The sequence below is a fragment of the Parasteatoda tepidariorum genome, chromosome 1 (assembly GCF_982258835.1).
Source record: "Parasteatoda tepidariorum strain Cologne lab strain chromosome 1, Ptep-v5.0, whole genome shotgun sequence".
Classification (NCBI taxonomy): Eukaryota; Metazoa; Arthropoda; class Arachnida; order Araneae; family Theridiidae; genus Parasteatoda; species Parasteatoda tepidariorum.
In genome coordinates, this window is record NC_141755.1 from 686,205 (window position 1) to 946,762 (window position 260,558).

The window sequence follows — 260,558 nt, forward strand, 5'->3', positions numbered from 1 at the left end:
ATCCTAAAGATCCAAGAACAGCAAAAATATATACATATATATTGGCACAGAAATATCCACTAAGCTACGATCTCAAAGTTTCGAGCTGGAATTAATAACTTCAACGAGCACAGAGTCTCCAAAACAGAACAGATTTAGAAACAAGCTCCGAAGGACAAGCGGCAGAGATAACTCTTAGTCTGACTAAAATTGAAAATAAATGTAACCCCCTTTCATATAATTTTTTTTAAAAGCATCTACAAAATTCTCGAATTGTCTCAAAGACGACCTCGCGAATGCCAGCCAGTCTCGAAAACTATCGCGACTGGCAGGTCAGAAAGGAACCAGTGATCGGGACTCGCCCGTAACAGTATCACGTGAATTTGGTTTCAAAAATACAACCCTATTATAGTAAATGTTTTATCAGTATTCTGAGAAATACCGTGAGAAAAAAAAAGTAGGCATAAGGCAAATAAATATATATAGTCTTAAAAAATAATAACCCGCATAATTTCTACTAAAATTTTTATTTTTGTCTGTATTATTTTGTAAATTCACTTTGTCTGAGCTCAAGGGGGGGGGGGGGTTTAAACCCCTAAACCCCCCCCTTGCGTACGCCCCTGCTCTATACCTCAAAACTTCTAATTATCCATGTAAAATCATATTTCACACATACTATTAATTCACTGGGAAATCTATTCCCAGTGAAGGAACATGTCTGTTCCTTCACTGGTTAGAAGTTGATTTTTGTATTTTTAACATAATTTTGATGTATAATATGATTAAAGGTGCAAGAAAAAGGTGCAAGAAAATTAATTTTTCTTTTATTTTCATTAACTTGAAAAAATCCCAATAAAGAAACACTTGTTTATTCATTGATTTTTCATCGTTTGGTAATCCAGTTAATAAACACCCCCAAATCTCAGTACTTGCTTATGTTATGATACTTAAAATAAATAAAACGTAACTTCAATAACCATATTTTGAATTCTTTTTTTCACAATGAGAAAAAAAAAGCATTATTATATGCAATTAACTGTACTTTAAACGGATAACTACAAACCCTGACCTTATAATTTGTCAAAGAAACAAGGCGTTGAACAGATACTAACAAATTCAAAACTTTTTCCAGGGAAGACTCTAAGACCAGGTAACTCAGTGCATTGTTAGATGACTTATATTGTTAGGTAGTAAGCTACTGTTACCAATCAATCGAAACTAAAACGTTTAAAATCTTATTTTTAAAAAATATCTATGAAATGTTCCTTCACTGGTTGGTTTACCCTATATCGTCTTAATCTTAAGAGAAATTTTCGGATGTGTTTCGCAGAACTATTTTACCAGCTATTTAATTAAATTTTAACATTTTTAAAAATCTTATTCTTTACCCTTTTACGTTTATTATTTCTTCATTAATATACTAATCAATTTTTTTAGTACTTTAATTTAGGTTTTCTTTAAAGTAAAGTTTCTTTCTAAATTATAGTCAAGTTTTTTTTTAAAGACTTATATTGCTCCAAGGGACCTACTCAATAATTTCGCTATTTCCAGAATGAAATCTGTTTGATCGAAACATATTATTCCTTGAAAATTAAACCGAGGAAAAAATAAACTTTTATTATTTATCTAAGCTTATTCCATTTATTTAATGATAGCGGTATTAAGGGTAAGCATATGCGATGGAAGCCCCGTTTACTATTATACTATAAATGCATTAAATCATGTAGCTTGAATAATTTATTTCAAGCAAATTATTTAATAATTTTAAGCAAATAAAGGTGTAAAAATAAACTCGATCGAAATATTCCGAAAGTATACCCTAAAATATATGTAGAATAAACTTTGAAATCGATATATAAAAAATACCTTTTCAAACAACTTCGAGTAGGACAGAAACGCTAACTTGCTTTAAGTAGTTGTCCTTGTAACTATTTAATTTTGATTCCTGGTGCTGGGGGACATTCCATTTTCACATTCGACTTTTGAAATTTCAACTGTAAACGGAATTTTTTTATGTCCTTAAATTAAAATGTTAAGGCTTGCAGCAAAAAAAAATTGTACTGCATTGATTTTTTTACAAAGCAGTGAATTATTAATTTTTTCAATCTAAGAATCTGTGCCTCTAACTTATGTAAAATTTATTTTAATATCGAGTGAAATAATTTAATATGTTGTGTAACTAAGTGGATGAACCCAAGAAACTGAATCGAAAATATAAAAACTTCATTGATTTAAAAAAAAATATATAGATGATAATAAAAATGGACATGTTTTGAGCGTACAATAATAAAAGTCACAAGTTATTCAAGCCTGACAAGTCTTGAGAATGGGCGATTATATTTGAACGCTCGAAACTTGTCGACTTTTACTACCCTCTTCATATGTTTTGAAACCAGTTGACATTTTATCGTCAATTATACTGTTTTACAGTTGGGTCTTGATCATTATTTTGATAAGGATTTTACACTCGTTAAAGTAAACATATGCATTTTAATATTTTAACAGGATTCATGTGGTCTTTAAAAACGTAAGAGCATCAACACTATAAAAGTTATATTTAACTTAAAAATTAAAATTTTGAGACCAGATATTTTGAGTTAATGAAATTAAATATTTTATCTTTTAAGTTTTTGTGCCCCCATTTCAGTATCTTAAGGATCTTACGAGCTCTGTTTAAAATAGAGTATCAGATATATATAAGGAAACAAAAATAATCATAGTAGCAGTATTTGGTGGTAAATGTAGCTTATCGTAATTGAAGAATATGCTGTGCGACACTTTATGGTGAATTTGCGAACATAAGTTTCAGAATGTATCGAAGCGGATGCTATTTGCTAATCATCTTTATCCAAAGAAAACCCTGTAACCTAAATATCCAGCAGAGTGAAGCGATTTTTTAAACAATGAATCATACGATATGCAACATATTACAGTCGAACCCCGCTATAGTGAACCTGGGATATAGTGAACACTCGGATGTAGTGAACTTTTTTAGCGGTCCCGTCCGTATTCCTATTTAAATAATGTTATTTTTAACGCTTATAGTGAACAGCTTAGAACTTGGAAACTCGGTTATAGTGGACTCAAATTTCATTTCTTTAAATATCTTTTTCAGTCTTCCATCTTTAAACTTGTAGGTGTTGGGACTGAAAATGAATGCATTCCTATAAAGTGTGTCATATTACTCTCCTTTATGCTTATCACTTTTAACTATACTGTAATAAATGTCAAACAGATAATTTATCTTATACTCCTCCCTCCATGCCAAGCCTCTCTTTATCTCTTTTCCCCAAGCTTGCTCTACAACTAGTTAACTTGGTCACCTGCTGAATTTTTGGAATTTTCTTATCTGTTCAAACCATATTTTTTACAAATCACCCCGTAAAAATCAAGAAGGGCAACAATTTAACTCATTCTACAGCTGCTCTCTTCATATTCTTACATTATCTATTTCAGACAAGATTTTTGTTTCAAAAGCAGTGAAATTGGCAAATTCTCTAAAGAGAAAAGCGTTTTCGATAGAGGACAAAGTTAAAATTGTAAAGCGTATTGATGATGGAACCAATCAATTGACACTGTGTAAGGAATTTTCCTTGTCAAAATCTACAGTTTCAAACATTTGGAAAAATCGAAGTGCAATTCTTGCGGCATACGACAAAAACATGGTTTCATCGAAAAAACTGCGTGGAGCTGAAAGAGAAAACGTAGAAGATGCTTTGTTAAGATGGTTCGAAATCTTGTTCAAAATGTAAAAATCTTGCATTCTTTGCACATTGTAGATAAGAAAATTGATGAACTCAATTTAAAATCAAATTGTGTTCAATCAAAAATCACAAATTTTTTTCATAAAAAGTGAAAATAAAACTAATATTTAGCTACGTAATTACTTTTTCCATCAATTTTTGCTTTATTATCTGTTAATTAGTTAATAATTTTTTAAATAACTTATGCAAAATTGCAAAGCCAATTTTCAATCATTCAACTGCCTTATGCAAAAAATATTCTTCAAAAAATTTGGATATAGTGAACCATCGGTTATAGTGGACACATTACTGAGTCCGCAGACGGTTCACTATAGCGGGGTTCGACTGTATTTCAATATCTTATTCTTAAACATAACATATTTCAATGTTTTTAAAATGCCACTAAATATTCAGCTATTCCTTGAGTTATATAAAAAAGAAATATCATAAATTATAGAAAACTCTGTGAATGTGCATTAGAATTACTATACAATCTACATTTTATATTTCAAACATTTTTTGTCCCTTCAAACGTTTTTGCCTAGAAGACTCGATTAAAGCTGTGAAAATGATAATCCCTAAAATTTTGTATATAGCTAAGGATTTTACACTCGTTAAAATTTTGTATATGATAAGGATTTTACACTCGTTATCACTAAAACTAATTTAAAATATCATTAACAAATGCTTTTCTTTATATATAAAGTGGCACTAAAATGTAAAATTTTCGATTTAGTTTAATTATAAAGCTACTTTAACATTTTGACTTTTCTATTAATTGATTGATCATGATCCTAAATGTATTCCCTAAAAAACATGAAGACACATTGAAAAGAATTTTTCTTTTATAGTAACAGGAAAAAAGAATATATTTATTACATAATTTTACAGAATAATACAAGTTGTCACTGTCATGTACAATCCATTAAAGAATTTAATTTTCTTTTTTACATATCCTCGTCTGAATAAACAAATATATCATCGGTAGCTTTGGAATGTTATTAAATATATTAATGATTTTCATATATAAATTAAAAGATATGTTAATAACAGGTGATAAAAAGCCCGAATTTGTTCTTTTGTTGCCTTTGCTTGTGAACAGTGCCTTGGAGAAATAAAAATCATATTTAGTCAATCCAACAAAAGATCTATTGCATTACAATTATAATAAAATATCACTCTTTGGTATTTAAATAAATACCATAATTTATTTGATATTATATCTCTATCATGTCCACCACACGCTTTATTAACAAAAGTGCACGGCACCTTTTATATAATTTTTCTTTGATACATAGGTCAAAATAAAGCCTCTAAAATTCACAGTGCCTCAATTTAACCATTCCTGGTTGAATATTCATGATCCACATTTCATTCGGAAGACTTTTCAGGTAAATGTTCGAGAGAGAATGATATCTACTCCTGGGCAAAACCTTCAGTTTCTTCAATTGCATAGGTTAGTTTTTCAACCAATTGTTCATAACTCTTGTAAGGAGGGAGATCTAATCTGTTGAAGCATGTGTGACTTCGAGGAAGCCACGTTTCTTTGCCTACTTTTTCTATACAGAACCTTTGAGGACCATTGCTTCCTATAAATACAAGAATATAGGTAATTTAATTTAAAGCAATAATAATTGCATTACTATTCAAATATTACTTTTTAAATTTAAAAAAAAAAGCTGCAGGCATACATTTTCAAAAGTTTTTCCTTCACTCACAAATTACAAAATACAATGTGAAGAAAATTACAAAATACAATTTCTTATCAGTTTTAATATAAGTGATATTATGTATATAATAAATTGACAATCTGTTTCGTAAAAAACAAAAACATTTTAACAGAAAATAACTAAACGTTTTCAGTGCTCAGTTAAAAAAAAATAATTAAAGATTAAGTATTGTAAATTATTCCCTAAAACAAGCTTCATGCTTAAAAAACTTATTTTCCATACAGGTTATTTTTAGTTATTAATTGTTCATCTGTTTTTCCTTAATTAAAAAAAAAAACATTTTATATTTGTGTCATCTAACAACATTTTTATAAGAAACTTGTATTAAAATAAAGGGGAAAAATTATAATATTACTTCATGCAAAGAGGTGTTGATAAATTGTTAATATTTTCTTAAAATGCCGAACTATTTGCATGTTGCTTAAATGATCAAAGAATGATATATAAGCATTCAGTGAACATGTTAAAAAAATTAATAAAAAATGAAATACTCTGGAATGAAATAAATTGTATGAGGAAATTACCCATCAATTCAGCAAATCCACCAACCGGTACTCGACAAGTACCAGTAACAAATTGTAACAATCTTGCACGTTTTTCATTATCCATCTCTCTAACAAACTGCCAAAACCAAATGATTTGCTTTCCAGTCCTAGTGTAATGCCTATAAATTGTATTTCGTTGCCAATCTTCAATATCAATTTCTTGCATGCCACATAGCATTAACTGCAAAAATAACATATTTATGTATATCAATTTCTTTTTTAAAATGTATAAACAGCAAACAAGCAATATAAAAAATAAATATTGAACAATTAAAATTATAATAGGTTTGAAATTAAGCATTAGTTAAAATACATTGATTGCGTTAATGATACATTGATTGTGCAAAGAAAAGCTAAAATTTTTCAAAAGAAGAAGAAAAATTTTTTTTGAAAAATTCATTATTGTTAAAAAGAAATTATTGCTTACAAATTGTAAATTCAATAGATTCAAAAAATGTTATACCACAAGAAAGGTCTATCATACAATGCAACTTTTATTTTAAGTCTCAATCCAATCTTTCTGGCGCATACATTTGTGCTCAATAACTACTTTTTGTCCGATTAGTAATTTCAAATAAAAAATATGTGCACACTTACTGAAGTCAATGCATTCAGAGAAAGTTAAAGTATTAAAAATTTATTTGAGTTTATGCATCAGCACATAAGTTTATTTGAACATTTTTTTAATATCATTAAAAGAGGTATTTGTGAAAAACAATTTTGTTTACAAAAACCAGATGTTGCTTTATAATCTACCATTGAAGTTCTCTAGTTAAATAGACACTTGTGTATAAGCAAATTAATACATTACAATTTTTAATTTTCTCTTGCCTTTTAGAATTATGCCGTACTATAAGGCATAACCTGAAATAAGTAACAAAGTTTCATCGAAATATTTTTTATAATTTTTTAATAGATCCAACGTTTTTTAACAGACATGCTAAAAATGTAATTTCTGCATGAGGAGTTAAAAAATGACTTTCTTATATACAAAATATGCAAAATTAAATAAATTTGCATCTGGCAGTGAATGAAATATTTGTTAAAGTGGTGAAATTTTTACATAAAAAATGAACAACTATTAAAGTTTCTGGCTTTGTGAGACATCAAATTAACATTTTTTTTAAAAACTAAGATTATTGCAACAGCCGAAGATATCTTAAAAGGAGATGCATTTGGTTTGACATCCTCCTAGAATGCCCAAAGAAAAAAATATCTTTTGTGATTAAATTGTCTCAGAGTGAAAAAAAAGCAAGAGGGAGGCCTGGTTTTACTTTTCATGATTTTGAGTGAGCTTTATTAGAGAAATAAGCTTGATTACCAAGGACTGTGGAGAGATATGTAGAATTACAGAACACTTAGGTGCCAAACAAAAGTACTCAAAGGATAAGTAAGTAAATAAACAGGATATTGTTATTTGCAGCCAATTATCACATTGAATCATTTTACTGAAAACTAGAATATATTAATGTTTATATTAGTTATGAACTAATAGTGAGAGTTAAGTACATTGCTTTGAAAAAAAATATCGAATTTTTTGAGTAAAAAATTTTTTCAGGCACACTACATACAAGACACTGAATAATTTCTTACTTCAAGCTCTCTTTCATCAAAATAGTGCAACCATTCCAAAGGTAATACTTCATTGAAACCATCAAGAAATGACTTAGTTTGCTCTTCTTGACCTCTTGAAAATCGCCAATCAGTCATGAGTCTGAAGTAAATTATTATTAATGTAAATGCTTAATCTAGTTTAATAAACAATCTCAAAAGCTTCTAAAACATACCTCAAATATTCATCTTTGTTTTCTTCATTAACTCTGATTTCTCCACCTCCTGGCTTTAGTTCATGTGATTGAATCTGTCCCAAAATTTCAAAATCTACACTGAAATACAATTCTAAGCCACATTCTTCTATATTGTTTTCCCTAATAAATAAGGAATGTTTTTAATACCAATATTATTAAAATTTTTAAACAATATTAACCTTCATATAAGAAACATAACTCGTTTACTAGCTGAGTTCCAACGGCACATAGCAATTATTTTTATCACTCTTATTGTAATCATTATTTCAATTAATTTTAATTATATGATCAACATAATTAAAATTAAATTACACGATATTAACTAATTATATTATCCAGGAAAATAGTTTGATGCTAGAAGAAATTTACAATTTGTTGAAGATGCCTTTTGGTGTATTTTGACATATATTATTCCAGTCTGATGTAGGCTAGCAATTATTCAACAAAAATCATAAATTGCTTAATAAAGAATCAAATTATAATAAATAAAAATGCTTTATTTCAGAAATTATGTGAAATCATATGGAACTCCAAAGTAAAAAAAATAATTCATACATATAAATTAATAAATTTAGAAAATTGCCCATTAGAATTAATAAATTAATAAATTTAGAAAATTGTCCAATTTAGAAGATTGGCCAAAAGGCAAAAAAGCTGAATTTCCACGCGAGTAAATTTTAGAGTGTGCAATTGTTGATTAATAAATTCCAGACAATTTAAGATAATAAATAACAATGTGTTGACATAAAATCGTGTACTAATTTGGTATATAAATGATTACATCGATACTTAACATTTAGTAAAAAGTAAAATTACCAATTGAAAAAATAAAGCTAGAAAATTATATTTTTCTTCAGTTCACACAAGAGACAATTATTACTTGAGAAACTGCCTGGTTTAGCAAATTAATACTGAGAACATACATTAATATTCCATTTCTTTTAATAAATACTGTTACGTGATTTATAGCAAATATATCAGTAACATGACTTTTAAAATTATTTAGAAAAGAAAATAAACTTTTACAATTGGAATCATTATGTTCATATTATAATCTAGCTAGAGCCTGTGAAACATATCAATAACAGTAAAGTTGAAACATATAGTAGCTAGCCCCTCAACCTACAAAAATTGAAAAATTACATGATAAACAGCAACTGGTTACACAATTATTTTTCATTTGATATGAAATTTGCATTTTATAGCATAAATAACAGTAACATTACTTTTTAAATTTTGGAGCTGAGTTAATTAACTCTTTTTCCAAAAAAAAAAAAAAAAAAAAAAAAAAAAAACTTAATCGCTTTTTGAAGTGATTGCTTTTGTTTGATATATCTTTAAGTTAGCTGCTTTTTTTTTTCTTCTTTTTTTTAAATTTCCAATTGCTGCAAATGCTTCATGTTTCAAAAAATAAACAAAAAATCCTCTAACAAGGTCAAATTGCTTGAAATACAGCTTGTGAATGAGGGGTGCTCCAGTTTGGAAAAGTTTTATATATTCTTGTGATAATAGCAAAACTGACACAAACAGATCAGTGATTAATTTAGTTGTTAGCCCCTCTTCGAACATCCTTTGACAAATCCTATTTTTTCTTTCTTTACCTGCCTGTGTGGTATTCTTCTTTCCAAGCACAGAATGTAAGTTTTGAATGTATTCTCTTCCAGCTCTCTGATGTTGTAATGCCTATATATACTAATAATCGTCGATTGTAAAACAGTTACCTTTATAGTAACTAATTCAGGAAAAAAACGTACTTCTTAATCGCGATAATTGATTTTAAAATCGCGTGAGCACAAATAGCGATCTTGGATTCTAAAATCACGTGAATATGAATCACGATAATGGATTTTGAAATCACGTGAATATCAAACTCGATATTCGATTTTAGAAATGAGAGAATACAAACTTCGATATAGAATTTTTAAATTACGTAAATACAAATCATGATGCATAATTTTTAGATCGCGCAAATACGAATCATGATTCGTAATTTTCAGATAGCAGAAATACGAATCATGATGCATAATTTGCCTAAATATGAATCCCAATGCCTTATTTTTAAATCATGTATAAATACGAAAATCTACATTTGATATTATAACCGTATGAACGAATCATGACATTGGATTTTGAACTTGCGTCAATATGAATTACTAAATAAGTTTTCAAAAACGCATAAATACAAATCGCAATATCGGATTTTTAAATCTCGAAAATAAGAATCGCAATGTAGATGTTTAAATCGTATTAATAAGAATCACGATGTATGATATTTAAATCGCGTAAATAAGAATCGCAATGCGCAACTTTTAAATCAAGTAAATGCGAAAAGCTATGTTTGATATTAAAATTGCGTGAATAAGAATTGAAATATTAGCAGATTCTGGGCTTGGGACAACTAAAAGGTTTGTTTGAAGAAGCGCCGTCTGAATTACGAAAATACGAGCTATCTGGTAGGTGGGTAAAAATGCAAAAAATCTTATCTTCGATGCGTAAAAGCAGAGAAAATAGCTAAAATAAGTAAAAATACGGAAGGGTTGACAGCTATGTAGTTTGAATTTTCTGTTTATCTTTGAAAATTCGAAATATAATTAATCTATTTCAACGACAGAATTTTCTAAAAAAGCAGAAATATATTTTAGAGAATCTGAGTTTTTGATAAAAAGGCTGAAATTCGAGAGAGAAAAGCAAAAAAGCGGAAAAATATCATCCCTGCATAAGGCACCTTTGTCCATCAAGAAATCAAAAATGCGAGTGTCATGTGTACGTTGAAATAGTTTTCACCAAGGAAAGGAAAGAAATCCATGTATTGGCTATTAATTGACTAAATTTAATGCCAAGGCTCTTTTTCTTAGCCTTGCGCATTCAAATGTGTTGGCGGAAAAGAATGAGGAAGAAATAATAATAATGAATTTTAATAAATCTAAAACAATAGCAACCATATAACGGTTTTGTGAATTTCGTGCTAACGTGTTAGGCAGATGTAAAGGGAATCTCTAAAAATAGATTTTATTTCGCACTCAATTCAAGGTTATGGTATAAAAAGATTACTGATTATATTAATGATTTTTATCTATTGAAAGAAAATAATTTACTTTTTAAATGTTAGGAAATGTGTTATTCTTATTTCAGCATGACATATATAAATACTTTTTTATTCTTGATAAAAAAAATACTACAGATTTTCTTTGAATGAAAAAAAAATTGCTTGAATCTGAAAGAAGTACACTTACCAGGAAGTAAAACTTCCAGACTATCAAGAGTAAAACGGGAGGGGGGGGGGGAAATAAAACTGAAACACCAAGATCTTTTTTTCAAGTCACTGCATTATCAATATAAAATTCAGCGAAACTTTGAATATCCTTTTTCTCATGAATGCCTTTTAACCAAGGTTCAATTAGCATTATTTTTTCACAATTTCTTGGCATCACAAGACACTTATCATTTCCCAGTAAAAGCTATAGAGTATTATAAACTGATTCTCAAGAAATTGCACCAAAGATAAAAAGAGATAAAGGCTTTGTGTAACAAAAATATGACACAAAGCTGCTGTTGTACAACTAAAGTTATAATTAAATTCGACATAACTGGGTGATAGATCACAAAATACTAATTTACTGAATACTAATTACAAAATACTAAACTACTCCAAATTTGTGGATTAAAGATGGTGCATCATAAATTAATATAAGGTTTAGGCATTTGTGTATAAATCTCAAAAACCTTAACTTATACCATCTTCAATCCAAAATTTTTTGAAGGGCGGCTGTTGATGTGATGGTATATGATAGAATTCAGTTTTGCATTGACAATGGCTTAAAAATTTTTTTATTTTATGTTTTAAAAAAATATTTTAGTTCTCACGTTATTATTGTTAGTGTAGGGTCCAGCCAATAGCAACATGACCTACAGCTTCCCCTGTTCACCTTGTTGCTGTAAGGAAATTTGACACTTTTTTTGTTCAAAAGTATGCATTATTGTTGTTGGCTGCTAATGAGTTACAACTCTTTTTATTATTTAAACCTCTTCATAATTATATATAATATATATATCCCCTCTAAGTCATTTTTGTCAGCAGCTTTTGCATGTGTTCACTGGATTATACTAGTTTTTTTATAATTTTTAAAAACATTCTAACAAAAATTTCTAAATACAGTGCCTGCCGCTAATAGAATCACTGGATAATAAAATCAGCCGCTTTATAAAATATAATCGGCAAGAACTGAATCGTTACAATATTAATACATGTCAAAAACATCCTTTAATAAAATCAATGCCGCCGCTTTTTAAAATCAAATTTTTGACTACGTAATAAATCAAAAGTGCAATATTTCAGCTTTTTTTTGTTCTTATTTATAAAATTTTATTTTTTCGAAGTTTAAAGATTTTTTTAGAAGAAGCAACAGTTACTCACAAACCTGTGAAACAGGTGTGGTTAGCACTTTCCTGTGATATACATAGTATAAGAGTTAAGAAAAATGTGAGTGGTAAGCAGAGAGTTCATATAAATCAATTTATCAATGTCAATTTCTTGACTTGAACGAAGTTTGGAGAAACCTATCTCACTCAACAGGGGGTCGAATTCTTAACGTACTTTTTATTGAATGAACCATAGAAGGGAGAGATGTTTCTTTTGTTATCTATCTTAACAGAGAACATGAATAGATTTCCAAAAACTGTCTGTGCGCATGCTCCATATTATTTAAGTTGCTTAAGTAAATTATAGTTAGAGCACATATCATTTTTAAGTTTGTTTGGTGTTAAATTTTACCAGCATGCCGAAAAGGAAGGATTTGAATCTTAAAGTTAAAATCGAAGTGTTGCAAAACTATGATAAGCTTCTTAATTGTAGTCAACGTGAAGCTTCAATTAAATTAGGGATTTCCCAAACTGCTCTTTTAAACATTCTGAAACAAAGGATAACTATTTCCGAGGAAATAAAAAAGAATGGAAATCTGTTAAGAAAGCGTAAGCGTGAAGGAAAATCGGAGAAAATTGAAATGGCTCAGTTAGAATGGTTCAAAAATGCACGCGAGCGAAGAATTCCAATTTCCGGAGGAATTTTATTTCACAAAGCACAGGACTTTGCTAACTTATTTGGTGATTCTGATTTCAAAACTACAGATGGGTGGCTAAGCCGATGGAAAGACAGCAACAACATTGTCTATTGTAAATTGCATGGTGAAAAGCAAGATGCTGATTTTAGCTCTGCCACCGATTGGGTAAACAACGTGCGGCCAACACTCATCAAAGACTATAAACCAGCGAAAATTTTCAACACACACTACGGTTTAAAAATGAATCGACTGGTGGATGTAAAAAAAAAAAGGAAAAAATAACCATGCTGCTAACATGCAACATGACAGGAACTGTGGGGAAAAAAACTTTAGTGATAGGAAAGAGTTTAAAAGGAGTAAAACACCTGCCAGTTAAGCCAACCAGTGTGCCAGCAGCTATAACGCATGGATGACATCCAGCGTCTTCACAAAATTTCTTCTTGAATGGGACAAGGAGTTGAAAAATGAAAAGGTTGTCTTACTTTCAGACAATTGTGCTACACACCCTGCTGATGAGGACTTGCGTTTGAAAAACATTAAATTAGTGTTTTTGCCACCCAACACTACAGCTATTATTCAACCCCTTGATCAGGGAATCATAAGATCATTCAAGACATAGACACTCAAGACATCATTAGTGACATAGACTGTGACTGCTCTTCAGAACTCTTAACTGTAAACAAACTATCAAAATCCCTTACTATTTTGGAATCAATGATTCGCAACTCGTGGGACATTGCTTCAACAAAATAATATCAAATTGCTTAAAAAGTGTGGATTAAGCACTGGCGATGAAGCTGATAACTTTTCGAAGAAATGCTTAGCAATGAAGAAAATGAAATGGGCGAGAATTTTTCACTTTATGTAGCTATTGACGATAACTTGCAAACATCAGGAGAAAAATCTGATTCTGAAATTGTTACAGGCACCAGTATTGCTAAGTTATTTCCAATCAAGAAATGGAGGAATCAGACTCAGAAGATGAAATAAACTCATCAGTGCCATCTTCAATGGAAGTCAGAAAAGCACTTAATGTATTGCTGCAAGCTTTAGAACAAAGAGGAGGAAATATTGAAAACTATAAAAACTTCTATAAACTCTCAAACGACGTTGAAAAGTTAATTTTAAATACTGCAACTCAAGCAACCATTGATCAGTTTTTTGCAAAAATTTTGTAAATTTAATCTTATGTAGGGTTTTTTACTTTATTAAAATAATTAAATGAGTTAAAATAAAGCATTAACGTTGTCATTATTTTAGCTTTTAAAGTGTGTGCATTTAGAATATATCGTAAATTTTTTTTTCTTCCCTCAAATGTTGAATCGCCTTTTAATAAAATCAAAAGAGCATAAAACGAAAGTGATTTTAATAAACGGCGGGCACTGTACTAATTCATAATATATATATATACATATGTAATATAGAATTTCTCATGCGAGTCTTTCTATATTAACTGGTAAGCTTAAAACATATGTTTCTTATCAAGTTTAAGATGTAGAAGTCGGTCTCTCACAAAGAGCCATAAAAAGTCAAGATGAACCAGATAAGGCCAGATAAAAGATTACTTTCTGAAGTTAATGGGCAATAATTCGTTGATAAAGTAAGCATTAAGAGAGTCCCAGAAACTTCCCACCGCCAGAGTGGCGATATCCTTTTAGCGAATCAAAATCTCTAAATTTTATTAATTGTATGACGTTTCATTGAGATAAGAAGATCCTTGCAGCCACTCCCCTTCAGAATCTCACTTTAAAAGCTCAGGACAGGCAAAATTGCATGTCTTTTTCATATTTTCAATGGCTAGATAAACCTGGGCCAAATCCAAACAATCCCTGCAAAGGGGGAAACCTGATGTAAATGTTTGCAATACTCCATCTAACGGAATAAAATGCTTTTTTAACAGAAGCCGCCTAAGTCTCTTCAATTATCTAGCCTTGAAAGACATAACATTACATATATATATATATATATATATATATATATATATATATATATATATATATATATATATATATATATATATATATATATATATATATATATATTATATACTGACAAAAATATGCAAAATATAGCTTAAAGTATTTACGAATAAAATCAGTGACAAATTGTAAGAAGTTTTGCTTTCATTCATAGATAGAAGAATAAATGAATAACTACAGAGAGAGAAACTTACTTTATCCAAACAAGAGAGTTGTAGAATTCAGGATCTATGGATTCAATATCTTTCATCGTTAATTTTTTACCTAACATTCGTTTATAAAATGGTAATGTAAATCCACTGTAAATAAACTTTCCGTGAAACAATGCCTAGACAAATAAAAATTAACTTATAATTCATTGTACTTTTTTTTGTTGATTTTTTAGTTAAATACATAAATAATAACAAAAGGATTTTACTGCAGCTATCAAAGCAGACAAACATTACAGTAGAGAATATATATTTAAAATTAGATAATCAAATCGTGTGTTAAGTCAAAAAATATGTGTAAACACTTTAAACACTAAGTATCAGCAAGTTTGAATTAAAAAAAATTTCTATTTATCTGTTTTTCATTGAATAATAAAGGGGGGGGGGATCTGTTCCAAATGTAGTGGTTAAAATAATTTAAAATCAATTTTTTTAGAAAAAAGCAGAATGTTCTAATAGTAATTTTTTCTTTACAAATCTAATATTTTCTTAAATTGAAATTAAACACTTAAATACTTTGAAGAATCACTTTTAGAGAATGAAAGGGGCAGTTATTTGAACAGAAAAATTTCAACTGTTAAAATAGCAAAGTGAAGAATAAAATTATGTAAGCAAACCTAGATGAAAATTAATCAAGGACATAATAAAATATCTCAAAAACTTCTTGGAACAATGATTGAGTGTTATTACAGTATATTACCACACAATAAACAAATGAGATAAAAGATATAATAATGTAAGAGATATAATGAAAATATTTCTAATAAGCTAAAATAATGTCACATTGGTTTAAAATATAAAAGTAATTGTAACTCCTTCTATCTCTTTACTTTTCACAATAATAAATTTTCTTTGAAGTAGGTAGGTATTGAGGAAATATTTTGAATAGAAAAGAATGCTGATAAAAAAGATTTTTATTTATTAATAACTATTAAAATATAAAGATAAAAAATAACTATGAATATGAATGAACTAGTAACTATGTGAAATGAAATTTTTATTTTAATTGCAACATAAATGCATTCTTACAGCGATCTAAAAAAATTAAAAAAACAAGGCATATTTACCATTGCAATGAATCTACCTATAAATCTAAAATACAAAAGATGATCAGGATTAACAGATGAAGCTGGATTAATTTGAAGACTATAGTTGTTTTTTCCTGCATATTCAAATAGACAATACATAGGGTTTAGGACTTCATGTGACAAGAGGAAAAACCATTCTCTGGAAAATGAAACAAAAAATATACTTAAGAAACTTTCTGAATAAGGAATAAAACAGAAATTAAACTGAAACCATATTTGACCCTTACAGCAGATGTATTTGCTTTTTAACTACTGACAAATGAATACTATGATGTACTTTTTTATCCTATTTCCTAGGATTTAATTTGAACTTAAGTAACAAATTAATGAAATGTTTTAATTTTTAAAGGAAGCATTTTGAAAGATAATAATGGTAGAATTGAAAAACGTAGCGAAATGAAAACAATAAACATTTTAAAATTATTCAGGAGTGATTTTGTTGACAAATACCAAATGTCTATGTAAACTTTTGTTATATAATGAAAATTTCATAAATTTGTTAAGTACTTATCTGAAAAAAACACATGGAACTGTACTTTATTAAATGATAAAGATGGTAATAAAAGTCGACATGTTTCAAGTGCTCAAAAATAGGTGCCGATTCAGACTTGCCAGGCATGAATGAGGAAAACAAATGTGATTTGAAACAGAAAAAGTGAAATGGCCAGCAAAAAATGAGGGTGAAAAACAAAACTAGAAAAATAACAGTAACGAAGAGTGGAACAGAAAAATAAAACAAAACCAGAAAAACTGTTAAAGCCAAGAGAGGCAAAATGCATTTCCGCATTATATGGAGCGAAAATGCTTCAAATCACTTTTGTTTTCCTCATTCATGCCTGGATGGGTTTTTTGAGCGTGTGACCTACTTTTGTATATGTAGGGCCTATTTTTGAGCGTGTGAAACATGCCAACTTATGTTACTATCTTCATATTTTTTTAAATGCCAAAGAAATTTTTAATCAAGTACATATTACTAATTCAGTATCTTTGAATTATTTATGAATTAGTTTGATGTAAAAATGTCCCTTATGAAAAAGTATGTTATATTACTATAGTATAGTGACCAAAGCAAATAAATAGAATATGCTAAATGGAATAGTTTATCAGCTCAAGAATGTATGTCATTAAGAAGTAGGAAAAATATATCATAATGAAAGCTACGCTTGCTATGCTCAACGCAACTTTATTTATAGATAAGAGAAAATGCAACACCATAAAAAATTTTTTTATATAGCATTAAACTCTTTGCAAATTTTAAAAGGTCATTATCAAAGCTTTCAGAAATGAGCCTGAATGAGAATTAAATATCGCAATAAAAAGGATTAGCTCTTACCAGCTAACCTTCCCCGGTAAGAGCTCTTACCAGGGAGGAATGTAATAAGACAGTACAAATTATGAAAATATTTTTTTCTAAAAACAATTAAGCATATTTTATTTTTAAGATTATATAAACATATTTGACATGAGATGAAAATATTCAAATTGTTATTTATGTATTTATTTTACAAAAAATAAATATTTTAATATTTTTTCAGAGCAGTTATGTAAAGATAAATATTTCCTCTTAATTGTGCAGTATGTATCAAATAGAGGGAAACAATTTTATGTATAAAAAATAGTCAAACAAAAGAAATTTTAAATAAATCAAGCATTTCTAGAAAAAATTCTTTACAAAAACATGGCATTGAATTTGGTCCCAAAAGCTTCGGGAAGCAATGAATTAGGGTTATTGTTATATTTCCTAAGAGTAGGTAAGAGGAAATGTATATATAAAATAAAGCAATATCTGAAATGAGTAGGATAAAACATATAAATACCTGGCAATTCCACCATAATCTAATCCTTCTTCTCCTCTGAATGTAATGAAGAGACGTCTTCTTAATTCATGAGGAGGAACTCTCATAATCTGTAGAAAAATTATAAGAATAAAAAATATGGAAACATACAGGTTAAACAAAAAAAAAAGGGAACCCATATGAATGATGGTTAACTTAATATTTATCATCATTTTAACTGCATGAATAAATCACTTAGTAGGGTAAAAAAGCTTGTACCATGGTTTTGAGAATATTTTGAAAAAACAACAGCAAAAATAAAAATTGTCTAAAATGATGGCTGAAAAATAGAATAATTATGAAAACAGTTTAAGAAAGCTTATCATAAGAACATAATTTCTAAGTTACGAAAATAAAAACAAATTTTTACTTGAGAAAAGGAATCTTCAAAAATGTTTTGTCTTGAAACTGTGATTTTGATGTGACTTGGTAAGGCATTACACTAGAAAAGTAAAAGAAACTGTTACAAAAATTTTAAAATAAATTGATTCACAATTTTTTTTTCTTCACATTTTGAGGCTTTTTTTTTTGAAAAATTTAACAAAAATTTACTTTTAATTGATATTAAATTTTATATACTTTCAAGGTAAACTTTGAAATATATATTCTAAATATTACACAAGATATTCGTTAATAAACATATGTTTGAATTAAATTTTACAATTATATCATTAAACTTATATTGACAATGTTATACTCGCAAGATGTTGTAAAAAAATCTCAAATTTAAGTCAAATTATTAAAATTATGTAATCAGCTTATTTTCAAATTAAAAACAGCAAATCAACTGATTAGAATTGGTAAAAAATGACAAGAGTTAACTCACGTGGCACAAGTATCGGAACTGTGTGAGTTTCCATTTAAAATTTCTTTCATAGGCTACAGGCACTCCATAAGCTCCCTTTGGACTAAAAACAAAACAATAAGATGATTTATTTTAGGAATTAAATATTAAGTTAAATTGGTTTTCTAAATATATTATTTTAAAATATTTATTTGACAAGAGATTAGTTTAATTTTTAGGTTACAGTAACTTACGCACAATTATATAAAAAATTATTAAAATTTACATAATATATTAAATTTAGTGGAAGCTTTGCATTTAAAGTTGCTGAACAAATAATAAAAATAGGTTATCCATACCCTTTAGCAGCATAAGGCTGTCTTGGATCATTAAAAGTGGTAGTTTTTGTGTTATGATCAACAAAATACTTCAAACCTTCTGCAGTTCTTTTAATTTCCCAACCAGGTGGTAAAGGATCCTCCAATCTGGAAAAATATAATCCATCTCCTTCAATTCTTAAATGAAGTTAATGCAATGATAGTTTAAAGAATAGTATAATGATAAGCCACATTTTCAAACTGTTCAGGAGAACATTTCTAGTAAGAAAACATTAAAATGTTTCTGTGTATTGTACTTTTATATAGTAGAAATTCCAGAAACTTGTTTTTGTCGATTTGGCCCAGTTCGTAAAGAAATAGCAAGTAAAAAAAAGTATGGCATGTCATTATATTGCCCTAAGACCTTTATAAATATATACAAAAGTCAAGCGATCCTGTCACCTAGAAAAAACTTACTTGTGTCCCTTTTGAGCCCTTCCTTTTTTTAAAAAAAACTTGAATATTTTTTGTTCTAAATAAACCAGAACATTTTTGAAATTTTAATTATACAGATGAGTGAAGTGATTTTAGCTTGCATAATCATATACTTTATACATTAATAGTGGTATGCATTGTATGATATACAAAGTATAGCAGTTAATATAGTACATAATATTATGTAGAATTGCTCTTAAATTTAATTAAATTCTGCACAATATTAATTATTTGTGTTGTATTATTGGAGATTGCATGGTAATTGGATTTCTTGAAAGAAACCTTCAAGAAGCGCTAATCAAAACAAAAGAAAACTTTAAAATAGGACGGAAAAACATACAGTAAAAATATTATAGTTAACAAAGATAAGATAGTAGTTATATTTCTTAAAATTTTCATGCAATTTTGAAAAACATACTAATATGATACATATATGCTAAAAACATTTAGTGTGACGTATTCAGACTTACAAAAATACGGAAGTATGTAGGCAATGATATTTACACAAAACTTGACTCAATTAAAAAGAAATTTTCATAACAAGGATGATCTAAAGGGTTTTACACAAATAAACATCAGAAAGCTGAAAGGTATCATAGATTTATACAGCACCCAACACATTACCTTATCAGTGTAATGAATTCAAGTAACTCTTTTTAATCAAGATACAGTAATCTATTTACAAAAACAATTTTCAATATCTAAACTAGCTCATGAATACCTATTTATTTAAACTAACATCCTTTTTTTTTATTAGGAAGACTTGAAATAGATATAAGTAGTAGGATAATTTTCAATTCAAATGAAAACAAACAGTGAATATATTTAAAATTAAAAAAAATAATACCCTTGAGTTCTGGGATCTTCCCACTGAGTAGTTTTATTCTTGTGATTAACAAAGTACACCCTTCCATTGGGATCCACTCTTTTTTCTGTAAAATACAATACAAAATACTTATAAGCACAAAATATTCCCTAAACTTGATAAAAATACCATTTCCCCATGATTTTCAATTCACAGACCGAATCTCAATAACTTCTAGTAAATGTTGCCAAATAATGTTAAATTAAAGTAAAAAGCAAACAATTTTATTTAAAAACTATGTCACAAAAAGGTCACAAAAGAAAGAATAAACAAAGATTATAAAATAATAATAATAATTAATAAATAAACCTTACTTTTGGGATTATTTTGATAAGTTCATTAATGTTATTTTGAAAAGAAAAAAAAAAGTTTAAATTTTTTTTTGTGAATTCTTCACCTTAGAACATTTTTGTTAATGAGGAAAATTAAATTATTAATTAACAAGTTCATTTTAATTCAACAAATACTAAAAAAATAAATAGTAAATGTTCAGACAAAAGATTATTTTTTCATGTATATTTAACCTAAAAAAACAATTAGACAAATAAAAATTATCTCTGTACTATACTTTTAATAGAGGGATAAAAAATTCAGAAAAAGAGTTTTGGAGCTTGAAAAAGAAAAGCTTCTAATAAATTTATCGTGCTCCAACAAGAAGCTGCTTTTTTCAGAGCATAGAAATAAATAACTAAGAACTATCATCAGCAAATGACACTGTTAATTAGAAAATTCTAACAGAAATTACCCCATCCTTCTGGCAAAGGTCCAAGAGGATCATCATCTTCTACTTGTACTGGAGTCTAAAAAATGGCAAAATTTATGGTCAAATAAAGGCACTACTTGTTAAAAGATTATGAGAAAAAAAATTAATTATTAAAATAAAACAATGCATATTTTGATGTTAAATAAGTAAAAAAACAGTGTGTATTTTAAAAAATGTTTATGCAATGTCAAAAATTTTATTTTATTTGTTTTATCATACATCTATAACTAAAATAGCCATGAAGATATAATTAAAATTAATGAACAAAGAAAAAAAATTATTAAAATAAATTTTAAAAAAAAAATATTTTTTAAAAAATATTCATATTAAAAAGCCATAAAACAAAAAAATGAAAAGATGAAGAAATAACGTATATATATATATATATATATATATATAAATTTGAAGGTTTTACAAAAATAATTAAAGGTAAGCTAAAAAACAATTTCTGTGTATAAATTTTCTTCAAAAAAAAGTAAACTAAAAAAAAAAAAAATTTAACTGATAAACAACTTAAAAACTTCTTTTTTATATTTTAAAATGAAAACTATGAGAAAATAAACATTTAAATACATATTTTTTTAAAAAAGGATATTTATTTTTTTAAAAAAATTTCAAATTATCAAATACCTATTAATATACCCCCTCCCCCAAATATAAGATGTGAATATAGTGGGTTGATCAATATGGGAATTATACACTACATAACTAGACAGCATAAAAAAGATCTTACTAAAGTGAAGCAATGAAATTAAAAAGTGAAATATTTATCAATAGCTAAATAAATCAGAAGTAGACTTTTTATTAAATTAGGTTAATTTTTTTTTTTGAAAAATAAAAAAGTAAGTGTTTTTATGGGATGGCTGCTAATTTTTACAAAAAAGGCAGAGAGGATGGGCCATCCCTCTAAGAATGCTTAGGGAGAATACTGTATTTACATATATATATATATATACTGCCACGAAACCACCCATCAGAATGATAATTTCTGCAGCATAAAAAAAAGTTTGTGGTCTGTATTAACAAAAGCTACCAATAAATGGCACGTACAGGCTCATGTTCCTGAATATTACATGGTTGAAATGAAGCATGTTTGCAGACACCCATGAGAGGCAGCCAGTTGTCGAAATAGAAGTGTCGATGAAACGATATTATGCGATTTAATTTCGTGTTTGCCTGCAAAAATCAGCATCGGAGACCTTTGACATGATACGTTAAGCTTTCAACGACGAAGTAATGTCGAGGGCAAGTATTTTTCGCTGGCATAAAGCTTTTAAGAAAGGCAGGCAAAATGTGGAAGATATTGAACGCGAGGGACGACCTTCCACGTCCATCACAATGATTAACACAGCTGTGGCTATCATCAAGGAGGACCACAGGATGACAGTACGTCAAATGTATGCTCTCCTGAATATTCATGCAAGAGGTGATCAGTCAATCATGGCAGAACATTTGCAACTGAAATGTGTTTGTGCGCGATGGATTCCGAAATTGTCGACACACGAGCAAATGCAGCATCGAGTGGATGTGTGCACAGAACGGATGGAAAGACTGGAATAAGAACGTAACAATTTTTAAAACTCATCATCACAGCAGACGAAGCTTGGTTGTACCACTATGATCCAACCATGAAACAACAAAGCAGTAAAAGAAATAATTTTTTTTTTTTACTATGAAGGAATTGTGTACCAACACACTGTTGAACCCGTTAATACTGTAAACGGGTCGTACTACGTGCATGTCCTAAGAACAATGGTACAGCACATTTAAAGGAAATGTCCATTGCTCTGAAATGGCTTCCTATTGCACCATGAGAATGCCCGACCACATATTACTCGTTGCGTACAGGATGTTTAACAGCAGAACAATGTAGAGATTTTACCACACCCTCCATATCTATCCCTGATCTCGCTCCATGTGATTCTGACTGTTTCCTCAACTTAAGAAATCGTTACAAGGCAAACATTTTGCAAGCAACAAAGCATTTGTAAAAGCTGCGTAGGGCGGTTTTTAAAATGCTCTCAAAAACATGTTTTTAAGAAGTGGACAGAAGGTTGGGATAAATGCATTACCAGCCATGGTAGTTATTTTGAAAAAGACCACGTAAATGATAATGATTAAAGATATTCCGTATTTTTTTATAATTTTAGTCTTATTATTTATATACGTATATATAATGGTCTTCATTAGAAAATGAATTAACGATAGTTATTTTAGTATTCTTCAGGTTTTCCATAGCCACTTCAATATTGTAAAAACATCAACATCCCTCTCCTGAAAAGACTTGTTGATTAATATTTTGTTGTTACAAACAAATCTTAAAACTCTCAACTTAGTTTTCTGAAGAAAGAGAAAATAAAAAAGAGGATTAAGGTTGTTGTTTTTTTTATTCGCTTCTGTAGTTTTCTCAATTACATGTAATTTGCAGGCTTTGTAGTCAGCCAAAGAAAAATTCAAGACTTTTTTCAAAAAAAGTGAAGATAAAATCAAGACATCTTTTAGAACAGTGTACATACACCAGACTATTTTTTAAAAAATCAAACCAAAAAACAAAAAAAAACTTCTCTACTTAAATTATAATGAAAGCAAATTTTTATAGTTTTGATTAGAATAATAAATTAAAAAAAGGATTTACAGGAAAGAAATCGCACAAAAAGATTAATTTAATCTTTTTATGTTATATATATACAGGGTGTTTATGAAGTCCTGGACCCATTTTGATGTTAAACAACTCATAAAATAATAAAGATAGATTAAAATTATTAACATAAATGGTTAGATAGACTCAAAAAGTTTCATGACCCTTGTCAATGAACTTCCAAGTGTGCCCCCTTCGTCGCACGGAAAATATCAAGTCGATAGTCAATTTCACGCCAGGTAGTGGCAAGCGTGTCGGCATCCACAGAGGCTATTGCGGTTGTAATTCTGGCTTTTAGGTCATCAATGTTCGACACGATCCTCCTGTAAACATTGCCCTTTATAAATCCCCAAAGAAAAAAGTCCAGCGGTGTTACATCAGGTGATCTGGGTGGTCAAGGAATTGGACCTCCTCGCCCAATCCATCTTCCTGGAAAATGGTCATTCAAAGAACTACGAACAATGATACCCACATATACCTTCGTATTCGATGATACCTTCGTATTTCCACAACTAGAAGAGCTTCAACCCCATGTCTTTTTGAAACAAGATGGTGCACCACCTCATTGGGGTAATCAAATTTGGGAAAATTGAAAAGCAAAATTTAAGACTTTCTTTAAGCAGTATTATAAATAACCTCAATCATAGTATGGTATGGTAGGGGAGAGTGGGGTCATTGTAACAGGGTACAATTGTCACAGAGCAAAAATTTCGAGTGTCGGGCTCTAGATTTGGTTCCTAGGTGGCGCACAAGGTGTATTTAATAAATCTACATGTACACCTCTGCTGGCAACCATTTTTATGTACTTTTGAAAGAGTTACATCACAAAAGATATTTTCACTCTACGTAAGTACTTTTTTTGGTATTAGAATATTGTATTGTAACAAAGTAATTTTGTTTAAACAAATAAAACCTTAATTACCTTAATTAACATTTCAACAAAAAAAAGATTAGTTTTGTTAATTAACTAGTATTGTTTTTAATAAATGAAGCTGAAATGGCGTCTTGGGGACGATTGTAACAATAAGTAAAGGGACGATTGTAACAGCTGAAAATAAATAATCTTTTGTTTACAAACCATTACTTAACTCTTTAAGAACCACCAATAGTTTCCTATATAATTTATATTATGTTGCATGTGCTTTATTTTATTTGTCACCTTTCACAGCATAAATTAAAATTTTCAACCCCTTAAAGTTAGAAGTTTAACCCTTTAGGTCTCTGCTCATTATTATTTTTACTCCTAAAATATCACTACTATTTTGATCAATAAAAAAATATATCGCAACTATGATAATATGTATAATTAACTATGTTTTAGTTGTATTTATGAACTGTTACAATTGACCCCGTAAGTGGGGACAATTGTAACAACTGCACGAGTGTCAAAAATTTTTAATAACTAATATAATAGCATTTAAAATAAGGTTTTTTTTTTCCTAGTAGAGGATAGTCTACTTTACTCGTCTGTCAATTAATACTAATAATATATTGGATTTTTTGTTAGTTAAAAATAGTTAAGTAAAAAATTTTACAATTGACCCCACTCTCCCCTATTTATTATTATTTTATTTATTTCTTGACTATATTTTTTTTTCCTCATTTACGATGCACACATAAAACTTTTTCAGTTCCCCTCACTTGTGTAATAAAATGACCCCAGAAAAACAAATTTTAAACTTCACAAAAATAATTTAAACGATAAAGTTTTCTGGATTCTAATCTTTCATTGATCAAATCAATAAGACTGAAAAGTTCCTTGCTCATAGCCTTAAAATGAGGAGGAAATACAAGAATACAAGCAGTAGCAAAAAAAAAAAAAAAAAAAAAAAAAAAAAAAAAAAAAAAAACAGACAAGAATTCAGATTGAGTAACACTCTAAAAAAAAAAAAAAAAAACCTGCTACACACATGATAAAGGAACCTTTGTTGACACTGTTGCATAGCTTGAGCTTGATGAGATTGCCAATGCTGATAGTTTCTAACACTTTCAGCAGTAGGTCGCTGCCAAGTAGTCGTTCTAGTGTTGTGGTCTACATAGTACACCCTTCCCCTATTGTCTCTACGCATTTCCCAACTGAAAATATATTTTTAGATAAATTTTCATGAAACAAAAACATGTAAAATTAATTGTAATTAAAAATTTTAAAACATCAATTGTAATTTATACCCAAGAGGTAAAGGCTGTGGTCTTTCCCAAGTAGTGCTTTTTGTGTTATGATCAACATAGTATTTTCGGCCATACTGATCAAATCTCACTTCCCACCTGCAAATAAACAAATGCAATACAAAACATTAATGAAAATGGAAACTAAAAAGCGTTTTCAAAATTGGGAAATATAAAAAAATTTTTGAACTGAAAAAAATTTAGATAGATATTTTATCATTTTAGACACACTTAGAGCAATAATATTAGTTTAATAACATTTTAAACAGTAAGCTAAATTAATCCAATTCTTTTTAATTTTTTAAAAAGAATATTGTCTCTATGAAGATAGCGAAAAATACATGCAAAATCTTAAAAGCAGGAACATATATCTAGACTCTTAACACTTAATCACCAATTCTTACAAAGCTGCAATTACCAATCTTTTAAAATTTATCAAAGTCATAGAACTTAATTCTCTGCTTTAAAAAATAACACCTTAGTTTAACCTTGTGACCAAATTTTAACCTAGTGCCTGGCGCAGTATAGCCATTTCCGGCTCTTGCGCCAATAAAATCCAACCAACTACAAAGCTGCAGTACAGCAAGCTAACATTTAATCTAAATGCACAGTGATGCTTTATGAAAGTTTACGAAAACAATATTAAATTATTCAGAAATAAAATAAGAGTCTCTTTATTTAATACTAAAGAAACCAATATTTATATTGTATGGCTGTAAATCATTCATTTCAAAAACTCTAGCAAATATGTAAATAAGCATATACTATTTAAATAATAATCTATTGATGAAATTAATTAATTGAAATAATATTTTAGTTTCTACTTAAAATAATAACCATTTTAATAATAATGTTAACTATATTAAAAACAATAAATGCAGCTTATTTTAGTTTCTAAAAATTTTCTTCCCTTTTGCACATCAGTTCAGTTTAGTTTTAGTCAAAATAAATGTTTGAGGACATAAAAGTGCATAAAACAGAACATTATGAAGTGCTCACCTTAAAAAAAATCACCCTGTTTTTTTAAGAATAGAACTAAAACCATTACCCAGTGGTAATCTTTGATTTTGAAAAGCCCTAGCTAAAGTTCTACTTATTTACTTTAATTTAAATTTGAAATATTTAAAAATGCATTGTAACACTGATTCATAAACATTTTTCTAATTAATTATGTATTTATTGTTATTTACTTTTGCCTAACTTATATAAAAAATAATGTAAATGAATCCTAGGAAACGTTTTTACTGTAAAATAACCTAAATTTAAATTAAATAATAACCAATTCAAAAAGTAAAACATCTTCCTCCTATTGAGCTTAAAAATCCTTTATTACTTTTTATTTTTTTCCATTTCAGAGAAATGAGGCTATTTTTTTTTTAATATTTTTTTTTTAGATTTTTACATCATCAATTTAAGTCATCATAGAACTTTTAAACATATTTTTTTTTATTATCCCATGCTACATCATTTTTTCCCCTTACATATCCAGTTTTAAAATATTTTAGAGTACTTACTCCAGTTAACTCATAATTGTATGATTAAATTTTAAATGTAAAATTTATAATGATTCATACCGTTGTTGATACAACAATAATTTTCAATTCATGAAAGAGTATTGTATTACCCAGTTGGTAGTGGTTCTTCTTCAGCATTTGACCTTTGGTTAGCAGATCTCCCAGATGCTGCTTGTGGTTGTGCAATTGAAGGTGGTTGACTAGTAGCAGTTGCATTAGATGCAGTTGGTAAAGCTCCATTCACAGTAGCAGCTCCAATAGAAGTTGAAGGTCTAGTAGCAGGAATGTTGCTATTGACAGAGATGGAAAGCGCTGACAAACCCTGAGTATCTGGAGAAACTAGGAAAAATAATTAAACTGAATGCCATCTAATAAATATTAAAAATAACAATTAGAGACCAGCTGTATACATTGAAAATTATATAATTCTAAGACAGAACTTTAACTTAAGTTATAACCTCTTGCAGTTACTTACAAAATAAGGTAAGAATATGCAGTACACAGTAATAAATAAATTTGAAGTATATATTAAGTTGTAAAATTGCGCTCTTCCAGATGCAAATCTGCTATAAAATCATAAACTTTTCTTTTAACTTTTTGAAGATGCAATACTGTGCAATTCACCCTGTGGGTTTTTTACAATTCTTGTAGTCAAAATATTCGTTTTTGATAAAAAACAACCATTAAAATCTGTCAGATAGCTAGAATGACAGTTACAGGGCCATAATGCAGGAGAAGTTTTACATGGTACATTTAAAACGTTAATTAAAAATACATACTAATAAATATATATAATATAAAATTTATAAATATATATAATATTTAAATTTAAGTTGATTTACAAATATCAACATTCAAATGGAAGAAAAATTTATAAAAGCATAAATTATAATACAGTTGATAATAAATATAACGATCCCTGTGGTCCAAAGAAAAATGGACATTAATAACTTGAGCTTGCTATGACGTGAGTAATCAAAACTATAGCAATCATTGATGCTGAACTGATTTTAGTGAAACCTCTTACCATCCCAATCAATCTACATCCTACTAAATAACATACACCCAAAGAACTGAAAAGTCTAAGTAAAAACAAAATCAAGAAGAATGTGAAATGTGTTTTAAATGAAAAGAAATTTACATAGGCTGTGAATGCATAAAAGAGACTTCTGGGAAGGATTCAATAAACACTTACAATTCTCAATAATGAAAATATCATTACTTCACTATCTTTTTTACCATAGATAATGCCAAGGACCACCTAGGATAAGAATAGATGGCCCTGACACTCTTGCATGGATTTCAGTCGCTATGTGACATTAAAATGACACAGCATCTATGGAACAGCAAACAGGACTTTAGGTATTGGACAATGTAATAAAAGGGTCATACTAAAGAATGTAGACCATAATACAAAATAACAAAGGATTTTGAACAAATTTACCTTTTATAATTAACTATATTACCTTGTATTTTTAATTTTTTTTTTAATATAAGGAGATGAAGATATGAATAGAATACATAAATGGAATTTTTGTGCCGATACATAATTTTTCTAAGTTTTTGATGCAGCAGTTATTGATGGTTAAAATTGTCAAAACCTAACATGTATCAAAAATTTGCCAACCCTATTGTCATCAAAATAAAATATTAAATTATGTAAATTTTTTATTTGAATAGTTTAACATTCCACAGTAAATTTTAATTAAAAAAGAATCGAAGAAAATAGCTAACTTACCAACTGAAGGAGATATTGTTGAATCGTTAACAATAGCAGGGAGGGATTGGTGCCTATTATCATTCTGCAATCGACGTACTCCACTATTTGGGGACAGCCCATTAGCTGGCGAAACAGTGCCACTTGGTGAGGCTGCATTATGATTACTTCGACGAGATCTCATACGAGCACCACCGCCAACATTATTGGCAGGGAAGGATGAAGACTGGTCATCTGTTGATAGTCTTTGAGTTCTGTTGCTTTGTCGAAAACTAATACTGCAGTGAATATCATCAACATGGTTAGCTATAAAAAAAAAAGCAATTCATAATTTCTGTTATTGTTTCATCACTGACCATAAATAGAGGAAAGAACATGAGAACATATTTAACTTGAAAACCAAACAAGAAAAAATTATTGATAGACAAAGTAGGGATAAAGATACTACATTAAATCAAACTACAGATTGGAATGAAACTTCAGTTAAAATATGTGTTTTTAAAAAAAAGTCAACAAAAATTACAGCTTGACATTGCTGATTATTACAGTGCAAGTAGATAAATATATTTGTAACATTCCTTTTCAGTAAATCTTTTTCTCAATTTATTATTCTAAACAAAATGCTCTTTATTCACATCCTGTCTTTTAATCTATTTTATGATCTCTTCACTAACTCATAAAAAAGACTTTCTCTCGACCTATTTAATAGACCAACTATAATTATTAACATTTCCTTTATCACCAAAAAGGTAACATTTTGTGGATTTATTTTGCAAGATCTTAACTTTTATTGAAAAACACTTTGATTTTGTGTCACTTGGATGAAAGTTCTCTCTCTCTAATAATTATTAAATAAATTGACTTAATTGTTTATAACTTATGAATTGTGAAGGGAAGGATTTAAATGCAAACATAATAAGTAATTTGGTTACCGCTTTAAGCATTTTGGGACACTAGGACTTCTAGGTTGGCAGCCCTGCTAATTTTGTATTCTTTTGTTTCATACTTTAACGCTGCACATATTTAACAAGAACTATGCAAATATATATAAACTATATAAGAATAATAAACATAGTATTTTGAGAGAAATTATAATTAATGCATCACTATTCAATAGTCAATTACTCAAAATTGAGTAATTTGGCCAAAAAAACTATTTGCTACATTCCTATATATTATTTTGAATTGCTTCACTAGAAGCTTGGAAAGAGAAAACTATCCGAAGGAGTACAAATTTCCTCATATATTAAATTATGTAAAACAAAATATAATCTGTAATAGTGTTAAGCAACAAATATTGATAAATAGCAAATAAACAATATTGGTAAATAAGGACAATAAAAGTATATTACCATCACCAACAGAGTTTTCTGAATGACTTCTTAGAGGAAATCTTGTCAAATCAATATGTAAAGCATCAAGTACTGTTACCAAATGACTTTGGGAACGACCCGTTTTACCATTTACATTTAATTCAACAGGGCAAGGTAGCTTCTCCACTAAATTGATAAGAAAATTGTATTGTGTATTAAACAATATTTAGAAAAGAGAGACACAAAAATAGGATACATGGTATAAAAGATATTAATATTTGATTATAAAATATATCATTAAAAAAATGAAATTGTTAAAAAAGAAATAAAAATATTTCATTTTTATTTCAAAACTACATGTTAAAATAAAATACCAAAACAATTATACCAATTACTTTGGAAAGTTATGTCCGGTTTGTCAGAGAAAATTCTTTAAATCAATTTCCAAAAAATAAATAATAAACGCTTTAAATAAAAATTTTAATGTAAAACCTACAACTCCTTTCGAACAACAAAACAGTGGATGAAGAGGCAGGGAGTGAATGCATAGCTGATAAGGAAATTCCAGTCATTTTTTATCTGTATAGATAAGGAGGAGGAATTCTTCGACCACCTTGTTTTTTACCCAAAATTCTTTCTTAACATTGAAGCTTAGGAGGAGGGAACAAAATCTTTCATCTCCCACAACAAGAAAAGGATTAGTAAAAGGCGTTACAGTCTAATCCAATTCCAGTCTAGGAGCATCTGTTTCAAATGGATCATTTCAAATAAGTTTTAAGTCCACATTTTTAGTTTTAATTGCTAAAATTATGTTATCTAAACGATCAATTGCAGGAAAAAATGGCGATAGTTCGTAGAAGAAAAAGCATAATTCACTTTTTAAAAAAAAAATTTTTTTTTAAAGTAGAATAACTGCGGAAGTATGACTCGGGGACTTCAGTGGCTAATCTTTGCACAGAATACGAACTCGATAAATCAACTGTAATGATTTAAGAAAACAGAAGAAAAAAGTACTGCAGTTTTTCACGAAAAGTGATGTAAATTTAGAGATGGTAAAAAATAAAAAACAATTCGCAAAGATAACAACGATGATTTGGTAATATAATAGAATGGGTGCAACAAAGATGAAGTGGGAAAGTGCCTTTGACTGGCGCAAATATGATGGCATAGCCAAGACTCTAACACAAAGACTTGAAAATAGAAATAATATTCTTCAGCATGGTTAGATTTAAAAAACGTCACGGAATAAGGCAATTAAGAATTTGCAGGGAAAAGGCGCCAGCTGACGTTGTAGCTGCTGAACATTTATTAATGAATTTTCCTAATTTGTTGCTGAAAATAATTTATCTTTCGATCAAATATACAATGCAAAATGAAACTGCTCTCTTCTGGCCCATGTTCCAAGAAAAACCCTAGTGATTGCAGATGAAAGTAATCTATCTGGTGTGAAAGATGTAAAGGATGCTTGGGCTAATGTTTCCGGATTTCATCGCCTCAAGCTGATGGTAATCGTCAAAAGTGCTAGACCTCGAGCATCTGTTACGTACAAAGCAAACGTGCGTAGATTACACAAGAATTGATCGAAGATGGGTTTAATGATCATTTCGTTCTGAAAGCTCAAACTCACTGGAATGCTGTTGGGCTTCCGAGCGATGCCAAGATTACCCTCATCTTAGATAATTGCACAGCACATCTTCCAGCTGAAATTTGATCTAAATCAGGAGTTCAGATAATGTACATCCTCCAAATTGTACTTCGCTTATTCAACCGATGGATAATGGAATACTAAGATCCTTAAAATGTGAATATATATACGGAAAAAAAGACTTTTTGGAGAAAATGATACGTTCTATCATTCAGAGAAAGAGAATCACAGAATTTTAAAAGGAGTTTGACATAAAGGATGTCCTTCACAGTGCCGCAAATGCATGGAACAATGTTACGTTGGAAACTTTGCAACATAGTTGGCAAAATTTGCCGTTTTCTACAATTTTCTTTGAAAACAAAAGTGAAAACGATTTTGAAAGTTTTACATCTTTAAAACTTCAAAATTTAAAACTTGAAATTAATCAACTTCTCGACCACGCAAAGTGCGTATTTGAAACCGATGAAGATGACGTTGAGGAGGTAATGTAATGAGTTGCGACAACAAATTACCTGTTGTCAATCACATGACTGACGACGAAATAAAAATGGCCCTTTTAGGTAATGGCAGTGATGCAGAAGAGGAAACTCCAAATAAAGAAAGATCAGCTTCTTTGGATGAAATGTTAAGAAATGTGGACAGTGTTTTTAAACTTTTGGAGCAAAGAGATATTGATGATGAATGCAAGTTAATATTACTTTATAAAGTGAAAGAAAAAATAAGTAATCATAGAATGAAATCTAAGAAACAGCTTATGATATTTGATATGTTTAAGAAATAATTTAGTTAACATTTATTTGTGTTGATTTAAATATATCATTATTTTAAGTAAATTTTTATCTCTGTATCATTTTCAATGTCTCACGTTTAATAGCGAAATGGGCCAGTCAAATTTGAAACTTTGATAATTCTATCAATTTAAGTAAGATATCTAAAGTCTGGAAATTTCGGAAATCCAGACCGTCCGGATTTTTGAGGTTGCACAGTAATTGGTAATAAATTAAAAATTACAAAATACTTTTCCTCCTCATTATGGCATGAACAATTCTTACCATATAAAAGCCTTGATTGAACAGTGTCCAATACTCATTACTAAATTTAGTTAAACTCATTTTCATGTTCATAAGTGTCATTTCTATCTAATTTTAAACCTGGAACAAAATAAGCTCATTCCTTTTGCTTAAACCTAGACAAGATAGAAAAAACCAATACAATAGAATTTAAAACTCTGTATCTGAAAATGAATGATAGTTGAGCGTTAGTGATAGGGAAGGTATTTGTCCCTCTGAATAATTTGAAATCTCTAAAAGCAGGGTTGGCAGGTTTTTGACATGTGACAGTTTTTGACGGTTTTAACCATGGTTTAAACCGTCATGTCAAAAACCTCACTGTCAAAAATGACGAAAATGTCAAAAACCTATATTCATATGAGAAATTTAATTAATACATAAAATTTATATGCAGTAGAGAACCATTTATCCGGTATCCAGATAACCGGGAAACCAGAAAACCGGGAAAATTTTTTATCAGTTTTCTCTCCATTTTAAACTAGAACGATTATTAAAAAAAGTGGAAATTGTACTCATCCTTGAAGTTGAGTAGAGGAAAATGTAAGGAAGGGGAGAATTCCCCCCCCCGTTTACCCAGAGAAACGTCATTTCCTCCCTGACCTTGAAGGCAGGGCAGGGAGGAATGTTTTATTTTCTCCTTTAGGCCGCCAATCAAGCTTAAGGGTGTGGCATGCTGATTTCGTTTTCTGTTTGATTTACGAGGGGGGTGGGGGAAATGCTGCATATCAGTGAACAGAAGATGAAAGAGAAAAATATATTAATCTATTTGACATCGATTAATAAAAATAAAATATGTTTCTTCAGAATAAATTCTCATTCTTTGGAAGTGCGGTATCATTTGCAAGTTTTTATTGATGTGGAATCACATCTGCTGTAATAAAATATCGTGTTTTTATCAACAACAAAAAATAAATAAAAGGAGAATTGTTTATTAATTTAAACACAGGATCATTTTATGAAGCAGATTGCAGTTTTGTTTTTCTGATTCCACTACGTTTGATATTTTTTTCTTTTCACGATAAATTTCGCACTCAATAAATTAATTCTTTTTATTCATAAATTTTATCATTAGGTTTTTTTTTTAAAAAATTCCGTTGATCTTGCCTTGTTCCGGGTTTTAATATTTATGCTAGTGCCTTTTTTAACTATTGTTTCAGTTCGATAATTTTCAAGTGTTTTTATTTAGATTAATAAGTTTTCCTTTTATTTTATCGTTTCCCCCGTATAATTAGGTATGAAATATATTGCGTTATTTAACCATTGGTTTTGTTTATATCAGTTAATTGAGGAATTGTAATTATTTTTAAAAAATAAATACGGGAATTTTGTATTTTTTAAACTTGTTTTTCTTGTCTAAACTTGCAAATTTTTTTATTCTTTTAAATGTTATTTTTCTACCATTTCTTTTTTCTTTTACTTTATGCATTACACTTTTTCCTTGTAATTCGGGTTCGATAAAACATCGATTAACAACACTTTTTGGTCGATCCAGAAAACCGGGAAATTCAGACATCCGGGATAGCGATGGTCCCGAGCATCCCGGATAATTGGTTCTCTACTATATTTTTTATAAAGGATAGTGTTTCTAAACATGTTCTAGAAAAAATAAATTTAAAATTTTGAAGAAACACTTATATTTTGAATAGTAACCAAAATCTTGTACTTTTGAAAGCTCACATCTTTTGTAATATTATGTATTCATTTTCATGTGTTATTGAAAATCTATGATATTATTAAGAAATTTATTTATAACCAAATTTAGTGTATAGTATAGATTATACTAAAAATTAGACATTTTTAAAGATAAACATTAGCAGTTTTGTACATCAGACATCCTTTAAAGAAAAATCTTTTTAATATTCTTTTAAATCTTCTTAATAATCTTTTTAACATAAGACAATACAAATTTAAGTGCTTTCTGTTAAATACACAGAGTAGTTAGTGTCGATTTACAGTATATTCAGCCTATTCATTTACTATGCTGAAAATTTAGTTCATCCAAATACTTGTGAATTTCATTTTGCTGAATACTATTTAGTTTGGTTGAATATCTAAATATTCAGCTGTTGAATAATTACTTCCTGCTTTCAAGATATGCATTATTTGTATTCTTAATACAAGTGGAGAAAAAAAAAATTAAGAGATAAAAATTGTTTTAAAATGATAAGTGTAATAATTATAAACAAATATAATAAACAATATGAATTATATTTATCATTATTCACAAATATAACTACCTTTAAATTCAAATTAACATACTGGATAATAAAGATATTCGGTATAACATTAAAAAAAAATTTTTATACACTTTTATCAAGTTTGTATTTATACAACATAACTTGTAAGTTCCTTATAAATATTAGTTATATGTTCCTTATATGCAAAAAATGCATAGTAATAAACTTTTAATTTTCTTAAGTATCAAAAAAAAAATTTTTTTTTTCAAAATATAAATATTTAAAAAGTTTTTGTACAAAATTTTTCTGCACATGCATTTGAATATAAATTTCTGTGATTTTAAATCTGTTATTTTACTTTAATTTTAATTAAAAAATATTTTAAAACCAGCTGATTACCTATAGTAAAATTAAATTTCAATATAATGCATGGCAACTGTTGGTAGTTTTGAAGTTTATATATTTTCTTGGCAAACTTCAGTTTTTGACGGTTTAAACCAGTATTATACCCTTGTCATGTCAAAAACCACTTTTTGACGTCAAAAACCCAACCCTGTCTAAAAGTCTGCTTCAATATTTCAGATAAATAAATAAAATTTTCGTGAATTATCATTAATATAAATTCCTAAAAGCCAAAAACAAGACAGAGACTTTTTCTGAGTATCTAGCACATTTCAGAATTTTTTTCTCATTTGAAAATTTAGAGAAGTACTGTGAATGTGTAATTTATATTAGTACCTGTCTAAACTAGGGTCCCTGTGATGCCCATGTAGTTGAGCAAAACCACTACTATTTCAAATAAAAATTTTATATGACAAAAGTGCTCTTTTATATAGTTTGAAACAAAAAACTATAATAATTTTATATAGCTTGCACACTCAAATAGTAGAATAATACATACGATGAAATCATATTTACTTCAAGTAGTTAATTTATAAAAAAATTAAATTAAATCATTAGAAGAGAGCAAAATGACTTACATTTCCCATCGTGTTTCACTAGAACTTTATAAAGGTCAATAGAGCCTTCCCCTAGAAGTCCATCTTTCATTAATGAATTATGATTGAGAACACGAAAATGTAGTTTAGAATAAGGAGTCACTAATCTGAAAACAATAAATAAAAATATTAATAATAAGAAATCACTAATATGAAAATAATAGTAATAAAGAGTCACTAATTTCCAAATAATATTAATAATAGTTAAAAATTGAAATGTAACAAAAAATTTTATTAATCGCTAAGAGTAGAAAAACTAATGAAAATATTTACATAGGAAATTGTTCATCCCATTTAGGATTACAAGTGTTCTTATTATACTCTGTTTTGACAGGTACACCACCATCAACACTTAGTTCTACATAAGGGCTTGGTTTAAAGAGAATGCCTGATGAATTCAACTTGGCAGACACAACTAGAAAAAATATATACGCAATTATAGTTCATGATGCAACCCCAACAACTCTAATTAAAGTAGATAAAATACTCACTTGTTACATTCAGTTCAAACAAAGAACTACTTTGGCGTAAAGCTTCCCCCATTTCAGGAATCCAGAATTGCCCCTAAAAATTAAAAATACTAAGTATTTAATTAAAAGAGACAAGAAAAGTTTTTAAAAATGTTAAAATCAACGAAAAAATATTTAATTTTTAACATTAACTTACTTACTACTGAACAAAATTAAAAATCACCCAAAGAAAGTAAATGTGTATAACGATTACACATTAAAAATAAAAAACGATACTCTGTTCTATTAAAACACATACAAAGTCTTTTCATAAAAAAAATCTAAAAAGATTATTAAGGAACTACCAACTAAGTATGATTTTGAAAAAGATTTGATTAAAACATTCGATTATGAAGATTTTATCCCAGCTTCACTTAGCAACATTGGAATACTAAGCATTTCTATAGCTAAAATTCTTTGATCTAGAGTGCAAATGGTAGTAACTATAAAAAAAAACACATATAACACAAGCAATATACAAAACCTTTTAAAGTTGAGTTTGGACTATTTTAGTTCATATAAGGAAATAATTAAACATTCATTCGTCAGAAGACTTTAAGTAGAAACTATATTTACTTTAGTAACAAGAGAAGAAAATGGTTGATAATAGTAGATGTAAATTAGACATTGAAAATTTTGGATGCTTTGGTGCAAAATCTTACATGAAAGTTTCCTTTTAATGCATAGAGTATAAAATTTATATGCATAAAAATTATATTAAAATATTTTATAAAATATTATCCAAATAACTTTTATTCTAGATATAAGGTTAGGGGGCTGTTTTAACTATTTAGTTATGATGAAAATTGGCATTTTTAAACAAAACTTTTTTAAAAAAATTTAACATTTTTATGGCTATAAATGTTGTTTGAATGATAATTCTGAATTTCAAAGAAAAAGGTTATTTCTGATTGCATAACTTGAAAATTATTTTACACACATTTTCAATTTTGTGAGTATAGTATATTAATAAAAGTGCGTTAGCAAAATAAGTACTTAATTCTGTAATATTTATTTGTACACTAATTAATAAGAATTTTAAAAAAACTATTAACATTGTTTTCTTATTGTTTACACTAACAAAACCATGATTTTAAAAACATACCTTTAAATTTTCATGTGTATCAATAAGATTTCTTCTTCATTTCGAATAAAATTGTTGAATAAACGATTTTTTAATTACTAATAATGTAAAAATATAGCATAAATCTCACAGGTAAGACAATTTTGAAAAATAAAATTAGATTTTAATGCTGAAGAAAATATTGTTAAAAACCTATCTTTCATATTGATCTTACAAAGAAAAAATTATATTAACACAAATATATCTTGCTACAGACTTTATTACTTTACTAAATGGTAATGAGCATATTTACGAGCAATGATTGACTATTAAGAGACTATCAATGCACTTTAGAAATAAAAACATTTTATTACAATTTAATCCCAACTAATACTTGACAAAAAATAAATAATGATCATATAACATTGTATTTAAAATTTAATTTCCCCAATTAAATAATTTTTGATAAATCTGAATATTTCTATGGCAAATTTATAGAATTGATAACATACTTATTGAATGTTTGTCAACACATGACTGATACACGAGCATAATAATTAAACAATACGTCAATAAGTGTAACATAGTTTAAAGAGATACGAACCCCACCTGAGATTGGGTAATCGCTTGAAATAAATTTAAGCATTATAATTATAAACAATTATAATAACTATTACAATAAATTAAAAGCTTACAAACAGACTCAAATACGACTGTGACTCAAAACGAGAAGATAAAAGTTTAAAAAGTTAAGATCATGACAGACATATGATTCGACCTATGTGTAAAAGGTGAAAATATTAGTGTATTTGCGTATATGTGGATCATACAGAAACTGCTAAATAATATTAATATATACCTACGATTAGACAATTTCATTAGATTCCCAAAGACGCATAGATGATGTCGATACCATGGAGTAACACACAACAAATTAATTGCATTACGCAAGATGATAAATGAAAACTGAATGTTTACATAATTCTCAGTATCAGACCATAAACTAAAATCATCCACAGAATCTAGGCTTATGGTTTTACATTTAAAAAGACAATTTATTTTCAACTTCCGGTGTCCTCTACATTATATCACGTGATATAAACCTTATAAATGAACACATAATAGTTTACATTATTTTAATTATTTATATTTTCAATTTTCTAAACTGTAATGCATATACCATTCACGTCAACAACCCCTCTCCACTCCCACACTTGTGATTTGTTGGTTTGGTTCGGGTTTTCCTGTAGACCACCCAAGGACTATAAAAATAATATGAAAATTGATAAATAAAAAATTATTCTACTTCTAAAAATAAGCATTGTTTCTTACATCCTTTAAAAATTAATTCAAGTTTGCCTTTATTCACATTTGTATTTATTGCGTAAAAAATGAAAAAAATAAATTTAAAATTTATCACTAGCAAACTCATAACCGTAACTTCTTAGCATGTTTATTTATCTTCAAATTCTCAACCAGGGCCATTATATCTATTTTCTCAACTATCGAGATATTCAACTCCTTAAATACGTTTTATTTTTCTTGAAGAACGTTTTAGATATAAGTGAAAAACTGAAAATGATTTACATCACTCGTTCACTTACCCTCTACACAAACTCTCGCTGTATTTTAGCTTATGCTGAAAATGTTTTGTACAAATCGTATGTTTTATTTAATTTTGTGAATTATTTATTGTGACTAAATCTAGAGCATTAAATGTGACACAAATAAATGGCTTAATTAGTTTGAGCTCTTAATAAGTGTATATAATATCTAATTTAGTTTCATAAATGTACGTGAAAGAGCGTACCTTATATATTAAATGAGATTACTGTATAAAGATACACAGTAATCTTAATGATATACTCTAAAACCCTTTTATAGAAAGTTTATGCAAAATTTTTGGTTAGATTTTGCTTTTACAAACCTTAATGCTTAAATATTACTTTTTGTAATTTAAATAAAGTAAAAAATAAAAAAATTCTAAACTATTAATTAATAACACCATAAGTTGACTAAAATGTTCATTGAATAACTGATAATGCCATTCATTTTGTATGTACGTGTGACGGGGGAGTTATTTCCACATTATTCCAACTGTAACCGCCAATGGTGCCAAATGTATTTTAAACTTGCCAGTTAAAAAAATGAAAAGAAGGTCATGTAGATGTTTACGCAGGATGGTTATAAATTATGCCCTTCTGTGGTGCAGTGTTGCCAGATTGGTCTACAAGTAGCGAATTGGGCTACTTTTAAAAGTCCTCACTATTCAGAATCAAATTGGGCTACTTATTATTTTTCAAACGCTACAAATCTTAAAAGTCCGCTACTTTCTTACCGAATTTTATACTACTTTTTAAGAAAAATTTCATTTCCTAATGTAAAATGATTCTGAAAAGTCTGCAGTTTCTATATCTTTTTTAAAAAAGAATTTTTTCTTTCTTCCTGAAAACGTTTGACCAGATTTAATTTTGGATTCTTGATTTGTTTTTCTATGCAGTCTAGAATCTCTCCATATCTATGCTTTATTTGTGATCACAACATTCAAATACGCCATCTGGGGAAAGACCGGTTTCCTGCCTTTGGCCCTTCCCTCTCCTCCTCTTTTAGTTGTATAGGAATGTACTACGATATTTTTCCTTTTTTTTAATATTTTTCTTTATTTAATGAAATTATTTTTTAAAATTTTCGTGATACTTTTCTTTAGAGCTATGTTTAATGTAGTTTTAGGTTCTATATAGTTTTCCAACTTAAAAGATTTTAATCTATATGAATATCAAGTGAGAAACTAACGTACTTCCTCCCTCAATGACTCACCACACGCTAATGGGGAAAGCATGCGAAGTGTTACCATAGATAGAGAGTTCTGCTCTATGCCACCAGCAGCCCATTTCGATCGCCAATATATATATATATATACAGTGCACTCCCGATTATCCGAGTTAATCACCGGGACAGGTCGCACGGACAATCGAAAAACAAGGATAATCCGAAAACTCCTTTTATTAAAGAAAAATTCAATATCAGTACAAAAAATATATAAATTACTGACATTTGCATGCATAACATCAAACTAGGAATTTTCCTTATTAAAAAATGTGTAATGCGTCTTCGCCATATATCGATACACATATTTTACGAACCGCAGTAATGTCACCGTAATCAAATCCTCCCATATAATCTTCATTCATTTACTACATCTCACAAATTTCATTCATTTACTACACCTTTGACATCAGTTACTATCATCACTATTTGATTTAACAACATAACAATATCTTCATCAGTCAAATACTGGAAGCCAAGCTCACATGCATCACTTTGAAACCAATCTTCTAAATTTTCTTCATAAAGAATTTCGAAACCTTAGATTTCTTTTGCTTGTTCGAGAATACTGTTATCATATTTTTCTTGAACATCTGAAGAGGATTGTTCATCAAGCGGTATCATCTTTCTCCCCGATCGTGATAACGTAGACAATTTTCCATATCATCCATAATGTAGACGATTTGTTCCATATATTGCAATCCAATAACGAATATTGCTTTCCAAAAATTTGGTAGTGTTATAACTTCATGAATCAAATTTTTTTAATCTTGAAAATGTTTCTCTTTATATTTTTTGCGTGACTCTGGAATGAGCACGGATAATCGAGAGTGTACTGTATATACAGTGGTGATCAAAAGTGTAGACATTTTTTTAAAGTTTCATGTTTTTCAACTTTGTGTGTTTGTAGAATATATTAATTTTCATTTAAATACAAACGTTTACATATCAAATTAAAGGTAATTTAATGTAGAATTTAATAATAAATACAATAATCTGTATTACAAAAAAAGTTATGCAAATAATAGTAAGATCTATCTTAGATTTGCATTTTTTTAAAGTGATGCTTACACAATCAATACTTACTAGGATAACCCTTATTTTTTAAGACAGCTACGCAGCGTCTTTTCATCGAGTGAACGAGTGTTTGGAGTTCATCTTTTGTAATTGCACAGTGCCAAGAATCAATTATAGCTTCAATAAGTTGTCTTTTATTGGATGGACATTTTTTTTGTACAAGAATTTTCAAACGTCGCCACAAATTTTCAATTGGATTGAGATCAGGGCTGTTTCCTGGCCATGGTAATATATCTATGCTTTTATTTTGAAACCATGCTTTGCATAGTTCTGCTGTGTGGCATGGAGCTGAATCCTGCTGAAAAATAAATGGTGTGTTGTTAGGGAAGAGATCCCTGATTGAAGGTATCAATTTTGGTTTCTGGACAGTTCCGATGTATTTTTTGGCATTCAGGATGCCATCAATCACTTGAATTCGGCCCACACCATCTGCAGACATACATGCCCAAATCATGATATTTGTTGGGTTTTTTGTACTTTGCTTAAATGCAATCAAGATGAAGTGCTTCACCTACTCTACGTCTCACGTATTTTCTACCATCACTACCAAAGAGCGATATTTTACTGTCATCGCTCCAGTTTACTTCCTTCCATTGATTTTCTGACCATTTAATGTGTTTTGCCCACTTAACTCGTTTATCACGTTGCTTTTGATTTAAATATGGTTTTTTCCTTGGAATTCTAGCTTGTAGTCCAAATCCTGATAACCTTCTTCTTATTGTTCTTGAACTTACTGCAATACCCGCTGCATTCATTTCACATCTAATGACATCTGCTGAAATTTTTCTATCTTGAAGGCATAGCCGATTAGTTTTTCCATCGGCAGTAGCAATTGTGCATTTTTTCGGCCTGATTTGGCTTTATTTTCCACTGATTTCGTTTTTTCATAACGTAAACAGAACTTTCGTAATCTAGAACAAGTCACTGAACCACCAACTTGTCTTGTAATTTCAGCATAAGGGAGGCCATTTTCTCATAATATGACAATTCGGCTTCTTTTTGTAGATGTCCAATTAATTCTTTTTGTTGATGACATTGTTTAAAATTAGTTTCATTAAAAAAAAGAACTTTAAATATTCAAAAACAGCAATACTCTATTTAATTGTACTAGTATGCATCATTCCGCAAAATATTTCCACAACAATAACTCTTTTACCAACCAAATAACCTAAACTATACTTACAGACATTTGATTAGTCCTAAGAACAGTGTCCCCTCTCAGAATTGTGGCGACATTGTCGCAGAACGTTACCAATTTCTTGCAGAAAGAATTTTCTTTTGGGAAGTAAAGAGTTTTTTTTTTCCCTGCAGAAATTTTCAAAAGATTTTATCTTTTCTTCAGAATTATATTCAAAATATGCCTTTCTCGCCTATCTGAGTGGAAAAAAATGCTTTTTCTATTCTCATTTGTGAACGATGAAAAATTAAGATTAATGAAGTAAAAAATTTGGTTTTCTTTGATGCAGAAAAGTTCATTCAAATTTTTTTAATGCAGTTATTACTATTGATTTCCACATAGTTTTAAAATCAGATATTTTTAACATGATATTCTTTATTGCAACAACTGAATCTCGAAGTGAAAGCGCGCATTTAGTAACCCTTTTTTGAAGAGTCCTACGGATTTCACGATTTAATTTTTTTTTAATGAGATGATTTACAAAATGCGAAATAGGAAATATTAGTGTGTTTTCTCCCTACAAAATGCGAAAATATAGCCCATAACATTAGAACAAAAAAAATATTACATATTTATTTAAAAAATTATTTTATTTCATCTGAAAAATTTTTTTTTTTTTGAAGATGATGCTTTTGTTACTTTAATAGTATGTATATTTGTTACTTTTAAAAGTATCTTGCAGATAGATATTAGTATTAGAGAGGTATGTCGTAGAAACCCCAAAAAATTCTGCCATGGGAGAACAGTGTTTAAGTGAAAATTAATATACTCTTCAAGCACTCTGGTTCGGCGATTTTGATTTTTAGCCGGGATGACTATCCTTAAAACTGGACTTTTAGTGACTTTAAAAAAAAAATTTTAAATCTCATGGTGGTCTTAGGTAGGATTTGAACTGTCCTCGTCATTCACACCATTTTAATCCACTTTTACTATTTCAACACTATTTTGATGATTTTACTATTTGTAACTCGATTAATTGTTTCCTTAATAGGCAATTTGCCCTATGATTAGTTTTTAAATTTTGTGCCTTTAATATTCTGACTAATTGTAGATATATAATTTTGTTCAAGAGTATTGTTCGCCCGCAAAGTTTACAGGCTGTTGCCATTTGACTTTTGTATCTTATGTATTTTATGCATTTTTTGTATTTTATGTTCTTTAATGTTTTTTTTTACTTGGTTTTTAATAAACATTTACCCGTATGCCCTCAATTGGGGCAGGTCGGGGTAAATATTTTCAATACTCTTCAAGCACACAAAGTTGATAAACATGAAACTTTCAAAAAATGTCCGCATTTTTGGCCACCACTGTATGTGTATATATACACATATCTATATATATATTTCCAAGCGACAAAAAAAAGCCTCATTGCAACTCCCCGAATGGCAACGCTAGAAAAATCGACCAATGATTGCCGCTAAAAATTTCACATGCCAAATCTAGCTGAGGTGGCTCAACATATAGCGCTTTTAAGAACGGAAACTGGAATAACCTGAGAAAGCATCAGCTGCGGCAATCTCATACTATTGAGCTAAACAGAAGTGAGTAGTCTTTGTCGATAGATCTCTATTTTAGTATTTTGTCGAAAGTGCTTTTTTTTCTCACAAATTTATATTCTACGAATTTATTTTACGATTTTTGATTTATATCACGAATTTATTTGTTTTATTATTGCTATTAGTTATTCATTGAAAAATGAGTCTCAGTCGTGCTGTTACGCTTTAAGATTTTATACTATAGCACATTTCTAATAGGTTTAACGAATTACATGTCATTTATCTGAATTCAAATTTATTTTAATGACTTAGTATTTACTAAAAAGATTTAATTTTTTCTTTTAAAAAAAGTTGTTACATGGATTTGAATTATTGTTTTGAATTCTTAGAATTTTGTGCATTTGCAATATACCTAAGTTAGTAGCGAGCTTTGTTTGTGAAGCAAACCATATAAAATTGCGTTGCAATTTTCGGGGGTTGGCGAGCATCAGCGAGCAGGGGGTGCAGCCCACTGCTATGTATAAATATATACACACACATATATATCCACATAGTCTTTTGGGCTACAAAATGATCGATTCCGCTACTTTTGGAGCTCCCATTCACTACTTTTCAATCATCAGTTCTGGCAACACTGCTGTGGTGTGTTTTTTTATTTTTAGTTTCTCCTGGTCCACTGACGAGAAGTTGACGATTAATCTGTGACGGATCACGGAAATCTCCTCCTTCTAAATGTTGGAGTTTTTTTAGCATAAATACCTATTAGGAATCTTCCCTAATATTTTTTCTCCCATTTTTAAGAAACAGTCATAAAATAAAATAATTTTTAGAATAATATAAACACTCTTAATATTTCCATATTTATTATAAGTAATAATAAATATGGATGAGGGGATATTTATATTTAGTGGTTGGTGCAGATGATTAATATCACTTGATAACTAAAGAATTATTTAATTGTTCTTGCCCTTTTTTCTGTCATATTTATGTGAATGAGTACTGTTATAATATTCAGTTAGCGTTGATATTGAGCAATATTATGATTTTAGGTTGAATGTTCTGAAAATCAATTTTTTCGAAAATGAGTTAACGGATTTCACTCCTGGATTTCTTAAATTTAAGTAATAAAATGTAAATAAGCCCTGTTTTAGTAAGATAAGTTTATTTTTCACCATCAAATTCAAAATTATTGAAACTTTTTACTTTCCTTTAATTTTTAATTTTCTTATGAATTAAAGTCTAGTGATAAAACCTGTAAACTGAAATTAAATTAATTAAAAAACAAAATTTTGTTATTTCTGATAATTTTTTTTACCTTTCCAAGTGCTTATTTAGTTTTTTTTTTTTATTGAATATGTCATTTTCTTTCCTTTTTTTTTATTAAATTATTACAAACATATTTTTGAACAAAAATGTTGTTCAATTTGTATTTTTGCATATTTATCAGAACATTTATTTAATTTTCACTACTTATAAAAGAGAAAAACAAAATTTAAAATGTATTTTAATTTTATATATTAGACCAGTAATATAAATTTCTAAACATAATAGCAAGTGTTAGGATTTTTTTCTTAAAGAAAAGTAAATTGTGATTATATATTCTTTATATAAAGGGAGAAATTTAAAGGTAAAAAAAAAATTTTTTTTTTAAATTATGCTCTTTATAATACTTTACTAATCTGCTGTAATGTAGTGATGTTTAATTGTATACATCTTTGTAGCAAAGCCCTATAATTAGAATGATAAATTATATTATGAATTAAATCCTAAAGATGGTTTACATTAAATTTGATATAAATGCTTCAGCTCTATGTTATTTTTTATATATATATATTGAAATCTATTCATGTTTCTGTATATTTATTTTGATTTCAGATCAGTCAGTGGAGCAATATCTGTCCGAAAAAAACATGGCCTTCATAAAGACTGGAAAAACAAAGATAGATTTGACAATTATTGGGTGCCTAGAAAAAGAGCCTTCACAGATGATAAACTCACTCTTCAAAATAAAGAATTTTTACAAGAAGTAATGCTAGAAAAATTTTTAAAACCAGGAGAAAGTCCTTTGAAAGAGAAGGAGACAATTGAAAGACCAAAATGGACTCCTGAGTATGCTTGATACTTAAAAAATCTTATTGAAACAGAATTTTTATATTTCAAGAGTGATATTAATTAATCTTTTAAATATTGCACTCAGCATGCTACAGCCTAATATTCTGGTCCGCTTATTATATCAACCTTTATACTAAAAAAGTTTTTTGTTTTTTTTAATATATTTAAACTTTACATGTAAAACAAATCGTCTGGTCGTACATTGTTGAATTTCATTAAAAAATTGAAGCAAATCTGAAATGACAGTTATGGAAACAATGTTACTCTTTCTTGTGTTTGTTTTCGCACTATAATTACACTATTTTATTTATTTTTAATCACAGTGAATGGGATTAAACATTTTTAATTGAAAGAAGCATTACTATAAGAATAATAAATAATGTTAATGAGTTTCCCCCCTCTTTCTCTTTGTGTTTCATTTATCCTATATCTTGCTGATCTTTATCGAAATTTAAGGTGATGCCTTTTCCCTGTATTTCTAATTACATATTTATGTGGTGACATGACATGATATTTATATAGTATATGACAATATTTAAATAATTTAATTTAAATATTTTGATTTAAATCACTCGATTTTTTTTAAAAAAAAATTCATTAATTCAAATCAATTGATTTGTTTTTATAAAAAAAATTATAATTTGAGTTGAAAATTGTAAATCTTTTTTATAATAATTTGTAAGTATTCGTGAAGTTGTATTTTTTTAAAGTCTGATTCATTGATATTAAAATTTTTATTTAGCGAAATAATGAGAGGGTAATATATGTTTATCATTAAATAATGATAAGTGTAAATCATAATAAAAAAGTAAGACTCAATATGGATTGAAATTTGTAAAAATTTTAAATTAATATTATCCATTAGCTATATATAAAATAATTGGCTATTAATAAACATATGCCAATTGTACCAATTTAGTTTCATGTTCATTTAAATGCAAATGCTTTTAAAACTTAATGTGTAGTTTCTTTATAAGTAATGAAGAAGAAATAAATTTCTGCCCAGAGTAATATAGAATAATTAATTTTTTTATGCATCCTGTTCTATGTTAATTTATAATTCATTTGATATCTTACTGACAAATTGTATCTTTGTATTTGCAAATTCATAAATATATTGAATAAAAACAACTGTGTTAGCTTGTAATAATTATTTTAACATTTTTAGTCAGATATATTAACAGGAGTCTGTCTAGGTTTTTTTGAGGGGTACCTATTTTGTGAAAATTTAGACATAATTTGTAAAAAATACAAAAAAAATAAAATTTTAAGAAAAAGTATTTTGTGAAAGTACCGTTTTTCCTGAAATTGAATTTGTGAAGGTACAGCTGAACGGTTGTAAATTCGGCCTGGGCAGACCCCTGATTAAGTACATTAGTTATAATAGTTTTTTAAAACGCCATTAAGCAATATTATAGCTTTGGTTTGATGTATGTAAAAAAAAATTCAAAAAATGATTTAAATAAAAAACAATCTTTGATGATTGATTAAATAAAGGGTCAAAAGAAGCAGTTTAGGGTAAAGAATTTTAATAATTTCTTAAAATTTACCCACATAACAATTACAAAGCACACAAAAAAGTTAAGAGTTGGTATCAGTTGAAAATCTTTACCTCTATTTAATGAATATAGAGAGAGTGAGAGTGCTGATCATTTGGGTAAACTACTAATTACAAATGTGATTTTTTTTTAACATAATCTAGATTTTTACCAACGCTGAGCTCGGGTATATAGTACTACAAAAAAATTATGTGTTGCATCTTTTAGAACTTTATTTTGTTAATCTTATAGGAAGGATATTTTGAAGTAAATATAAGTAATTATGCCACATTTTTTTTTGGGGGGGGGAGGTATGCAGCATTTTAAATTCTAATACAAACAGAGATTTTCTATAATATAAATATCGATGCTTCAAAGTTAAATGCAGAGATACTTTTAAAAAGTCAAAATTTAAATTTTTTTTTTTTAAAATTAGTTTTCTATGTCATGAAAGAATTCTATATCTAATTTATTCTTTCTTCACCTATACACCACCCTTCTGTGCTGAAACTATTGATGATAATTCATAGAAATAATTTTTTTCTTTTATCTCTGCAAATCTTAATGAGGACTCTTAACATTTTTCTTGGTAGATTTCTAGAGCTGTTACTGAATTCCTTATGCAAATTATATTTCTTCACCTTAAATATCTTATTAAATGCTGCTTCCTCTTCTTAATCATTATTAAATCAATGTAAATTAAAGTCTTTTTTTTATATATATATCCATTATGTTTCTGCCTAATCAATTATATGGGTATTGGTAAAAGCATTCCTTGTATTTCTAAGATTTATAAATCTAACATTTAGAACTTTGAGTTTTGATTCCCAAGTCATACACATTAGTGTTTCGATTTTTGTATTGAAATTTTAGACGCTTTAAGAAATTCATGATTGAATGGGAGAAGGAGGTTTAGGTTACGCTTTATATCATTTGCTGAAAATATTTCAATTTATTTCTTTGCTTGATATTGCATCTCACAGTTTAAATAATTATATATTATAATGAATTTTATTGTCCATTTTTAGTGTTTAATTTATTTTCTTGCCTACTTTAACCCACTGGCGGTTAAGGAAATGGGCAAAATTGGGAGAATGTTTCTCCCCTACACACAGTTCCCCTATCAGTTAACATGGGAAAACCGGTTTTGCTATGCAGAGAAGACTGCAGGTTAAAATGCGACTTTTTACGTGCAGAACCGTCAGTGAGTTAAATAAATAATTGATTGAATATCTGGTTTTCTCATTGTATTTGAAATTACGAAATTATCCAGCATTTACCTGTAAAAATTTATTCTATCAGTTCAACAAGTTATTATTGTTTTTCTTAATATAATTATTTATTTATTGTTTTTTATTCAGATCTATAAGAACCGGTGTCATAGCACGGAAAATTGGTATTTATCCATTGTGGACTAAATCTGGCCAAAGAATTATGACAACTTTGTTACAGGTATCTTCTTTTTTTTTAGGAATTTATATATAATGTCTTATAACATGAAATTTGTCAAATTACTGGACCATGTCTTAAAGTACAAATCATGCAACAACATTTTTACCTTAAATTTATTTACGTATCGCACAAATTACAACAAATGATCATTTTTATTCTTATCTTGTTACTAATTTAAATTAATATTTTTAAATGATAACTTACCATAATTTTCTGCCTGCAGAATTCATAATGAGTTCTATGTTTCTAATAAATTAGATGCACACTAGCTGGCCTCATTCAGAGCTTGCTAGGCTCTTGAATTAAAATATAGCTCTTCAGATATTTTGTTACCTGTTAAAATATTTAACATGGGTAATTATAACAAGAATATAGTTCAACTTGTTTGTTTACATGAAAAGTAGCCAACATGAGGAAAAAATTTTGATGGTTTTGTGGCGTTTATGTAATATAGATTTTTGGAATTATTTACTACGAATTATTGAAATTTTAACAATTTTAGTTATAAATATGAATACTTATTTAGTAGAAAAATGAAAGTTTTGTATGGTATTCTGAATAATTTTTTAATTGTAGGTCTTAGATAATCATGTCATCAGGTATAATCCTCCTGAAATATTTTCTCAGTCAAAATATTATGATGATTGCAAAGACCCATCTAAGGTTTATGGAAGTTTAGTTGTTGGTGCAGAAAGTGCCGATCCACAATTGGTGAGAAATTTATGATACTTAAGTATATCTATTCAAGGTAAATGGAATAAAAAGTGGCTCTTTACTGTAGCTGTAAACATCAGATTAATGGAAACACTCACTTCAAAGTTAAGATACAGGGTGATCCAATATAGCTGTTACTAACTTGGAGAAAAGCACATCATAGCAGTTACAAACTGCAAAGCATAATAAGCATCCTAATTTCATATTTTCTAGAAGTTGTTAAAAATTTTGCTCTGAAATTGCTTAGACTTTGCCCAAAAAATTATGAACCAAAAACACAATGGTCCCCAGACCGCGGACCAGAATTGGTCCATGAATCAAATGGTACTGGGCCGTCCAAGGGACATTAAATTATTTCCATTTTATTTACTTTGGTGTATTTCTCTTAGGTTTGTGTTGCTTTCTATGAACGAGAGGTTAGCTGGGAGCTGAAATAAAACTTAAAACTAAAATCTGTCATCTAAAGCTGCACCCATATCGCACATGTGACTGTATTTTGTTTCGAAGGCATGCTTAAATGCAACTAAATTAAAACCATCTAAAATATAATTAATTATTGTCTGCCCCCCCCTTCCTTCAATGGACCGTGGTAAAATTATCAAACATTGACCGGTCCATGGCAATAAAAAGGGTTGGGAAGCAAGTAATTAAATGATTTGACCACCAGCCTGACAATCACAAGTTGCTTAAAGTCACTATTTCTGGACCTATTTAAATATAATTTTTGACAATAATTACTAGAAAATATGAAATAAAGATAATTTAGATAAATAAGAGTACTATTTAAACTATGCACAAACAGCCAGTTCATAATAAGAAAGCATTCCTAGCTCCTGATGTGAGCAATTATTATGTTTTGCTCTACTCAAGTTTGTAACTACTGTACTGAATCACCCAGTATAGATGTTAGTTAGATGGGACAGTTTGTTAAATTTGAATAAAAAGAAATCATTTCTCTGGTGTGCATTAAAACACATATTGCTTAATTTTTTTATACTTAAAGCAATTTTTTTTTTCATAATTTTTGGTAACAAAAATTTATTTTTACTTTTAGGATTGTAAGTTTAAGATAATTTAAATAAGCAAAACTGAAAAAAAGTTTGTGGAGAAGAATCACTGGCTATAAACATTATTATTCTCATTAGCAATAATAAAAAATTATGTCATCTGCTTTAGCAAAAATAATGATGGTATTTTGTAAAAACAATTGAAAATTGTGAAAATGATTTTTCTTTTCTAAATCACGTTTTTAAAAAATTGATTCAATTAAAAACTTTTTTCTTCCTTTCCTGTACATTCAAAATATTAATTATAGAATCAAATTCTGATTATAAGTCTGACTGCTCCAAAATGCTTAGATAACAGAAGCTTGAATTATTGTTATGATTAATTTGTCATTTCTTATTTATTGTATTAAATCAACTGGGGATGTTATTTATTGCAATAAAATAACTGTAGGTATTAATTGTGTTAAATTCTTGATGTTGTAATATTACTGGAAGGACTCAAAGTACAGCAGCATAAAACAGAACATGTTGTCTTTATGAAATTTTATTGAGAAAAGGTAAAGGTATAGATTACACACAATGGTTATAGTATACGAGTTTCGGCGCCATCTATTGACGTTAATTTGAATTGAGGAATATTAGAGACGGAACAATTACAAAATATTTTTTTATTCTTGCTTCCAGTTCACTGCTGCTTATAATGGCTTGTTTGCAGAAGCTGGTGTCATGCCAAAAAGAAAATTGACCAGATTCCGTATAACTCCAGACGCTAAGCTTGAACCTGGTAAATATAATATGGCTTTTCAGTTTATTTTAAATCTTATTGGGAAATTTTTTTTTCAGTTTTGTTTTATTTCATTCTATTTTATTTCTTATCGTTTTTCCTTGGAAGAAATTAATTTCAACTGGTATTTTATTTTAATTTTCTTTTAAATCTCAGGATATGTGAATTTGTTTTGTTTTTTTATGTGCTTTACAGGGGTGCCAATTGTACAATTTATTTTTAATTCTTAGGATTTCATAATGAAGATTGCAATCTTTAGGTTGAGTAATTAAATTTACAGTTTTTGAAAATTTCTGTAATAATTTGTTCAAAATGAGTTTTCCCTCCCTTAACTACCAAGAGTTGTGAAATTTTGTTGTGTGCAACTTATCTATGATAATTTTTTTTCTACCTCCTAAGCAATTCTAAAAATAATTATTAAAATACAAAATTGATTTTATCAAAATAAGAAATAAAATAAGGCAAAGAAATCCCTCTTCCAATAAGCTATTTTGAAACTTTATCTTTGCACTTTATAGAAAAGCAAAAAAGAACACGAGCTTAAATCTAAAATGCTGTGAGCAAAAGTTGTTTGTGTTTCAAATGCAGGATGATAGAAAGCTTGGGCTAGTTCTAATTTAATCAGAAACTGGAGCATTGATTCCAAGTGATCAAAAGAGTCACTTTTCTTTTATTTAATAATAAATCCATGCATAATTCCTTTAATATTATATACCTATATGGAGTTAAATAGTATGTCAACATTAAACTTGAGCTAATTCGAATTTTCTAAATGCTTCCTGTATATATTTCTGTGTTATTGTACTTCTGTTTTCGAATTGTTAGTTAGAAAAGTTGATACCTCTGATATAAGATAATTATAGAATATCTCATAATAATGATGAATATGTCTTCAAGAAACGCTTCTACTCTGGTTTTCAAAACTTTCATGGAATTTCAATGTGCAAACTCTGTGGATGGTATTTATTTTCTTCTGCAATAGAGCAAGAAAGGTTTAAATTGCAAAATTTAGCATTTTATTATATTTTTAAAAATCATGATAAATGATTCGGATATTTTGATAATTGTGCAGACTGTAATACACTAAACATGTTTATTTCTTTAATGGAATTTGGAATAAAAACAATTTAAGCTGAGTTCTTGCAATGATGAAAATTTTTTGAACTTCTCCCAAAAGGATTTTTACAAACCTACACAAAGGATAAAATGAATCTAACACATAAAGTCTTTTCTTTTATGTTACTTACAGAAATATTTTCATACAGGTTTTATCTGTTTTCACTTTAGATGTTTAGCATTTTAGTATAATTTCTTATTTAATCTCATTTCCATATGCATGTATTAATATAGTATTTTTCTTTTATTATTATTTAACTTTCATCGTCTTGCAGGTACTCCTTTGTTCGCCAATCACTTTGAGGTTGGTGATTATGTTAATGTCCGAGGCATTACGTAAGTTAAATTTAAAAATTTTTAAATTCAATAAATGTCAATTAAATTGAAATGAAAAAATAATCATATGCCTTGTGCTATTTTGTCCTTATATACTATTTGGAAATGTATGAATTGTCATATACTATTTTTCTTATAGATTTAAAATGTGTATATCACTAACGTAATATTAAATAAGCGTAAAATTTTAAGACTTGTATTGTTTTTATCACTTCCATAATTTCACAGAGTGGTATTACTACTTTAAATATGATATGTTACATTTTTACGATAAGCTAAATAGAAATAATTGAATGCTCAAAACAATTATATTAACTTTGATGCTAACTGGACCAAATTTTTATAAGAGATTCCCTGACTGCAGTTAAGTGTTTCCTTCTTTCAATTTTCTGACTTTTAGAATCACACCTTTTGTAGCATTACATCTAAAATTGTGATGTTTCTCGTTAATAATGCAATAGTGATTTATTTGAAAAAATTTAGAAATGTGAAGCTTTTATCAATTTTTTTCGCAAATAGCTTGCATGTTTGTTTGTGGGAGGCAGATATTACCACTTTCCAACTGGCTAGAGTGCTCAAATTTGAATAAGAGCTTCTGTTTAATGACAATACAGTTTTCCTGGTTGCTACGCATAAAATTTATTATTGATCACTCTTTGCAACAACAACAAAAGGTGACACACTGAAATAAAAAAAAATATATGATTTTCAAGCTTAGCTATTTCTAGTTCTAGTGAACTAAAGTTATTTCTAGTGAACTAACAAATAGAAAATTTTATTTCTATTATTCATAAAATGAAAACTTGAGGGACAGTTGTTTCACTGGAATCAAATTCTACCATCACCTAAAATTTCCTCATGTTTTTGGGAAATAGTGCATCTCTCATTTTTGTTTTTAATATTGCAAAAATAATTTTTTTTTCCCTGTTATATTCCACTTCAAAATTGTGGCTTTGAACTTATTTTTTGAAATTAGAAAAATATTAGTAAAAAATGCTTTTCACTTCTGAAAGAATTTCTAAAACTCCAATACATTACCTATTATTTCTGTATTATTTAAGAAATTTTTTTATTCAGCACTATTTTAACCTCTATTTAATGCTACATTGTTTACAGTAAAAAATTTTAAGATCTTTATCATTGCACAAAAGTTATAGCAATATAATAATTGTTAAAAATTAAGCATGTAAAAATAATAAATATTTAACTATGGTAATATAATAATATAAGGTATATGAAAGCAATAATTTCTATTGATACTATCAAAAGCAGCTTTGAAATCAATAAAAAGATTGTGTTTCAATGTTAAATTCCATTGACTTCTCTAAAATCTTACGGAGACAAAATATTCTATCTTTATTTGATTTCCCAGCATGGAATCTACATTGATATTTTCCTATTTGTGAGTCAACGAATAGTAACAGCCTGAGAAATAAAATTCTAGATCGAATTTTATAAGTTAGGCAAAACAAACTAATGCCACGATAGTTGGTACAGGTCATAGGATCTCCTTTCTTGTGAGTAGGAGACAAAATGGTAATATTCCAATCCATTGGCATAATCTCAGAGTTTCAGATGTCAGTAATAAGTTCAGATAAATTCCTCAATAAAACAGGTTCACAATTTTTTAGTAGTTCTGCTGAAATAAGATCATGTCCCGAAGCCTTCTTAATCTTTAAGTTTGTAAATGCAGCCCTGATCTCCTCAATAGTTGGAGCCTCAACTTCTATGTCATTGCTGGATTTGGGTGCAATTATTTCAACATCCTCACAATATTCATTAAGAAGTTCATTAAAATGTTCGCACCGTCGTTTTAAAGTGTCCTGTTTATCAGTAATAATTTCACCAATTTTGTTTTTGCATAGACTAGAGGTCTGTTTAAAGTTCAGTCGACTGCAGTTAATTTTCCGATAGAATGCTCTGCATTTATTAATGGATTTCAGATGTTCAGCATCCTTAAACAATTCTTTATCAAAGACTTTTCTTTTGCCCTAAAGAGTTTATTCAGATCTTTTCTGCATCAATACACTATTTCTTGTGTGTGCTTGTATCATATGTTTACACGCAACATTCCTTTTATCATTAGCAATGACACAATTAACATCATACCAATCCTTAACCTTTTTCTTAGTTACTTTACCAATCACGGTATTGGCAGCGACAAATACTGTCTTTTATACATATCGATTTATTTTCCGTGCTATCGTCACAATTCATTAAATTCAACTATTCCTTTAGTTTTTCGCAAGTCTTATCCCTTCGCAAGTCTTTTAAGTTTATCACAGTCATGTTGTCTCAACGTTTTTCCCTTGAACTTCTTTGCGTTAGATAATTTTAATCTGACTTTAGTTATTATCAAGAAGTGATCTGAATCCACATTAACCGTATGATAAGCCCTCACATCCTTCAAATCTGAGTAATGTCTTGCATCAATTAGGTTAGCATAAGTGCCACATGGTTGGTAGCTTTGTGAATATTTTTATGTGGAAAGGACGTGCTTCTTATAATCATATTATGTGAAGTGGCAAAAACAATTAATTTTCGTCCATTATCATTAGTTGTATCAGGTAAACCGAATCCTCCAGTTAAAAATCTAAATTCCCTTTCTCTACCTACTTTAGTATTTAGATCCCCCGAAATATTTTTGATATCATATTTTGGACAACTGTTGTTGCTTTTGTTTAAATTTTCATAAAAAGGTATCTTATAATTATAAATGTTTAACTATGGTAATATAACAATTAGGTATATGAAATCAATTAAAAAAATAAAGGACCCTAACATTGTTAATTGTTTATCTTTATCTCCACGCTAAAGACTTATTTACTTTTTGCATTTCTAGTTTCTCCCAGCCCAATAATTGTTATACAGTACAGAACCCGTTATCCGGAAATCAGAAAACCGGAACGAAATTTGATAAATTTTCTCACCATCAGGGTGCGTAGCGTTTGTAAAAAGTACTTAAAGGTGCTTTTTGGGGATTTCGTTTTTAAAAGCTTTTAAAGGTGCTTTTTTCAGCTGGAGTTTTTAAAAAGTGCTTTTTTTTTTTCGAATAATTTTTTTCCCTCTTCAGTGATATCTGGTGGATCCCATGCATTTCACGAAAAATGGTGAGTTTGCTACGTAATTATTCACGCGGACTTCATGTCGTACCCACGTTATGACTTGCACATGCGCGCACACTTGAAACCGAAACCCGAGTGCTCCAATTCGGATAGCGAATATCAGATACTTATGAAATTTTTTTCTTTTTAATTTATTTTAATTTTGTTCTTGTTTATTTTATTTTACTTCTAACACTTTTTTTGACGTAGTGGGTAAGGGTACTTTTGTTCTGAGTTCAGGGTCAAGTTGAATTCACTCGGTGATGTGGGAAAGTACTGATTGTTTCGATTTGCGCCCGTTTCTTTTTGGTTTTTTTTTTTAACGCTTAAACTGTTTATAAAAAGTTTTTGTTTTTCAATAACATCATTGATTTAATAAAAAAATTTTGAGTGCTTGAAAATTTTTGTAAACTGCTTGAAAAGTTTTTAAAAAGTGCTCATTTTTGATTCAAAGATTTGGCTACGCACCCTGACCATTTTTTTAAAAAAAGGTTTTTTTCCTCTTAAGATTTTTCGATTTTGCTTTCTTTTTTTTAAAGATGTTTACCTTACCATCATTTTGGAAATAATCATTAGTGCATTACTTCATCGTTTTTTCTTATTTTTAAAATTATTTCCAATTTTTTTTAGTTGGGTTTAACAATAAAAAAACGGCTTTTGTAGCGATTCAAAAAACCGGAAAAATCAGTTATCCGGAATAGCGATGGTCCCGACCATTCTGGATAATCGGTTCCCTACTGTATAATGAAGATCTTTTATAATATATTAAAGAGCTTGTGTAGCAGAAAGATTAGGATAGTTTGTATATCGAAACCTGTGATTTTTCAGTGTTTATACTGAATTCAGTAATTTCTTGAACTCTTAAAATTTTTTGTTCACCATTAAACTTCCAATAAAATATTAATCAAAAACTTTGTTTTAAATATATTTTAAATTAGGCTATTAAATCCATATTATCTTGGTTGTAGTGTTTTTTTATTATTATTATTCTAATTGTTCATATATCAATGTTATTTTTCCAAAGTGATGTTAACTTAATGGAATATTATCAAGAATGGGCCATATATGGCAGTGGGTATGAAATTAAGTCAGGTAAAAATATAAGAGCACATTTAACGTTTAATTTAACAAATTCTTACCACTTTCATTTGCTATTTTGCATCATGATGACGATGCAATAAACATTAGCATAAATAGCATTTATATGGTAAGTTTTCTATTTGTTTAATCAAGTAGTTATATTTACTCCATTTTATGAAGTAGTTTTATATTGAAAATTTTACATTTAATTGTAAAAAAAACAAACATATTTTATGACTTAATGCTGGGTTTGCAGAAACATACAATTAATTTGTTATTTTAATAATAAGAATAATTGTCATTTTATAAAACTAAGCCACCCTATTGACAAATAAGAGGATATGCTTAAAAACTCTAAAGAAATTATAAATTTTTTTAATTTATTTTAAACAAAGTATTTTGTCTTTTATTTATATTAAGGTTAGAAATATAATCTTACAGGCGATATCATGGTTTTCAAGGTGTGATGAAGAGATGGGGTTTTAAAGGAGGTCCAGCAACTCATGGCTGCACAAAGAGTCATCGCAGGCCTGGCTGTATTGGTGGTGGCGTAAGATACTTTTCATCTCTAAATATTTTTAAATCAGATTCAAAAATTAAATTTCGTACATATATTTATTTGTAGAGAAAGCGTGGTGTCTGGAAAGGTAAAAAATTACCTGGACTCATGGGTGGATATGCTAGATTACAAAGAGGATTGAAGGTGAGAAATATTTATTTAATTTGTTTGAATTATTTTAACAAACTCAGTAAATGAAAAGTATACATGACATTTCAAAATTTCTCAATTTTGTTATTTCTCTTTTATATAGTTAATTTTTTTCAAAAAATATTTATTTGAGCTTATAGTTTAAAACTATAATTTTATTAACCTTAATTTGGAACAGTATAGCCATATTTTTTTGGCTTGGTTTATCTGAAAACTGTTTTAAAATGGTTCAAGGATTTAATGGCTGTTTAGTAGTAGCGCTTTGCTGGTATTTATCACTTAAGTGAAAATTCCGTAATTAATTTTAAAATTGTTTTTTTTTTTTAAATAACGTTGGTTTGAAAAACAAAGTTAGAAATAAAGGTTGAACTAAGACTGAATAAAAATATTTTTTATTGGTTTTAAATAAAATAAATAATATAACACTGTTGTAAAATATTAAAGATATTAGTTTTTTTTAGCATATAAATTAGCAAATTTATACAAAGAGGGAACTTCTCTTTGATTCACACTTATTGCTCACAGAGTACTCCATAATTTAGATTGTCACTTTACAAATTTCAAATCTTGTAACACTCATTCATACTAGTGCATTGGCACTCTCCTTCTTCACATAAATAATGCCATGTGAGAGGTTCTCTAAAATTCTTCATTGACTATTTGTTGCCAAGTGCACTCGTATCCTTCTTCCACTCCCAAAACATTCAGAAACTGTCACTTACACCTCTCATCCATTTTGGTATTAAAAAGCTTTTCAAAATAAACAAATGTTGAACAGTTAAATAAGAACTTTCTCCAAGAAATTTAAATTTTTCGAAAATGTCAATTACTGTTCATCTACCCAGCTTGTTAATTGCTACCTCAGTTAATACATAGTGTCTGCAATGTAATTAAAGTTTGATAACTGATTTTATTTACACTTGTAACTTAACTTACTACAAAACTGACCACAATTTGTTTCAAAATTGTGTGCTTTTTCCTAGAAAATGAGGATTAAACAAGACAACTCCTTCCTACAATCACAGGAGAGACAATCCGTAGTTTTTTATTATCAGATCATAATTATAAAAAAATGTTTACATTATTGTTAAATTTTAACTAGTAAAAATATTTCAAATAAAAAATTGGAAGTTCGTTGTATGAAATATTTTTATACTCTAAATAAAAATGACTTACATTCACATACTGAATAATATACAGTGAAACCTCCAAGAAAGTTCACCTTTATTTGCTATCATTTTTGGGAAGCATAGAATTTTTTTCCGTAGACTTTGTGTTGAAGAAAATCGTTAGGAGAGACCATTAAAACCTCTCCCCACTGTGGCAGAATTTTTTAAGGCTTTTTGCGACAAAACTCTCTACCACTAATGTCTTTCTGCAAAATACAACAAATATATATGTTACTTATTTAAAGTAACAGAAGTTCTGCATTTAAAAAAAGAAAAAAAAACTGTATATAATTTTTAACTGAATGTGTAATTTTTATTTTATTTTAATATGAGCGATATTGTCGCATTTTATTGAGAGAAAAACAAACTAATTATTTTCTTTTTGCATTTTATGAATCGTCATCACATTAAAGGAAAAAATCCTGAAATCTGTAGCAGTAATTACCGAAATAAAGTTACACGACAAGATTACTGAAATGCTTATTTCATTTCGAGATTTGGTTGTTATAATAAATAATATTATATTTAAAATATCAGATTTTAAAAACTATGTGGAAATCAATAGCTATAATTGCTAAAAAAAATCAATATAATCATTGCGTTAAAAAGTAAATACTCAAATGTGCGATTCGAATTTCTCATATTGTCTGAAATATATTGGGATATTTAAAAACCATGTGAAAATCAATAACTGCCGAAAACACAATGAAAACACTATGTTGATTTACAATACTGTCAGCTTAAGTTGAGCTTGTCAAAAAGTAAATATTTAAATAGACGATTCAAATTGTACATGTAGAAATAATATTAACTGATAAATGTAATTTTAAAAACCTTGAGGAAATTGGTAGCACTAGCAGCTAGCAGTTAAAGCCTGAATTAGCTGGTATTCTAGGCTTTACTAGCAATAGCTGCCGAAAATGTTTTAGCAATAATTATCAAACATTTAAAATATTGACTACAATATTGTGAACAATTTAAACACCGCATGAATAAACGATTGATATCGGCATAAACCGAGTGTGTTAAAGAGTGAATTTTAAGATCTACCATTTGAACTTCCCATGCCTTAATATTATTATAAAAAAAGTTTTTAAAATTTTTTTTAGAAAAATACGAAAATATCAATAATAACTATGATGTTAAAAAAAAAAAAACTTATAGCAATATTTATTGAAAAGAATGATCAACACACTACATATATTAATGATGGAATCAACGTAAGTTGTGAGCGCTGATTAAGTGAAGTTTCAAATGTGTGATTTAGAATCTTCATGTGTGCAATATATTAAAAATACTAGATAGATTTAATTTTAACCAAATTTGCTAAATTTTTATTCCTTTGAAGCTCTTTTTTTAGTGTTTATTGTAAAAGAAAAAAAGCTTCTACCTCAAGAAAATTTTATCAGTTCTTTTCTTACAATTAATTACAACTAGTTATCAATTAATAAACTCTTAATTTTGAAATATTTAAATTTTTTCAATACCAATTTATAGTTACATTTTGATGTTGCATAGACCATTTACGCTTTGAGGAAAGAGTTTTTTTAAAAATTGGGGAAGGTTGGATACTTGACATTTTTGATTTTGTTGAAATATTCACATTTGGCATGACCTTAAAGTAGCAAGAATCTGAAAATAATTTTTTTGCTCAACTTTCAAGGTTATTAATAGCCTAAAGCAATACTACACAAGTATGCAAAATAAGTCTTAAGTATAGTAGAAATAAAATCAATGCACAGATCTATGGTTACTGCTTCACCCTTTATATAATATAGCCTTAAACTATGCAGCTTGTACCTGAGAAATTAATTACAGAAATTATGGGAAAACTGTAAATTGTTTTAGGGGGATGTGGCAAAACACATGTACAGCACCGAGGCAAGCAATATATTTCCGATGCAATTCTTTACACTGAATCAAATGAAATCTCACCCTAGTTGACATAACTAATAATTAAGAAGTTATTTAAGTTTTATATAGAAATAGGGGAAATTTGACTAGTTCATATTTATGTGTTCCTGTGTATTTAATAAAGAAAATGACATGAACGCTTGTTTACTAACAGTTAAAAAATACAATAAGATTGATTTATGTATAAAAAATACAATTATATACTTTTTTGCATTTACCTACTTTAAATGCCCTCAAAACCTTAAAAAAATTTTTCACTGAAGTAAAAAATATCAAGTATCTAAATCTGGCTGACTTTTATAATGAATTTGGATAAATTTCGAAATTACAGAAATGTTTAAAATATTTATTTACAGATATGGCGTATTAATACAAAATATAACGTGCTATATGTTCATGGACCTGCTGTGCCTGGAATTATAAACAATTATTGTATAATTTACGACTGTTATATTGAGAAGAAATGTCACACTGAGGATGATCCCCCTCATTTTCCTACATTTTTTCCTGAAGATATGACAGAACCAGTAACTGAAAACTTATATGACGAACAGCTTCATAATTTTTCTGATCCATCCGTAACATTTGAAGATGAAGAAGCTTCAAAATCATAGGAATCATTGTATTTATCAAAAATATGTGTTCAGTTAATTTTTATTTTGAATAGTTTGTAATTATTTGTCATTCATAATTAAATTAGTTTAAGATTTTATTTGACTGGTCTAGCTTGACCCACTCTGTGAGTTCATTTTTTTAAAAAATTTAGCTGGATGAAAAAACTGTCAGAATCAATTTTTTATTATAAAGGATTTTATTTTATGTAAAATGCAGGAGTAAAAATATTTTTATTACACTTTTATTTCTCTTTCTACAACGTTTAAAATAAAAAGTCAAACTAGATCATTTTAGAATGGTGATAAATGATTTAATTTTCTTGACTCCTAAAATCTGTCTGTTATTAAATTAAGTGCATATTTTGTTATTGCATTAAACATTTAACTTAGCAAAAAAGCCAGTTTTTTTTTTGGTATTGTGTGTTGATGAGTCTTGCTGTATTTTATTGATACAAAAAGTTTCTAAACTGCGCATAGAGAATCATTTATTTGAAGGGCGGGAAATGTTTTTTTTGTTAAGCTACTTTAAAATACCGCCTCTCCAAAAAGAAAAAACATAGCAAGTACTTTAATGGAACAAATTATTTACAACAAAACAATTCATGATCATGGATGCCAGTCTATAAGAATTTCATGACTGAACTTATATTTTGACTATTTAACGCAGTCTAGAGTTATTTACCAGACTCTTCAGAAATTTATAACTGACACCAAAATGTACCTTTCCCTGATAATGGCCCATATATTAAATCAATAATTTTTTTTACGAACAAAAAAGCTAACTTTGTATATCTATTTTTCACTAGTCACCGAGTAGAAGCAATTTACTTTTCATTTTACCATTATCTTTTATCCTGGCTAAGTAAATTTTTTTGTTTTAAAAAATATTAATTGCAATTTAACTTTCGCTAGCATTACAAAAGCTCGGGAGAAAGTGATCAGAAATTATATTCAACAATAGTACAAATTTTGTATTCACAAACAAAATATTGAAGTTCAATCAATTCTATTCTTTCATTGCAGAGTGACATTATTACCTGATTCTTTAGCAATAACTATAAAAAATTATTTATTTTTAACAAAAATATTTCTCGCATTTTTAAGGAAATAAAAGAAAATTTAATTTAAAAAACAATCGGGTGAGAGATATTGATGGAATTTAGCAAACTGATTTCAGTCCCCAGGACTGAACAGTGGCACCCATGTTCATTCAGGGTTCCCACGGGTCAGGGAATTTTATTTTAACTCCAAAAATCAGGGAAAGTTGCAATTTTCTTACAAAAACCTGGAAAATTCCTTCATTATACCTGGAAAAAAATTGTTAGTAACAATACTCAGTTATTGAGATTAGAGTTAAATAATTCTAACATGTATTACAGTTATTTGTTGAAAAAAATTTACATTTTAGACCTACTGAAATGCTTCCTTCCTCATATAATGATATTTATTTTACACAAAAAATCTAATACTTGGCACAGCAAATAAAAGAATCCAAATTTTCTAGTGAAAAATTTCGTAGTATAGATAAAATATGGTATGGATTTTCATTGAAATTTACCTGGAAAAGTCAGGGAATGTTTTTCTGAAATTGAGTGGGAACCCTGGTTCATGATCTATCAAGTAGTAAGTTCACCAGTTTTGAAATATATCAAAAATAGACTAGTACTAAATGCTATTTTTTCCCAAACAATGTTTCTTGTAAAATTTTTAGAACACTATTTTACACTTTCTGTAAATGCAATGAGATGGGGCATATAATAATTGTCTGCGTAAACAAAGGAATATTAAAAAATAAGTGACAATGAATTATGAAAATTCATAAATTTTTATTTACAAATGATTTAGAAGGTTGTGATTGTAATTTTGTCTATGATTGCACAATTGTATGTGACATAGTTATAGAAGCTACATTCTAAAAGTCTTGCTAAGGAAGCAAAAAATAATTTTCTCACTCCATTATTCACAGGGTTGCTAGACTTTGTTTTACAGGGCATTTCTATTTAGTAACTTGATGCATAGCATGGGCTAAGTAATCAACATTTCCAGAACAGACACCAGCAACAGATATGCGTCCATCTTTAGTTAAATAAATACTATATTCCTTAGTAAGCTTTTCAACCTGAAACCAAAAACATTATTATTATTTACCCAATTCATAAGAAACCATTTGAAAAAAGAAAGAGTCATACCTGGTCCTGAGTCATTCCAGTATAGCAGAACATTCCTATTTGATCTGTAATATGTTGCCAATTTCTAGTGGACCCTTCCTTCTTTAAACCTTCACGCAATCGTGTTCTCATTCCTATGATACGATCAGCCATTCCTTTTACTTCTCCTAACCTAAAGGAAATTCATGGTCTTTCTAAATTTGTATTTTTCCTTTGCAAACAAATAATTCTGAGAAAGTTGTTAATTTTAAAATGCTTGTTTTTAACATTTTTAAAATATTAAATATAAAAAAAGAACATGTTTTGAGCAGTAGTACTTTGTATCTGCCAAATCCCAAAAATTAAAGTGGAAATGTGCAAGTCAAGAAAACATTTTTATCATTCGTACAAAAACAAATTATTTAAAGCCTAATTTGTTTGTTTTTTCAACTTTTAGCAATGTAAGATAAGTTTCTTGGTATTATTAAACAATTTATTAGCAGATTTCAAGTCCATAATAACATCTATTAGGATCCAAATGCATCAGCCAAGCACTTTCCCGGTTTTTCGAGCCTATCCAGGGGTCTGTCTAGGTTTTTCGGAGAGGTACCTATTTTGTGAATATTTGGACATAATTTGTGAAAAAGTAAAAATTATATTAAAAAAATCAACACAAAAATATGGATTTATCGTTTCTTAAGGGATACAAAAATAAAATTTTAAGAAAAAGTATTTTGTGAAACTACCGTTTTTCCTTAAGTGGAATTTGTGAAGGTACCGCTAAACGGTAGTAAATTTGGCCTGGACAGACCCCCACTATCATTTAACAGCCATGGTAGGAATGACATGTAATTTTGACCCTGGTCAAAAGACATGGTGCCCCTTGCTCCTAACTTCCATACCAAAAACAGCGAGAAAACTTTCAGAGACAAGAGATTTAACATGCACTTTGATGCATACAAATGTCAGCTGTCAGGATTGAACTCCTGACCTCCAGCACACTTTAGATTTTATGTTTAATAATGCTACAGCTGGAAACAAATATTCCTAGGTATTTAAATTTTTTCACAGGTTCAAAAAGATATAATCATTGATCTTTAGAAGCAGACTCTGTTTACACAGTTAAAAGATAATATTTGATTTAATAAATGGAGCATAAATAAAATGCAATTTTAGAGTACGTAGCCAAATTATTCAACAAAAAATAAGCACTCAAAAAATATTTTTAAGCAATTTAAAAAAATATCATAATTAGGCAGGGTTGGAAAGTTTTTGACAATTGGAGGTTTTATCTTTTTTTAACAGTCATGTCAAAAAAAAAACTTTTGGCATTGTTTTTGACAATTGTCAAAAAGTATGAAATTTTGAATCATGTAAAACAAATGGCGTTTTCATACGCTACAGACTGACAATACGCCGAAATAGATTGGGGTCGGATTAATTGTGAAAACGTTGAATAGAACAATGTGAACTGTGTCTTTTTGCATAATTCGTAGCGAAAATTAACACTGTAAAGGAAAAATCTCATTTTAAAAAACGGAAAATTAAGCACTTTTTAAAAACGCTACGCATTTTGAATTTAAAAAATATGTACGTTTTATGATTTAAAATTTTAATAGTACTAAGTATGAATTATATATGCATATGTATTAAATTTGTCTCAGAAAAATTATGCTAATTATACAGTTTTACCTTAATCAAGTTGGGGTTAGGTTTTTTTTTAATTCATTAGTTGCCCTATCTTAAATTTTGCTATGGAAAGTATTAAATGTATCTTTTTGATTTCATTAAACAAATTTATAGGATCTAAAAAAAAAAAGAAATCAAATTCCTTTTTACTACTTCTTATGATAGTGTGATCCATTTCATGTAACTGAAAATTTTAGTTAGCAGAATACATTAAAATTAAGGGGGAAAGAAAGTGAAGTTAAGAATGATTTATGTGACTTACCAATGTTTGTTTAATTCTGGATCAGTTAACACTAAGCCAGCTATTCTTGCACCATGAACGGGTGGATTTGAATAAGTAGGCCTGATAAGAATTTTTAATTGTGACATCACTCTTTGAGCTTCTTCTTTGGAATCGCAAACCATGGTGAATGCACCAACTCTTTCACCTGCAATGCAAATAGTTGTGCAACTATCACTGTAACCCTTGTAATGCTAGCAACAGCAGAGTTTAAAGAAGGCATTTAAAAAGGAAAGAATTCTTTAGAAAGGTCTATAAATGCCTAAATTTGTACATTACTGAATATAACAGCCGCACAAAGTGTAATGCATAACCTTACTGATGAACTGTAATTAAACAGGTAAAAGAGTTTTTAAAACTATTGCTTAAAGTGGATTGTGTTTTTGATGCTACATCAATACAAATTTCTGCGACTTAATTTTATAGTATTGTCATAATTTACAAAACATGTATTGCTATCTCCAACAATCAGTTTATTGTTGACTCAGTTTTCAGGGAAATACGATATAAATTGCAATTTTCGATAAGTTGCACATAACCAAGATAATAATAAATAACCTATGTTCTACTTTAAATAAGGCTTTGTAGTAGGCATTGAACAGTATACATATTTCAGACTACTTTTAAAAAAGGTATGCAGCCAACTAAGAACAATTATAATTTGAACTACGTAAGTGTCATAAAAGAAAATTTTAATGCAATAGAAAGAAAAAAAAATTTCATTTCAGTAATTACTTTGTTTAGAACAGAAAGTTTTAACAGTTTCCAATATAATTTTTTCAATACTGAACAACTCATAATAGTTTCAAATCAATGCATGGAAAATTTTTGTGGTATTGTTGTAATAAAAAAATAACCACAATGTCAATTACAGTAGACGCCGCTTAATGTGATCACATTGGGACAGACGTGATTTGATAACACAATAACCGATTGATTACAATACAGTAAATGAAAAAAAATGTTAGATAAAAAAAATATTTTTTTACATACATATTAAAATAAAAATTAGGAATTGTTGCTGTAAAACTCTATAGTATTTAATAGAAAATAATGTACACTAAAGAAAAAGAATTAGTTAGTATACTTACATATTTAATGATGAACTGCAGAAAACAATACAAAAGGTTAATTATTAACTAAAAAAGAAATCGTCGATTGTTTAGCATTCTTTCGAAGCAAGGTATTTACGAATCGCTCATAATCATAATGTTTATGAAAGTGTTCCGCATTGGCTTTGTTTTGCACACCTAGACGTAAGATTCGAAGTGCCTCCCTTATCTGAGCAGGCGTCGGAATTTTGTCCTCGATAGCACTTTCGGGTTCATCATCGGCATCGGAATCTTGTGAAGAAGCTTGATCTTTGACACATACGGCTTCGCAAATGTCCTCATCAGTTAACGAAGTAGAAGTCTCAACCTTCTCGTCGATCTCCATCCATGCTTCAAAATCCTCAGCATTCATATCGGGCGGGGGATTGAAAACGTCTTCCATTTCTTTCATCGCAGCAGCATTGTTGTCCTCTGGTTGACAAAATCCGCCATGACTAAAAAAATTTCGAATTGTTTTTTCCGAGACATTATTCCATGACATTGTTAACAAATGTATGGCATCCAAAACATTTGTTTTTTTGGCTAGTGTTCGCATTAAGATCTTCAGCATCTTGGTCTTCCATATTTTCTAAGATCCTTGAACGCATTTCCTTTCTGTAATATGCCTTCAAGGTGCCCTGGTCACACGGTTGAATTAAAGAAGTGGTGTTTGGTGGTAAGAACACGATATTTATCTTCTTTAATGAAACAGTTACATCATGCGCAGTGCAGTTGTCTATGAGCAGTATGTTCCGTTTTAGTCGCTTGTCCCATTTCAACAGCCATTTGTTAAACATGGTGGTAGTCATCCAAGCCGTTTTGTTGGCAAAAGAATCGACGGGCAGATTTTTCACACCTTTGAAACAGCGGGGCTTATTACTTTTTTCAATCACTAAAAGTTTTTCTTTAGTGCCGGTCATACTAGCGCAACATAGCACAGTTAAGCGTTCCTTGGAGGTTTTACACCTTTGCGTACGTACCCTTGCGTAGGTGTGTTCAGGCAACGCACGAAAATATAGGCCAGTTTCATCAGCGTTATATACATCCTCAAGTGAATATGTGGCAATAAGTTTAGGCCATTCTTCTTTAATCCACTGATCTGTGGCTACATTATCAGCATCTTTTTGTTCACCGTGTGTCCTTCGGAAGAGTATGTTCTGCCTCTTTTTCCAGCGGTGGAACCATCCTTCTGTGGCTGTGAAGTTTCCTTTACCCAATTTTGCAGCTAAATCTTCAGCTTTTTGGCGCAAAATTGGACCATTAACACGAGCGTCCCTTTCACGAACGTTTGTAAACCAGAGTTTTAATGCAGATTCAACCTCTTTGTGTTTTCCATCTCGATTTCTTTTACAATTCAGATTTTCTTTCAGAGTGCACTTTTTTTCGATGTCTTCACGATTTTTTAAAATTTTTCACAAAAGCGGCTGCGAAACTTTTAATTGAACAGCAGTATTCCTTTGGCTCATTTTCGGCAATTTATCGTAACGATTTAAAATGTCAACCTTTTCTTTCACAGTACTCTCCGTTTTCTTTCCATTATAAAAAACAAATCAGGTTACAAACCGTATGAACTATGGTAAAGTGAAAATTTATGCTGATCTTCTTCTGCATGCGTCTTTTAAACACTTAGATGTGGCAGTTCCACTATCCCCCCTCCCAATTTTATTGTTTGACCAATAGCAACCTGCCAAGATCAAGTGGCATACCCGAAATAATGTTCTCTTTTGAAGGTCACCCCTTAAACCCTTCCCATAGTGACACATCATCTGTCACATTGTTTAGTTCTTCAAAAAAGGGGTATATATGAGGTAGAAAACAAAACCCCAACTAAACTTAAAATTAAGTTTTACTAAAATTAATTATTAATTGAGCCCCTAATTGAAAAGTTCAAATTTCCAACACTTAACCTCAATCTGTAGAACAAGAGTATTTTGCACATCCATTTTTTTCCCCAACTCGCCTGAACAGCATGGCAGATAGTGTTTATATCATGATTTATACAAAGAATTACTTTTAATGCAAAATCTTAAGATGTTTTTTTTGTTATTTACTTTTTACAAACTTACAATATCATTTATTATTTGGTTTTATTAACTTACCATATAGACCCATATTCTTTGCAAATGACTGAGCTAAGGCAATACGGTGTCCATCTTCAATAAACATTCTAACAGCTTGAGCATCACGGTCACAGTTACCAGATGCAAATCCTTGATAAGCCATGTCAAAGAAAACCATAAGATTGCGACTCTAGGAAAAAGGAACATAAAAAAATATTAATATGAGCAATTTAGTCAATGTCAGCAACTTTTTTAGTACTGATAGTATTTAATTATATTTTTATTATTTAGTATTAATTAGTATTTTATTTTTTAAATACCAAAAATATTTCCAAGATAGACACTTAAAAATTTAATGGACATAGAAAAATTCATATTAAAAATTTTATTTAATATCTGCATTATTAGATAGCATATAAAGAACTACAATTCCCATGTTATAGTTTTTGATTCTAAATATTCTCATATAAAATTTAATGGAGTTGTGTGAATGGAAGATTAAAATTATGATTAAAATTATGATGACCATAAAATGTAATCTATATTATGACCAAAAAATGTAATCTATATTAACAATTCGCATTATTGATAATGAATTCATCGCTACTTACACATCTCTTTAAATCTCACAATTATTTTTGTCATTCTCAATATTGCTAAGAGATGGCACACCTAGGCCCCAATTTCTTCACAATTTTTCGCTGTGAGATTTTCCTCCTTGATTTGAAATTAAAATCATTTTGTATTTTCTGCAATTCTGCTTTCCTTAGTGTTATCGTTGCATGTTAAAATAGTTATGATAGTTTTGTGATAAATGTAATTTTTACGCTCAGATGCCCCTACTGATTGTAAAGCTGTTTTAACAATAAGGTTGGAAAATTATTTCCCAAAATATTTTTTATATAATTTCAGATCTTAAAGCAATAGGGTTAATAAATAAATATGTTATCACAGTGTATTCTTTTAAGATAAACTGGTGCATTGCAGGGAGAACTGGAGATCAGTGGATGGGACATCACATATTTCCCCACCAATAGGTCAAATAAAAAACTGCTTGCTGAGAATATTATATTTCATTCTCTTCTAATTTAAGATAGAACATACATTGATTTTCAGCAATAAAAAAATGCTTTTTTTTGGGTCTGAAATTTGAAGCAGGGTAGCCACTGAAAAAAACGAACAAAATATTTGTTTTTAGTAGTCTAAAACATGAAAATAGTTGCCATAAACTATAAAATAGTAGCCAAAATAAGAACAAAAATTCAGCAAAAATAAGACTAAAATTTTATTAAATGACTTAATTGTCATATACTATGATCCATTAAGTCAAGTTGGTGGCAAATATGATAATTTTTAAAAATTGGATTTTTTAAAATCATGCAGAATTTCGTAGCAATAACCGTTGAAAAGGTGATCGAGAAGCGAAATAGACTTACAATAGAATCTGTTCATATTGAACGCATTAAAGAGATGACTTAAATTTGAAATCTAAAATTTTTTATTTCTTAATTATTTTTTTAATTTTTTAAAATTTTATTATTTTTATTTTACATTTTTTAAGAAAAGAAATTCAGTTTGTTCAGAAGATTCCGCGGGTCACAGATTTTCAACCCAATTTATTCTAAAAAACAATGCTAGGAGTACAGAAAAGTCTCCTAATAGTCTCCTTTTCCTGAAAATAGTTGCTTTTTTAACCTTTTCAGGTAAAATAAGTTGCCATAGTCGCCTCATGCTGAAAATAGTTGCATTTTAGTCGCCTGTGGCAACCCTGTTGAAGGGGAAAAAACGGACAGAGAAGCGGTTAAAACAATTTATGAATCAGAGTGAAAAATAACCATAGCAGCAAAATAACTTAAGAACTCGATGGGCCAAAATTCATCAATCTTGGCTCAACAAGGTTTTAAAGGGCCATAACTTTGCCAATATTGGACCGATATAGAAATGATCAATTCAACCAATATTTTATAGCCACTATTCAGCCAAAGTTTACCCAATACAGAATTGTCCAATTGATCCGATATTTTACAGCACTTATTTCACAAATATCGGCCCTATACAGATTTGTTAAGTTCACCCGATATATTATAGCCATCGTTCAGTCTATGTTGGTTCGATGTAGAAGTGTCCGACTCAACCGATGTTTTATAGCCGTTATTTAACAAGTATAAACCCTACTTAAAATGGTGCGATTTACCCTATATTTCATAACCGTTACTCAATATGGGCCATATATAGAATTGTTTGATGCACCCAATATTTTAATTAATTTCATCCAATGCAGACCCTATTTAAAATTGGCCGATTAACCCGATACTTTTTAGCCATTAAACAAAACCTAAAAGGTCAAATAATCAACGTTTTTCTCTATAATCATACTTAGTTGTTTTCAAATCTCATGGGCCATCAATATAACTCTAATGCTACTTTTACAATAAAAACAAAACATGCCGTACTCTTGGTAACTCTATTCTCTACTATCAGAACTTGTCATTTTGACCAAGGTAAATGTTTTATTTAATAACCATCGTTAAACAGTCTTCCCAATTTTGGATTTACGACTACTAATGTTCCAACTCTGTGTCTGTAGCCTTGCAATTTTGAACCAAATCAGAAGACAAGGAAACTCCTGGATCAGTACCCCCAAAGGTATGACTTGTCTGGAGAACTTTGTGACTCAACAGATTTAACGTGCATCAGCCACCATTCACTACACGGGGAGTCTTCGGCCAGCGGGGATCCAACCCACGACTTCTTGGATATGGACCCAGTGCCCTACCTACCAGGCTATCCTGACCCTTGGATACAGTGTTGGAAGCAATTTGCTTTTGTAGAGGACTTTTTTATGGAACTAACCCGCATTTGCCCACATTGTAGCATTTTCAATATTAGTCCTCAATAGAAATGAATCTTGTTCCAATATTGAAAGTCATTCTAGGACCAATATTGAAAAATCTAGACATCCCAATATAGGTCCATTGGTGCATGTTCTTATGGGAGCCATAATTAACCAATTTTGAACCAAACTGAGGCCAATATAAAATTGTTGCAAAGGAAGTAACCAACCTTCTTTCAAAGTTAAATTGGATTACATAAACAACTTAAATGTTTCAGCAGATTTCAATGAAACATAAATATGGACAGTTTCACTTTTAATCTAAGCAGCATGCATTTCATTCTTATAACTTGTTATACGTATTATTTAGCAGTTACATTTTATAATTACTTACATTTAATGATTATATTAAGTATTAACTAATTACGAGAATTAATTTATTTCACTTATAGGTATGTCATTAAATAATAACCATAAAAGAAGTGAAATAAATTACTTGAATATAGCAGAAGGAAAAAAAATATTTTTTCATGAAGGATAACATTTGCAGTATATATTTTCTAAAAACTATTATTCAGATAACAAAATAAAACTTACCTTAATTACTTTAGACATTTCTTTCCATTGCTCTGGCTGAAAGAAGAAGAAAAAATAATTAATAAATTTCCCCAAAGAATCTGTAATGGAGAATGAAAAGCATTAGGATACCTTAGGATCCACACCAGTTGGATTGTGTGCACAGGCATGAAGGAGTATAACTGAATTTTCAGGAATTTTCTGTAAAATAGATTAAATCAAGTTTTTAATTATCTTTAAAATTTTTATAAAGTGTGTTTCAGGATTCATCAAAGAACAATTATAAAGAATGATACCCTCAGTAACACAATATATCAGGCATGAAAACATGAGAATATTAGTTAAGAAAAAAGACCAGAAAAATTTTAAGAGAAATTTAAAGTTACCAGCATCATTTTATGAATACAAAATTATCATTTCTAGATGTTATCTGGTTATATGATATACCAATACATTAATACACCTAAGGATTAAACTTTAGAGTGCTGTTAATTCCAAGAATTTTAATAAATATCATACAAAAGACTATCTTTAATACCTACAAACCTCTAAAAAAATCTTTTTCATTCATAACAAATTTTTCAGATATTATAAATTTTTATTTTGAATGAGTCTTGCGTAATGAGAAATTTTGTTGAAAGTTTTAAAACAGGTTTTGCAAAATTTTGTTACTAGTTTCCATGTAACATATAAGTAAATAATTTAACTGAAATTTTCAAGTTGCAGTTTTCACATATTTATAAAAATAGAAAACTATGTTAAAAAAACAACTTAGTACCAAATAACACAAATTTTGTTTCATCAGGATAATCATGAGTTCTAAAATGTTAATAGAATAAAGTCATATTTACCGCTATGTCTTGAAGAGCTCCATTAAAATCAAAGCCGCATGTTTTAGGATCATAATATCGATATTGTTTAACAGCTAAACCACATCTCCTATAAAGTAAATTTTTGGATTAATTTGGCTCTTGATAGAGATCATTTAGGAGCAATTGTTGACTTCATGTTTTTAAAATTTATTTTTATCGGAAATTATCAATCTTTACGTCAATACCTCATCTTTATGATTTTTATACAGAGCAGACAAATTGTGGTCCGAACGCTTATATTCCCCATTTAGTACACAAATTTTCACCTTACTCACAAAAAAAAAATTTTTTTAATGAGTCTATTACTTAAAAAACTTTTATTTAACTACAATGCCAGGAGTGATTGTGAGCCCAACTCATAAATCCTGAAAATTTATGGAGTAAAATCATTAATGATGCATTTCAAAAAATTAATGTCCTTATAATTTTAAATCATTGATATTTTCACAACACAAAATTCTAAATAAATTATATGCAGCATAACTTAAATTAATAATTATGTATAAGTTGACTTTTATCTCTAATCACATTTATTATTCTACCAGAAAAAATATTTACAAATGAATGATGCCAAGTATAAATTCTAGTTCTAATATTTTTAAATAAAATATAAAAGAATTTTTACACATAAATGTGATTGATGATTTCTTGAAACTTCTGAACCTTAGGTTTCCGGAAATTTCCGGAGCACAATCATCTCTGCAATGCAGAACAATACATTCAAAAGAAGAACTTTAAGTGTGTTTAAACTCTAGGAGAATTTGAAAAATAAATTGAGCCTAAATCTTTCACTAACTTCCTCAATCATAAATAAATAATATTTTAAAAGTCTTCCGTTAGTTCCAGCTTCTTTCTAATAAGAGAAATACCTTTAAGGAGTTTCAAGGTCCAGTCACTGTAAATGATATAAAGGGAAAGAAAACTTAAAAACATCAGAATTTTTCCATTGATAGAGCTACTTATCAGATGAGATATCACTGTTAAGATGCTATATTTATTGGGACTCAAAATTAACAATGGTCTGTTAGTCTGGAACCACTAAAATTTCACTAGAACCACCAATCATCTATTAGACCAGCAACTAATATAAGGGAAAGATATGTTCTTTCAATTTTAGATTCTTTATTTTGGCCTGTGGTTTTATCACAAAACAGCATAATTCACTATAATTATGAACTTTACATATTCTCTCATTTTTCATTTAAACTCACTTTAATAACTTTTTCAAAAAAATAAAATCTAATCAAACCAAGCAAATGGACTAGTGATAATGTGTAGGACTATTGATAAATTAAAAATATCTTTCAGTTTCTAGTCCTTCGGAGTAAATTCCTCTAAGGAATTCCTCTAAGGAAATGCTCGGAGGAAAATGACTAAATTCCTTTAATTTCCATTACTTCTTATACACAAGCATCCTGTACTTTCAATTTTTTTTCCCCTTGTTGAGAATGGAAAGATAATAGAACAATCACTTCAACTTTTAAATATTCCAAGAAAATTATAAAAAGAATTTAATTTTGATACATCTTTATAATAAAAACACACAAAGAGAAACCTTTTGAATTGATACTAAATTTTCAATTCACACAGTAATAACATGAAAAATAATTGAAAGAAAGAACATATAAGAAGTGGGGGGGGGAAATGTATTTCAAACAATTTGGCAAGTAACAAAATGACTTTACCTAAAAAGAGGTATATGGTTCCCCCAAGTAGGAGTTGGCATATAGATTTCTTTGTTACCTTTCAAAAATTCTCCCTGGAAGAAAATATTATACTATCAGTAACCAGCTACAAAGTTGTTATAGACTTCATTAATAATATATAAAACAGAATATAGAGACTATAAAAACCATTAAAATTGGAAAGTAATTTATCAAATAAAATTTTGAATTTCCAAAAGAATATTTGCAATCACCAACAACTAAGATAATTCATATAATGACAAATTGCACAACACAAATAAAATAATTTTAAGAATAAATTAAAAGTTTTAATGAAATCAAAAACAAATAATGCAATAATAAATTGTTGCTGAGTTCTAAGTTGTGAGTTGTGAAAAATTCTGTATTAAAAATATCAAGTTGTAATTTTGAAACAAAGCAATTCCTATTAAATTCAACAAAAAAAAAATTCTAAAAAAAAAGTATTACCCACAATTAAATGAAACTAAAATATTAAATTTAAGAAACAATATCTAAAAAAATACCAAATTTTGAGAGATTTAATAATAAAAAAGTTTTTGTAAATATTTAATGCATATTAAATGATTATGTGACCAAAATTAGATTTCAATAGTTTACATCAGATATTTAGTTTCTCATTGGTTTTAATTTATTACATGATTTTTCAAAAGAATTTTTTATAAGTACTTTTAGTAGAATTGTATATTTTTAAAAATTTGTTCTGGAAAAATTAAACATTTAAGATTTTGTAAAAATTCGTAGAGTAATACTTCATAGCGAAGCTGTGGTGTTTCAAAAAGGAAAATTTTGCAGCAGTTGGAAAAATCTGACCATCATTGGTTAAAAGTTTTTGACATTATGAAAATTGTTTACAATTAGTATGTAAAAAAATATTACTCAAATGAATGTTGCAACGTTCATATTATAACTCAACAACAATTTTAATCTATCACATTTGAACAGTTTTAAGTCTGTCTGATAGAAGTATTAAAAAAATACATAAATTTCAAAACCAAATTTATTTAGCCAATTGGAAATGTTATTAAAAAAAGTTATGCAAATTAATTCTATACATCATTTGCAATAGTTTCCCAGTCTCAGAATATTTTTAAAAGTATCGTTTTCTAATAAAGTTGTTTTTTAATTTATGAGATATTGATATTTTGCTCTTCTCTAATTATCCCTTAGCGCAATTTCAATATTTCAAACACATTTTGCAAAGTCTATTTCTGCAATTTTAATGTTATAAAATGAAATGTCATATGAAATAACCATGCATATAGAAATTGAAATTAATATTTACTTAGTAATACGGAGGCTAATCCAAGATTTTCATCTTAATACCCATTTTTGTGAAAAATTTGAACAATATTTTCCTTCTGTGAAAAATTTCAGCTTATAATTTTCAGTGAATAAATCTTCAAAAGTTTGAAAAATAAATAAAATTAAAAAAACATTAATTTTAAAAGAACTATATTCTTTAACAATAAAAACTATACGATATTTGGTTGAAACTCTTTATGACAAATACTTATTAAACATGACACTTACTATTTGCATTTAAGACATACATCAACAATTAATTCACATTTTTATTCGTAATAACATCCATTTACAACTAAAAAATTTAATAATATACCAATTATTTCTCAGGCCATAATAGAAAATAGATAAAAAATGGATTAAAAAAATTTCTAAATGGTTATCATGCAGAATTGTTAAATGTTGTGATAATTTCATCTACTTTTCAGGACCATTAAATGAAAATTTAATCCTCTATTTTAAACATACCTAATTCATTATGAAAAACAGACTTTTGACAGAATACATATGAGTACCATTATTCAAACTATATACAGATGTGGGCACGCTTAAGGTTAAAATTTTTGTTAAATTTGGGAATTCATCATAGAATAAGCTCTTTTTTTCCATGACACGTGATTTTTAAATTGAATTGCGATGGGATGTGAAATATCGTGAATACAAATCACAATGTGTGACTTTTTAAACTAGGGGTGCTCAACCTGCGGCCCGCGGGCCAAATGCGGCCCGCCAACCCTCGATGTGCGGCCCGCGGCCGCAATCTGAACAAAATGAAAAAAAAAATTAAATATTTGTTTTTGAAAAATAATAAAAAAAATTCGGTAATTTAAACTTACAGTTTTAAGTTTTTGACGCAACCAATCTCAATGTAGTTTTTCGATGGTTAACGCTACGGATTTCAGCATAGTTTTAAAAATCCCAATATATTTAATACATCATTATTACGATTTACGAATTTTAATTACCACTTTTGACGCTTTTCGTATGTGCCGATTCCAATGAATTTTCGGTAGTTATTGCTACCCATTTTCAAGTAGTTTCTGAAATAGCGATTTTTGAAAGTTATGAAGCACTTTATTTGTGCAAACTTCATGGAAAATCTAAATGACTTTAGATCCTTTCTTCAACAGTTATTGCTGCACATTTCCGCCCGGTTTTTAAAACTTCGATATTTCAGCATGATATTATTACGAATCGCGAGTAAAGAATCGCTCATTTAGAAACCATTTTTTGACATGGCTTATTTGTAACGATTTTATCGCGAATCAAATTATTTTACAATCGTTATTTTAGAAATTATTGCTACACATTTCTACAAGGTTTTGAAAGTACCGATATTTTTTATACGCTATTGCGACATTTTAATTTCATATCTCGCATTTAAATTACGTAAAATTTTGATGGACTTTATTTACTAAAATTTCATCTAAAATATTAAAGTATTTTGTTATTGTTTTAGTAGTTATTACGTTTTCCCCGCGATTTAAAAAGATTATGATATTTTTAATACTTTAACAGCAAGCGAGTTTTGAATTGCGCATTAAAATAATTATTTTTTACGTGCTCTGTTTGTGCCGATTTTATCATTTGCGTTGTACCGATTTTAACACGAATTTTTTAAGAGGTTTTTCGAAAGTGTTTTTTCTTCTTTCCCGTTATTGCTGCATTTTTATTTGTGATTTAGAATATACCTGATATTTTCACACAATATTACAACTCGTGAATTTCGATTCAGCTTTAATTTTTTTTCGTAACTTAAAAAGTAATTACGTATCTTAGCCAAATCAACACCTTCCCAGGAAAAAAAAACCGAGATGTGTTTAAACGCGGTCCGTTTTGCAAAAAAAAATAAATAAATAAATAAATAATTCAAAAAACGGCATAATTCTTTAGTCCCATGAACTCGTGCAAGTTTAACAACACACATCGAACCTATTCTTTTTGTTGTCACATGTAATTTAAAAGTCATACATCGTAATTTGTATTTACGCTATCTGAAAATTGCGCATTGCATTTCGTATTAACATTAACGAGATTTAAAAATAATCCATCGCGTTTCGTATTTACGGGATTTAAAATCACGTATCGCGATTCGTGTTCTGGCGTTTAAAATATCATCCGTTGCTACTTTTCTCGCACGCGTTTTAAAAACCATATATCGCGATTCATATTCATGCATTTTTAATATCAAGTGTTGTGAGTAGTTCTTTCGCAATTTAAAAGCCACACGATTCGTATTCACGCGATTTGAAAAACAAGCATCGAGTTTATTATTTACGCAATTTAAAAATCACACATGGCAATTCGTATTCAAGCAATTAAAAAATAACACATAGCAATTCGTATTCAAGCAATTAAAAAATAACACATCGCTATTTGTATGTCCGCGATTTAAAAACCCAGAAAGGAAGAACACCATCTAGGACAAATTCCAAAACTGATTATGTTATTTGCTCTAAGTTTAATACTGCCCACAACAACAGCTTTTGTCGAAAGACTGTTTTCCAGAATGAATTTGGCCTGTTCAAAATTACAGAGTAGTCTTTAAATACAATCATTACATTTTCATTTAATGGCTCAAAAAATATCACATGATCAAGTATATAAAATTATCACAATATTCAAAAATTTTGCAAATTACAGTGTAACCATTAAGAAATTTTTTAAACCATTTTCTATCTTCTTGGAGCATTTTATATCATTTATGATTATATGCTGGGAAATGATTTGTATATCATTAAATTTTAACTGTATAAAAAATTTAATCAAGATAAGTTTCGTAAAGTAATGTAAATTTTATTGATTGTTAATTGATTGTGTATTAATTGTAAATAGTAAGTGTCATGTTAAAAATATATTCGTCATAAAAAGTTGTAAACAAGTATCTTAATAGTTTTTTATTATTAAGGAATATAGTTCCTTAAAATTTAATGTGTTTTCTTCTTTCTTTTTCTTCCCTCTCTTAGCCTCTTATTATTAATTTAAAATAAAAATGTCTGAAAGATAAAAGTACATTCCCTAATAAATGCTAAGTCTTATTTTCCACTTAAGGGGTTTAGTTTTAATAATTTTTAACCCTATAAACTTTCTTTAAATCAAAGTATTTAACTTGAATTTATATTAATGACTAGAATATTTATTTATTTGAAATTTAATTCTATGAAAAAAAAATTAACGTTAAAATTTATGTTTAAATGGACTTTTGTATTTTGTAATGTGATAAAAAAAATTTCAATTTTTCCATAGTTTTTTAATTATTTCAATCTATCTAAATTTTTTCCGATAAATTGATTCTGATTTTCGAATTCTGTTTTCCTTCTTAAGTAATCAGTTTTGCATTTCCTAATTTTAAACGTTTTAAAGTATTGTATTTTCTGCAAAGAGATTACAAGGTTAACCGACAAAAAGAATTTAGTGTTATATAAACAATGATGTTTATATAACAATCACCACCAACAATTGCTTTCAATATGTCGGTCTAAACACTTTGGCATGCGGCCCTTCATTGGTCAATCTGCTGTGCATGTGGCCCTTCACTGAAAAAGGTTGTGCACCCCTATTTTAAACAATGAATATGAATTGTGCTATGGGATTTTAAAATTGTGAGAAGAAAAATAACAATGTATGAATTTTAAATCCTGTGAATATGAATTGCGGTGTGCAAATTTTAAATCCCAATACAAAAGTTAAAAAAATTTACAGAAAAAATAATAAACAGAAAAGACAGACATTCCAGAAAAGAATAAACATACAAAACAATATTCAATTAGAATAAATTATATTTACTTACAATAAAGACTGCCCCCACATATAATGACCCAGTACCTGAAATTCCTTGTACAGTAGCATTCTAAAAATTAAACACAAAGGAGACAATTATAACTAAGGATAAAAAGCAAATTTTACACATTATATAATCTGTTAGATAAAATGATCTCTGAAGCTATATTTTACAACCAGGAAGTGTAGTTTTTGAGAACTGAAACTTTCATGTCATGTGACTCTCATCGCATGTATCTTTTCAAGGTCTGAATATTAATTGAATACTAATGTTATATTTAATGTTTTATTACTCATCGTTTTTCAAATTTCACTTTCTCTTTGTGTATCGTCAATTGAGGGAGAAGCTTTTTCCTTCCTCACTGCTTGTATAAATGTTTTGTCAAAATGCATCATTAAATTTCTATATTGCTTAAAAAGATGATTCTTCAATGATGCTAGCTTAACTCATCCACAAATTAATCAATTTCGAAGAACTTATTTTCAGCCATTCATCGTACTCATCACCTTTACAAGGTAAGATTTACTACCTTTTTCCTATCATAATCAATAGATTAAAAAACACCAAGCAATAATTAAGTAACCTAATGTCTTAAATAATATATTTATTAATAAGAAGGCACATAAAATTCTAATTAGATTCTTGCTAACCCTTAAAGCACAGTAACCTATTCATTAGCTACACATTAATATGTGACTAAAAACCACCAGCCTACACAAACTCACTGTTTTGCAGTGCAACAAACTCATTACCTTGCAATTAAATATTAACTACTTTAAAGTATAGTTTTCAATCCACAGCATTAGTACTTTATGTATGAATCATTCTGAATCTAAGACAGTTTTAACATTCACATCCATCTGCAAAAACTCATTTTTTATGTTGGCCTTTACTGCTTTTGGTAGCATTGTTGCAAGTTTGTCAGGGAAAAAAGACATGAAATTCGAGGAAAATTTTGAAAATTATGCAAATTCTAAACACACAAAAAATTACTATATAAATTACGTAAAAGACAAAAATTGCGCAAATAATAAAACAAAAGTGCACACAATACTCAACAAAAGTATTTCTTTTAATTTCAGGTAACATTAATATTTTTGTTCAAATGAACAGAATTTTGGTACAAAGTATTGTACATTGTCAGATTATTCTGATTTATGCTTCGTTATTCATCACTTAATACATTTTTATACTTCGTAAATGATCTTTCTGTGTCCACGCTGCTTGTAGGCACCGATAAACATCGAATTACCACTCTGGCCAATTTTGGATAGCGCTTGGTCTTTGATTTCCAAAACTGGAACAATTTAACATCAACGTACGATTCCTTGACCGTTGCTTTGTAAGAATTAAATTCACTTATCAATTCTTTGTTTTCCTAAATTATCTGGATATTTTCAAAAACTGAAGAATTGTCCTTTTCATTAAACTTAATATTGATATTGATTGGGATCAAAAACTCAGCATGCTTTAAAAAAGCTTGAGGCTGGCTGGCGAAATCTCTGTTTATCACTGCTGTTTTGAAAAAAATAATTTTGAATTTTTTCTTGACACAGTCTTAGAGCATTTTTGGATTTTAAGAGCTCATAGAGTTTTAGTTTGCTTTCCAATACATTTCAAAAATCAGACATTCGGTTAAAAACAACATGTGAACTAATTCTTTGTTTTTCGAATAAGGTCAATTAATTCAAAATTGATGTTGCATATTTATTTCTTTCAAATCTGTATTCAAATCTAAATCATGACATTCTTCACAAATTGTGCTCATAACTGGGCTGCTACTCTTTTCTTTCTCCATATCAAAAAAGTCAGCATACATATCCATATAATTTACACAGAATAAACTAGCTTCAAACCAGCTATTCCATCCAGTTTGCACAGAAAGCCGTGGCAAAACAGCTTTTTTGCCCAATTTCCATCAAAAATGCTCGAAAGCGACCATGCGTGAAGGACACGCAGTGTATGCGCGCTGAATATGAACTGTAAAGCAATTTGCATTTTTAAATTCAGTTTGCTATATTTCTCCCAAGAGATTTAAAAGACGAGCATTGCAAGTAACATGAACAGAACTTTAAAAAAAAATAGCTTTTAAGCTTTTTCTCCAGGCTTTGTTTATATAAATGCGTTGACAGTTACAAAAGATGTAATAGCATTAAAGCGAAATTTCCAACTTTGGCAACACTGAATAATTGCTTCACTAACAGATTTAAAATTCACACTTTCAAGCGCAATACTTTTAAGAAAAAATGAAGGCAAAGAAAGGTTCGAATCGTTGTTTTGTAATTCTACTGGTGGAACAGCTAATACATCTCTTCAGGGTCTGTTGTTTCATATGTGACAATGCTAACACCAGCGGCAGAAGTTAGAACATCTACAACTAAAATTTTGTGATATTCGTGCATCTTTGGTAGATAGTAGCTTCGCAGGTGACTGGAGCTTGGTATGACACCTATGTGTTTGAGTAAATTTTCAAAATAACTTTTCAATACCATATTAACAAGTTTATGCTACGGAATGTTTGTTGCTGCAAAAACACCAACCAACTTAGAAATCTCCACGGCGCAATGTTGCTAATGAAAAGTTTTTTTTTCAAACAAGGAAGTAATACTTGCTCAGATTACTCTCGGTTCACCTATCTTCCTGTTCTAGAGTCTTCCTCGAGTGAATCCTACTTTTCAAGTGAGTGTTTATCGCAGCTATTTTTCTAGAGAAAGCAACAGGAACATTGCGTGTGCTACAAAATAAAAGGTTTTTTCTAAGTTCAAAAGTTCCTTTATTGAACTGCTGATAGCACCCAAAAGCAGCTGCTTTACTCATATATTTAACTAATCAGCAGGGTTTCAAAAAAAATCTGACTTACTTTAAAAATATAAACTAAACTTATCCTAGAAAGCGTTCTTTCTAACTTTCTTGCTGTCACACAAATGAATGAGAAAAGCAGGAAATATTCGTTTTGTGACAAAGTCACATGTTTCTAAACACACAGGCCTAATTTACAAAATATCAATGTGCTTGGAAAACTCAAACATTCTAAAATCAAACTACTAGTTACAAAAGCCTTCAACTTCTCATCAAAGAAACTGACCCCTATTTAAAAAATCACATGAAAAATTGTCTAGATATGTACTAAGGCAGTAGAAATTCCATTGTCCAGCGCAATAGCCTGTGTAACAATTTTTATGTCAAAGATTTGATTTATAACATTTTCCTTCTTTTATGATTCCAATTTCTTTAGTATTCTAACTGACTTCAGGAAGGTAATCCTAATCAGTCTATTGCCCTCCCCAAATGTAGAAAGACCACCTTATGTGACAAGATTGGGATTATCTCTTATATCTTGTCATTTCTTGTCTATTTTCTTGTCATTTTGCTATTGATTCACTCCCTTAAATGTCTAATTAATTTTACATGTTCAATCTGAGGCTTCAGGAAAGTAAAAAATTCTGTTAAATAAAAATAATAAATTAAAAAATGAAAAAAATTCATAGTTTGCATAAATTAAAACCAATAGAGAAATGTGCGGATTTTAGAAAGGAAAAAAAAAGTGGGCAATTTTGCAAAAATCATTGCGGAAACTTGCGCCGCGACAGACCTGCAGCCCTACTCACAAGTGAACTCTTTAAAGTCCAAATCAGAGGTTTTGATATTGTTCAGAGACTTGAAACTGAGTTACTTCTTAAATAACTAGTAAAAATCTGAGGAATAAAAGTCATGCGAAAATTGGCTGCTGTGTAGCTCTTAAAATGTTTTATGGATAAAGAGGGAATTATCAGGCAGTTTGTTCCCTCAGTAGAAATTCAGCAATGGCATCTCTATATGAAAACTTTGATATTGCTCTAAATTCCATTGCTTTATGTTTTAAGTGCAAATGGGAAAGGTAGAAATTGTGCACAAACTTCTTACTTTAAAGCTGTTTAAAATAATTTACAGACAAAATGCAAAACAGAAAGATTAAAGTTGTGAAAAGAATGGCTTTTTTGAAGTTACGCATTCACATACGCTAATTCAACACGTTGCTTGTGCTTTCTTTGAAAAAATTGCTCAAAATCCGTAGAATTAGTATTTTAAGTCTCAATTGCAAATTGTTACGTGGTTTTGCATTATTTGTGCACGTCTATTTGTGTCTTTCTTAAACTTTTCAGGAGGAAGTACAGAACTATAAAACTTGCTTTAAAAAATATTTATTACAACTAAGAATATACACTTCAGCCATAAAATACTAAACAAATAAATGAAGAAAGCCCACTAAACTATTTACTTATTCAGCTTATTACTTAAAATAATTATTCAGCTTGCAGTGATAGATTCTAATCATGTCCAAGTTTTTTTCTTGGGAGTAACAGGCAGTGTGTGACTAATAGTGTATTAAAAAAGGAGTGAAGCTTTCTTTGCTTTTCTTAAAAAAGACATTTTCATATACAATTTTTATAGTAACAATTTAAAGGAAATCATACGAAAATCTTGAATTATCCAAAATACGGCTTGAATTATTCACAATGTTTTTCACATAGACTTCCAGAGAGCAAACAAAATAATTTGAAATAATTAAAATGTACCAGGTTTAACTCTAAAGCAAATGATTTGTTTAATGAAAACTATGTATTATTATTTTAAACATTCACAAATATAACTAAGCAAAGATACATGGATAATCCATACACTTCTAAAATTAAAAAGGTGAAAGGTCTGTAAAAATTGTATCTAAGAAACCATGATTTAGCAAAAACCATTACTGCAAGTAAGGTAACACCAAAAGCACATAAATAATATAACAAAACATTTCTTTACCAGGTTTTCTTTGATCACAACACTACTTTCACCAAAAGCTAGCTTCGCAGACGCATTACAGAAATCTGCAATACCAGCAATACCTGCATACTCTTTGTCTAAGTTCTGTGACAAAAGCTTTTGCTCTGCCTGAAAATCAAAAATATTGATATTTTAGGAAAAAAACAACCTTTTCATCAAACAACTAGAAACAGCTATAATAGATCATAACTTGCCTACTTATGTAAGTCTAAAAAATTAACTATAATAAGAATTTAACATAATTTTTTTTTAATGTAAATTTCAAAAAAAAAAAAAAAAAACATTAGGCCAGTTTTTATGTCACTAAAAAAAATATTAGGCCAGTTCTCATGTCAATAAAATAAACTCAGTTAAGAAATAATTAGGAGAAAGCTGGAGATTATTTTATTTTAAAAGCTTTAGTTTAGGCCAAAAATGATATCTGGAGTTCCTGAGATGAGCTCGATTTTTAAAGAAATCGTGAGAATCAAGCATCTTGAATTTTCAAAGAAAAAGGAGAAACTTCAACATTATTATCTGTACAAGTGAAGTATTGTTTTCAATGCATTTTTTCAAGATAAATCAAATAAGAAAAGAATCAAGTTGATACAGCCAATAGTTAAGAAATAACAAATTAGGTTTTAGAAGGTATAATGCAGTAAAAGTACATTTTTCCCTTACTCCCATTTACACTTCTAACATTTCTATAAAGACAAATAAGGCATTATTTATATGTGTTTTTATACAAATTCAAATAAAACCAAGGCAATAAAACTAATAGTTTATAAATCATATTCATATGTGTTTTGTGCATGCCTCATATTATTATCTAAGCCATGTCTTGCTTAATACATATTTCTTCATGTTGAATCAAACAAACCAAATTTCAGTTGATAGCACTGATAGTTTTGAAGTTATAAGGGCTTAATGTGTAAATATGTCTATGTCAAAATTTATACTCTTGAAATACAAAACCTTGACAACTTAAAAACTATCACCTATATCTACTTAAATTTGACTCTGTTAAAAAAAAATTAAAAAAATAGTAAAATATAATGCCTTACCTGAAAAGATAGTAATGTAAAACAAGTAAAAAAGGGATACAGGTAAAAAGACAAAAATTTTACTTTTTATCCAATCTTAAAACTTCTAAACTATTAGCCTAATCAACTTGGTTTTGTTTCTACGTAATTTAGTATAAAATACATTGAAAACAATGCCTCACTTTCCTCAAAAGCAGTTTTTTAAAGATTCGCCTCCTTTGTCTCAGTAAATTTAATTAAAAAATTTTCAAGATAACTGTAAAAAAATGACATGAATGTAAATTGACAATTACATTATACCTTGTATCAAGGACACCTAAAAATTAGTACAAATTAGCCTGATTTAAAATTCTTGAGTTGTAATATCTTTTTGAAATACTACTATGATTTTATAAACTGACAAAAAAAAACTTGTCGTATGAATTTTTGATTGCTTCAAACAGTTTTTTTTTTTCTTTTATAACTTTAAGCCCTTAACTTCAACATCTCTGTTGATTTAAATACGATGTACTTCAAATCCAGAATTTAGTGAAATCCAGATGTAACGAACCCCTGAGTAGTCTAAATTTACAAGGTTGTGCTGCTCTTGTAAAAATTATTAATTGATAAGCAAGAAAAAACTTATAAAATGTTTGTACAACAAATAAACAAATTTCAAAACATAAAAATTAATCTATACTTGATGCAGAAAATTATATCTAAATTATGTTAACATTTTTCAAACATTTCTTCATCTCAGTAGAACACAAAATTAGCATCTCTTATCTAAATATTAAATTAAACTAGAATTTTGCCTGATTCTTGAAATATAATTTATACAAATTCAAGTTATACTCACAGCTTTAACACATTTTAAAACATATGGTTTTCCACTATCATCACGATAAGCTCCAACACCTAAATTAACTTTTTTGGGATTAGTATCTTTTTTGTATGCTTCAGTTATACCCAAAATTGCATCAGGTGGTCCCATTTCAACATGTGACCAAAAAGAGCTAAAAAAAAATAAAATTCATAAACAAAATTCTATAAATATAAAACTAAAATTAAATATCAAAAAAGAAAAAAAAATTAACACAAAGACATTTATTAGCAATATCTAATAAATAACTACAGTAGGGAACCGATTATCCGGAACGATCGGGACCATCCCTATTCCGGATAACTGATTTTTCCGGTTTCCTGAATCACTACAAAAAGCCGTTTTCTTATTGTTAAACCCAACTAAAAAAAATAATAAATGTTTGGAAATAATCTTAAAAAAGAAAAAATTATGAAGTAATACACTAATAATTATTTCCAAAATGATGGTAAGGTAAACATCTTTCAAAAAAGAAAGAAAAATCCTAAAATCTGAAGAGGAAAATAAAAATTATTTTAAAAAAATTTGCGGGAAAATTTATCGAATTTCGTTCCGGTTTTTTGGTTTTCCGATTTCCAGATAACGGGTTCTGTACTGTACATATTTTGCACAAATTACTTTCAATTATTTTCAAAAATATTAGGACCTTCAAATTAACTCTCATTAATAAGAAAATCTACTTACAACGTAGTGCAACAGAAATCCTTAGTAGATTTAAATAGAATATAATTCTGGTAAAAATAACCACTTTGAAGAAAAATTTACTGAAAGATAAGAAGTTCTCTATTTTTTTCAAATATACACTAATAGATTTGTAACATGGTAACAGCAAGTACACAGAAACTTATGGGAGCACTTAACTTCATCATCTTTCAGTTCTCTATTATAATAAATTCTTTTAAAGCTTATTTTACATTTAGCATAACACCTTTTACATTACCTCCTTCCCTTACTTGTTTTTCATTGGAACAGGCATCCATTATGTTTTAATGTTTTCCTCACTAAACTTAGCATATTTAGGACAAAAAAAAAATACACCCTCATTATCATAATTTTGTTTAGCTAAAACTTAAATATGTTTTTTTTTAATACATTATTGTTGATTTGACAGTTTTTATTTGAAGCAGCATTGAATACCATTTCCTTTCGTGTTTAATGTGAAATTTTGCACAGCTTTGCATTCTTTCTGTTTCCTGCTTGCTATTTAAGTTTCACAATGCACATTCAAAAATGTACCTACAAATCACAATATTGCTATAGGGTAGAAAATAAGTTTAGAGTTATGGTTAACATAGTTATGGTAACCTATATGAAAAATTTCTTTATTATCTTCAATTCTTTATCACATATTAAAACAAAAATTCCATATTTAATTTAAGCAGTCATTAAAAAATTGCTAGTTGGTGCGAAAACAAAACTCTTAAAAAAACACATGCAAAAGAGTTAGTCATTAAATACAAAGATATTTAGGGTATATTTCCTTATCGTGATCTGTCGCGCAAACTACAATAGCCAAGGTGCCAAATAGATTTTAAACTTGCAAATTTTTTTAAAAAAATTATGTAGATGTTTGCAAGGAGTGGCTACGAGTTATACCTTTCGAGTTAGTCCCTTTCTGTGATGTTTTTTTTCCAATTTTTTGCAGGCCACGGCCCGGAAGTTATGAAGACTTGGCGATTATTCTGCTGCAGATCAAGATACGGATATTTAAACATAATCCATCACTGAGGGACAAATGATTGATATACCTACCTAGCTCAGCTAAAAATACTGTTACAGCTTCAATACTTAAAATTCATTTAAGTTTTTTAATACGCTATTTCAACCGAAACTTCGTATTTACTCTTAACAGCAATTTATAAACAAAATAATAACAACATAATAATTCTATCAAAATCCATTTTTATTTAGTTTAAATTTATTTTCCTATATAATAAACTTATTTCCTTGAAAAAATGCCATGATATCTTTTGCTGTTAATCAAATAGTGATTTTGATTTAAATCTTGCATTCTTTATAATCATTAATTGAATAAAATTAAAAATTTAATTAACTAATTTCATTTTTAAAGACTTTTTTTACATACAGTAAAAAAATTTAAAAAATATAAATTTTAAGCAACTTTTACTGAACAACAAATCAAATATCTCAATTCAAATACCAATTAATAAAGTAAATAAACAAATATATTTTAATATGTAACACATTGTTATAACATTCATGTAATTTTAATAAATTTATGATAACCAAACAGTACCTTTGTCTGCTGAAGAGATTAGCTGCAAGTGGTGCATATTTAATTAAATTCGAGCCCAAAATAGGAGCTTTAACACATATAGCCATGACTTTGTTATTTGTTAATTAACTTTAAACTTTTAAAATCTACACCTCCGGTTGCAAGAAGGTCACCACAGGGCTGAAAGAACGGCAAGTCATTTGCGTAAGCAAGTACTCGCTTATAGCTCTGTATTTTCTACATGGCCAACCGCTCAGATTTTAAATTTCACAGGTGCGCATGCAATGAAATCGTGAAGTCTGTATGTAGCCTTGCAAATATGTATAAATTTGATCACGTCTCTTATATATTTTAAAATCAATCTCTCATAACTGAATAATGATCTTTTCACAACAGCTCTCATTGTCAACATGATCATTTCTAAAATGGTAGGTAGTCACTTTATTTACGTCGCACTAGGCTCATAGGCGACAATCTGGGAAACATCCCTGAGGATGATCTGAAGACTTGCCATAACAATTTTGATCCTCTACAGAGGGGATGGCTCCCCTGCTTTGGTAGTCCGACAACCTGCGCGTGAAGTCGAGCACTTCACGGAAGAACAGTTTAGCGAGGTCCGATACCGCCCCACCCGCGATATGGCGTGTAGGTGGGCAACCACCAGGCAACGTGTGATTATTTTATAATATGACGTGTCGAAGTTAACTATTATTGGTGATCGAAATAGGTGGCATAAAGCGGAACTCTCTACCTATCCCAAGTAGCACCCAATATTAGATAACATCAGAAAATCTGCAAAATCTAACGTTATCTTGCACAACTTCTAATATTAGAAAGATAAAAGAGGTCGCTGTTTGCTCAGCCTTATATAATATTAGATTCTATGCAAACTAAATTTTATCTAGCGTTCGCCATAATGCTATTTTGCATTAGTTTTGATACTATCTAATATTAGATTTTGTATTTTCTCATATTATTTTGCTTTGCTTTTTATTTTTTTGGAGTAAGCAAGAGGAAGATATGGATAGTAGTAGACTAATTCGGCGATATAATTTTACTTAATTTTCTGTATTGTTGTGAAGCAATAAAACATAGAACAATAGTTTTATGTCATTCCATGCATTATTTACTTAGCAATACTGAAATACTAAATAAAATTATATTAGTGAATTCTGCTACCTTCCATTTTTCTCCTCCTTACTCCAAAGTATATCCTATGTACAGCTGATTTTTTTGAATATTTCAAATTTAATTAGAAAATAATATTTTATTGCAACTCTTATTGATATTTTTTTCTTTTATTCATACAATGGGTTTTCTGACAAATTTTATATCATTAATAATCTTCAAGTCTTTAATTTTAAAATGTACTCTTAATTTTTTTAAAAAAAACTGGGCTTATTTTATCAAAATCTCAATTTAATTTGTTAGTTCGTAATATATATTTTAAATGTTTAACTTAAGCCATTTGTAATTTCACAATTATCATTCATTATTCATATTCTGAAATTATATAATAAAAACCACACTATATAAATATAAAGTTATGTATTTGCATTTGAACTGAGCGGAAATTTTAACTTAACATCCTTCCCCCTTATAATTCTAAAATAAAATTGTTCAATTTCAAAGTTGTCATTTTTTGCAATAATTGACACAATAAAGAACATAATTTAAATATATTCAAATTACTTATTTCAATAGATTTACATATTTTTTCTTCCACTGAAATTAAACGGAGAAATACTTACGTAACTTTATTCTTTTAGTATTTGAAATTTTATTTAGCAAAACACCTAAAAACAAAACTCAAACGCAAAGTAGAAATTTTTCCAGGGAATGAAACCAGGAAAGCAACTAATATCATGAAAATTGCTAATATTTTTTTATAATGTTAAAATAACTTTTATGGGCACATCAGAAATTTTCATCAATTCGATAATTATTTAAATGTGTTATGTTCTATTAAACTAACAATCTTTGCAAAAAATTTACATAACATTTTTATTTCAAAACTGTCAGTAAATATTATAATAAATATTATAAATATATTAAATCAGTAATGTAAATAAATGTTCTGCTAAATTTTAAATATTAAGCCAAAGAAATTTTTACTATTATCATTATTTTACAATTGCATTATTTTAAACATCATAAATATATATTACACTTCTTATCTCAAATTTGAGCTGAATAATTCAAAATTGAAGTAATAAATACAATGCTAGTAGTATAAGTAGTAGCTCATAAGTTAGAGTTAATGTTTAACAATGTTGTTAAAATAAAATTGCTTCCGATATCTTCAAGATTTCTTGAATTTTCATGATACTTGAACATAACTATAATGACTATAAAAAATTTATAGCGTATCTTAAGTTTTTTTAATGAACACATACTTGCCAACCCCATTTTCTAAAATTCCGAAGATTTTTTATCAAGTTGTTGTATTAATTACACAATGCAATAGTGAAGAATAAAAAAATTTATAAAATCAAAAAATGACAAACATTATTTCATTACTTAATTATTTTATTTTAAAACAAAACACAATATAAATATAACTTCACTCAACTATAAAAGCAATGCATCCTTACCGTCATTGTTTAATATAAGCTTATCGATATTCTTTAGTTAAAATATAAGTTAAGAACACGTATTTGTAATTAAATAAAATAATTTTTTTTTCAAAAAGCAACAGTAGGACTATGAGTTATAATTTTAATTATTTTTATTCTTAAAAAAGAATCCAAAACTTACAGTCATTTCATACAGTTTAAAGTTTTTCTTCAATTCATTTTTTTGTTTTTGCGCAACTGAACTATATTTCAGAGCAATAAACTGAAAATCTCTGCTTTATTGAAAGATTTTATAAAATGGTCAGCAACATTTGTGCATATCACACAAACACACAGTAGGAATGAATTTCACAAGGTTGCACCTTCTTCAAACTTTCAGCTCCGGCAGATTTAAAGAGAACCTCCAGTCATTTTGTATTCTGTCAGGATTGAACATAGGGCTCCCAGTTTTCTACCCAGAATGTTAATTTCCATTTGCATTGTACAGCACCCAATCTCAAAACTGAATTGCTCCTTCCTGGTAGATAAGCTTGCTTATCCAGCAGACGAAGCTAAAAATATGAGAGAAAAAAGTTAAATTTTACTTTGAAAACGCTAAATTTAAAACTCTACATTGCTTTACAATGAAAACATTAAATTAGCTAAAGTAAATTTAAAGCTATTAAGCATTGAATATTTCTTTAAAACTTAAATCATTACATTTGAAAATGTTTGCAATTTAATGAGTAGATTTCCGTAACAATACCTGCACCAAAAAATCTCAGTATCACCAAGCAAGAATAGAAAATTATTTCACTTATAACCGCTTTCAAATAATAATTTTATTTTTCTTAAATTAAAATTATTATTAAATAATTTTAAATAATAATAATAATTAAAAATTATTATTATTATTTTTTAAAAAAAGAAGAAATTATAGTTCAAAACGCTTAAACCCTTTTCAATTGAAGTAAATATTCAAGTATATGTACAGATACAAAAATACATCAAATTCAATACTTTTTAATTTTTTTTAAAGATTATAAAGTACAATGACACTTAACTATTGAAATATTTTTGTACATTGTATAAGCTCATAGAGCCAATAGGAAATGGTAACATCTTTTTTAAAAACTTCATAAATAAAAAATTTAACACCTTTAAAGCACTGTTCTTCATTTAACATAAACACACTTTGAACACCATATTTGCTTATTTTTCAAATATTTGCTATCATTTATAAACTAATATAATTAATCATATATCAAAAACATCTGTCTATATTCATGAAATGAAAATAAAGATATTTAACTCATCATTTTACAATATATTAAACTGGAAATTCAAATAATGTAACAACAGTGTTCGTCTTGTGAATAAAGTTTCAAACATTCTAAAATGCAATGGTTTTAACTAAAAAGTAGTTGATTAATTAATAATTATTTTAACATGGCAAACTTGTTTAGTAAAAATTTATTTTTATCTTTATCATTGCAATGAAAAAAAAATTCAAATTGCAAAACTCTTTGTGACAAGCTAACAAAAAAAGTGGCGAAAAGTGTTAAATAAACAATTGCTTATTTTCTTCCTTTGCTTATTTTAAAATTCGATTAATGTAAAAGAACATCAATGTAAAAAGATACTATGAGAATTCAAAATCATCAATTCATGGTTGAAAAAATTATGCAAAAAGGAGAATTCTCTAACAATTCACATATTTCAAAGTTGTAAATATATATTAAATATAGTTCGCCCCCTCCCCCAAATATTTTGACATAGCGTTCTTTAAAAGTCAGTATGCATACCCAACATTTGTCAAATATTTTTTTTCTTATAGTCTAACTGAATTTTTGCAGCATTAGATTATTTCTAATAGGAATTTATTATATTAAAATTTTTTGAAGATGAAGAGCTATATCTGAAATTGTAAAAGAAAATTAAATTTGCAATGGAAAAATCAAATTTAAAATAAATTAAACAATGAATATTTATTTTAAACTTATATTACTTAATTTGAAAATGTTTTTATAAAATTTTAATATCTTTCACAATGAAATTCAATTAGTAAATTGCGGTATCAATACTTGCATCAAAAGATCTTGGTAGAGCCACACGAAAAGAAAAAAATTACATAGTGGGAGGGAGATTAACAAAAGAGTTTAGTTCATAAACACTCTCAAGCAAACTATAATATGTTTTTTTTTAAAAAAAAAAAATTCTAACTGCAAAACTCTTTAACCCCTTTTATTAGACCTGAAAATAACTACTCGCTATGTGGCAAATCAGCAAAAAGAGTGCCGAAAAATATTAAATAAACAAATGCTTATTTTAAAAATCGTATAAGTACATCAATATAAAAAGATACTATAAGAATTCAAATTCATCAATTTATGGTTGAAAAAACCATGTAGGAGAATTCTTTAACAATTCACATATTTCAAAGTTTTAATATATACATTAATTATATTTTGCCCCTCCCCCCAAATATATTTACATAACGTTCTTTAAAAGTCAGTATAACATTTATTTTTTTATTGTTCAATTAAATTTTTAGTCTCAGATTATATCTAATAGAAATTTATTTAAAAACTTTACTAAGCAATAATTATTTATTAGACTAATTATTATTATTATAATTATTTAATAAATATTTATTAAACTAACAGAAACATTACAGAATAGGACAAACTCGAAAGGTATAACCTCGGGCAAACATATACATATTTTTTTTTTTTTTTTTTTTAAATTGCAAGTTTAAAATCTATTTGGCGATTGCACTTGGCGGGACAGATCACGATACTGAAATATCCCCAAGAAATTTAAATAAAAATGTTTAATTCTTTGTTTTACAATATTTCAGACATGAAATTTTAATACGGTAACAATATTGTTTGTATTGAACGTTAAACATTCTAGAATGTAATGGTTTAAACTGAGCTAAAAGTAGCAGATCATTAATTTTCTAATTGTTTTAACTTGACTAATTTGTTTACAGGCAATTATTTTTATTTTTTTCATTGCTGCAGAAGAACTTTGTCACAGTCGAATTACTTAGCAAACGTTGTTTTACAAGCATATTTTGAACTAATTATAGAACTTATAATTTATAGCTAGACAATAAGTTAACAGAAAAGTCAACTACTGCGTGCGAACAATAATGATTACAATTCATAATATTAACTGACTTTATTAGATACATGATTCTTAACTAAAGGCCTGGTTTCTTAGGACAGGACGCCGTCAGCTGGAAATCAGCGCTAACCTCTGATTGGTCCATTTGTGAGTTTGATAGCATACGTCATCGTACGCTCATCTTGAACTACAATTATCGTCCAACTCAACTGCAGTTGGATTACAACGTGACGTTAACCACAGAAGCAATGGCGGTCAAAGGCATGGAACCGATCTTCTCCCAAGTTGGCGTATTCGAGCACTGCTATCGCCTGAAAACTTACCTTATAGCCCACTTTCATGCTTTTTATTTTGAATGATGTGCCCTATCGATTAAGCATAATTGTTATAACATTGACTACCTCTATTTTGATCTATTTTTTTACTATCATTTTTTTTTCTTTCATTCTTCTTCAAAGTCGAAGGACGGCATCTTCCGTTTTCAATGCAAACATTTGCCTCAATATTCGTAGCCAGGAAGGAGGTTTTAATCGTTATTTTATGTAACGGATCCTGTTTGTTCTACTTTGTGAGGATAAAAGTCTCAGTCCCTAACACGGATGTGTGTATTCTTTTGATGAATGGAGTGAAGAATGAGACTTTTATTTATGTTTTGGCTATAAAGTCAGATAGCAAATAACTATTCACGGCAAAACTTTAAAAAATCAAGCCATATATGTCATTACGCTGTCTCCAAACTTTCATATTTACAATGATGACGTAGAGAAATTATTTCTGCCTCTTTCAGGATAGCCAAATAGCCACTTTTAGGCTTTTTATTTTGAATGACTTGACGTGCCTTATCGATTAAGTATAAATTTTTGTTATAACATTGACTACTTCTATTTTGATCTACCATTTTTACTTTCATTTTTTTTTCTTTCATTTTCTTATATTTTCTCTTGGTTGATATGGTTTTAACAAGTTCGTGTAAGAATCAAAGACTTAAAACTGTTGTTTCACTTCAATTACTGAAATTAAGAATTCGGAAATAATATGTCGCATATTTAGAAAGAATAGAGAGCAGCACAATTTAAACCAAACTAGATATACTAAAAAAGTTGATAAATTTTCCTTTATATCAAATCCTCTCATTTTTTTTCAAGATGACTTGCAATTTTCATGTACTGTCTTAGTTGAATGATAATTATCACTTTATCCATATGAAAATTGGGGTTACTTTTTAACCTCTCCAGTCATAAACAGCCAAGGAGTGTCAAAACTACTAGTATGCGATAGTAAATAAGAAGAAAAGAAAGAAAAACCATCGATTTAGGGTATGGGGGGCTTAGATTTAACGTATTTGGACTACAAAAAGTGAACCCAACTCATCTCTAGTAACTGCCACGTTTGCTCACAATAGTGCTCCAGACAGGGCAAAAAACATCGTATTTAATTACATGTAAAAATTACAATAAGAACCAAAGAACTATGATATTAAAAATTCATTCTAAATTATTTTGTAAAAAATTTTATAATATGAATTGTTATAATTTACTGTATGGAGGCAAAGTACGACTGTTATCATTTCCCTTTCTTTCTCAAACAAATTCTGTTCCGACAGAAACATTTTTTCTTCTCCCCCCCCCCTGCTAGAGAAGAAAGTAATTCAGTAATGAATGTGATTTTCTGGCACTGGCGACAGTCAGTAAACGAGTGGGTGACCACTTTGATCACCCACCGTAAGACCGACTGTGCGCGATTGCGCAGGTCGTCGAACTACAAAAACGGAGGAGCTATTCCCTCTGCAGAAGATCAAAATTAGGATGGCATGTCTTCGGATTATCCTCAGGGATGTTTACCATACTGTCTCTTATAGCCCCTTGTGCAACCCTAGTGCCTTCCCACCTAATTTTCTGAAGCCATGGAAATAAACTTAAGAACTGTAAAAAGATAGAATTTATGTATTGGCTTTAATAGAATTAATAATGTTCTTTTAAAAATAAGCAAGAATGCTCTTAACCCATTTACATAAGTCTTTATTTTGTAATTAATGTTTGTAGTACATTATGAGGAACATGTAATTCCCTGTTTGATTAAGTCTGCCGCTTTCTCTGCAACCATCATTGTAGGGACATTAGTATTTCCGCTGGGTACTGACGGCATCACTGAAGCATCCACGACTCTCAAATTTTTTATCGTCTTCACTCTGAATAACAAAATATGAATGCATACATGAATAAAATTAAGAAATAAAACAGATCAATACAAATGTAAATTTAAAAAAAAAAAAAAGGCAAGGGTGACTTATTTGAAGGTAAACAATTTTTTAATTATATATTTATTTAAACTATTTAACTAATAACAAACTTTAAAATTTAAGAAAGAAAAAGATTTTTAAAGTTAAAGATTCAAACCAAAATTATATTATCATACGTACGATATAAGAAAAGAAATTTGAATAAAATAAAATTTAAAATATTTTATAACTCCAATACATAAATACAAAGGAATACTCTAAATTCAAAATTATTCTTTCAATTTGTAGATTGTAGTATATCACGCTGATTTATTTTAATTTATCATTTTTGTTGTTGTTTTCTTAATGCTAATTTTTTTCCAAAAAAAAAAAAAAACGAAAAGTTGCTAATAAAATTATTAATTGCTACAGTTTTATAAAATTTGTTATTATGTAAGAATATTTCTTTTATATTTAAATCGTAACAAAATAAACAATTATCTAGATTTAAGAGCTAATCAACTACAATTAAAAAAAACTTTAAAAAATTTTAATACATGAATGAAGAATTTAAAAAAAAAAGAGATAAATATAAAATAATTTTTTAAGAAATTACATTGAACAAATTGGTTAATTAGCATTTAAATTCATAATTTTCTTTCACTTTCAGCGATCTTTAGTGCATCAAATATCAATTCTTATTCCAACATTTCTAACTTAAAAAGATATCTAACTCATACTTTATTGTTGATCAAGTTTCTAGTCTAGCCTAAACGAGGCAATTCGCTTATTAAATCAGGGTTCTTCTTCAGCCCACGGCCCCCGAGTCGGCGAAGATCAGGAAGAATTTAAGCTATAATGCACACAAAAAAAACTAGAATATGTTTATAAACTGTTAATCTTATATCGTTTTTTTTTCTCAATTATATTGATACAATAATTGAGTAATAGTTCACTACACAAATAATTCATACACAAAATACTTTATTACTGAAGTCTATTGATTCCAAAAAACTTTACGAACTCGAGGAAAACTCCATGTCTAAGCATAAAGATGACGTTTGTTTAACTGTTTCTACCTCATCACTCAGTCGGATTCTGCGTTTTACAAACATTAGGAAAGGGACGCGGTGGCTCAGGGGATAGAGCATTTGCCTCTCAATGAGGCAACACAGGTTCAAATCCGAGAGGTGGTTGGTTAATACGAATTCTGCTCCCGGCTGGCACAGAATATAGTGCTGAGATGAAATATCCTCAATAGTATAGTCGGCAAGATCATGGATCTTGCCAACTGGCTGAACATGTGAGGTTTTCCTCTCCATGTAACGCAAATGAGGAGAAGTTTCTTCAAAAAAGTGCTCCGGCTAGTTTGTCCCAATTATTGATCCAGAGGGTCTCTTGTCATCTGGATTGAGCTCAAAGTTACAAGGTCACAGAGTTGAACATTGATAAGCATAAACTCAGAATTGTGTCGGTTGTTAAACTCTGGTTATAAAATAAAATTTAAAAAAAATAATAAGGTGCATGCTTACTTACTCACAAATTAAATGGTTTGATTATCCTATCTTCTGTCAGTTATTGTCAATTACCACCCAAAAGTGAGGTAACTTACATTGTTTCTCTTTATTTCATATTTGCATGCAATTTTGGAACAAATTTAACCAAAGGGAGTGTTTTTAAGCTTTTTGACCGGAATAACATTTCCACGAACAGATACTTTTTTTCTAATAACTTCAATAAACTAACCATTTATCCCGTAAAACGCAGAATTTCATTAAACGAAACTTTTGATATCGATGAAGTATATATTTGATTATAGTAGCAAAAATTTTTGAGAGTTACCGAAGTTGAGGATCTAACACTGTTGAAGGATCTCGTGGATTTCCCATTTTTACTGTTCCTGTTTGGTGACTTAGGGTTATAACCATAGATCTTGCAATGCATCTGAAGTGTTTGTCGTCATCACTCACAAACTTTTCGCATCCCGGAAAAGCAGTTGCGAACATCTTCGAACCTATTTTCTTTAATGCTTGACTTGAACCAAACTGTTTACATTTCTTGAGACCTAAAATTTTATAATTCTTTGCTAACTTTTTTACTAAATGCATTTATAACTTTTCTATTATTCATCAATTTATTATGAATTGGTCAACAAAGGTGAACAAGACATAAAGCCTTGCATAATCTAGACTCCAGACGTTTCCAGGGCTTTAGAACACGAGTTCCCTGACAGAAAGCATTCATTTATCATCGATTACTGAACCATAGTTAATTTCACTATTTTGTTACTAATGAAGACCATATTTTAGTGAATTTAGGAAAATGTGCTTTAGAATGCAAAGTAAAACCTGGAACCTATTCAAGAAACATTTTTCTTTTTTTGTTTGTTTTGAGAACCACTTTCAATAAGAAACTACTTTTTATTGAAAATTATATCTTTCTATAAACTTGTAAAAATCGGTTCAACATTGAACCATAATATCGGTATTTTCGCCATAATATGGTGCGAGTTAAGTACAACCTTAATAAGGTGATGTTAAATTGAACTATGTTTCTACCAAAGTAGAACCATAGTATCATCTAATCAAATTTAAGAAGTATGACTATATTGTTAAACTTTGCACCCTATTAAGTTTTCAGTATATTTGAAGAAGAAAAAATGGTTCACTATGTTTCTAAGCTATTAAGAGTGTATTGAAAACTGACATAGTTGCCAACCCATTATTGTAGCCGATCAAAATATTCAAAGTAACAATTTAGGTTAAGCTTTCATTTTTGTTTTTACCTGCACCTTGAAAATATCCCCCCATTCATATCAAATCTTTCCATTTTTTAAAATGTTTTTTGTATCAGGGTGGTTAAAAACACTTTAAATTAATCAATCAATAAAAATTTTTTAAATCATTAACGTTGCCGGGATGATAATTTACAATCCAACGGTCTTTACGACTCGCTCTCTTTTTTTTGTAGAGTTTCCTCTAAGTCTTTTCATCGCAATTATAATGCAATCTCTTATTTCATTAAAAATTTGTTACTTAAATTTGAAAAAATTAAAAAATCTTGTTTTTTTTATTTATTTAAAAAATGCCAACAAGGAGAGCGCGTTGTTAAGAACAACTGGATTGGAAAAGCACTGCCGAGATTTAAAAAATGTGAGACAAACCTCCCGCCAAATGTTGAAAACTGTATATTATGCTGTTGTCGTCTTGTCTATTCAGTGCTCAATATGAGCTTAATATAAAACGTGGAAATAGATCGTGGATTCATTCAGCCATATCTCTATATATATATTTCTTTTACACGGCGACAAAAAAAGCCTCATTACAACTCCCCGAATGGCAACGCTAGAAAATCAATCAATGATTGCCGCTAAAAATGTCACGTACCAAATCTAGCTGAGATGGCTCAACATATAGCGCTTTTAAAAACGGAAACGGAAATAACCAGAGAGAGCATAAGCTAGGCAGAAGTGAGTAGTCTTTGTCGATAGATCTCTATTTTAGTATTTTGTCGAAAGCGCTTTTTTTCACGAATTTGTATATTACGAATTTATTTGACGATTTTTGATTTATATCACGAATTTATTTGTTTTACTAGAATTTATTTGTTTATGCAGGTTTTTCCATTGGAATTCACTTATTTCAATTTTTAATAGACTTAATTACAGCTAAAATTTTAACCTTTTTAAAGAGACATCAGTTTTAGAAATTTTATCTTAAGATTTTATACTATAGCACATTTCTAATAGGTTTAACGAATTACATGTCATTTATTTGAATTCAAATTTATTTTAATGACTTAGTATTCACTAAAAAGGTGTAATTTTTTTTTTAAATAAGTTGTTATATGGATTTGAATGATTGTTTTGAATTCTTAGAATTTTGTGCATTTGCAATGTACAGTCCGCAAAAAAAAAAGATATCACCCTGAATAACTTTCGTTCTAATGATCGGATTTTCACGAACTAAGTGTCAATCTTAATGGTTCCTGGGGGTGACTTCAAATATGCTAATTAATTAGTGTTAACTATTAATTAAGTTACGAAATCAGACGCAAAAACGTACTTTCTCTGACTAAACATATATTTTTTTTTACATATTTGGAATCTAGACACTTGAATTATGGGGGGGGGGGGGTAGACAAAATTTTAAAAAAATTGGGTCGTAAATTGGGTTGCAATAAAGTTTTATATATTTGGCGATAGTCCTGAAAACTCCCAAAAAAAGTCGCCTGCGCAAATGAATATTTTAAGATAACCCATTGATTAATTCAAAAGAGGAATGCTTAATTTTACTAGGTTGCTAGGCAACCAATCTGTGACTGTAAAAATATTAAAATAATGTATTGTGATTGCTCGGAAGGTTTAATTAATTGTTAATAGAAAACATCTGGAAGTTTCTAGGCAATAGACAATTTTTAAGTTAATTTCTGTCCAAAAAGCAAAAAAAAAAAATATATATTATTTTAATCTCCTTTGAAAAGAAAATTTGAATCGATTTATAAATTATTTATGATTTTCTAAGTTTTTAGAATTTTAATACATGAACTTTTTATCTGATATTAGATTATGTTATTTTTGCTATGTTTATTCGAGGATTTCATACTAAAATCAAATTAACATAACTTATAATAGCTATATATAAAATTTTAGGGATAATCATTTTTACAGCTTTAATCGAGTCTTCTAGGCATGAAAGTCTGAAGAAAAAAAAGTGCTTGAAAAATAAAATGTAGATTGTATAGTAATTCTAATGCACATTCACAAGGTTTTCTATAATTTACGATATTTCTTTTTTCTATAACTCAAAGAATTGCTGAATGTTTAGTGGCATTTTAAAAACATTGAAATATGTTATGTTTAAGAATAATATATTGAAATAATATGTTGCATATTGTATGATTCATTGTTTAAAAAATCGCTTCATTGTGCTAGATATTTACGTTACATGGCTTTCTTTGGATAAAGATGATTAGCAAATAGCATCCTCATGTTTCGATACATTCTGAAACTTACGTTCGCAAATTCACCATAAAATGTCACACATCATATTCTTCAATTGTGATAAGCTACATTTACCACCAAATACTGCTACTATGATTATTTTTGTTTTCTAATATATATCTGATACTCTCTTTTTAAGCAGAGCTCGTAAGATCCTTAAGATACTGAAATGGGGGCACAAAAACTTAAAAGATAAAATATTTAATTTCATTAACTCAAAATATCTGGTCTCAAAATTTTAATTTTTAAGTTAAATATAACTTTTACAATATTGATGCTCTTACGTTTTTAAAAACCACGTGAATCCTGTTAAAATATTAAAATACATATGTTTACTTTAACGAGTGAAAAATCTTTATCAAAATTATGATCAAGACCCAAATGTAAAATAGTATAATTGACGATAAAAACTCAACTGGCTTCAAAACATATGAAGAGGGAAGTAAAGTAGACATGTTTCGAGCGTTCAAATATAATCGCCCATTATCAAGACTTGTCAGGCTTGAATAACTTGTGACTTTTATTATTGGACGCTCAAAACATGTCTATTTTTATCATCATCTATTATTTTTTTAAATCAATGAAGTTTTTATATTTTCGATTCAGTTTCTTGGGATTATCAATTTAGTTACACAACATATGAAATTATTTCACTCGATATTAAAATAAGTTTTACATAAGTTATAGGCACAGGTTCTTAGATTGAAAAAAATAATAATTCACTACTTTGTAAAAAAATCATTGCAGTACAATTTTTTTTTTTGTTGCAAGCCTTAACATTTTAATTTAAGGACATAAAAAAATTCCGTTTACAATTGAAATTTTAAAAGTCGAATGTGAAAATGGAATGTCCCCTAGCACCAGGAATCGAAATTAAATAGTTACAAGGACAACTATTTCAAAGAAGTTAGAGTTTCCATTCTACTGAAAGTTGTTTGAAACGGTATTTTTTATATATCGATTCCAAAGTTTATTCTACATATATTTTAGGGTATACTTTCGGAGTATTTCGAACAAGTTTATTTCTACACCCTTATTTGCTTAAAATTATTTAATAATTTGCTTAAAATAAATTATTCAAGCTACTTGATTTAATGTATTTATAGTATAACAGTAAACGGGGCTTCCATCGCATATATCCTTAACCTTAATACCTCTATCATTAAATAAATGGAATAAGCTTAGATAAATAATAAAAGATAGTTTTTCCTCGCTTTAATTTTCAAGGAATAATATGTTTCGATCAAACAGATTTCATTCTTGAAATAGCGAAAGTATTGAGTAGGTCCCTTGGAGCAGTATCATTCTTATCCTCTTTTGACGAAATATAGAAAAAATTGGTTTACAGAGTTTCTGTAAAAAGTATGTTAGCCTTCTTGCCACGCTTTTTTTTTTCTTCATTGAAATAAGTTCGGAAATTGCGTATTTTTTATAGCATATTTTTAAAATCAGATGACTCTAAAATTGGCATGGCTTCGGAATCTTCTTACAAATTTCAATTTTTATTTCCTGCTTAACAAAATAAGGCATTTTCCTGATAACAAATTATACTGCAATAATATCTTGGGAATCGTGCTAAAGTAAAAAATTAAACAAAATAGTTTAGTATATTATCAGGAAGAAAATCTACTTGGTATCATTAAGAAAGAGTAAGAGATATAATGAAATAATTAGTGAATCACATGTGGTCAGATAATTAAAAATTTAATTTCACAACTAAGATGTTAGGACGACATTTAAAATACTGAGATATTTTAAGACGATTAAAAATTTTGGCTACGTACTCGACAGCTTTTTATGTTCGGTATCTTTATACTCTTTGTAGTGACTAATAAAACATCAACACTATTTTAGATAATCTATGTTGAAGTCACAAGAAACAAAAAAAAAAAAAACAACAACAGAAAAGACAATCAATAATTTATATTCTTTTTTCGAAAAAAATAGTATGCTTAGTAAATAATCAGCTGTTTTGCATTAAATAATTTTAAACAGCGAAATGTTTTTAATTTCTTAACAAGGTTTTATTCTTAGCTAGCAGACAATAATTCTTTTAAAAAAAACTTGACTATAATTTAAAAATGAACTTTACTTAAAAGAAAACCTAAATTAAAGTACTAAAAAAATTGATTAGTATATTAATGAAAAATTAATAAATGTAAAAGAGTAACGAATAAGATTTTTAAAAATTTAAAAATTTAAATAAATAGTTGGAAAAATAGTTCTGCGAAACACTTCCGGAAATTTCTTTTAAGATTAAGACGATATAGGGTAAATCAACCAGTGAAGGAACACACCCACCCCAGTGAAGGAACATTTCATAGATATTTTTTAAAAATAAGATTTTAAAAGTTTTAATTTCGATTGATTGGTAACAGTAGCTTACAACCTAACAATAGGAAGTCATCTAACAATGCATTGAGTTACCTGGTCTTAGAGTCTTCTCTGGAAAAAGCTTTGAATTTGTTAGTATCTGTTTAACGCCTTGTTTCTTTGACAAAATTATAAGGTCAGTGTTTGTAGTTATCTGTTTAAAGTACAATTAATTGCATATAATAATGCTTTTTTTTCTTATTGTGAAAAAGAGAATTCAAAATATGGTTATTGAAGTTAATTTTTATTTATTTTAAGCATCGTAACATAAGCAAGTACTGAGATTAGGGGGTGTTTATTAACTGGATTACCAAACGATGAAAAACCAACGAAAAAAACAAGTGTTCCTTTATTCGGATTTTTTCTAGTAAATGAAAATAAAATAAAATTTTTAATTTTCTTGTACCTTTAGTCATATTATACATCAAAATTATGTTAAAAATACAAAAATCAACTTCTAACCAGTGAAGGAACAGGCATGTTCCTTCACTGAGAATAGATTTCCCAGTGAATGAACAGTATGCGTGAAATATGATTTTACATGGATAATTAGTATTTCTGCGGTATAGAGGACACCTAAAATTCAGTTAAATGTTGTATGAATAGTTCCTATAACAATTTCATTTCAAAATGCAAATTTAATTGCTAAATTTATTTAAAGAATTATAATAATAATTTATTTATTATTTATCTTTATAAATGTAGTGATTAGTTATTACATCATACCTTAGACACCTTAATCAACTATCTTTACTGACTAAATGTAGCAACTAAATACAATAATAAAAGCTTGAATGGAAAATTTCTTTGCTGGCTTTTCTGCCAGTAATTAGCTAAATTATTATCTTATTGCGGTCTCTAACGTCCTGACGGGAACTGGTAGGAAAAATCCATTTTAAAGACAATCATCCAGGTGAAAAATGGGTGAAGTTTTTTTTAAGGCGACATCCACCGATAACTCAGTGCAATGCGAAGATAATTTCAAAAGGCAAAACTTCCCTTAGAGAATAATATTCGAAATACTGGTTTTAAGAACTTTAAAAGAATCTTTAGGAGGGAAGTAGCCCGGGCATCCTTTTAGAAAGTGATTGCATTTACAATGCGAACGAAACAAGAGTTGAATACTGCCCTTAAACGGTAAAAATCTTTGGTCCTAAAAACTATAAGGATTTATATTCTAAAGTACCTAGGAAAGAAAAAGTACCTCCATTGGTAGTTTTTCCTTACTGAAGAATTGTTTGAGATATTACAGAATCAGTCACTGCTATATATTTCATTAGAAAAAGCGATTCATGAAATGAAACGATGAGCGCAGCGACATTTTACAAATATATTGCAAATGTTTCTACCTATGGCTAATTAAAAATGCTATCAAATTCCCTATTTTGCGTCTTCTGGATAGGTATAAATCTCATATCAATTTGAAAGGGAGCAAGTTTTGTTCATCAAAACAAATTTTCTGGTTTAGTTTTCTACCTAATTCATGGAAATCTCCCGTTAGATCTTGAAAACAAAAGAATTGTAAAACAATATGTCGAGAAAATTTTACATCCATTTTTAAATAAGATTTTGAGGCATCAACTGATGAAGTTAAAATGCTTTTATGAAATGCGATGTTTTTCCATTCGATGTAGAAAACGTTAACATTAACAAATGCATGCAAAACAGACACCAAAAGTTAATGAGCGAGTCAGCTTATCAGCAAAACACAAGCTTCGAGAGTAACGATGCACTATTTCTTCAGAAGCTTGAGAAGGAAATCTCACAAGTTATGTTGCAAATTTTTAAAGGAACATTGACAGAAAAGTTTAATCTCCCAAATATCCAATAACCTGTGCTTTCTCAATATGGAAGAATTTATTTCAAAAAGAACATCTGGTTAATCAAATTTTGGCACTGAAGATAAAACAACTAACATTGATAATGAATGCATCTTGAAAACTGATTTTGAGATAAGTCCTCTTGAGGCATTGTTAGTTGCAAAAACATTTGGTTCCATAAGTAAATGGTAAGTACTGCTGAAGACCCACTAGATATAAGTCAGTGAGAGATGGATTTTACTCAAACTTCGAAACTTCTTTTTCTCATTTATTATCCTGTGAGGAATTCCAGAAATGGTACTGGAAAACCAAAAGAAATTTCGAAGATACAATTACATTGGCCAAAAATTTGGAAAAAGGAGGAAGGTTAAATCAAAAGAAAAAGAAATAAATTAATTTTTTGCATTAACTTCAGAAAAAGAACGAAAATTTAAAGAGATTGAAAGAGCTGGAAAAAAAAGTTAAAGCAGAAAGTATGACGAAAAGGAAAAAAATACTTAAAAAGATTTTAAAAAAAGCTTTAAAAATATGGGGAAAGGAAAAAGAAAAAAGTGATCTAATTATAATAATCATAGAAACATCGTCGGATTACACAACGATAAACGCTCATAATTTAGAACGGACTATGTGAGAAAAAAAATGAAAAACATTTTTTTTAAATTATGTATTCAAACAAATTTTACTTTCCATTCCATGACTGAAAAAAAGTAAAATTTTCCACGTTAACTGTGGTTATATGTTGTAATTCCAAGAAAAATCTTGTTTTTAGACCTCTGTGTGGCCTAAGGATTCCTAACGAGCATCAAACATTCTCAAAATTAAGTGTTCATTCACTGGAAAATTTAGTGTTTATTCAATGTAAGAACTGTTCCTTCACTTGGTAATCTTACTACTTATTATTTAAACCACTAAAAGCTTAAAACAATATTATGTAAGTTATCTAATTTTTTTTTTTACATAATTTGCATTTAATAAGAAATATGTCGACACCATCATTTAGCTAAAATTACAAATTTTGAAATTTTTATGATTTTTTTTAAAGGCAAGCTAAGCTTAAATGTTCCTTCACTGGTTAGTTTACCCTATAAGATGTTGAGAAATTTGTGATATTGTGAGAGATGCAAAATGTTGACTACGTATTTTTATTAATATTTATAAAATATATATTCAAGAAATTGATAAATATTTTATTCCAAATTTATTCATACGTATGTATATTATTGAAATTGTATGAGTTATTGAGAGAAAAAAACTAAAAAATAAAAAATAATCACATTAAAGAAGCACAATCTGTTGTATAATCATATTCTATGAGAAGCATGCTTTTATAAAACTCCACATTCGCTGAATAAAATGTTTTTTATTCAATAAAATGTTCTATTCAAATTTCTTTACTAAATTGCAAATAGATTTTTAGACGACTAAAAAAGAACCATCCTATTTCATAGCTTAAAAAAAAATAAAAATAAAAAGATTAGCAAACGATTATTAGCGAAAAAAATATGAATGAAATTTTGCGCTACGCGCGCGAAGTCAAGTTCCTCGCAGGTTTATCACATTTTAATATTAATCGCCCCATTTAATTATTTCTTTATTGTCGCCAAATTATTTTTTTAAAAATAATTCATTTTAATTTTTCTCAGCTTCTAATAAATAAAAACAGTTGAAACTTTAGATTTTTCAATTGAAAAATATGTAGATTAATATGGTATAAAAAAATTCATACCTTATAATTCAAAATTTTTTCATCCTCAATTTAATTAAATAATAAAAAATAATTAACAATTATTAAAAATTATTTTTTTCATGAAATTATCTTTGGGTAAATGAGTTTTATGACTGGGTGAAATTTTCCTTGAATTGCTTTTTTAGTTTTAAAAATATGACTAAAAACGTAAAAAGTGAAATTAACATTAAGGGGTAGGAACTTTGGATCGCTCTCCTGATCAAACTATGGGGACCATATTTCCCAGATTGCGGCTACTCACTATATTTTGAAGGGAAAGAATCTAAGTAAGTAAAAAAAATATATATGTTTATTCGGAGAAAGTACGTTTTTGTGTCTGATTTCGTAACTTAATTAATAGTTAGCACTAATTAATTAGCATATTTGAGGTCACCCCCAGGAACCATTAAGATTAACACTTAGTTCGAGAAAATCCGACCATTAGAACGAAAGTTATTCTGGGTGATATCTTTTTTTTTTTTTTTTTTTTTTTTTTTTTTGCTGACTGTACATAAGTTAGTAGCGAGCGAAGCGAGCTTGGTTTGCGAATCAAACCATACAAGATTGCGTAGCAATTTTCGGGGGTTGGCAAGCGTTAGCGAGCAGGGGGCGCAGCCCACTAGTTTGATTAAAAATACCTCTTATTAATATATTAGATTTCTAAGCTAGCAGCTAGTCTGTTCTCATTTGCATGTACAGCTTAAAATAAAAAACGAGTCATTCTTAATATTTGTTTACGTTAGATTTTCATGCACTGACTCTTACGAACTTAATGGTCAACAAGATAAGCTTTAAATATGTTAACTAATTAGGGACGATGATACTTTAAGTTTAGAAATCAGACATAAGAACGTACTTTCTCTTAATCATTATTTTTCTTCTTCTTTCTTTTGCCTAATTCTACATGCCGATTTCGCCCAGCACAGTTATAAATTTTCGGGAAAAAAATACACGAGAATCTACCGAAAATCATTTATCAGGTATTTCAAATAAAACTACAGGGAATTAAAAAAGTTTATTTAAAAATAATGAAAAACATACAAAGGAGACATTTTACAGAAATAATCTAAGCAAAACGTTGTAATATACTTCAATTAAGCTCTTTTCGGCTTCAAAACTTTAGAATAAAATTCGAACCATTAAAACATAATCGCGAATGTACAATTCGATACAGCTTTGGGGGGGAACCGAACCTCAACTAAAACCGTGGTAGGCGAATACTACTGATGAAATGTGTTGAATAATCCCCTTAAAAAAGTGAACTGGGGAAAACTCTCTCTAACGAGAAACTCGATTACTGAACTTTTGAACAAGAACGTACGTAATTTGGATTAGATTCTTGTTTATTGTGTCTTCAACAACAAGTTTAAGATCATCAAAATATAAAAAATACTATTTGGATCAATTTAATGTAGGCCATAAGGATTGCTTTAAATCAATGGTTCCCAAACTTTTTTGACCCATGAACCCCTTTTTATAGTCAAAACTTGTCCACGGATCCCCAAGTGAAAAACCGCATATATGTACGGTAGAAAAATTAAAAATTAAAAAAAAAAAAACATTTTGTTGAAGAACTATTTATTGAAATTATATCTTTTGTTTAAAATAAAATTTAAAAAAATTAATGACTTGGATGAACGTGCTGAGATTTTAAGAGTGTAGTTATGTCTGGCTCAATGTTTGTGAGCACTAATTTCTAATCATTTATTTATTACTCGCCGCTTAAGGCGACCAGCTGTCCGCCACGCTAAAGGTTTTCACAAATAAAGTTTTTTAAAACATAGCAGGAAATCTGAAGATTAGTGAACAATTAAAGTGTTCCTGTCCTGCAATTTTGTCTTCATATCCAGATGAACAGCGACAAATATATCAAAGCGAAGCGTTCTATTTACGTATCGAATATGTTGCCACATTTTTAATACAAAAGTTAAACTTTTATCCACTTTGATAAATGTAAACTAATGCGAACCTTACAATTAAATTATTAATTCCTTCGTATATTATTGGTTCAAGTTGTCGAAATTTAATATTTCAATTGTAAGGTTCACATTAGCATACATTTATAAGAGATATGCATTTTTTAATAGTTTTTTTAATATGGCTCTTTGAAGACGAAAAAGCATAGATTTTCTTACAAGAGGATTGATAACTAAAAAACTAATCCAAATTTTTGAAAAAGAAAAAAAATACTTCTTCATTATGTCAAAACACAATTATGTGCCGAGTTTATCGTGCCTGGGCGAGGCTTCTGGGGCGATATATTGTGATTACAGACGGACACACACACAGCCGCATTTACTATTATTATGTATAGATTATTATTATTATTATTTTTTTTTTTGTGATGAGGTGGTTCATTACGGCACTGAAACTGAGAGAACAATATCCTCTTCCCAAGTTTTGTTTATACAGAAAAAGTTTTGCAACAAACGCAGTTTTACGATTTTAGTTTTGATTAAATTTAATTGGTCATCTTGTAATTTCAAATTAGTTTCGTTAAGTTCGGTAAATGTACTGAAAATACATTCGCTGCAGCTTGTTTTAAGTTAGCCAGAAGACCTCGGTATCTTCCTACCATTGCCGGAAAACCGTCAGTAGCTACAGAAATGATATTAGCCAAGGGTTAGCTTTTATTTCAGTCAATAGCGTTTCACCTTTCGCATCGCTTTTCAAACATTTAACAAATAACAATTCTTGGTAAAATTTTTATTCTTTTACAAATCTTACATAAGCTAAAAGTGAAAGCTTTGTTTCCTGGATAAGTGGGCTCGTCCAGCTGTATAGAAAATTCAGATATTTTATGTACTCGCATGAAGAATTTTCGACGCACAGAGATATTTTGTCAATCCTTCTTTGTACATTATTATTACTCCGTGGAATTCTTTTTGCAATGTCAAAAGCTGGTTTGTGTAACCCGGTGAGTATTATCTCACTTGCAGCTAGTAAAATAAGTTCGTCAATAGTGTGAGGCTTTCCGAACTTTGGAATCATGTAATATATAGAAACATGCGAAACTATGAGAAACATGCAATCCATCGTCACCTCGCTTAAATGTTGTCCCTTTGAGTTGTTGCAGTGTTTTCAGATATTTTTCCTTGACTGTTTAAAAAATAGTTAAATCCTTATCTTTTTTGACAATATGGATTTTTATAAACTGTTCGTTAAGCTTGGAATGTTTCATTGAATCGCTTGTTATAGTTTTATTACATAGAAGACACATATTTAAAGTACTATTTCCTGAAGAAATAAAGACATACTTCAAATTTTCGACACTGTATTTTCGGAGTTTTTTCTTCGACGGTTATCTCTCAAAAAGGGAACAAAAGATATAAGAAAATTTGTAAATAAACTGTTTAATTTGTAACAAACCACTCTTAATAATTATAAGCACCCACCTTTATTTATAGTTTAATTAGGACGTAATAATTGCTACTATTTTATTTATCTTAATTTCCATAATAATAAAAACCAATCACAATTTTATTATTTTATATTAAACCTCACGCGGACCCCCTGACGTTGTTCAGGGACCCCTAAATCAGTTTTTGTTTTTTACGGATCCCCTGAATGGTACCACGGACCCCTTGGGATCCATATGAACCACTTTGGGAAACACTGCTTTAAATAAACGTACGAACGAATTTTTTTTGTCGAATTTCCCACTGGACGTATTTTTTCCACAGAATGTAACGTTGAAATGATACGTACCTTCAACGACAACTTCAAGATCATCGGGATGTGAAAAATACATAGGATTAATATTAGGTGGATCGTATGGATTGTTGGATCGAAGCGTCACTTTTCCTGTTCCTTTGGGGTGTACAATTTGAGAGAGGCACAAATAGAAAGGTTTGTTTTCATATGGTCCAAAATAAGACTTGAAATACTGTAAAAAGGAATAAAAGAGGTGTAATAACTAGTTTATTGATTTAGTTGCTTTGTCAAAAATGAACAGAAATGAAAGAGATGCACATTAGGTGTTAAAATTTATGTTTAGGTTGAGGAAAAACAGAAACAGCGATCGAAATCTAATGTAAAACAACTAAGAAATGTAGAACTGAAGTTACTCGTAGGAAAAATATTCTCTTGCTATTACAGAAATTGCTACTGATGTAAATGTTAACCGTAACAATAATAATTGTTACAAAATCATATTATTTTATTTAAAGAAAATGACCTGTTCTTAAACGATGACTACTAAGAATCACTACTGAGGCGGTATAGAAGCTACCGGTCATATTTTTTTCAATATTAATATTTTTCATATATAATAATTAATATTTTTTTGTTGGAACGATGCAAACGTTTTGCGTAACCCCGATTAATATCAAGAAATCAGTATATTATCGTTATTTATTACTTTAAGAAAATGATAGTTCTCAAATTATGACTATTGAGGGAGGGGGCGCGGGTGCTGCCACTTGGAAAAATATTTAAATGTTGCAACGGAAATTATTACGGATGCAAATGTTTTGCGTAACTACGATTAATGTTAAGAAATCAAGTTACTACCGCCATTTATTACTTTGAAAAAATGACCTACTCTCAAAATGATGTTGTTGGAAGGGGAGTTGGAATGATACTATCACTATGAAAAATATTTACTTGTTGCTACAAAAATTACTACGGATAGGTGCTGAGTGGTAGGTAACAGAAACAACTATCCACTTGTTACAAATATGCATTCACTCGATTTTTTTCTAACTATTTCACTTGTCTGGAAACCATTTCATAAATCGACCTCTTTTTGCGACTGGGTATTAATGGCTGTCATTTCTTTGAAGTTTACCAAAAGATTTTGATTTATATTTGAAGTGATTGCAAAACTTTTGTTTTACTATTTCAGTTTTAGAATTCTTAAATTTTATTTAGAATTATTTTAATCGAACATATGAATAAATTAAAGCATGATATTCGATGTATTTAACCGATACAACGTAACGAACAAATCTAGTCCGATCTCATAATCTACTGCAGCCCAACCTCTCAATCTCGAACCAGCATCACAAGCGCACTTTCACCAAACTTGATACGACCTGAACAAATTTTTTTAAATGGTAGCAAAAAAAATATTAGGGAACATATATATGTTTTAATTTATTCATATCTACAAAAAAGTTTGAGAAACCACTGAGTAACTTAAGTTACCACTCGTTGATTTTTTTTTCAGGTCAGAACTTGATTTTTTGGTAGAGGGAGAACTCTTTTCTGAAAAAAAGGGTGCGACGCTGAATCAGTTAAGGTCAGGCGAAATATAAAAATATTTCTACCAACAATTGATTTTTCAATTACCACTTCTTCTTCACTACCACTTGAGAAAACCATAGTTGGAGAGCAAAAGTTGGCGTCATTTGGGTTAAAACTTACATCAGGCTTCAATCTCATCTGAGATTGTATAGGTGCCATAGCTCCTTCCCAAAAATACAACTGATGATCAGGGTAGTCGCCTGGTGAATCGTGTCCTTTTCTGTCCAGAAAAGCTATAACTGAAACACCTTGCACCGATGTTAACGGACCTGCAAATATGCACATTCATTTCAGAAATTTTTTACTGTTTACATAAGCGAAATATTGCTTCCAGACATTTACAGGAAAACATCATTATAAAACCAAACTTAAATATAATTTGGAGAGAAAATTTCATATTAATATTTTTCCTTAACTACACGCAAAAACTAAATGGCAAACTGGAAAGAAAAAAAATGAAGCGCACTGATTTTTTCAAAGAATTTCAAAAATTCCCTGTGACAGTAAAGATCTTATTTTTATTTTTAATTTGGAATCTAATTTTCGTCAAAAACCCTTGTGGGAACTTTACTACTGACTGGTAATCACGAGGTGAACTTTAAGTGAGGTGAGAGCCATTCTCGTGATTGTTAGAGAGTAACAGTTTTTTTTTCGTTTTCTCGAAAAACTAGTAGGCCAATGATAATTTTCTGATACTTTCTTATAAGTCTCAAAATGTCTTAATGTCTTTCTTAAAGTCTCAAATGTTTTCCGTTGGACAGCTTACCTGTTTTTGATGTAATGTAGTCATTAATGTTTGCTACACTTTCTAGTTTCTTTTGTAGAGGAGTAAAAGTGCTATTCAACTCAAAACCAATTACTGTACCCCAATGATCTTGTAAATTCTTTCCCACTGGTAGATTAGCGTGGAGTCGAATCTATAAGAAATTACCAATACTTAACAATCATAAATGTTAAAAATAAACTGGTTTTTGCCAAAGAGTGACATTTTCGGTACTTTTATGATCATTAAAACATTCCAAAATATGACAAAATATTCTTACTTCTATTTAATCTGATCTTATAACTCAATCTTGAACATTACAAAATATTTCGCATCATGTCGTCATGTTCAACAATAATGTTTTTCCCCCCTCTTCTCCGAGATACAAACAACCCTAATTTTCTTTTGCTGCGAAGCAACTACTATACGATTTAGAAACTTGAAAATATACAGAGAGCATGATGGAATAAAAAAATTTAACACTCGATTATGAATTATAATTAATTTTCGAGAACAATAGACTACTGAACTTGTAATAAAAATTATCAGAAATATCAATCTGCATCACAGAAAAATGCTAATACATAATCGAAATTCGACGTGCTATTCGTGAATTTTTTTTGAGCATGAACGGTTCATGAACGATTTCTTTTTTTCGAAATTCGATTTTTTTTTTTTAAATTGTTACAGTTTTAAGTTTTTTTTTTGGGGGGGGGGAATTTTCTCACTTTTGTCTTTGAACAATGTATGTTACATCTATCTTGAATTTTCTCGGCATGACTTTTTAAAATTGAAGTGGAAAGGAAACACGTTAAATTATAATTCATATTTTTGTCATCTGCATGTCGTTGCCCTTTGAACTATATATTCACTTACTTTGTGTTTCTTTAATTCTTCCTGAGGGCCGATCCCTGAAAGCATCAGAAGTTGAGCAGAATTAATTGTACCAGCAGAAAGTATCACTTCCTTAAACGCTCTCACATGTCGACTTTTTCCTTGGAAATCAAACTCAACTGCTCGAGCTTTGCTATTCTCAATAATTATCTAGAGATTGAAAAATAAAGATTTATTGCCTTTTTATGGATGCTTAAATGAAATTAGAATTTTGAAAATATATCTACCATAACGGCATCTAGTTTTGCCATAATTTGTGTGGAATTTAATATTTTGAAGGAAAAAGTAACATTTGAAGGAAGAAAAATAAAATTAGTTTAAAGGAGTTTCTTCTTGATTTATCTGAACTCATTTTTCTTCTGTGCTTAAAATTTTAACTTACTGATGCAGTTGAAAGAGAATTTGTCTTACATTTGATATTAAGAAACATTTACATTTAACTCCTTATTTGATAATTAGAAATTAAATTTTAGTTAGTAAATTTTTAACTATCGCAACCCAGGAAGATTGCTGTGCAATCCTATAGGGTTTATTCGCTACTCAGTTAAACCCATTTAAAATGTGTTCTAGCATAAAAATTTAAATCAAGTGTTAAAATCCTTAAAACTAATATTCCTCTTTAAAATTTAAATAATAGAAAGTTTTAAATTGAGTTAAATGACATCCCTCATTAAGTATACTTCCCAAAAGAATTTTCTTCTTTTTCCCAGAAGAGAGTTGCAGAAAAACTATATATTTCGGATGTCAACAATTAAATCATTCATTTTTACATCAACGCTTCTCTTCGAGCATGCTTTCTTTTTATTATGCTTAAAAAGTGCGACTGCATAAGTATAATTAAAATTTTATTTCGAAAACTTTGTTTATTAATATAAACTATTCGCTTTTAACTATTCAATTCTTTCTAAATTTTAGCTCAGATTGTTTCAGCTTTTCGTTGTCCACTCGAAAAAAAAATTGTCTTTCCGAAATTCGCAGTCGCCATTAATATATATACAGGGTGTTTATAAAGTACCGGACCCATTTTGATGTTTAATAACTCATAAAATAATAAAGATAGATTAAAATTAATAACATAAATGGTTAAATAGACTCAAAAAGTTTCATGACCCTTGTCAATGAACTTCCACGTGTGCCCCCTTAGTCGCACGGAGAATATCAAGTCGATAGTCAATTTCACGCCAGGTAGCGGCAAGCATGTCGGCGTTTCTATGAACCACCGCAAAATCTGTGCTTTCTCTTGTGGTGTATACGTTCTCCTTAATATCCGCTTGAATAAAACATCACATAGAAAAGTACTGCATAGAACAAACACATCAAAAGTAAACATAACATTACAATAGTTGCCAAAAACAAAGGGCAAGGCTGACTCAGCCTTTCATCCCTTCAGTGGGTCGATAAATGAGTACCAAGCATGCTTGGGAACTAAACACGGGGGGTTCCGCTTTCGGCTGACCACCTGACCGGAACATCTGCTCCTGCACCCCAGAGCCCAAGGTCAAGAAAACTGAAATGGGCACAGTAGGCCTTGGCCCTCAAAGGCTGTCTCGCCGCTGAGTTTAGTTTTAGTTTATATATATATATATACACTGAAGAGCCAAAAAAAACTGGTATACCTGCCTAATATCGTGTAGGGTACCCGCGAGCACGCAGAAGTGCCGCAACACGACGTGGCATGCATTCGATCAATGTGTGAAGTAGAGCTGGAGATAATTGACATCATGAATCCTGCAGGGCTGTCCATAAGTGGAAGTAAGAGGGGGCGGAGATATCTTCTGAACATCACGTTGCAAGGCATCCCAAATATGTTCAATAAAGTTCATGACTGGGGATTTTGGTGGCCAGCGGAAGTGTCTAAATTCAGAAGAGTGCCGCTGGCCACCAAAATCCCCAGACATGAACTTTATTGAACATATTTGGGATGCCTTCCAACGTGATGTTCAGAAGATATCTCTACACCCTCTTACTCCCACTGGTTTATGGACAGCCCTGCAGGATTCATGGTGTCAATTATCTCCAGCACTACTTCACACATTGATCGAATCCATGCCACGTCGTGCTGCGGCGCTTCTGCGTACCCTACACGATATTAGGCAGGTATACCAGTTTTTTTGGCTCTTCAGTGTATCTTCGTCAGTTTTAAAAGTAAATCAATTTTGATTATATATATACAGTGGTGGCCAAAAGTGTGGACACTTTTTGAAAGTTTCATGTTTTTCAACTTTGCGTGCTTGTAGAATATATTAATTTTCACTTAAATACAAGCATTTATATATCAAATTGAAGGTAATTTAATGTAGAATTTAATAATAAATACAGTATTACAATATCTGTATTACAAAAAAAGTTATGCAATTAATAGTAAGATCTATCTTAGATTAGCATTTTTTTAAAGTGATACTTCCACAATCAATACTTAGTAGGATAACCCTTAATTTTTGAGACAGCTTCACAGCGTCTTTTCATCGAGTGAACGAGTGTTTGGAGTTTATCTTTCGTAATCACATGGTGCCAAGAATCAATTATAGCTTCACTTAGTTGTCTTTTATTGGATGGACGTTTTTTTCGTACAAGAATTTTCAAACGTCGCCACAAATTTTCAATTGGATTGAGCTCAGGGCTGTTTCCTGGCCATGGTAATATATCTATGTCTTTATTTTGAAAGCATGCTTTGCATACTTTTGCTGTGTGGCATGGAGCTGAATCCTGCTGAAAAATAAATGGTTCGTTGTTCGGAAGAGATCCCTGATGGAAGGTATCAATTTTGGTTTCAGGACAGTTTCGATGTATTTTTTGGCATTCAGGATGCCAAATCAGGCCGGAAAAAATGCACAAGTGCTACTACCGATAGAAAAATTAAATGGATGGCCATCAAGATAGAAAAATGTCATCAGATGCCATTAGATGTGAAATGAATACAGCTGATATTGCAGTAAGTTCAAGAACAATAAGAAGAAGCTTATCAGGATTTGGTCTACAAGCTAGAATTCCAAGGAAAAAACCATATTTAAATCAAAAGCAACGCGAAAAACGAGCTAAGTCGGCAAAAGAACACATTAAATGGTCAGAAATACAATGGAAGCAAGTAATCTGGAGTAATGAGAATAAAATATCGCTCTTTGGAAGTGATGGTAGAAAATACGTGAGACGTAGAGTAGGTGAAGCGCTTCATCCTGATTGCATTGAAGCAACTACTAAAAATCCAACAAATGTCACGATTTGGGCATGTATATCTGCAGATGGTGTGGGCCGAATTCAAGTGATTGATGGCATCCTGAATGCCCCAAAATACATCGAAACTGCCCTGAAACCAAAATTGATACCTTCCATCAGGGATCTCTTCTCCAACAACGCACTATTTATCTTTCAGCAGGATTCAGATCCATGCCACACAGCAAAAGTATGCAAAGCATGGTTTCAAAATAAAGGCATAGATATATTACCATGGCCAGGAAACCGCCCTGATCTCAATCCAATTGAAAATTTGTGGCGACGTATGAAACTCCTTGTACGAAAAAAACGTCCATCCAATAAAATACAACTAAGTGAAGCTATAATTGATTCTTGGCACCATGTGATTACGAAAGAAGAACTCCAAACACTCGTTCACTCGATGAAAAGACGCTGTGAAGCTGTCTTAAAAATTAAGGGTTATCCTACGAAGTATTGATTGTGTAAGTATCACTTTAAAAAAATGCAAATCTAAGATAGATCTTACTATTAATTGCATAACTTTTTTTGTAATACAGATATTGTAATACTGTATTTATTATTAAATTCTACATTAAATTACCTTCAATTTGATATATAAGCGTTTGTATTTAAGTGAAAATTAATATATCCTACAAGCACACAAAGTTGAAAAACATGAAACTTTCAAAAAGTGTCCACACTTTTGGCCACCACTGTATATATATATATATATATATATATATATATATTAGATAGAGAGAGAGAGGGGGGGGGCAAAAATTGATGCTTCATTATGAGCAAAAATGTTTATAAGAGTCCAATTTTGAAATGATTTTACGCAATTTAATTTATTTTTAGGAGACTATTTAAAATTATTTTTTTGTTTTCAATTTTTTCAGAGATTATAAAATAATATTAATGACGATGGGGATTAGAAAGCACTCTGTATATTTAAGTTTTAATAAATAATTTTTTTCAATTTTTTAACCACTTACTTTTTTGACAAAAGCCTGTGATACAATATCTAAGTTATTTTTATGACCTTTTGGCACTAAATAGGCTTTCGCTGCACTACAACGTTGACCTTTTCTAACCGTAGCTTGGATGTCATAAAAGCCTAAATTGAAGGGGAAAATTAAGTGGTTACAAATCCATTTATTTAGAATTGAAAATTGCATAAGACCTAATGTTTAAATTATTACTTTCTAAGATGCAATATTAATGACTCGATATTACCAAATGATTATTAATCTTTATTTTGATGAGTTGAACTTCTAAAAAATTATTTTGATTAACATAATAACGTAAAATTACCGGAAATGTGATCCATTAATTATAAATAAGAAAAAATTGAAATTATTTTAGCTTTATGAGATGTGTTGGTAGAAACCGCTTGTTTTCGGCAAGATTTTGATGGATACCGATTTGTTACCCCCTCCCCCTTTTTTAAAAAAAAAATCCGTGCGAAAAAAGAGTATTCAGCTATCTCATGATAAATTTCATTTAAAACTGTGTTCAGTCCAGGTATGCAAGTAAAATAAGGAATACAAATAATTTTTTACTCTATTGCTGAATAATCTCTTTGTAGAAAAATAAGTAACAAATTTTCAGAGTAAAAAATAAATGAAAAATAAAAATTAAAAAACATTTTATGGATGCAGTTGAAATGGTTAAGAAAGCAAAATTATTAGATTTAAATTTTATCCCAATGTAAAGAATATAAAAATAAATATGTAGGACCAAATCTGGGTTGATAAAATTAAAAAAATTTAAGAAATTGTAGTTGAATAAATTTTAATTTTAATTTTACAATTATCGCATTAAATTATTGTTATTTATTCCTTGATTATCGTCGAGTTTCTGAGATCTTGCTTTAATAGACGACACACGGATAATATACTCTAATGCAGAGGTCGCCAAAGTGGTCTATATAGACCCCCAGGGGTCTATTTAACGAAAGCGGGGGTCGATCTGAGGCAGGGGGGCGAATGGGGGTCGATCCGAATCGGAAGGGTCGATTGTGGGTTTAAAAAAAAAACAGTTCTCAATACGCAAATCACACATACCTAATTAAGTATGTAAATTTGTGAATTTTTTTTATAATTGACTCAATATCAGTTTCTTTATAAAACATAAATTAATAAACGTATATTTATTGGGGTGAAACAAGTATTTACGTTCCATCGCGCAGTGGCACGAACTCAGCGCAGTTTATAAGTCATATGCATATGTGCGCTTGTCCAAATGTCACGTGTGACGAGCATTGACGTTACAAATGCAAATATCATACGCAGTTTCAGCTATCTTTGCAAACTGTGTTGAATATTTGCAGTGTCATTATTAAAACTTTTATAGTTTTGGATAATTAGTTATTGTTTCGATAAAACCATTCGTTTGGTTTAGATATCAATTTTAATTATCAATGCACAAAAAAGAAGGAAAGCTTTAATAATATGGATTAGTACAGTCCGCGACAAAACTATAGCACACTTTGTATTTTTTTACGAAAATTTCAAAATTGACCAATTTTTGTAAATTTCAACATTAATATATTTTTCATAAAACTATTGTTACACAATGTACTATTACTTTAATAAATGTTTAAAATCATAAAATAAATTCACAAACACAGTATCTAATAGAGTTTTATTTTAATTAACAGAAAATTACGTTTGTAGGGGTCGATAGAGATTTCGAAAAATTATACAGGGGTCGATGATCAAAAAAGTTTGGCAACCCCTGCTCTAATGAGTCATAATTTACTTATTATTTATTTATTTATTATTCGTTTACATTTATTTATTATTCGTGTATTTTAATCTCGTTTTATTATTATTCTCTTATCTATGTATTTTATTACCTTATTGATCATTTAATAATTACGACTATTATGAATCTATGACTAGATCTTACGCTATGCCCCCTCTCCTCTCCAACTCCACTTCCTCATTATCGATCTCATATTACCGCCTCTATCATTTTCAAACTTCCTTCAATCTCAAATGACAGCTAAATTCAAGCTTTTTTCAGTAGTCTTGAAAAAGCTTCGTTTTTTTCCAAGCCGCGGGAATCCTGTTAAAGTATCGATTGTACGATGTTAAAAAAAAATATTTATTTTGTGAAATAATTATATTTTAAAAATTATGATAGTTCTACTTGACACTTTCACCAAATGTAAGTCCTGAAAGAATATTGGTGACTTACATCTCATGCGTTAAGCTATGAAAGAAATTGATTTAACCTTGACAACAGATATTTATTACTGAGCAAACTTTTTATCTCGCATTTAAGGTTTATTTATTTATTTTTCTCCCATGATGCTATTATAAATTGCAAATTAATCATATTTCATGTTATAAAATTTCTGAGAAAAGATGAAAGCGTACTTTAAATATTTCCTGCATAAATTTGTGCGTCGTTTGGCTGAGAAAAGAAAAACGAAACCCAACGTTATTAAATTTGGTACCCTAGTAACAAAGTATTTGTTTTATTTGAACCTCCAAAACTTCATACGATATATTCACTTAATAATTTTAATTCATTATGCTGATTTGTCATCTTTCGTATTTATCATTGTTTTTCTCTTTATTTTCCTTTGAAAACTTTTGGAGATTTTAAATATATTTTTGGTGTCTTTACGCGTTCGTGTTAATCTTCTAGTGTACATTTCTTTTGTAACTGAAATCAACGGGTAGTTCCGTATTTTTTTTATGTAAACAAGTTTTTTGTTAATACAAATTCCTTAGGTTAAAGAAAAAACCGTATTAAATTCTATCTTTACTCAACATTCAATAGAAAAGTACCATTTGTTAAGTTGAAAATAAAAAATCAGGATTGGATACCTAGATTTTTTATGAAATAAACTTGGAGACGTTGTGTATAATTCGACAGTGGAATTCTAGAAGCTATCGTGAGAGTTGGTGATCGGTGAGATCATGATTTTTTAACACTATATCGAATGATGATTCTAATGATAAAGTAATTCTAATAATTCGTAAGTAATTCTTAAATTAATTCTAATCATTTTTCAGCACTCGGCGGAAGATTTTATTTATTTATTTATTTACTTTTATTTAATGTGAAATCAAAAATTTAAGTATTTATAATTGATTCTTGATTTAACAGATTTGGTTTAAAGTGATCTTATCCACAACTACGTAGAAGTAAATTAAACATATATAAAAAAACTTGATAAATTCGTGACAGTTTTTAAATATCGGCTAAAAAAATTTTTAAATGCTTGAATTGTAGAGAATGTAACATTTGACAGTTCTGCCAATGATACAGCTTCAATAAAAAAAAATTTCTATTTTGAAAGCAGGAATTATCGAAAAAACAAATTAGGAAAAAAGGTTAAATTAACAGGGCTCATACGAATCGGGAAATAAAAGTAAAAAAGTGGTAGTAATATTAAGATGAAATTTTACTACATTTTATTACGTTTTTCACTTCTAGAATCATTTAATAACTCTAACTAACTATATATAGATCGGTAGTCTGAGAACTTCATTTTTAATAATAAGAAACTTTTGGCTTCCTTAGAAAAAAGGGAAATTTTTTTTTAAATTTTACCAAACGTTCACAAACCCTACTTGAATTAAACTTTACAAATATACAATTATTAAATTAAAGGAATTAATTTGAAACTATCATTTTGAAAAATAAAAGTTTATTTATGTCCCCGTTGTAAATTTGTTAACGTCTATCTAGCTAATAAAGGTTCGGTGTGGAACTTCGATAACCTTATCATGTGCAGATATGAAATGCCTCAGCTGCTTCGTTTCAAATTATTATCTTATATTTTCATATCTTTTGCTTTGTAATAATTTAAATAGAAGTAAGGAACATGTCGTTACTGACGAGATGATAAAGATTTAAATGTTACCTAAAAATGATAAGTCATAGTAAAATGCTTGATAATACATACTAAGAACTAAGTGAAAATTATCAGCATCTAAGACGATAAAAGATAAGATTGATTTCAAATAGGTAATACATGTGTTAAGTAAAATTAGTTTTGTTCCTAGATACACAGCACTGTTTTGCAAGGACTGTTTGCAGACACCATTTTTGTTGTTTCAGGGTTTATACGGTCCTTTAAAAAAAGTCAAAAGTCAACTAATCACATTAGTTTTTAACATACTTGCATAATTTTTATTTCACATTAGGCAGTGGTAAATAAAATAGAGCAAAACAATATTAGTCCCGCCTTCTAAGAAATTGGAAATAAAATAGTTAGGATATAACTTTTTTTTTTCGTTCTAAAAATGTCACTTAGCTGGTTCATTCCACTAAGTTTTTCAATTAATACATCTAAATTAATTTCAATTTTATTTTTACTTACTATTATTTGTCGCCCTTTTCTGTGGTTTCACGTTATTGAAGTAGGCAAAACTCGTATTTTGTAGTTCATCCCATTAGAATGAAGATAAAATGTATTTAGCATCACTTGGCATGATGCTATTGCTCACTGCCAACTCATAATAATAAAATTTACCACTATCAAGTAGTTTTATCCGGTCCCTTTGGAGGGGCCGTAAAACACTTATTTCCAAAGTATCGGCATTAAAACTTCTGGGAAAAATATACTTGAGGGTGTCCCTTGGCGAAATTGGCGACTTATGTTTGGCGCCATACTTGTTTGCCCGAACCGCCGTGGTAACCCACAAACAGGACATTTATATCTATTACTAATTAAACCTTCATTCATACACCAGTCAATCACTGTTTTTTTTCTTCATTGTTATTAAAATCGTACAGAAACTTAAGATTTATCTTATTGACAGTATTCATTTTTAGTTCCAGAAGCAAAAATAACCTTACCAGCCGGTATCCAAAGCAGAACTAACGGATCTCTGAAATTACATTTAAAAATTCATTTAAAAACAACACTAAATTCTAAACTAATCAGAATCACGATTAAAATCTAAACCAATCAGAATCACGATTGGTTTTCAACATCGCCCAGCTTGGCGATCAATCGCGATCACAACTTGGCGGGGGCACCCTCAAGTATAGTCTACCCAAACTTCTTAGTATTGGTGCCATTTCAATAATCACCAAATATATCAGTATAATATTTTATGCCTATATTAGTATATTTGGTACTTATTACATAACCCTTCAACATTTGAGTTTTGTGAAAAATACATTTGTCACCCAATTAAAGCCGAATTTTTTTAAAAAAATAATATTCTTATTAGAGCTTGATAAGAATTTTGAAGCATGATCATTTCTCTATCTGACCTTTAATTTACTGTTTAAAATATTTATAAGTAGAGGTAGGAAAAAAGTTCTTTTAATTCTAATTCATTAAAATATTAATATTTTATATCTGCTGCCAGTAAATAAGAATTTTCTGAAACTATGAATGACCCGTTGTAGAAGTCTTATTAAAACTGCACCCATTACCATAATATCAGTAATATGTATCACCGTCTTGTACTATACAACACAATAATTAAGCGTCATCTGTGAATGGCGATTTTCTACGGTATTCCTAAACAAATTTCCCATTAGCCTTTCCTCCCTTAACTTTGCTTTTTAGCACATAGTTTATTTTATTTTATTTCAATTAATACATATTATCAATATTAATAAAGCATTAGCGCCAATAATAATAGGGCGATTTTTTACAGCTCCACAAAATGAATAAGTATTTTTCCTCCATTATTTTTGCTTCTTAGTACATAAGTTTTTTTTATATCAATTAACATATTACCTAAATTAATTTAGCATCATTGGCGTCAATAATAATATGGCGATTTTTTACCTTTCTCCGAAGCGAAAAAGTACCTCATTCCCATTACTTTTGCCTTTGAGTACATAATTTTTTTTTCTATTCAATTACCGTTGATTTCAAATAAATAACTTCTTAGAAACCTGTTTTTAAAAGAAATATTATAGAAATATTTTTAAAAAAATTTCATGCATGTAACTATAAAAGCGTCCATTGGGTAACGCGGACAAAGCGTGCTACCACGTGCATATTGAATTAATCTAACATAACGAATATTAAAATAATTAAATGTAGGCAATAATTATCACTGATGTTATCTTTAAAATAATTGAAAAATTAAATTGTCTATAGTTAAATTTAAAACAATGGCTAACGTCTAACCTATCAAAAAATTCTTTTTTTTTTTTCGCTTATCCCGGTCGAATGGTTTGATGTGGAATGCTCTAATGTCGACAGTTACTTTCCTCGTGGTTCAAACTATCTGTATGCCAAGTTACATCGATTTCGGTTGGATGATTTAGGTAGGAGTCTATAAAGGACACACAGACAGGCAGATATTCATTTTTATATTTAGAAAAAAAAGTAAGAAAATGATGCAAAAAAAAAAAAGAAGTAGAAATCAATACAAATAAATTCCTCCGGAAGTTGAAACAATCTCAGTCCCCTACCGTAGAGAACGCGAAACACGGTCCAGAATAAAGCCAATAAAAAGAAAATTTTCCTTTTTTTTTACGCTAATAACACTACTTTAAAAAAAATTTAGGATTTACGAACCCTATGGTTCTTATGTTAAATGAATACGGATAATCTGGTCTCTTTTTTTCTGGGAGTGTTTCCTCCCCCTCCATGCTTAATTTTTTTCTATAATTTTACTTCCCTGAATTTGTTTTAAGGAAAGAAAAAGGATTATTTTAACCATTGAATAATAAGCAATATAATATTTTTTTAAAAATTTAAAAATTGCCATCGTAGGATGAATTTTCCAAACTTTCTAGCGAAAGCTTCGAAATTTTTCTTTCATAATTTATTGTTTAGTTCAGGGCAAATAAAGGGACTGGAAGTTGAAATATGTAAATAACAAAATTTCGAGAAAACGGAAGGAAAAAAAAACCAAATAATTTTTTAATAATTATTTTTATTCTTAAGGAGGCAATTCCTCTTTAATTCCCCTTTTTGTTACAAAGGCGTACCTATCAAAACTTTTCACCTCTCGGTCCCTTTCAAAGCCCCTTCAAATAAAATTGATGACCATTGAAAGTGATAAACATGAGACAGCAGAGGTTCCAGAAAATGAGGGATTTAGGAGATCATTTTACTTAAGATTTAACAATGGTGTTAGAACGTATTTTTACGCAGAAACGTTTAAAATAAATAAACTCTTTTCATAGACAAAAAACTTATGAAATATTCCCCAAAGGAATAAAACAAACCTTTTTGTTTTGGTCCATTGACATCTCCCACTCGATAACCGGAACTTTTTGCAGTTTCAAAAACAGCTCTTTTTAATTCAGTGTCATATTCTGGTTTAGATACAGTGACGGGACCATTTACCCCATGGTAACCTAAGAGACCATACACTTTAGAGATGAAATATTTCGACATCACATAACACATTGTCAAAAAAAAAAATTTATTAAAAGCCATCGGCATTTGAGTTAAGGAAAAAAGCTTGTTTTTTTTATTTTATTTAGAACAGACAAAGACAGCATGTTTAGAAAAAACAAAGATGCATTCCTAAATAACACAAGTCAAAATTCAAATATCTACTCCAGGTACGCTATTCCTAACCATGTATTTCGCTCCATATTTCGCAGATGTCATTCGAGAGTTTTATTGCCCTGATAAGGAACCAACGACGATCGGGCTTTTAATAAAGTCAGAGACGATAAAAACAGAAAGGTACTCAGCTGAATCCAAAATTTTTGTCACGGCGATATTTTAAACTTGATAAATTAAAGTTCTCTGAAATTTGCTATAAATGTTATTAATTTAAAATAAATGTAATTTGAATATGGCTTTAACTAAAGTACACGGGGTAAGAAAGTAGAAGTAACCAAAAGCAAATAGCGAATTCACGGACAGGCGTATTAATTAATGGGTAAATCAAAGAATGGGTATATCAGCGACTGGACGCATCAATTTATGAATGAATAAATGAGTTCGAAAAACAGTCCTTTCCGACAAAACTAACTTTACAGTAGAAAAAGAAACTAAATAGCTAAGTATCAGCTTGATATATAGAGCTTCTATTATTTTTCTGTCATTAAAATATGACTGATTACAAAACATTCTATTGTGCTATAACATCACTTAATTTTAAGTTTATTAACAACTTTGAGATGACCAGTTTTCAGACAAAACTTTAAAACGAATGTTGTATATAATTTTAACGAGCGAAAATATCAATAATTTGTCAGTGAGAAATTAAAGACTTTATTTAAGTCTTAGACTACATATTCATGGATAATCAAAAATCTTTTTGGATTAAGATTATCTGTGCTAGGCCACTTACAATTATTTTCATAGAAATACGAAAACTCATTTGGTTTATATTATAAAAACTATTTTGATGTCTGCAATTTTCTTGTAGTTTATGGTAACTTTTCCAAAATATGCTTCTTTAACTGGTTCTGGTGCCACTTATAGGATTTTTTTTTTTTTTTTTTTGTACAGAATAAATATTAATTTGCATAAAACACCACCGAAAAGAGATACTTCAACTTCACCAAGTGCAATGCTTTTATAAGTAAAATTGCTATAATGTAACACCTGAGACTGTTGTTTCCTTTTTCTTGCTTTTCCATTCGAGCATTTTGATAACACATTTTTCTTAGAATGCTCAATCAACCAGCTTTTGAAATCAAGCATCATATTATTTACAGTCACCTTCTTTACAGTTACTTTTATCCCTTTTTATTTTCTTGTCTAAGCGCAGCATCTAAAGAACTATCCTCTGAACCACTCATTGTGTGTAAAAAAACATCAACAAAATAATGAGCCTAAACTAAATAATTAATTGTTAGGTTATGCGAACAATTTCAGCTAAACTTTAAAATGCAAGAATCTAGATTTTGAAAAATAATGGAGATGTCTGGTTTACTGATTCCTCGATTCAAATACACCAAAAGTTTATTAATTTCTGATCGACGCTCAGAATGGTTTTATACATAAAATTTTGATAACAAATAAAATTCTAGAGCAATGAAATAACTGGAAAATGACTGAAAACGGCCTTCAAAATAGTAAATGTTTACTCAACGTAACAGAATATCACTTTTCAATGCTTAATAAATGAAATTATTTTTTACCATTTCTCACGTATTCTGCGTCTGTATTGTTTTCAAGTTTCTTGAAATAAGGTAGAACTCCATCATAATTCCATCCCGTGGCACCGTGAGCAGCCCAATCATCATAATTCTTTTTATTTCCTCTCAAGTTAAGCATAGCATTGATGACACTCGATCCACCAATGGTCTTCCCGCTAGGCCATGCAACAGACTGAAATAAATCTTTGTTACTCACATTTTTGCATGAAACTTGATTACACGATAGGGGTCCAACTTAAACATGAAACAAAAAATATTAAGTTATGTTCGAATTTGCTCCGTATTCAACACTGAGCAGATTTTTTTTTTTAAGAATGTACTCTTACAATATCTTCTTAAAATTTATTTCACAATGAATTTGTAGAGTTCGCTAGATCGAAGGGAATACCGAACCTGCAACCTCTCATCGAGCACATCTTGATATTCTTTCTTCTCGGAAATTAGCTGTAACCTACTGCAAGATACAAATGTCATTTTTGTTATCGCGCACTTTTCCCAGCAAATAAATATCTGTGAAATCACCAAGCTACTACTACTACTCAGTGTGTTATACACTTTTTTGTATTTTAATTTATTTTAAGTTAGTCACTCAGTTTTGTGACTGTATCTTTTTCCGGAAAATAAAACTTTTATTTTTATCTTCTGATTGTTATGATGTTGTCTTTGGTTCCCGAAAATGTGAGAACGTTATATCTTGTTCCTACAAATTATTTTATGTCAAGCAAACTCAAAAGACTGCCAACAGGTTTCATAATGAACAATGTTGAATAGGACCTCAGCATGCTATTTTCTGAAAGGAGAGTTCACACTAATGAAAATCTGATGAATGAAAAATATTTTTCAGCCAAGAATTTGTCACTCAGGTTCTCATTCGCGTGCAGTGAGAATGCATGAAAAACAACATGATCTTCGGTGCTACATATAACACACAAATGGCTGCAGCTTATTGTTACGACCCTATAGCCTGTTCTAGGCTGTAGTACCAAAAAAGGACGAATGCGAAGCATGGTTTTAATTTTTCTTTTATCTCTGTTATTGATCATTGAACATTTTGTTACTAAACAAAAAGGATTTTTATCTTGACTTAGATTTAAAACTTAAATAATAGTGAAAATGTTCTACGATTTATTGTATCAATGAAAGCTTAAACTTACTCCGTTTACACTCAAATAGCTGAGAAAATATTATACGATTTAATGTATCAATCATTAGGTTTAAACTTACTCTGTTTAAGAGCCCAGCACCGGTATAAAGTTGGGGAACAGTGGTATAGTTCCAATCAATATCTGTTCCGATGAAACTTCTAGCAACGCCAGGTATGTCAGTAACTTTGGGCGGTGGTTTACCAGCTTCTAATAGAAGAACAGTCACACAATGTTTTTCAGCTAAACGGCTTGCAATAACAGAGCCAGCAGAACCAGCACCAACTAAAAACATTTACAAAATTGAATTATTGTGACACACAGTGTTAACATGTAATCCGTCAAAACATTTTAAATTTACAACTGGATATGGATGGCTTTTATCCTGTCGAACGCTTATGGATCTTAAAGCTTATGGATTTAAACTAGGGGTCTCCAAAGTGTACGATATAGACCCCTGGAGGGTTGATATAGAATAATTAACGATCGATCCGATTTAGGGGATTCAAAGAAAAAATACCAATTTAAAAATCAATCGATGGTTTAAAATTACGCTTTGGAGTGATTGAAATGTGGATAGTCCAGAACGGATTATCGCACTATTTTCTGCTCAAGTTGAAAATATTGACAATTATTTGCAAGATGAAAGATATTTATTTATAATTTAACTGTGAGTAAAGTTTGGGCGAATATAAATATTACGCAAAAAATCAAAAACTTTGTAATGCGTCATTTTTCTTTTTAATTGCATTGCATTCCCAAGCTCCTATGTCTATGTGGTTAAATAAGTTCTTATACGGATTAAGTCATGATGGTTCTTTTCTAAATGCAGGATACACGCATGCATTCAAGAGAACCACGGTGGCGTTCGCCTTCCAATGAGGTGAACCGGGTTCGAATATCTCCGGTTGGTCGATACGAATTTGCACCCAGCTCTCACCGACCACAGGACTGACATAAAATATCCTCAGTGGTAGATAGATCATGGGTAAGAATCCCCTTGCCGACAGGCTAGTCGTGAGAGTTTTTCGAGGTTTTCCTCTCCATGTAAACCAAATGCGGGTTAATTCTATCAAAAAGTCCTCAACGTTGGCAAAATTTATCCCACTCAAGTGATCCAGAAGTATGTTTTTACAAATTTTTTCAATTTAAGGCCGGGATAGCCTGGTTAATAGGGCACTGGGCCCATGTCCAAGAGTTCGTGGGTTCGATCCCCGCCAGCCGAAGACTCCCCGTGTAGTTAAATGGTGACTGATGCACGTTAAATCTGTCGAGTCGCAAAGTCCTCCATGTTCCCCATAACAAATCAATACCTCTGGGGGTACTGATCTAGGAGTTTCCTTGTCTTCTGGATTGATTCAAAACTACAAGGCTACGGAGTTGAACATTAGTAGTCGTAAACCCAAAATATGGTCGGCTGTTCAACGACGGATAAAATAAAATAAAACTTTTCAATTCCATGATTAGAGATCCAAATTAAGATCTGATGCATCAAAGTGGACATATATATATTTGTTCCAACAAGATAAAAGCTTAAAAAAATTAATTGTGCTATCTGTCTTGTGGGGGGGGGGAGAGAGAATTTAACAAAACAGGCGCTAACAAGTGAACGTTTCTTTTCCTTAGTTCAAAAAGTAAGGATTAAAATAATTAAAATTTAATAATAATTCAAACAAATAGTATAGGATTAATTGCATATACAATAACTCAATCCCATTAAGGGTCAAAATACTCCATGTACTTTTCTACACAAATATTTCATAATTAAACTTTTCAATGGCGAAACAAGACAATCGTGTTCTTAATATTTCAGAAATTTATATATACTATTTCTACTTGAAATTACGCCGACCGGCCTGGGTAGGGGGCAGGGAACTGTCCTTGCATCAGATAGGTCCTGGTTTCGAATCGATGGATGTTTCAAGGCATAGATGTTTCTTTCCCTCTCTCTGTGTGTTCTATGTCCTTTCTCCTTAGAGTGTGAATGTGACCCGCCCTATAAACGGGTTGTAGTTGTGTGAATGGCGTGGCAGAAGTCGAATTCCTGCCCATAGATGGCGCCACTGAAAAACAGGAACAATCGCACCCCCACTGCCTAAACAGGCATACGACAAAAAAAAAATCACGTGACTGCGATGTTTAAAACTAAAAAGGTAGCCTACAGAAAAAAATATGAAATTAGTCTAATCCTTTTTTTTTTACATAATTGGCAGAGTAGGTGATAAAGGGACATCCATCAATAGTTTTTATAAAAAATACTTCATTATCGGTTTAATACATTTTGCAAATCACTAGACAGAAGATTAGTTAATGCAAGAGAAAAACAAACTTTATTGAAGTTCTAATGCCCAAAGTGTAATTTAAAAACATTTCCGGTTAGTTTTCAACATTTTATTTCATATACATTTTAAGAAAATCATACAAAATTGTTGCGGACAAAATAAAAAGTTCGTGAAAAGCTATCAAAACATATTATTTTATCAGTATTATTAGAAAATTCTGCGGGATCTTGTTGTTGGATAATCCGTGGAAAAAATCTGTCATAAATTTTCGTGATGGAAAATCTCATCTTAAAATCTAATCGTTTAAAAATGTTTCATATATAAACCATTTTGTAATTATTTTTGTTTTGGTGTGAATTAACTCGAACAAGAAAATAAATTATCAAGTTTGATCAGAAAGTTTATTAAATAAAAGAGCTTTCTTAAGCAATAATTTTAAAAACTCAGTAATGACAATGTTGATCCTCTACTGGGAGTCTAACAAAAGAATTCGGTTTCGGAAGCTTAAACGATCTTTTTGTGGAACCACGACTTCATAAATAAAGTTCATTAACAATTGTGATTATATTAACCAAATGTATTATTAACTTTTTTTAATGAATTATTTCAAAATAATTTTTGATTTATTTTATCTAAAGAAGCGAATTTCATCGTTTTATCAATAATATGTGTATAGAGTCAGACAATTAAATTCGCAGAGCTGTGGCGGCAGCTAATCTAGTTCTTTTTCGTGTATGCATGAGTTTAAAAACGGGAATAGACTTCTAAATATGTGGAAACAGCGAGAATTACATATAAAACGTGATTTTAGAATCTCTGCATATTTTGCAATATCAAAATTAAATATAAAGAAATTATTACCGACAACATAATCATATCCATCTTTAATGTCCGTGGTTGTATTTGGAGTATGTTTTTGTCCTATCATGGATAGCAATATCATGGATAAAAATTGCGAAGAGGCATAGGGAGTAGGATACGAAGATTCAACTGTCAGGTTGTACATCTTTCACTGAAATAAACAAAGTATTGCGAAAACTATTAATTTTCATACAACTATTAATATAGAGATCCGGTAACCCTATTCATTAGAAACAGATGGGTTAAGTAGCAGAAGAAGGGAAGTTTTATTTCATCTCTTTTGATAAACAAAGAATATAAATGTGAAAAGAAGCGCCCCCATCCATATCTGTTCCGCAATCAGCCTCTATCAATCCGTTTTTTCTTCTTTTTTTTTTAATAATACTTCCATCCAGATGTTGACGTATATTGTTGCTAGGAAAACAACCTGCCTTCAGAGGGCCCCCTTCCCCTCCACTCTAAAAAAACATAGAAACAGCTGATGAAAAGTCAAAAGGCGTTTGCTTTCGCGCTTTACCGACTTAATATGTCCTTTGCAAAAGGTTTAATTGCTAAACAAGGAAAATATTTACTTGTAACAAATTCATTAAAAAATAAACTAAAATAACTTACTATTTAAATATATTATTTAAACATATTATTTAAACATATATATCAAATATTCTTGCATTGAATGAATGAACAAAATACGTCATTAAATTAATAAAATGATTGAATTAAATATTTTTTCGCTTATCAGCTGAATTTCCTGTTATTCCTGAACTTCCTGAAGTTATTTCAGATTATTCTTCCTTGCTAATTAAATATTTAAAAAAAAAACTATCTAAAAACAAATAATAATTTTTCAAATTTTAAGTCCAGATAGTAATAGATTTCTTTAAGGTAAATGATGAAATACATCAAGTCTTCGATTAAAAAATTTTGAAGCATTTTAAAATAATGCGATAAAAAATTAAGTCAACCATTTAAGATCACATATTAAGTAGACTTTATATTCCAATGTACGCAATTGTTTTATACTAATTTTGTACTTCAACAGTTGAAACTCATGTCAGTTTAATCCACACAATGTTCCTTATAATTCTTGTAATAAATAATTATTTAAATGAAGGATATAAATCAATTACATAAAATACGGACCAAAACATATAGTGTAAGTACAGTAAATCATCGAATATATACATAAATATACTAAAACCATACACAAAAACTAATACATATAAAATATACGCAAAATTAACAAAAAAGAAAATATACATACATGAACAGATTAAAAATTGGTATAATTTATAGCTACAAGAAAAATTGAAAAAATGTTGCCTCATATTTTCAGATATCCGCAAATTTAATAAAGGCAATTTTTCAAACACTTTCAATGCATAAATATTTTTTTTACTTATTTTTTTAAGTAATAGATATTTTTAATGAAGTTAACAATAGCAAAATATTTAAACAAAGCTTGAAAATATTTTTGAATGTTTAATATTTTTTTCATATCCAGTTAATGATATTTTAAGTATTAAAATAATCAACTTATACTTTGAAACACTTAAGATTTGAGTGATAAAGAATTATTTTAATTTGTAAACGAATAAATAAATAATAACAGCTAAGGTTTCACTAATCAATAGTTAATTATAAAGCTAGGTTTATCTTTTTTATGAATGTTTTTAAGAAATGAAATATTAATCATTAGTGTACAGTTTTAAATATAAAAAATATCTGTAGCTGCAATTTATGCAATTTTTAGTTATGCAATTCATATTTGTCGGAGTTGAAATCCAAAAGACTCTGCCTCTTATCTATTTAAAAATTAGGTTTTATTGATTAAAAGAAGAAACAACTTATGAGAATTGTTTAGAAAAACATTTGAAGTTCAAGAAATGTCTTATCTCCATTTTCTATAAAATCATCATACGATCCATACAATCCATATAATTGGATAGCCATTTTGTGTATTTTGAGGTTTGCTAAGTTTTCACAAATCAACAAGGTTGAAAATCAGTCCTCACCGAGAGTTATTCTGGAACACACAGTGAAAGTGGGCCGTGCTAGGGGAAAAAAACAGTTCCTGCCCACGTGTAAACAAGGAAAAATACCGTGAAGATGACAGCGAGAAGACTAGAGAGGAATTTTAAAGAAGAAAACAATTTTTTTTGTCCAGCCTAATTTTGAAATATTATTTTTTTTAGAAACAAAAGATTTTAGGAAACAAAGAAATTTTTATGGAGCGTAAATAAATGCTTGGGAAATGCATTTGTGAAAATTTTTATATATTCGTGCATATTTTTTTTTTATTATTACTATTATTAAGAAACATAGAGCGTTTACATAGTGTACAGTCCGCAAAAGTATAAATAGACCACCTTGAATAACTTTTGATCTAATGATCAGATTTTAACGTTCTAGGACTCAATCTTAATGGCTCGAATATGCTAATTAGTAAGTGCAGACAATATTTTAAGTGACGAAAACAGCTGAGGAATCAGTTAGCGTACCCACAAAACAATAAGAAGTCTCAGCAGTCGTAGAATACGTCACGCCTGGAGGGTGCGAACGGGTCGTGACGAATTGACAAACTTCATTAAAGATCAGGTTCTGCAAAACTTTCACTAAAATTTCCTTCTCTTCTAACCATCTTGGACAACTTCTTGAATAAGCTTCACGAGCTCCCTTTGCAATTAATGCAAAAAGGTTGCAATTCACAACAAGTGTCTGAGTGGCCAAGCAGTAGAGCAGCGAGGACAAACAGATGTAGTACAGTGCGCAGAAAGAAAAAAAAAACTCTGAATAATTTTCAATCCCTAATGATTGGATCTTCATGCTGTAGGACTCAATTTTAATGGCTCAAGAAGGTGATCTCAAATACGCTAATCAATAAGTGCAGACGATATTTCAAGTTAAGAAATCGGACACAAAAACGTACTTTCTCTGAATAAAAATATCTTTTTTTCAACAGATCCGAATTTCTGATCCCATAAATATGGGGAGTAGCCGCAATCTGGGAAACAGGGTGCCATACGTTGATCAGGAGAGCGATCCAAAGTTTGGACCCCCTAATAAATATTTGCAATATCTAATAATCCTGGGATAATAAATATTTGCAATATCTTATTACCTCGGTAATAAAATATCGCAAATATTTATATCCCAAGAAAACTCTAGCATAGCAGAATTATTGTCATTACGTTTTGTTTCGTCACGTTTTTACACGGCCGGAAGCAAAACAATAATCTGCTGTGATTGGATGTTTGTCAAGTTTTGCTGTTGGATTGGGGGGGGGTCTGCACACGATGGTTGCTGAATTAACATAGAACAAAAAATGGCGTCACTGGAAATATCAATTTGTGTTGCTTTAAAAACTAACTTATTGGTAAGGGTTCATTTCACTTTTTGCGTATTTCGCCATATCTCGAGAATTTTTTAAGTGAACTGAAAATTTTTTGTACATCATCATAAAATTCATTCATCTAAAGATAATTCCATGCAAAAAGCAAATAAGAGGCTATATTTATTATTATTTGATTTAATAATGGTAAAAAAAATTCAAATTGTAAGGTACACAATTGCTTAAGTCATTTTACAGGATGCCATTTTAAAGGGTAGTAGAATTCAAAATTTTAGTCAAATCCTTCAAACGATTCTTGAGAAATCAAATTTCAAAAATACGTCATTTTTAAAATTTGATTTTTCAGGAACTATTCGTTCAATTTTACTCAAATATCGTCATTTACCATTTAAAATTGCTTTCTTTACAATTATGTAAGAAATTATATACTATCCAATTCATAATTGTTTCGACTATTATTGAATAAAAAATAATAAATGTTTACTAAAAGTAATTTATTGCATAGAAATGTCTTTAAATAAACGAATTTTATAATTGTATGCAAAAAATTTTCCATTCTCTTTGAAAGTTCTCAAGATATGGCGAAAAAAGTAAAAGCGACTCCTGACCCAACCATGTTTCCCAGATTGCGGTTATATTTTGGGTTATTCAGAAAAAGTGCGTATTTGTATCTGATTTCTTAACTTAAAACATCGTTAGCAATCATTCATTAGCATATTTGAGATCACCCTCTAAAATTGTTAAGAATGAGTCAGGATGGCCCGTTTTTTATTTTTATTTTTTATTATTTTGCTCACTTTTCATATAGTAGTAGTTCTGGTATTAGAACTGATTAAAAGTTGAGATTCATGATCCAATAACTAAACATTGTGCTGCAAAAAGAAAAGGAACATTTTGAATAACTTTTAATCTAATAATCGATTTTTCATTTCATTTAGAAAACCTGAGTTTGAGAACAGGTCTTTTTTTTTTTCAAAAAGATAAAAACAAGTAACAAGTTTTTTTGAAATATCAAGTATTCGGGTCGGGATAAAAATATTTGTTAATATCACGCAATTTTGATGTTCTTGAAGATTGGTAACTAAAAAATAATAAATTTTTATTTATCTTTACCAGGTATTTCTTTAAATTTTATTTTATTCATAATTACATATTTATTTTCTTTATTATCATATTTTGTACTAAATCTATATATCGGGTTATGATTTATAATTTCTTCGTTGTAAAAAAAAAAAGGTAACATAGTTTTATGACTTTTTAAAAACATTATTTTTAACTTTAAGGTAATTTTTGATAGTTTTTATGTTGTTTTTTTTCCTAGCATTATTTTAGAAGTTTTAGGTCATCAACCTTTTAACTCTGAATATGAGTTTTCGCATGACTTTATAGTAAACTCAAAAAGTTATACAGCTAAATTTTCCAATTTTTAATCAATCTTTGAGAATGTAAGAAAGAAGTTTTTGGTGAGAAATAAATTATTTAGATACGATATTTTTTTAGTATAAATTGACGCAATTGGAGTGGCACTTGCATAACTGTGTACAACATTCATATAAAAATTTTGCAATCGCTTTTTTTTTTAAGTTTATATCTGTTTCAATAAATTATCATTATTTTTATTTGTATTTAAGTTTCTTACAAAGACTAGATAAAAACATAAATATCGTGTTACTTTTTTTTCTTCTGAAGGGTCAAAAAAACAACGAAAAGGTGAGGTCTTAACTGTATAATACTACAATGCATATAACACTAATGGCTAAGCAAATCATTCATTTTTACAGTGCTTATCTAGATTAAAATTTTAAATTCTTACCTGTTAAGGACAAAGCTCGATCCAATGGAACGAAATCTTTGTTAGTTGAAAGCACTCTCTCCAAGCGATAATTATTTGCTTATCGAAGCGCTTATTAGAGAAGGGAGGATAAAAATGCTTCACGATTCGATTAAGTTATCCAAAGATATCTGTTTTCGACTTAATCCCATTTTTTATTTTTCATCCAATGTTTATGTTCTAGAAAATTAATATTTTTTACATTCACCAACCAACAAGTAAATAATTTTTTTAAAACTCTTCTCCCACAATATACGTTTAAAAGTACTTTAAATCTCTATATTAAAAAAAGGGGGGAACAGTCATTGTTGTTTCAGAAAATGTTAACTGAAAAAAATGTCATTCTGCACATTTCTCGAGAAATGCTTAAGAACATTATTCTGTTAATATGCTATGGATACGATCCTTAGTAAAATTATTTTGAGTCAGTTTTTTTTTTTTTTACTACGTCGTGCTATTAAATTTAACGAAAACTATTAGATTAGAAAACGAATTATGATTTTTATTTAGACAGCCACTTACTCATACGTTTGAAAATATTGATTTTTCTCCTTTTGCTTAAATTTCGAATTCGTTTTTGAGCTATTAAACGCTTCATAAATATGGTTTTTCGTTGTAAAGGAAAAACTAATTGCCTTTCATTGGGTTGTTGCAACTCGAGAAGAAGTATAGTGATGATTTAAATCAAATTTAATTGGATACCTGTTCTGTAAGGTAAGCGGCGACTCGCGTGTGGCGAATCTGATAGGCTTCTAAATCGACAAACGCTTACAAATTACCTTCAATGACGTCACTAGCAGGCAGGTACCCAACTTGAATTTTTTTTTCTACTACGTACTATCTATCTCGCCTGAAGGTATAAAAACGTTTAACATTTAGAAAAATTTCGGAGTTAATAAATTTTTTCTCCGTCTTTTGGAGAGAACCAAACTGAAATAATAACCTTTTAAATAAAAAAAATTTAATATTTTTAATTATTTTTCGGATTGAATTTTAAATTAAACATTTTCTTTCGTATTGAGCTTGATAATTAAAACACATTTAATATCACGAAAAAGTAAAAGTGTAACTGTAATGTTAAAATTTTTGAATTAGAGTTCCATTTCGGTTTCTCGAATTGAATTTTCTTTCTAAACGAACGTAGTGTTTTCTTTTCTTTCGGGTTGCATTAAATTATTTAAACATACTTAATGCTGATGGAAATTTGAAAAAAATAACAGGAAAGAGATAAAAATAACGGCGTTTTTTTATTAGAATTTCCATTATTGGCAACTAAACAAGTATATGCAATTGGGTATACTATAGCCTACGTCACAGGTTGTGTTATTCCTACTAAATTTAACCCATGAACGGCATTTTCTGCGAGCCTAACTTCAAGCCACAAATAAACAAACGAAGTGCTTGATCGTTTAAATAGCTGCTCGCCAGATTTTATTGCATTATAAAGAAAAGTAATTGATATTCGATTTTTGATTAATAATTGATTTATGTGGATAGTGGCAAAGAATTTAGCATTGCGTCATGGTAAATGTTATTCCTACTAAGTGGAAGTAGTTGTGTTTTTTTTATATTATACCCAATTTCATTTTGAATTTTTTTTTTTTTAACATATGTATATTATTTCAATTTCAGATAATGTAAAATAAGTGTGCGAAGCTTTCTTAGATGGTGAAAATATTTGTGAAGAACTGTGTAAGCAATTCCGAAGGAAGGTTGGCGAGCAACTATAGATATAGGAGATAAGCCCCAATTATAATTTAAATTGGAGAACATTACTTATTTTAAGTCAAAATTATTATAAATCAAAGTTGAAAATTTTTTCTGATAATTATTTAGTTTATAAATGAAGATTTTTAATAATGTTGTTATTTAATTTATAGAAAACCATTAGCAGAAGAATTCGCGATCGCAACGCTCGAGTACGCCGTCTAGCGGGAGCCTGTAAATATCAGACCTTATTTATCACGTTTTTATTTAGTTCCATAAGAATCATTGGCCATGACGGACGCCATTTTCTTAGCAGCAAATAAAAATCAAAATTTCCCTAAGGAAAAGCTGAAGAACTTGAAAAAAGTAACCAGAACATGCCAAACATTGAAGCAGAACACGCCAAGCATTTGAAGAACAATTTCTCCTTAATTTTTTCCTTTCTATTACCAAGAACATAACTTACAATTTCATGATCACTTGCTGTTACAGATGTGTATATTACGGTAAAATAATTTATTTTGTCTTCAATTCATTACAAATTAAAATGAAGTCAACATTGCTTTCATCATTCCAATAAATAAATGTGAATTCAGAACGTCAAGAACTGCAATAGTTATAGAATACTCTTATTTGTTATAGAACAGTATATATTTCTGTATCTATATAATTCGGAAAACAACAATAAAGAATCAACCAAATTACTTGAAATAGTGTCATTTGTGCTGATGATTAATAAATTTTTTATCGTTTTCTTGGTAAGTATTTTTTAGTTTTGAAAGAATAGATAATTTCATCTAGAATTCAGCTGCTCTGTTTTTAAGCTACATATTCAAATTCATATCGAAATCTTACAATTATAAAATTTTGATGTGTGGTACGTTATCTAAAAGTAATAAAGGGATAATCTATGTACATATTATTTGAAAATAAAACTTTCAAACGAAGAACATTTCATTTAGAACTCTGCGGATTTATAAAGAAGGTAAGTGTTATGATTTTTATAATAAAAAATTAGCTTGTAAAATTTTTTTTTTCTTATTTGATGATAGTTCTCTACAGAATGGTTTTTTACGTCTGATTAAGAACTATAAGAATAATAAGAAAAGAAACAATATGAAAGTTTCTATTTCAATGTAAAGAATTCTTAAAATCGTTTTTTATCCTAAGAATTCTTTATTTTCCGTTTTACAGTTTATAATTTTTCGATAAAAATTGTTGTCAAAATACTTTTTTTGAAAACATAAATGGTATAACATTATGTGTTTATACTTCTTGCATATTCTAATGTTTCAAGTAATATGATTCAGAAAAATATGAATAAAAATTCGGTACTAATGTACTAACGCCACAGCAGCTACAGATTTAAGGGTTTTTAAGTGCGCCTATCTACACCTAAAACTTTTGTGAGAAATCACAAAATGAAACACTTTATTTCAAAGTAGTTTATCGGATTTCGGTAGACAATGGGCAAAATATTTCGCTCCTGAAAAAATAAAATTGCATCTTTTTCTATTTTTGGCAAATCCCAAAGACGCATTTTCGTAGCACTAAAAAATGGTAACAAAAATCGAAAAACAAATCATTTTGGAATTCTTCTGACTTATAAAGCAGGTAAGTGTTAATTTTTATAAAATAAAAAATTTTACTTTTAAGTAGTTTTTTTTCCTATTTGATGATAGTTTTCTAGAGAATGGTTTTCTGCTTCCGATTATGAATCAAAATAGAAAAAACATGAAAGTTGTTTATTTTAATGTAAGGAATTTTTAGAATTGGTTTTTTCTTTTTTGCTTTGTATCGTAAGCATTCTTTATTTTACGTTTTTTAGTTTCTAAATAATGATTTTTATTGAAACTTGAAATTTTTTGATAAAAATTGTTGTCAAAAAACTTTTTTTACTAAATTAAATTTCATAAAATGAGGCTTATGTATATTTTTTGTTCATTTTAATTTTTGAAGTAACATGATTCTTAAAACTACGGAAAGTAAAGTTTAAATAGGCCTTTCATGTTATATCATTAAATTTAGTAAAACTATATCTCGGGAATTAGGTTTTAACTCTTATAAGAAGATACTTATTTTTTTCTGTTTATGTGCAAATATTTTTTCGATGTGTTTTGGATGTTCCTTCTCTAAAAAAAAGAGATACCATTTTGTTTTCGTTTGCATAAGAAAGGATATTAAACATTTTTCTTTTTTAAATTTAATTAGCCAAGATAAAGAAGGAACGTTGCAATGCTACACGCTACATTAAAGACGTCTCTAGAGTAAATGAATGACTGTTCATATAGAATTCGCAGGTATTAGTCTCATACAACAACGCCCCCTATAGTTCGTTGCGATCGCGAATTCTACAGTAACATCTGATGATGTCTTATTTCAATGTTTATTTTGTTTTGAAGTAATAGAATTGAACTATTGCATTTTATAAGGAATGAGATTTTTGATCAGTAAAATTGGGTCGGCTGTCCAACGACGGTTATAAAATAAAATAAAACATAGGGCCGGGATAGCTTGGTGGTTAGGACACTGAACCCATGTTCATGGATTCGATCCCCGCTGGACGAAGACTCCCCGTATAATAAATGGTGACTGATGCACTTTAAATCTGTCAAACCACAAAGTCCTCCATGTTCCCATAAAAAATCATACCTCTAGGGCAGTGTTTCCCAAACTTATGATTTTTGTGTATCCTTTCTAAACTTTTCGCAACGCCGTGTACTACTAATAAAAAAATAAATGTATTTTTTACTATAAAAAAATTGCACAAAACTTAAAAATCACAACTGGCTGTTGATACCACTAATTATTAACTGTTGACTCCGCAAAAAATGGCCAATAGAAAAATAGGTAATCGTAAATTTTCATGGCTAGCATTATTTTAAAATAAAATGTTTTGAAATTTTCTTTTGTTGTAAGATATTTCGCATAAGAACGCGTCTCCCCGCTAAACTGTTCCCGTACCCCTGGTGGTACACTGCCCTAGGGGTATTGAGCCAGGAGTTTCCTTGTCTTCTGGATTGGTTCAAAATGGCAAGACTACGGAGTTAAACATTAGTAGTCGTAAGCCCAAAATTGGGTCGGCTGCTCAACGACGGTTATAAAACATTGGAGAGATAGAGCGTTCGCTTTCCAATGAGGTGAACCAGGTTCGATCCAAATTCCGCAACGGTACTACTTTGATCAAAATCCACTTGGGTAACTTCCCTAAATAGATGAAGTGATTACTGAAATCGAGGACTATATTAAAAAACAATCGTTCTAAGAAAGAGGAGGGACAAATGAATCATTCCTGAAGGAGGAGAATCTATGTTGACGAATGAAGTCATTTCTAAAAAAATAATTAATAATTTTTTTAAAAGTAGGCCGAAATTTATGGAGTGACGCCTCACCAATGAGCTCCATACATAACTGTAACCTATTTACTCTATATTTATAAGTATTTTTAGTGCTAAAAAAACGTATTTTATTCAAAGTGTTCAAATTACTACTACAAAACTGTACAACAAAAACTATACTGGGCAAAATATGAGAGATACATATTTCAAAAAATAAACAATTAAAAAAATGAGAGAACTATCGAATACAATTAAAAAACTCATTTATTTACATTATATACAGTTTCGTTGACACAAAAAAAATCTATGCAGTCATTGAATTTTTGAAGGGTTTATACTTCTTTGACTTTTTTCCTAATGGCTTAAATATTATTTGTACTTCAGGATCATAATCAGGCCAGATTTTATAGCGAACGTACTTCACTTTTGCGCCATTCAGATTATCTAACACTTTCTCACGAGATAAAGCTATGCTGATTGCTTTTTCTTCAGATAAGTTGAGTAATTCCAGGCGGGAAATGGGTATACAATCACAATCATCACCATTCAGCTAATTCAAAATGAAATGAGTCAGATGCAATTTTTGTTTTTATTATAAAATACTAAATTGGGCTTACAAGAAGAAGAAAAATACAAATATTTCAAATGCAATTCCAGTCTTATTTGTTGGATTTCAAAAAATGAATTGTACAACTACTTTTAAATAGATATCTTTTATTTTTCAAGAAAATATTTATGAATAGTAGCATATTATAAATAGTAGCAACTGGCCAACGGTCATAAAAGTATGGATGCATTTTTGGTACACATTTTTAGATAAGTGTGAGCACAGAATCAGGGTTGTCTTTAGGAAATTCTTTTTTTTTTCTTTTTATGACATCTTTTAAAATAAAATAATTTGTATTTTACAACTTACTGGCCAAATATTAACTAAAATATTAAATTTATTTATCCAAAATAAGAGAAGTAAAAGGATGAAAGGGCAAAAGTATAAAAAAATAAAATACCAGTTATGGTAGGAATGCGATGACGTTTTAAGAAATGCAGTTATAGCATATGATCTGTATAGCATCATTCATTTTAAAGTACAGTCGGACCTCTATTTAACGAAGTCGCTAAATCTCGATAATAAGTTCGTTGTATGGAAAATTCGTTAATTGGAAAATCACCTTTTGAAATACTTTAACAATACAAAACAGGTTTTAAATTCATAAACACTAGATGTAATTAAAATAACAATTGATACACCTTTATCTTTATCTATCTTAACCACCAAAGAAATCTGCATGGAAAGCAAGAATAGAGCAAAACATTATCCAGTGTTACATTATCATGCTACATACATTTGCAACTAAAAAAAGCTAAATTTGTGTATAAAATTATAACTGCATTTATTATAAAAGTAATTTTAAATATACTACATTGGCACATGCGTTTATAAGTTTAATTACTACTGATAAGATCCGTTAGTTTTAACTGAGTTTTTCCTTTGAAATGCAAACAAAAAGGGAAAAAGATTTTACCGCTTTCTTTTAAAGTAAAGTGGCTTTGAAAATCAATTCAAGGTCATTTACCCCATAAAATGCTTTCACAAGTTTGAAATGTTCTGAAATATTTAGGGAAATGGGAAAAGTGGATCTCAAAAAAAAGTTCGTTAAATAGAAAATTCACTTCGCTATTTGGAAGTTATTTTACGAAGAAATTCCCAAAATGTTCTTGGTTCCTCGAAGAAAAGAATCGCAAAATAGAGAAATTCGCAAAATAGAAGTCCGACTGTATTTTTAAATTACTATTAAAAATTAAGTTCAGATTTTCTAAATTTTTCTATACTTCTTTATAGTTTATTTTTTAAATGAAAATATTAGAAATTTCAATTTCAGTTATGAATCAAAGACAAATCTCTGTAACTGGTTAAGAATTAATATGGAACGTTAATAATTGCAAGTTGGCAACTTAAATGTAAAAAAATAAATATGAACTTACAGTTAAGTCCTATAATTTTTAAGTTTGCATTTAAAATTAAATTATTATCTGAAACTGAATTTGAATTTTTCTCAACTAAAATAAGACTATATTTTTAACTAAAAATTTAATTAAATAACAAGACTAAAATTTATTAAACAAAGAGGGGTTTATTTTAAGATTAAATAATTGCTTAAGAATAATATATAATAATAACTACAATTTCACTTTATTTAATAATCATTAATTAATTTTTAAAAAAAACCACTCATTAATAATTATGTTAAGATAATTAAATTATAAAGAAAAAACTAGTTTATCTAAGCTTTTCCAGATAGAGAAATTTTTAAAAAATTTTTGAATCATATTGAAAAGCGTAATCTCATATTGAAAACGAAAATAAATAAGTACGATCTTAAAAATTATTGGATAATTCAACGCAAAAACTGCATGAAAAGGGAACATCAAAACAACGTTGATCAAAGATGAAATCTTGGCCAATGGAAAGTGTCAAGAAGTGATTACTGAAATGTGTGACTTGAAATTCCTGTGTGGTAATACTTATGTATTAGAAATAGCGAGATTATAAAATCTATTAGAAATTCATAGCAATAACTGCTGCAAAAAAATAAAAAAGGGCATTGTGAATTTCAACAAAATTATCGAGTGAAAAAATGAATTCCACACCCATCACAGACTGGACATATTGCTGATCTAAAATGTCCTCAGTGGTTTCCCTGAGGTTAATTGCTGGAGGTTTTCGTGTTTTTCCTCTCCATGTAACGCAAATGCGAGTTAGTTCTATCAAAAAGCTGTCCAAGAAGGCAAATTTCTCTCAATACTTGATCCAGGAGTTCTCTTGGCTTCTGGATTGGGTTCAAACTACGGAATTGAACATCAGTAGTCATAAATTCATAGTTGGGTCGGCTGTTCAACTATGGTTATAAAATAAATTACACGCAAAAGAGCCGTGGTGGCTCAAGGGACAGAGCGTTCGTTGGCCAATTTGGTTAACAGGGTTCGAATCCCTGCAAAAGCTGGTTGATACGAATTCTGGCTGTTCAACGATGGTTATAAAATAAAATAAAAAACATGCAACACCACGTTAACATGATACTTATGTGAATTATAGAATACATTTCCCTTTCTGTTCTTTCATTTATGCTTTATTCATGCTCTTATTTATTTTAGTTTACTTAGCACAAAATATACTCTATAATGTTTAGATAAAGTGTAGTTTTGTTAATTTATTTTAGTAGAATGTAAAAACAAACTGTGCAAAATGTTTTTTAAGAAATTAACTTAATATAAAAGTATAAAAGAAAAAAATAAAACATCGCTGTTTTAAGAGGCTATAAATATGTACTAAACTAAATGTCTCTCTTTTAACTCTTTTTATGGTGATTTTTACACAGTTTCCATAACCACAAAGATAAACTTTCTTACTACAGATACACTTAGATTATATTTCAATTTATTTTTTAATAGTTATAAGCTGTAATTAAACTTATTGCTTACTAAACTTATGAAACTTAAGTATTACAAACTTATATAACTTTGTAAACTTATGTGAAGTTAAAATTTGATTTTGTTTAAAAACTAAAATTACCTCATTTTTTATCCCTAAAAAATAGCATTTTGTATTACATAAAATGATACTGAATACATATAAAAGCATTGTTTTTTGTTTTTTTTTCAATTCATTTAATCTTGCAAGATCTCAAAAATTATTCAAATAGTAAAAACTTTAAGAAATAATGATAATACCTTTATGTTAATCTGCATATTGCAATTCACATCCATTTTAGGCCAATTTTGAAGCAAAACAGGAGATTTCTAAATAACAAAAATAGCTAAAATTACGCTAATCTGAACAACTAAGAGACAAAAAGAAAGTATACAACACAAAATAGAATTTAGATACATAATAAACAAATTTGTATAAAACATTATTAAAATATGTAGAATTTTATTTTTTAATATCAAACCTATATAAGTAAGAATCGATGTATGTAACAGATAGAGAATAACTTTACATATTTGATGAAATATAGAAACTACTTGATTACAATAATATAATGATTCAAAATATCAAAGAAAAAGTAAACAAATAAGGAAACACTGAAATAATTCAAACAATGCTAAATTCTTTCAAAGAAATTATAATCATAGTTAAAAACTAGGTTAACAAGGACAGAAATCAAACTTAAGCATGATATTTTTATGATTATGGAGAGAAAATTAAAATAGCCATTGATATAATAACAGGGTTGTCGCAAACACTGAAAGAAAAAATTCCTAATACAAAATGCAATACATAACATTTTTACTTGTTACATGAGTTGAAAAGAAACGATTTTGTTTTTAAAAAAATAATAAATAAAAAATATATATACAGTAGAAGTCCATTAGTCAGGCATCCAACAGTCCGGAATGCCTGATAGTTTGGCATCGCTCCGGAAAATTGTAAAAATTTTGGTTTTCTCCAAAAGTGTGTCTTTAAAGCAAATAAAAACGCTCGAGAGCTAATCTGAAGTTTTCGGGATAGTTCGGGATCATCCGGAAGCACTCGGTATTGTTCGGAAACAACAGGTGCTGTGCAGCTTCGTTAATCAATCACGAAGCGTCTTTGCCATTTTTTTGTGCGTTGTTGTTTTGTGTCCTCTCACATCGCTGTAAACGTAACTTTTTAAACTATTTATTAAAAAAAGTGATTTTCGTTCTAACTGTACAGTGATCATGTTTTCAAAACCCAAGCCTTCCGAGTTCAAAAGGAGAGAAACGAAAACACGTAACACTGACTCTCAATCAGAAACTAGAAATCATCAAAAGGCGAGAATAGAAATGTTTTAATGAATGAGTTTAATATTGGCTCAGCAACTATTTATGACATTAAAAAACAAAAAGATGAACTAATGAAGTTTGCTTCTAAATCGGTAACAACTGAAAAATTGGCTTCTAGACAAACATTAAAAAAACCAAAACTGGAACAGCTAGATAGTGTATTGTTCAAATGGTTTAGTGTAGTACGTTCTGAAGGAAAGCCGATAACAGGGCCAATGATTGCTGAAAAGGCAAAGAAATTCGGCCAAGATTTAGGAGCTGCTGAAAGTGAATATAATTATTCTGATGGTTGGCTCAGAAACTTTAAGTTTCGGCATGGAATTCGAAGACTTGATGTAACTGGAGAAACACTTTCAGCAAACCAAAACTATACAGAAAAATACAAAGACGAGTTTGAGAAAAACGTGGCTGATAATGATTTAACACCTGAACAGATTTACAATGCTGATGAAACAGGGCTATTGTGGCGATGTTTACCAACATCTACACTAGCTGGGGAAGGAGAAAAACCAGCCAAGGGTTTTAAAAAAAACAAAGATAGATTAACCGTTTTGCTGTGTGCTAATGCGTCTGGAAACCACCAAGTGACCCCTTTTGTGATAGGTAAATCTGCAAAACCCAGGGCTTTTAAGAATGTTACACACTTGCCTGTCCAATACGATGCTCAATCAAATGCTTGGATGACTGCCGCCCTCTTTAAAGACTGGTTTTTTCACCACTTTGTGCCTGAGGTCAAGGAATCCTTCAAAAGCCTTGGTCTACCAGAAGATACTAAAGCCATCCTTCTTTTGGACAATTGCAAAGCCCACCCGCCAGTAGATGAGTTAGTTTCTGGAAATATTGTTGATTCTCTGCTCCCACCTAACGTAAGATCTTTGATTCAACCCATGGACCAAGGGGTTATTCAAAATTTTAAATGCTTTTATAGAAGGTCTTTTATTTAAGGCCTGTTAAATACTGACTGTGACGTGACTGATTTTCAAAAACAGTTTACAGTAAAAGATGCCGTCTATGCTATTGCACTGTCTTGGAACCAGGTAAAAAATACAACACTCCAAAAATGCTGGAGAAAACTGTAGCTGTAAACCCTGCATCTGACCTAACTCTACAGACTGATGAGGAAGAAAACCATCAAGACGCTCTGACCAAAGTTTTGGATGTCGTTGAAAGTGCTGACAATCCCTTGAAAAACCTGCCTGAAGATGAGGTAGAGGAGTGGCTTCTAATCGACGAGAATGAGCCTGTTGAACAAGAACTAACCGATGAGGACATTATCAACATTGTAGTAAACCCTCAGCCTACTCAAAATCTTGAAGAAAGTGACTCAGATGCATGGAAGAAAAGGAAAAAATCAGCTGGGCAGAAGCTGCAGAATCACTAAATAAGTTTATCTCATTTGCTGAGGCTAGTACTAGCTACAGTGCTTCAGAAATTATTGATTTCCATATCATTAGAAATAAATTTTATACTAAACGTCAAGAAAACAAAAAGACATTCGTGACTTTTTTAAATCTAAGTGAAATATGTTTCACAGTACGTGTACATACATAATATGAATTGTAAAATAAACCTTGTTTTATGTATTTGCATACTGTATTTGTAGTTTAATTACTAACCTAATTGTTCTTATAATTACCGCCCGATAGACCGGACTTTTCGGTAGACCTGCACCGAGCCGGTCCCGAACGTTCCGGATTATCGGACTTCTACTGTATCATTTTACTAGAGCAATATTCTTGAAAAAATATTGGACTTGTTGCCTCAAAGTCAGAATAATTTATTTTTTCTAACATTTTGGGTATTTTTATTCAATTCCCTAATTTTTCCAGGCTGATGAAATTCTCAGATTTTTCCATGTTCTGTGGCCACTTTTTATAAATAATGGCATCTTCAGCACAATGCAATAATCGGAACAAATTCATTAAAGGATTTAAGAAAGAAGAGTCAACCGAAAAATTCCAGAACTTGCGTATAGAAGGAAATAAAAAAATAAAAACGGGTCACATATAAGAAAAATAAATAAAACAGAAAAAATTAGACAACATTTTAAAAAGAATTTATTATAGTCGGAGAATTCGGCCAATAAAACCATTTTAGTGCTATAGAGAACACTAGTAACAAGTTTCTCTTTGATTTTGAATGATTATGGAACAGATGTATGGAACATGAATTTCCGTACTTTAGCAACCACACTAATATTTCAAGCTAAGAGAGAAAATTTCATATGGATTTCATGACTATTCACTCTCTTATCAAATTTGGGATTCCGTTTTTTAACAAAAGCTTATTTCCCATATCATTTTAATCTCTTTAGTTAGATTACCGAACAGATTCCTTTGAGTTATCTCAGTTTAAATAAAAACACCCAGTATAATAAGAAAAACATATTATAAAACATAGAGACTAAGTTTGCTTACTTACTAAGTCATAAGAATAATTAGAATTTGTAACTGCGCCACAATATGCACTCCATAATTCAGAAGAAAAATGAGGTGCTAATGGTGCTAACATTATAATAAGATCTCCTAAGCATCTTCCAAATTCATGAGACTGCGCTAAGACTTTAGGGATTCGCTGAAAATTTTAAAGACATAAATATTTTAACAATAACATAACACTAGAGCGATGAAAAGAGATAAAATTTATGCCTTAGAAAGTTCAAACTTCAGCAACATATGTAAAAATATATTAAAAAATTCTTTTCCAGACCATAAGATGCAAGACTAAAAACTTATAAAAAATAATTGTTTTTTAGTTTTTCAAAAACAATGTCAATATTTTAAAATTATTTCATGTAAAAAGTTAATGTCTCAAAATTATTTATTTTAAACTGGTTTCTAAAAAAAGTTAAATTCCTCTCATTATAGTAAATCAATTATTTTTCTAACAAAAAAGGACGCAATTAAATTAAAACTGTCTAATATCCTTAATGCCAAATATATATGGTTACTGGTTTTGGTTTTATTTGATACAGTTTTCAAGTAGCAAGGCTGCAGACATTTGATATTTTTTAAACCTCACATAGGACCACGGAGGCTCAGGGGATAAAGTGTTCGCCAACCAATGAGGTGCCCCAGGTTCAAATCCAAGCATTGATTGGTCGATAAGAATTCTGCTCCCGGCTTGCACTAACCACAGTGATAAAAAGATCATGGGTAAGAATCCCCTTGCATGCTGGGTTAACCTTGGCAGTTTCCTCTCCATGTAACTCAAATGCGGGTCAGTTCTATCAAAAAGTCTTCCATTAAAGTCAGTTTCTTCCAATGCTCGACCCAGCCAGGTTGGTAGGGCACTGGGCCTATGTCCAAGTGGTCGTGGGTTCGATCCCTGCCAGATGAAGAATCCCCGTGTAGTAAATGGTGACTGATGCATGTTAAATCTGTCAAGTCACAAAGTCCTCCATTTTCATATAACAAATCAAACCTCCGGGGGTACTGACCCAGGAGTTCCCTTGTCCTCTGGATTGGTTCAAAATTACAAGGCTACAGAGTTGAACATCAGTAGTCGTAAACCTGAAATTGGGTCGGCTGATCAAACACGGTTATAAAAGAATATAAAATGCTTGATCCAGGAGTTCCCTTGTCTTCTGGATTGGGTACAAAATTACAAGGCTACTTTATTGTCGTAAATTTAGAACTGGGTTACCTTTTCAACACCGATTATAGAATAAAGATAAAATCCCTAAGTAGATACTAAAGTAAATATGTGTTATAAATGTGGTCAAGATTGTCATTAAAAGAAATTATTTGTCGTAGACTGATTGTTAATGACTAAGTATATTGATTAGCAGGTAATGATGAATAATTCACATGAGTAGAAAATGTTGTTTCAAATTAAATAACATTTCCTATAATAAGCAAAATTGGCATCTTTTATTTTATTATGCTACGATATCCATAGGTTTTACTCAAAATTATATTATCTGAATTTTTAACTGTGATAGTCTTTATCACATTCAGAATTTTTAGAAGAAAAAAAAAAGAGTTGGAAATTTTAAATGGTTGGCCAGGTGAAGGGGAAGCATACATGACCTGTTAGTTTATAATTTTTCTAAAGAATGCTGTGGAAGAATTCCCATTGGATAGAGGAACACTATTTGGCATTTTATCTAAAATAAGGCCAATCTAATGAAAAAGAATTGCCCTGTTTGAACAAATTTGGTGAAAGATAAAACTAAAAGAATGTTAAAAATTTATATCAAATCTGTTAATGATTTTTATGTCACTGTTAATAATTTTTATACTAATATTATTAACAGTGATAATAGAAAGATAGTCTACTCATAGAATTTGACTTTTGTTTTTCTGTAACTACATTTAATAATAAATCAATTGTTCCTTTTTATTGAGAAAAGGTTTATAGAATAAAATATAAATTAAAGAATTATGAAATTCAATTCTTTAAGAAATAAATTAATAATAAGTAAAATAATAATAATACATTATAAACCTCAATTTGTTGCAATCTAAATGTACTTACTCTTAATTCACCAGTCAAACCTTGTAGTTTAGCAATAGCTACACTAAGTTGTCTGGTATTAATGAAATTGTGGGTAATCTAAAAAAAAATATTTGCTTTTTAGCAGAGTAATAAAAAAAATATTAACTTCAATAAAAAAATTTTTAAAAAACAAGAGGGTGAAATAAATAAAGTTTTGTTAAAGAGCAAAAGTAAAATACTTTAAAAAAAATAAAACAGTTAACAAAATACATATATTTTTTTAACAATTTATTTAAAAAATATATTTTGCATATAAAAATTAAAGTTCTATTTTACATACTATATAAAATAATAAATTTATAATGAATTTATTTTGTGATTTATAAGAAAATATTGAATTTATAAACATACAAAGGATAACACTTGTTTTAATAACCTCTATTCAAAAATAGGTATTGAGATGCAGAATCTTAAATAAGAATCACAAGAAAACTAAATTTTTCTACTTGGCAACCCAATGACTTGAATTTTTAGTAAGCAAACTTTTACAGCACACAAGAGATTTAGTTCACATATAGCATTACCCATAAAAATCTTAAGCTAGATAATTTTATTAATATATTAAATATCATCGAGTAAATACTTTAATACAGTAGAGCAGCGGTTCTTAACCTATGGGTCGCGACCCAAAATTGGGTCGCGAAGCATATTTCTTGGGTCGCGCTGAGTCGAACCAAAAAAGTTAGTAATACACCAAATAATAAGTAATACCAACACCTCCTAGAAGAAGTCATTGTGGCTTACTCAGCCTAATTTTGACATTTTTTAGGGTCGCGACATGAACATATTTCTCAAATTTGGGTCGCGGCTTAAAAAGGTTAAGAACCACTGCAGTAGAGAACCAATTAACCGGGATGCTCGGGACCATCGCTATCCCGGATGTCTGAATTCCCCGGTTTTCTGGATCGGCCAAAAGTGCCGTTAATCGATGTTTTATCAAACCGAAATTACAAGGAAAAAGTTAAACATATTTAAAAATAGGGAAAAAACGAAAAGATCTTCTAAATTAAAAGAAATGGTAGAAAAATAACATTTAAAAGGATAAAAACATTTGCAAATTTAGACAAGAAAAACAAGTTTAAAAAATACGTAATTTGCATATTTATTTTTTGATAATAATTAAAGTCTCCAAATTAACTAATATAAAACAAAATCAATAATTAAAAAACGCAATATATTTCATACCTAATTATATTGGGGGGGGGATGAAAAGAAAACTTATTAATCTAAATAAAAACAACACTTGAAAATTATGGAACGGAAACGATATTTAAAAAAGGCACTAACATAAGTATTAAAACCTGGAGGATACAGGATATTATAAGATAAACGGAATTAAAATAAAAAATAAAAAACTTAATGATAAAATTTATGATCAAAAATAATTAATTTATTGAGTAGGAAATTTACGTTAAAAGGAGAGGAAAAAAAAAAGGCAGTGGAATCAGAAAAACAGAATCAAAATTTAAAAAAAAAAAAAACTACAATCTTTATAAAATAATCGCCTGCTTTTATTAGCAAATGATTATATGCTTAAATTAATAAACAATCTTCTCCTTTTATTTTATTTATTTTTTTATTAAAATACTATTTTTAATGAAAGCAGATGTGATTACACATCAAGAAAAACTTGCTAATGATATCCCATTTCTAAGAAATCAGAATTTATTCAACAAAAAAATATTGTTTTGTTAATTGATGTCAAATAGATGAATATAACTGGTGATTAAATAATGCATTATCTGAAATAATAAAACAATTCACCATAATATATAACAAAACTGAGTAACTGAAGTGGATGATTTAAAATAAATCTCACATTTCAGCCAGATGTTTCAAGTTCCTTAACTCAAACATTCATTGCTATGCCTGTGCAATACATTTTCCCCACCCCCTCGTAAATCAAAGAGAAAACGAAATCAGCTTGCCACTCCTTTAAGTTTGATTGATGGCAGCTTATCAGAAAAAGAAAATAAACACAGGAGAAAATAAAACATTTGTCCCTTCCCTTCCCCCTCTAGATCTAATGATCTTCAAGGTCAGGGGAAGAATTGAAGTTCCTCTGGACAAGTGAGGAGAAGAATTCCCCCCTTTCCCTCTACTCAACTTTAAGGATGAGTCAAATTTCTGCTTTTTTTTATAATCCTTATAGTACTTTAAAATAGCGGGAAAACCAAGCAAAATTCTTCCCAGTTTTCTGGTTTCCCGTTTATCTGGATACCGGATAAATGGTTCTCTACTGTATTATAAAAATTTTTAAATTTTTGTAAGTTATTTATCTAAATTATCTTTCTATACAATATATAAATAAATTCTAAAGTACACAGAGAACGTTTTTCTAAATACCATAAGAAAGGTTTAAATTGAAAATTTAATTATCAAATATGCATATTTAAATTTACTCTGTGTGTTTTATATAATTAAAATATTTCTCAACATTTTTTACAACCAAATTTCTTATTATGTCTATTAAGTTTAATCATTACAAAATGTACACAAAATCATAAAATGTAAAGATTGCTAAAAAACAAATTAAACTTGTAAAATTATTGAATTATTTAATAACACAGTGGGCCCTTGAGATACGAGTGCCCTGACATACGAGTTATTTGATATACGAAGAATGGCCATGCAAGCCCTTCTCATCCTCGACAATGCTCCTGCTCACCCACCAAACCTCGAACATGACATCCTCAAAGAATTCAAGTTTATAAAGGTTCTCTATCTACCACCTAACACCACTGCCATCCTGCAACCCATGGATCAGCAGGTAATTTCTAATTTGAAAAAGCTGTACACTAAGCACCTGCTCCGGCCCTGCTTTGAGGTGACAGAGGACATAAACCTCACTCTTCGAGAGTACTGGAAGGACCACTTTAACATCGTGATATGCCTCAGAATTATTGATCAGGCCTGGTTGAGTGTTACAACAAGAACCTTGACTTCTCCATGGAAGAAGCTGTGGCCTGAGTGAGTCTGTAGCCGAAAATTGTGCTGTCGCCTGAGTCTGTAGCTTCGAAGGATTTGAACCCGAAGTGCCAGTGGAGGAGGAGATTGTGTCTCTGGGAAAATCTATGGACCTGGTAATGGGTGAGAGAGACGTGAACGAGCTCGCCAAGGAGCACTCTCAGGAACTGACGACCGAAGAATTACAAGAGTTACAGTCGCATCAGCATTCGGGGGTTCTGCAAGAAATTGCTTTTGAGGAAGAGCCAGAGGTGGAGGAGGTTATCTCTACAAGTGAGATAAAAGAGTTCTTGGGAATGTGGGAGCGAATCTAGAAAAAGTTGCAACCGGTCGTACATCCGAGCTATTTAATAACACTTGCCTAACTCCTTTCTGCAGCATTCTGAAAAGGAGGAAGAAACAAACCTCCTTGGACAGTTTTTTTTAATCCGGCTATAAAAGCAAAGACCAGAGAAAAGCAGTGACTAAAATTAAGCATACAGTAGCATTTAAGTTGTGTGTAAGTTGCATTTGAATGACCAAAATGTACACTTTATAAAACCAGTTTTTTGCTTTACATTCTCTTTTATTATGTTTTTATATAATATTTGTCATTTATAAATAAATTTTTCTTATTCAAAAACATGTAACAAAAATAATTTGGGGTAAAATCTTTGGAGCTGGAACGGATTAATGGCATTTCAATGGGGAAAATTGCTTTGAGATACGAGCAAAGTTACGGAACAAATTAAACTCGTATCTCGAGGTATCACTGTATTTAAAATTAGATTCTATAAATAAAATGCAATGTAGCTAAATAATATGACTTACACCTTTTACATAAAAATTTCTAGCATCACAAAGCTGATCTTCATATTTTTTAATTTCTTCTTCAGGTAATGACCTTGAAAGGTTAGATTGTTTTTGTTGCTCTAAAAAGTCTGCAACAGTCAACCACAGCCGCCATTGCCAATTTTGGATGCCTGGAAATACTATAAACAGACATATTTTTAAATGATGCAAAAAAATTGTTGCACTCGAAATATTAATAAATATTTAATCCATTCATTATTTGAAAAATAATCAAAGCATTTTAAACAAAATATTCCTGTTTGTTGGGCATGAAGAAATGAAAACAAAAAGATTTTATAGAAATAACTTTAAAAAAACTATAGTAGGAGGGATAATATTTCATATGTTAAAAAATAAATAAGAAAAGTATGAAAAAAGAATTATTATTTAAAAATTTATTACAGTATTCAACTTTTAACAATTTTTAACAATTATAATCTACTTAAAAAAATCATAAAAAAATTATTTAAAAATTATCAAATTATAATCAATTTAATTATAATTTATTTAATTATTAAAATATACTTAATTAAATTATTTAATTATAACTAATAAAATTATTGAATAATAAATTCACAATTAAAAAAAATTTCTGGATACATATTAAATTTGAAAAGAAAATTTTTGAAAGTTATTTAACAACAAAATTAAAAATATAAAAAACATTTTTTTAAAACTTACAGTCTTCATTCCATTTCCTAGGTGACTGTGGTGCAACACTTCCTAATATAAATAACCTTGCTGTATCTATACCATGCTCATCAATAACTTTCTGTTTAAGGAAAGGAAATGTAAACATTAACATAATTATCAGATACCATAATTAAAATGTAAAGGTCTCAAATAATTATTCCGAAAGAAATTTTTTTTAAAAATGAATAGCAGTATAACAATTTCCAAGTCAACAGCTAGTATAATTTAAAATATTACATAAAACACATTTGCTCACCAGACATTATCAACTTTAAATAATGCCATATGTATTAAAATTAACTAACTAAAAACTAAATCCTCAGTTAAGATATTGTTAATGTAGAAAGTTAAACTTGACTACACAAGTTTAATTTAAAATAAAAAGGCAAATTTAATAAAAGCCAACAGAATATAAAATTTGGCAGATTAAATGGTGAGTTGATTAATTAAGAAAAATCAATAAAATATAGAATATATTCAGTAACGAACTATATAAAAACAAAAGATAAAATTAGAAGCTCTAATCTCATGAATGATTATTTTATTAGAAATTTTTTTAGCATAAAAATCTATTTTTGTACAAGTTAACCTTTTTTTGCTTCAAAAAGGTGTATTTGAGGTATAACCTGGTTCTTAATTAGAAAAAGTAAAATTTTTATTACACACTTACAAAGACAAATATGCATAAAATTTTCTTTAGTCAAATAAAAAAAGCTTCTTAGATATTACAAAATTTTTCTTCTTCTAAAATATGGTTAATTTTTCTTTCATTTACTAAGAAAACAAAGAAAAAGAATGTCGGTAAACGAGAACTCAAGGACATGGTGAAAGCTTGCAATGAAAGAGCATTGTTAGTAATATATTCATGTTAATAATTAAGGATAAAAGTGTAAAAGAATTTGTACAATATTCCCCCTCTATAAACAAAAAATACACATTTTATAAGAATTTGTAACAATAGACTATAAAACTCATATTTCATAATTAAATGCATGACTTCAAACCAAGTGAGATACTTTAACACTCATTAGAACTCATCACTCACTTTTAAACTCATTAGAACAATGCTATGTAAAACAAAAATAAATATCTAAGTCTTTCTTTCCTTATTTTTTAATTCTAAAAAACATGCTACATAAATAACTTTAAAAAAAAGTCCCATTTTTATAATGTCAGCAGTTAAAATATGAGCATGCATCGTGCGTCGATCAAAAGTCCAGCAGACTTATTCTCAATTCAACACCAATTTGACATCAAACAAATCATATGACTGTAAAATAAAATTTTGCCATTCGAAAGAAAGAATATAGTTTTAAAAAAAAAATAAGTAGAGATGAAAAAGAAATACTAAGGGCTTAGAAATGACAGGTTAAAAAAGCACTAATAAATGCTTTCTCGGAGGAATCTTCAGCACACAGAAAAAAGACATACATGTGCAAGATATAAAAAAAAAAAATTTAATGAACGAAATTTGTATTGAATGGTGGGGGGAGGGGTGGTTTAGAGTCATCATGATTATGATCTATGGCCATCAGTATTATAGAGTGACCAGATATATCATACAAAACACACATTACACAACATTTTAAAGCCTAATAAATTATCATTATCCAACAGTATAATTTATATCTATACATTTGTCTCATTTAATCCACAATTCCTGTGTCTAATTCAACAGCACTTGAGTCTCATGTACATGCATCATGTCTATAGGTGCCAATAATAAAAACGTAAATATACTACATACTAAAACAAACAGCTAACTTTTAATTAAAAACCTACAACTACAAAAAAAGTTCTTCATTTTTTTTCACCACACAAAATACATTTATGATAGTTTTTTTTTCTCGTCATAAGTTATTTTTGAAGTCCAATAGGTAGGATAAAAAAAAAATAGGGAGGCAACACTAGTTGTGTTAACATAAGCAACTTCACAACAATTTTAGATAGATTTAAATAGATTTGAGAAGTATTCATTAGATAGCAGTTGCCAAGTGTCAATTAGTGTTCAACCGTTGGTAATTACCTTTATTTTGTTGTCAACTTAACATTCAATCAATAATGAAACTGCACTAGGATGTTAACAATTATTTACTTCTTGTCACAACTTTTCGAAAAAAAGAGGCAAATATAAAATAGATTGCTTTATTTATTTAAATCACATTTCTTTTCGCTTGTTCAATATTATAAGCTAAAATTTTAAAAAAAAATTCGTTGATATAAATTATTATATTAATTAAATGTCATACCATGCACAGTCATGAAGCTGCAAGCTTGTGAGGCCCTCCAAACTAGCCCCAAAAGTCAACATGTATATTTACATTAATTTAAGTTACATTTATCCAACTAAGAAGAACTGACAACAAAGGACTAGAAAAAAATTAAGCTATGAATCTAAAAATATTAAATTACTAACTTGTGGATCAACTCCATTATATTTAGATTTGCTCATTTTCTCCCAGTCTTCAATAACAGGAGAGCCAGAGAATTTTTCCAATAGAGTGGGGCCTAACAAATTATGACAAAAATTATAATTGCAAAATATATTCATTCATAGATTGAAGAAGCATAAAAATTGTTTTTAAAGTTCAGTTTTACTAGATTTTTATTAGCCCAACTTTTTGCATATGAGAGTGGAATCTAGCAATTAAATATTTTACCACTTTCCAATTAACAAGAGCATTCATATTTCTACTGAATTTAAGCTCAGTACCTAAGTACCTGATTTTAATAGTTTACTAACTGCTTACACAAGAATTTATTGTTCATAAAAATTTTGACTAGCCTAGTTTTTTAAAATCTCAACTGAACTATGCCTGATATAAATAAAAGTTTTCAGACAGCTATAAGAAAATGTTTTGCTAAATCGAATTTTTTTAAATCAAAATTTAGAATATGTTTCCCCATTTCTTGATCACTATGGGCAGAATTTATGCCTAATTAAATTTGTCATTGATCTTAATTTCAGCTACCTCACAACTAGCTAGAAAGCTTGGATTTTAACTGAAGTCTGAGGAAAATATAAATTACAATCGATTTCCAAATGTTATCGATTGTAATTTATACTTTCATCAGACTTCAGTTAAAATCCAAGCTTTCTAGCTAGCTGTGAGGTGGCCGAAATTAAGATCAATGACAAATTTAATTAGTATTTTATTATTAATTTAGAACAAATTTAATTATTAATTTAGAACATTTCCCGGCATAAATAAAACTAACACACTTAAACAAAAAAGTTTTTTAAAAAATCACTAGAAATTTAACAATTGTGCTTTCTAAGTGAACTAAAAAGAAGGAAAAATTTAGGGAGCATTTTAAATCTTATATATTATAGGGCAATTCCACGAAATTGTCAACTTTTAAGTGAAAAATTTTTTTTATGAATTGCATATTTTAATTTTAAAAATATGTTCAAAAATAGCCAAAGTCTACATATAACTGTTAAATTTTTGATAATTTTAAGTTTTTTGAATCTGGCAGCATTCTAAAGTAATCACATGGCTGACAAGTGAATTCTTCACATTTGTGCTCAAATTGTTTTCTTGAAAAATACTTATAAAATAAAAGAAATGTATCTTTCTTTTGCAATATTTTGATAAAAATATGCATATAGTACAAAATTTAAACATTTAAAACATAGCCTTTAAGTCATTTTAAGTTTAATATATTAAATAAAAGTAACTTTTTTTTGTGTCATTCCGTCACATGTTTTAGTATATTTTTTTAAATAGCAACTGCGTTTTTGAATGAAAATGTGTATATTTTGGAATATAAAGCTGATGTGGCATAAGAATCAATGAGAAATTGTAAAATTCTATGCATTTGATTATTAACTTCCAATAATTAGCGTGACGGAATGACACATCTTCGGCGATGGAATGACAAAACGAGTCCTTGAGAAGCTTAGTCAAAAGCTAGGGAATTTTTTTTTTCAATTAACCTAATGGCTAAAACAGCTGTTGAAAGACAGATAAAATGTTGAAAAAGACCAAGATCCCCATGATATGATGAAGAAAAAAAACAGAGAAAGAAAGGCAGAGAAGAAAGCTTCCAAGACAAAAGTTGGACTTAAAAAACTCAGAAGTGCAAACGCTGTTGTGCAGAGATTGTGTAAACAAAGAAAAAATCAAATTCTACCAATCTCTTCACATACAAATAATTTAAATTCCCTATACAAATTCCTGCAGAGTCTTGGTAAAGCCAATAAAAAAAAATTTACACTCACCATAAAAAAATTGTACACTCACTTCCAAAATCACCAATAGAGGTAAAAAAATTAATTCAGTCTTTATTTGAGAAGTATTTAACATCGAACTCAAAAGAAACTAAGTGAGAAAAGTAATGTTGATGAGCTGTTTAATTTGGTTAAAAAAATTTACTGTCAAGATGATGTTAGTTACAAGCCCCCAAGTATGAAGGATTCAGTCATAATACAAACTCTGACAGAGTAACGAAGAGTGCAGACGCAATATATATACTTATGGCCTTAAAAGAGGCTTTTCATAAAGAAGCATATATTGATGTAAAGTGCGTCTTATCTCATTTTTGTTCTTATTCTTATTTTTGTTAAGTGTATTTCATTAATACCTCACAGCACATGCACCTATAAATACCATGTAATTGTGATGTTGTTCTAAAAGGCCAAACAAGATGTTGGTTGCTCTAAAACGGCACATAATATGTAAAAGAATTTTATGATTTCATAAAGTCGAAGCAACAAATCGTTGAAGTTTTGTTTTTGTCCAGCTATTCTATTTAAGAGAGGGCAAAAGACACTTGCTACATTAGCATTGCCAGGAACAAGAGACCTGCACTAGATGCTCATGTAGTTGAGAAGCGAATCATCAAAATTGGAATGCTTTCTAATTTTAACCAAAACCAAGTGTATGATTTGAAAAGCCACTGTTTTGAAGAGGAAGTGGAAAATATGATTGAGGAGTATGCGGTTGGCTCTTTAATCATTGTCCCATACTGCGAAAAAAAAGAAGGCACATTTATATGCAGTGTAAATTACTTTGATAAACAAAGATGATTTAGATGTTAAAGTATTTAAAGAACATGGGACAAAAATTGATTTATGCATAAATTTCCTGAGAACGAAGATAAGATGTGACATTGGCAAGTTAGATATAAAACCTCTTCTGAGACAGCCTAATTTTCAAATTGTTGAAATTTCAACTGATTCTTACGTAAATATTAATTCTGTTTATCTGTTACATTCTGTTTACATATTAATAAAACATTTTTTAAATGAAGACTTTCTTCCACTAAACTTTTTGTCATTCCGTCACAGCAAATAGATGTTAATAACTGCTAACCAACCTGAGGTTAATTTTCCAAATTCACAATTTACATTGCTTACACATTATACTAAAAGTAAAAAATAGTTCAGGAAAATAATAGTTGCAAAATTCACAGAAACTACCAGTTCTAAGCGGCATGCCGAAAGCTTGGTTGCCAAAATGTCATTCCGTCACACAAGTAAAAAGTTCATAAAATTGAAAATAAAAAAAAATACAAAATTCTTTTTTTTTAGTTTATGAATCACATTATACCAATAATAATGATATGCATGAGAAAAAATCATGTTTATTTTAAATTAGATGCATAGAAACTTCAATTAATTGTCATCATGCAAGTCAAAATGTCATTCCGTCACATATGGAATTGCCCTATACAAATATATTATTACAAAAATTTCTTCCAACTTTCAAAATTAATCCACGCTAAGTTTTAAACGTCATGGAAATTGAATTATTTTCTCCTTTTTTGCTCCTTTAAAAAACACATTTTTTAAATTTTTATTTTATTTTATTATTGAATAATAGCTATTAATAAAATAATGAATTTCTTGTTTTTTTTCATTATAACTTGCTTAAATTTATAATGTTGTATTAGTTATCAGTAGTTACTTAACTTTTCTATTGTATTTAATTTTCCTAAAAATAAACATACTTTCTTTTTACTTACAATGAAAGAAATTATGACTTGAAGCAGACAAAAAAATCATAGAAAATTTCATTCCCTTAAGTGTAATACTATTACTTTCAATACTATTCATCCAAACCAATCAGAAATTAAACCTTTTTAAATAAAAATAAGCTAAGCTTACCAGAAAAGTCTACTTCATCTTTAGTTACGTATTTTCCAGAATCTTTTATGCGATAGCTTTTACCCATAACCATTCCTTGCATCAAAAGTTGAAGAAACGGCTCAGGATGACGTAATAACCCAACAGAATGGAGAAATCGACTCATAAATCTAGCATAAAACATATGCAAACCAGCTATAAAAAATAGTAACAAGTCTATCATATGAAAATTATAAGTACAAAATAATTGAAATATAATTTGCAAATAATTCATGCTATAGTTTAGTGAAACTCTCTGCATTCAAAGATAACGACATCTTTTTAAAATTTTGAAGAAAAAAAATTTTTTTCCCTATAAATTGTGATAAAAAAAATTTTAGCTCAATATTTAGCCTGTTCAAAAAAACAAAGTATTACAATGTTTGGCAATTTATAATTTTATTGGAGCCTTTTCTAAATTCCAAGACTGCCTTTTTATAATCTAAAACTTACTAAACTCTATAAGGAAAAAGTTTCATTTAACCATGCTCTATAGTAAAATTAATTGACACAGCAGTAGACACCACAGATTTACTTTTGCCTTGCAGACAAAAAGTAATAAATAGAAATATCTAATCATGGATTTTGCAGATAAATAGTAGAAGTTTTTTTTTTATGGTGTTAGTGATCAGTACAGAGGCTTTTGGAGTCATACCCAAGATTAAACTTTACTCTAATAGTAAAACTATACAGAATTTAAGTTGTCGAAAACAAATTGAAGTGACTGTTATCTTGATAACTTAGATGAAAGTCAAAAGATTCATTTGGAGATATTTTCTCACATCTACAGATTGCAAATTTATCATCTTTTATGAATTTTTTTCATTGTCTTTCTACATGAGAATTACATTAAATGTGTACTAGAATTAGTGAAATCTTAATATATATTAAGTAAATGAGTACAAATAGAATTTTAATTATTTAATTTTTTGGTGTGATGTGTTTCTGTTGCAAACTATCTAAAGCATAAAAAAAAAATACACTTCTCCAAAGTTCATAAAATCAAATGTAAAAGAAAAAAATAATTATTTTCGTCTCTCCTATGTTTCAAACAATTGAACTAAACTCTGAAACAAAGAGCCACCTTAAAAACAAAATCATTTAAAATACATATAAAATTTTGAGAAAGTTCAAAAATACATGCATTGTAAGATGGAACAAAGTAAGTTATAAACGTGAATAATAAAACAAATGTAAACTTCATATGAACACAATATAAATAATAAAAGTGTAATCAATACATTAATAGGAATTGTGACATAGTTATTTCTATCCGAAATGGTTATTAATTATTAAGTCTAGACTAATAAAAACTTCATAATGATTGTAATTATTTAATATCTTTCAGGAAAAACTCCTTTTTAGGAAGAAAAAAAAAACAGTATTCAATTTTAGCTCCTTGGCTTGAATACCTAAAAGTTAGAAAGTGAACTCTTTTTTGTACTTAGCATCTAAATGACAATAAATGTGTTAAAACATTGGCAAAAGAAGTAATGTCAAACCTTTTAGGCTGAAAAATAAAAAACTAAATATTAACTACATAGAAAATTTAAAAATGTTACACTTGCAAATAAAATAAAAAAGTTTTTGTTTTAAAAAAAAAATACTTGAAAATCAGTACTTTGATACAAGTTAAAATAAATCAAAATTAACTGAACAAAAACAAATTTATTCATAATTCAAACTAAGGCAATTTTCTTACTAGTTTTTTAAAATAATAAAAATACATAACTTAATAGTTTTTTTATTAGCTACATAGTATATTACCATGCTCTTTGCCTCCAATATACAAATCGACAGGCATGTTTTTATTAACTTTATCAACACTGAATGGTAGTGACTGATTCTCTACATCTAAATATCGTAAAAAATACCATGAACTATCAACAAATGTATCCATCGTATCTGTTTCTCTTTTAGCAGGACAACCACACCTAATAAAAAAAACATATTAACAGTTATATGTACAGTTATTAGCAATTTAATCTATTATAAATTTTCTAAAATCTCAACTAAATATAAGAAGAAAAAATTTCTGGAAATTTTGATGCAGAAAAAATTATAAATATTGTTTAAAAATATCTGTTCTTAAAATAGTATTTTGTATAACTGCAAAAACTTTTATTAGAAAAGGGTCTTTCATAAAAATCATAAAAGTTGGTCAATAGTTAACACTATTTATCTAATTAAGAACTCATACATGTTTGCTCATATGTGTGTGTTGATAAGTAAATTCACTTTATTAGTCACTGTTTTCAATAGAAAACTATTGCATAAATAAATACCAGAAATCCCACCAGCCAAGTACTGATCAGAAAATTGTGGTTCCAGATATTTTTTAAACTTTAGCTAAATAAAAAATTTCAAAAATATTTCTCCTTTAGGGCCTTAAACTACATTGTCATAGATCTCACATAAAAGTTTTAAGTAAAAAAGCGTAAAAATCAGCAGCTGTGCAACTTGAAACTTCAACATTTCAAAGAAGGTTTGATTAAAATGAATGCTGAAGTGTCATTAACAATACTTATTGTTATTTATATATTTATTAACAATAATTGATAAGAAAGATTATTATGTTGCCTCACCGAAATTTCACATAAAACTAATTTATATAGAAGTAATATGGTTATCTTTCAAATATGGCTTACAGGATAAAATGCATGTTACTGAATTCAAGCCATTCAAATTCAGAAAATAATCTGACTAACCGCGAACATTTTGTCAAAAAGAAATCTAATTATATCTTATAAAAACATACCTTGGGCACTTAACATTTGCCCAATCCTGGGCCGCTTTCAGAGAACTAGATTTTCCACTAAATTCTACAAGTTCTGGGAGCTGAACGGGTAAGTCTTGTTTATCAACAGGTACAACCTAAAATATAATGGCAATGACATAACAATTTTTAATTTTACAACGGCGATAATTTTAAAGATTATTCTACAGCTACTCTTTACATAAATCAGTAAAATATTAAATTATAAATGCAAATTGCAGAAGAAATTTTCAACAATTTCATAATTAGCAGAACTTTTATGAGCAGCACACTATATAATGATTATAATAATAATTAAATGAAAGAAGATAAAAAGATAAAAATTAATAGATTAATAAATAAATTAAAACAATAAAGGGAGCCAATAAAATAATATCATTAAAACAAAATGGTGAAAAAAATTATTAAATTTTGCTGTAATTCTTTATGTACACAGTCCAGAAAAGACAATCTCTGTGCAGTTACCTCCTCTATTTAAAGACCACTTTCATTAGACTTTATGTTGAAGATTACCTTTAAGAGAGACCATCAAAACCTCTCCCAGTGACTGTGCAGACCTCCGTACAAAATGCGGAAAAGTTAAAACAAGGAAACACGAAAAAATATTAACAAAACAAATAAGTAGATTAAAATGCATTAAAAATATTTGTGAGTGGATCTTATTAAGAGAACTCTTTTTGACTATCTCTGAAAGAAACTGACAACCTCATATTACAGTAGTCAGAGTGCACTAAAGACGATGCTATCAATGATTTAGTTTTAGAGTTAAAAGTTATTTTCGAAAAAAAAAAAGCATCTCAACTGAAAACCCCTAAGGAAGACCAGGGGTTACCTTAATTGACTTTAAAATTACATTATAGGTGCGTGATTTTTTGCAAGTGATTTTAATTTTACTCAGTGTCATTTTCTTGGTGTGAAAATACCACCTATGTTAACATTGTAAAAGCCGGATGGAAGAATGATATTTAGCGTCCATAAAAATGACCCTTACTGATTAAATTATGTGTAAAAATAAATTTACCAATTATGAATGTCAGAACTATTTCAAATAAAGAAAAAGTTATACTTTTTTTGTTTAAATTTACATTTCATTTTATAGCATAAAAATTAGTTAGCTTTAAAAAATGAGAAGTGGTTTGCTTGTTTGAGATGCTTATTAACTATTTTTAAAATAACTTCTTTTTCTAATTTAGCTTTCAACTCGAAAAATAAATCATTGATTCTTTAGTGCACTCTGACTGTTGTTGATCTATTTCTGAGTTTGTAGTGCTGTTAATAGTAACTCTAAACATTCATTCTCGTCATTTTTACTATCAGAATGAGAGCAAAAACATAATTCCTTGTTTATTCGGTCACTATTTACTGATAAAAAAAACTTTAAAAATAAAACAAAATTATCTCACTGGAATTATGAAACTGTGGAACAGACGCCCTTCCCGATCTCCATTTCAATCGTCACAACATTGAGTACTCAGCTGATTTGGAATCATACCCTACATTACAAATAAGAAAAAGTTGTCTTACTTCACCCTCACATGAATAACTTCGAGTGTTGAATTCGTCACAAGAAGCAAAACAATTTTTGAAAGTTAGACATCGACTTCTTTCCAAACACTGCATCAGCAACAGATTTTTTTTTTCAAATTTGCAGTGGTACAGTTCTCCAAAAAAATCAATAATAGATTTTAGAATCAAGTGACTGAACTCTATCTTGATAATGCTTTTATCCAAAAGCTGCCATCTCCCACTAGTGGCAAAAATACTATTTTTACACTCTTCAATTTTATGTTATAAGAGTGACATGTGTTATCATCAATGAGCAACAGTACTTTTCTACCTTGCGATCTTCGCATCTAAGCTTTGTAACCATTTTTCAAAAATCGCACTTGATATCCAAGCTTTCCTATTAGATTTCCATGTGTTGGTTTTTTTCCCCTCTCCTAAAACTGTGGCTTTGCAGCCTTTCTAACAAAGTGTTTCTACTTGTCATATGCAGCAATTACCCGAAATGCAATCGTAACTCTCTCTTTTAGTGACTTACCACCTCTTGCCTCTATGGATTTAAACATTAAACTGTTTGGTGGCAATGCCCAAAATAATAGTCCTGTTTTGTCCATGCTTAAAATATCTTTATCATCCTATCCAGCAAGTTAAAGAGGCAATCTTGTCATTCAGTCTTTTTCATCAATATCTGTTTCACCAAACGATGCATAAAAAACCAAGTTATACCTATTGTGAAATTCTTTAAGCTACCCGTTAATCGCCGAAAAATTTTTGATTTCAAGCATGTCAGCGATTTTCAGCGCTTTTTTCTTTATAACGGGTCCCGTTTCTGGGATTTTTATTTATTTAATTTTTTTTTACTCTCACAGTTTTAAACCTTTCAAACAAGACCACATTTAAGTCTGGAAGTTTCTCTTGATGCATATGTTTCACATCTCAGACATTAAACTTTTTCATTTTTTTTCATAGCTGCCTTTTCCTTCAGATTTTTATTTATTTGTGCCCTGTCACAGTTGAATATCTTTGATAAATTTTTTTCTGAATCCTCTTTTTCATGCAATAATTTCACCTCTATCTTTTGTTCAAGCGAGAGATAAACTTTTTTCTTTGGACATTTTACCGCAGTGAAATTTAAGCAATAAAATAATTAGTGGCACTTGAAAACGTCCAGTTCCTTCAAATGAGCAAAATCATGCCCTAGATACTTAATTGACCAAAATCTATTTTCCTTCCCTTTTTTAATATTTCCCTTTTGTAAGAAACCTATCAGAATTTTAACACCACCTTCACAACTGAGATTCCATATATCAATGCTACCACATAGGCTCTACGCTGTCCCCATTGCTCTGCCAAGTTCTCATCGTACTTATTTTAATCTTGTCATTGAAAATGAAAGTATCCTTTTGGGTTAGTGAAATTCATCTTACCCACAACTGTGTTTTTTCCAGTAGAGGATAATGTTCTTCCCACAGGAGAAAGGCACGATTCTGATAAGAAGCTCGAATGTCAAAGCATAATAAGAGTCCATTTGATAAAATGGGCATGAGACTAACTAATGAAGGTTTGCCTCTCCCTGTAACGGAAATCTAGGTTAGTTCCATCAAAAAGTCCTCCATGAAAGAAAAATTTATCCCAATACTTGATCCTGGAGCTCCCTTGTCTTTTGGATTGGATTCAAAATTACAACTCTATCGTCTTCATACTTTATAGTCTTGTAATTTTTCTTAAAAATAAATTACAAGACTATGGAGTTGAACATTGGTAGTCGTAAACTTAAGATTGGATCGGTTATTCATTGAAGTTATAAAATAAAATATTTTGATCATTTTTTTAATATTTTATATTTTTTGTTTCCTTAGTTGACTTTTTAGCATTTGGTGTGGAAGTTTGCCTGGTTGTTGGGAGAGGTTTTGATGATCTCTCTTAAAAATTCACAGAGTCCAAGAAAAAAATTCCACGTCTCCCAAAAGTTGCCATAAAAGGAGGAGGTCAATACAAAAAGGTGGGCTTTTCTGGAAGGTCACTGTACTATTAATAACTTATTATTTAATAATCCAATTTCAAATATTTTATTTTCTTCATGCAAAGGAGGAACATTAAAAATTTTTATAGTTTACATGGAAAGGTAAATGTTTGAGCCATAGCACTTCATATTTTTTTTAAAACACAAAATCTCACTTTTTCTGAATAAAAATTTTTTTTGAGCAAATCTATATTTTTAGAATCGCAATGAGAAAAAAATAATTTAGTCAGATAAGATTGCTTCTTTAATTAATTAATTATAATTAATACTAAGAGATCAGCAGATAATAAATATAGCATTTAAAAATATGTTCAAATTTTCTTGGAATAATAGAATGTAAAATAATTTTTTTTAATAAATTATGCTACTACTTACAAATAAATCTAGTAAAATAAATATGAAAGAATACAAGAGCAAATCTGACAATAGAAACCTCAATTTAAATAACTTTAAAACTAATTAGTGAATGATCCCCTAGTAGTTACACTGAAAAACCTTAGTTTCCAACTCCCAAACTCCATCATTATTAATCCATTAATAAAAATTTTCATTTGACTAATCTTTAATACTTTGGAAAGTGCATGATACTTTCCAAAGTATTTCTGCTGCTTAGGAAATATTTAAAAAAAATATATGAATTTCAATTTTCTCCCTTATTAGGCTTCTTTGAAATATTTAATAGAAAATTATGCTGTAAGCCCAATGATAAACAAATACATGAAGCTAGCAGGTAATATTTCCAACTTTGTTAACATGCAGCAATATATTGCCTCGATCGAAAAAATAATAATAAACAAATAAACAGAACTAAAACTTACTTACTTTACAGGATGTGCAGTAAATGACTGGTATAGGAGTGCCCCAGTAGCGTTGACGAGATATTAGCCAATCTCTTAGCTTTTTACTTGCTTTATAAACTTTCACATTAAGTCTTTGAGCAACATCAAGAATTTTACTTTTGGCTTCTTCTCTACTCAACCCAGATAACTAAAAGATAAAAGGAAAAAAAACTTTAAACTAAGCATGCTATTCGCATGATATTTTATAAGTTGAAAGAGAATACCTTACTCTTGAGAGCAATTTGTTTTCTTTTTTTTCTAAACATTAAAAGAAAGCGGAAAAAAAGCATACACTATTTTAACTAATAAATTTATTTCAATGTTTCCAAAATTTCATTTATATAAAAAAATATATTAATGTTCTATAATAAGAGCCAAACTTTATTTCAAATGTCATATTTAATTTTTATCTTATATGTTCAGGGCCAAGGTAGGCCAATGGTTAGAGAATTGAACTCTGGTGCAGAAGAGCTGGAGTTCGATTCTCAACTCCATTAAGGCCCGCTGAAAGAATGTAATGTAGAGTGCTTTTGATCTAATGAGCAGATCTTCACATCCTAGGACTCAGTCTTAAATGGTTCCAGGGGATGACCTTAAATATGCTAAATAATTAGTGCAATGCAGACGATGTTTTAAGTTAAGAAATCAGACACAAAAACATACTTTCACTGAATAAACATAATTTTTTTTTCAACCGATTCGGATTTTTTACTTTCAAAATATTATTTTCTTTTTCAAATAACAGCAGGTACTTGAACTCTCGTTTTCCACCTTGGAAGATGCCGGAAGTGTTGCTCGTTTAACGTTACCCAGTGGGCACCTGTGAACCTAAGTCACGGAGGCGAGCAACATTACCCACGCCACACTGCCACAAACCCGTTCATAGGGTAGGTCACATTCACACACAACAGAGGACAACATACAGAGAGAAACATCCATGCCCAGAGAGGGATTCGAACCAGCAGACATTGGCTTCGCAGTCAGGCACGCTAACCGCTCGGCCACTTTCAAAATATAGGAGGTTGTCCCAATTTGGGAAATGTGACCCAGGGCCGTAACTACGCCGGGGCATCGCCCCGGGGCCCCGACGGTCAAGGGGGCCTCATATGAAGAGACCACATCATGTTTGTTTTTTTTCAAAATAAAGCACTCTAATTATATATATGTGGGAAAGAAATTGTGTTAAGATAGTGTTGATGAAAATTTTCTTTTTTGTAATTGCGTACCTACTATAACATAAAGGGAAGGGTAAAAAACGGTAAAACACCTTTTCACAAATTATTTCCCTTTCTTAAAAGAACAAACATGCTTTGCAGAGAAGGGGAAAGGCCACAGCTGCATGTAGTTGATTGCGTCAGACCCAGTGGCAGAGGGCCCCTCTAAAATTTAGATGATGGGGCAAACAATGCGTTTCACCCCTCCTGAAATTTAGACACTCACAAAAATAAAGTCAAGTAAAATCAGTAATTTAAAAAAAAAAAATTTTTTCAATTTTGAAGCTATTTTTGAAATAGAAAACTTTATATTCCTCTAACATTTATGTGTCTTGCCTCTTCTTATATTTAGTTATTCGCCAAGACGAAGTCTAGTAAAATAGGTAATTTTAGAGGGAAAAAAAAGCTATTCTTTTTCAGCTTTGAAGATTATACATCAAGTTATTCTGTTATGGGCGATTAATATGTTTTTTGACTTTTGAAAAAGTAAAGTAAAAGTAGAAAAAGTATTTTATTTCCAACTTTTACTCTATTTTCTACCGAAATAGTAATGAGGGGGCGAACATAGTTTTTCGCCCCTACTGAAATTTCAAAGTGCTCAAAAATAATAAAAATTGGTAACTAAAAAAAAATATGTCATCTTTGAATCCATTTTCCAAATAGAAAGCTTTATTTTCTTCTGAAATAAAAGTAAGGGGGCGAAAAATTTGCTTCTCATTTTTTGAAATTTAGGCATTAATAGAATAAAATCAAGTAAAGTTGAAAATTTTTGAAGAAAAAACTTGTTTTGTTTCATAACTTCGACGATATTTTCCAAATAAAAAACTTCATTTTCCTCTTAAATTATAGTAAGGGGATATAAAACTTTAATTTCTTCTGGTATAAAGTAAGGGGGGCTAAAAAAAATTTTGTATCTTCAGAAATTTAGACATTTGAAATAATAAAGTCCAGTAAAATTGTTTTTTTTTTTTTTAAAAAAAACAACAAAAAAACACTTTGAAGCTATTTTTCAAAAAGAAAATTTTATTTTCTTCTTAAAGTGAGGGGGTGAAGAATATACTTCACCTTCTGAATTTCAGACATTCGCAAGAATAAAGTCGAGTGAAATTTATATTTAACTCTTATTTTCGACTTTAAAGCTATTTTCCAAATCGAAAACTTTAGCCTCCCCTTCTGAAAATTTGACATTCGCTATAATAAAGTAAAACAGAATTGAGAATTTCAGAAAAAGAAATTACTTTTTTTTCCAATTTGATAGCTATTTTTCAAATTGAAATAGAAATCCCCCCCCCCCAAGAAAAATGCTTCGGTTTTGTTTCAATTTTTTTCTACATATTACAACTTTTAATTTATTAAAAAAATTTAAAACAAAAACACGAAAAGAGAAGAGGAGCACATCATAAAAAAACATAACAAGTGTTTAGAAAACTAAAATAAGCACCACTGTTTTGCATCCTGAAAAATGCATTCTACACTGAGACTAATAGATATATTTGAAAGCATCTTTTGACTGTGGGTGGTATGAAGGTGTTTAAACCTTCATACCCCCCACAGAGTTGACCCACAGTTATCTGACTCCTCAAAAAATAGCCATCTCCTTTTACACCATGGGAAAATGACCTTTTCCGTCTTAAAATTGCCTTAATCATTTTTATGACACTGGGCTCTTTCGTGCTTTTATAAAATGTCATATATTTACAGTACCATCTATATGTCCCTTAAGTTGTCTTAAACTAGAAATTATCTAGATGTTCTAGGAAAACGGATGTAAGCTTTTAAGGGATCCAAGGGGATGACTCTTGTTAACATTTACTTAGGTCATTTTGTCAAGAGATTTTTTCTGAGACAAACGTAAAACGTTGCAGTTAAATTCCAGTTTTTAACTCATTTAATTGCGTCATTTAAATTAACCATTTTTATTTGAGATGTAAATTTTCTGTTACCTTTTGTTTTGTTCAATTTTTGAAATTAAAATTTAACTTTAATTAAGAGTTTTTAAAATTATTTGCAACTTTTTTTCAAACATAAATCGTGATATCAATAATTCCCATTCTTAATAAAAAATTTCTTTGGAAAACAAGAAAACCAAATGTAAATTTATTTATAAGGAGGTAAGTAGTAAATGTTTGCATTAACTCATTTAATACATTTAAATTTTATATTTATATACTGTTAGAATTCTTTTATAAGAATGGTAACATAAAAGTTGCTTTTTTTTATGTTCGTATATGAAATTTAATTTGTATAGTACTTTAATTGATAATTTTACTGTTTATTGTGTGCATGGATTTTGTTCTGATTTTATATTTTTTGAATTATTAAGATCTTTAAATTTTTTAAATTGGAACTTCGAATTTTTAGGGTGTTTAATAACTTTGTTTTCATTAAAAAATGAAATGCAATCTTTATTTTACATAAAAAAAATCATATTTAATTTAATAAAAAAGCTATGAACATCAACTTAGAAATCCGTAGCAAGTAAAATTCATTGCCATGACAAACCATTAAAAAGAATTTTTTTTTCAGCAAATATGCTTTGATTTTTTATCATTTTTCTTTCATTAAAAAAAAAAAAAAAAAACTATTACTCTTTGTCATAATTTTGCCACATATCGTTGGTTCAAAACTAAAACGACACTTCTGCACGATCTTCTCATGTTATTTGAATGAGAAGTGAGTGCAGAAATGTCCTTTTAGTTTTGAACCATCGATATGATTACAAGGCGTCATGAATACATAGGCCAAATATTCAAGAACGAATTCTTTTCAAAATATAGCTATATTTTCTAGGGACCTGTCCATATTGGAGTAAAGCAACTTTGTTTTTTGTTAATCGATGAATATAGAGAAACAATTTCTGTTTATTTTTTCAATTAGGATTTTTTAAAATGTGGATATATGTGCCGACAGAAAAAAAAGTCTATAATTTCCTTCAGTTTCCATAACGCGATCAAAAACTTTTAGATTTGAAATTAAATAATTTTAATTATTATAATGATTTTGTCTTGAAAAGACCTTCCTAACGGTATAGTAACCGGATTCATCTGGTTTATAAAATTGGTATTTTATGATTAGCATTATATTTATAGGAAAAGGAGGCTACTGTGGGCAAGGGGGACAAGAGAAGACAACATGAATAGTCTTTTTTCCCCCTAGTCATTTCCTCGGTGAGATGCCGTAAATTGGAAACATTTACGTGCAGTGAACCAAAAACGTACCATCCTGAATAACTTTTAATTTAATGATCGGATCTTCACGTTCTAGGACTCCATCTTAATAGTTCGAGGGTGTGACTTCAAATATGCAAATTAATTAGTGCATGATATTTTATTTTAAGTTACGCAATCAGACACAAAAACATACTTTCCCTGAATAAACATTACTTTTGCTCAACAGATTCGATTTTCTAACCCCCGTAATATAGGTAGCTGTAATCTGGGAAATATGGTCCCAATAGTTGGGTCGGGTGAGCTATCCAAAGTTTGGACCCCCAAATGTTAAGGGAATTGAAAAATTTTTGCTCACTATTAGAAAATTCTTTTATCTAAAGATAATTCCATGCAAAAAATAACTTTTAGTAAATATTTAGTATTTTTTATTTAATAGTCTGATGTTGTTGATCATTTACGTTGCATTAGTGCTACACAATAGGCTATTGGCGACGGTCTGGGAAACATCCCTTGAGGTTTGATCCTCTACAGAGGGGTTTGGCAGCCCCGCTTCGGTAGCCTGGTGACCTGCACGCGAAGTCGAGCATTATTATGGTAGAACAGTTTAACGAGGACCAATACCGCACACCCTCGGTCCCTACGCAGACTGATCCAAGTGGTCACACACCCGCACACTGACCGCAGCCAGTGAGGCTTGACTTCGGTGATCTACTGGGAACCGTGTCTTAACGATCAGTCCACTACGGGACAATAATAGTCTGAAAACTTTTGAATCGCAAAGCATATATATATATATTTTTTAAATCATTTTAAAGTATCTAATTCCACATGGAAAATACAAAATTAGAGCGAAATTGGTTGATTAGTTCTTGAGAAATTGAGTTTTATAAGTACGACTTTTTTAAAATTTAATTTCCCAGGATTAATCGATTTAGCTGAAATTTTGTATTTTGCCATGTGGAAAACTTAAAATGTTTTGTTATCCAATTTATATGCGTACAAATAACTTGTTTTCATAAACATATTCGTTAACATAATACATAAATAGCTAAAATGACGATTAGAGATGGAGTAGTGAAAGTTTTTGAAAGGGCCTCCGCCAAAAATTTTTGCCCCAGGGCCCCGAGAGGTGAAGTTACGGCACTGATGTGACCCCCATAGTTTTATCAGGAGAGATGTCCAAAGGTTGGACCCTTTAATGTTAATTTCACTTTTTGCGTATTTCACCATATTTCAAGAACTTTTAAGAGCAATTGAAAACTTTATGCATACAATCATAAAATTCGTTTATCCAAAGACAAATGCAAAAAATACATTTTGGTAAATACTTCTTATTTTATTTAATAAGAGTTGAAAAAATTTCGAATTGTAATCTTTTACATCATTTTAAAGTATATTATTTTACATGGCAAAAAGGAGATTTTCAGCGAAATCGGTTGAATAGTTGATGAGAAATTGGATTTTAAATAAACGACTTCTTTAAAATTGGATTTTTCAGGCACTATCCATATGATTTCGCTGAAGTTTTGTATTTTGCCATGCAAAATTACATATTTTAAAATGATGTAAAAAATTGCATACCTTACAATTCACAAAACATTTTTTTTACTCTTATTAAAGAAGTAAAAAACATTTACTAAAATGTATTTTTTGCATCTTTAGATAAATTAATTTTATAATTGTGAGTAAAATTTTTTCAATTCACTTAAAAAGTTTTTGAAATATGGCAAAATACACAAAAAGTAAAATTAACGTTAAGGTGTGGAAACTTTGGATCGCTCTCCTGATTAAACTATGGGAACCATATTTCCCAGATTGCAGCTAGCCCTATATTCTGGGGGTCAGAAATCTGAATCCATTGAAAAAAAGGTATGTTTCTTCAAAGAAGGTATGCTTTGTGTCTTATTTCTTACCTTAAAATATTGTCTGCACTAATTATTTAGACTATTTAAGATCACTTCTTCAAACCATAAAAGATTGAATCCTAGAATGTGAAGATACCATCATTAGATAAAAAGTCATTCAGGGGGTCAGATTTATGTCTAAATTGAGAAAGTGGTTTCATGAATGTGTGGTGCTTTTCCCTCTGTGTGGGTTTCTGAGTGAAGATGCACTTTCATCCCTGCAGTGCTCTCTTGTCAAAAAAAAAAGGTGCACCTCCATTACATTCGCAAAAGGCGAGTTTAACTTAACCAAAAAGGCTGGCGAGTTTAATTTAACCGAAAAGCCATTAGAAACACAAAAATTTTATGAACATATTAAAATTTACAAAACATATTTTAAAATAAACAATAACATATTTTTGAAAAAATTCACATGAAGTCACAGAAAATTAGCAAAGGTTTTTATAACTATGCTTAACTCAAGTGAAGTAATTTTGCATTATGATGTATGAATAATACATTATATATAATATATAATAATATATCATACCAAAATAAAATTTTGTAGCAGGAAATTAAATTCCAACATTGTTAATAATCAAAAAAAAAACATCCATTATTTTTACTAGTAAATATATAAAGTGCATATATCAGCATGGATAATTTCAATATTTTTGAATTAAATAGAATTGTGTACATACATAAAAAAGAAAAACAAACATTGCATTACATTTTAAAATATGCATGAAAAATAAATGTTAAAATGTTTTAAATAAAATTTGATTTTTATAACATTAGAGCACTTTTTAATGAAAATTTTTTTCAGTACGGAAATGTCAAATATCACCTCTCCAGAATTTTTTAAGCGGCTTGAGTTGTCAGCAATGTCAACAGTATTAGTTCTGTGTTTTGTTACAAATTTAGTAAATTTTGTATCATCAGAATCAGGAACACCTAAAACAAACGATAATTAGGTATTCTATGTAGAAATTAATTTCATAGTGTAAGCTGATACATACAATTACATTTAGGATCTTTTACAATAAGCCTCAAATAAGAAAGGTGGAAAGACTAAATCATTTATGATCTGTTGAAAATTCAGCAAATAAAATGAATTCAGTATTACAAATGAAAATTGAAAAACTAAATTAATTCAGATTGTATACTAAAATAATCAGTCCTTAATTCTTTTATAGGTGCTATTTTAACAAAATGCTAACAATAGGAGACAAAATGAAATAAATAAAAATAAACAAACTAATAAAAATCTTATTAAAAAAAATTTTTTTGTTACTTTTCAGGGAAAAGTATTTAATAAATAACCCTTTATAAATATTTTTCACATAATAAATACAAAAGCCAATTTGTTAATGTTTGAGTTAAAAAGGTGATAACAATATAATCAATACATATTATAAACCATGATGAATTAACCATAAAAGCTATACCTAAGAATGAATCAGTAGCTGAACTATGATCCAAATTTTCGGAGACTATGACTGGGAGATGTAAGCCGTTAAAAGGATTATGAACAGTGATATTCAATTTCTGATCACACCCAACTTTACCACCTCCAAACTCAGTTGAATTAAAATGATGATTGGGTGAGACACCCACAAATGAAGCACCATATACCAGTTCTGGTGCATTTGTCCAAACTGTGAAATCATCATTTAAATATTCCCCATTGTGAAAGGCTTTGAAATGGAATATGTAACCATCAGGTTCACCAATCCAATGTTTTTGAATTTTGATTGCATCTCTCCATTCCACTAAACTAGGATCACTTAATCCTTCATAAAGATCCTACAAAAATTAGAACTTTTAGAAAACAAATCTAATACTATGGAAGATAAATAGAAAACATATATAATTCTCATCAAACAGATCAAATAAAGAAATGAATTTTTAAATAATTGAATATAATACAGTAGAACCTCGATTTATACAGTACTATTCTTTGTGATTGACAGATACAGGAAAATGGCAAATGTGGAGCAACGTAAAATATCAAATAATAATTTTAAAATGTATGAAAAGTAATAAAGACATAGACTTAATTTTTAATTAAAACCATGGTTTTACTTTTAAAAAATTAGTACTTGATGCAAAAAAAGGTTGAAAAAATAGATTAATTTATTTATTAGGGAAATCGTAAGACGTGGAAACAATCGATCGAGGTTCGACTATATGTGTATATATGATTGATAATCACTTAAAGTTTTTTGAAATTGAAAGAAAAAAGAAGTAAAAAATATTAATTTATGAATCAAGTGAAAAGTAAATTGGATAAATCATTATAATTTATTAGAAAAGATTTTCAGTCATTACAGATTCGCTTATTTGTTTTAAAATGCATATCTGTAACATTTTCCATCACAAAATTCTCCTATTATTAACAGCTATAATAAGTTGTGCCTCCTTGTGAATTTTATAGCTCAAAATAACATTAATAACTGCATCAATGAAGATACGTTTTGCACAATCTATTTTTGTAATAAAAATAATTATTGACTAAAACAATCAAAACATGAATCATAACAGTGCAAGAAAGAATGATTTTTTACATGGTTTGCAGAATAATAAAAAGTAATAAAATAAAAACTAAAAAAAATGGATGTTTCAATTTTAAAAACAGGCTTAATATTAAATTTAATAGATGGTAAATAAGTTACAGTTATTTAACACAAAATTATATAAATAGCACATACACTATACCATCCATATCCTTAAAACTTAAACAAAAATTGCTGAATTTTAAAACCACTTTTTTAAAATTGAAATCTCTTTTTCAATTCATAAACTATTACTTTAAAAAGCATTATAAATTAAGAAAGTCAGTTATGTTCAAAACTCTTAAGAGTATTTTAAAACCATTAAATTAAAAAAAAAAACTTTTTTTATGAAAGAGGTTTAAGAGCACTAAATAATATGTACTTTAGAGAATTCAGAAGTACGCAAAAACCATTGAGAGAGACGTCTCTTCTCAACTTTGCACCCAGATCGCCAAGAACGACCATTTTCATCAACTTGTTCATCGGCTAAAACAGTCTGATCGACAGGATCCCAATTCACAAGAGCCTTAAAATTGAACAAGCAAAAAATTATAAATGATTCAGCCACATAAGAAAACTAAAGAAAATTAGTGAAGAATTACATTACCAAAGTTTAAAACTGATAAAGCAAATAAACATCAAAGAAAAACTTTAAAAAATTTTAAGTAATCCTGACATTTACAATATTTTCTTTATTATGTCTTAAATACAATTAATTCTGCATTACTTCTTTTTTGTAAGCCAATCCTTTTTCAAACATCAAGAGGAATAAGTATTGCGTCCATTTATAATAAGATGCATCACAGGTAGTTAGTTCCTAAAACAAAAATATATAATATTTAAAATACAATTATTAAAAATAAAATGCTCAGAAATAACTGAAGTCAATTGAATGATACAAACACTAGCTGCTATATAAGGCTGTAGACAAAACATTTTGTTTACGAAAATGAATCACTAGGATCAGAATTCTGCTCGATTCATTAATATAATTTTACTAATAATAAAATAACTTATCACTAACTAAAATAGTCAAATGGTAATGACAAAAAAAACCTGAAATTAGAAATCTAAAATATTTTCTGACATAGAGAAACATTAAGCATATTTTTTAAAGCAAATGTAAATATAGATAAATGAACTAATTATGTTTAAAAAAATTAAAATTAAGTAAAATCCCTAAATGTTTCAATAAACCAATCTTATTTCAAACAATAGGTGTACAATAGGTATTTTATTTCAATAAATAAAATAATTTTAATTGTAGTCCATGATGATATAATACTTAAATATATAAGGTAAAAAAATTATAGAAAATAAAAAGTGCTCACTGTGTCCCAATCAAAGCTAATATTGAGTCCTTTCAATTGTTGCTTCATTGTAGCAATGTTCCTGCAGTTAGAGAAATTCAGAGATAACACATTTAAGATTAATAAAAAATGTTTTTTACAGTTAAAAATAAACCACAGCGTCAATAAAAACGAATTTTTAAACAGTTTGCACATTCTAGTTATATAATAATGAAATGTTCAAGTAAGAATTTAGGAAATAACATATTATTCAGAACAATTAAAATTTCAGAAAATAATATAATTTATAAATGTATTCGATCAATTTAAGTAAAGGAAATATATTGCATGTTTTCTATATATCATTTTTACACATTTGTACATTGTCTAAAGGTGAAAATTCTGTCTGAAAATAAAGGTTGATATTTTTATTTCCCAAAAACTATCTTTAGAATCCCTCTCATTGTTTGATTGATTTTCTAAAAAGTTTTGCATATATTGCAGAAACACTTAGTGTAAAATTTTGGATAATTAGATAAATTTTAATAAAACAAAAACCGTCAGTACATGTGAACGAGATTGTTAATATTGTTTACTACCTTTTATTTTATTTTATAACCGTCATTGAACAGCCGACCCAATTTTGGGTTTACGACTATCAATGTTCAACTCTATAGCCTTGCAATTTTGAACCAATTCAGAAGACAAGGAAACTCCTGGATTAGTACCCCCAGAGGTATAATTTGTCATGGGAACATGGAGGACTTTGTGACTCAACAGATTTAACATGCATTAGTCACCATTTACTACACGTGGAGTCTTCAGTCAACGGGGATCGATCCCACCACCTCTTGGACATGGACCCAGTGCTCTATTAACCAGGCTAACCTGGCCCAGCTTACTACCTTTGCAAAAAAAAATTTCTTTTTTTTTTTAGTCGCTCTTGTTTTATAAAAAGCTGTACAACTGTTGATTACTCTTATCAACTCCAACAGGGCTCAAAAATTATATTGCTCACTATGCCTGAGAAAAGTAAAAATTCCAATGAATCATATACATTGTATAAATATTAAATGCCGCCCAGCATGCTACTACTATACTTTTGCTGGTATCATATTTTATACTGCTTACATGCTGGACTGAGCATCTAAAGATTTAAAGAAGTGTACCATAAAATACCGATCAAACATCTGTCAAATTTTTAAGAAAATGACCAATAAAAAAAGATGGGTGAATAAAGAGCACCAAAGGGAATAATAATATAAAATAAACAATATTAAAAAAGAACTAAATTTCACTAAATTTAATTACAGAAGTAAGAATTTATTAAACGAAGTTTACTGTGAATAAATAAAAAATTAATATGAAAGTTTATAAAGTAAAACATTGAAGGGCATGCACTTGCTCAGAACAGAGCTACTAGAAAATGTGAGTGATAATATCACTTGTTTGTTAATACCTGAGATTTAATTCACTGATACTTATTCCCATCTAATACTTATTCATACCCTATAATTCCATGTTAATGATACCTAATATTTTTTGTTAATAACACAAACATTTCTGAGTTATACTTAAAACAAAAAGCATTTTTGAAATTTACAATATTAATATACTTTTATTGGCAAAAGATACATTTATATGTTTTCAATAATATGTAATCGAAAAATTTGTTTCATTCAGGCCCAATAAGTGGCAGGGTTTTTTAAAAATGTTGAGATTTCTATCTAATGAAAAAAATTATATGAAGCGAATTTTAAGAAAGCTTTGGTAAAATAAACATAATTTATAATTTAGGTATGAAAACATATATACACATACACATTACTCTTCACTCTTAATTGGAACATAGGGCTTCTATCATAGCTCTCCATCTCACTCTATTTGTAAACAGATATTTTACCTCTCTCTGTGTCTTTCTTATTGTTTTGCATTCAGCTATAATCGCACTGTGCCAAGTATTTTCAGGTCTTCCTCTTTTTCTATTACCTAGAGGGTTCCAATCAAAAACTTGTTCTGCATTAAATTTTTTAGGTTTACGTAAAACATGACCAATTCATTTCCATATATGTATTTTAAATTCCAGTTTAATCAGATTTTGTTTTGCTTTTCTAAGGATTTCTGTGTTACTAATTTTATGAAACCATTTGATACTTAAACTGTAGTTAATAAATACTTGAAGTGTTTTCATATTATTTTTATTGCAGTGTCATGTTTCGGATCTATAGAATAGGTCAAATTTAACATTAGTGCTGAAAATTCTAATTTTTGTTAAATTAGTTGTGCTTTTATTTTTCAAGAATTTATTGAAAATAGTGTATTTGCTTTGGGCTTTGCTTAATCTATTTAGTATCGTTTCATCAGTTCCTCTTTTGGAGGAAATTGTACTATTTGGAGGGGATTATACTTCCGAGGTACGTAAAACTGTTTACAATCTCCAGTTTGTTATTTTATAAGAATATGTCATTTATTTGCTTAGGATTAATTTTTAAAATTTTAATTTCATTTTGGGTGATAATAAGCCCCATTTTCTTTGTTTCTACACTTAAAATGCTTGAGCTCGTTTGCATGTCTTGAAGTGTGTTGTTCGGTAAGCATAAGTCCTTTGCAAAATCAAGGTCAGAAAGTTATTTACCATTGGTTCCATTTTGTTCTCTGATACTCCCTTCCTAGTCCAGTCAAATGGTTTATAATATTTAATATTTGCTTCATCCGTCATGTCATACAAATAAAATCAAGAAATATTTCAGAAAAATGGAACCAAAAATGATTTTATACTAGAATGACTGCTTCTACAATTCTACTTTTGAAACGGTAATCTTAATTAGTTACATTTGAGTTTTATTTCAGAAATGAAAACTTTAAATAAATAAATTGTTTCACATTTCAACAATTTGTACATCTTTTTAAACATAATGGGGGCAACTTAAACTCAGTGGCGCGACAGCCCATAGAGGGCCAAGGCCTACTGTGTCCATCTCAGTTTTCTTGATCTTGGGCTCTGCAGGAGCAGATGTTCCGGTCAGGTGGTCAGCCGAAAGCGGAACCCCCAGTGTTTAGTTCCCAAGCATGCTTGGTACTCATTTATCGACCCACTGAAGGGATGAAAGGCTGAGTCAATGTTGCTCGGCCCCAGGATCGAACCAGGGACCTTTGGCATGACAGCGCGAAGCGCTACCGCTCAGCTACCGGGCGTCAATGGAGGCAACTTAATAAACTTTAAATATACTTGGACTAACTTATATCAATTTGCTTCATTTTTATTATATTTATTATTCGATTTAGAAAACCAAAAGCAGCAATGTTCTTAGAATACTTTTTAAACTGGTTCACTATGATAGCATTTTTTGTGAAAAGTAAGATAATTTGTTGACAATATAAAAATTTTTGCAAAAATCAAGTTGAATAAAATGATTGATTCCAAGAGCAATTTTTAAACTAGTCATATTTTACACATTTTATTGCAGATGAGCAAAAATTAAAAATAAAAAAATCTTTTTGATAATGCTTCACACAGATACTTCAACACAGGCATAAAATAACATAATCAATACAAAAATAGTTTTATAAAAAAATTGCTTCAAATAGCAAATCCGCAAATAAATTCAGAGGATAAATCCATATTTTTGCCCTTATTATTTTCAAAACTTTATAGCAATTAAAAACCTGATTGTGCGTGCAGACACTTTTCAGGTCACTTAATTTAAAATTTATAAAGCACCCACTTGAGGTGAAGGTAAAAAAATTTTGAGTAGAGGAAATACATTAGAAATAAAACAGTGAAAAATCAAATGATAATGTACTTTTTAGTCCAATCAGAAGGATAAATATTTCTTTCAATAGCCGCATTTTCTGCAGGCAAACCAAAAGCATCCCATCCAATTGGATGAATTACCTGAAATTTAAAGTAAAATAAAGCAGCAAAAATATAATAGAAAATAAAGAGATATAACACATTAAATACAACGATTGATTTCATAAAAAATAAACTTTACATTATACGCATTGTTAATGCCATTACAATTGTGATCATAAATTTTTTTGCAGGTGCGTAGTCAAATTTTTCAACAAAAAATAAGCACCATTTAAATACTTTTCAAGCACTCAAAAAATATTTTTAATCACTTTCCAAAAAAAAAAATTCATGATTAGGATTTGTGAGTTCTTAATTTATAAACATAAAATCAATAAAATTAGTGATAAAATAACTAGTTTGTGATAAATATTGCAGAGAAAATTGTGAAAATAATGCATTTTTTGTAATTTTGAATGACAATTGACATAGCAAAGAAAAAGTTTCTGTTTAAATTATAGAAAATTAAGCACTTTTTACAAACTCTGAATAAAAAAGGACCTTTACAGGCTTTTTAAAAAACGCATATCAAAAATAAGCACATTTAAAGGCATTTAAAAAATGCAAATCAAAAATAAGCACCTTTAAGCACTTTTTAAAAATACTACACACCCTGTATTATTTGTTTTTTTAAAATTTGCTTATTATTTTTTTTTTTTTTTTATTCCAGCAAGAAATTTTTTGTATTATTTTTTATCTTGAGTATTTTTTATCTTTAAAGTATTTATTATCTTGATAAATAATAAATACTTTAAAATAATTCTGAAAATAATCACCATTGTAATATGACAATATTGACAACATTTGACATTGCATTAAGAGTTTTTTTAATGTCAATTTCAATTCTATAGAAATTTTTTAAAAATTAATTAAATAATATTTCAAAAAATAAACTTTAATAATAATTTTTTTAGAAACAATTTATTTAAAATTTTATACCTCAATTCACATAAACTTCTTTGAATTGTCAATCTATGCAAAAATGTACGTATGTAGAGTATTTTGAACATGAAATAACAAGGGCAAAATCTGTTTATACAGTCAAACCCCGCTATAGTGAACTCCCGGATATAGTGAACGAAATGTTCGGTCCCGTGCCTTGCTATACACACATAACGTTATTTTTTGTGGATATAGTGAACCAAAAAAGTGAGGAAGTTGGATATAATGAACTTTCTTCTGTCTTCTGCTGATTTTTTTTTTAAAAATTTTTTTTATAATTTTGAAATTTCTGTTTCAAAATAAATACATATACCGATTTTTAAAACCATCTATAGAGGGGAATGCAGTGATAAGCATTTTATCTTGTTTGCTTTTTTTTATCTCACTTTCCCATCCTTAAAGAAACCAAGCAGATGTTTCCAACCCAAGCAGATGATGTATCTGTAAGGTGTCAGTGAGATCAATATGCATTTTCTGTCAGAGGGAATGAGCAATTATTCATTATAGGTCAAAGGGTTGGACCCCAATATGTGTTCATAAGGCCCTCATTTCAACTCCTTTTTGCTCTCAGTTCAGTTAAAAAAATCCTGCAAACAAGTGTCTCAAATTTAACAATGGCGAGCAGTAAACGTAAAACGTTCTCCATTGATGATAAAATGGACACAATCAGAAAAATAAATGGATTCTATCAAGCTGATATTTGCAAAGAATATAAACTATCCAAATCTGCAGTTTGTAACTTATGGAAAAATTGGCAATTAATAATTTCAGCTCATGAAAAAAATTTAGATGGCAGAAAAAAGTTGAGAAAAGCAGATCACAAGGATGTTGAAGAAGCATTACTGAAGAGGTTCACAAATCGAAGAAGCCGCAATATTCCAGTATCTGGACAATTGTCGATGAATTTGCGAAGTGATTTTATGATACTACTTTTTGTGCTCGAACGGAAGGTTAGACAGGCTTAAAAAGCAAAATAACAGAAATTCGGAAAAAATTATCTGAGAGTGTCGGGATGTGTTTCCATATCTGATGTTGAGTATTGCTCATCAGGTAAAGATGACCAATTTTTTTTTGTACGCAAAACAAAGAGTAATGAAAAATAACACAATTTTTACTACTACATAATATTTATTTGAATAATGTGTAATAAAAGGGAGCAGTTTGGGAACCATTAGTTAAATTGTCTGCTTAACGGATATAGTGAACTCCCGGATATAGTGAACCAAAATTTCGGTCCCTTAAAGGTTCACTATATCGGGGTTTGACTATATTTTAAAATTTTATTTATGATCATTTTATTTATTTTAGCCAAGTTGTTTGCTTTTGTTCCAAAAAAAATTATTAAAAAAAAGTTGAAGAAAATGCCTTGAAAAGTTGTAAGTTTTAGAAAAAAATATTTTAAATACAAAGCAATTATAAATTAATACACAAAGAATTATAGTAATTATAAATTAACTAAAAGTATAAGTTAAATTTCTGTTTTCAATGAAATAAAAAATTTAAAAAAAAAAACAAGCTCCACCTTTTTTCCATTCATTCTGAGGAAACGTGCTATTGCATCACTTATGGTGTATACCCTGACATGTCCCATATGTAGATTACCAGATGGATAAGGAAACATAGATAATAAATAATACTTTTCAGCCTCCTGAAGAAAAGAATATATTCAGTAAGTGATAAATTCTAACATAAATTTACTATTCATAAAATTCAATATATATTTTTGAATAACAACTCACAAGCTGATATGAACTTTTGGAACAAACAGTTGAACATAATTTTAACAGACTGCCTCTAACATAAGAATAGGTACCAGTTAAACATTTAAAAAGGTACAAAATGCTTTGAAAAATTAAAAACACTGAAGATAAAAAGAACTTTTATGACTGGAATACAAAAGTAGTTCCATACAAACCTCATTATATCTAGTTTTTAAAGTTATTAGGTGTACGGGTTTTGATGTCTAAATTTCACTGATATCAGTAATTAAAATTAATGTCACAAATTTCCAGTGATATATATATATATTTATAGAATTTGCACTTTTTGATTTATAATGCATTGATATTTATTCTGCAGAATTGATTAAAACTGTTTACTTTTTATATTTTTGTTTCTTGAATAATTTTTCTGAATTATATATGAAATTTATTTCTAAGGAAAACAAGTCACTCACTCCTTCTCTCTCTCACACACGCACACATATATAATATGTATATAATACATAATTAACTATTTTAAATAAAATAAATATTGCCTAATTTTCAAAGTTTTATAATAAAAGTATTTTGAATGTTATTTTATTTCATTGGCACATTACTTAAGGAATAAAAAACACTTATCACATTACTAAGTAATCAGTAAATTTTACAAAGAAAAAAAAAAAAGAAACTAATTTTATAATTAAAAATGTTTAAGGAATTAGATGTTTATTCAATATCCTGAAAAATTATTTCTTGTAAGATTCATGAATCAAGCAGAGAATTCACAATACAAAAAAATAAATAAAGAAATAAAAAATTAGGTTACAAAATATAATGAAATTTGCCTTTTTATTTGGAAATGGTTTATTTATCTCATCTTTCCAATAGCTTTCAATTTCCTTTTTAACATCATTAGTTAATTCCTTGGACTGAAATAAAAACAAAATATATATAAACAAAGTTAAAAACAAATCTTAAATGTACAGATAAAACAATATGTAACGTTTTTTTTTTTTTTAAATTTATCCCATTTCATTGCCCAGTTGTCATCGAAACATAGCAATTAATTTACGATGGGTACCCATACAAAAATCTTCCAAATAATGTAACTAAAATTTTACATTGTATTATCTGCTTGATAAACTATATAATACAAGTCAACTTATACAAATTATTAGAATATTAATGTTTTAAAACTAGTGTGCATCCAAACTCATTTTAGCAATAATTTAAAGCTGTTATTCATGAACTTAAACTCTGAATTAACACTTACGCTTTTTAAATAATTCTTTGCATTTTAAAACTATTTATTTTGTGTTTCTGAAAAATAAATGACATTCATAGAAATTCTGTCATAATTTTCCTCAGTTATATGTTATTTTAAATGAAACAATTGTCTTAATAACTTAGAATAAAACTATTGCTTTTCGAAAAATTAATAACTTCTGTAAAAGTAAATATTCTGAAAATAAAAATATTCATATATATCAGAACCCTAATTATCCAATGCCTAATCATAAGATGAGGTGAATATCCTGTTATCCAACAATTCTTTCAATGAATGTTAAAAATGCCTCAAAACATGATTCATCACTATTACAAGTGATGTTACTTTATTTCCTTTTTGAAGCCATTCTTCTATTTCATATTCCACATTCAGTTCAATCACTGCTGTTAAAAAAAACTCTGAAATTCTTTGGGAAAAAATGACAGCATTGTACAAACAAAAGATAAAAATTTAGGAATTTTTGATAGTATATTGTTATTTATGATAATCAAAAAATAAGTTACAAGTAAAGGATTTAATTAAACTTCATTAGTCACTGATTGTTTTGAGTAACTTTCTTCATATTTTCATGTTCACATACTTAAGTAAACAGAAAACTATGAGTTGATGTAAGACTATAAGTCGATTTAGAAAAGTTCCCTCTATAATCCGACGATTTTGATTTTCTAACATATCCCTGGACCAGCAGGTGTAGGTTAATCAGATTTTTATCGTAATTTTCAAACCAAGTCTCAAAGAAAGCTATTCATTATGTCAGGAAAATTTCCGCATCGTGATCTGTTGCAGAAGTATCGCCAAGTCTTAGCAACTTCCGAGCATCGGCCCGGGAAAAACATCACAGAAAGTTATCAACTCGAAGGGTACAACTCATAGCCACCCTGATGCAAATCTGTACATGTTTTGCTGTTTTTTTACTTTTTCTGTTTAAAAACAATTTGGCATCTTGACGACTGCAGTTAGAATGGAAGATCACGATAGGGAAACATCCCCATTTTGACTTATGGTGTGTGAATAGTAATAAGCATAAACAGTAAACAACCATGATTTAATAAAATACCAAAACAATTTATAACACTCATGAAATTAATCACGCTTCTGTGAACCAATCTTCGAGTAGATATTTATAGTTAAATCATTTATTTATAATCAGTTAGGACAAAGAATAAGCTCTTTACTTGAATCACATGTAATAAGAACATTTTTCATAAATTAATCATTTTAGTTGTGAATACAAAAAAAGACTGTGATGGGGTAAACATGAAAAACAAGCGAGCACTTTATTAGGGCATATATTATTTCAAAATTAAGAATAGAAAACAATAAAAGCATTTATTACCCATATCCCGTCCTTTATGTATATACATCGAAAACATTGTAAAAATGGTTTACGGTTGCGGGAAATTTGTCTTAATAGAGTAATCATGATATTCAGCTTTAGAGATACTTAAAGAGCCAAAAAAAAGTATAATTTTTGTAAGGCATGAAAATATAGGTCTGAAATATGATATAATAATAGTTAACTTGAAGATATATGAACTTGTAAAATGTTGATCGCCATAGTCATGTTTACAAAGAAATGTAAATATCCACTTTAAATACTTAATCAACGTGGTCGAACCAACACTATAAAATCTTCAATACAACAAGCCTAAAAAATTTTAAAAAACTGGAGCTAAAGAATTTTTTCAGTTCAATATTTAGAACGGTTTTGTTTACTAACAAGTTGCTCGATGTTTCTGAATCAAGGTTTCAGTTAACTAATTTTTTCATAATTAATAAAAAATTTTATAGTTTTTGTTCATTAGGATGCTAAACACAAATTTAATGTTGTTTTCAAGTTTCGAAATATTTTCTTATCAAAATTCACCACGACGAAAAAAAATATTTTCATGAACTTTTACTTAATTAAAAATGGCAACTTCTCATACAATAACAAGTTTTCCCGTTGTTCAGTCGTCGATTCGAGGATAGTTTAATCGTATGGTTAGGGGTAACAATCTTAATTAATATTAATAATCTATTTTCTAAATTTAAATTTAGGTAAGTTTTTAATAACTTTATATCATTACATTCATGCTTTAACCGTTATTTTTACTCATGTTTCACTATACTTTAAAGTAAATATTAAATTGTATGAGGACATGTAATACTAATGATTACTTTATTTTCTAGGTTAAAATGGCACCTAAAAGAAATAATATGATACCTAATGGCCATTTCCATAAAGATTGGCAAAGGTTTGTAAAAACTTGGTTTAATCAACCTATGCGTAAAAAACGCAGGCATGATAATCGTGTCAAAAAGGCAAGACTTGTTGCTCCCAGACCTGCAAAGGGTCCCATTCGTCCCATTGTGCGCTGTCCTTCTTTCAGATACCATACAAAACAAAGACTTGGTAGAGGTTTTTCACTAGAAGAATTGAAGGTATGTTGAATTGCATTATTATTACTTTTGTAAGCTAATTGTTAGGGTGAAACCGGCACCAATGCTCGTACATTTACCAGTTTCAATTTTAAAAAAATATTGGGGATGTTTAAACGTTACAATTTCATCGATTTATTATAATGTACTACACAAAAGTGTTTTGGTATTTACATTCCATGTTTCAATCTAATGAGATATGTTGCTTGCACTGCAGTTTTTGGATAATAGTTTTAGTTTTGCACGGGGCATTTGTTCCCATCTCATGAAACTACATCGCACTAAAATGAATTGAAAGGTGTGTTTGCTGACCCTATAGGCTGTCTCCAGTTCCATGTTGTGCGTTTGCCATGTGATAAAGGAGGCAACCATAAACGATTTCTAGTAAACAAATTTTGTGGCGATTTGTAGTAAACAAGTCAAAGCTGCTTACTCGCAACATTTTCTGATCTGTTTTAATCAACTTATAAAAGTTTTTTTATTTTGGAATATATATAAGAAGGGTTTAATCTTTTGACAGATTGTAGATATGTTTTGTCATTTGGGACATTTTATCGCCTAATAATTGCATTATATACTGCCCTAATTCTGATTCATGACGTGTAAAAAATGTAGCCAAGATTATTGAAGCTTATGTGTGCTTTTTATAAAAGCTTGCTACTCATAATATTAAAATCAAATTTTCCTATATTAGACAGGGTGTATAGAGTTTTTTAAAGGTGCTTTTTTCATTGGGTGTTTTAAAGTGCTTGATTTTCCCTTTTTTCCTTTACTATGTTGATTTTCGCTTTGAATTCACTTCACAAAGTGTTTGAAAAGTGATTAAAATGTAGTTTGTTTTTTTTTCCAAGGAAATTTTATGTGCGTGTTAATTTGATTCTCTTCTCCCAGCAGGTAACCACAGTCTGTTTGTTATAATCAAAATAAATGTGGTGGTGAAAAAAAATGCAACAAAAAAAATCTATAGTTAAGAAATGTTACTTGTTCTTAATTATAAAAAACACCCCCAAAATAATTTTTCCTCTCATCAACAAAAAAATCAGTCAACTATGTTAGTGGGATGATTGCGCTTTGTGGTTCAATGCCATTTTCTTAAATGATCGGTTCAATATTTTTAGTGAGGTGAAGACGCATGATTAGGACTGGGCGATATAAGAAATTTTATATCTTGATGCATCGTCGGTTTTGTATAGCCACGTTATAGTATTTTTGAAATTCATTTACTTGTAAAGTGCAGAAAGTCGGATTTCTATGTTATATTTTCTAAAAATGATCGCGAAAGTAACGAAAGATTTCTATGTTTAAAAATAATAATAAAAAATTGAAATTTATCAATATATTTACCTAACAATATAGAAAGAAAATTTTAAAAATAAGTTCGTTAAAAATTATTTGTATGCTTAAAACAAGGTGCTAAATAAATTAAACAAAAGAAAAAGCACTATTTTTTATCATTATTATTTCACATAAATAATAAAGTTGAATTGATAATTACCGAATTCTGAACGAAAAAACAAAGTGAGGTTTTATATTTTTTTTTTAATAAAAACAAGAATTAGGATATTCGATAATATATTCAACTGACAATATTGAAAGAAAATTTTAAAAAACACGATTATACTCTTTAATAAAACGAGGTGCTAAATGATTTTAAACAAAAAGAATTCGCAAACATTACTAATTTTTTTGAGTAAACAAAGTTGATTGACTTACGTAATTCTGTATGAGCACCTTAAATTAGATTTCTGTTTGTAATAAATTCAATGATGTAAAATAATACTTAAACATATAATATCAAAATTAATTTTCACATTTAAAAATTAAAAAAATTTTGTTTAAAAAAAATTTACTAATTAAGAATTACGTCTTTATATAATCTTTTCAATAACATATTATTAAGTTCAGAACAAGGTAACGGCGGTGATCACAAAGTCCATCCCACTGAAAATAATTTACAAATAACGATATCAAGTCGCGACAAAGAAGAAGGGGGAAAACTAAGAGTTGCGGAAACGAATATGTGAGATCACGATAAATGTTCTCTAAGCTGATTCTACCGCTCATCCATCAAGGCCATTTCAATTTGACGATACGTACATCGTCTTCCCCCAGCGCAAGTTGGCATCGGAACTTAAGAGATCCTTGCTTGTCTTGTATCACTATATCGTTCGTCTTCTTTACTCGACGGCTTACATCAAGTTTCTGATGCATCGCCTGGAACGAGAGTCGCTGTGTCGGCCTGTCGATACAAGCGTTAAATCGGTATGTCGCGATATATCGATTTATAGCCCGGTCCTGCACATGCCCCCTCGCTTTCTCTTCTCTGGTAACTAGGTCCGTTACAGCACTGAATCTTAGAACAAAGGAAACGTGTCCTTGATTTTCGTGAAATATTACTTATCTTTATTTTGTTTGTCCGGAGGAATTTTTTTGCAAATGCTCCTGCAAACAGGAAGGTTTCATTGCCTTGTTAGATAAAACTTTATTACAAATTAAACACAAGCATAGTTTAGAGTTCGACAGCGATTTTAAAAAAATCCCAACTTCAAGCACTTGACACTGTTTTGATGACATTTCTTGTAGGTAATCGACATTTTTGAAGTCAGCCAAATACAAACATCATCATCTATTTCTTAAAATTAATAAATAATTTTCGATGAAGAACTAATTCGCTGACGTACCTGGCTAAGTAAATACTGGAATCAAAACTAAGGAGAAAAGCTAAAAGGAAGCGAACAAAAACCATCATTAGAAACCTGGTTCAAATCAAAAATTCATACTGAAAGCACATGTACTTCAATTTTCGTCAAAATGGCTTAAATGAGCCAGAGGCGCAAAAAAACTGACTCGTGCGTTGCGCTGGTTCGAATTGGAGAATAAATGATGCGCGAGTTCGTTTTATTACTGGTGCAAATAGTGAATCGGATAAATTTATTATATTTAATGTTTTTTAGATTAATTTTTAACATTAATCTTTGATATTACATTGGAATGACAAAACATGCTCATCGCCCCCCACCACCGCCACCTAAAACAAGTTCACCGCCCCTCAACGTACTCCTATCGCCCCCATTGAGAAACAATTTATTACAAGTAATTCTCCAATAATTATCTGATTTCTGCTTCTGAAATATGTTATTGCTTACATGCAAGGGAGCAGAATATGTCCAAATATATTTTGGAGGAATTTTTGGCCTAAAAATTTTCCTTATGGAAAAAATTTGTGTATTTATGGATGGTGTTTTCAATATAGATGTAAACAATAACAATCTCGAGCCCTATACCTGCTGTAGTTCTGGTTAGAAAGTTGTCAGCTGCTTTTCCAGCGAGGCGATATTTTCAAACTGATAATTTTGTTTTCAATAAAAGAAGTAAATTAGATGATTTCAAAGCTCAGTTCATAATTTCATAAGATATTAATGTTAAGTGATTCTGGTGAGTTTGAAATGAAAATTTGCTTTAGTTATTTATAGATATATTTTTATAAAGGTGACATGGTTTCTAGATTTTCAGAGTTGCCACAGACTACTAAAATGCGACTATTTGCTACTATTTTCAGCCTTAGGCGACTATGGTGACTTTTAAGTTTTTTCCCAAAAATGACTGATTCTTTTCAGGATGTTAATAAAAGAAATCAAACTTTTATGCAATCATTTCTGTCCAAAAAGATATTTCAATTAGATATAATAAAGTACTTGTTATTTTTTCTCTCTGAGGGGCAGTTTCATTATTTGTAATTTTTTTCCCTTCTATTAACATTATATTGTAATTCGGCTTTTATAATGTTATCTATTTTCTTATATGTATACCTTTTGTATTTGTACATAACTTTTTTTTTTTTTTTAATTAGAGCCTAGTTAGTACTGGGCGATAAATCAATGTATTGCGAAAAATCGATTTAACGCATAGATCGGTACGTCAATATAGTGACTTTCGTTTTAGTCTATGCATCAGAAATCTGATTTAAGTCGCAGGGATAAGTCTATAATCGCGATTTAATATGCAAAGATTCTTGGCTGTCTTTCCCACGCTGACGAAAACTATTTTGATTTCGTCTAGCTGCAGATATGTGAATGGTGTTTGTTGTAAAGACGATGTTAATTTCGTGATGTAGAATGCCGAAGAGCGAATTGAATCAAAACTCCCAGTTTTGTGCGAAGATCAACATTGTAATGTTGAAAGCAATGCATAGTTTCTTTATGCCCATTTTTTTGTCTTTGGGATTTTGAGTTTTTGAAGATTATTTTCAGTGGGACTTAAGTCATTTTGCGATCATTGTGCATTTTATTTCGTCTGTAATAATTGTCAGGTTTCTTGTAAATTATTTTCATACCATTTTTTTTTTCTGTCTGGATTTAACGATTCTGGTCGATTGTTTTTAGTGGGCCTACTGTTACTTTGCGATTGCTGCACAATCGCTGATATCTTAAATTTTCGTTCTGAACTCAATTGATTCATAAAAAGAAAATATAATTTAAAAAAAGATTCTTCATTGATTTTCTTCAATTGTTTTTCATTTTAAGCTATTCAATTTAATAGGGGTATTTTTGTTATAAACCAATAAGTATTCAGTCATTTGTAATTATAAAAAAATTAAAACAAAGCTTTATTTAATTTCCTTTTATTTTTGAGATACTGGAAACAAAAATTTAAAAATAAATTAGATATTAGTCAAAACAAATAATTTTTTTAAATTACATTGAGATCATAGTAATGTTTTGACGCTTTTTAATAATTTAGCATTAATACTTAGTTTTTTTTTTAAATTTTTATTAAATTTCTTTCAATACTTTTTTTTTATAATTTGTTAAATAGTCAGTATCATTTTTAAACAAATAAATCTTCAGTCGATTTTATTTTCAAAAAAGAAAATGATATATTTTTACGTTTATTAAGTACAGAATTTGACCATTAGTTCATACTACTTTTTATTAATTTAAATAATTAAATAGGGGTCTAATGATGTTTCAAAAGCATGTTGTTGTTTTTTTCTAAAACACTTGTTTGGTTTGTTTTCGACTTTTTTTTTAAATGCATGTATGTAAAATATTTTGTTACGGTATTATTATTTTTAAACCAATAAATCTTAAATCATTTTTAATTTAAGAAGAGTGAAATAAAGCTTGAGTTTGCTTTTAATTTGTCTTTTTTATTATTTTAATTGAAAAAATTAAGCAATGATATTGATGTCATAGTAGAATGTTAGAATTAAGATTTTCTTATGTAATAGTTTCATTCCTTTTTATTTATTATTGAATGATTTAAAGTTTCCCATAGGCAATTTTTGAACTATACTAAATTGCGACAATCGAAATTTCTGACATCATCCTGATCATAGTATTTGACAATTAAGCTATAATTTTAGTTGTGTGGCTACTATTTTTGATAAATTTTTGTTCTTGTTCAGGCAACTATTTTCATGCTTGTGGCTACTAACAGCAGCTATTTTTGATAAATTTTTTACTGTGGCAACCCTGGATTTTGAATAACTCGCTTTTTTGGCAGTCCTGATTTGGCTTCTTTTTATTTGTTTATTACTGTTTGTTCTTGTTGGAAGCTGTGCACCATCTTATGTTAGTGTTAGTACCTTTAACACGAATCTCAAAACACTGTGATCACGTGGTTAGCCAAATAGCTTATAAATACATGGGAAACAGTAACCCGGAAGTGTAGGCAGTATTTTTAAAGGAGTAAGATATTCACTTGCTAAGGAAATGTGAAACACGTCGCTCTAGCCAATATCACTGATAATGAGCATGAAAATTCAGTGATATTTTTGTGTAGATCGCAGCTTATTAGTTTATATCTATTCATCATTACAGCCATTTATTTACAGTATGTGTATAATAGTGTGTAATTTTGCAGGCTGCTGGTATTCATAAACGGGAAGCTAGGACTATTGGAATTTCTGTCGACTACAGGCGAAGGAATAGAGGTGTTGAAAGTTTGCAACAAAATGTGCAACGTTTAAAAGTTTACAAATCTAAATTGATTTTGTTCCCGAAAAAATTATCAAAACCCAAGAAGGGTGATGCAACAGTAAGTATAGTCTTATGTTTATTTATTAAAAGTTAAGGTGAAAAGATAATTTATCTGTTGTTAAGAAGATTTATAGTTTTGATTGGTCTTTTATTTAGTTGTTACAGTTGAATACTTAAATGGATCATTTCTTTTTGGTGCTTTATTTTGTGAATTTTTAAACTTTTTTTCTAGAAATCTTAGTTTAAGAATCTATAAAATGGCTGAATTTATTTCTTCCCTTTTATCAAATGAATGTTTTGTCTTTCTATATTGTCCTAAGATGTTAAGTTTTACTTACGTTATTCATTATTATCAAGTGAATGCGTTATTTAGCGGAAACAAAAATTTATTAAATTGAATGCGTAAAGTTTTCAAATCATAGGTTTTTAACTACTGAACTAAGAAAGTTTTGCCCAGAGATGTATAGGATTTATTTTATTATAGCAAAAAATTTATTGAGTACTTTTTACTTTCTTTTTTAGTCTTAAATGTTTCAATGTTTTTGTTAAGTTTCAATGGGATTTGAATGCTGCTTCAAGATGGATTTTCCTGCATGCTCTGTGGCAGAATTTTTTCTGCAACATGCCTCTCTAATACTAATATCTTTCTTCAAGATATTTAAAAGTAAAAAATACAGCTGGGCCTTGATTTGACGAATGGATTGGGACCGACAAATCCATTTGTTGAATCGAATATAAATTTTTGTAAAGAGTGGTATAAAAACATCGATGCAAAGTTCCCTTAGCGAAGCTGCCAGCTCTAATGGATTTTCCAGTAGAATACTGGATTTATTAAAATTCTCTTGGTTTTTGTACAAATTAGAAACTTCCCTGAAATTGAGTAAGTTTCTTAGTAAAAATCCCGATTGAATTAGAATTTTTGTACAAATTATTTTTTGCTTGATTGAATATTTAAATGTATTACTCATACATAATGAAGCAAATCTCATTTATAGAAATCAGTTCAAAACTTTTGTTTTTAAACATTTATTTTATTTTTATTCAGAGATCTCTTTTTAAATTAAAAACATCGTTTAACTGTAGTTTCTTTACTTTGATAACTATAAAGATCCCTAATATTCACTACGTGCAAAATATTTAGTACATTATGCATAAATATCATGAATTAACTTTAAAAAAAGTGTAAAACGATATTTTCAGTTGCCATATAATTTTCTAAAAAAGAATCTAAGGGTTTATAATTTTGCTTTTATTAACGGTGATTGCATTCCGGATGTACTCCAATATTTTCACCTGTTGTTTTTCCACGTTCCTCAAGATCATTGATTCGTGAATTGAATTTGGCAAAGTTTCTGCTCGTTTGCTTCTTTTGGGTTACTGGATTTCCGCCTTTTTTAATATTTATAACTGCAGCAGGATTCGCCGATGTTGCAATTTTAGTTTCGTTTACGTAATTCGTATTCACGTGTTTGCATCAAATTTCATATTTATACAGTTTAACCCCTGCTCATTGTGATTCATATTCACATTGTTTTAAAATTTGGTGTTGCGATTCTTGGAAGTTCTTAATTTAGTTATTATAACAATGCATTCTTTGGTAGGTGATTTCATTATAAATCTTAGTTCTAAAATCTGGACTGATGAATTGCTTCAAATTAAATAATTTATTACTTTTAAAATTGTGACATACTTTATTCATGCATGTATTGTGTTCTTAATTATTGTACCTTTTACTAAGTACAGTTAACTAATGTGAAAGCTTTTAATATTTTATGAAATTAGTTTAATATCTTTCATGTTCCAAAATTTTTAGGAACTCCATAATATCTAATGATGAAAAAGATTTACTGACTTATGATGTTTAATGTCACTCTAATTTTTTTCTGAAGATTGTTTTTGTTCCGAACCACTGTGTCAATTTTTTAACTTAAGATAGCAAATGGATTATTTTATACAAAGCCTGAATTAAAGATAGGGTGGCAGCAGAACAAGAACTTTCTTCAATCTGAGATATCCAGGAATTTAGGGCTGTTTCACAAAAACCTGCTTATCTCTTGAAATAATGCTTTTTTGCAAGTTATATTCTTTATCTTTAGGAGATGGCATCTCTGCTAGTTCTGTCAAAATGTTCTGGATATAAAAATATTGATCAACGCCACTTAATTTTTAATATTTAAAAAACTACTCCAATGCTATATTTCAGATTTTTAAAAGATTTACAACTGGGCTTATAAATTATGCTTAGATTTTAATCTTCATAAAGATGAAAGATTTAAGTTAACTATTTTTATAAAATGCTTAATAGCTTTTAAAATGTTTTTAAGTTAGTAATACAGATAATACTTTTTATTTAAAGAAAATGCTATATATAAAGTTATTTTTCCCCCTTTTGTTCTTGATGAGAGCCTCAAGTGTTTAATTAAAATAACCAGAAAGTGGAGAGAAATTAATTTGAGTATTATTTCAAAAGATGTCATAATTTCTGTTTTAATTACTTTGACTCTTAATGGCTGACACTTTCTGGGGCATGTCTAAAAGGAGTAATACCACTGGTAATTCGATGAAAGATCTAGAAAAATCAGGGAATTATTCTTCTGAGTATTATTTGTGGCCACATTGTAGTAAAACAAAAGAAAAAAATTAATTCCAATTTTGTAATTTAAGAGCTATTGAATGATAAAGTAACCGATGTTGCATCATAGTGTAGACTAGTAGATAGTAGTGTACCTAGGCTAGTTTATGAAGATATATTTAGTGGCCTACAGTAAAGTAGTAGTTTCCATTGCTCTTTGCCAAAATTTACATGTCAATCAAAAAAAAAAAAAGAAAGAAACTTTTTGAAGGAAAAAAATAATAATTTTTAAGGGGATTATATTTTGGGATCTTAGTTTGCTTATTTTTTGTCTTGGAGTGTATTTTCCAGTGTATGTTATGTTTCCAATGTATTTCATCTTGTTAATTTTAATATTATCCTTGTGATGAAAGATTATTACTGAATTTATCATGTTGTATGGTATACTCTAATTTTTTTCTGATGGAATTCTGTATTTTCTTAGTGTGGTTTTTATATTCATTATTTTAGTATTTCTCTCTAAGCTATTCCTCTTGTTGATTAGTCATTGCCAAACTTTATTTTAAGTGTTTTAAATCTAAACAAATATCTTGATTTCAAATCTAGATCTTCCCTTGCTTTGAAATTCTTAATTTTGAAAAATTCTATCTAAGGAACTAAGAATAAATTAGTATCTGAATGTTATGCATGTACAACCAGGGTTTTAAAAGCCCAACCCGGGTGGGTTTGAATTGAATTTTTTAAGATATTACCTAGCTCAACACTTTTTATGTTTAATTTTTAGTTCAAAAGAAAGGCTTTTATTTGTGCAACTGTCAGGACAGAATTATATTGAAATAAAATTTTTATTAAGTGTATTGAAAAGAAATCAGTTAAAACCACTATACTTTTTTGTAGAAAATCTTATATAGGATATAAATTTTTAAAAAAAATGGCTTTAATTTTAATGTAATACCATCTTTTCGCGATTACATTTCAATCCACCAATTTTATAAAAAGAAGAATATTATTTTGATAAGAAATTAAATTTAAAAGAAATTCTATTTATTAAAGAGACGAAAAAAAGTTATTCCAGTCTGTACTCTGCACCTTTTCAGTTCAAGGCAAATGACATTAAGATAGCTCAAAGTTCCTAAAGTTGAATTTGTGAAGGTACCGCTAAAGGTAGTAAATTTTATGTATTGATATTTATAAGTCAAATAGTAATAAATGTAAGGGCAGATTTTGGTTATGTTTATCAAAAGAAAATCTTTTTTTTTTTTTTTTTACTATGGGTTAGAATCTGGACAAAGTTTTTATCTCTGTAGTCAGAGATCTGTCTGGGTACCTATTTAGTGAAAATTTAGGCTTAAAAGTTCCAACAAAAAAAATCCGAAATTGTCACTGCAAATAAAAATCATTTATGACTGGTACATTTCTATTTATATTTTTTCCATGCATTCAAAAAAAATTTATCCAAATTTAAAGATCATTGTCCATAGTTAAATTTCGACATGAATACAAACATGCCTTTAACAGTACTCGCACTAAGAGTTATCTTCATTATGTGAATATTTTCGACTGGGTCATATAGAAAAAAGTTTCTCAGAGAGAGAAAAAAATTCAGAAAAATAAAATTAAGGTCTATTAAAATAATAGTTTGAATTTTGACTTCCTGTAAACTTAACAAAATCCTTGTCATTTCGTTTTTTATATTAAAAAAAAAATTACGACATAAGCGACGGGTTATATATTTGTAGAAGATTTTTTTTACACTCCATAGATTGCAATGCGAACGAGGTTTGCATGGTATCAGTGTTTTTTTTTTTTTTTTGTCTACTTCAATTTGAGATTTTGGTACTTTTTCTCGCATGACGTTTCGGGATGAAGGCATACTTTCAGCCAGGCATTGGTATAGAAAGCACTTTTCTTACTGACCGGGTGGGAAGCGAATTCTTCTATGTCGTAATAACAATACACTGGAAAGGTTCCATTGCAATTCTAAATGAGTAATTAACCCAGGGTTTGTAGTTTTTACAGGGATGCAGCAACAAAATTTTAAGAAGTCGGTGGGGAAGAATCTTTAAACTTGCTTTTTTAAAGTATTTTGTGTAGGTACCGCTGAACAGTTGTAAATTTGCCCATGACAGGCCCCTGGTAGTGTATATAAAGAAATATCCCACGATGGACGCCTTGCTGATTGAGGTCTGGTGCTGTTCAACTGACTTATATATAAATTATTGTGACGATTAAGTAGATGCTTAAGATCTTGATTAGAATTCATTAAATTTTTGATCAAGCAAAGGAAAAATATCTTAAAATTAGTTTTTAGCAGTTGACTGATCTTCGTGTGGACTGATCTTCGTGCATTTTCAATTCATTTGTCTTTTTTTTTTTTGCTTGTTTTCGGTGAGGTGAGCGATTGAAAAGCTTTTCTCTTCTAGTAATGCCAATTAATTTTCTCTTACGTTTTTTTTTTTTTTTTTTTAATGTTATTATTATAAGCTGGATGTAAAGGTATAATAAGGTTTTAAGTTTCCAACAATGTATTTTCTGTTAAGTTCAGGCAAATCAGCCATATCCTAGATTATCAGTTTGCTTTCCATTGATGTCTCATCATTTTTATTCATGGAGTGTATTATAAACGTAAAAGGGCAATACTCAAAAGTACGGTATTTCAAATAATTTATTAAATTGTTATTTTATATGAAAGTTCTTACTGATGATGAAAAAAACTGACTGAATTGCCATGATTGATTCTTAGGCACTCTAATTTTTTTCTGATATTTTGAGTCTTGTACTAAGATCTTTCAGCTTGTTTCTTTTAATCCCACAGCTAATTTTCTTCAATTTGTTATACAGGCTGAAGAGATTAAGATGGCCACTCAATTGAAGCACGTTGTCATGCCAATCAGGAAGCGATACCAGAGAGAGAAGGCACGTGTCCCCACTGAAGAAGAACGCAAGTTTAATGCCTTTGTTACATTGCGTGTTGCCCGAGCTGATGCTAGAATGTTTGGAAAACGTCAGAAGAAGGCTAAGGAAGCAGCAGAGAGTCTTGATGCTGGTCCTAAGAAAGTTAAATAGTGAAACTGTAGAAAATAAAGTTATTTAAAAAAAAAAAAAATTTATTAGCATTCTTATATGTATTACATTTTCTTTCAATGCACCTCTCACCAAAAGTGTTCTTTGTATTTAGTCCATTATTTTAAGTTGAATTTACTAAAGAAAAACTTGTGTTATCCGTGTAAGCTGTGGTCTCCACTTTAGTGTTTGGTACTGAAACAGAGCCCAGTTTTTTCTACTCTTCCCTGTCATTATAGCTTGGCAATTTTAATTTAAAAGCCACTTTTCTGGAAAGTTTTCATCTTTTTTGTCAGGGAAGCTGTTTTGACAGATTTCTCATTCTAGTAACTCAAATGAGTAGAAATTTGGATGGGTATAATAAGGGGGGGGGACATTCGAATATGATATTGTCATTGAAGCTGGGTTTTTTTTTTGTAGCATTATGTTATTCCATTTGCGAAAGCTCTGGTATGATTTGACAAACACTTTTCATAAGTGTTAGTCTGGGCTTGGGGGACCAAAAAAAATCTTTTATCAGAGAAGATATTTTCATTTGATATAAAAATTTCAATCTGGCCCGTATTCCTATAATTTTATAAGCATGCAGTATTGACGATATGGGCCATTTTTGATAAAATACAAGAGTAAACATATTTTCAACCGAAAGTAGCTTAAATAACTGAGTTTAGTGTATTATTGAAAGATTGGTTTTCCGTTCAATCCAATAGGATACCATGGAACTTTGATGACTGTCTATAAAGATCTGTCGTTGATTCTGAAAGACGGAATTTGAAATCAATATTGATTGCAAAAATTCAGAATTGTTAAAATGTTTTTGATAAGAAAGAAATAACGTCCTGTCATGATACAAAAATCCATTTAAACATTAAGATAAATTTCCATGGAATTAATTTCGCGACTCAGAGCTCGCGGGCAGTCAATTCCCGCTATAGTGAACCCTACAGGTACCAAAATTTCAGTTCACTATATCCGTTTCGCGGGCAATTTAATTTTATTGATATTGCATACATTTGCTGACTTGTGTGCTCAATATAGGCTTATAAGTCATTGTCAAGTAGAAAATACAGATAAAGACATCACAAAGAATACATCCAGGGTTAAGGCGGGATTCGAACTCGCTTAACAGAGCGTTTGGACCGGCGATACCGCTCGGGCAGTGAGGACCCTCAGGCAATTTAACTAATGGTTCCCAGACTCCTCCATTTTATTACGTTATTCAAATAAATGACTGAAAAATATTATGTTGTAGCAAAAGATGTGTTGTTTTTCATTACTCTTTGTCAATCCTCAACATCAGATATGGAAACCGACTCTCAGATTATTTTTCCTGAATTAGTTATTCCGCTTTTTTAACCTGCCATTCGAGCACATAAAAGTAGTAAATACAAACTAAGGTGAACAACGTTTAAGAGCACAAAAAATATATAAAATCAAAATTGTTCTTCAATTTTTGATTTAGATTTTTATGAGTCCTATAATAATTTCAAAAATTCCAAACTGTTGGTCAATGACTTATCCAGCGTTCCTTATCTTTCTCCTGCTTGGAAATCTATGATCAAACCTAACTAACCCCCTATTGGCCTTTGCTCTAACCCCCCACCCTTGTGACGCCACATTTCTATAAATGTCTGTTTTCTCTCATTTCTTTCTGTTGCACTGATAAAGGTTGCCTTTTGAGCATCCGAAACAGCAGTGCTCTTAAACGTTGTTCACCTTAGTTTACATAAAAGTAGTATAAAATCGCTTAGCAAATTCATTGACATTTGACCAGATACTGGAAGATTGCGGCTTCTTCGATTGGTGAACCACCTCGGTAATGCTTCAACATACTTGAGATCTGCTTTTTTCTGCCATCTAAATTTTTTTCATGAGCAGAAATTATTAATTGCCTATTTTTCCATACGTTACAAACTGCAGATTTGGATAGTTTATCAGCTTGATTGCCTCCTTTTTCTGATTATGCCCATTTTATCATCAATGGAGAACGTTTTACGTTTACTGCTCGCCATAGTTAAATTTGAGACACTTGTTTACAGGATTTTTTTTAACTGGACTGGGAGCAAAAAGGAGTTGAAATGAAGGCCTTATCAACACATATTGGCGTCCAACCCTTTGACCAATAATTACTCATTCTCTCTGACAGAAAATGGTCCCGCAGCGGACTGATCATTAAGACACGGTTCCCAGCAGATCACCGAAGTCAAGCATCACTGGCTACGGTTAGTGTGCGGGTGGGTGACCACTTGGATCAGTCTGCGTAGGGACCGAGGGTGTGCGGTATTGGTCCTCGTTAAACTGTGCTACCGTAAAGTGCTCGACTTCGCGCGCAGGTCGTCGGGCTACCGAAGCGGGGGTGCCCTCCCCTCCGCAGAGGATCAAAATTGTGATGGCATGTCTTCGGATCATCCTCCGGGATGTTTCCCAGACCGCCGCCAATAGCCCATTGTGCAGCTCTAGTGCGACGTAAATTAACAACAACAACAGAAAATGCGTCCCGCAGTGGCCTGATCGTTAAGACACGGTTCCCAGCAGATCACCGAAGTCAGGCATCACTGGCTACGGTCAGTGTGCGGGTGGGTGACCACTTGGATCAGTCTGCGCAGGGACCGAGGGTGCCATCCCCTCCGCAGATGATCAAAATTGTGATGGCATGTCTTCGAATCATCCTCCGGGATGTTTCCCAGACCGTCGCCAATAGCCCATTGTGCAGCTCTAGTGCGACGTAAATTAACAGCAACTGACAGGAAATGCATATTTATCCCGCTGACACCGTACAGGTGCATCGTTTGCCTGGGTTGGAAACATCTGCTTGGTTTGTTAAGGGACGGGAAAGTTAGATAAAAGAAGCAATCAAGAAAAAATGCTTATAGCTACATTCCCCTCTAAGATGGTTTTGAAAATCGGTATATGTATTTATTTTGAAGAAGAAATTTCAAAATTATTACAAAAAAAATCAGTTGAGGACAGAAAAAAGTTCATTATATCCAACTTATTCACTTTTTTGTTTCACTATATCCACAAAAATTAACATTCGTATATAGCAAGGCACGGGACCGAACATTTCGTTCACTATAGCGGGGTTTGACTGTATATTGAAAAATGAATGCATGTTTCTTGTTAACATAAATTTAAGTAGGATCTAATCTTAACTAATTATTTTGGAAATTAAGCTTCCAATCTTGTTTTCGATGAACCCCAATTTGCCGTGATTTGGATGAAAAATTTAATTTGTGTTTTTTGACTGATTTGTGTTTTTTAATTTGTGTGTGTTTGACACACAGGTTTACACGTAGTGCAGTGAGCATAAGAATAACCGGACCACCCTGAATAAGTTTTGATCTAATGATCGGATCTTCACGCTCTGAGACTCAAGAGGGTGACCTCAAATATGCTAATTAATAAATGCAGACGATATTTTGAGTTAGGAAATCATACTCAAAAACTTACTTTCTCTGAATAAACATACTTTTTTTTTTGGATTTCTGACTCCCAACATATAGAGTTGCCGCACTCTTGGAATTATGGTTCCTTAATGTTAATTGATTTTTTTGTGTATTTCATTATATCCTTCAAACGGCGCAAAGTCGAAAGGGATCTTTCGTTTGCACTCGTTGAAACAGGTAGAACGACCAATATTTTTAGGAGTTTGAAAATGTTTTGTGTTATATCTTTATTGCACATTCCAAGAGCATCCGCCGCAGTTTTTTGAACACTACCTCCGTCTTCACTAATCCTTTTTAATCTTTTATACCAGAGTTTTAGTTCAGACTTAAGGCTTTCTTTACAGGTATCCAATTCTCCAGCGTAAAATTCCACTAATGCTTCAAATGCCTTTATGTTTGAAGGTTGGCAAATGAAAGGATCGGCAGGTAGAAGACACTGAAATCCTTTCAAAATATCACGATGCGATACAAATCTTAAGTTTAATTGTGTTGTAAAATTTTCTATAAATAGAATAAAAACACTAACTCTGAAATATGTTTCCGGCGTCGATGAGGGAAAATTATCGCGATTTTTCTGTCTTCCTGTTATTCTAGGGATTTGCATGGAAGTGGAAGATCCAATGCTTGTTAACATAAGAGAAGAAGAGCTGAATATTTCAGAGAATGTTTCAGTGGCATTTTCACGCATTAATTTTAGATCTTTAATGACATCTTCTGCAAGACTCACTGCCTCTATCAAATCTATGCTTGTTTTTTGTAGGTATCTACAGAGATGGATTGTTATGGTGAAAACTTTGTAAATGCACAAAAGACATATTTCGAACTGGCAATTAGATACTGTGCACAGTAAAGAATTAGCCTGGGTAGCTGATTCCTTATCCTTCCATTCTGATATTTTTTGTAGTGTTTCGGCGATAGGCTCGAAAAGTTCCACCACAGCGGTTACTGAGTCGTATCTTTCCATCCAACGGGTTGCACATAGCTGTTTAATTTTCTCCTTCTTCGAGCTGGTTTCCGACTCCTCTATTGCTGAAGATAGGACATACTGTCTTTTTGGCGTATTTAAAAAGTCGTATAATGTTTTAATTGTCCCTAAGCAATTTCTAATGCCAGTTATTTCGCATGCATTTGATGCAGCCAAATTGAGGCTATGAGCAGAGCAATGTACATAGAGTGCTGATGGGACAATACTTCTTACGTGGGCTTGTACACCATTAATTTTTCCACTCATTGATGCAGCACCATCGTACCCCTGTCCACGTAACTTTTTATATCAACTTTCATAGACTGTAATTGGTCTAATATTGTTGTTGCTATTGCTTTTCCGGTTAAGTCATGCACCGGAATGAATTGCAAAAACTGTTCGGTGATGTTAAAATTTTCTTTATCGACATATCGAACGCATAACGATAATTGCTCTATACCTGCAATATCAGTTGTTTCATCTGCAAGAATGGAAAAGCAAGTTGCATCATTAATCTTGCTGACTAGTTTTTGAAAGGATTAAAATATTGCAAACCTCAATAACTTCGTTCTGAACTCGAGGGCTGGTATACTGAGCATTTTTTCTGCTTGACTCTAAAATGTTCTTAAGAGTCGAATCGTTCTTACTCCGGAAACGAAGCAATGCCCGAAAATTTCCGTCGTTCTCTTCACCTGGTTGTTCAGCAATTATTGCCGAATCCTTATGTCCTCTTAGAGCGAGACCTTGATTTCCACAAAATAGGATGGTTTCAATGATTGGAGTAATGTTTTTTCTATTTTCTAATTTTCTTCTGCTTGCTGCACTGTCAACTTGTTCATCCACAGGTTTCATCTTTCCAAATAAAATATCGTTTAATGTCCCAGCAGTTTCGATCGATTTTTTGTGATAAAGACATTTCTCGTGTTCAGAAAATCGCTCTACAGCATTTTTCCAGTTGTCAAATTTTACATTCCACAGTTGGCCTAAAGGTTGCTTTCCAGAACCGGCACCACTTGGGGCGAAAAGTACACAAAATTTGCAAAAAGCACCACCCTTAACCTCTGAATATGCAAGCCATTTCCAGCGATAAAGCCATTTGTACTGAAATTTCAATTTCCTTTTTCAGGAAAAACAAATGTTGGATTGGGTTCCCAAACATTTTTAAGTATATCCAGTTTTTTATCCTCGCATGTATTATCTTCTGAAAAAAGTCCAATGTCATATGGGTGGGAAGTAACACTTTGAGGGCCGCTTTCACATTCATCAGATTCTGTTACGCTAAAAACGTTTTCTTCAACGGAAGTATCACATTTCTGTTCAACAGAAAAACTTACATTGGTACTAGATGCTGTCACCTCACTAATTTCAGGTCTTGATTTTTTCTCAAAGTAATTAAAAATTGTTAAATTCTTGCGTTTAGACATCCTAAAGATCCAAGAACAGCAAAAATATATACATATATATTGGCACAGAAATATCCACTAAGCTACGATCTCAAAGTTTCGAGCTGGAATGAATAACTTCAACGAGCACAGAGTCTCCAAAACAAAACAGATTTAGAAACAAGCTCCGAAGGACAAGCAGCAGAGATAACTCTTAGTCTGACTAAAATCAAAAATAAATGTAACCCCCTTTCATATAATTTTTTTTAACCGTATCTACAAAATTCTCGAATTGTCTCAAAGACGACAGAACGTCTAGGATTCCAGACCTCGCGAATGCCAGCCAGTCTCGAAAACTATCGCGACTGGCAGGTCAGAAAGGAACCAGTGATCGGGACTCGCCCGTAACAGTATCACGTGAATTTGGTTTCAAAAATACAACCCTATTATAGTAAATGTTTTATCAGTATTCTGAGAAATACCGTGAGAAAAAAAAAGTAGGCATAAGGCAAATAAATATATATAGTCTTAAAAAATAATAACCCGCATAATTTCTACTAAAATTTTTATTTTTGTCTGTATTATTTTGTAAATTCACTTTGTCTGAGCTCAAGGGGGGGGGGGTTAAACCCCTAAACCCCCCCTTGCGTACGCCCCTGTTTCAGTGAATTGAAAAATTTTTGCACATGATTATAAAATTCATTTATCCAAAAATAATTCAATGCAAAAAGTAAATTTTAATTAATATTTATTTAATAATGGTCAAAAGAATTTTTGCATTGCAAGGTATACAATGTACCATATTGAAGAATAAAATTTTACATGGCGAGAATGGTCGAATAGTTCCTGAGAAATCGAATTTTAAAAATCTGACTTTTTTGATTGTATTGTTAAATGTGTGATAATAACTTGGTTTTGATGACACTCACTAATTGTAGGTTGGATAACTTTATCAACTTTCATTAAATTTACATTGAAAAGTGCGGTTAGCGTGCCTGACTGCGAGTTCGAATCCCGCTCTGGGTATGAATGTTTGTTTCTCTCTCTTTATGATCCGTGTCCTTTCTCCTTTGTGGGTGAATGTGACCCGCCCTATAAACGGGTTTGTGGTTGTGTAACGTGGGCGACGCTGCTCCACCGCCGTGGCTTGCCCACTGGGTAACGAAATATTCTGAAGAAAAAGTTCCCGAAGAATGAGAAAATTCTGAGAATAGTTTTTTTTTCAATGCTGGAATTTATGAAAAAAATAATTCAAATTATTCTTCTTCCCCAACTTCTTTTTTTTTAAAAAAAAAAAAAAAAAAAAAGAGATAAATCACATGTAAATGAAATAATTACCATTTTCAAACAGTTTAGAAATTATATTTAGGTATACCCATCTTATAAGAGTTAACTGTTAGCTTTTATTTCAAGAATTCGAGCAGATTTTATGTAAGTGTTTTTGATTTTAAAAATATATATATATTAAAGTTTATAAAGAATAAAAGTCTTCAATGTAATTTTTATTTTACAAAAACAACAACAACCAAACATTGGAAAAACAATTTAAACTTTACTAATAGAAAGCTAATAAAATTCTTATCAAAAACTTTTTTCTTAAATTTTCAAGTAAGATTTCAGATAATTTGGAGAGATGTTTGAAAAATGAATTTTTATCATTGGTTTAACTTTATGGCATTGCTATACATTAATCTGTAAAGATTCTGTTCTTTTCAAGTATTTTAATGCAGTGATGTTTGCTAGCTTATAATTTATATCTGATCGAAATAGGGTTCCACAGTTTATTACATACTATACTCCACGGACGTATATAAGGGGGGTGTCCATGGGGTCCGGACCCCCAACGTTTGCACCTTACAAAAGCTGAAGAATCCATGGCTTTGCATGTTTCATTGAGCGAAAGAAACAAAAGTTTCATCGAGCTTCTTCCGAAAATCTCCACTACGGGATGGTCAATTAAAGAAAATTGCCGATGAAAACAACTTTGAACATTCCACCCTTATCGGTCTTTGTGAAACACGTTGCGACTTAAAAACATGTGGCTGTTGAAAGGTTTGCAGAAATGCTACCCGTTGCACGTGCAACACTTGAAACACTTCAAAGCACTGGTAGTTCAGACGTGGCCACACAAGCTTTTCAGCGCAGACAGCTGTGGACAATAGATCATTTATAGTATTTTTGGTCATACTCAGAAAAGTGTTTTCGTACACTGTAAATTTGATTAAGGTAATGCAGAAGGTGAATGTTGATTTAATCGCCACTTGCAGTTATGCGAAAACTGTCAGAACAACCATAGAAAGCATTAGAAACGAGACACTATTCTCCATACTTTTCGAGGAAGCAAAGAGAATGAGCTCGAACGAAATAGTTGTCCCAAGAATGGCCGCAAGAGCGTCCCAACGCAGCAATGCACCTGGAGAAACTGCCGAAATTTACTACCGGCGAAATGTGTTTTATCCGTTTATAGACCATGTGGTAACCGAACTAGATGCTCGTTTCAAACCACATGAAGACATTCGACTGCTTCTACCCGAGAAAACTAAAACTGATGACAAAACAAAAGAAAGTCTGAAAAAAGTAGCAATAACCTTTCTAGGCGAAAGTGAAGGAAACACATTTCTTAGTGAATATGACATATGGAGCAAACACTGGGAATCAATATCCAAAAAACCGGTCACTGTTCTCGAAACTCTCGAACAGTGCGATCAACAGTTTTTTCCTCTGACGAGAACGTTGCTGGGTATTTTGGCAACACTTCCGGTTTCCACCGTGACACCAGAAAGAAGTTTCTACACTCTAAAGAGATTAAAAACCTATCTCAGAAATAAGATGGGAGACTGACTGGACTTGCTCTTCTGAGTGTGCATCGTGACTTGGCGGTGCAATTGGATTCCGACGAAATTGTAAATAAGTTATCAACAAGGCGCAAAAGATTAAATTTATTACTTTAAGCAATTAACATTTTTATATACTCTTTGATCATTGTTTTCCTTACAATAAACAAATATTTTACACACCTGTATGATTACTGAAATATTAGTAGCTTATATTATATATATATATATATATATAATGCAAATTCTCGACCCCCCCCCCCACGTAAAAGCTATAGCTACGTCCGTGACATACTCTTTAATAATTATATATCATTGCTCAGTAATATTAGGTAAGCACAGGCAAAATCAATGATGGGTGACATCACCAAATTATTTGTTTAAATATTTTTTTTACCACATCATTATATTTTAATGGTAATATTTTTCAAAAGTTTTCCTACAAAACTAAAAAAAAAATGGTATAAAATAAAAAAATTTAGTTATTTATTTTGTATAAATTAATCAAGAAAATATCTTGATTGCGGTATATATGGTAGATTATCATGCTTTGTCAGCTATCCGTGTTTGCCAACTACTACACTTTTTGCAAAATATTTTATACAGTGGTAGACATTTAAAAATCAAAACATTTTAAAAGTCTCACCACGCATTGCATTTGAACTTTTAAATCATTTATATGTAGTGGTGTGGAAAATAAGTTTAAATGAATACAAAATAATGCATTGAAACATAAACTACTACGAGAATAAATTTTAAAAAAAGCGTAGAAAGTTGGCAACCCTGACTATCACTAATTAATAGCATAATTTTCAATGCTGATTATTACTGCCAATAATTAATTTTTCTTAAAATTCTTTTAATTTTTGCTTACTATAACGTAAAGTAACTAGAGATGGAAACAAATAATAAAATACTGGGTTTAATTTTCTTTTAATAGTAACAACATATGACTCTCAATTTTGGACATGATGACATAGTGTTGATTAAGACAAAGTTTTGACTATTTACATTTTATTTTATCCCAAGTAGGTATTCAAGAAAATAAATCAAAATTTAAAAATAATTCTAAAATTTGAGTTGTTAAGACTCTTTTTTTTTTCTTTTATAAATACATATATAGTAAAACCTCTTTTAAGCGGACATTCTTGGGAGTGAAAAAATCGTCTGTTGATGAGAGTTGTTCGTTTACGGGAAGGGTACCCTAATAACGAAGTTTAAAACCGTAAATTGTTTTCAGAATATTCTCTAAGATATGTAGAAATAATTAAATAATCTACCTTAAACTTTAAGAAAGATAAAAAAGAATATATAAGGAAGTTTGATATAAATACATAATTCTAGATGCAGCTATAGATAAATGAATATAATTTTTCTATAAGCATAGATACTCAAATTAGACATATGATACCAAATAGGAGCTTTCAGTCCTCAGATGGTTTCAACTATAAGGCTTACATTCCCTTACACCTACCTATCATTTGATACGGTTAATACCTTCTTGAACCTCCCACGATTCACAAAAAAAAAAAAGCAATCCATTCCTGTAAGTCATGTGAGAACCTATTCACATTTGATCAGTTATCAAGTGTCTGAATAATTGTTTCATTTATATGAACACCTCAAAGATTATACTTTTGTTCTGTTTTTTACCCCAGCTGTGGTAAATACAGTCTTCAAACTGATAAGAAATTTTCAATGGGGAAGAAGCATTGAGATGTCATTTCTACTTGAGGGGTCTCATAACCTGTGTGGTCCAGATGAAAAGATGCCGTTGTCCAAATTATTTCAGGAGAGCATTATAATTTTCTATCCTTTCTTTACAATGATAAGGCAAGGCGACAGGAGAGAGATTGATTCTTCAGTAGTGAAATAACTTAATAATATTTTTAGTTATGGATAAGGCAAAAATATTTATATGCTTTAAAAATGGTGAAAAGTTGCATTGTTTTTCCTTTCAATTTAAAGCAGAAATAGTTTTCGAATTTAGAAATAGTTGTGTCCGATTTGAAGAGATAGAAAATAACATTTAATGGCAAAAATGACTGTCTGCTTTGCGGAGCCTGTACATATAGGTTTATTTATAGAAGTTTCCCGGGAAATTAAAAATATGTCCTTATTTTTAATTCCCCGGGAAACAAATTAAAAATATGTCCGAGAGGTGTCCATAACAGGATGTTTCACTGTCTGCTCAAAACAGCCTGAAATCCCAATTAACACTTTATTTACAGTTTTGAAAATTTTAAAATATTTTGGTTTCTAAAAACTAAATTTAACCCATGTAGCTTGATGGAATGATAAAATGGAAATACATAGAAACCTTAAGATATTTATACAGAGAAAAATTATAGCACTTTTGATAAAAACAGATGGAAATGTATTTATTATTAACAGACAATATATTTTTATTCATGCCACAAACAATTATATGCATGTAATATCATTTATGAAAAATGAAGACCATTTGAGTTAAACTCATGCATCAGAAGTAAAAAGTCATCTATGTCCATTGTTCTTGGTCGCATTTTGGAAAAATCGTTTGTATTCAAAACAGCTTCAATTTTCTCCTTCATATCAAAGTCTTTAGGAACTTCAATATTTTTTAAAGCACAGAAAACTTTGTAATTTTTTTCCATCATTTCCAAAGTCGACGAATGCTTGAAAGCAGCACTGATAGTCTTGTTCTTGCGAACAAATAAGATTCGTAGCATACCATCCCATTCTTTGAAATTAATTGGAGGTGGAGGGTTACGTGGTTCCAGTCTTACTACGCTCGATTCAACTTTTGGAGGTGGTCTGAAGTTATTTTTCCCAACCTTCATAAGAATATCGACTCTCGCAAGCAATTGAGTATTTACTGATAGACGACAATATACTTTACTACCAGGTTTGGCGACTAATCTATCGGCGAACTCTTTTTGAAACATTAATACAGCACACCTGAAGAAAGGTCGATGTAAAAGTAATTTAAAAACAAACGGGGAAGATATCTGATAAGGCAAATTCGCTACACAAATATCAAAAAATGGTAAATTGGACTTCAAAACATCACCAACCAAAATTTGAAGCTTGTGTTGTACTGGTGTGCACTGAACTCGTTTTTGCAACTCTGCAACCAGCCGTGTGTCAATTTCGCAGGCAATCACTTTCTTTGCTTTGTCTAACATTTTCATAGTCATATTACCAGTACCTGGTCCAACTTCTAGAACCACATCGGTCGATCTCAAGGCTGCTTTTTCAATTATACTGTTTATTACTAAAGGATTTTTAAGAATATGTTGTCCAAGTGTAGTATTGAACTGAATACCTTGCTTTTGAATTGTTTCGTGCTGTCTTGATTTCTTTTCAGATTTTATTTTTGGCATTTTAATTTGGAAAAATAATTTCTAAACTAAAATTGTCATTACACGTGTTTGTTTATTTTTTAAAGGATTACAAGAGCTTATTTCTGCTTAAAACATCTATATGCGTCTATAAAATAATACAGGGTCATTCTCATCACATGCGAAAAATCAGATGCGATTAAGGTCATTCGGACGAGAACCCGATTGGCGAGCATTTCGCAAGTTACCAATGAAGTTCTCTTCGGCAGCTTCAAATTTGCATCTGCCTTTTTATTTGTAGGCAACAAGAATGGGCACTAAATCAGATTTTTTTTTCTTGATTTCTACTGAAATTTGCTTAAATGTGAAGTAGTTTTAATTAAACTAAAAACGGCTCGTCATTCATTAATAATAATAAGTCACAGTTTTTTTGCTTCCAGCTTTTTGCCACAGCTTTTTCTCTCTGCTATTTGGCAATAGTTTAAGCCCTGGAGGTAATAATAAAAAAAAACAAAAAGAGCGAAATTCCCGACAAGCTGTCGCCACTGAGAATTTCAGACGCCACTAATTTGAGAGGTAATTCCATTTAATTTTTATTTTTCTAACTCATGGTTCTTTTGAAAATTTTGTTTGTTTTCCTTGTGCATTTATTGGCTTTCTGACTCAATAAAATTTGAAGCAGCTCTGAAGTAAAGTTTGTTGAAAATAATGTAATGTGTTGCTACGATTGATACAATTAGTAATAAAAAAAAGAGGTGAGGCTGGACAATATTACCCTTGTTCTGAATGTGAGTAATCAGATGAATGACGTAAGCTCGTAGATTACTAAAACTTTAAACAATATATTATTTTAAATTATACTAAGTAATATCATCTGAATGTATCAAATGTGTTTTTGTGTAAGTATTAAATAGTTGTTTTATTTGAGGAAAGCAAATAAAATTATATTTGTCAAACCAGTATCAATTTAAGTTTTGTAGACTAACATAAATTTATACTTTTATGTTACTTAGGTTTGCATAAATTAATAACCACGTGTAATAAAATTACATTTTGTACTAAATAAGTAATGTTCTACTTTCTAATTTTTTGTATAGTTCTGTTTTTACTCTTGTGCTTAATTTTAATTAAAACTATACCTATTCATTTATCGAGGTCAGTTTCGGAATTAACTCTGGAATTAGGTACTATTTTTGAAAAACGAAATTTTGTTAAACTATTACTAGGTTGTCATGTATAAGTTCACTTTTATTAAAAAGAACAGTTATAATTTTCTCTTGTATTGTATTAATGAATTCATAATTTGTTTACAGGTATCAAAAATGTGTCAACAGCAGAATTCAGTTTTTTAATTTATATCACCATTTTATTTATTATTAGGTAAGTACAATTATGGCAAATTTTATAATCCTTGAATGTTTCAATGACTCATCAACACTTGTTATTATAACATATCTATTTAAGGTGCATTTGTTTATTATTAGTGCTTTGAAGGCTGTAGGGCAGGGTTGCCAAATTTTTTTGATCATCGACCCCTACATAATTTTTCGAAATCTCCATCAATCCCCATAAAAGTAATTTTCTGTTAATTAAAATAAAACTCTATTAGATACTGTGTTTGTACATTTATGATTTTGATTACATTTTTATGATTTTGAACATTTATTAAAGTAATAGTAGTGTAACAATAGTTTTATGAAAAATATATTAATGTTGAAATATAAATACCTTAATATTTATGAAATTATAAGTAAGTAGAAATGATAAGTAAAGTAATGGCGGATTTATTGCTTCGTAATCAATGACATGAGCAAAATTGGTCAATTTTAATCTTAAATCCCCTCGAAACTCTACATTTAATTTATTTTTGTTCTTAGTTAAGATTGAATTTACGTGACTGAAACTGTCTTCAACCATATAGGAACTTGGAAATGCTATCATAAATGGCTGAGCTATTTCGTAAAGTCTTACATATTCTTGCATTATATTTGTCTAAAATTTGCTTATTGTTAAATTTTTAAAAAGCGTCTTTGCTTCAAATCCCCATTATAATTCAGCAAGCTCATCTTTCAGGTTGATGTCCACGTTTTCAATTTCAGCAGAAAATGGCACAGTAATCCAATCAGGGATGTCAATGTTTTCCAAATCTTTAAAACGTAGTTTATAATCGTCGCTCAATTTTTGAAGATTACCTGTATATATTTCCAAGTCTTTTTCTTTTATTTCTAATTGTCACATATCTGAAAAATACTGATAATCCTTCGACAAATCGACCCTTCCGGTTCGGATCGACCCCCGCTTATGTTAAATAGACCCCTGGGGATCTATATAGACCACTTTGGCGACCTCTGCTGTAGGGTGACCTGGGGTAATTCATGATCAAAAAATGCAAACATCTAATTTTTGGAAAAAGCTATTCAAGATAAAATTTTAATATTTACTGGAAGTTTGAGGTTATATGAGATGAGTCCTGTGCTACCTTTGTTTGAAAATCTAATTAGAATTTAAATGATTTTAAGTTTTTAGTGATCAGGAATTACCCCTGCTCTTGATCATTTCTGGGGTAATTCCTGATCACCAGTTTTTATAGTGAAGGGGCTGTTTAAAAATAATTATACAATGGTAATTGACAAATAAGACATCAAGATCAACCAAATAAACAAAAAAGATATGTTTAAGCAGCAAATAAAACGATTTGTTTAAAAAGCAAGAATAAAGATTAACACTTTAAATTTTCCAAAAATCATCGCATCGTGCCATACATTTTAGGCAAGCAGCCAACTCATTCTCGTGTTCTGCTGGAATATAAGAAAGAGTTCCCACATGGGTTACTTTTGCTAGATTTTGTAACTTCGTTAGATGAGAGTGTAAAGTTAGGTAAGGTATTTTCTTTTTCAATCCTTAAAAGAAATTCTCTAATTTTGCTTTCTAGAAGCTTAGTATCCTTTTTAGGCTTATAATTTCTCACCATATTTATATTAGGCTACTTTGTAAACTTAAAAATTATTCTAACAATGTACACACATAAAAATTAAGATAGAAGCAAGGTAAGACAAACCAGAAATGGTGCAAATCAGAACACATTTGTCTTGTATACAGTTAAAAACAAATTTTGTGATTACAGTTAAAATATATTTTACAGTTGTTCCACTTAATAAATATGAACTGTTATTTAAGAAGAGACAATTAGCTATTTTTAATGCTATTTATAAAAAGAAATGACAATGATCAGGTATTACCCCAGTGATCAATAATTATCCCATCTGTAGGGGGCCACATTTGATATAGTTTCCTGTAATAAATTAAAATGTTTACGGTAGATGTGAAACAATTAAACAAAAGTTTACACTATTTTCATATCAGAGAAAAAGAAAGTAACTCAAAATGTTTATTATTACGAGAAGGAGGGGGATCTTTGCAGAAATGTGCACATTTTGAAACCCATCTTTGAAATGGAAAATACAGAAAGCAGTTTAAAAGATACTTATTTTGTTAGATTAAACAAAAAACTATTATTAAGTAAATGTAGTTATACTTTAGTAAAGTGTACAAGCATTCTTGTCCATGTCTCAAATTTAAAAAAAAAAGAAATTTTTTTTAAATAAAGCTTAGGTGATCATTATTTACCCCAGTCACCCTATTTCTTCTTATTTCAGAGATATGCATACTTTTATTATTGATGTTATTATGAATGACATTAATTTTTCAATGACTTTTCTTTTGTTGTAGGATCTCTATAGAAATAATTATGACATCATTAAATAGTTTGTTCTCATTCACCAGTCCTGCAGTTAAAAAATTATTAGGCTGGAAGCAAGGAGATGAAGAAGAGAAATGGGCTGAAAAAGCTGTCGATTCATTAGTAAAAAAATTGAAGAAAAAGAAAGGTGCAATAGAAGAGTTGGAGAAAGCGTTGAGCTGTCCTGGCCAACCTAGCAAATGTGTTACCATTCCAAGGTCATTGGATGGTAGATTGCAGGTATAACCAGAATCTTCTCTTTCCTCTTTTTTTTATTCCAGATATTTTGATCTGTTTCATTTTATTCTGTTCAGGGGTCTGTCCAGGCCGAATTTACTACCATTTAACGGTACCTTCACAAATTCAACTTTAGGAGAAACGGTAGTTTCACAAAATACTTTTCCTTAAAATTTTATTTTTGTATCCCTTAAGAAATGATAAATCCATATTTTTGTGTTGATTTTTAAATAATATTTAATTTTTTACAAATTATGTCTGAATTTTCACAAAATAGGTACCTCTCAGAAAAACCTCGACAGACCCCTGCAGTTGTTTATTTTACTTTCTAGGCATTAAATTTCAGTTTTTAAGGTACTACTACTCTGACTAATCACTGTTTTGTTAACAAAAGGGCATTTTAGTGATCAAAACCATAAAAGATTGTTGAAAAGCGAAACAACAATAATATGTATTCAAATTAAGGTTGCCATAAAATTTCAATGGTTCTACTGTCTGCATATCATTAAGATAAGACAAATATAGTGAGAAATGTTTCCAGTATGAGTGAAGCATGTTTCACTTAATATCACTAACAATTCATGTTTGTATGAAGCTGGCTTTCAGCACTAAAATACCATTTTTTAGGATTAAAACATTTGAGGAGTTCCCTTTTACAGAAATTCTGTGTAAATCATTCTAGTGAATTTTATGTCCCATGGACTTGAAGGTTTGTTGAATTTTCTCCAGATTTTGCACATAGATGCTTCCTTTGGAGAAAATATGGAGATATTTTACTAATTTAAACTTACTCGCCAGCCTTGAATATTTTGACGCCCACAGCAAATGGAAATTTTGCACAATGGTCTTAAGATAGCCAGAAATGCCCGAAATTTCCAGAAACGTGTTGTGACTGTGGACAGTGTTGGTTTAAACCAGTGTGGTTAAATTATTAAGTCTTTACTATTTTAAAAACATGTATATATATATATATGCAGTCATTATGACAATTTTACTACTTATTGTTATTCTATTATTTTCCAGTATTTTTTTATTTAAAAAAAAATCTATCTTTACATTTTTATACTTTCCTTAAGGTTTGTATTGTATTGATTAAAAATTATGATAATTTTTAAACTAAATTAATACTATTGTTATGTATTATTTACAGCTAAACTATAAATATTGCTGAATTAGGGCGTTCTCATGTATGCTGACAAAAAAAAAAAAAAACGGGGAATTGTGAGAATATTTGACTAATTTTATACTGGGATGTAACAAACAGTGATTAGGCCGATTATTGAATATTCGGCGGCCGAATAGCAACATTTTATTTTAAAAAGATAAATAATTTTAATAAATATTTTTTACATATAACTAAGTTTAGTCAATATTGAAAAATAATCAAAACTTGGCTGTTTTATTGGTATTGGTGAAGGAAAAGAAAATTTAAGAAAGAAATTTAAATTAATAAAGATAATTAGATATATTTGAGATAAATAAAAAAAATGGACCAACAGCTAATTAAATAAAAAATTAGATTTGTAAAGAAGTTGAAAAAATGAGAAATAGAAAAAAATGTCTTAATTCTAAATCTCAATGCTAAAAATATTTTCCCTCAAATAAATTATTCATTAAACGTAAAAAGAGGTAATCTCTATCAGAAATGCTGCTTCAGAAACACCATTTAAAAAAACTGATTATATGCAAAAGCAAAACAGAATAATAAAAATTGTTCTTAATGTTTGGAAGAAAATTTTAGAGCTAAACATCTCAGTTTTCCGATTACCGTATTTTCGAGAAAGATTGAAGTTTAAAGTCTAATAACAGGGTGGCTACCCACCTGGAATTATCGGGGAATTTTTTTATACTGGAAAAAACTGGAAAAGTCAGGGAAATTTAGATTAAAGCCTAGAAAAATCAGGGAATTTTAAAGAAATGGAAAGCTGGAATTTTTCTCTTAATTTAAATTATTTTACCATCTGTTATATCCACTTTTATTTAGACGTAGAAATATCAACTCAGTAATACTTTTCTTGTGTTAAAGTTCTCTTCATTATTACCCAGGGCTAAAGAGAATAGAAGGGCTGGTTCACTCCTTTGAAGTATCTCTTGCCGCGCCGATCCTCTGACGTCACTCTAGTGACGTCACTTTGGCGCAAAGCTCGCACTTTTACTTCAAGAACGGAGCGTTTGGCCTTACTAGCTCTAACTAATATTGGATCATTTCTTTTTGCGAGATATTCTAAGACATTTGTTATTTTCTATAATGACTTTCCTCAGTTTTTGCAGTGAATTTACAAGAATTTAAAACTATTATCGAAATGCCAGTTTGCGCGATTGCAACTTGCAAAAATTCTGATATAAAAACAAAAGGAAAAAGTATAATTTCTTGCGTGTTCCCTAAAGTAAATGAACAACTATGTAAAGAATGGATTCCGAAATGACACAGTTAATATAAAACCGCAATACGTTTATTCTGTCGTAAAGAACTTTTATAAAAATTCATTATCTAAATAGAAACCGCCTCGCTACTTCATAAAGAAAGGCAGGTGAAAAGAATTAAAAAATAGATAAAGTCAAAGAAAATTAAAATGTAAGTAAAAAGTATAAATAAAATATATAGTATATAGTTGAAATTCTCCTAATTTCATAACATATTTTTTAATGTAGTTATTCTAAATATTTATGATTTTTTTTAAAAATTATATTCTCTTTAATTTAAATATCTATATATTATATCATCGTAAATTTAAATGTCTATAAACAATTGTAAAATTTCTGATGTCATTATGAACCTAAATTATTATTTTGTTTCAGTAATTAGCGTTTAAGGTTGATGTTTCCTAATGATTAAGTATGAACAAATTGCTATTAACGACATATTTTAAAATCAGGGATTCTAAATTTAACTTAACTTATCTTTATAAAAGAATATGTAGATAAAAAAAGTGTCGATATATGCCTTCATTTTTCTTAATAGTTAAAGTTAAAACTGAACTTTTTAAAATAAAGTATTTATCGTGTCATTTTCACCAACTAGCAAAACATTTTTATAAGTTTAAAATGGTATTTTTTTAGTATAATAACCAAAAAAGTTTTTTTTGAACTATGTTTATGAACGGAAATAATGTGTTAATTACGTAAAGTTTGAAGGCTAATAACCAGAAGAAGTCTAACTTATTTTTACAAGAGAAAGATGCAAAGTTATCATATCTTTGCTTGCGATCTCCGAGATCTGTAGACACAGTGACGTCATGAGGAGGGAAATCGTAGCTTCAGCTCTAAGAGCGGAGTGAACTAGCCCTTGTATTCTCTTTAGCCCTGATTATTACCCTGCTAAACTAGAATGCCATTTCAAACTCTTTGATGTTGGGAAATAAATGAAGAAATCTTTGATCTCTTTGGAGATTATGGCACTATGCAGTTTAGGAAGGGCAAAAATACGGTGGATGTAGAAGAAAGGATTAGGATATTTGCTTCTGTTTATAAATGTAGAGTTTTTTTTTTTAATCTTCTTTTTGTCTGTGGGCTAAATTCTTTAATTGTTCGAGTTTGTTCAGATGCTTTAGGGGTATTTTTTTCTTTTAGCAGAATTATTCAAAATGTTTTAGTATTTTTTACTTCATAAAATTCTCCAAAATATAATTTGTTATAATTTAATTAGAGATTTTATCTTGCACTCTTTTTCTGAAATCTTTTGTCCAATGAACTATTTTTTCTCAGCAAAGCCAACCAATTGCTAGTAGCAAAATTGTTGCATTAATGCTGATTTTTTGGATTTCATGATAACTTTTATTTTGATGTTTCCGAAACTGTTGTCCTTTTACCTTAAAAAGCTGACAAAAATCAAGGAATGTATAAAATAAACATGTTAAATGATATATAAACTTAGAATAGAAAGATTTATTTATGTTTGTTTATTAGAAGGAAGGAAAGCAAAACTTAGTTTTTTTTTTGTTCTGCACTGTTCTGCTTTTGACTGGTTTCAAGTTAGGCTAATAATAGAGTTAAAAATTGTCTGTCGTAAATTGTCTGTTGTAAAAATTGTCTGTTGTTAAAAATTGTAAAAATTGTCTCAATGTGCTTTTTTTTTATGAAATTTTTTATTAGATATAAAGTGAATTTTTTCAACATTTTTTCCCATACTTAAAAAAAAAGAAAGTTTTTTATTCCATGATTTTTAAAATAATTAAATTTAAGAAAATTTTGCTTAAATATGAGTTTTATTTATATTGTTGTAAATATATTACATTGATGTTAATATATTACATTGTTTTTAATATACATGGCATAGATAAAATGAGTGATTTTTCGACTAACCTTTATAAGATGGAAAATTTTGTAAAACATATTAATCTGACTATTACAAAAGGAAATAAAAGACAATTTGAATGTAAAGAATCTATTTAATTGAAAATTAATATTTATATTATCAAGATTAAAATTAGAATAATTTTTAGTCATTATAATGGTTATCAGTAACTTAAATTTCTATCCATTTATAAAAATTTACGTCTGACACTGAAGTAAAAAATTTAATATTTAAACATGCTGATCTGGAAATTTTAAGATTTTTACTAGAAAAATCGGGGAAATTTGAAACCTGATTTGAGTGGCCAACTTGAATAAAAACATCTACAAGGAAATCATTTTGAAAAAGAAAAAGCCAGATGGAAACCAAGACAAAAACCATTCTTAATTTTTAAATGAAAGATTGAAAGCTAAAAATCTCAATTTAACTTTTTCACATTGCCCTATACTTACGAAAAAAGGACCATAAAGGAATAATGTTTATTAAATAAGCTCTTTAAAAAATGTTTTTATAATAAAAACACTCATAAAAAGAGTTAAACTAGAAAGCTATAGAAAATAAAATAAAAATTTTGCTTAGTAAAGTAATTCGTAAAGTCTATTAAAAATGTGTCCTTAAAATGCCGCATTATAGTTCTTACAGAAAAGCAAGTAAAAAAAGTTCTCAATTTTAAAACAGTGTTATAAACAAAAAAATTTACCTGCCTGAATATAATTTTTGAAAAAATAAATAAGTATGGTTCAGTTTAAAGTAACCTAGCTTCAAATCTTCAAATTTTGCTTTTGTCTTTTAGATCACAAACTAACAAGATTTGAAGTTTAACAAATATGTGTAAAAACAATTTCTAATAATGTATAATGGAAAATAAGACTTAAAGTTTATTTTTTGTTAAATTTATATAAATTTTCCCCAAAGAAACACTCAAGAAATACTTTCCCAAGTAATACTTTGTTGAATATTTGGCTCATTGAATATAAGAGTTCTTAAGAATTAAAAATTTGAAAAATGTGTGAGTGTGTTTTAAAAATTTTTAATTTTAATAAACCTTTTGGTCAATTTCTATCAAATTTTGTCATTTTTAAATTATGTAGTTTAAAATAAAGTAAAAGTTTGTGTACGGTACAGCTCAAAAATTTTTCAATGTGTAATAATTTTTATATTTAATAATATAGAGTTCCAAGAGATACGAAATACTAAAAAAATTGAATTAATCTAAAGGGTTTCAAACTTATAACCCATCCCTAATTGGATCATATTTTTCACATTGTGGCTACCTCCATATTTTGAGGATTAGAAATCAAAAACTTTTGAAAAAAATGCATGTATATTTAGAAAAAGTAAGTCCTATTTCGTGACTTAAAATATAGTCAACTCTGATTTAATTAGCATATTTAAAGTTACCTCCTTCAAAAAACATTAAACTTGCGTCTCAGTACGTGATAATTCGATCATAAGTTATTGAGATGTTCAAAATACATTTTTTATATCCGTTACCATACATAGACGAAAAATTCTCAATTTAAAAACCACTTTGTTTTTGCACTTATTAAGACTTTTTTTTTTTAACGTTCTCAGCTGTTTTACATTTAATAATATATTCAATAATTTTTTTTAAAAGGTTTCTCATCGTAAGGGTCTGCCCCATGTGATTTATTGTAGAGTATGGAGATGGCCAGATCTTCAGTCACACCACGAGTTGAAACCTTTAGAATTTTGTGAATATCCATTCTCAGCTAAACAGAAAGAAGTCTGTATCAACCCATACCATTACAAAAGGGTAGAAAGTCCTGGTAAGTTTTTTTTTTTTTTTTTTTTTTTAAGGTATCCTACTAGTTTCTACAACTTTTTTTTAATACATTGATGTAAAATTTGAAAAACTAGTTTGTTTTATGTTTTATAAATCTAGCAACAACAACTAAAAAAAAAACTTTGAGGATTTTATTTAGAAGGCAAACATCTTGTGATTTATTTTATTAAAATATTTTTTTAAATCAATTTGCTTTTAAAAATTAATTATAGAGAAGATTTGTTAAATTATTTTTGCATGTGCTTAATTTTTTAAAAAATTGTTTATATTAAAAGAAGTTAGTATTTTTAATGTAAATGCTTAAATTTTCATTTCAATTTTTAACTTATAAGAAATTGAAATTTTTATAGCCTAATTGGAGAAAAAATTCTTTCAGAATTGTCCATTTATTTTAATTAATAAAGATTATTTTGAAATTATTATAATGCAGTTTAAAAAGTTCAATCAGCAGTAAGTGTACGGTTAAAATATTTTTAGTTGTGCAATTTTGTATGCAAAAAAATACTGTTCATTAGTTCACTCTAAAATTAGTTGGTAATTCTTTTTGTTTGTGCTTCTATTTTTACATTTTTAAAAATGTAATAGAATTAACAAATTAACAATCTTTTTTAAAAATTTCAATCCCAGTAAAGTCATTAAAGAATCATGAATATCATGTAAGGTAAAATTATTTATTGTATTGATATATATCTTTTAGAGTAAATGTTCTAAAAAATAATCGAATGGTTAATGTCTCCTTACTTCATTTCTATTACTGCTTGTATTTGAAATATTTAATAATTAATTCATTAAAAATTATTTGCCGAAAGTGCTTTAAGGCCTTTTTATTAGTGTTAAGCATTTTTCATTTTAGTTCTACCTCCCGTGCTGGTTCCCAGACACAGTGAATATCCACCTGGTCATCCCATGTCCAATCCAATGGCTTCATTGTCAATGTCAGTGAATGTTGGACAAAACAGTATGTCTGACCCAACAATGCCTCACAATGTTAGCTTTTCCCCTCAAGGATTTTCATCCTCAAGTTCAAATAACAATGCTCTGTCTTCAGGTATCAGTGTTCCATCTCCACCCACCAGTCTCAGCTCTGCTCCAAACAGCCCATTCGGATTGTCAGGTAAATTATTCATCTCTCTAATTCAACCATGTAGCTGAAATAGCCATTGATACATTATTGAAAACAATCAATTTTACTGGGGTAGTTTTTGTGATTCTCACTTAAATTGGTGAATGTGTTCTGATTGGGGCAGTAGAAAATATGGTGCTTCGCCTGGGAGTGGTTCTGTATTTCAGGCTAGTAATGGTATGATTTTTTTTTTTTAAATCTAGTACTGTTAAAAAGATTCATCTCTTGCCTGTAATCAATGATATTTTTCAAGTACACTAAAAATATGATTAATAAATAATTTATTTCAAATACCAATCTAATTCACTTCACATTTAGTGAACCTACTGCATTATTTTCCCTCTGCTGCAGAGATAGGGTTCTATTGTTGCTGTAACAATAAAAATAGTCTAAAGCTGTTGAAAGAGTATCATTTATATTTCAATCGTCTACACATCTGAAAGTTATCTTTTAATTTCATTGTCTTCGTTAGGTGTGAACTGTTATAGCTCACAAGAACCCAACTACGAGAAATATAAATTATAATTCAGTTTTATTTGAATTGCTCAGCCAGAAGAAAGTACTTGTAAATTTGGATTTTTGTGTGCAGTTTTTTTTACGGAATTTTTTTTTTTTTTTTTGAAATCCAATATCTTATTTTTAAATCTAAGATCCAATTTGCAATATTCTTATCTAGTCTGGTATTTGCAGAGAGTGCCCATGAAGAACAGGCTGTGTGTTGTTTGTGCCTGTATAGATATATATCAAATTTATTGGTGATAATGTATAAAAATGAATTATTATACATACGTTTCTTTCCAATAACTTCGTAATTGTTGAAATAAAAAGAAGAAAAAAATTAAGATCAGCGTGTTAACTTCTAATTTTTTTCTCAACATATCCAAATAAATATTTAGAAAGATAGTATTTGACATTTAAAGTGGTCTTTTTACGATTGTTATAAATTATTTATCCTAGCAGAAACACCTCCACCAGCCTATAGCCCTCAAGATGATTCACAACATGGAACAGAAAGTAATCATCAGTCTATGGATACTACCTCTATACCATCAGGTTTGTCTTTCTTTTATACTTAAGACTTGTTTAATTCTAGATGGGGTGGTTAAAATTGTTTTAATCCTCCCTTTTCTTCATTTTACAAGATTACTTCCAACTTAGATTTTAAATTCAAATTAAATTTATTAGAAAGTTATCAGCTTTTGTATAAAGAAAAAAGCTGTGACTAAAAAATTATGTGTCTCTTTTTCGTCAGATTTGTTTTTACTGTAGTTCTTATTATTTTAAGTGTCATAATCACTTCTATTTTAAATGATATTTGAGCAAGTTTAAGGTTTTTCATTTAGTTGGTCTAGAGCAGGGGTTTCCAACTTACATGAGGCCGGGGGCCGCAATTAAAAACACCAGTCACATGGCAGGCCACAACTTTATCAAAATTTTATATAGGACTCTTTTATGTTAGAAGGAACATTAAATATTGCTGTCAGATTTTTATAAAAGTTTTTTTAATATTAAAAAAAAAGACAAAATAACAAGCATTACAAATAATGCTAAAAAATTCTTGAGCATCTAAAATTAATTTTCTTCTTTTTTCCGCCCATGCGATATTCAATTCAAGGAATTTAGATAAAACATGGTATTCATTCCCTCTTTTATGCACTATAAAATTTACTAATGAAAATAATTTCGTCTAAAATGAGTGGTTTCAAAAAGCTAAATTGGAGAATCTCTGATACGCACATGCTAAATTATATTCACAAAATAGAAATTAAAAAAAAAAAAAAAAGAGCAACATACACGATTATTTTTGTATTTGAATAAATATTTTCTTGGATGCAAAACCTGAGAAATAATTTTTTTTTGCACCCTTGGTATGTTAAATTTCACAGATGACAAAAAAAATGAGTTTTTTTTTTTTAGCAAGAAAAGTATTTTAAGCCCTTATCGATTTTTTACGAAAATTGTCCGCTATGAAAACTAACATATTTTAGTTCGCGGGCCACAAAAAAAGGCTTCGAGGGGCGTATGCGGGCCGCCAGTTGGAAACCCCTGTTCTAGAGCATGAAAATTTAGCTTTTTATTATTTTGACTATTTATTATGTTTCCTACAAATTTTTCAATTTAAAAAAAAACTTTAAATAAGGTTTCTTTTATTTGTACTTTTTGTTTATTTTTATTGTAATGTTTTCTAGATTGATTGGGTATTGTGAGTAGTAAGTTAGCCAAGGTGTCCCCCTATTTAGTTTTCTCTAAATTGTATATGTGTTTTTAACATACAACAAATATTATATAAAAATGATCTTTTGAATTGGCTGTAGAATAAGAGAGGGTTTGCAAAGCTGTAGAAACTATGGAAAGTATTCTAAAGGCGTGTAAGTGGGTGACATTTGTTAAAAGTTAAAAATGTCATAAATATATTGTATTTTTGTAAATTTTTTATGAATTTCTTCTAAATCACTATAGCTGATTTCTAGTTAAGACCATCTCAATCGGTTACTACCAACTTGACCTATTTGCATCTGTTCTCCTTGTGTTGGTTCTTAAAATATTTCTCTTCATTGCCAACTTGTTTTGTTCACAACCTGCGTTTCTTGTTTTTCTCCATATATATGTAACAAGTCATCCTTGCTGGTCTTACTAAATTAAGTTCTTTAAATTATTGTTTTATTTCACTATTATGTCTAATTTTCCAAGTTCTATTTTCTTTTCGTTCTAAGTTCACCAGTTTATTTTCATCTGATTTAATTATCATCCAACATTCACTACCATTTAAAACTATGAGTCAGACTTATGTTTTGTACATCTTTTGTTGCTCAAGTAGGGACTTGAAGCCAAATTTTTCAACTGAAAATAAGCAGCTTTCAAGCACTCAAAAATATTTGTAAGCATTTTAAAAAAAGCATCTTGTAATTAAGGTAATAAAAATCTTTCTTGCTATTGTTGAAATATCTTTATATTTATTAACAAAATTCAAAATAATTTTCAAAGACTAAGCGATCATGATAAAATTGAACTCTTAAAACTCACTAAAGAACTTTTTCTTGATTATATTAGTCACCATAAAAACAATTTATGCAAAATTATAAATATATTCAATATTAAGTAGCTCATTCTATTTTTTTTAATTAATAATTACTTTATTTAATTGTATACAAAAATTAATTCAAAATTATAATTAATTTAACTATTATTTAAAAAGGTTATCGAGTGATACTGATATCGACTGATTTATTTATAAAAGCGTATTCATAGCTGCCAACTCTTCCGGTTTAGCCGGAAGATTTCCGTTTTTTTATCGAAACTTCCGCTTACCAATTTTTTATTTTAATCTTCCGATTTTCCTCGATTTAAAAAGAAATAAATAAAAAAAAATTCCAATTTTTTAAAACAGAACCACGGTCCGACTTTGTACCCGAATGAATTTTTTAGAGCAGAATCAAATTCTTGCATCTTCTCGGCACATGCTCGAACAAGGGAGAAAATCAAAGTTATGACGCAGAAGTTGAAACACTCAGCTGCGTTTCCGAATCTGATTGGCGGTGAGAACGGTCCCTAAATATAGATCTTTTTTTTTTTTTTTTTGCGTCATAATCTACGTTTTTGAATCTTTTTAGTTTACGATTCTTTTTTAATTTATGATGTCGAAAAGATCTTATTATCAGCATTTTAAAGAGAGTTATTTGAAAGAGTTCAATTTCCTTCAGAAATCTTCTAAAGGTCTAACTCATGCTTTTTGTGTTCCTTGCCGATCAGATTTTTCTATATCGCATGGTGGTCGCAACGACATTTGTGCTCACGCTAAAACTAAAAAACACAAAAATAATTGGATCGCAGTTGAAAACAGTCAAAAGATTGATTTATTTGCTAAAAGTAACACATTAGAATGCCGTTACTAAAGCTGAATGTTTATTAACTGCATTCATTGTGGAACATAATTTACCACTCAGCTGTTCTGATCATGCAGGGCCATTATTCTGAAAAATGTTCCCGGATTCAAAAGTTATGGATGCGCTAGAACTAAAATATTTGCAATCATACAAGAAATTCCGTCTAAAAAAGAACTAAATTTGACAAAGTCTTTATGTTCCAGTCCTTAGACCGTTTCTGTGGACAATAGTAATGACAGTGATTCCAAACTGTATCCCATTTTTGTAAATTATTTCAATTTGCATCCAATGGATTCTTCCAAGGCTAAAGTTGACTGTGTGTTACTATCACTGCCAGTTTTAGTAGGGGATTCTACTGGTGTGAATATTGGTAATCTAGTCTTAACTAGCTTGAAATCACTTCACAGCATCCCCTTAAGTTGTGACAATGCTCCTATAATTGTGGGGCAGAAATCTGGTGCTTTTTCTGTATTGCAAAAAGCAAATACAAATATAGTCTTGCCTTGTTCGTGTAATAGAACAATAGCAACCATTGAAGAGTTTTTTTTAAAGAGGATTGCTCAAAGAAGAACAGTTCCTCATCTTTATCTTTGTATAAGATTCCAAAAGAGTGATAATATTAAAAGTAGTGATTCTTCAAGCTGCAACTCTACTGGATCTGGTTCTAAGAAAAGAAAAATTGACGAGGCGTATGCATTTGGAAAAGTTTCATCATCAATTCTAACTCGAGAGGAGAGGCTTTTTAATTTCTTTTCTTATGATTTAAGCAATGTCTTTTATTTATTTCTATAATGTTTTTTGTTTGATAATTTTATACATTTTTGCAATTTGATGCACCTCAGATTCATGTGCTGAGGTCTGCTCTTTTAAATTTAATGAAGGACTTTCTTGTCAGATTTGTAAAACCAAATATTTTACAAGAATGTCAAACTTATTTGGACATTGATTACAACAATCCCCTTAATCAGAAAGGAAAATAAAGATCTGATTGTTGGTAATTATGCTTCAGATATTGTAGAAAATCTTCCAGCTTCTGAAAAAGAGAAGTTTTTCAAAGCTGTTAGGAAATACTTCTGCACTGTATGCGATTATATCAGATTAAAATTTTCTTTCAAAAATGAAATTTTGTGCCATGCAAGTGTTACAGATCTTCAAAAGATTCAGGATGCTTCTTTTGCTGACATCAAATATTTAATCAAAGATTTCCCGTGATGTTAGCAAACACTGGTGAGGAGAAACATGTAATAATGGATAAATTGCAACAAGAACTGTGCCAATTGCAAATTAAAAAGAGTCTCGAAACAGTGAAAGAAGATAGAATGGACAGTCAATGGGTTTTTTTGGAGAACTGAAGAATGAAATGGGCCGATATAAATATAAAAACATTTCTAAATTTATGTTAACTGTGTTATCTTTCTCACATTCAAATGCAAAATGTGAACGTGCATTCAGTCGGGTTAAAAAAAAAACAAGAACATAGTTTAGGTCATCTCTTAGTGATAATGTGCTAGAGAAAATATTACAAGCTGTTTGTAAAAATCAAAAAATTGCCTAAAATTGAGGATCTGTTGCAAAATTCAGCAGAGTTGCATGCAAGAGAGCAAGAATCCTCAGTATAATGCGGACCTGCAAGTATTTAAAATGATGGCGCTTTCCTACACTTCAAATCAATGGTATGCTGAAATAGATTGTGGTTAAATGAATTGTGAAAACGTTGAATGTTTCTTGCATAATTCTTGGCAAAAATTGATACACTCGTGGTAAAGATAAAATATCTCATTTTTTAAAACACCCAACAAAAAAAGCGCTTTTAAGGGCTTTTAAAATCGAAAATAAGCCCTTTTTAAAAACACTACACACCCTGACAAGTATTTTGATTTAAACTGGTTTCACTATCCTTTCAAGCATCTTTTAGCCTTATTCTATTATCCTATTTTTGATTTAAATATTTATATCATTATTTTTAATTGCACTTATGTGTAACTTTGCTACCTTCTCAACAACAAAAAATCATTTACGGTACCAGAACTATTTCCTGTTAGTCATAACCTGGAACTTTCTTAATTTACTGTTTAACTAATATATATTACTACCAACTTAAAAACTTGAGAATCTTCAATTATTTCCGTTCTCATTCTTCGTATAAGGCTAATGTCACTAGCAAATGCTAGCTATCGCATCAATATTTGTGTTTATATATTTTGTTATGTATATGTGTGCATATTTAACTATGCATTTCAGTTAAAGTTAAATGATTTACCTGGCTAATTAAATTAGAAGTGTCAATTTTTAAGTGAGAACTGTTTTATTATGCAGAAAGGAAACTTTATTTATGAAAGTAAATTTTACCTCAAAATATGAACATTTATTCACTGTTCAACATAGTCACTATTAACATTGAAAAATTTTTTAAGTCAGGGCACCCGCTTTTGAATCCCATTATCAAAGAACTTTGCCACCTGACTCTTAGTAAGATCATTTCCCAAGCGCTTTCCACCAATTAAAATCAGATGGAAGTTTGGTGCTTTTTGGAAGTCGGGGTTTTTACGATCCAAAACTTTTCCATTCATGACAATAGGCTGACCATGAATATTTGTTCTTTCTTCGTTATAAAGTCATTTATCCACATTTTCATAATTCATTACACCTTCACCATAAACGCCGGTGAACTTCGACAGGCAGGACAACCTTTTTTTTTTTCATTCACTAAACGCACTTCCCAATCGGCAGAATTACTGATTGACATGGTGACCATGCACCCAAGAACGGCAGAGGCATAAAACATAATTGATCAGTTATTTTGAACTTGAATGGAATTAATCCTTACATTTAATATCTTTTGTAAATCTTCTCCCATTCATAGTACTAATATAATTCTTTGCCTTTCAGATGCTGATGTATCTCCAGTCACCTATCAAGAACCACAATATTGGTGTTCAATTGCATATTATGAATTAAATTCTAGAGTTGGTGAAATTTTCCATGCTCAAAACCACAGTATAGTGGTAGATGGTTTTACAGATCCTTCTAACAATCAAAGTAGATTTTGTTTGGGACTTTTATCAAATGTAAATAGAAATTCCACTATAGAAAACACTCGACGTCATATAGGCAAAGGTATATTCCAGCATCTTCTTCAGCGATGCTTCGTTTTCTGAAACTTTTTTTTTCATGCTCTGGTGTCTTAATTTAGTAAATTCAATATAAAATTATTTTGCTCACCTCTACTTACAAATACTTTAAAAGTAAATTTGAAATATGCCTATTTGTTATTTTTTGGTTAACTTGTTAAAGTTTTAAAAATTAACCAATATTCTACCAATTTAAGTTTTTATTTCTTTACTATTTTATTAAATTTATTTATTTATTTTTTTTTATTTATTTTTTTTTTAAGCAAAGCAGATTTATCTGAGATTAAGATTATGTGAGTTAGTGCTGACTGGCAGATGTCATTTTATTCAAATGTTTTTTTTTTCTTCACACATTAAATTTAAAATCAGCATTTCCTGATTGCTAATTTGATTTCACTTAATTTTTTTTTATCTATGTAGTTTCTCTTAACCAATATATAAATTCCGAAAACAATTTATAAAAGATAGACGTACAATTTAATTTAAAGCCATTCGCATCTGCTTCATCCCCTCTGGATAAGGAATTTTGTGTAATTCAAATTATTTTCTAGTTATAGCTGTTTTTACGAAGAAAATTATCACAGTCAGTGGCATACGCAGAATTTTGTCAAGGGGGGTGTTCGTAATTTTCTGAAACTACTAAAAGAAATTCGAATCTGTAATAAAGCACTATCCCTAATTTAGACAGCTGGACAATTTTGACTTTTTATTTAGACAACATTGTTTAGTTAAATTTTGATTTGATTTTTTAAGTTTAAGAACATAATGTAATATTTTCTGAAAAAAGTTCAATGCCATATGGGTGGAAAGTAACACTTTGAGGGCCACTTTCACATTCATCAGATTTTGTTATGCTAGAAATGTTTTCTTTAACGGAAGTATCACATTTCGGTTCAACAGAAAAACTTACATTGGTACTAGATGCTGTCACTTCACTAATTTCAGGTTGTGATTTTTTCTCAAAATAATTAAAAATTGTTAAATTCTTGCGTTTAGACATCCTAAAGATCCAAGAACAGCAAAAATATATACATATATATTGGCACAGAAATATCCACTATGCTACGATCTCAAAGTTTCGAGCTGGAATGAATAACTTCAGCGAGCACAGTATCTCCAATGGTATTGTTATTGATTTCTTCACTAGTCGAAATAGTGGCGATGACGGGTTCGGCGATTGAATGAACTTTTTGTTAAGACAAAACAGATTTAACAACAAGCGACAGAGATAACTCGTAGTCTGACTAACTAACTCCACTGTACTCCGTTCCCCCTTTTATGTAATTTTTCATCGCATCTCCAAAATTCTCGAATTGTCTGAAAGACGACAGAAAGTCTAGGATTCCAGAATCATCACGTAAAGACCTCGCGAATGACAGCCAGTCTCGAAAACTATACTGGCTGGACAGAAAATAACCAGTCCGTAACAGTATCACGTGAATTTGGTTTCAAAAGTACAACCCTATTATAGTAAATGTTTTTTCAGTACTCTGAGAAGTACCGTGAGAAAAAAAAAGTAGGCATAAGGCTAATAAACATTAGCATTAGCTTACATTTTAATAACAATATTTTGAATAAAAAATAGTTTCTGATTATGTGGAAAATGTTAACAGTAAAATTATGGCATAAAATTTTTGGTTTTATTTTTGTGTATTTTCATCTGTTTTGTAAAAACATTTCTGTAGGATTATTAGTTTCTCAGATTTTTTTCCCTTTAGTAATACATTTTATGAATAATATACTAAAATCTACAAATGTTAAAAACCTTAACATATTATTTTTATGAAAAGAAAAAATAAAGTATGCTTTCAGACGTGCCAACTCTCCCGCATTTTGCTGGAGTCTCCCGAATTTTGAGTTATTCTCCCGCCCTCCGCAATTGATTCGAAAAACGCCAGAATTTTACTGCAATCGACGGCCAAACTTAAAATTACCTATAGTTGGAATTGATATTGTATCTAGCTGTTTTTATAGCGTTTAGTGCATATTTTTCCATGGTTGGCAACATTATTCTTTTAGGCTTCGTATATTAAAAATAATTTTTTTTTTTTTAAAAGATGTCTTAGTCGAAACAGAAGTATGCAACCAACTTCAACAAATCATGTACCAATGACTTTAGAAAGACTTAATTGCGAAGAGCTGAATCTGAAACTCTTTTTTTTTTTTATGCATATAGTAGAGAACCATTTATCCGGTATCAAGATTATCCGAGGGGAAATTTTGCTCGGTTCTCCCGCCATTTAGAACTAAAACGATATGGAAAAAAAAGCAGGAATTGGACTCATCCTTGAAGTCGAGTAGAAGAAAATGTGAAGAAGGGAAGAATTTTTTTCCCTGTTTTCCCAGAGAAACGTCATTTCTTCCGCGACCTTGAAGATTTTAGATCTTTATTTTCTCCTTTAGGCCGTCAATCAAACTCAAAGGAGTGGCATGCTGATTTCGTTTTCTGTTTGATTTACGAGGGGGTGGGGAAAATGCATTGCACATGCATATCAGTGAACAGAAGATGAAAGAGAAAAACGTATTTATCTATTTAACATCGATTAATAAAAATAAAATATTTTTCTTTTGAATCAATTCTGATTCTTTGGAAGTGCGGTATCATTCGCAAGTTTTTCTTGATGTGGAATCACACTTGCTTTAATTGAAAATCATGTTTTCATAAAAAAATAAATAAAAGGATAATTGTCTTTTAATTTAAACATACAATTATTTTATGAAGCAGATTGCAGTTTTGTTTTTCTGATTCCACTACGTTTGATTATTATTTTTTTTTTTTTTCCTTTTCATGATAAATTTTGCACGCAATAAATTATTTTTATTCCTAAATTTTATCATTAGGTTTTTTTTTTCCGTTGATCTTGCCTTGTTCCAGGCTTTAATATTTATGCTAGTGCCTTTTTTTTAACTATCGTTTCGGTTCGATATTTTTTAAGTGTTGTTTATATTTAGATTAATAAGTATTCCTTTTATTTTATCGTCCCCCCCCCTTATAATTAGGTATGAAATATATTGTGTTATTTAATCATTGGTTTTGTTTATTAGTTAATTTAGGAATTGCAATTTATTTTTTAAACTTGTTTTTCTTCTCTAAACTTGCAAATTTTTTTATTCTTTTAAATGATATTTTTCTACAATTTTTTTCATTTTTAGACTTAGGAGTGCTTTTCTTTTTTCTCTTACTTTAAAATGTGTTTACACTTTTTCCTTGTAATTTGGGTTTGATAAAACATCGATTAACGACACTTTTTGGTCGATCCAGAAAACCAGGAGATTAAGACATCCGGGATAGCGATGGTCCCGAGCATTACGGATAATTGGTTCTCTATTGTACAGATTTTAGTATTATTATACATTAGTATTGAATTTGTTTTTTAAAATAAAATAGTTCTTCAATTTATTTATTTTTTAAAAGTTTTTGTGCATTTTTATTATAGTGTCTAGGGTTTTTGCATAATGTTTTATTAAGGAAATGGTATTTATTTTTTTAATTAAAAGTATCTACCTAATGTAGTTTTGTGTTGCTAAATCTGTGTTTCCATTTAATATTTTTCAACTATTTTTGTGCTCTATTAGTGTGTAAAATTTCTTGCATTCTTATATTTAATAAAATTTTTACTTAAAATTCCTTAGAAGTGTCAAATGTTGCATACCGTGCACCTTTTTTTACCCCTTCTGAATTCTTGTTAGGGAAACTCCTGAATGATAATTTTGCTAGGTTGGCACGTCCAGGCTTTTGATTAATATTTTCTGGTTGTAGATAAAATGCCATCCTATTTTAAAGTTAGAAAAATTAAAATTTAATCTATATAGCTATAGTTATTGATATTATGTTGTGTATAGATTTATTATATCATATTTCCTGTGTTTTCAAACACTTTTTCTTTGTTTCTTAGCACAGTTGTAGAGCCTACTTTTTATTGAGTAGTGTTTTAGGTACACTGTGCAAAATAAATTGCTCTGCCATTTTTCATTGAGATAACTAATTTTTTTTTATCTTACATTGTGGCATCAGCATATATTCAAGCATCTTAAATTGTATATAGTCAAGCTTTGGCTTGTGGAGATTGAATGGTTTAAATTAATTTAAATTTGTTGGCTATATTAATTTGAAAATCTTGTACTATGTTCAATGTGTATTAAATAAATGCTAAAAATATTTACATAGTATATAATTTTAAGTAATATTTGCAAGAACTTATTTTTTGTTATACGATCTATTCTAAAATATTGAAATCAATTGGGAATGTTTTGGAATACTTTCTTCACATTTTCCCCAGTGCCAACCATTCTAAAAATTTTAATATTGGAGATTTTAAATCTATAAATATATTATAAATTAAATTTAGAAATTTTTATAATAAATTTAAATCCATACATTTTTATAACAAAAAGCTTTAAAAAAAAAACATCCAATAGATGAAATATAAAAAAATAATTAATTTTCTAGTTTTGATAAGTTGTTTGTTTCAGGCATTCACTTGTACTATGTAGGAGGAGAAGTCTATGCTGAATGTCTAAGTGACAGTGCCATTTTCGTCCAAAGTAGAAATTGCAATCATTCTCATGGATTTCACCCTACCACAGTTTGCAAAATACCTCCAGGGTGCAGCTTGAAAATTTTTAACAATCAAGTGAGTTTTTATTTTACTCATACTTACTCCGTGGCAAGTTCAGATATACTTTTATTTCTAACAGAAGTATTAGTTTACAATTTATTAATCAGTTAAGTCCTTAAATTTTGAATAGCATTCTACCTACAGGATAATTCAGAATTGCTCAAGCAGGTCAAACCAGAGTTGAGCAAAATGTGATTGATTTCAAATAATCAGGATTATAATTGAAACTATGATTATTATCTTAATTTATGATTCTTATTGTCTACCAAAATATCAAATAAACTGTATTTATTGATATGTGGCAAGCTTTATGGATAGAATTTACTGTTCAAAAGCATGTCATTATAAGCTCTGTTAAGGATTGAGATGTCATCGAAAGCATTATTAATTACAATAATTATCAGAAACAATATCGTGATTGCTAATTAAAGTTAATGAAAAGATTAACAAATTTAAAAGTATTTTAAATTAAATTGTAAAGAAATATTGCGTCGTACAAGGACTATTGTTGTTTTTTCGCTGCGTAATATTCATAGACAGTCTCTTGAGAATATATCGTAATTTTAAAATTCCCATACTGCCCGAAGCTGGTGCATCGTAAGATATTTACCTATAACAAATGCACTAAAGAGCTACTGTATTTTGCAACTTATGTAGACTATTTTAAGTTAATGTATTAGCTATCTGGCCACAGAGTTCATATTTTTTTCAATTTCCAATTCTTGTGATTAACTTTTTTCCTCCATCACATGTAATACTATATTTCAATAATTTCCCAAATTGATCTGTCAATGCACGTCAATTGCTTTTTATTTTTATGACGTGCTAGTAGATGTGTTCAGATTGTTTTATTTTTTGCTTCAATCATATAAATTTTTTTAAATCATATGATGTTCCAGGAATTTGCTCAACTTTTGACTGATGCTGTAAACCATGGTTTTGAAGCTGTCTATGAACTGACTAAAATGTGCACCATCCGCACAAGTTTTGTGAAAGGATGGGGTGCGGAGTACCACAGACAGGACGTAACTTCAACACCGTGTTGGATAGAGATTCACTTGCACGGTCCTCTACAATGGTTAGACAAAGTCCTTACTCAAATGGGATCTCCACAAAATCACATATCGTCTGTATCATGACGAAAATTCAACTGTAGTCTTAAAATAGCTCATGGGAAGTGCTATCAATATTTTTATGTTTTAACTCTCTGCCATACATTGCATCTAAGAGTGCTTTAGCAATGTCAAATGCTCATAAAACAAACATCACACATTTTATATATAATCACCCATGATTAAGTTTCCCCCCCTCCTTTTCTTTATAAATTTTGGTTTATTTTGTTGCATTTCATTCTTCCTATCTGGAATCCATACAATTTCTTTTAAAATTGCATTTTAACATAATAATACAAAACTTTTAAATTAGCTGTTATATTTCATTAAAAAAATTTTTTATTTCCTTTCATAAATGGTTTTACATTCATTGCTTTTATTTTATATATGCATTTTAGAATATAAAAAGGTGAGCATTTTTGTATTTGAATTGCAGTTTTTATTTTACATTTATTTTTTTCCTAAAAAAAATCTTTGAATTGTGCATTGCAAGTTCTAAGATTAATTTAAAACTAAGCAAGTTTCCTTAAATGCTTAGAGGAAACTCTAGTATTTTAAATGTGTAATCTGGGCTCAAAACGAGTTACAACAAATGCTGAGAATCAACATTCTGTGATCTCTATAGCAAACTTTTCCACACATAATGATTATTCCTAATAAAAATGGTTTTCTTTTATTGCCAAAATTGAATAGAAAATGTTATAAGTGTTCCATACCAGTGTTTGTAATATTTAAAATTCATTTCAGACTCTTAAAAATTTTGTCTTATTTTGTTCAAAGTTTTTGTATTGCAGTTCAAGTCACTCATTAGATATACTCTTCTGTAACATCTTTATTTTAATATATTAAACTATATTTTAATTGTAATTGGTAATAGTACGGAAATATTACTGTATCATAGTTCATTATATGTGTATATGGATAGTTCATGTTGTATGATACATAGCTTATGTAATTTTGAAATGTTCATAATTTCTATTGTGGTTAGATTTCATGTTCTACGAAGGCAAACATACTGATAAATGAATGCAATTTCTCTTTTCATTATAAAATTTTGTTTTGATATGTACTTTGAAAAATATTAGTAAATTTTTCTGTGACTTTTATCAAAGAGTTTTTGAATGTAAGTCATTTAAATTAGTTTTTAGATATGAAATTTTGTTTTATTAAGAAATGCCAGCTGAAGTTAAATTTTTTAAAATTGGTGGGACCTTGTATTAATCTGGAACTTCTAATAAATCTTACACTAAAATTTGTTTTATGCATTCCTGTGTGTCAAATTAACTTGCCATTTTTTGGTAGTAGCTTTAAGTATTGTGTGAAATCTTTAAAAAGGAAAAATTGTTGTTGCAATAGGTACCATACTCTGTTCATTCACTTCATTGGTACAAACCTTTTCCTCTGCATATGATTTGATCTCTTCTTTTAGCGGATTTATTGTATGGTTTCAGCCTTTTAATTGTGGAATTCATTAAGTTGTTTGTGTTTCTTTTTAAATATAAAATAACAAATGAAAAGTTACTTTAAAACTTATCATGAAGAGTCAGAGCATTTACATAATTGACTCCTTATTTTCTTTCAGGCTGTTATTTTTATTAAATATGAATTTGCATGTTAAATATTTGTTTTGCATTTTATAAATCTTATTTTTAATCAAGTTTTTAATATTTAAATGTCAACCAAATATATATTTTTTTAAATTATCACTCCTCATAAATTATGGTATCTTTTCACTATTAAGTTTTAGATACACAGTAAATAATAGTTAACTGTTGCTGTATGAAAAAGAGTAATGTGTGTAACTGTAGCTGAATAAATTTTCAGACATTGTTTTATATATAATTGATATTAAATACATTAGAAAAGTGATGAAATATAACCATTTCAATTTATTCAATCGGTTTTAATAACCTGTAGTTAAGCATCATTTCTGCTACATTTGTTATTTTTCTTAATATAGAAAACATATTTTGACTCTACACATTATTTTGCACTAAAAACATATACAATTAGTAAGTCTGTGAAAATGTTGCACTGTAGTTGCATAGCTATTTTATGAAATCTTTTAACTAAATGCAAAGTATATATAGCTGCATATATGCTTACGTGTGCCTATCTATTGCCGAGTACAATTGCTCTTTTTATAGCAATCTTAAAAATTATTTTTATTGCTGTTATGCTCTTTTATTTGCATTGAAGTGGACTTAGCATTTATAAATCTTTGTACATATATTTTTTGCTAATGGTTTATAAATATATTTATTATTGATAATAATATCCTGCCAAAGAAGTATATTTCTTAAATTAAAATGATTGAATATATTTTATATGTTCAAAATGTATTTTTAAATAGAATGAAAATGAGTGGGTTTTCATTAATCAATTTTCTTCTGCAAGCCATTTTTTTTCCATAAAATTTCCAAATACTTTTTAATATTAAAATTGCCTTTCTTATGTCTGTGAATTATGAGATTTTCAATGTTCAAAATAATTTTTATCATATACTTTTCGTATTTTAAAACTTCATAGTTTTGTGTTTATTATTCTTTTACTGTGTGCCTTTAACCTTCATCGTGACGAGGTTTCGATCATAAGTATTCGTGCCTTGTTAATTTCATTTGTATGATTTCATTTTAGTTTTATTTCTGTTAATTCAATCTAAATAACTCTTTTAAAACATAATTCTTAAAAATCCTCGACACATTAATTTTCAAAAAAAACTTTATGTAAAAGTTTTGCATTTGTTTTTAAAATTATATAAAATATATTAAATGTTAATAAAACGTGTGTGACCAGTTTTATTTTAAAATGTAACAATCTTGTAAGATACAGATTTAAATTATATAAAATGTGTCTTTTTAGAACTCTCTTGCCCTGATCACTTGTTAACTATTTCTGAAATAAGAACCTGTGCACAATTTGTAGTATGTTGAGCTAGCTAAAGTTGAGATTCAAAACTTAAATTCCTGTACTGTACCAGGGTTGATGCAAACGAATGCTTACCATTAAATCTCTCTATATATATGATAAATTAGAAAATTTTCTTACAACTATTAAGTTACGTGACATGCCTATTTTCCCCCATTATTAAGTTAGGTATTGACCCTTGGGACTTACTTGCAGCGTGTTTAAAAAATTTGGAGACCTCCTGCTGTGAGTTCTGAAAGGATTTTTATTTGCCATTACCTTGACTATTTTTAACGAAAGAATTTAGAGAAAAAATAGCAGTGGAAAAATCTCAAATGAAAATGGATACCACTTACAGATTTGTAACACACCTTAACATTCTTCTATTTTCTAGTTATTTAGTGTATTGGCTCTTGTGAAATTGATTGTGTGATGTGGAAGATCGTAGAAGTAATCCAGAACATAAAGTATGTTCAAAATGAAAAATGATTGCTTTTGTTGAGTGACGTTTGCACAACCTTGCTATAAGAACATTGCTGGATTACTGTCGATGGAATTGTGTGCGTGCAATAAGAATGTTGCAAGTGATATATTTTACTCCTTAGTTTCACTTATATTATGTAGAGCATGCCAAATTTTACTTTGATTGCCACATTCAAATGTTTAATAATTAAAATTGATTATTTATGTGCTTTCAAACTATTGTTCTGAGTCAGTAATGTTCTGATTTTATGTTTGCTAAATTTTATTTTTATTGTTGTGCTTGTCTTTGTTTTAAATGACATTCCTCATCCATCGGACAACGTTATTTCTATCGCAATAAATGTTCACATGATTTGATTTCAATAAATCTGTACTCATAACCTGTCTAATTATTGAAATTTTATATTTTGTCTGTGTAAGTTTATTTACTGAAAGTTCATTAAAATTAACATTGTGTCCATAATTAATAGCACTTGGGCGCAGACAAGACACTGGTCCCTCTTTTAGATTTTTTTTTCCTGATCCTCTTATTCCAAGTAAAAATATATTTTTTAATTATAAAAAATAGTCTAATAATTACTTAAACAATCTATTGATTTTGTAAGTTAAAGAAATTTCAATGAGTAAATACTGTTTCTCGTATAGCTAAGTAAGAGCCAAATTTTAAAATTTATTGTTTGGAAGTGAGCCGTGTCTAGAAAATTTTACCTTTAACGCAAAAAGGGTTACCGTTGTCCCCGTGCTATATTTCATACCAAAAATTATTAAAATTCTAAATGTAATATTGTTTCATTTGTTTTGATTTTCACAGGACTGTTTTTATGTTTACACGGGCACCAGGCGTTTTATTATTTTGGGGCATTTTATAGGTAAAATTAAAGAAAAATTTTTTTATTTTGAATACTTTATAAAAATTATAATTCATACAAAGTAATGAAGAAAAATATATCAAATACAAATTTTGCATGAAAGGGTTAATTGACCTGAAATTTTAAAAGAATGATGTGGCTATAAATAAAGCTGGAGAAAGATGGTTTCTTTAGATTTAATTTTTTCTTTTTAAAAGTTGTAATTAGCAAACAATCATATTAAGATTATTTTAAGTTGATGTTGAATGTCATTTCTGCTATAAAAACAAGTAAGTTAGTAAATATATAAAGATTTGTTTTAATGATTTTATACTGCATGCTCTGGAATTGTTTTTATTTATTCAAAATTTTTAAGAAGTTCATTTTTAAAAATTGATTTGGAGATTGAATTAGATACATAAAATACTGTAAGTTTAAGTGACTGGAATTTAATAGTGAAAAAAAAAAATTCTGTATAGATAGCAATAGGTTCAAATTAAAAATATTTTTATTAAAAATTTACACAGTACAATTTCATGATGAGATATCTAAGTAACATGGGAAGCTCAAGTAAAAAAGATGAAAGACATTGCAACCGATTTGGCCATAATTATAAGCATAATTTATCAGTTTCTGTTCGCTAATAATGGATTCATTCTAGCTCAGAGATAAATAAAAAGAACCAAATCTCCTGATAGGACATCAGTATTCTCACGAGGTTGATAAAGAAATTGTGAATTGCTATAAATGACTGATGTTGACAACTTTAACTAACATCTATGGATTATTTTCAAAGACATCTATGGATTATTTTCAAATTGAAAATCAATAATTTCGTTATTTGTATTCATAAGGAATAAGAAGCTGAATTTTGAATGATAGTGTACTAAAGAGGAAAAACATCTATTTTATAAAAATGACTAAAAACTTGAAAGTATTGACAGCAATTCAGCAGAAGTTCAAATCATGAACTGCGAAAAGTTACTTGTGAGAAATGTTTTGCTATTCTGTACACATAAGGAAAAAAAAAACACTGCTGTAGATCCACAGGAAAGTGCGAATTCATATTTTAGTGTTTTTGGTATTAACCAAGCATCAATGCTTTTAGCAAAAATGACCAAATTTGCAGATTGAACGTTATGCCAAAAATGTTTAAACATTAAGTAGGTTATTGAGTAAATATATACTTTTATGTTACAGTGGTGTTTTCTCTGAACCCAAATTATTACTATAAAAATCCAGTTTATCTAAGAGTTTTATTTTCCCTCACAGTTTTTTTTTTTTTTTTTTTTTTGAACTTCAAAAAACTTAAATGTTGTACTGAAAAATAGTTTTTACCCATTCTGAGAACCAGAGATAGAAGACACTTTTTTCGCCCTAATTTCTTCTATAAGACTTAACAATTCTAAAATTGCAAAAATTTGTTATCCTGGACTACTAATTTTACAAAAGGGATTAAAGCATCTTGTCTATACAATTCGTTATGATTAAAAATTGATTGATTTGATTCCTATTATGAAGGGGGAATTTCTTTTTTTAGCTAGTACAATCAAATCTTGTAAGATGAACATAAGTTTCCAAAACTTTGATTGATCTCTTTGTTTAGTTATTTCATATTATAATCCAAATAGTTAAATTACAAAATTTTCAGTATGGAGAGCTGAAGTTTTATTTGCAAACAATTTTTGAAAATGTTTAGTTACATTTAAAAGTAGTGAAACACTTTAAAATATAAAGATTGATTTTTAGAAATTACTATTTCAAACAATATTAAATCGTGAGATTGGCTCTTAGAAATAATTCCAATTGAGAGTTCGATAAACAATGACAGTTTTTAAACTTTTATTTAATATATAATTATTGTTATGTGATGAACCATAATGTAAGTAATTGTTATAATATTCAATATTTTCTTTTACACAGATATAAATATTTGTCAAAATTATTTTCATAAGATCAAAAACCTCTTTTTAACGGCTACAGGTCGTCTGTCCATCCTAGGATTTTCCAACCTGAAGATGGGGTAGAGGGTCATAACAATAGATTTGATCCGTCAAAGGGGAAAAAGTATTGTTGTGAATAGATCTTTGAAGTGGGGACTCTTGAAATTTAACAATTGTCCATCACCAAAAATTTGGCGAATGAAACTATTTAGCGACCCCTAAAGATCGGGTTGAGTAAAAAGTTTTCCGCCAAAAAAAAATCCTGAAAAATGACAAACACATACAAAATCAGCAAAACTAATGAGAATAGTTATCTCCATTCAAATCAACAATAGTCTGCCAACGTTTTGGCAACTTTTCATTCCCTTCTGCGAAGTACTGGGGGGGGGGGGGGGGTGCGCGAGTAGAGAAAGCAATCGACCTCATTTATGACCTCGTCATTTGAACGGAAGATTGTGCCGTCAAGATGCAGCTGCAGATTTAAAAACAGATAGTAATACGAAGGCACCATGTCTGTGCTGTATGGTGGATGTTGCATCAAATCCCATTCTAACGTGTGGAGCGTCATGCCGGTCATTGCACTAACATGTGGCCAAGCGTTATCTTGATGAAAGAGAATCACCTTCCTTCTGAGCTCGTTTTTCGCGAATCGCATCGCTAACTTTGATTAGCATATTGCTGTATATTGTACTGTTGATAGCGTACCCGCTTTTAAGGTACTCCTTGTAGATAATTCCACGACAATCCCACCAGATACGGAGAAGGACCTTCTTGTTAGTTAGCGTTCGTCTTGCAACCGAACTTGCGGATTCCCCGGATGCTGACCACCCTCCTCTACGGTTAGTATTGTTGTAGTATACCCATTTTTCATCACAGGTCACAATTCTGTCCAGAACGTCCTCTTTTCTTTGATCTCTGAGCAGAACCAAACAGGCCGCTCTTCTCTTGCTCTTGTCTTCAGCAGTCAATTCGCGAGTCACTCAACGGTTAAACTTAACTGTTAGATTTATGCGTTTGAGAGTATTTGCTATTGTTTTTTGGCAAATGTCAAGCTCTAACGCAATAGTTCGTGTTGAAAATTTCTGTCTTGAACAATAATTTGCTTTAACTGGTCACAATCAACCTCAATAGGGCGGTAAGAACGTGGTTCATCTTCAATGTTAAAATTCCCAACATTAAACTTTCGAAACCAAACTTTTACTGTATCCTCATAAGAAACAGTATTGAAACCTAAACTTTCACACATTTTCTTGTGGCATTCAGTTACACTTAGTTTATTTCGGAACTCGTAGTACATAATGGGTCTGATCTGTTAACGTGATAGCTCCATTTTAAGAAATTTTTTGGCGCACAAGATGATAAAGTTTTGACAAACAAATTACACAGTTGTGTAGTTCCAACTTTCTGCTTTAAAAAACAAAAGCCAGTTTCAAAAAAAGTTAACCATCACGGCAATGGCTGCTGCTAGCACGGAGGTATTTCCCTTTGGCGGAAAACTTTTTACTCAACCTGAGATTATTTATTGAAAACAGGAATTTTTTTGTTAATTACTTGAAGGTTCATTACAACAATATTGCTTCGTTTAACAACTCCTATCCATCTATCTCAATCATTTTAGTTTTGTTTCTTCCTAAAAATCGATTAAAAAAAAGATTTTGTTTTTAAAATTCTCGTTACTCTTTTAAGCACATTTTGTTAAGATTTAATTTTATTTGTGAAAAATTTATAAATATAACTTTCTAGCATATAACTGTTAAAATTAGAAAATGTTTATATTTCCTTTGAACCGTTTATATTTTTAAAAGTTTCGATAAAAATATTAACTTTCAACAGCATGAAATCATTGTTTTATTAAAATGTTTCAGTTTTTGTAGCTTTTGACATGAAGTCAACTGTTAGTACTCTCGTCCAAAATGTAAATTTCAAGAAAAAGAAGAGGGAAAAAAAGAATGGTTTAATAGAAATTATTCAACTTAAAATTGCCCTTTATAATTTCAGTTACGCAAATATATATATATGACTTTTGCTTTTAATACAACGTTCAAATATATTAATATATATATATATTGATATTAAGCTATTAGGAATTGTTCAGCACTCCATTATTTAAATTGCGCTAGAAAGTTTTAAGACTTTACGATCTGAATAAAATAGTTTTGAAAGGAAAAATATTATCTATTTTTTATTTTTAGAGACAATTATCTATCTATATATATATATATAGTTGAACGTTTGCCATTTTTAAAAATAGTATGGTGTATGTATACTGTTTCAAAAAAAATATGACGCGATCGTTTTTTCTTTGATGGACTACGAGGCCTGAGTTGCTTGAAACTTTTTGAATTTTTAATTCCTTTTTAGCTCATGCGCAGCATAAAAGAACTACTTGAAATACTCATATCTTGCGCAGTTTTTTGCAATTTTTTTTTAAATTTTAAAGTAATACTTTTGTAATTAATTTTAAATTGCAACAAAAAGTTGGTTTAATTCCATTGAATATTTTTTAAAGTTATAGCAAAAAAATTAGCTTTTTTTTAATTAAAAAAACCCATCATATCTCCAGTAATATTAACGCTAGGTTTACAAAATGTTATGCAGTTACTAAAAACAACAACTTAAGTAATTGGTACAAGTTCCAAGCTTATTGCTTGATTTTCTCGCATAGGATGTTAAAAAACTTGTTATTTTTCATTACTTAATATAGGCTTCCAAAACCTCTGAAAGCTTTAAATTTTATTGCTTAGTGTTAAAAAAAATCGAGTGAAATAAACAACTCTAAAGTTACAAAATAATTCTTTAGGAATTTCTTGCGAAGTTTAAAAAAAAGTGTACATAGTATGCACACACACATATATATATATATATATATATATATATATATATATATATATATATATATATATATATATATATATATATATATATATATATAAGTTCAAAATGAAGAGTGAAACAAAGAAAAATTATAGACATATGGGAAAAAAAAGGGGGAGGGAATAATAAGTTAAAAATAACAAACAACAGTTTATATATATATATATATATTAAAAAAAAAAAATGAATGAAATGTCTATAATTTTTCTTTGTTTTATTCTTCATTTTAAACTTATCTAATGAGTTCTGTTTACTTGCAGCTTAAGCGCAATAAATGAAACTTATTGTTTTTCTTAACTTTCTTCGTGTTTTCTTGTATTTATTTATGTATATATATATATATATATACATACTAACTTTATTTACGTAGTATAGAGCTGCACAATGGGCTATTAACGACGGTCTAGGAAACATCCTTGAGGATGATCCGAAGACATGCCATCGCAATTTTGATCCTCTGTAGAGGGGATGGCTTGCGCGCGAAGTCGAGCACTTTACGGTAGAAGAGTTGAACGAGAACCGATACCGCGCATCCTCGGTCCTTACGCAAGCTGATCACCCACTTTCCCGGTGTCTCGAAAAATAGAGGGCAATTTTAAATTGTTCGAACAGTTATTACTGCTTTATGCGCTTTTTCGCCATTTCTTAAACTTCTTTTACGTTGAATAATTCCTATTAAACCATTCTTTTTCTATTTTCCTTTTTCTCGAAATTTACATTTTGGACGGGAGTACTAACAGTTGATTTCAAAAGCAACAAAAACTGAAACATTTTAATAAAACACTGATTTGATCTTGTTAAAAGTTAATATTTTTATCGAAACTTTTAAAAATATAAACGGTTCAAAGGAAATATAAACATTTTCTAATTTTAACAGTTATATGATAGAAAGTTATATTTATAAATTTTTCACAAATAAAATTAAATCTTAACAAAATGTGCTTAAAAGAGTAACGAGAATTTTAAAAATAAAATCTTTTTTTTAATCGATTTTTAGGAAGAAAATGACTAAAATGATTGAGATAGATGTATAGGAGTTGTTAAACGAAGCGATAGTGTAATGAACCTTCAAGAAATTAACAAAAAAATTGCTGTTTTATTTGAATTTCCTTAAAAACTATAGTTATGTTAATTTCGCAAAAATGTAAGACGAATTGCATGCTGTTTATATACTTTAACTAAGATAAAACATAGTTAATAAGATTAATTTTTTAAAAATATAAATTCAATCAAATTTTTGGGAACAATAATTTATTAGACTTATAATATTAATTAATTTTTTAAACTGTTCGATTTTATACAATATGACTTTGTTTAAATTTGACTGTAAAATATTGTATTTTAAAAACATTATCAGTGTACAGAATTACATAGAAAAAAATATATAATTGTAATTAATTAGTAAACATGTTTGTCGTAGAATATTTCATTATAAAACAATATTGATGTAATTTTAATTTTCAGGAAAGATAAATTACCGCGTTAAAAAAAAGAGATTGTTTACTTTTTATATTACGAATACATTTGTAACAAGATTAATAATTAACCCTATTAGAAATGTATGATTTTTAACTGTCAAAATAATTTTTACATTGCAGTTCTAAATTTAAAAAAATACACACACACTCATTATGAAATATTTTTTATGTACAGATATTTTGACTGATACTTGTTTTTATTCGGCATCGCCATTTTGCAACATTTTTGTAACTACAAATCATTAAAGACGACTATTTTGCGCGTCATTCATAAGAAGGCGGCCATCAGTTTCATGCATCTAGATTTGGCTTCACTTCGCTATTCTGGAGCACACGCTTAAAATTTTTATGCGGCAGTCGATCTAGAACTGACATGAGGGGAGTTAATCTAAGGCAGGTGTGCGAGATAATTATGGGGTTGGCATGGATAGAGCCGTACCCAATTGGCCACGACTCATACCAGTACTGGCTTATGACTCATACAAAATTTCCTACTCCACAGTCTTGAATACTTAATGTTTATGTTTGCCTTAACAATGCCGCTTCAGGCTCTTGTGTTATTAAAAATCTACATTTAACCTATCTATAAATATAACACTCAATAATAGTCACGAAGTATACTTAACTTGATTAATATTTTTTTAACCAATGACCACCTAGGGAATAACATTTCGTCGATACAGGCATCTGAAGGTCATATATGTTGGCGACTTTTTCAGGGGCACCCTTTTAGGTAGGCTATAATGTAACTCTCACATTTAAAACAGCGAATGAAACAACATCCTTGCCGGGAGTCGAACACAGAACCTTTCTGATGCAATGCCAGTTCCCTGACCCCTACACAGATCGGCTGACCTTGAATAGTACTACTAAATTTTAAGATAATTCTTTTGTAGTTTAGTTGTAGTACTTGGTTGTTGTAGTACTTGGTTAGTTGTAGTACTTGGCTAGCTATTTAGTTGTAGTTCTTGTAGTTTTGTTGTAATCAGTACTTTTGATGGAGAAAAAAAAATCTTTTTTCTTTCTTTTCAATTTTTTTTTTTTTTTTTTTTTATTGAAGGAAACTTTAAATTATGTCAATGATGAGTTTCAGAGCGTAAAATAAATAGCCTTGAATTTATTTTTATTATCTGTTAAGTCGCAGTTGGTACATGTTCGCCATTTACCCTTAGGAAATATCTAATTTAATTATCGTGTTTCAGTTTTCCTCACTGGTGTTACGCCAAACTTCACGCGTCACAACAGTTTAGGAATTGCGTAAAACTATCTTTGATTTTGAGTCTTGATCAGTAGATGTTGAAATCTAATGACTTGATTCAAGTCCTTCAGCGGGAAAATGTAAGATAAATATATTTGGATAATTTTTCTATTGAATGCTTTTAAGGTTAAAAGAAAATAATGATAAAAAAAGAAAAGTTACTATAGGGCAGCGACTCTGGAAAATTTAGAAAAAATAAATCGACTTTTTACAACGGCGTCTTCATTAAACTAAAAAATAAAGACGATAATACAACTATGAAATGCATATTTATCACAAGCAGGGTCCGATTTACAGATCTCGGCTCAAATATCGAGAGTTGACATACATGGTTTTTAAAAGCAATATCAAATGATAATTTTTCAGGCAACAGAAAATGGATTACATCCTAAAAGTCTTCATTAGAACAGAAAAATTTGTTCTGAGGAAATATTAGGATTTTCAGCCCTCCTGCTTATATGTCTACATGAATATTTCAAATAAATCATAAAGATAATATATTCTATAATAAGTAAACTAATTATAATTTACAAAAAAAAATTTACTGTTTGTTTACATGAGTTAATAGTTTTTTAAATCAATCAGTTTAAGGGTTAAATTAATTTACCATCAATATTTAGTACAGTTATTAGAATGAACTTCCTAATTACATGTTATTTGATTATTAATTTCGTAGGTAACTATTCTAGTCAATACAGCTAAGCATCCATGGAAAAAACACTTTCATTTTCGGTCTTATTCATAAAAAACTAACTTTAGGTCTTATTCATGAAAAATGAATTTTATGGCTTCAAAACTATATATATATATATATATATATATATATATATATATATATATATATATATATATATATATATATATATATATATATATATATATATATATATATATATATATATATATATATATATATATATATATTTTTTTTTTTGTAATCGCTGACTTTGGGGGGAAAAGAGGAGTTAAAAAGGAAGTAACTGAAAACTGATTTTACATGTAAAGAATAAGATGAGTGATAAATGTTAAGTGTTTTTTTTTTTTTTTTTTTTATGAAATAATTGCTTTTGTACTTTTTTAATAATTAAGCAAGTTAAAGGATTGGATAAATTGAAATTTGATACATTTTTATTTCTCATTACTTAATATTTTCTACACTAAAATTTGGATTTTTGACAGTAATTTTCAAAGCAAAAAGTGTTTTATGTTAAAATAATTCAAGAAGATAATTGATGGAACATTTGTAACTTTACATATATGTTAATTTAAAAATACCTCATATTTATAATAGCTAGTAATTATCTTTACACCAAAATTTTGGGTTTTTGGCTATTGTTAAAAATTATATCAAAAATGTTTTCAATAAATGCTTTTGACATGACGGTTAAAACCAGATAAAACAGTCAATTGTCAAAAACTTGCCAACCTTGCTTAGTTAGGATATTTTTTAAAAGTGCTTAAAAATATTTTTTGAGTGCTTGAAGAATGCTTATAAGGTACTTATTTTTTGTTGTAAAATTTGACTATGCACCCTGTTAGAAGAAAATCATGTAAAAATTTAATTTAGCTAAACTTTAAAAAAAAAAACTAGAATTTAATTGAAAGAGTAAGAGTTGTATGAAAATGCTGAAAAGTATGTGGGAAAACAAGATACTTACCATAAGTTCCTAAAAAAGCATCATACTATTCTAAAAAATCATTTGTAAAAATTTATTATTTAATTCGAAAGCACTAAAGTTTATTTGAGGTAACACTAATTTAATCATAAAATGATAAAAGAAAATTTTGGGGACCCTGGATGAATGCCCTCCTTTAAATTAGCCCTTAATCACAAGAGGATAATTCAATTTAGTGAGAAAGGAAAAAAAAAATAAAAATACAAATGTGTTTTATCTAATATACAGCGGAGTGTTTTTCTATTTATAGTAATTTTTATTTTATTATTATTATTATTATTATTTTTTTTTGTATCAGGAAGCAAGAGAAAGTTGCTTTTTTATGAGAAAAATGCTCATCATTTAAAATTTCGAAACTTTCAAAAATCTTGTTCTACTTAGTCTTAGTGTAAGAAAATGAGTTGGGGAGCTTTTTTCTATTCAAATAATATCTAAAGAAAAATTCTTTTCCCTTACACTTTTTGTTCTATACGCAATCAGAATTCTTAATCAGCCAATGCGCTGTCCCATTTAATCGTCATATCACGTATTCTCAATTTTGAAAGAGGCACGCGCGCTTAGAAAGGCGTGCAAAAGAAAATAATACACGTTTTAAATCTACCATGAACGTTAAAGAACAATGGATTACTGGAAAGAAATGTGTGCGAATGTCAAGAAAAATAAATATTCCAAATCGCACGTTTTAGAATTGAAATAAGCTGCATTCAATGATTTTTTCCCCAATAAAATGCTATTGAAGTACGTATTGTATAAAATAGACCACATCATAATCACAAAGATAAGCAGTTAACAGCTGTTGATTTAAGGATTTCGATAACATCCAGATAAAAACATCAAGGTGCATCTTTTCATACTTTATTACGTCAGACATTAGGATAAAAAATTTGTTTCAGTTATTTTTCAAAATAATTATTTTAAATGTTTAAGGTAACCACCTACGTTCGAAATTTTTTTTAGACTTTTGCAGCAGTATATTATGTATTATTATGAATTTTTTTTACAGTTGCCTGTGAATTTTTATTTTAATGATAATTATAACGCAAAATAAATTACATAATGTTTATTTCAAATTCTAATTTCTTTTTCTTTTTGCACAATGGTTAATCAGTAAATACATTTGAAAAATGAAGTCAACCGGTTGACCGCTAAAAGGGGTTTCACATGGAAAAAAAAAAAAAAAGCATGTACAAAGTTTTATTAAAACATGATTATTTGGATTTTCAACAAAACATATTTATCAATATAAATTCATATTTTATTGTTTAGCAACGCACGTTTTTTGTGACAATCTTTACTTTCCAATTAGAAAACGATGATGTTTAAATCTTCTTTCTTTATTTATTATACACAGTAATTGAAAAATACTGATAATGAATTTTATTAAATTTCTAAACTATATGCTTACGTGATGCAAAGCAACGTGCACACATGCAGTTATACTACTATTAGTCACATTTGCAAGTTAAATTATCCAGTTTCACGTATAATTTTACTTTTGGGCTTTCTTTAACTTTTCAAACTTACTTCCAATTTAATTTCCGAGAAAAACGCTTTAGTTTGAAATTATTATCTCTAGTGTTATAAAATCCTAATTCTGTGCGTCTGCCCTGCACCATTTGTGGGCTTTATAGCAAGGAAATTTAAAATGATAGTATATGTCGAATTTTTTATTCGTTTCTTTTTTTTTTTTTTTTTTTTACAGTGAATTTTTAGTCTATCATCTAATTTATATGTACTCTTGATAGACTTTTACTAAATTAGAAATTTTTCTTCTTCTTATGGTTGTGGCCCATTCATAGCAACTGAGGTTGACTAGTACGAATGTAATAATATAGCCAAATAACGCTGATTAAACACATTTTTAAATAGTATCACTAACATTTCAAACACTATAAAAGCCTCACTCATAACCATAACTTCTTTACATTGAAAAATTAGAAGAAAATTACAAAATTCTTACATTTTTTTAAGGATATAAAACTATTTCAATTTTAAAATCATTTGAACGTTAATAAGCCGCCGCTTACGATCAAGATGGCGTTTTTCAAATTTCATCAAAGTGTAAGTATTCATGGAAAATATCAATTCATTTTTGCATAAAAGATTTTTTTTTAAATGGATAATAATTATTAGGTGCAGAACTATCTTCACCAAACTAGATTTCAATTCTTAGCAGTTTTGAAATATCATATAATATTTCGCATCTGATCACATGTAAAATGAATGAGTGCATGATTATTTATTTATTTTTTGTATGCATGATTATTTATTTATGATAATTTATTTATTTTTTGCTCCCATTATTATGACGTTATTTTTTTTCGCATTATGGGGCTTTTTTTTCGTTCTTGTTTTCTTTAAAACAAAACCATCTTGTTTTAAAAAAACATGCGAATTGAAATTTTTTTTGAATATTTTTCTGTATTCAAAAAAAGTTTATATGTTTTCGGAAAAAAATTCTAGGACATTTGTGAACACATATGGGGACATTTTCTGTTTTCAGAGTTTGAATATTTTTGAGGATACTTTTCAAGATTTAAGTGGTCATATTATACTAAACAGTTAACAGGGACGCTGCCAATAACTACAAAATAGTGCCTGATGGTATAAAACTTGTCCTATTTATATATATTTTCAATAAAATATCCCAGTTTGATAGGATCTTCTACAATGTCGAGGGAAGTTCTTTCCATAGACAGACCACTGATTGGAAAGTAATACCAAGTAGAGCTCCCTGTTTGCTATTGCTTGCCAACACTTATTGTTTTTTTTTAATCTTTTTGTTTTAAGGGTATTACAGAATTCGCCCCCTGCTCACTATCGCTTGTCACTTCTCAGAACTGCTTTTGCAATTCTTTTCATGTAGTTCATTCATTTCACCTTCTCGATCCGCAATGAGATGAATGCACTGAGATTACCCATTGGTAGTTCGTGTCTCCATATTCAAAGATTTTGATTCGTTTGCTTGAAAACTTAAATTTGCAATTAAATTATTCTGAAATTAATTCTAAATTTAAACAAAGTGAAACAAGTTTCTCGTGTGACATTAGAGCATGTGGCTGAGAAAAATGTAATAGTTCTCTAACTATTATTTTCGCTAAACTGAATGACGCAACAAAAAAATGGACATACGATAACTCAAAAACGAATGATCGCTTCAATAACATTTTAAATCATAATATTCCTTAAATATTTCTCTTCAATTCACTTCGATTCATCCTATTATTTTCGAGTGAGGAGCGACGAAAGTTTTCTGAGATAGGTAATTAACCTGTTTATTAATACAAAGATACAATAAAATGCATGATTGCTGCTTATTCTCAACGCAGAATATATTTGTCCATTAAAAATTAAAATAGTGTAGATAATATTTTGCTCTACATACTAAAATAGCTTTATTCTTTTTTGCTCTTTGTTTTATAAATATAAAATTGAATTTATAGATTCACTTTTATTAAATATGTTTAAGAATTCGTTTCAGTTTAAAATTTTTCTGAACTTGAATAGTCCCGGATTGTTTTTTGTTCATCAGTCCTTGTTAAATAATGATCCACAAAAAAAAAAAAAAAAAAAAAAAAAAAAAAAAAAAAAATCAAAATAAATTTTAATTAAATTGTGCTTTTTTAAATCCTTACGATTTAAATCATTTTAATCCTTACGAATTTTATCAGTTTCGCTATTCATGAAGAGCTTGGTCGGCAATGTAACCATTTATATTTTTAGATTTGACTCGAAAGCACTTATCGAAATAACTAGAGCAATTGTGCCAATGTTTAATTATTTAGAAATTAATGAGTTAATTTATACTTATCAGAGATTTTTATAGATGCAAAAGTGAGAAAACTTTTTTTTTGATACATCATACATTGTGTTTCAAAATTTTGAAATTTTTGCGACTTTCAAATTTAATTCATTTTTTTCGAGTAGGACTTTTTTTAAATACTTTTTCATTAAATTTCACGGCATCTACGAAGTTTTATTGAAAAATAGTGATTGAGGCATTTTTGGGTTGAGAACGCGGTTCTAAAAATGTATCGCAAGGTCATAGGAATCATTTGTTTATTTATTAATTTATTTTTTTGACTTGAACTAATTTTAAGCATAACTTTACTTATGCATTTTAGCAATGGTCGCACCTTGGAAAGAATATAAAAATTTATATATAATGAAAAATAAAGCATCGCATTATTTCTCAAGGTTTCTTTATGTATCAAAATGCTTACTTTTAATAAAAAGTTTTGTCAACTGTGAGAGTCTTTTTAGTTTAAGATGATATGTAACGGAGACAAAATAAAATTTATTGTCCCATTGTGCATTTTTAAACACACATTTTTTCTTTCTCTTTTCACGCTCCAATAAAACTTAACAAGTCTACCCGTAGCCTCCTTATAAAAACTATTAGAACAAACTCTCTCTATGTACTTTTGAAAAATAAAATAATGTAAAAATACGATGGTCTAAATTCTTCTCTTTATTTTCAGTAGTGTATATATGTACGAGATTTTTTTTTATTTTTATTATTATTATCGTTCTTGCCTCCTACGTCAAGTTAAGGTACGGTTGTTTGTTAACCCTCAAACATCATTTTATCAGTTGGATCTACATCCATTAATGCTTTTTAAAAAAATGACGCTTAATTTGTAATGAAGATTTTTTATTCTAATCTGTAAAAATCTAATAATCTCTTTTTCCTACATCAATTTCCATACTTTTTTTTTTTTCGTCATCAGCATAAAATCAATAGAAGTCACTAAGGTATTATCTTCTAGCAAAATAATTTTTTAACCTTCAAATCTAAAGGTATTTACCAGCAACATTTATTTTTCTTATTCCATTTTTCGTGTTATTATGTTTTTCGATGTTCATTGTTTTCTACATGAAGAATTTAAAACCTAAAAAGTTGTTTTTTTAATATAACGAAATTAGATAATTTTTACCTTTTTACGTTATATTTTAAGATAAACTCACTTAAATCAGTGTCTAAACTTATTAACCGGTTAACAATTATTATTTTTTGGGTGCGAATGACATTAATATGTCATTATAAATGACAGATAAAGAGGTTCGTTAACAACGCTAAACTTCATCATGATTAATGTGATGCATGCACAAATTGTATGGAGATGTCAACTTGCTCCGCTTTGTAAAAATATATTTTTTAAAGATAAAGGAATTTACCTTTTTTTTAGTTTAGTATTTTTAAGAAATTTTTCCACCACTACGTATCTAAAATTCAAAGTTACATATGAAATGTAACTTTATTGCAGTTCTCCCGGAATGATGCTATTAAAGAGTGGGAGTAACTAGCCTCATTAAAGTTAACCGTGGAATATTTAGATAATTTTTCTTATACTACAGAATTTTTTTTCTCTTCCTTTTTTTTGCGTAAATTTAAGGCAGTAAAAAATGGCTAACAGTGGACTGAATGTAATTGTCTTAAAATGATTGGATGAAATTTATACTTAAGAAAGAATCACGAGTTTCGTGTTGCAACATTTATCTGCGATGAAGCACCCAATTCTGCAATGTATTGTAAAATTTTCTTATTTATTATCTTTACTCTATGAGATAATGTATGCGTCAGAAGCCCATGTATGTAGCAACCGTTGAAGACTTCTTTGATTTTCTAGTTTATATAGCCTTTTTAAAGTATTGTTTGCTCCTATATACGTATATAGGGGTCGGTATAGTTTGGTTGGTAGGGCCCTGGGCACATGTCCAAGAGATCGATTTCCGACGGTCGAAGACTCCCTGTGTAGCAAATGGTGACTGGTGCACGTTAAATCTGTAGAGTCACAAAGTCCTCCATGTTCCCATTACAAATCATACCTCTGGGGGTACTGATCCAGGAGTTTCTTCGTCTTTTAGCTTGGTTCAAAATGACAAGGCTACGCAGTTGAACATTAGTAGTCGTAAACCCAAAAACGGTCGGCTGTTCAACGACGGATGTAAAAGTTATGTATATAAATTGCTTACAACTGATGATCTAATCTATAACATCAACAAAGCTTTATACTTAAATACTAAGAAATATTTTTAATGGAAAATAATTACTTAATATGCGTAAATACTCCCGACCTTAGCCGACTGAAATTTGTTAGAGAAATTTAAGACTTCATTTATTTACTACTAGCTGTACCCAACGCATGTTGCAAAGCTTTCAGTTTGAATTTTAATTTATTTATTTAAGTGTTTAAATGAGATTTGCGATTATGATTTAAAATGAGAATTTTATTTAATGGTGAAAAAAAAGTGATAGTCAAAGCAGTTAATACTCTAGCTAGGATATCGTTAGTGCATTTTCAAATAGACATGTATGGTGATGCACACGGACCATGAAACATATTTTATTAATAGTCTTCTTTCCTGTTGCTCAGACGTTTCTAAGGAAAGGGCAAAAGCATTGTGTTCTTGATTAGTTTCAAGTCTTTTTTCCCGTTGCTCCAATGTTTCTGAAACACGGGTAGTTCTCTTTTTGCGCGTTTGAGATGTTGATTGACTAAGAGCGATTCGGTTAGGTGGCATATTTTTGCAAATATTCTCTCTCACAAACAAAAAGAAATGTAAAAGTTGACAGTGGTCACAAATTTGCTAAACCGAAAATTAACTTATATATTTTAAATAATAAAAAGAGCAATAAAAATGAAATAAATGAGAAATATAAAAATTATAAAATTTAAAACAAAAATCTTTTTTTTTAAATGAAAGAAATAAAATGAATGAATTCGAATAATAAACAATCTAATAGTCTTCAAATGACAACTGTTACAGCAGTGAAAACTTTATTTAACTGTGCTAACCTAAAAATGCATACTAAATGTAAATAATTATGGAAAACGTGCAATTTGAATGAAATTTGCTTTTGCCTCAATCAGTCTTCCCGATGAGCAGACCTATAGTGCATTCTTTCAGGACCACCACAGTGGGTGAGATCTTCTATTCTCGTTGATTTTACTTGCTCACCTGACATACAGAAACTTGCGCGAATTATAATTAAATACTGAAGTATATGCAATTTACTTTTCTAAATGAATAGAGTTATAAGATAGAAAATATCACCGTTGTTATCTTCAAGATATGGGAGACCTGAATCGTTTATAGCAAAATTTAAAACAATGGCTAACTTTTAACCAATCAGAAAATTCCATTTCGATTTTCACTCATACCTCTGGAACGGCTTTTCGCAGGATGTTCTAATGTCGACAGTGACCTTCCTCGTGCTTTGATCTATCTGTATGCCAAGTTTCATAGCATTTGGCCGCTTGGTTTAGGAGTCTATAAAGGACATACATACAGACAGGCAAACTCACATTCATTTTTATATATATATAGATTATTTATTTATTTGTTTTAAAAGAAAAATTTATTTTTTTGATTCATAGTGATTGGTAACAAATTTGAGTAAACATATATCATTCATCTGTTTTATAAATGATCCTAAAAATTAGGTACTCATACGGTATTTATTAAATATGAGAAATTAGTGAGTCCAACATTTTTTCTACCATTTAGTGCATTCATACTTTTTCCTGAGTTTTTTAATTTTTATAGTAGCAAAGACATATCGGCATATGTACTCTTATTTTTTATGGGTCGCAAAGAGACGTTTTAGTAAATGACATCATGATTTTCTCTATTCTTGATTCGAACGTGGGTAGTTTAAAATAGTTTATAAATTTTGACGCTGCATTAATTCCTCTAGAATTTTTTTATTTTTATTCACATTAAAATTCGATTTATATGAAATTTTTCTCAAGCTTTTGGTTCCTTCAAAGTATGATCCAAAAAAATTCAGAAAATTTTACAGCTTCTAAACTCATTAAAATTCTTTTTTCGCCAATTCATTTATTTTGAAATCGAATATTTTATACATAAAGGGCTTTAGGTTATGCAGTCTTAAGCCACACTTTTTTCAAAAGTGACCTCTTTACCTTTGATGAATCCTTGTTTCAACAAAAATACTTTCCGGAATTTCCACTAGATATCATCACAATTCACAAAAAACATCAAAACAACAAACGATTTGAAAATATTGCTTATCATTTAATTGCCCCCGGCTCATCATTTATGCGTGTTTATAAATTTCTTAACTTATTTTAATATTATACAAATAAATCATCATTATAATAAAATAACTTTAAGAGAATTTCAATCCTTGGTAAATATCTGCTTAGTTCAGTGTTATAGTATTTATTGTTATTTTTTAATCAATGCGAACTTTTATTGATTCAAATTTTGGATAATTCAAACATTCTTTTTCTTCCACTTGGTGTTCGGATAGTTAAAAGTCCACTGTACTGAACTAGTACTTTTTAAATGCTTTTAAAAAGAATAATCTTCTCAAATGTTGTTGGTTCACATTTGTCTTGTTGGCATATATAAGGTAAAATAATATATAACCAACAATAAAAGTGATATGTAAGGTTATACGAGCATAGTTTCTTTCACGTAAAGCGATTGCCTTATGTTATGCCATTACAAAAATTGCTACTAAGATATATAGTTTTACGCAATTGCAATTTGTTAAAATGTCAGGTAGAACGAAGTAAGCAATTATCTGGATTTTTTTAAAAAAAAGCCCAACTGTAAACGAATTAAGAATACGGAGTGATACAATAAAAACCAATAAATAAATAATTTCACTTGTTAACGATTAATCAAGTTTTTTTTTACACTTCTAAAAATTTCCATATAATTGTTAAGATTATCTGGCAAACATTTAATCTCTCTTTTTTTGTAACACTCGGCATTAACTCAAACACGAGCTTACGAAATTAAGATCTTGAAAAAGGTAAATAAATTTTCTTATGACAATGGATAAATGATTATTAAAACAAACAAAAAGTGAGAAAACATTGAAAAAGCACAAAGAATACCAATAATCTCCAAACAAATTAAAATTTTGAAGGAAAAAAAAAGAGTTAAGCTCATAAATAAGAAGGAGCCATTCAGCACGTCAAATTTCAATTTTGTAGTTGCATTTTTGCGAGCAGCAGTGCGGCCCGCATGATATTTTTTACTCGAATTAATGATTGAAAGTTTAATTATTTTATTAAATTGTACTCCATGTGCACTGTACATTTTTTTACATGTCTCGTAATTTCAAGTTTCTAAGTAATAAACTTCACAGCAAACTAATGTAAATTAGGGTTGCAACCCCATAACTCCAGTGGTGGCGTTGATTCCAAACGCACACACA

The 260,558-nt window shown here is 29.3% G+C and overlaps 8 protein-coding genes across 20 annotated transcripts; 3 read left to right on the plus strand and 5 right to left on the minus strand.

The window, feature by feature from the left end:
- Positions 1-4,559: 4,559 nt before the first annotated feature.
- On the minus strand, positions 4,560-39,264 carry Su(dx) (WW domain containing E3 ubiquitin protein ligase suppressor of deltex). 2 transcript variants are annotated; one of them, XM_016056710.5, is made up of 21 exons: positions 38,871-39,264; positions 36,927-36,999; positions 36,709-36,850; positions 36,418-36,542; positions 30,585-30,731; positions 29,254-29,538; positions 27,626-27,854; positions 26,005-26,100; positions 25,746-25,911; positions 21,180-21,234; positions 20,417-20,501; positions 19,117-19,242; positions 18,800-18,881; positions 18,344-18,415; positions 17,956-18,044; positions 16,118-16,277; positions 15,036-15,169; positions 7,785-7,925; positions 7,591-7,711; positions 5,977-6,178; positions 4,560-5,311 (listed from the first exon to the last, which is right to left on the minus strand). In XM_016056710.5, the coding sequence occupies exons 2-21, from the start codon at positions 36,976-36,978 to the stop codon at positions 5,139-5,141; spliced, it is 2,682 nt and encodes an 893-aa protein (XP_015912196.2). In that variant the 5' UTR covers positions 36,979-36,999; positions 38,871-39,264; the 3' UTR covers positions 4,560-5,138. The 2 variants fall into 2 exon arrangements, with proteins under 2 accessions (XP_015912196.2, XP_015912198.2); XM_016056712.5 differs by having other exon boundaries at positions 38,867-39,238.
- A 161-nt stretch (positions 39,265-39,425) lies between these two features.
- mRpL3 (mitochondrial ribosomal protein L3) lies at positions 39,426-62,330 on the plus strand. 2 transcript variants are annotated; one of them, XM_016056713.4, is made up of 9 exons: positions 39,426-39,668; positions 46,459-46,692; positions 49,595-49,685; positions 50,262-50,396; positions 52,091-52,190; positions 53,582-53,642; positions 58,268-58,376; positions 58,452-58,529; positions 61,975-62,330. In XM_016056713.4, exons 1-9 carry the CDS (start codon positions 39,457-39,459, stop codon positions 62,230-62,232), a joined length of 1,278 nt encoding a protein of 425 aa, XP_015912199.3. In that variant the 5' UTR covers positions 39,426-39,456; the 3' UTR covers positions 62,233-62,330. The 2 variants fall into 2 exon arrangements, with proteins under 2 accessions (XP_015912199.3, XP_071036392.2); XM_071180291.2 differs by lacking the exon at positions 46,459-46,692 and having other exon boundaries at positions 39,448-39,668.
- A 1,708-nt stretch (positions 62,331-64,038) lies between these two features.
- Got2 (glutamate oxaloacetate transaminase 2) lies at positions 64,039-89,928 on the minus strand. The gene is made up of 12 exons (XM_016056714.4): positions 89,520-89,928; positions 87,239-87,395; positions 85,358-85,486; positions 80,579-80,638; positions 75,466-75,539; positions 73,760-73,847; positions 73,041-73,109; positions 72,930-72,965; positions 69,539-69,689; positions 66,331-66,496; positions 64,422-64,572; positions 64,039-64,351 (listed from the first exon to the last, which is right to left on the minus strand). Exons 1-12 carry the CDS (start codon positions 89,603-89,605, stop codon positions 64,229-64,231), a joined length of 1,290 nt encoding a protein of 429 aa, XP_015912200.1. The 5' UTR covers positions 89,606-89,928; the 3' UTR covers positions 64,039-64,228.
- A 7,254-nt stretch (positions 89,929-97,182) lies between these two features.
- Positions 97,183-138,603, minus strand: LOC107438826 (glucose dehydrogenase [FAD, quinone]). Of its 3 annotated transcripts, none has more exons than XM_071180288.2 (12): positions 137,933-138,603; positions 132,771-132,921; positions 129,710-129,912; positions 128,468-128,657; positions 126,590-126,721; positions 119,416-119,537; positions 115,211-115,378; positions 114,338-114,488; positions 113,617-113,840; positions 112,033-112,210; positions 99,246-99,468; positions 97,183-97,373 (listed from the first exon to the last, which is right to left on the minus strand). In XM_071180288.2, exons 2-12 carry the CDS (start codon positions 132,913-132,915, stop codon positions 97,232-97,234), a joined length of 1,878 nt encoding a protein of 625 aa, XP_071036389.1. In that variant the 5' UTR covers positions 132,916-132,921; positions 137,933-138,603; the 3' UTR covers positions 97,183-97,231. The 3 variants fall into 3 exon arrangements, with proteins under 3 accessions (XP_071036389.1, XP_071036391.1, XP_071036390.1); XM_071180290.2 differs by having other exon boundaries at positions 113,692-113,840; positions 137,933-138,064; XM_071180289.2 differs by lacking the exon at positions 137,933-138,603 and having other exon boundaries at positions 113,692-113,840; positions 132,771-133,121.
- A 4,638-nt stretch (positions 138,604-143,241) lies between these two features.
- On the minus strand, positions 143,242-189,863 carry LeuRS-m (Leucyl-tRNA synthetase, mitochondrial). 4 transcript variants are annotated; one of them, XM_043046584.3, is made up of 20 exons: positions 189,297-189,863; positions 187,518-187,601; positions 186,492-186,617; positions 183,978-184,069; positions 180,217-180,277; positions 179,613-179,702; positions 179,268-179,411; positions 177,779-178,136; positions 177,178-177,284; positions 170,047-170,211; positions 165,681-165,796; positions 164,690-164,856; positions 162,905-163,078; positions 159,209-159,300; positions 156,781-156,871; positions 156,079-156,239; positions 152,281-152,358; positions 150,223-150,375; positions 146,725-146,793; positions 143,242-143,545 (listed from the first exon to the last, which is right to left on the minus strand). In XM_043046584.3, exons 1-20 carry the CDS (start codon positions 189,381-189,383, stop codon positions 143,300-143,302), a joined length of 2,661 nt encoding a protein of 886 aa, XP_042902518.2. In that variant the 5' UTR covers positions 189,384-189,863; the 3' UTR covers positions 143,242-143,299. The 4 variants fall into 4 exon arrangements, with proteins under 4 accessions (XP_042902518.2, XP_042902522.2, XP_042902519.2 ...); XM_043046588.3 differs by having other exon boundaries at positions 150,219-150,375; positions 189,297-189,809; XM_043046585.3 differs by lacking the exon at positions 179,268-179,411 and having other exon boundaries at positions 189,297-189,844.
- Positions 189,864-189,909: 46 nt separating this feature from the next.
- On the plus strand, positions 189,910-202,040 carry RpL13 (ribosomal protein L13). The gene is made up of 4 exons (XM_016051203.4): positions 189,910-190,000; positions 190,133-190,384; positions 196,247-196,420; positions 201,776-202,040. Exons 2-4 carry the CDS (start codon positions 190,139-190,141, stop codon positions 201,998-202,000), a joined length of 645 nt encoding a protein of 214 aa, XP_015906689.1. The 5' UTR covers positions 189,910-190,000; positions 190,133-190,138; the 3' UTR covers positions 202,001-202,040.
- A 10,937-nt stretch (positions 202,041-212,977) lies between these two features.
- On the minus strand, positions 212,978-214,423 carry LOC107438829 (putative dimethyladenosine transferase). The gene has a single exon (XM_016051208.5). The coding sequence runs from the start codon at positions 213,986-213,988 to the stop codon at positions 213,068-213,070; it is 921 nt and encodes a 306-aa protein (XP_015906694.1). The 5' UTR covers positions 213,989-214,423; the 3' UTR covers positions 212,978-213,067.
- Mad (mothers against decapentaplegic homolog 1) lies at positions 214,385-241,671 on the plus strand. 6 transcript variants are annotated; one of them, XM_087157881.1, is made up of 9 exons: positions 214,385-214,522; positions 215,260-215,326; positions 217,675-217,925; positions 223,835-224,006; positions 224,877-225,137; positions 226,104-226,199; positions 231,920-232,147; positions 236,635-236,795; positions 237,680-241,671. In XM_087157881.1, the coding sequence occupies exons 3-9, from the start codon at positions 217,695-217,697 to the stop codon at positions 237,917-237,919; spliced, it is 1,389 nt and encodes a 462-aa protein (XP_087014007.1). In that variant the 5' UTR covers positions 214,385-214,522; positions 215,260-215,326; positions 217,675-217,694; the 3' UTR covers positions 237,920-241,671. The 6 variants fall into 6 exon arrangements, with proteins under 6 accessions (XP_087014007.1, XP_015906693.1, XP_071036388.1 ...); XM_016051207.4 differs by having other exon boundaries at positions 217,676-217,925; positions 226,107-226,199; XM_071180287.2 differs by having other exon boundaries at positions 214,485-214,845; positions 217,676-217,925; positions 226,107-226,199.
- The last annotated feature ends 18,887 nt before the right edge of the window (positions 241,672-260,558 follow it).

What these genes read in the sequence shown, in the direction of transcription:
- mRpL3 (XM_016056713.4), top strand. Translation starts at nt 39,457, where the DNA reads ATGTTTATTTATCTTCAAATTCTCAACCAGGGCCATTATATCTATTTT. An exon ending in GAAAATGTTTTGTACAAATC is followed by an intron (nt 39,669 to 46,458) that starts GTATGTTTTATT and finishes TTTTGATTTCAG; the next exon opens with ATCAGTCAGTGGAGCAATAT. An exon ending in CTGGCTGTATTGGTGGTGGC is followed by an intron (nt 58,377 to 58,451) that starts GTAAGATACTTT and finishes ATTTATTTGTAG; the next exon opens with AGAAAGCGTGGTGTCTGGAA.
- Got2 (XM_016056714.4), bottom strand. Translation starts at nt 89,605, where the DNA reads ATGGCTATATGTGTTAAAGCTCCTATTTTGGGCTCGAATTTAATTAAA. An exon ending in GAGCTCTTCAAGACATAGCG is followed by an intron (nt 73,110 to 73,759) that starts GTAAATATGACT and finishes TCTATTTTACAG; the next exon opens with AAAATTCCTGAAAATTCAGT. An exon ending in AAATGTCTAAAGTAATTAAG is followed by an intron (nt 69,690 to 72,929) that starts GTAAGTTTTATT and finishes CCTTTTTCCTAG; the next exon opens with AGTCGCAATCTTATGGTTTT.
- LOC107438826 (XM_071180288.2), bottom strand. Translation starts at nt 132,915, where the DNA reads ATGTACAACCTGACAGTTGAATCTTCGTATCCTACTCCCTATGCCTCT. An exon ending in CTACATTACATCAAAAACAG is followed by an intron (nt 113,841 to 114,337) that starts GTAAGCTGTCCA and finishes GCATATTTGCAG; the next exon opens with GTCCGTTAACATCGGTGCAA. An exon ending in GTGTTAGATCCTCAACTTCG is followed by an intron (nt 97,374 to 99,245) that starts GTAACTCTCAAA and finishes TTTGTTATTCAG; the next exon opens with AGTGAAGACGATAAAAAATT.
- LeuRS-m (XM_043046584.3), bottom strand. Translation starts at nt 189,383, where the DNA reads ATGATTACTCTATTAAGACAAATTTCCCGCAACCGTAAACCATTTTTA. An exon ending in TTAGCTTTGATTGGGACACA is followed by an intron (nt 179,703 to 180,216) that starts GTGAGCACTTTT and finishes TTTTTGTTTTAG; the next exon opens with GAACTAACTACCTGTGATGC. An exon ending in TAGGAAATGGAATGAAGACT is followed by an intron (nt 156,240 to 156,780) that starts GTAAGTTTTAAA and finishes GTCTGTTTATAG; the next exon opens with TATTTCCAGGCATCCAAAAT.
- RpL13 (XM_016051203.4), top strand. Translation starts at nt 190,139, where the DNA reads ATGGCACCTAAAAGAAATAATATGATACCTAATGGCCATTTCCATAAA. An exon ending in TTTCACTAGAAGAATTGAAG is followed by an intron (nt 190,385 to 196,246) that starts GTATGTTGAATT and finishes GTAATTTTGCAG; the next exon opens with GCTGCTGGTATTCATAAACG. An exon ending in CCAAGAAGGGTGATGCAACA is followed by an intron (nt 196,421 to 201,775) that starts GTAAGTATAGTC and finishes TTTGTTATACAG; the next exon opens with GCTGAAGAGATTAAGATGGC.
- LOC107438829 (XM_016051208.5), bottom strand. Translation starts at nt 213,988, where the DNA reads ATGCCAAAAATAAAATCTGAAAAGAAATCAAGACAGCACGAAACAATT.
- Mad (XM_087157881.1), top strand. Translation starts at nt 217,695, where the DNA reads ATGACATCATTAAATAGTTTGTTCTCATTCACCAGTCCTGCAGTTAAA. An exon ending in CAAAAGGGTAGAAAGTCCTG is followed by an intron (nt 224,007 to 224,876) that starts GTAAGTTTTTTT and finishes TTTTCATTTTAG; the next exon opens with TTCTACCTCCCGTGCTGGTT. An exon ending in TACTACCTCTATACCATCAG is followed by an intron (nt 226,200 to 231,919) that starts GTTTGTCTTTCT and finishes TTTGCCTTTCAG; the next exon opens with ATGCTGATGTATCTCCAGTC.